We start from the raw sequence: 288,358 nt of genomic DNA on the forward strand, positions 1-288,358 counted from the left end.
GTGACCTACAGACCGCCCTGGGCCCCTTCCTCCTGGGTGTTCCTCTGAGTGGTGTCTCTGAGGTGACTCTCGTATCGTTCTGAGGGGGGCGAGGGGGGCGAGGGGGCCGAGTGCTCCTTGGAGACGTGGAGGGGCTTTCTGCAGGTGGGAGGGTTCCTCAGGTGAGTCGCGAAGGCTCAGGTTCGTGTGGACGGGTCCTCCTGGCTGGCGAAGCTGCGCGCAGTGGTGCCTGCCGGTACCTGGTCCTGCCTGGGGACAGCCTGGCTGGCCGTAGCTCACGTGACGCCCTGCCGCCTGCCGTCTGCCGCCTGCCCTGGTGCTGCTCTGATTAGATGGGTGGGTGCTCCTGGGATCTGGCCGGCTGGAGCCCAGGGTCCCCTCCCGGCCACCATCCTCTGGTTGGTGTGGGCTGGGTCGGTTTGCTCTCCGTCACTGATCCACTGGCCCCTTCCTGAGCCGCTGCCCCTTTTAGTCGTGAGACTGGCCTCATTGAAACCAGCTGCCTGTCCCCCGTCCCCGGTACTGACCGGTGAGGAAGTGGAAGCGGGTTGTGGTCCCTGCAGGAGCGGCAGGCCCCGCCCGGCGCTCCCCACCTGGCTTCCTCCTCTGGAGGCCCTGGGCAGCGGGGGCCTCCCTTACAGGTGGCCGGGGCTGAGCTGGGTGTGGGGAGCGCGCGCCCTGGCTCGGCTGGGTGTGGGGCTGGTGCCCCGGGCCACCCCTGCAGAAGGGCCCCCAGATGCAGGCCCCGGGGAGGGACCTTTGCAGGAGGCTCACGGTGACCAAGGGGACACATGTGTTCTCAGTGAGAGGGAAGCGTCCTTGCTGGCCCTGGACGCCCCGGGCAGGGGGCAGTCAGCTGTCCAGCTTGGGATGGGGAGGAGGGAACCAGGGTGCAGGACGAGGCTGGTGAGGGCTGGGGACAGCTGCTCATGCTCGTCTCCACTTCACCATGGGCCACGCTGGCCTCCGCCTGGGCCTCTGACGTCTGCTTGCTCATCACCGAACGTGGCGGTGCAGCTCGGTTGGGGCCGTGTGTCCGGGGGAGGCCTCTGGGATGGCTGTTGCCCTGACCGGTGGGCACCTTGGCGCTGGGCCCCACCTGCGTATTGGACCCTCAGGAGCAGCTGTGCCTGGGCTCAGCCTCCCAGGGGGACTGCAGGGCTGGCGGGGCACCCGGCCGGGAGGGCGCTGTGCTGATGCCCTTGGCCAGGCCGCAAGGCAGCTTCCTGAGCCGAGCGTTCTTCTCTCAGGCCCCGAGGTGGCCTTGGCCACAGGGGCAGGTCCAGGGCTGCGTGACCCTGGGGCTCTGTGTGGGCCAGGTACCAGGCCCTCTGGAGCCTGGAAGGGACCCAGCAGGGTGAGTGGGGCAGGGCAGGGCAAGGAGGAGGCCGCTGGCTGCCCTGTGCTGGCCGCGGCCGTTGACAGAGCCTAGTCCCTTCCTGTTGGTGAGGACGGGTCCCAGGGCCTCCGCAGCAGCTCTGAGTCTGCAGCAGGCGCCTCCCTCGCTGGGGACCATCAGAGACCTGCCTGCAGGCCCCGTGCGACGAGGCCTATGATTCCCGTGACCGGGGGGCTGAGGCAGGACAGTGGCAAGTTCAAGGCTGGCCTGGGCAGACCTTGTCTTGAAATAAAAGATTAAAAGGGCTGGGGACATAAATCAGGGGTCTGCCCCTGGGCTCAATCCCCGGTACTGCAAGTTAATTAAAAAATCAAAATAAAAACTCAGGGAAACAGACCCGGCTGCAGGGTGCCTGTGTCCAGGTCCGTGTGCCACCCCCCAAGGGTAGGAGCCCACCGGCCCTGTCCTGGACCCACAGCCTGGACCACAAGCCAGTGGTGTCCCAGGACAGTGGTCTCTGGCACCCCTGTGAGTGGGTTTGCTGCACCTGGCTGGCCCCGGGCATGGGGAGCCTGACCACCCAGTGGGGGGGAGCCTGTGGCTGGCCATGTAGAGCCCGTTCCCCGAGTGGGTCTCAGAGTCCCGGGTCAGCAGGTCTCCCTGACGCCAGCTCCCGTCGGTTCCTGGTTGAGCGCATGCCCAGGGAGTCTGAGTGGTCCTCCCTCCCCGGCTCGTCTCCAGGCAGGGACGGTGAGGTCTCTCGTCCCTCCCTTGGTGGAGCCTGCTGGTCTGCCGCAGGACCTTTGCAGCGTATTCCCGAGCCTCGACGTCAGGGGCCCTGCTGTCCACCTGGTGACAGCTGGAGGACGGGTGCTGGCTCCAGGGAGCTGCAGAGGTTGGTGGGCGGGTCCCTCCAGCCCCACTGCCACCGCCTTCCTGCCCTGGCACCATCACGTGACCATGCCTGGTGCCAGGGAGGCTGCGGTGGGCATCCCCAGGGGGCAGGAGGAGGGCCAGGACCCGGGCCCTCAGCTGGCCTCCTGTGTCCACGGGCCTTTCCAGCTGCCCCACACAGCACGCGGCTCTCTGCTCTGGCCGCTCTTCTCGGGGCTCCACAAGCCCCGCGGTCCCGCTTAGGACTCCTCCCAGCGACGCCTCCCCCTCAGCCTGTCCAAGGCCAGCTCGCTCCCCCCGCCGTCCCCAGCCACGCCACCTGGGCCTCCCGATGTGCAGGAAGCTTCACGCTCCCGTCACTCAGCAGGGAGGGCTGGCAGGGTCCAGCGTCCATGCCCGTCCCCACGCACAGCTGTGGCTAGAGTGACTGCCCACACCACGCTGGGCCCGGTGGTGTCCGTGCCGTGTTCATCTGCTCTGCAAGCCCTTACTGAGCACCTACTGTGTACTGGGGAGTTGTGGGTGCTGGGCATACAGTGGCATATGCTTATGCAGGTGGCACTCCTGTGGGGAGACAGGACGAGCTGTCGGTGAGCAGGCGCCCAGCCCAGCGCCCCAGTGGGCCCCCTTGAGCACTGAGCTCCCTCAGTCTCCCAGCCCCTCCCGGCTGTGCTGCTCGCCCGCAGGTGGGAGCTCCCCCCACAGGGTGCTGGTGTCCGTCTGCTGTGGGATGCAGTAGGCTCTTTTGGGGTTCAGGGGAGGTGGGAAGGAAAGTCTGTGCCCGCTGCTTTCCTGGATCGGCCTGCTCATGCTCTGCCTGCCCTTCCTCTCCCAGGGCTCCAACCTCACGGACATCTGCACCCAGCTCCTCCTGCAGGGGACTTTGTTGAAAATCTCTGCGGGTAACATCCAGGAAAGGGCCTTCTTCCTGTTCGACAACCTCCTGGTCTACTGCAAGCGGAAGTCCAGGTGACTTGCTGGGGAGGCTGGTGCCTTGGCTGCCCCCGTGGGCCAGGAGGCGGGGCAGGGCCAACCTGCTGCTTCCCTGAGGTGATGTCTTGGACTTCTTCCATGACTTGAGGGGTTTGTTCTAAATCCATAGTGAGCGCCACATACACTATTATAAAATGAATTTAAATAGTGCCTTTATTTAACCTAACGTAGCCACAAATATAATGTGATATTTAGTTGTAACTATATATATATATATATACGTACATATACATGTGCACATATATGCATACGTATACATAAAACAGTAAGTCGGTTTGAAAACTTGGGGTGCAGGTCACCCTCAGCACCCCTCAGTTTTTATATTTTATTTAGAGACAGCGTCTCGCTGAGTTGCTTGGGGCCTTAAGTTGCAGAGGCTGGCCTTAAACTTGTGATTCTCCTGCCTCAGCCTCCGGAGCCACTGGGATTACAGGTGTGCCCCCTGGGCCTGGTTGAGCCTCTGATTCTGAAGGAGCTCAGAGCACTGTGTCGGAGACCTCCCCCACCCACGTCCCAGACAGGCAGTGTCCCGCGAGTCCCCGCAGGGACCAAAGTCAGCAGGCACCTGGCTGCTTCTCCAGGTTGGAGGGCTGTGCACACCTGCCTGCTGAGAGCCTGGCACCAGGCAGCGAGCCGCCTCTGATTGGGAGTAGAGAGTGGAGCCTGGGGGCCTGGGGATTGGGCAGTGGTGAGGGGAGCCCCAGCCCCCCTGGTGTGGCCACAGGAAGCGCCTGAAGCAGCCGTTTCCCACCCGCTCCATCCAGCCACCCGCAGACCTCCAGCCACCCACCCTCCTCCACCGGCCTGGCACACCTCACCCTGCACCCGCTACCCTCCCTCTACCCACCGGCTCACCCCAGCCCCGAGCATGCACACCACCCCTCACAAACACTGTGCTGTGCGTCCCCTCCCTCTGGGCTCCAGGAAGAGCAGGGCGCTCCGAGGGCGGGGCAGAGGGAACGGCGGCATGTTCAGACCATCCTCAGAAACTCAGCGAGGCCCTGAGCAGCTCGGGAGGGCTGGGCTGGAGCTCAGTGGTCAGTACCCCTGGGTTCAATCCCCAGCACCCAGCACCCCAAAAAAGCAGGAGGCTTTTAAAAGCCCACCCTGCGAGTTGCCCAGGGCGAACTACGGCCCAGAGGGCTCACGGCTCCATGCCAGCTGCCTGCTTAGTGTGTCGCAGTCAGGAGCGTGGAGAGTCCGTCACTGTCCGCCGCTGGCCTCGTTTCACAGGGTTGGTGAGCAACACGTGCACAGTGCAGGTGTACACGGTGTGCATGGCCCGTGGCTGGTGCGTGGAGTGGAATGTGTGTCGTCTCTTGGGTGTGCACATCCCTGTAGGTGACACTAAGACCTATAGCAGGTTCTCTATAGAGACGTAGACCCCGAGCGCATCCCATTTGGGTGCGTGTGCACACACCCACCTCACACACCCACCTCACACACACCTGCCACACACACCCACCTCACACACACCTGCCACACACACCCACCTCACACACCCACCACACACACCCACCTCACACACCCGCCACACACACCCACCTCACACACCCACCACACACACACCTCACACACACCTGCCACACACACCTGTTTATACACACCCATCTCACACACCCACCACACACACCCACCTCACACACCCACCACACACACACACCTCACACACACCTGTCACACACACCCACCACATACACACACCTCACACACACCTGCCACACACACCTGTTTACACACACACCCATCACACACACCCACCACACACACCCATCTCACACATACCAGCCATCCTCAGGAACCCCTGAGGGCCAGGCCTGCAGCTCGTGGCCTGAGGACCTAGGGGTTTCCTGCCCTGAGAGCAGCAGGCTCAGACCCAGGAGCCGTGTGTCTGTCTGAGCCTGAGGGCGGGAAGGAAGCACCCCGGAGCCCCAGCCTGGCTCTGAGCCCCCTCCCTCCACACCTGCTCACCAGCCGTCCTTCTGGCTCCGACCTTGTCTGATCAGAGTGCTGGGTGGGGGTGTGAGTGGCCAGCGGGTGGTGAGTGCACACTGGAGGCAGAGACACAAACAGGTCAGGGCTGGGGAGGCTCGTGCAGAGCACCAGGTCTGCCCCACAGGACTTGCTGTCTGCCACCCACATGGTGCCTTCTTGTGTCCTCGGAGGGTGGACGGCCGAGACAGCTGTCCTACAAAGGAGTGAGGCCTCTTTTACAGTCACTGATCCCAGTCATGAGAGCCCGGCCTCCATCCTGAGACCACCCAATGGCCCCACCTCCTAACACCAAGCTTCAGTGGTCAGGGCTCAGCACAGGAGTTTGGAGGGACACCAACTGTCAGGTTGCATCAGGATTGAGCCCCTGAGGAGCGGAATTCACCCAAGTGAATGAATGAGTTGTGGGTGGGCAGACGGACTGCTAGGTAGATGGTGGGTGGGTAAGATGGGTGGGCCAATGGACGGATGGGTGGGTGGATGGACGGACGAACAGGTAGGTAGGTGGGTGGGTGGATGGATGGATGGATGGACTGGCGGGTAGGAAGATGGGTGGATGGATGGATAGGTAGGTGGGTGGATAGATGGGAGGGTGGGTGGATGGATGGGTGGATGGATGAACTGATAGGTGGTTAGATGAGTGGGAGGGTGGATGGGGGATGGATGGACTGGTAGATGGATGGATGGGTGGGTGGATGAACTGATAGGTGGGTGGATGGGTGGGAGAGTGGATGGGTGGATGGTGGGTGGATGGGGGATGGTTGGTGGGTGGGCGGGCGGGCGTGCGGGTAGACGATCACCTACCCCAAGCTCTCCTCCATTCTGGCCTTTTTTCAGGAAGTGCTTGTTGGGAGCCCCGTGGGCCTCTTCCCACTTGCTGGTCAAGGAGATTGGGTTTCTGTCGCTTCTTGCTGGCCTCTCATGTCGTCTCCTATTATCTGCCTGCTTCTCTGATGAGAAAACTGTGATGGAGAGAGACGGCTGGCTTAAGCCACCGCCCACCGGCTGACCATCCTAGCCTGACCCAGCTCTGTCCTGCGTGTCCTTCTGTGTTGCTGTCTCCCTCAGGGGACGGTGATTTCCCAACTTTTTCAGGGTCACTGGGAGCAAGAAGTCCACCAAGAGGACCAAATCCATGAATGGCTCCCTGTACATCTTCAGGGGCCGAATCAACACCGAGGTCATGGAGGTGGAGAACGTGGAAGACGGGACAGGTAGGCCTGCTGCTCAGCCCGGCCCGTCCCGCCTGCCCAGACGACTCCTTTTACTGTGATGTGTAACCTGCCTACAGACAGTGCCTGGTGGGCAGGTACCCGAGTGAGCCCCCGGGGCGTGAGGCGTCCACCTGAGAGAAGGCAGCGCCCTGTCCTTCGTCCTTCCTGTGGGGCGCTGCCGGCCCAGGAGGGGCCTCAGCTGGACTCTGTGATGACCGTTTCTTTGCTGTTAAACATATTTCCCCCACTGCGTCTTCCTTACTGAGCATTTTAAGTAAAATCCCTGTGCTCTCGAGCTCACTAAGTGGATGTGCCTGTTGAAGAGGCTCTGGACACACTCAGTCACGTGCAGTGCCACAGCTGTCTAGCCACAGGTTGTGCCACTGCCTGTGGTGGGTCCCCGCTGCCCCTGCCGCGGGTCTTGGCACACGTTGCCCTCCGTGGCTGGGTGGTGTCCACTGCAGGAGTGTCCTGGTTCACCTCAAGGCCCTGCCCTTGGCCTTGGGGCTGTACTAGTGCCCGAGTGGCACAGGGAAAGGCTGGGAGGCCCCCTGGGCTCCTGACAGGTGTCCCCTGCCACTCCGTCTGCGTGCCTACACGAGGCCCCGTGTCATTGAGGACCTGAGGGGTCTTTGAGGAAGGTCTTCCTTTCCCCCAGAGAGCAGCCAGGAAGGGGTGGTTCCAACAGTGAATGTCCAGCTCTGGGTCCTGCCCCTGCTGCTGGCCCTGCCCCTCCGTGCTGGAGCGAAGGGCGGTCCCCACCTGGCCTTGGTGGGACGTCCGGAGTCACATGACCCACCCCTGCCACCTGTCCCTGCCAGCCGACTACCACAGCAACGGCTACATGGTCACCAATGGCTGGAAGATCCACAACACCGCCAAGAACAAGTGGTTCGTGTGCATGGCCAAGACGGCCGAGGAGAAGCAGAAGTGGCTGGACGCCATCATCCGCGAGCAGGAGCAGCGCGAGAGTGAGTGCGGGGCCCTCCTGGCGGCTCTGGGCTCCGGGTGCCTGGGCCGCGCAGGGCTCTGCAAGCCAGGGTGGCCGACGAGGGGCCGAGGGTTCTCTCCAGAAAGCTCTGAGCTCCGAGACGAGGAGCTGGCGGGAGCCACGGGACTGTGCAGGGACTTGGTGCCTGGGGTGGAGGTGATGGGGCTGCCCCGTCCCCCCAGGACGCCCCCTCCCCTGCCGCTCACTGGGCCTGTGCTTCTTGTTGGTGTCCGCTGGCTGAGGGTCTGGGAGAGGCCCTTCGGGGCTTCCCCTTGAGCATGGTCGGGAACCCCCTGGGCACAGGGACTCCGAGGCAGGTCAGGTCACAAAAGGGACCCCAGGGCTGGCAGTGATGGGGTGTGGGGTGTGTGCTCTGAACTGGGGGGCACTGGGCTGTGGGCAGAGGCCCCCGGGCTGGGAAGGGCCCCCGTGTCCTCATCTGTGGAAGGCAGACGTTCCTGGGCAGGGTTGTGACCCTGCTGCGTGAGACCTGGCACTTGAGGACCTGGGGAGTCCGACGCGTGGCCCCAGACCCCCCACTTCCAGGTGTGCAGAGCAGGGGCCGGCCTCTGTCCCCTCCTGTTTCCTGCTGTTGCCGTGGCGTGGTGGACAGCTGTCCCTTGACTCTCTTCCTAGCTGGTCTTCCCCGGGACCCAGGAGCAGCCGGGGGCCCTCCACTTGCCCCGGCTCAGAGTCTGACTGGCCCAACCCTGACCCCTGCGTCCCACTCCCCAGTGTTAGTCGATGGGCAAGGAAGGCCATTGGGTCTGCGTTCCGCATGGCGCCAGGTTCAGGCTCCACCGCCCTCCACCTACAGCCAGGCACTGGTCACTGTCACCTCTGGGGAGGGGGCAGCACGGCCACTGCCGTGGGCACCTCTTCTCCAGGAGACTCCTGCACCGTCGGGAGGTATTTCCAACGTTGATTTGGTTCTTTGGTATACATCTGAAGTAGGAAATTGTTTTTGATGAATAAATATGAAGGCCTAAGTTAGACCTAAAAAGTTGAGGTATTAAAAAGTGATCCAGTTCATAATGTAAAATCATTGAAAGAATTTTGAGCAGAGTTTGACATGATGAAAGTCGTTTTACAGATTGGTTAGGCAGAGTGTAAAATGACTTGTATAGACTAGTTAGCTGAAAGGTTATTGAAGGGTGGAAGTATGAAGACCTGGACAAGGGTAGTTGCAGTAGCAGAAATAAAGAGAGAAGAGGATTGAGCTGACGTAGCATAAATGGCTAAAAGAGGGAAAGGAGGAGGGAAATGAACAGTTAACAATCATGTGCGAAGCATTTATTGCATGATAGTAAAACTGGCCAGGACTATCTACTCTTAGAAAATATGTATGCTCTTCTTCTCAGGCAAGGGGCTTGTTGTTGTAGAACAACCTGGATGAAGAATCTTGGTTAGAGCAAGCTAATTGGGGGTCTTGGGTGGTGTTAGGACTTTTGAACTGACAAATGAGAAATTGGTCGTCACCAGTATGTACTGGATTTGGTGGCTGTGTCCACAGACATATATTGGACATGTGGTTCTCAAACTTCCATGTCTTGGCACACTGGTAAACTGCAAACCCTGTGAAATCTTGAGTTTGTGTAAGCTTTTGTGTTGCTGGTGGTGGGTATTTGTGTTGTATAGCAGTGCCTGAAAGACAATCTAGCAGAGCAGGTTATTCACAGTGGTACTGGAGCAGGGAATGGTGCTGTTACTGAGCAAGAGGCTTCATCTCTCAAGCCAGTGTTCAGGACTGTCTGATGCTGGCAGAGTCAGGAAGCCTTTCTATAGAACTCAGTAGCAGTGCAGGGGTGTGGGACTAATGCAGCCACAGGGGCACCCAGACAGTACAAGCACCCCATGATGTATATAGGTGAACATAAGATCATTTCTGATTTTTCTGGACTTGGTTGACTTAATTCATTCAAGTCTATCCTCACAAACAAACAAACAAACCTGTCTGGAAACATTAGTTTTCATTCAATAATCCAAACATATTTAACTTTCTGCTTCATGAATGTGATAATTTCTTATTTTTCCTGTAAATATTTCTTTAATACACCAGTATCACTGTGAATGAAGGTGAAAAAAGACTTAATAAATTACTTATGCACTAAATTTAAAAAAAAAGTCCTCTTTTTGTATATGTCCTGTAAGTAGCTGGAAAAAGCCTGGTCCAGCCAGCTCATTCATAACCGCTGAGACAAATATCAGGAGGGATGAAGTCAGGGTGAAAAGAGAATTGAGTTTGGAATAAGAAATCTTAGCTTTGATTCTTTGCTTTGCCTCTGGCAGGGAGACCTTAGGCAAGTTATTTAAACTCAGTTTTCTCAGTTTCTTTGTAAAATGAAGGTGATACTTACCTCTCAGACCTGCTCTGATGACTTGAGTTAAACTTAAGTTAATGATTAAAGTATAGGCACTGTACTTTGTGAATAAAAATAATTTATTCCTCACCTCTACTCTGAGAGGGTTTGCTCTCCCTCTGTATTAAGTAACCTCATCCTGGCTTTAGTAAAGCATGCGTTTTTTCTGAACTATGGACTCCTGGAGTTTGATCTTTAAAGATTAAACAGGCTTAGAGTAGTCAGTGCATGAAAGCAAGTATTGGTCACTTGCGAGTTATTTAAAAGGGGAAAAATTAATTTGCTGTAAGCATCATAATTTGTGTTAAAGTTTGTTTAAACTGAAATATATACTATACACACTCATAATATTGTAAAGTGTCTTAAAAAAAAAAAAGCTCCATCTTCCCCCAAAAAACATCATCTGCAAAATTCATGACTAAAATAGCCAGAGGGGATTTTGGCAGAATTTCTTATCAACTTCCACAGAAGAGGAACAGTTTTTCTATTTAGCATGAGGAATAAGTTGGGACAACGTTTTAGTGAGACCAACATTCTTTAGACTCAGAAATATGATCATATTGTAATTTTGTGGAATGTATTCAAGTGTAGGTGTTTTTCTTTTAATGATTAAGCATAGTTTTAAACCTACTTACAAATGTAGCCATTTTAATTCACTGTGGGCTAAACTTGGCACAGATATTCTCTGCTCAAACACAAATGTAGTTGTTTTTTAACTGAAAAAAAAATTGACTTGCCTTTTTTTTTTAAAATTCCTAGATTTAAAAAGTTTAGAATGAATATTTACTGTTCTGTTTTAGCTATGAGCGATTGTGTTGGCATCTTCTGCAATCCCTTTAGATTCTAGTTAGGTTTACTATGTACTTGTGTTTTTAGTAAAATAGTTGATTTACAGGTCTTAAAATGGCTTCTTTCATCACATAGTGACTGCTTTTCGTAAGTATTGTTTTTGAAACCTTAATAAAGAAGTCCATGTAACATGAATATAAAAGAAAATCCTGTTGCCCTTAAGGGGACTTTGCATTCTGACATTTTCACCTTCTCTGTTCATGTCATCATGTAAGTCATGGCTTATTGTTTACAACTGTAGCTTGTCTCTTTATGAAAACTGCATTTAGTCATACTGTCTTTGCTGGTACTACACCATCTTAATGCTTTTACTATGTTCACAATATATTTGATTGCTGCTTAACTGAGTATGAGATTTTACTTTAGAAGATTTAAGTATAAGCATTTAAAGATAAAACTTAAATGAAAATTAAAACAGCTTAAAATGAATTTGGCTAAAGCCCTTTACTTTGATTCCTCTGATACTGAGCAGTTTAATGCCCTGGAAAATATAGATCTAAAATAACATCAGAATGTGACTTCACACTTTTGAAAAATTTGGTACAAATTAATATATAGTATTATTTTTAGACAGTTTAGCAGAAGGAAGGACCATCCCAGTTACTTTTAGCCATGAATTTTTAGTGAATTAAAAAAATTGTAAAAACAAAATACCTTTGCATAATTTATATAAGGTGGTTTTTCAAATTAGTTAAAACTTTTAGTAGGATTTTATATTTGAGAACCTGGAATCTTGAATTAGAATAAATTCAAAGACTAATAAAAAATTGGAGTTAAAAAAACCCAAAGATTAAAATGACCTTTTGTGATTATTTATATGCTTTACTGTATTATGTTAGGCAATTTTAAGCTTTTTTTAAGCTAATGTTCTGGCATTATTTAATCAGTAAAATTAGATTCTATTTTCTGTTTTTTTTTTTTTTTTTTTTTTTTTTTTTTGCCCAATAAGAAAGTTTGTTTATGCAGTTGTTTCTTTGTGAAGAAATGATTAAAAGGGCTGGGGACATAGCTCAGTTGGCAGAGTGATTGCCTCACAAGCACAAGGCCATGGGTTCAATCTCCAGCACGACCAAAAAAAAGAAGAAAGATATTAAAGACAATAATTTTATTTTTGACCATTAATTATAAAAGAAAATTCAGTAAATAATATGATATACATAGAACACACTTACTTAAATTGTAATATAAGTTTAGAGTTGCTTTTTAGTTAAAAACTTTGTGTTAGAACTGTTTTCTATGGTGACTATCCAACGTAAATGAGATGTGAGAGGCTTTAAAACAAATTAGTTAATTGAAAGTTTTTATTTAAGAAAAAATCACTATATCAATTTTTTTATCTATTTACTGTGTGTAACTGTCTTTTCCAGATAATTGAAGATAACTAACTCTTGGTTGTTTAGAATTATTTTACTTAATTTCCCATTTTAATGGAAATCCTTTCTAAGTGTATTGTACACATTCATACCTTTTAAGATCATGTCAGTCTAATGTATCATTTTCTTGTGACTTGGTAGTGAAGTCAGACTTTTCCAAATTTTAATTTCTTACATTTATTTTCTTCCATGCAGTTGCTATTTACTACTAGCGTTCACAAATCTTTGACCATAGTCCTTATGTGATGAAAATAAGAAATCAGGTAAAAATAATTTGCATTTTGGTGTGTTTCACAGTCTTAATATCAACCCAGTGCTAAAGGCATTATTGCCGTTAGTAGCAGAAAAAAAGTCAGGTTTATGCGTTTCTCTGAGTAGCTTGCTGAAGATCAGGAAGCGAGTACATGGTAAGACGGGATGTGACTCAGATGAATTTTTCCATGTTTACAAATATATACATTAATTTATATGTATATATTACAATATATACATATAGATTTTATACAGGAATATATATAAGATATATATAATCTTTTTTTTAAGAGAGAGTGAGAGAGGAGAGAGAGAGAGAGAATTTTTTTTTTTTAATATTTATTTTTTAGTTCTCGGCGGCGGACACAACATCTTCGTTGGTATGTGGTGCTGAGGATCGAACCCGGGCCGCACGCATGCCAGGCGAGCGCGCTACCGCTTGAGCCACATCCCCAGCCCAGCCACATCCCCAGCCCAAATCTTTTAAATACTACCCAAATACATAGGGTATTTACAGTACCCCAGAAGGTTCTGTCTTGTGTCCCTATTAATATCTCCCTAAAGTTAATCTCTATTGTGCTTTGATCCCCATAAATAATTTCTATCCCCCCAGATTAGTTTTACCTGTTCTTGAACTTCATAAAATTTGAATCATACAAAATGTAATCTCTTTGTGTCAGGATTCTTTTATTGAACATTATATTTGTGAGATTCATTCATGTTGTAGCATACTATAGATCCTTTTCATTGCTGTATATGGTTCCATTTTATGAATATATTAACATTTATCCTGTTGAACATTTGATTAATACCCAGTATTGGCTCTTATGGATAAAACTGCTATGAACATTACTATACATGTTGTTAGTGAGCATTAACTCTATAAAACTGTTAGGTTTGGGAAATAATGTATATTGAGTGATAGTAGGTGCAGCCAGCATTCTTACCTATGGATTCCACCAACTCTGGGTCAGAAATATTTGAAACAAAAAAATGGCATCTGTCCTGAATGTGTACAGATTTTCTTTGTCCTTATTCTATAAATAATATAGTATAACTATTTACATAGCATTTATATTATATTAGGTTTATATGTAATCTAGAGATGATTTAAAATATATGAGAATTAAGATTATATGCAAATGCTACAACATTTTATATAAGGGACCTGAGCATCTGCAGACTTTGGTATTCACAGAAATCTTAAAAACAGCCCTTTTCAGATATTGAAGGACAATTGTATTATCAGTGTTCCAGGTAGGTGGTTACACCAGTTTACCATCAACAAAGTATTATTAGAGGCTCTAGTTGCTCCACAATCCTATTATTTGTTGTTATTGCTAGTCCTAGTTTTTTTCTCTTTTAAATTCTAATTATTCTGGTGGTAGGGTGTCTAGTTTGATGTCAGGGATATGCATATTAGAAGTTACATTTTTATAATTAAAAATATTTAATTTGAAGGGTATATTCTTGTTTATGTATACAGATTGATAGATATATTCATAGTCTTGAATATTGATTTTTTTTCCATCTATTGCTGTTTTTATAGGCCAGTCTGGGTTACTTGTTTGGTCACTGATATTAGCAAAGTTCTTCCTAAAATATCCTAAAGGAATGGAATATATTCCTCAGTATTCTAGAAACCACTTGTTTAGAATTTTACTTAAGGAAATTAAGATGGTAAAGATCTTTTGTATTCAGTGCTAGGGATTGAACCTAGTTCCTTACTTAGGGAACCCATGCGTACTACTACTACTACTACTACTACTACTACTACTACTGAGCTATGTCCCCAGCTCTGAGATGGCAAGAATCTTCATTTAAGGAATCAAGTTTATCAATGCCTACAGAGGTGACTCAGAGAAATAGAAAAATTTTATACAGGAATGTCACAAAGGTACTGTATAGGAACATACAAATTGTCTTGTTAGAAGAAACCAGTAAAGACTTTTATAACTGAAAAATCAAGAGTGGGTTTTCCCCCCATTGAAATACAGCAGTTACATATAATCTATAGAGTTTTATGTAGAATTTTATTCATCAAATAGTTTACATAATCTCATAATGATTCTGCTAAAAATGGGTTGAATTGATTAGTTCTTGTTTTCCCAAGTTCAGTGCAAGTTACGCGTGTTCAACTTCCCTGTATGTGCTTCAGGTATGCCGATTAGTCAGGCGGTCTCATCTGAAACTCATGTATAATAGTGCAAAGTTGTATAACTTGCCATACCAGTTTAACAGTGTTTTTGTTTTGCTCAAAGTAGATGAGAGGTTTATTTAAGTGTGGCCACACTGGTACTGCATTCCTGGTGATCTTGGTAGGTTAATGACAATCTTTGTCATAGAAATCAGGAAATGTGGGTTGAGCCTCTGGGATGCATGAAACTGGTTCATTAAAATGCTGCTTCCCAAAGGACTGGGGATTGTTGGAAGCACTTGGTAAGTAATACAGCTTTAAGAACCTATCTGTCTGTCTTTTTGTCCATCCGTACATCCATCCATCCATCCATCCATCCATCCATCCATCCATCCATTCTTCCTATCTGTTTAGATCTTCATTCTGTTCTTTCAACTCTATTAATGTGTCAGTATTTAGTTGTATTATCCACTTTGTGATTGCTTTTTTCTAGTAAGGATAAAAGCTGGAAATCCAGATAAATTTATTCACACAATTGAGCAGGCTATGTTTTAGTTGGAGTGTTGTATTTAGTTGTGAAGACAGTCATAGGTGATGTTGTATTGCTGCTTTGTTTAACTGGTTGGCTTTCAACTGAATTAACTTTGTCCATCAGTGTTATGATTTATTCTACCATCTTTTTTAATTGTAAAGGATGTGTTGAAGAGTTACTTAAATATCTATGAAATGCAATCAGTTAAAGTAGTTTTGGGACTTTGCAAGCTTTATGGTATTCTTTGGATAGTGTTTAAGTAGATTATAGTATATTACGGATTTTACAGAAATGCCAGGGCTCACACATGTGTAAATGTTTGTAAGCATTTTTGAGGAGAGGAGACATACTGTAGTCTTGCTTTCTGTTGAATATTCTATTACAAGGTGTACTTAATTTATTTCAGGAGTATTCCTTAAATAATACCATCATTCTATGCAAATGAATATAAGGCAAGATTGTTTCTCATTTAAAGATTGTTTATTTGAAGACTGCTCATGTGTGCCTGTTTTGTAAGGAAAGAGATGACACAAGCACATTGTATTCATTTCCTTGAGCATACTTCAAGAATGTATACATACCTTGCATTAGGAATGGAGAACCTTGAAGTTAGACAAGGAAAGCTTAAGCAAAAGCAACAAGGTGGGTTAGTTGTTGGTAAAGGACTATTGGGACAGGAATGAGTGAACTACTGATTGCCCTATCTAAGAGGAATTTCTAGAGAAACCCCACCCCCCCAATACATTATTTATTAGAACCAGAGTAAAGTAACTGAGAGTTTTTCTTTCTTTAAGGTTAATTACTGCTTTTTCTAAGTTAATGTTCAGGGACCATAAACTTACTTTAAAGTCTAAAACTAGTGAAAGCTAAGTAGTCTCTCATCTTTCCTATTTCATCTTTTATGTTTCTGGATGATTATGAGAGTTAGGAAAGAGCTTAGAGCTGCCAGTGTGTTTAGGGATGAATCTGCACTATGGACAAGCACATTTCACTTTGGTGCTTACAGTCTTTGACATTGGCTCATTGAAGCTATCATCAACAATCTTCATGATTCTTCATTTATAAGAAACTAAAAATTTGCTAAACATAAGAAATTGAAAATATGCTATTATTTTTCTTCTTGTGAACGTTCCTTTTAACATATTTTATAAAAAGACACATCCTCCAAATTTAAGTGCAGCTGTGTGCAAGTGCGCCTGTGTGCATACCCGGGAAAGAGAGATATGGAAGGGTCCTTTTCTATGGCTTTATTTTTTATTAATTTTATTGATGTCACTATTTTGAACCAATAGCAATGGAAAGCTGTATTTTTTCACATGTATGTGAAAGAACTTAATAAGGATCAGAGTATGTGTACTTTATATGTGTATGTACACAGAGTCACATTATACTATATATAGTACTTATATATGTATAGTACTTATATACTTGTGATATAAGTACTAGGCTTCTTTCAAAATAGTACTGCGCTGAACTGTATTATAGGTACTAGGAGGAATTGAGAAAAGTATCATTAAGATCGTAGGAGTTTCGGTGGAAGTCTGTTAAACCTTAACCTGGTGTTAGGCTCGTCTTGCCAGTTGTGGGGAGGTGAGTAGTAATATGGACTGGTTTCCTGGTGGCTCCATTTGGACTGTCTCTGCTACTGGAATGGTAGGTGTGTCCCAGGGAGAGTAATCATTGCTTAGAATGTGGTGGTAATGGCCTCTGTTTATGAGATGATGAGGTAAAGGTGACGAAGCTTTGTCCAGAAAGACCAGAATGCCAAGCCATGTTAATAGGCCATTCATATCCCTCATTCACTCATGCTGGGGAAATGAAGATCCATTTTAGCCTCTATAAAGAATAAAGTCTTTAATAATAGAAATGAAAACTGCAGCTAAGTACCATGTTTTAAATCAAATTAATACAATGTTTAATTGAATGAGAGATTTCCTTTTTTTTGATTGGTTGCTCAAGACAATACAATGATCTTGACATATTATACATTTGATTCAAATGGGGTATGAATTCTTATTTTTCCACGTGTACGGATTTCAGGATCATATTGGTTATACAGCCACATTTATACATATAGCAATACTAGTGTCTGTTGTATTCTGCTGCCCTTCCTATCCCCCCTCCCCTCACATCCCCTCCCACACAACTCAATTAATAAAGATTTCCCTTTATTGAGTTGTGATTAAAAGCATTTTCAGAAACCACTCTCATGTAAATTGTTATTATTTTCTGAAAATAATTTGGGCTTTACATATCATAAAACTTACAGTTGATTCTATGTTAACCTAGGAAAGCCTGGAGATTAATCATATCTTCATGTGAAGATTTATATGCAAAGATTTCTATAATATAGTTTCTTTAAATAGTGAAACAATGGAAGTAGTACCGTATAACTGAGAAGAAAGTCATGGTTAGATTATGATGCCATATTCTTATGGTAGCAACAACAGTAGTGGTAAGGTAGAATAATTGAGTAGTGAATTGTTATACTTAGTCATCTTTAACAATAAGGGAGAAAAACATGGAAGAAAGTAAACAAAAAATACAAAATACAAATACAAAATACAATACAAAAATACAAGTAACTACTTCATTAGGTAAGCATGGTGAACATTCCCATCTTTTTCTTTTTTTTTTAAGTTTTCTTTATTTTCCAAGTTTTCTACAGTGAACATTTATTTATTTTATAATCTTAAAAAGTAAACTTTGAAAATAACAGTGAATGAGATCTTCATTAAATGGAGAAAGACAGTATTGACTGTTTGAAAGAGCTGCTTCAGATATGAGGCCTAATTTGGAAGCAGAAGACTCAACATCTCTGGAGCAAATTCCAGGGACAGCAATATCTACTTGGAGTGACTAAGAAAGGGTGTTAATTTTCTTTTCAAGGTTGTTGATCTCTAGAGTACATCTTGTATATGGGTAAGGATAATATTAATACGACTATTTTATACCGTCTGGCACATGGTACTTGATGAATTTATAGAGACTGAGTGAATGAACCAAAGTTTTCAGTAGATTTTGAACAAAATCGATAAATCAAACCTTACCATATCCTTTTGGATTTAGATAGCATAAGTTGATACTATAGAGAAAATAGTTTTTGTGCTGGAATAATCACCAGCTTACTTGATATTTTGTCCTAAGAATATGTATTTAGGCATGTGCATGTCAGGCTTGACAAATAGATTCCTCTAAAACTTAAGGCAGATTTGGGGAGGGAGAGAAGAGTAGAGATAGGTGGCGTGGAATGTGGGACCAGCCAAGGTTGTGGGGAGGGGCAGGGTCTAGGAAGCAGAACTCCAAACTGTTGAGGGAAGCATATTCATCCCCACTGAAGATCAGGATTATCAGAATTATCACTGTGTTAATTTATTATATAGTATTGAATAGTAGTATGTGTACATATTAAATTTTGGACCCTTTTGGGGTCTGAATTTTGCTATTTTTGTTTCCTTAAAAACTCAGAAATTAAGCACACAGGTTCATGGCAAGTGACAGAAAGGTTAAAGATAGTTTGGTATACAGTATTTATTGAGTGAGGCAGTATTATAAACATATAATCAGCAATATAATTTACCCATTGTTTGTAGAAACAGTGATTTTCCCTGTGAATAATTAGGAAAGATCTTAATATATCAGGTAATCATTTAATTTTTTTTTGCTGAATTTCCAGATAAGTATATCACCCTTAATATCAATAACTTTTTTGCTAATTTTGTTCTTTTCCTACCCCCAGATAATTTTGCTTTTCACAGTGAAACTGACTTATGTTTCATCCAACATACAGGCTTTCTCACTGTTCTAAATAAACTCCTTCTCATCTATTAGTCACCCATTATATTCCTTTATTTTAATTTTATTCTTTCCTGAAAAAAAAAATTTCATCCTGTTGGGAATTGAACCCAGGGCTTTGTACATGATGAACATGCATTCTACCACTGTTACACCCCTAGCCCCACTCTCCCATTTTTAAAACAGCAAAACTCAGTGACCCAAAGAAGCTTTACTAATTAACATCATTTGTTCACAATCATCCTGCATAATCATGTTTAGAAAACCACCATACTAAAATATACTACATTCTCCTTCAATTTCTCTTTTGTTTATTTGTTTCCTTTGGGGGACAAATGCTTTGGGGTTGAGGATTGTGTTTGATCATTGATATGTGTGCCAAGTTTTTCCAGTACACAGTTGGACACTCAGTGGACTCAATAAATACTGACTGACTAGCTGTTGAAAAATTTGATGCAGCCTCCCAGGGTGTTTAGCATAGCCTGAGTAGTTTATGTATTAGCTAAATCTGATTCAGTAATTGGCAGTCCTAGTGTTTTAAGTAGTGATGGAATACCTACTTGCCTCTTAAAATGTCAAGTAACTACTTGATAGGATAGAAGATAACCTAATTCATTTATGACAGAAGATGCTATCTGGACTTTTGGAACCTGGAAGGACAAAACTAAAAAACACCTTTATTTTCTTACTTTCTAATTTTAGTGCTGGGGATTGAACCCAGGGCCTTATGAATGCTAAGTACACACTCTATCACTTAAGCTATGCCCAGCTCCTAAAAACATTTTTAAAACAGATGCTGTGAAATATTTGAAAGTCCTGAGTATTTCATTTTTCTGGATAACTTAGTAAAAGTTGCTTGATCCCTGCAACTTTAACAATTATTACAGTAATTGCTATGAGCTACAGTCATTCCATAGGTATTTTATAATTTTCTTATTTATTCTCTTAAAAACTCCATAAGATATGTGTTGTTCGTATTTTATAAATGAAGCAGCTAAGGTCAAGGGAAGTTAATTAACTTGCCCAGGATCACACATGTGGTAAATAGCAGAAGTTAATATTTGAGCTGTGGTTTGTTGGGTACCAAAATTTATGGGTCTTAAAATTCCTAATATGTCTCAGGAATGGGCATACTGGAGAAAGGTCTGAACTGAAACCCAAATATTGATACTAGACATTAACATTTTGAGTAATACTACTGCACATTCATAATGCTCTTACAGTATTGCATATCATAATACAATAATTAGTGTCTTGCTTATGTAGAAATCTTCAGTTTCCTGTATTTGGATGAATACTGCTTTCTTAGTGAAAAGGAAGCTCATAACATTTATCTATGTCATGTGTGTTACAGTAATCACTACTGTTTATCTTAAACATCAGTAAATCTTTATAAAAGGAATGAACTCATATTAATAATCTTGACTAAGACCTAGAGACATATGAAGCAGATTTCAGTAAGAACAATGCCAGAAATATTGAGCTGTAGTATCAGTCTACCTAGATTTAATGGCAAACATGATGATTTTGCTGGTGCTAAATTTAGGTGATGTGGTGATGGAATAACTTCCTGGCAGTTTGTAGATAGTTTTATTTACAAAGAAAGAGAGAGAATAAGAAGCTACATATTGTATAACTTATGGAAACACCATCTAGGTTTTCACATTTATAAAATATAATCTAGCTGAAAAAGAAAGCATTCCTGGTACAAGAACAGAATCCTTCAAAGCTCATAGGAAAGGACATGGGTTTGCTTCCTGTTTGGTGAAGAGTGTCTTAGGAAGGTACTTCCTCTGCAAGGAAGGAAATGGATGTCGCCTCACCCACTCTTCAGGTATCTATTCAGATCTCCTTTGGATGAGTAGTTTTCTTTCTTCCTGACTTAATTTTATTGTAAATTGACAGTTTATAATTTTATATATTTGTAGGTGGTTGTGGTTTATGAATACAATGTAGAATGATGAGTCAACATATCCATTACCTCAGAAACATCCTTTTTTGATATGTGGTGAGAACATGTAAGATTTATTCTCAATAATTTTGAAAGGTACAATATAATATTAACTATATTTACCACACTATGCTGTAGAGCTCAAAAACAAACCCACAAAACGTTCCTTCTGTTTGAGAATGTACTTTGATGATTATCCCCTACCCCAGCCTCTATGATCCTATTTGTTGGGTTGTTTTAGATTCCATATTTAAGTGATAACTTGTGATATTTAGATCTTTTTAAAGGCTGAGTAGTATTCTATTGTGCAGATGTATCACAGTATCTCAATCCATTCATCTGTTGATGGACACTTATGTGTCCATTTGAGTAATGCTTCTGTGAATGTGGGAATGCACACATCTCTTTGACAACCTGATTTCAAATCCTTTGGGTAAACACCTAGAAGTGAGATTGCAGGGTCTGGATGAGTAATTTTTTAAGTCACCTGGAAACAAAAACCAGAGTGCTGCATTAGAGTTCTGTGGGGATTGAGATACAGCATTTGGGATTTATGAGGGAAGGTGTCTGCCTTCCTGGAGATGGTCCAGGTTGTTTCATGGGAGTGGGGTGGGGTGGGACTCCCAGAACTGGGTAGAAACATGGTGCCTTTAAAGCAGCTTTAAAGCACCTTGAGACCTGGTTAGCCACATTTGATCTCCAAATCTAATAAGACTTTCTTTTCAACCATATGTTCCTTTGACTTTGAGAGGAAACTATATTCTCATGGTTCTCACACAGTCCACCAAGATCATTTCTGAAGGTAAGATGCTGCCGTGTTCTCCCTGTGTCATGTGTCATGGGGATGACTCTCCCTAGAAAGAATGTAGCATATTCAAAGCAATGCTTCTTTAGGATTTTCCTATAAAAGTTAAAGTCCTCTGTTTAACTTAGTTTCTGATCATCATGTCATACCCTAGCAGGTCAGTGTGTCGTCATAATCATGTTAGGGCTCGAATCAGTCCTGAGCCCATTTCCCTTACTGTCCAGGCTTTTGTTTGGAGAGTGTTCAAGGCTGCCGGCTGTGTGGCCCGGTGGAAACCACTAGATTTTGAATGAGGCTTGTGGCAGGCGTGTGGGTTTGCCCTACTGGTATTGCAAAATCAGTTTTTATGTCCAGAATCACACTTTCCTCCTGCCTCCTATAGTCTGGTTTTAGATTATTTTTCTTGTGGTTTTGGTTAGTGAGTATGTACTCATGCCTTTCTTTTCCTTTACTCCTTTCCCTTTCTTCCCACAGGGAGAAAGGGAATAATCACAAGATGTTTTTGTAGTTATTTACAGGATCAAGTTTTGTAGGCAACTTCCCTTTTTATTAAATATAGAACTAAGATATTTAAAATATTTGATATTCATTCTTACTTTCCCAACAATTATTTTATTCTTTTGTACATATAACTACTAATCTTGTTATAGTTCAGAAGACGTGGACATTGAAAGACTTACTCGTGATGGCACCATTCTTACACATCCATTTTTAGTGTAGTACATTTTCTTTTGTATCTCTAAGATTTCTCATTTTGTTTCTCTTCTGCTTTGACTAGTAAAGAAACTCAAAGAATGGAATGTTACATTGTTTTCACAGCACCTTCTTTCATCAAAGGTATTAAATGTCCAATGAGATAGCCCAAAGACAAAAAGGGGCTGGGGGGTGGGAATTGGAGGGAAGGACTTTTCTACAATTGACAAACTAGATTATTAGGCCTGCATAAAGCCAAATATCTCTCAAACCATAAGAGTCAAGAAGTGATTGTTAAACAATGCGTCACCCTCCTCAGCACTCCAAAGCTTCTTTACATTACAATATTTTATCAAACACACTGGAGATTTAGGACTTTGAATGGAAAAGCACAGGTATGCAGAAGTGATGGGTGTCAGTCCATGTCAGAATTTATCATTTCTTTCCTTCTGTTAGTTAAAATGAAAAGTAGAAGGAAATGCCTGCTGGAAAGCATTGCTTTCAGACCAGGATTGCATTTTTGTTGTTGGCCTTAAGAGAACATCAACAGGAAGTGATATAATTCTCAAAGTTTAATAGGCATATCCTTCCTTGTACAACTAAAAAAGGCCAGTCTTCTTCACATGTACAGTAATGCAATTTTAATATTATTTACAAAAAAGCTTAACTGTTGATGAAAAATACTTTGAGAATGTTTAAATGTCAATCTTTTCCATTAGATTTATTTTTTAAATTTTTTTTTATACATTGATGGGCCTTTATTTTGTTCATTTATTTATATGTGGTGCTGAGAATCAAACCTGGTGCCTCATACATGCTAGGCAAGCGCTCTATTACTGAGCCACAAACCTAGCTCCAGTTTTATTTTTTAAATTATATTTTACATTTAGGAAATGAATGATGTTTGTTTTCTTACTTAAAGAACAATTTCAAAATTTTCAGTTCACAGAGTTTTATTTGAAATGAACCATAGATAAAGAAATGTTTCAACTTTTTTGTTCCAGTTTTAGCAATCTGCAAGGTATAGATTTCTTTAGTTATTTCTTAGAGGCCTATTATAAAGTTTAGGTAGTTTCATCTTTCCAGTGTGAACTTCTAGAAAATGCTGTTCATTAGTATTTTCTTTAGTGGGTTTAGACTTGTATTATTCCTTAATCTAGCACTTAATCTATCCTTAGTTTAAATGAGTCTAAACTCCTTTGTAGAGGGGTCACTTTATAATTTTACTCTGTAGCCAGAAATAGAATAACTATAGGTTGGTGAAGCACACTGAACTTTGATAGCCTGCTGTGAGTCTTTTTTAGTCATTCTATACTTTAAAATATGACTTGTTTATATATTTGTGGACAGGAAGTTGATTTTGAAATTTACTTCTTATCTCAGAACTATTCATGGCCTGATTAACAGAATTACCTTCTAAATTCTAAAATGGCTATAATGGGGGAGGAGGCTGACTTATGTAAGCATTTGAGGATTAGGAAGGAACTGAAATATTTAAAATCTTTTGGCTAACTAACATTGACTGATTCTAAATAATTTCATATACCTTTGAAAACTAACATATAACGTATTCTGTTTAATCCCATCACTTTTAAACAGAAACTTGATTTGTGTATTATATAAGCCTTAAATTTCATATATGTGAGAGGAAAGGGAAAGTTTGAGACCAGAACCCAGACTCTCTTATTTTCTTAAAATAGCTCTTTTCAGCTTCCCAAGTTACCCCTATTACCAGTGACAAGTCATACCTCTTCGCCTGAAGTGGTAAGCTATATACCACTTCTAAAATACCCTTACCAAAAACAACTCAAGTTTCTAAGCTGCCTTACATTTTCAAAAGCACTTGAAAGTATTTTTGGACTTGCCAAACATTATTAGATGGAAGTAGAAAAGAAAGTGTGTTCGGTTAGTTTGTGTTAGGGAGCTAGCTCATGGTTTTCTGGAGGAGTGTTGGAAATGTCTAATTCCTTTTGGACTTGAAGAGATTAAGTAATTTGACTTACCCCATTACCTGCAAATGTTCACTCCCAGTTTTAGACTCAAATCCCTATAATAGCTTAAGATTGTTTCAAATGTTATTTCTCTGATGAACATGTCCCCCTAATTACCTGTTTTTGCCAATACATGTTCAGAGTATATACTTCATCTGAATTGAGGGCTCTCAGATTTCTCAGTGTCAGTTTGGGTTTGTGATTTAGCATGGGTGTTGTAGGAGATCTTTTACTATGCCATCATTTCTGTCACCAAGATTAAGAGAAGTTTTCTTACCATTGTGTCTGTATTCCAAGCTGCTCTTGATAGTAAAGTACAACATTAGATTAACAACTATTCAGAAGAAACAAGAAGCACTGCTGTATTAAAGTACAGATTGTAAGTATCTCAACTTTTACATAAAATCTGAAAATGTATGTTTGGGAAGTAAGGAAAAACAAATTTTTTTTATTTTAGAAATGAATACCTTTTAAAAATCTAAAGAAGTATTTTTCAAGGTGATTTTGTTCATTGGAATAAAAAGGCTTTAGAATGATAATTAGTATTTTTTAAAAGTCTGAAATGTATATGATCAACAGATTTGTAAACTGCTACATTAAACTAAAACACTTATGTGCTTTGTTTATCTACAAATATTCCCAAACTTTCTGCACCAAAAAACCATTTTTTTCCACCCAGGAGCAGTCATCAATTTAGGAAAACTTGATAAAATTTTGATAACATATTAAGTCACTGGGATTTTCTTGTTTTAGTACTCGTGAAAATAATCTTGAAACATAAAGTCCTAAAATTGTGTTATCTTAGAAAAATTAAGACATATGGCATTGTGGTTTAAAGAAACAAATATATCCATTTAAAAATAATACCACTTTTTCCTCATTTTTTTTTCTTACTGGTATATAATTTATTTTGTAGCTCTTCTAGCTTTTTCTGGAAATTTCTTGTGAGCACTAAGCTGGGAGTCAGAAAATCTGATTTCTAGGGTTTTGTTGGCTGAGGGACTTTCATCAAATCATGTGACCTCACCAGCCTTCCTTTTGGCATTGCTGAATGCATGTCATAATTACAGGCTCCCAGAATTGTTATAAAGATAAAATAAGAGAAAGGAAGTCTGTCTGGAGTTTGAAACTTGTCAAGAGTTCAGTATAAGATTAGGGAAATAATTGTACCTGCAATTAAGCAAATAGAGCTCATGCTTTAAATCCCTGTGGCTCTTTGAGGACTCTGGAATTTTTAGACCTAATCAGGGCCTAGTCTCTCCTTTGGTCACTGAGCAAACTGAGGCCTAGAGTTGTTACATATTGTCCTTGAGTCTCAGGGAGATCCAGGAAGATGGTCAAGTTTCCTAATTCAGGCTCTGATGCTACACTGGCTTCTAGACCATGTAGAAGAAAGGAACAATGAGCTGTCTGTTAAGTCAGTTATTCTTGTATATCTTCTTCCCTGATATTGTTACTTTGTATAATGGGAGGTTAGTATTATCAGTTTGAAGTTATTATGTTCTTGTTTGGAACTCTGACTTTTACAGTATATTTTATTTAAAATATGAATAGGTTGGTATTTAGTGATGAGAATTTTTTTCTTTATTTGTGTCATGTTTTAAAAAGGAAATTTGAAAATTTGACATATAATATGTGCTAAAATTAAAATTATGAGACAAAAGAAAATTGCAATTTAATCTATAATTTAGGTTATTGTTTTATTCTCACTATTTGGCACTTATAGAATACAGAATTTAACACATCGCCATCTTTTTCCATCTTTTCAAAAGAAAATGAGAAGGATAGTTTTTGTTGTTACTGCTTTTGAAAACATTGTTCTTTTTGCTGCAGTTATAGAAAGACAGAAAGTAGCCTTGATTATTTTTATTGGCTATACTTAAAAAATGACTGTGAAATAAGTATGTTATCAGTTAGCAAACAACTTGCTGAGTACCTTGTGTACAAAGCCGGGCACAGTGGCTTGTGTCTGTGGTCTCAGCTACTCAGGAGACTGAAACAGGAGAATATATCAGGCCCAGAAGTTCAAGGTCAGCCTGGGGCAATATAGCAAGACCATGTTGCTTGAATGAATGAATGAAGACATACTGTGATCTTTTGCTCAAAAGACCATGAACTCCCCTATTTTCTGTTTTATTCTGTTACAATGTAAGATCAAACATTTCCCTGTATTTAAAAATACTTTGTAGAATATTTTTCTCTATTTGTATTCTTTTTTGGAATCATAGGAAATTTGAATAGAAAAATGCTGCAAATAGAAAAGTGTGAATAATTTTAGAACCCTGAGAATAATATTATGAAAGGTTAAATTGACTATGCTTTAATAAAAGAAGCAGTTAAAATTATTTTAGTCACTGGGATAGTGTGTTTGTTTAAACTGAAGCACACCTAGACAGAAATAAATCTTGTTAAAACAACAGCTTACTAGTGACCTTACTTGTTTTGTCAATTCTGAGACCCAGAATCTTAACTTTAGTGAAGAAAAAAAGATCTACTAAGCATATTTGTAATGGTATCTTTAAAAGGTTCTTTAACCTGACCCTTTATGAAGAAAAAAACAAAGAAGACTAGTTACGCATGCCTTGAATTTATAGTCTGAAATGAGAACCCCAAAATCTTACTGTGTGCTGTAGTTAACTAAAGCATGTTTAACACTACAGATTGCACATGGCCTTTGTGGGATTTTGATTTGGTCTTTGCTTTCTTTTTATAGAAGAACACAGCCCTGGGTACTGTGAGATGGGTCTGTCTTTTGATGTGATCTGAATTGTTGGTTATGTCCATGAAAGGCTAGCTGTTTTGTGGGGAAAAAATTTAAAAGCATATAGGAAGACAATGTGATACATCTAATCTGTAAGTTCCAAGAAATTAAACTGTTGTAGAAGGTCCCTGATTTATGAAGATTGGACTTACGGTTTTTAATTTTATGACGATATGAAAGTGGAACAGGCTCAATTGAAACTGTACTTTGAAGTTTGACTTTGGGTCTTTTCCTGGGCTGGTATGATCCTTTCTTGTGATGCTGGACAAGAAAGCAAGCCCCAGCTCTCAGGTAGCTGTGTGATCACAAGCCGAAACAACTGGTTCTGTTCCTGTGCTAATGATGAGGTTTGGGAGATTAGGTATATTAAATGCATTTTCAATTCAGGATACTTTCAGCTTGGGTTGGGTTTATATGGATGTAGCCCCATTGTAAGTTGGGTAGCATCTGTATATCTCCAGAGCGTGTGTGTGTGTGTTTGTGTGTGTATCTGTTTACAGATCCTGCTGCTATAAATATTTTTAGATAAATAATTGATGGATTTATATTTATCCTTATGCATCAGAATCATTTTGTGAGTTGATGCCATTCTGGTTTCTAGGTAGTCTTCCTGAGATGTTTCTCTTTTGCTTTAAAGCTCTTATTACTATGTGAAAAGCTATTAGTTTTTATTCTGGTTATGTATTGCTTAAAATATCAATTTAGGGGGTAGTGGCAGCTGTTACTGGGGGTTGAACTCAGGGGCACTCCACTGAGCCACATCCACAGCCCTATTTTGTATTTTATTTAGAGACAGGGTCTCGCTGAGTTGCTTGGCATCTCACAGTTCCTGAGGCTGACCTTAAACTCCCTATCCTCCTGCCTCAGCCTACTAAACTGCTGTCATTACAGGTGTGTGCCCAGCAAAACAACAGTTTTATATTAGTATATTTCAAAATTCATTGCATCAGGAATTTGGACAGGGTATGGCAAGAGATGGCTCATCTCTGTCCCATATCTGTAGTCTCAAATAGAACCAACAGTTATGGCCTTAATTTGATTTGTCAGTGAAGTTTTTGAAAAACAAAAACCTGTACATGAATGATTTTTTAAGTTCACATTTTATAGCCATATTTATTATGTAAGTAATGGGGAAAATTAACTTGAGTAAATAGCCCCTATGAAAAGCAGTCAGTTTAGTATGTTACTGGATTCCTTTTCAATGCAGGAAGATTTGTTTCATTAGGACCTATAAAACTAAAAGATTTATTAACTAAATATAAACAAAATTACAAAATCAATAAGATTTAAATTAACACCACCATGTGACATTGTCTGGCTGTAAGAAAGTTGACTATCTATAGTCTGCCCAGCTCAAGTTCTCCTGAATTCACCAAGACTACTTTCAGTTATACAAAGGCATTTCAAGTGTTTCCCTGCACTTTTTCTTTAAAGTTACAGAAAACCTTGTCTCTGAAGACTTGATACCAAAGAAATTAAAATAAGTCTAGTCTCTAAGACAGTGGTAAGAACAAAAGCAAAGTACTAAAATTAAATGGCAGTGAGTTATCAGCAATATAATGGCCATCCATATGATCCAGTATATTCATATGTTGGTAATTTTAGATTTGCATCAGTACAAAAACATGGAATAAGAAAATTTTCACAAGCATTTTGTGGATCTTTATATTCATCCTTTATCCTTGGAACCCCTGGTTGGAGCCAGGAAAGGTGGTTTGGTAACTTTTTCTCAACTGAGGTTTTAGAATTGATTTGTTTCTTTTTAACAGGTAAAATTTTCATTTTGTCACAGCCCTTACATTTTTTTCCTTCACCCCAATCTTTTATCCTGTGGTGTCATGTTATTTTTTCCATTTCCTTTGCTTATGTAGGCGTAAGTCAATAATCTTGTTAGTGAAATAATTTGGGGTAATTAAATTGGTGCTTGTGACTATGTAAAGGCTTGGTTGTTGGAAAGCATCTTCTTGATATTAAGCTGCTTTTTTTTAAGAGGGGGGTGGGGATAAAGAGATAGGAAGATAAAGTGCCCAGAGGCAGAATGAAAATGAAGCAACAAGGGGAAAGTAGAGGACTTGAAGTCAGAGATACCTGGATTCAACTGATGGTTATTTATTTATTTTTTTTTTTCAATATTTATACTTTTACTTGATCTGATCACACCAATTTGTTAACTATCAGTACAAACTATCAGGTTTGTACTTTTCATTTGATTTTTTTTTAAAGAGAGAGAGAGAGAGAGAGAGAGAGAGAGAGAGAGAATTTTTAATATTTATTTTTTAGTTCTCGGCGGACACAACATCTTTGTTGGTATGTGGTGCTGAGGATCGAACCCGGGCAGCACGCATGCCAGGCGAGCGCGCTACCGCTTGAGCCACATCCCCAGCCCCTGATGGTTAGTTATTTTTGCTTTAACTTGAGTAAATTACCTAATTGCAATTAGTTTCCTCATCTGCAAAATAGATTCAATATCTCCTATGAGGAATACTAAATATAATGCATGTAAAATACAGAGTATGTGTTATCTGTTCCTTAACAAAAGTTTCTTTTGTGGCTAAATAATATTCCTCCATGTGTATATACCACATTTTCTTATCCATTTATTTGCTGTTGGACACCTCCATTGATCCCATGTCCTGGCTGTTGTGAACATGGGAGGGCAGATCTCTCTCCTAAACATACTGATTTCTTTCCTTTGGCTGTGTACCCAGGATTTGTGACAACATGAATGAGCCTGGAGGACATTATGTTATGTAAAATAAGCCAGGCACAGAAAGACAAATGCCATAGGTTCTCACTTATGTGTGGAAATTAAAAGCTTGATCTCATGGAAGTAGAGAGTAGGTTAGTGGTTACCAGAAGCTGGGGAGGGCAGAAGGGAGAGAGAGATGGAGAAAGGATGACTAGCAGGTACTGGGGTGCAGTTGTATAGGAAGAATATATTTGAATGTTCTGTGGCCCAGTTGGGTAACTGTGGTTGACAACAATTAATCATACATTTCAATATAGATAAATGTTTGAAGTAATGGATATGCCTAATTTGATCATTGTACACTGAATACATTTGTTGAAATATCATACACCATAAATATATACAAAACATACAATTATTATATCAATTAAAATTTAAAAACATATTAAGGAGAAAATAGTTCTTATGACTATACTTAGGCTTGGAGGTTGGTATTCATCTCCAGATGTTTACAGTTTTTATGTTTTGTATTGTAGATATTTTATCCGTTATTTTTAGATTAACAACAAGCCCCCCTCTCCATATATTTTTGTGCACATGGTACCTTTCCATGGTTGGGAGGTTTGAATAGTAGTTGGTTAAGATATGATGATGGTAAGGCCAAAGTTTTTAGGATTTATTTGCAACTAATTGTGCTTTCTGAAGGATTTTATTAATTTGAATTAAAATAACAAAAAGCCTTAAGATTGACTTTCAACTAATTTAAAACACCAATTTTAATAATGATTTCTCTGAATGAATTAAGTTACATGTATTAATAGGAAATAGTTCGAAAGAATATTGGAAAGTTAGTTAAAATAAGCCAGGCACAGAAAGACAACTACCACACGTTTTACTCAGGTGGAAGCTAAAAATGTTGGTGTCACAGAAGTAGAGGTGATTAGTGATAACTATAGGTTGGGAAGGATAGGGAAGAGGGGAGATGGATAACCAGTATCGAAATACAGTTACACAGGAGGAATAAGTTGTAATGTTTTATAGCATAGTAGGCTGATTATAGCTTACAACCATTTATTATACCTTTTATAGAGGAAAAGAGTTTGGGTGTTTTAAGAGATGGAAATATTAATTACCCTGACTTAATCATTGTATGTGTCAAATTTTCATACTGTATTCCATAAATATATAGAATTATTATATGTCAAGATTATTATTAATTATTATATCAAAGTTTTCTTAACCCCATACCCTTCCCCCCATAAAAAGAAAATATAAGGCCCTAGAGCTAGGTGGACCTGGGTTCAACATCCAGGTTCATTGTAAGTTCTTTGACTTTAGAAAAAAAATTATCTCTTCTTAGTTATAAAATTGATGATATATAACATTTGCCTTTTAAATATATAATTTTTTCCCTATTAAAGGATATACCCCCTCTCCTACCTCCTTCATATTTTGGATGTGTGTGTTTTTAAAATGTTCCTTAATTATATTGAAATAATGATTATATTTTCACATGGTCATAAACTGTTGATAGATGTGACCCTCTTGTAAAAGATAGTATTGGTAGTGACAGGCACTTAGGGAAGGGGCCTTTGGTGGACAGAAAGTTTATGTTGATCCTTCTCAAGTGGGTCTTTGGAGCTGCTTATAGGTGTTGGAGTTAAAGATTGCCCCTGTTCGGTGTAGACAGATTTTATAGTTCTCATGTTACTTTTGGTCCAAAAGACAGCACTTTTGGTACCCTACAGTTTAAGACATTGTACAGTCTTGAAGTATTTACAGGCTTGCCTGCCTTGTGCTTGGGGATATAAAAGCAAGGGTTATCAGTTTGTTTTGTGTCTGAGTGGTCATTTCGACTGTTAGGGAGGAAAACCTAAGGAGAAGGTAAATTTCTGAGGGGAGTTTATAATTCAAAACTATCCACATTGTTGAGATAAAAACAGTAAAAATTCTACTAATCCTGCATTGGTTTTTTTTATTTGGGGGATGGGTTGGGTTGATTGTCAGGGGGGCTTGCTCCAGTCATGGTGAAGAGTCATCCCTGTAAGCCTTTTACTTCTGTTTCAGTGCGATTTTTACCTAATAACTCCCCCCAACCCCGCTTTGTAATTCTGTTAAAGACTGTAGGTTAATGTTTTGGCTAAGCACCCTAACTAAAGCCCCGACTTCTGCAGTAGAATTGTTAAAACCCTTAAGTCCAGCAACAGGTTTTAAACTTGAAGACAGTTAGATACTTGTCCCTGCCCTTAAGGAGCTTTTAGCCTACAGGGGAAGATAAATTTTAGCATAAGGTAATGATAGCCATCATTTTCACATGCTGTATCTAAAACCCTCGTGGATTCTATAGTACTGGCTTTTGCTGATCTTCGACCTTTTAGCTAGTTTTCTTTGCATTCTGTTTGCTAATTTCTTTTATACATAGTTTTCTGTGTTGGTGGTCCTTCAGGGCTTAGTTCCGGGCTTCCAGATCTTTTCTCTTTTATATCTTCTAAGAGATCTTAATCATTTCTATGGACTTAAGTGCTATTTCTAGATTATTTAGTATTAAAGGTATTTTAGAAGCCTTGTACATTCAACTACAGCTGTGAGATTAATTTTTTTTCTAGATACATCAGCTAAAATATCAGACTGTACAATTTGTTATATTGGCACTGACTCTGTTAGGTGAGAGATAAGATTGAAAGGAATGGTTGTAATGAGATCTGTGAATGTGATACATATATTTTTCACTATATCATACATAGAAATTCTGGATGTGTACTTAACTGTAGCCTAAGAAATTTTGAGCCCCACCCCCAAATCCGTTCACACGTGGGGGACTCATGCCAGGTTATATTAGTCCTGGCTGTCTGCCTGATATATCTTTTCAATATATCTATTTTTTAAAGATGGACACAATATCTTTATTTATTAATTTTTTATGTGGTGCTGAGGATTGAACCCAGTGCCTCACATATGTGTGGCAAGCTCTCTACCACTGAGCTATAACCCCAGCCCCCAATATATCTATCTTAATTATGGCAAATGACCTTTTTTACATATAATATAGATGAAAAGTTACTAAATTATGAACTTAAATGGTTACTTGTTTAACTTGCAACTAATTGTACTTTCTGAAGCATTTTATTAATTTGAATTAAAATAACAAAAAACCCACTTAATATTGACTTTCAATTAATCTTAATCACCAATTTTAGTAATGATTTCTCTGAGTGAATTAAGTTATATATGGGGAATAGTTAGAAGGGATAATAGCTGGAAAAAATAATTAAAAGGCTGGTAAATTAATGTATGTTTATAAGTTATAAGGCCTAAATGTTATCTTACGGCTGTTTTGGCATGATACTGATGACCCTTTTACAAAATACTTTAAAAAAGAAAATTACTTGTTAAACATTTTCATCAGTTAAGAGTCTGTTGCAGTGGTGGTATAGCCCTTTAAGCAAAGAAAACATGGGCTTGTCTGCTACAGATAGAAGGGAGTCAGTTATTTTATAAATTATTCTTCTGTGGTCTAGATGCTTAATTTGAGTATCATCAGTTTAAAAATTGGGGAATAATTTTACTTTGCACCTTTAGTCCACGTTCTTTTTAATATTTTTAACTTATGTTCTAGTTTATTTTGCAGTGCTGGGGGATTGAACCCAGGGCCTCATGCATACCACCGGGCTATACCCCCAGCCCTCTTGGCATTAGGAAGTCTTTTGCAGTGCAGCCTTGTATTTTACTATTACTTTATAAAAATTTATATGAAAGCCCTATTTTAGTAGATATTTGCATTACATATATAATTATGTAATCTACATGTAAAGTAATATATCCTGTTTAGCAATCTGAAATAGTTCATAGTTAAGTCTTGAAAGTATGTCTTTCCTCTTGAGGTTATATGATTTGAAACATGCTGAATTAAAGGCATATTTTTATGATTGGGAGTTTTTGTTTTTAACAACAACAACAAAAAAAGGAAAATAAATTATCATGCGAATCATATGAGTATAGGCTGTGGGTTTATGTTTATGAGTATAGTCTGTGGGTTTATGTTTATGTGTATGGCTGGAACTGTTGAAAATTTTCAGGTAATTTGGGAAGTAATTCCTTAACTTTTTCTTGCATCCTGCATGTGTCTTCTGCCTTTCTGCCACCTATCCAGTTGTCTTGATGACTGTGATGATCCTGCCTAAAAAAGAGGCCAATCATTGGTCCTGTGATGGAATGTTAAGTGTGGTAGTCATGGGGTTCCCTTTTGGTTAACCATCTCTTTGCAGTAGTTAGTGTCATATTTTCAGTTTTCTACCAGAAATCAAGTTGATTGTTTCAGATTGATAAACATATTTTCATTCATGTGCCAACTCCTGTGTGTTAGGAGTGGTTTTCTTTGATTGGCAGCAACTTTGATCCAGAAAATTGGGAGTCTACATGGAAATAGGCTCAGGAAAAAAATCATAATGCCAAGATGCATTAACAGTGTCTTCCAGGGGTGCAGGATGTAGGAAATGTACTTATGCTATTCTTGTTAGTACTATGCCAGAAAGCATAATAAAGCCATTTTCGGGTTGATCATATTTCTACCATCTTTTTCAAATCAAGCTGGCAAAAATGATAACATTATCAAAGCAGCGACCTTTCATAACCAATTGGTGCATGAGAGCATACTGACTTCAAGAATCAGACTGTATGAGTTAGATGAAGTATCTCATTTCCCAGAGATGCAGCAACAGTGCGTGCCTCGTAGTGTTGTAGTGAAGATTGATTTTGGAACACATAAAAATACCTGATCACAGTGTTCTTTTTATTTTTTGGATGCTGTGAATTGAACCTAGGGCCTCACACATGTTAGGCAAGTGCTCTACCACTGAGTTACACCCCCAGTCCTTAGCCCAGTGTTCTCTTAGAATAAGTACTCAAAAAACGATAGATGTTGATGATGTTGTGATGTTGTGACACCAAAAAGTAAAGTATGGTGCTTTTTTAATCTAGTAGTCATAAACTAGAATGTTCTTTTGCTAGTATTACAGGTGTTACTTCATTTTCTTCCCAGCTCACTTTGCTTTCTCTCTCTCTCTTTTTAAATATCTTTAGTTGTAGTTGGACACAATACCTTTATTTTATTTATTTTTATGTGTTGCTGAGGATCGAACCCAGGGCCTCACACATGCTAGGTGAGTGCTCTACTACTGAGCCACAACCCCAGGCCCACTTTGCTTCCTCTTGATCTGTTTGTAACCATTCATTAAAAAATAAATAAGGGCTGGGGTTGTGGCTCCGAAGTGGAGCGCTTGCCTAGCACATGCGGGGCCCTGGGTTCGATTCTCAGCACCACATGAAAACAAATAAACAAAATAAAGGTATTGTACAACTAAAAAATAAGTATAAAAAATGCCTGATTCGCACTATAAAAATAAATAAATAAATAAATAAATGAATAAATAAATAAGATATTGAGATCAACTCCTTCTAACCCCCTTCCCATCAGCTCTAATGTTGTCATAAGTTTTAATGTGTAATGAAGGCTCATTCCTGATTTTTTTCTTTTTTTTTGCCTGAAAGCGTTGATGTAAACTCAACCTGCTAGCTAATGTTTTTATGGTATTGGTTTCATACCAACCAGGTGCTCTTAGAACTACCTTTACCCTTAGCTGTTTCCACTGACAAAATAACTTTAGCTATCACATAGGAAAAAATAACTGGGACACAGAAGTGCACTTGTAAAAAAAAAAATAGAATTTTTTTTAGCATTTAAAAACTTATTAGCATTTAAAAAATTGATAATTTGCATACCAAAAAATATTTCCACTTCGAGTGTACTGCTTTGTTAAGTTTTGTGCAGTTGTACGTACATTGTATCTCATAACTGGTCTTTCTTTAGAACACCATCTATTTGGGGATTAATGCTATTCCCCTAAAAGTTCTCTTGTGCCCATTTTCAGTCCAGGAAACCATTGGTTTGTTTGTTTATTAGGGAGGGTACTGAGGTTTGAACTCAGGGACACTTACCACTGAGCCACATTACCAGCCCTATTTTGTATTTTATTTGGAGACAGGATCCCACTGAGTTGCTTAGTATCTTGATGTTGCTGAGGCTGGCTTTGAACTTGTGATCCTCCTGCCTCAGCCTCCTGAGCCTCTGGAATTACAGGCATGCACCACTGCACCCAGCTGGTATATTTTTTGGTCTCTATACTTTTACATTTTCTAGAAATTTCAAATAAATGTAATTGTACAATGTTGTCTTCATATCTAACTTCATTTAATCACCTTTTCTGAGACTCACATATATTGTTATATATTTGTAATTAATTCCTTTTTATTATTGTATTCCATTATATAGAATTCATTCTTCAGTTTTCCAGTTGTTAAACATTTTTTATTGTTTCTAGTTTGGGGTTCTTGTGAACAATTATGAACATTCACATACAAGGCTTTGTGTGGACGTCTCCAAGAGAGATGAAAATGTACAAAGAGTGAAATTATTGGATTGTATAGTAACCTTCCAAGCTGTTTTCCAAAATGGCATGCCATTGTATTTTCCCACCAGCAGTGGATGTGAGAGTTCGAGTTTGTGCCAGTCCTTGTTAACAATTACTGTTAACATCCAGTAATTGTACTGGATGCGTGGGATATTTTATTGTTCTTATTTCAGTTTTCCTAATGACTACTGAAATCAATATTTTGTGTGTATTTTTCCCATTGTGTATCTCCTATAGTATGTTAGTCAGATTTCCATCTCTGTGACAGAACACCTTAGGTGTTCATATTTGAGTTCACAGTTGCATAATCCTGAATCACATACCTAACCTGATGGTAATAATAATGATATCAATAGTGACAGTCTTTATGTGATAAAGCCAGAATTTGAAACCTGGTCTATCTGAGGATGCTAAACCCTGAGTTCTTTCAACTGTTTCACCATGCATTCTAACAGTAACCTGTTGCTTTGTGGAAAGGAGGGGATCTTCTCAGCCCCCCCCCCATGGAAATGGTCATGGTAGTTAAGAGAAAAGGTCAATATATCTCCTCTACACTGCTAGGAAGGTTCCTATCTTTCCTTCCATCCTTCTACCAATCCTGGCAGTCTGTTCCTCCTCTCTTTTCCTTGAAGGAAGCACCCTAAAGGGGTGATAAGAAAACTACCAGGGCTGGTAGAAGAGTACTTGGATGTTTATTTATTATAGAGCTTTTATTACCTGTCTTGTTACTTTAAATGACTACTATTTTAAGTAACGTATAAACTTATAAAACAGTTTGTAATTCTGTTTGTTTATTAATTCTTCTTGTTTAAAACTTATGCTGAAATACAATGTGGATGTTTGGAAATATCTTTGTCTACTATACACCTTTCTTTAGCATAGGTGCATTGACACTTTTGCCATATGTTATGTTAGCATGTTAACTTTCTGAATAGAACAGAAGAAGCAGTAACAGTTTAAAAGCATTGTTCCTACTAATATCACAAGTTTAAGCTTACAGTTATTACATGTGTTATGTCCTTGGGCAAATTAATTATTGGTGTGGAATTATAATTGTCTTACATAGGCCAACATAATGAATATATTTACTCCAGTACTGCTAGAAAGAATTGATGTCTTCTATTACATAACAGTGTGTTATGTACTACTTATGGACTGCCATTCGAACAGAATCTAGTTGTTTTTACTTACTGTGGTAATTTCTTGTTTGCATCTAGATTTCTTTTATTTTTTTTAACGAATTATCTCATAGCCTAATTGCATTTTATTGAATATGATTTCAAGACTGGTCAGGTCCTGCTAAAAATTAGAATTTCTTTTTATTAATTTCTCCTCTTTATACCTCTTAGATTATGAAACCAAAAAAATTATAATTTGGATATCAAATAAACTTTTAACATATTAGGTTCTGTTTACTTTGCTAAAGAATAAAGCACTCTAAAAAGTCATTAACACTGCTTTAAGTTTGATAAAGAATCCAAAGCATAAATTATTACCTATTGATGTCCTTTAAAGGAAAAGAAACTCAGTTGCAAAAACATTCCTTGAAGCTAAATCTAGTAGTATTAATTTATTTTAAAGCCACATTTTCAGTACCACCACTAGTAGTAATCAGGTTTTTTTCTTTTTTATATCCATAAAATATACAAAAGCAGTAAACATTAATATAGATAAAATATTAGCAATATTTCTTGTCTTCATATTTTCACTGTGCATCTTAGAAATTAAATTCTTTGGTGTGGTGCAAGGATCAGAGAGAAAGCTGTAGGCTCACTCACAGGTCAGCTTTTGTTCTCAGAAGCACTCTCTGAAGAAATGTGCAGTTGCCTTCATTATTGAAGATGTTCAGTTCTTTCTTTTCTTATGTGCCCTTTTTCTTGCAAATTATTATGGTTGTCATATATAATCATTTTTACTCCCATGAAGATACTTCTTGATATACCAAATTATTCCTTTTTGTATTTCCTTTAAACAGTTACCATATAGATTTTTATTTTAGTAATTCCAGACCTTTCTGTTTCATATAGGTAAACTGTACATCTTGGCAAATTAAGATCATTATGTGAATTTTATTTATTTACCCCATAAACATTTGCTGCCTGTTTCCATGTGTTAGGTACTGGACTGGTCCTAAGCATGGCAGTGTGGAAATGGGTAGTTGAAGCCGCCTCTTGCTTTTACTTAGCTTTCACTCTGGTGATGAAGGCTAATGATTAGACAAGCAGTTTTAATAAAGTATGATGATGGCAAACAAAAACCTGTAGAAACCTCACAATTCACAATGAAATGTTACTCTATACTTTTTCTAACTATTTTGTACAAATAGAAGTAATGCACAAGACTGCCTTTTGATTTACCGTCCAATTTAATGGAGAACTCTTACTAATGAATATTGCTTGAGTTACTTCTGGCAGTTAACAAATATTACTTGTGTATTTGTTATAAAATTCACATCTATTCTAAGGAGTCCAACAGGATCCTGCAGATTTTATTCATGTATTTTTTTGTTTATATTGCAGATTTCTCTTGGATTTGGCTACAGTTTTATAGATCTTCTGCACTGTGTACAGGCACAGGTGAGTTAAAGTTTGAATCCTTTATGTTGGAATATGTTTATTTTTAAGCAAAATTAAATGTTTTTAATTGACTTAAAAATTAATAGGAAAATAAAATGAATACGAATAAAAACAAAATGTACATTTTTCTACATTTTTCTTTTATGATGAACGTTCTTTATGAATGTGTTGGAAATGATATTTAAAGGTAAGCTGGCCATATCTGTTTATTAGTGGTTATTATATATTTTCTGAAAGAGTTTATACCTATTGGATGAGTCGATTATAATTTAAATTTTAATTTTCTATCCTGGAAAAATGTTTGTATGTATTTATTTTTTCACAATGCCTTTATTTATTTTTTATTTTTGTGTGATGCTGAGAATCAAACCTAGTGCCTCACACATGCTATATAAGCACTCTACCACTGAGATACAACCCTAGCCCTATATTTATTTTTATTTATAAAATATTTGAGTAGTAGTGTTTTTCACTTCTTACCAAAGTAGTATAAATGAATAGAAATGTTAATATAAATTTTGGCTATAAAACATAGAGTCAGAATTTTTTGTACAATCAATCAGAAATATCTCCTTAGTCACTCCTTATCACACAATCTAGATTTATTTTTATCATAATATTTATTCATACTTGACACATTCATCATTACTTATTTCTTTACTTATAGCTTGGACTCCTAGAATATAAGCACTACAAACATTTGGACCATTTCCTCTTGTTCAAAGCAGCTTCCCTAAGTCCTTAGGACAGTTCCTGATTTATAGTAAAGATAGAATGAATGTCTGTTAAAATAATTATGTGGTAATAAATATCAAGAATTTATTTATATTCAGAGTCTTTGAAATCTGCATCTGTAAATACAAATTAGAAATAGCTCCTTGTGTTTGTTTCTAGTTCGGAAATTAGCTTACACAGTATATTTAAGACTCTGAAATTTTATGAAAAATTAGCTGTGTTAGATATTTTATTTATTCAAATATGCTTAATCAGGGAAGAATTAAAGGCTAACTCTTCCAGTTTTACATTTATTTTGTTACTATCATGAGAAAGTTACATAGTCAAGGAAAGGAAAACCCCGAAGGTGTGACAATTTCACACCATCTTAATCGGTTGGCTATGTTTTGTGTATCTATATAGAACAAAGTAGATTTGAAAGGTATCTACTCAAGCATTCCAAGATATTAGTTGCTGTTTCTAATTTTCTTGTCTCTAGTTTTCTGATCTCTCTAATCTTGTTTAGGCATTTACCTCTCCTTCTACTTCCATGATTTTTCATTTATAAAAAGAACTAAGTATGACCTTAACAGTTTTTTTCAATGTAAAATTTTAAAAATGTATAACCATTTCATTTTTTAATTCACATCTCTTTTACAAGTACACTTGGTAGATATTCTACTGTTGATACTAATAACAACAACTATTATTTATTGCTCTCTTACTGTGTGCCAGGCATTATGTAAATGCTTTTCAGTTATCTTCAGAATAGCAGATAAGGAAATTGAAGCTATGAGAGGTTAAGTGACTTTTCCAAGGTCACATCAAGTAAGTGGCTGTTTGCGACTCCAAAGACCTTGATTTTAACTACTGAGCTTCATTTCCTGCCTAAATATAGCCCTGATTACAGGTGTATTTGTGGCAGTAAGTGTAATATATAAAAATTATATTCACATTGAAAACTTTGAAATCAATTTAGAAATCAAACATTATTTTATTTATACTCCATTAGCAGGTCTTAACTTTTAACCTTTATTTCAAACTGTGAAACATGGTAACATTTTCAATATCTACCTCAAAAATATAAAGTTCCACTCAGGAACTTTTTTAGACTCACCTTTTAGGGTCAGTAGTATGGGGTTTACATTCCTTTTTTCATTGTAATCATGCTATATTTTGAACCATCATTCTTTCTCTTTTGTAATATTAGAAATTTTAGGTTACAGGTGGTATCTGTGGTTCACTGGATGAATCATCTTCACTGCAAAGAATAGATTGTTGGAAAATAATGACTATAGAACCTGTATCTTAAAAATTATGATAATTTATACCTCTGGGGAAATATTTTTCAATTATTTAAGAAAAGAAGTGGTATAGTCTTGAGATTAGAGCAGACTTGGTTCGAATAGAACTTTAGCTTCTCTGATTTAGTTCATTTTCCAGACTGAGTAGGACACATTTTATAAAAATATTGTGGGTCTTAAATGTGTATGGTGTTTTGGATAAAATGTTCTTGAGGGCAACTTTGTTGAATACACCTTCAGAATTTTATTCAGAAGCATGATTAATTATATTTTTGCAGACTTTCCAAAGGAGTTGTATCTGTGAGCATAAATGCAAATTCCAGAGTTGAATATATGGAAAAGGGAATTCTGTAGTTTGAATTAAAAAGGCAAAATTCATTTAACAAACAAAACTATGCTTTTTAATCTATAGCTAGGTCAATATTTCCATTCCAGCTTCACATTTTAAGCATTCTTAAAGGCAGCCAATAAAATTTACTTGGCATTGATAATCAAAACAGGAATAAGAGTTAGATAAATCTGCCTGACAATATAGCCTTGAAATGTAATTTTCCCTTCACTATGGAAAGTTGAGCTCACTGTGAATTTATATGGATTTTAGATTTATTTATAAGTTTATTTTCTTTATACTGGAAGATTTGAGGTAGAAGGATAGGGTAAAGGTGGGCAGGTGAAGAATTATTCACACATACTTAGGTATAACCCAGTTCTTCAGTACTAACATGGAGAGAAGTTCTCTATGATATGGTAAAGCATAATATATTTCACAGGGTGCTAATACACTCAGTTGTTACATACTAAATGCAGAGTACTAAAACTTAAATTAAGCACATCAAAGCATAAAAGAAAATCTGTACATATTGGATATGACATTGTTGAAAGTACATTTCAAATGAGTATTTGTTGACTTTTGAATCCTTTCTTCAAAGGTATAAGAAGAGGTATACCTGCTTTTAACTGAGAGATGGACAGCTTGATTTGAACTATAGCTATCAGGCTTTGAACACTATCTACTGAAAATCAACACTAATTTAAATTAAATGTAGAATATTTAAATATGTGTTATATATGTGTGTGTATGTGTGTGTGCATATATATACATACACACGTATTTGTTTGTTTACACACACACACATTTGCTTTAGGCAAAATCTGCCCATGTTGGATTGTATCACTACTTTTGTGGTATTTCCTTCAGATGACAACATGTTAGGCATGACGATCTACAGGATAGGTTTTTTGACAACTGACAAAAAGCCCCAATCATTTCACTATTCAGAATATAATCCCAGTCCAGTCTTACAGTGTAGACATCTCTGCATTTAATATGTAGAATGGATTGCTGAACTCACTGTTAGGTGGAAATTACTTTCTGATGGATGTTATTGACACAAAGCTATCAATCGAAAACCATTTGACAGTTCAGTTTTTAAAGCAGTTTTGCCATGTTCCTCTGCTTTTCTTTCTTCTTCTTTTTCCCCCCAACACCTACAGTAGTATGAACAATTTGGCTTAGTTTCCCTGTTAAACTAAGTTCATTCAACACCATAATCCTCCTTACTGTCTTTCCATTCCTTTTCCCTTTGGCCATTCCTCGATTAGCTATCCCTCCTTCCTTCCAGTCCTCTTTTCAGAGACGCCCATTATTTTATTCTTGTAGCCTAAGTGCTGTGGGAACCATAAAGAAGAATTACCAAAAATTATTAGACAGGAATATCAGTATTAAGTTTGTATGTTTATTTCCTTATTTCCTTGTTAATGTTTCTGTGTTGAATTTGGGTTTTCTGATTGCGTGCATGTGTGAGTGTGTGTGTGTGTGTGTGTGTGTGTAAGAGAAAGAGACAGAGAAAGACATGCTGCCGATTTAGTGCTAATAAGCATGCACTCTACCGCTGCATGTTCAATTTTTTATTTGTTTTGTGGTTTCAGAACTATCCATCAAATCCTATTCATAGCCTTATTCCAGCCATATGAGTAAAGGATATAGCAATAACAACAACAGAATTCAGTCTGTAATAAGTAAGTGTGTGTTTATGTAGTACACAGTGCTTTCAGAATGTGCCCTTGGGAAGGCCCATACTTCTTAAGGTAGGTGTGTTATGCTTAGTGAGATTGAGCCATCACAAAATCTAGGCGGTCTTCATTTAGAATGACTTTGGTATTATCATATGGACAGACAAGCAAAAACGGAATTAGTATGCATATATCCATTGTTGAAAAATACACTAGAAACATGGGAAACCCTGATTTTTTCTAGTTAATTTAAATTCTGGAATAACAAATTTTATAGTCAGTAATATAAAAACTCATTTTTTAAATAAAATGCATAAGGTTGTCATTTTTGGAGTGTAAGAGAATAGTCACTTTTGATCTACTTTAAAAAGTGAGAGCAGCTTTTTTTATATTGGTATTTTGAAAGTATGACTTGTGTTGGCATAGCTGGTATTTGAAAGCAATCAACAAGGAAAGTATAAACACTTTATATCTTATGGATCTTTTGAGTTACCATGTCTCTGAGGGTACAGCCTTTGTGTCTATCTCCTCTGAGTAATTTAGGGTGGGCCCTAATTCTCAGTTGTGCTTTAATGCACTAGAGAACAAGAGCATTTATGCTTGAGAATGCAAGAATAGTTTGCAAATTGTTGATAAAAGGTGTATTCAGACTTGTGTATTCTATTTATCAAGATGGTAGAATGTGTTTGTAGCTTTGGGAGAAGGTCTGTGATGAGTAGGATTTCACATAAATGTTACCCCAGTAACTTTCAAAACACTTGGCATTTGGTTTGGGTCAGTTAGTAGGCCTTTTAGCTATGCTGTTCACTTCCCCTTGGAAGGAAAGTGACAGATATATGTTATTCTAGGCAGGTGCAGAATTTGAGTCAGCAGACCTTGGCAGAATCCCCATAAAGGTAAAATGGCAAATAAAATAAGGCTGCTACCTTATTTTTGAAGATCAAATCTGTATATGTCATTCCCAAATGTTTACAACATTTAGATATAAGGAATAAATTAAGAATTAAACATTTATTTATAAAATTAAGTCGATTTTTTTGTTTTTGCTGTGATTCTTTTGGGCATCAAGATATAGGTATTTCCATTGTGACTTTTGTTGCTAGCTTGAGATTTGGTATAACTGAAGAAGACCAGCAAAGTTAACAGTAAGTTTTACAAATTGTGATTTTAACTTAATTTCCTGTAGCAAGTTGTCTAAGCATCATCTGCTGTTTCATGAATGATTCATGGGTGTCTGCAATCAATGGAAATGGATTTTTTGGCCTCATCACAACTACATCTCTGCCCCCCCCCCCGCCAAAAAAAAAAAGGCAAGGAATGAATAAAAGAGGTATATAGCATTGACTAAGTGTATGCTATAACTAAGCGGGGAGTCAGTCACATACTGCAAATGTATGTAGAACAATTTTGTTTCCCATCCAAGTACTAACCAGGACCGACCCTGCTTATCTTCCGAGATCAGACGAGATAAGGCGTGTTCAGGGTCAGGGTGGTATGGCCGTATACTGTAGAAAAATTTTGGAGGACTTTTTAACTACCTGTTTCCATGTAGGTTTGCTTTTGTGGTGCCATAGTTACAGAATTGTTTGCTTTCCCTGCTTTTTTTAGAAAAGCAGAGCTAATGAATTTGAGGACTGTCTTTGCTTTAAACCAACAGTTTGGGCCTTTTTGGTGTCATTATATAAATTTCATAAGCAAAAGTTATACTTAAAGTTCGTAGTTTTTAACCTAAAGGACTGATAATTTGTTACCTATAAGCATCATACATTCCTCAGGGCCTGGGATGAGGCAGAACATCATGGCAGAAGTATGTGGTCGTGGAAAGCTGCTGAGAACATGGCATTAGAAAGCAGAAAGGAGGGGCTGGGGATGTGGCTCAAGCGGTAGCACGCTCGCCTGGCATGCGTGCGGCCCGGGTTCGATCCTCAGCACCACATACCAACAAAGATGTTGTGTCCACCGAGAACTAAAAAATAAATATTAAAAATTCTCTCTCTCTTCTCTCTCTCTCTTTAAAAAAAAGAAAACAGAAAGGAAGCTCTGCTAAATAAGGACAAAATATGTACCCCAAAGGCACAGCCCCAGGGACCCACCTTCTTCAACCACATTCTACCTGCCTATAGTTACCCCTCAGTTAATCCCTACCAGGAATTAATTCACTGATTGGGTTAAGACTCTCATAACCCAATCGTTACACCTCTAAATTTTCTTTCATTGTCTCACACATGAGTTTTTGGGGACATGTCACATCTAAACCATAACAATGTAAGTTGCAAATTCATTTTAACATATTCTAGATGCAAAGCATTATTACTAAACCATAATGTGTATGTATTATGTCAAAAATTATGTCTTAATTTTCTTCCTTGATTGATTGATACTGGTAATTGAACTGAGGGGTGCTCTACCACTGAGCTACATTTCCAGATCTTTTTATTATTTATTTGGACACAGGACCTTAGGGCCTTGAAAAGTTTCTGAGATGGGCCTTGAGCATGTGAATCTCCTGCCTCCTCCTGAATCTGTGCCTGGCTTCCTCCTTATTTTTAAAGAAAGAAAAATAAAATCCCTTACCCTCTTAGGTGACAGTGGCTTATCACCAGAGCTGTTCAGTTGCCGAGCCAAACGTTGGCTACAGTGCAGACCATAGTCCTCATAGATGCTCTGCCCAGAGTGGTTGTCTGCAGGACCCTGTCAGGAATAGGACCTCCACATCAAGAGCCACCCTTACTTTTTGGTCCTTTGCATTTTAGGGGTAGCAAATACCAGTAAATCTGGTATCTTTGGTTTATTTTTGTACTTCAGTTTCCTTGAATTAAGTCTTTATTTTGGTTTAAGTCTTGTTGATTAAGGATCCTTTTTCCCACTAAAATTCAAGGACTGATTATGAAAATAACATACCTGATCATTTTTTTATATATTGCATCAAGGTTTCATGAGGTAGTTAAAATGTTCACAAATGTTTTGAAGCAGAGATAAATATAGGTTAACGAGAAAAGCAGAGAAAGAAAAAAAGACAAACATTTACTATTACTTTTGGCAAGGTGCCATCCTTTGCTTTAAACTGGATAAATTCCTAGTGTTAGAGAGTGAAGTATGTTCATATTGTGTCTAAATTTTCTTTGAAGTTGAAACTGAACCCCTTTATTTTGAAGACTTTGCCATTTATATACTGGTCTATAGTGAATATGATATAGCAACATAGAACTTTGTCTTATAACTTTTCTGCTTGTAGTTGAATCCTGATACAATTATAAAGTCATGTTGTGCGTTCTTCTATGTTAGTTAAGTGGGAAAAGGGATTCTGATTTCTGAAAAGGAAAGTTTTGATTGGATGATCCCATCAGATATTGCAAAATGATCTTTAGCAGAACAACATGCTGCCAAGAAAGAAATCAGGGATGTGAAGGAAACTAAGTGGAAACAAATTACTTGCTTAAAATGATTTTCCCTATATAGAGCAACTCATCATTTAATGATTTTTTCATTATTTACAGAACATTGTTATACATTATAGCTATCCATAATACATATAAAACTAACTCCTTGGTATTCTTTAAAATAACATTACTGTGTTACCAAAGATTAATAATGATGATGAAACCACAAATGGGTAGAAAGTAGGACACAAATACAACATTAACATGCTTAAGTCATCTTATAAAAGGTACAATGTACTTAACTTTGACTAAAATTGGTAGGCTAATCAACAATGTAGTTTTAGTTTGGAAACCTGAATAGAAAGCAAGTATTATCAGTCCTCTTATTATATTGTTAGTACAACAGTGTGATTGCATTATTTCAATCAGAACACAAATGGAATAGAAAATTCTTAGCATTGAAAGATCTCTTATAGTTGCTAGCATGCATATTGTGCTTATCTCTAACCAGGTAGTAGTCTCAGCCCTTTTCATATTAATTCAGATAATCCCCTAAAGATGCCCACTTTGAAGTTGAGGAAACGAACTGAGATGTTAAGTCACCCATCCAATGATGCACATCTAATTTAGTTAGCTAGTTAGAGAATGAATGGGGATTCAAATGTAGTCCATCATTTGTAGTTTGGCTTTTGAAACTTTCTCTTAAACAACAAACAAACAAACAACAACAAAAAACCCAGACTAACAAAGTTTACCCCAAAGGACAACTAATTTCCAAACAAAGTGTGTGTGTGTGTGTGTGTGTGTGTGTGTGTGTGTATTTTTCCAGTTGTAGTTGGACACAATACCTTTATTTTATTTATTTATTTTTATGTGGCACTGAGGATCGAACCCAGAGCTTTGCGCATGCTAGGAGAGTGCTCTACTGCTGAGCCACAACCCCAGCCCTCAAAATAAAGTTTTAAGTTGACTTTCTAAGTGTAGGTAAGAATATGACAAAATTTATCATTGTGTATGCTCTTCCTTCTCCTCTAGTTCATAAGCCCATGTCATTGTGGCTGCTAGCAAGTAAGAAAGTCTATGAACCCAATACGTTGCAGTTTAGAACAGAAATTATAATCTGCCATTAATTAATAAAGGGTAATGCAGGTCACAGAACTATTAAGTTATTCCTTGGCTTCAAATGAAGCCACCCAAATAATGCATTCAGTGGAATTTATGCTTAGCTTTTCTATTAACACAGTAATTTTGTTTTGAAAGATGGAAAAGGAAGCTATTCCACTTTCTTTTTCACATTCCTTTCTTTAAAAATAACATTAAATTTTACACAATTACAAAAAAATTCACAGATGAATGTTCTGGATTCCTATAATCAGAAACCTAAATAGGACCTTTTCACACAATGAGAAGAGAATTAATTCAAGAGCAAATTTCAGTATTTATTTAGAAAATATTACATTCTAAGAGTGACCAGAGAACCCTTTCAATTACTTCACTTTAGAAAAATTTAATGTATCTTCAACTGTTTTTATTGCATTTTGATTATATTACAGATAATCATGTCTTAACGGACATAGGTTTTACATTTTTATAAAACGTAAAAAAAAAAAAAAATAATCAGGCTACCCTCAACTGGGTGTGGTGACACATACCTCTAATCCTAGTGATTTGGAAGGCTGAGTCAGGAGGACCTCAAGTATGAGGCCAGTCTCAGCATGTTGGTGAGACCCTCAGCAACCTATCAAGAACTTGTTTCAAAATTATAAAGTAAATAAAATTATAAAGTAAATAAAATAATACAGACTAGGGATATAGCTCAATGTTAAAGGGCTCCTGGATTCAAATCCCCAGTATAAATAAATAAATAAGGCCACCTTTCCTTTGAGGTTTCCTCAATTTTAGTTTTTATTTCTTGATATACATGAGAAATTACTGCTGTTATATGGAATAAATGCAAATTTATTCTGGTTGCTTATGACTTTTGTGTTATAATTAATAGTATTTGTCACGAATGCAAAAAGGTTTGTTTAATGTAGGTCCAACACTCTAACTTGTTGGCACAGGAAACAACTTCTTTAACAAGACTCCTAAAGTGCAAGAAATAAAAAAAAATCAATAAGTATGATGGCATCAAATTAGAAAGCTTCTCTATAGCAAAGAAAACAATTAAAAACATGAATAGAGTGCCTGTAGAATGGGAGACGATTTTTGCCACCTGCTCCTCAGGTAGGGCATTAATATCCACAATATACAAAGAACTCAAAAAACTTAACACTAAAACCCCCAAATAACCCAATTAATAAATGGGCAAAAGAACTAAACAAACACTTCTCAAAAAAGGAAACATAAATGGTCAATGAATACATGAAAAAAATGTTCAATATCTCTAGCAATTAGGGAATGTAAATCAAAACTACAATGAGATTTCATCTCACTTCAGTCAAAATGGCAATTATCAAGAATATAAATAATAAATGTGGGAAAAAGATACATTCATATATTGTTGGTGGGACTGCAAATTAGTGCAACCATTCTGGAAGGTAGTATAGAGATTGCTCAAAAACTTAAGAATGGAACCACCATTTGACCCAGTTATTCCACTCCTCCCTCTCTCTCTCTCTCTCTCTCTATATATATATATATATACATATATATACACACATACACATACACGTACATATATACACACACACACTCTCACACACAAAGGATTTAAAATCAGCGCACTCCAGTGATGCAGCTACATCAATGTTTATAGCAACTCAATTCACAATAGCCAAGCTGTGGAACCAACCTAGGTGCTTTTAAACAGATGATAAAGAAAAGAGGTATGTGTACATGGAGTATTACTCAGTGATTAAAAAAAAAGAAATTATGTCATTTATCAGTAAATAGAAGGAACTGGAGACAATTTTGCTAAGTGAAATAAGCTGTCCCCAGAAGCCAAGGTGGAATGTTTTCTCTCATATGTAAAAGCTAATCCAAAATAAGGGCAGGGTTTCATCAAAAGGGGGGGAAGATCAGTAGAGTGAAAAAAGAGATTGAGGGAGAGGAAGAAGAGACAGGAAAAGGGAAGTACAGTGGAATAAATCTGACCAAACTTTCATGTGTACATACATGAGTATAGCATAGTGAATTCCAATGACAAATATAGTCACAAGATACTAATTAAAAACAAAACTATAAAGAAATTGCCAAAAGATGAGTAGAGGGAGGGAGCTAGGGGTAGGAGGCAAGTGCTGAGAACTGAATTAGAGCAAATTATGTTCCATGCTTTTGTGATTATGTCGAAATGTATCCTAGATTCCTCTGAAAACTTGGAATGGAACCACTATTATGACTCATCATCCTACTCCTCAGTATATACCCAAAGGACTTAAAGTCATCATACTACAGTGATGCAGCCCCATCAATATTTATAGCAGCTCAATTTGCAATAGCTAAGCTATGGAACCAACCTAGGTGCCCTTAAATAGATGAATGGATAAGGAAAATGTGGTGTATATACACAGTGGAATATTACTTGCCCATAAAAAACAATGATTTTATGACTTTTGCTGGTAAATGAATGAATCTGAAGACTATCATGCTAAGTGAAATAAGCCAATCCCCCAAAACCAAAGACCAGATGTTCTATCTGATATGCAGATGCTAACACACAATAAAGGGGAATAGAGAGGGAAGAATAGAAGTTCATTGAATTAGACCAAGGGGAATGAGGGAAGGGAGGAGAGGTGGGAATAGGAAGACAGTGGAATGAATTGGACACAACTTTCCTATATTCATAGATGAATATACGACCAGTGAAACTCCACATCGCGTACAACCCCAAGAATGGAATCCTAATTAGAATAAGTTAAACTCCATGTATGTATAACATGTCAAAATATACTCTATTGTCCTATATATCTAAAAAGAACAAATAAAAAATGTGTCGTAATGTTCTATGTAACTAAAAAGAATCAATACAAAGAGTGTCCTTTCTCTCTTAAAGCAATTTTGAAAACATTTATGCAGTAAAGTTATAATTTAATCAATACTGTGAAGTAGGCTCCCAGTGTTTCATTAATTCATACTCTTTCTAAAATAACTGGTTAAGTCTAGCTTTAAATTTTTGATTTTTGAATCCTTATATTGTAACTCAGGGTTGCACAATCACTAGGAATGTTTATTTCGTATACATTCTGTTAAGAGCTTGACTATATTCTTCTAAACAAAGTATGAAAAAGTGTTTTATAAGTTAGAATACAGAGCTTCATAAATGCATTTCATATAGTCTCCATTTGAAGAACACCTTTAGTAAGTTGGTTAGGCACAAAGCACTAAAAATCATTACAAAGGTAAGGTTGGTATAAGAGCATGTCCTTTTTGCAAGTCGTCAGTGCAGGTGCATGAGATGGAACAGTTGAGAAGACCCAGTTGGAGCATCTGATGTGACGCCCACCTTGAGGCCCCCCTCTGATCACCAGCTTCAGTCTGGTTCACACTTTCTGCTTAGATTCCTCTTCCCTAGACATCTGTTCTCGCTTCTAGTACATGGTCTTGTTGTCTTGAGATAATTCACATAAAGCACTTAGAACAACACACAGAACTGTTTAAAAATCCGTTTTACCTTTCTCGTTCTCCTCCCTCTCCTCCTCTGTTTCCCATCTCCGATTCCTGTCCCTCCTCCAAGTCGTGTCACATCCTGAGAATCCCAGATGACCCCTCAGCAGCAGGAGCAGTTCCCAGTTGGCTCTTCAGCCCTTCAAGCACTCCGCTCTACCTGACCTCCCTGCCTCCTTTCTCTCTCGTCTGTCTCTTCTTTTCTTCTTTCTCTTTCTCTTTTCCTTCCTTCCTTCTTCCTCCTTCCTTCCCTCCATTTCTTCCTTCTTTCCTTTCTTCCTTCCTTCTTCTATGTTGTACCTTAAATGTCTTAACTTGTGCTGCCAGTGGATTGAAGCAAGGATTCTCTCCTGAGTACCAACCTGATAGTCTGTTGAAACTCTTTCAGTGAAACACGCACTCCTACCACACACCTGTAATGACTCAGAAAAGGTCACTCACAACTTAGCTACAGAGTGATCTTCAACTATCTGATTATGCAGTTTGGTAGCAGACACAGGGAGATGGGAGATAGTGACTTTAATAAGAGTCTTGAGGTTCCTCTCCCATTATATTCTTTCTTTTCCAGATCTCTAAAGCCAAATGAATGAGATCTAAATACCTTCCAAGAGTGATGTTCTACACCTAAAAAATAAATTTTCTCCATCTCTCTCTTAAAAATCGCCAATTATTTCTACTTAGTTTTCTTTTATTGTATGTTTCCTTTGTGATTACTTTCTCACCCCTTTCTGTTTACACTCGGTCAATCTTCTTTTTTACGGCATGAAAGAGATAAGAAAGAAAATTGCACCTAACTAGGGCTGTGCACAAATCCTTCTATGGGAGCACAGTCCAGAGATTCTGAGGGTAAGAGCATAAAAAGAACTTAAGAAGTGGTTACTACTATCACTTTATAGACTACCACAGATTACCCTTTGGATCGTAAGCCCCTGTCATTGACTCTCTGGTGCACCTTTCTGTTTCCCAGAGGTGTCGTCATTGTCAGCAGTCAGCTGGTTGAGAGGAGAGGGTGATTTTTTTTTTTTTAATTGAAGGGACACCAATAAAAAATACAGAAAAAAATAAAATCGAGGAGACTGTCATTCATTTATTCAAGAGGAGTGCTTTCCAACATTTCTAAATTTATCATAGTAACCTTGGAAGAAAGGGAAAGAAAAACTACTTGGGCAGTCACCAGATAAATAAAGCTAATATTATTGTTTTGACCTATTATCAGTAAATGCTATTTGAGCAGTATAGTTTTTAATTTAGAATGTTTGCCAGGTAGACAACATAAAATACCTCTTTTACTAGTTGTGTTACCAGTTACTATAGTAAATGAAAATTAAAGCCCCAGTTCCTCAGATCTTTGTGTTTTACATTAGAAAAGCACACAGGAACCAGATAGTCATAAGGCTAGTGGGAAGTTCACTGACTTGGTCCTAGACCTGGAGCTATGTGACCTTGTGTAAGTTGTCTTCTTCCTGCAATTGATATCAAAATTTGAAAGATTGCATATAGAAGTCCATTGTGTCTCTGCACTAAAAAAAAAAAAAAAGTCCATTGTGACTCAGCACTCTGATCTAAAAACTCATCAGTGGCCATTTATTTTTATTTTTTTCATTTATTTTATTTTTATTTTGTAATTTTTTTTAGTTGTAGATGGACACTTTTATTTATTTTTATGGGTTGCTGAGGATCAAACCCAGTGCCTCATTCATGTGAGGCAAGTGTTCCACCCCGAGCTACAACCCCAGCCAATCAGTGACCATTTTAAATGATTCCTTTTATTAGTACAAATAAACATGTCCACTTTGAAAGCTGAGGGAAAAAAGATAGTGTGGTTTAGCTGGGCACTGTGGCGTACCCCTGTAATCCCAGTGGCTCTGGAGGCTGAGGCAGGAGGATTATGAATTCAAAGCCAGCCTCAGCAATGGCCAGGCGCTAAGCAACTCAGTGAGACCATGTGTCTAAATAAAATAAGAAATAGTGGTCGAGTGCTCCTGGGTTCAATCCCCTTAGCACACCCCCCACCACACACACACAAAAGATGATATGGTTTAACTGGTATGCTCCTAAAAACAACTAAGCTCAGACAGATGTACATGGGGGAGATTGAATTTCCTGCTAGTTTTCTGTCCTTTGCCTAGAGTGACTGGGAGGACTCTTCCTCAGTTTCATGGGTAAATTCTGTAAGATAACACTGTTGACACTGAATTACAAAATGTTCCTTAGAGAAAAAGCTGGTAGATCCTGCACTGATCAGCATGGACCAGGGTCCTTCCTTTCCCCAATTTTATGCCCAGTGCCTACCCCTTCTTGTGGAGCTGTCAATGCTCAAAAGGTTTCAGATTTCAGATTAGGGATGCTCAAACCTATAAAGTCTTAGCGAATACTCCAAAATACAAGAAACCTCTAAAACTGGAAATCTTGTCTCAACCATTTTACATAGGGAATACTCAACCTATATCTGATAGGTGCATAATAATATATTTTTATAATCTACCTGCATTCATCTAGTTGAATCAAGAACTTGGATTAACCATGAACCCTATACTTGGGCAATTAGTTAAAAATATTTTTCCTTTACATTGCTGTTCAACAGGATCTCATGAAAGGAAGTTAAAATACAATGCAGACATGTAGTCACTTAATAATTTGTTGGGGTTTGTAGATAAGCTGTATTATCTCCCACCCATTTTAGTGTTCCTTATTTTGTATCAGTAGCTCATATTTAAAATGATAGTCCCCCAGTCCTGGGAATTGGACTCAAGGGTGCTTTGACACCAAGCTACACCTCAAAGCCCTTTACAATTTTATATTTTGAGACAGGGTCTCACTAAGTTTCTCAGAGCCTCACTAAATTGCTGAGGCTGGTCCCTAACTTGTGATCCTCATGTTTCAGCCTCCTGAGTTATTGGGATTACAGACATGAGCCACCAGGCCCAGCTGATAATCGTAAAGATTATAAGATCTAAGTCACAGAGAAAGATAAAATTATCTTTATGATACTACATTTACTAAAATAGGAGATGATGGCCATGTATATTTAGGAGTGCTTTGAAAATAAATTATGACCCAGATTTGGTGCTAATAGGTAACATGTCATTTATGAGTGTTCTAATAGTGTTTTTGTTGTAGAATCTCGATTTTGTTGGTATGACCAATTTGAAATTCTAAAGCGAAATGTTTTTTCAAAACATACAGTAAGTAGCTGTTGAACACTGGCCTTTAGCGGTGGATTGCTGCCTAGTTTTAGCACAGGACACAGGGAGAGATGAGTACATTTTTCTTGGAGGCCTCTGATTCTGTTCAGTGGTTATTTTGCTGCTGCCTTCTATGAAACTCATTGGGATGATCAATCGGTTTCCTAGGTTAAAGGCTTTTTGGGGGAACATTCCCTAACCACTCACACTTACCTTAACTTTTCCCTGAGGAGGCCAAAGCAAAATCTTTTCTCTATTGCCTGCTGTTCATGCCTCCTGAGTAGGAAAGGGATTGACTTACTACACATACAAAAGTCTTTCTTTCCGAGGATTTCTAATATACTTTTTCTCAACTTTAAAGACTGGCTTGCAATGCCTAGTGAGTCAGAAACTTCCACAGCCAGGATACTGAATACTTACGCCACATCTACCCACCCTTTTTGTCCCCCCTGCATATATGTACATCCTGTGTTCTGTTTTACACAGAGCTCTCGCTTGCCTCTTGTTGTTAATAGTCCATGTGTAATAGGGAGCCAACGGTGGTGCTAAGCAAAACCATTCTTCAGGAAAAAGAGTCTGGTCTGTGGGATAGAGTAAGTTTTTGTGACAAATAACTGGTCCCCGCCCCCCAAAACCCCAAGTCTGCACAGTATGGATGCTGCATTTCTAATCCAATTTTCTGATTATTCTTAATTGTATCATTCATTCCACTATAAGGTACCAGTTACTAAGGAAGCAGATAGAGTCTCAATTTTACTTTCTCTTTATTTCCAAGAAATGAAATCTAGCTTAGATGAACCACCTAATTTTGTGACATTAATAAACACTTTATACAGAAAAACTGATTCTATCCTGTTTTTTTCACCTGTAGGAAAGTATTTGGTATATTGTCAGTCAATACTCCTGTATCTTGCATGTGATTAGGAAGAATTCTTTACAACAAAACCTGACCCTTGAATTTCATCAGATTGTATCCCTAGAAAACGAATGACCTTTTATTGACCTGTAGTTGAGTAGGTATATTAAAAAAAAAGTATCCCAGAGAAAGCAAATTATAGAATATTAGAGTCATGGTATTTCCTCAGTTGGTCTAATTCTGATGTCAGCTTTTATTGTTTTTTTCCCTGTTAAGGACTGAAAGCTTCAGATGTCTGAGGTCTTAGGATTCTATTCTGGCTTTGTTGATTTGCTAACAAAAGGAAATAGGAGTGGGTCTCTGGTATTAGAAGTCGTGCTTTGTACTCTAAGGTATCCCTAAGAATAGGGCATGGTCTTTGCATGCTCTTTGTGCTTCTATCTGTAGAAATGATGATGCAAAATTGCAGATGCTTGAAAGACAGGCATTATTATAGATACCTAATCAAAGGCTAACACAAATGGATAAACCTTTTTTTTTTGGTACCATGCCTGGCAGGTGGATAGATCCTTGATGTGTACTCCTAAATCTTTTTGGCTGCAAATGTTAGAAATCCAACTTGAGGGGCTGGGGCTGTAGTTCAGTGGTACAGCACTTGCCTTGCAGGTGTGAGGTCCTGGGTTCCATCCTCAGCACCACATATAAATAAATAGATAGATAGATAGATAGATAGATAGATAGATAGTGTTTATCTACACCAAAAAAAGAGAAGAAACCCAACTTGACCAGTATAAGCAAAACTAGGATTTATGTACCTCATGTAAGTGGGAAGTCCAAGGCTACAACTAGCTCGATATATCTGGATGAAAGAAGTTACTTGGTGTCATCAGGACCTCTCGTTCTTTTATCTGTACTCTTTTCCATGCTGACTTATTTTTCCATTTAGGTCCTTAATGTGATGGTAAAGTAGGTCATTAGCAGCTCTGGCTTACATCATTTTTGTAACCAATGGTCCCCTTTAAAGGGGAACTTTCCTGATAGCTTCAACAGAAATCAGAGAATGACTCTCCCTGGCTTGGGTTGGATACCTGTTTCTATCTCTGAGCCAGCCTTGTCTGGATACTGGGAATAAATCAAGCCTTTTTGTTAGTGGATCACACCCGTGACTATGTGGAAGGTGAATGTCGTCCCGTTGTGAGTTATATGAGTTGATAGCGAAGGGTTGCTCAGCTGTTTACAAATAGGTGTAGCCAAGTTTAAGGTTTGTGTTTCCCCACCAGCTACCTTTCTAATCCCAAAGTCTAGAAAAGTCCTACTTACTCAACATGGATTATTCAGGTATATTAACATATAACATTCCCTCATCAAAGCCACAGCACGTGTTGTGAATCTACTCCATGCTGTTTGTTGTACTAGATCCTGTAGTGATGAGAAAAGAAATTTTGCTCACTTGGAACATTTATTATTGTGGGGATGATAGCATATTTTTAAAAGGTAGGGTACAAATAGTTCTGTGGCAAGGTGAAGCACCTAAGGGAGGAAGGGAGTTCTAGAAATAGAGGAAGGCAGCATGTACAAAGTCCAGTGGTGAGAGAGAGCAAGGACTTTTGGAGTAATCGATTATAAAATAGTTCCATAGATATGCAGCACAAATAGCCAGAGGTCAGGATTGTAGAGGTTAGTGGGGCCAGGTCATCCAAGAGCCTTTTTCTTGCTAAGTCATTTTACATTAATCTTGAGTGCCATGGGTTTCCATTGAAGGACTGATACAGGGAAATGAAATGAAAAACTCATATATTTTAGATCCTAGCACTGGGGTGAGTCAACCAGGAGAGGGCAAGTCTGGAGGCTGATGTACAATTAAGCTGTTGAAGTGATCTAGGGAATGATGGGACCTGAAGGCAGAGGTAAGGGAGATGAGCAAATTCAAGTGATATTAAAGTTGGTAGGAGGTGATGATTACATGCTTAGCAAGAGGAGAAATCATTACAGGTTCTACCAAATTCCTGGCTTTGTCTCCTTTGGATATCCAGTTTCCTATGATCTACATCATCCCATTCCCCAAAACAAATAGGTAGATTTTCTGTATCAACAAAAATAGGAATATGGGAATGTTCATTGCCGCATTATTTATTGTAGCTCCAAAATGAAAACATTCCAGTTGTTCATTAGCTGATGAATATATAAATAAAATATGCTATATTACATCAATGGAATATTATTTAGCAATAAAAATAAATGAAATACTCATATATACTACAAGATAGATGAGCCTTAAAAACATCATACTGGAAGAAGCTAATCATGAAAGGTCACATATTGTATGATTTCATTTATATGAAGTGTCCAGGATAGGCAAATCTACAGAGATAGAAACTAGATTAATGGTTGCCTACGGCTAGGAGTGTGAGTAGAGGAAAATGGAACTGACTGCTAATGGAATTGGGGCTTCATTTTGTAAATGTTGAAAATGTTCTAAAATTTATTGTAGAGTTGGTTACAAAGCATTGAATTGTACTTTTTAAATGGATGGGTTGTATGGGATGTGAATTATGTCTTAAACTGTTATAAAAATATAAATATGGGACTAAAGTCACTTTAGTTTATTTAGAATACAGAAAACTGGCTGGTGGAATCAGGCATAAGGAACACATGAAAATAGCAGTGAGAAAATAGTGAAAAACTGGAAAAAATGCCTAACAACAGGAAAATGGGTAAATTATAACATTCATTTAAAAAAAAGAAATGTAAGATCCAGATATTAACAAATCCACATAAAAATATTCATGACTTAAAGATGAATATTAAAAATAGCTTTGTGAAATTGTTTATTATAGAAGTAAAATGTCTTTACTTACCTTCTATCCCGGTATGCTGCTATTAATTTTACCAAAGAGCAACATTTAAAAAGACAGGGAGGGTGGGGTTGTGGCTCAGTGGTAGCGCATTTGCCTAGCATGTGTGAGGCACTGGGTTCGATCCTCAGCACCACATATAAATAAATAAATAAAATAAAGATCCATCAAGAACTTAAAAAAGACAGGAACCAAAGGATCTTTAAGATTTCAAATTAAAATATAGGATTTTTTTGGTATTAAATAAAATTCAGGATTAGTTTCATTAAACTGAAAGATATAGTGAATTGAACATCTTTAGAGAAGAGCCTGTAAAAAATTTCTCATGAACCATGAGATTTTTTAAAGTTAGGGCAAGAAGAAGAGAGAAGAGATTATTACTTTGGAAAAACTGGAAAGGTAAGGGGTAATAATAATGTGCAACAGGGTTTCAGAAGAAAATTTAGGCAGTTGAGCATCACTCAACTCTTAGGCAGCTTCTGTCATTTATACTTTATTTCACACATGCTCTGCAAACCATTTTTTTGCCCTTTTTCTTGCTTTGTTTTTTTATTGTTACTACACCAGTGTTTGGGACAGGGAACCAGACTTTTTTGTTTTAGATGAGCAGACTGAGGAAATGAGAAGTGAGAGGTTTTGCCCATGGTTGGCATTGAGGGGAAAACGGGAAAACAGCAGGTGGAGAAATCCTCCAACTTCTGTTTAAAGAGAATCTTAGAAATTGTCTTTTAAAACAAAGTATTTTCCTTTATTTAAGTTGTATTATTTGTTATTAATTCTGAAATTATTTTACTTTTAGAATGAGAGCAGAATGTAAGGTAGTGACTAATAAAAGAATGAAAAAAAATCAAACAAAAATTTTAACTTCACATAATACATGTAGATGATGTTTTTAAAGGTCTGTATATTGGAATTTCAGAGAATCGTTTGAAGGCTAATAGGTATACTTATATTTGAAATATGGCATTCAAAAATCTTTGCTGTAGCATTTTAAAATTTGCTTCTTAAATTCCTTTAATTTGCTATTCTCTAATGTTATGATCTCCCCTCCCCCAGCCTGCCCCTTGTCTTAGAGGCTGGAGGATATATTTGTCTTTCTTGAGAATTTCTTTTCCTTGTCTTTTTAATTGCAGTGCCGTTATGGGTCCTGTCCCAAATTTCTTTCTTAATTTCTTTCTCTTTTCATTAATTTAGGCATATCCATTTCACATTAGCAGTCTACTTTGTATCTTAGTATTCTTCAAGTGCACTGTGAAATCCTCCTGTTAAAAGTTAAGGGCAAATATTGAAATATGCCTATTAGGGAGTTGTTCAGAGAGGGACAATTCTAGATCTTTTAAAGATCTCCTCAGTCAATATTTTACATTACATTTAAGTTAACAAAAAGCTCTTTGCAAAGTTCAATGTTAATTTGAGCCTAGTGACTTTATTTTTTGGCCACAATATTTCTGCTATACCACTAGCTACACAGCCTTTGTAATTTTCAAAAGTATTGTTTAGTTGTAAGAACTGCTGGCAATTATCTATACATCTATAACACAGGATTTTGATGCAGTTTTTTCATTGAAGAAAATATTCTCCTGTTGGTTGCATCTGTCCCATTCTGGTTCTCTGGAAGAACTGCCAATTAGAGTCTAGTTCTTTGTGTTGGTGTTCTAATTAATCAGGAAAGGAAAATTTTGCTTCTAAGTCTGTGAAAGCCCTTGCTAATTAGAAACATTAATTCCAAATTTCTTTCATGTTCTCTCCACCGAACTTGTTCTTCTTTTAGCTGGTTTTTGTTTCTTAAATTAGAGTAATACAATGTAGATTTAACCTATTTTAATATATTCATATGTAGAAAATAATTTAAGTAGGAGGTGATCATTTGTATTGCTTATTCAGTTTATAAAAAGGACTCAGCAGGGTTCTTTTAAATATTGCATTTCCCTCTTATAGTGAAAATAAGATTTAAATTTACATGATTTGTATAATATTTTTAGAAATACAACCTTTTTATAAATCAAATTGCAACTATATATTACTGCTTTTTCATTTCTTTTCAAGGACTAGAATGAGGGGATTTCAGAAAATGACATGTTTATATGCATTCTGAATTTTAGATTAGCTGTGAGTTTAAATTGATTAGAACTATAGGTCAGCTACTGGCTGGGTGTAAATGCCTTTTTTATTAGACTTATGAGTTTTTTAATACACAGAAATTTTAGTGCATTTAATTGTGGCATAAATCTGTTTGGTCTGGCAATGGTGTCACCTAGTGTGGCTATTCTTTACCCCAAGCCTGAATTGTGGGTGCTGATATATGCGTATGTCATTGTGAATGCTAGAGGAGGCGGATGGCAAGCATCTTGATTATGATAGAGCTCATCCAGTAATGATTGATTTGAGTCCCAAGTGCAAGACTTTTTTAGTTTACATTTTATGTGGATTGTTGAGTTGACAGCCCCCAGTGGTTTGTAAAGGAGTCTTGGAGTACTTGCTATATCCTAAAAACAGTGTTTGGGGGAGAGTTATTTCAGGGGGAACTCTCAATCCTTTTGTTAAATACAGAAACAAATATCATTTGCTTTATGATTAAAGGCTGGATCCATCCATGATACAAATGAGAAATGGATTGGGGTGTAGGGATAATTTAAGCAGTTTTATAATTGGATAGTACTCCAGTACAGAGAAATTTTCAAAGATGACATAAAGTAAAGGAATTTTGTGAACGATAATTAGGTTTTTAAAAATATAAACTTTTGGGCTGGGGTTGTAGCTCAGTGGTAGAGTGCTTATCTCAAATGTGTGAGGCACTGGGTTCGATCCTCAGCACCACATTAAATGAATAAATAAATAGACAGACAAATAAAATAAAGATATTAAAAAAATTAAAATATAAACTTTTGACCATACTTAAAACACACCCCATACACCCCCCCCCAACTTGGAGTTGAGTAAAGCACCTATAGATGGCAAGATTTAGCATAGAGTAGCCTTTCTGCCTTCACAACAATTATGATCAGGTTACTCTCTGTACTTTGGAAACTTTTGTATTTTAAAATAGTGTAAAGTTGGACCTGAATTCTTTTTGAGGTACTTGCATATATTAGAAAACCATCAAATACCAAATAAGTAAAGAAAAGAACAGCATTTCATAAGTTTTATTGTTGCTTTATTTCTTCCCTGTCACATCTTTTTTTTTTTTTTTTGGCATAAAGTTGTAAGTTAAAACCATTTAGACTTAGATTCTCAGATGTCTACTGACTTCATCTAATTATTTAAAAATAGAAATATGTGGGGTTTTCCCCATTGAAACAATGTTAATTTATCAAGCTATTAAAGTCCATTCATGGATTAGTTTTTAAAATACAAACTATCAAAAGATAAAGTCATTTTCTTACCATTACTGATGGCTTTAGAGATGACTTTTTTTAGAAAAAACAAACAGGGCAATGAAGGGTTAGTTTTCTGCATTGCAAATAATAAATTATTACATTTTACATTTTAATAAATATCTATAAATTGAATAGTAAAATGGTGATTATATTGCAACTCCAAAGAGGAATTTTACTTAGGAAATCTAAGTTCTTTTTTTTTTTTAACCTTATCATTCAGATTCATGTTATTCTAACACAGTCTCTTTGTCCAAATTATATCATAGATTAGAAATTATGATGCTTTCTCCTAATGACCTCACCACTAGGTTTTCCTTTTCCTTGTGTTCCCTCTTCACATACATGCCCCTTGATCCCCTCATTTGGGTTGATTTGTAATCTGACTCTTGTGACAGATGTTAGGAGGTAGAGCAAAGGGATTCTCTGCTTTTAGACCAATCACTTAAGAGACTACTGTATTAAATTTGTGGTCAGAAAAAATTTGCTTTAGCATTTTGGAATTATTCTTATCAAAGGAGAAAAAGTTGGAAGCGCATGATAATATAAACTGAAAAATGACAGAGAAGAATTAAGGGAAGAGTAAAAGTGTAGATATGCAGATCAGTTAGACACACTGCTGAGAAAGCTTTGGAGGAGGGAGTAGGGTTTTTCATGTTGAAGCATGTACTTTTCTTTGACTGAATCTGGCTTAATTTCTATAAACATCCCTCCTTCTAGGATGAATCAATGCATTTTAGCCATGTCTGTACCTGTAGCAGAATACTAGTTTTGAAAGTTTTCAGACAATTTAAAGACTGGAGAAGAAAAGGTGAGAAAGCTTGATGCTTCAGAGATATCGTAGGCTGCCAAGTTTGAACACATTTCAAAATACCAAGAGTGTGTTTATTTTTAAAACTTTAATTTTTCAAGTGTTTGTATGTAAATTTCTATAAGTTGACAATAAATAAGTATATTTTAATATTGGTTTTCTGGTTATTAGACATGTATGTAGAATCCCTACAGTTTTTCAGACTCCATTTTCAATCTACTAGGATATCTAAACATTTTTTCCTATAGAAAATATTTTTAAGTGGAGAGTGAAAGGTTTTAGCTAGTAACTTCCTCATCAGGCAGTGTGATTCAGGGACAAGAGAAAAGTCTACTAGTTAAAATATATAGAAGTTTGCATTAGCAAACCTGAGTTGTGAGCAAGAATGTGAAGCCCCTGGCATCAGAAGCAAATGACCCATCAGGCATTCTTGTTTGCCAAGGTGTTTCTGTCCATCTCAACAGTGGCAAAGACCTAGACATTTCTGTGCTGTGGTGCACTCTTTCCTGAAGCCTTGCAGAACAAAGTGCTAGCGTGATTCTTATTTGGCTTTTTGATGGTGAGAGCACTAGCATGTAACACAACTCTGGAAAGCATTTAATTGTTGTAGAGCAGTGAGAGCAGCCTTTAGTAATTTTCAACTTGAAAAAAGTGAGTGTTCTCTGAATCTTACTTCATTAAAGCTTTTGTTTGTTTGTTTTGTGGTGCTGGGTATGGAACCCATGGCCTCACACGGGTTAGGAAAGCACCCTATCACTGAGCTGTTTGTACCCCAACCCTTAAAACATTTAATTTTAAAAGGAGAAAGGATCTCAGTTTTTCCATTAGGGAACACAAAAGAAAAGAGTATTACATAGTCTTCATGTAGGCATAACATTTAAAGTTTTACAACCAGGGTACCCACCAGAGCTACATTCAGTTGAAACATAAAAAAAAAATAATGTTAATAAGCTCAGTGTCCTCTACAGTACTCTGGTGTTTACCTTGTCCCCATTTCTTTGACTTTATTATTTTCTATTAATTAAAAGAAAAACGTAGCAAGATCTGAAATGAATGTTTATTTGAAAGCTGGCAAAGAGAAGCTCCCTCTGTGCTTTAAAAAAAGATTGTTTTTAAAAAAGCATCTGCCTGTGCTGCTCTTTAAATGAGCCAAGATATACTTTTAACATATACCTTCCTTTTTATTTACTGCATATTACAAACAAAAAATTAACAAAATTAGCATTCTAAAGTATATTCGTTGAATTTCAGTTGCTAATTTAATGTACTTTGAAAACTCAGAGCAGTACTTTTTAAAAAAAACAAATATGGGGTAGGTAATTAAGCATTGTTGTCTTTACCTTTAAACTGCTTATAGATATATGTTCAAAATAAATGAATTCAAGCATGATTTTATATGTTTTTTTTATTAACCATGCAAACGTACTTATTTGAACAGACAGTATTAATGTCTGCAGACAGTATTAATGTCTGTTGATTAGGCAGATTTCAAGATAGCTTTCTTGTATACCAGAAAATATAAGTTTCTTCATGAGAGCTACTCCACATTTCATTTCAGTTTTGTTGTTTTCATTAAAAGGAGTCAGGGGACCATGGTTGCGGAAAAGACTAAAGCTGGATTTTCCATTTTTGTTTTTCACTTTTAAATTAAACAATCCATTTATGTAGAAAAGAAGCACAGAGTAGGACAGCACTATACATAATTCTAGGTGTTAGGATATGACGTACATCAACAAAAGGCTCTCTCCTGTGGCAGCCAGTGATTTACAGGCCAGTTGACACTGTTATCACTTTATTTCTTACTGTCTTTACTTAAGAGCAAGAAGAGGGCTCAGGAATCATATAATTCAAGGACTGCACTTTAAAGTCAGGACCTAGAGTTAGTAAATGATTTTCTGGCTGTTACATCGTCTTAGGCCATACTGGGACATGAATCTAGATTCAGTGGCTCCTTTTATCAAACCATGCTGCTTCCTTAATTGTTTTTGTAAATGATGAAACATTTCCATTTGTTGCTGTATGTCAATCAAAGTGATATATGTTAAATCTGAGGGAGATAGTAATTGGATTTCAGTGAAGGGGTGTGTGTGTGTGTGTGTGTGTGTGTGTGCGCGCGCGTGTGTATGTGTGTATGGTCTTTCTGATAACCTAAAGCATCCTTAAGCTATTAGGTGGAAAATTAAGTCTCAATATAGGCACATTACACATCATTTTTATTGTGGGTGAATTTAGATGAACTTACCTTAAATTGAAATGTAAAATGTATATTTTGTAAGTTGATTAAAGTTGTTGGCTAATTCATCTTGGTTCTTAGTGAAAAATTAGAAATACTTTTATGAAAATTAGCATTTAAGTTGAAGCCATGACTTTATTCAGTATTTTTCCTCTCAAATTTATTATTGTGTTGCCTCGCTCAGCTTTTGGAATTGCCAGACATTAGAAAGATACCAGTGTTTGTACTGTAGGAAATAATCTTCACACCCATGTGTGCAGATCCTGACTACTGTGTGCTTATATGTTATAGTAAAAATCAGTTTCATGATTGCAGTCATTACAACAAGTTCTTCCTAGGTTTGCTTTAGATATACAAAATCAACTTGGAATATTAATGGTGTTCATAAAAATTATATTGTCAAAGGCCAAAATGGGTCTTGGGGCTGGGATTGTGGCTGAGTGGTAGAGTGCTTGCCTAGCATGCATGAAGCACTGGGTTCATTCCTCAGCATCACATAAAAATAAAATAAAGATATAATGTCCCCCTAAAACTAAAAAATAAATATTAAAAATTATGTTTTGGTCTTAAAAATCTGTGGAAGTAAATATATCACTATTAAATAGCATTTTTATATAGTGGACATATATGTGTCCCCCGCTCTTTTAATTTTCCATATTTTTTTCTGGCAAACATTTTCCATATTAAAATAATAAGCCTGGATGGGGAACTCTATAAATATTTATCCTTACATGTCAGCTAAGGAGATAACTAATATTTTTACTTTTTTGAGCTTAGAAGAACCTGCTAACCAGAAAGAGACTTGGTCATCCTTATTGTTAAACATTGAACGATACCTTCAACTTATTTCTCCAGTAATTGGTATTACTTCCTATTAAAAATACAGAACTTGTATGGACTTCATGTTAGCCACTATTCTGTTTTATTTGTACTGATTCACTCCAGATTCATAATAACCCTGTGAAATGGCAAAGTTTATCATTGCTCTTTCATAGGAAAATAAAAGGTTAACAACTCTTCTAAGATAACACAGTGACTATCCAGTGTAGCTAGAATTTGAACTACTCTGGCACAAGAGCCCATAATGTTAAGCATTGTATAGTAGTTACCTAATCTTGCCTCGTATTATAGAAAAGATGAGCCAGGAAGAAAAGGTATAGGAAAAAAATGGTCCAATGGTGCCTAATGTAAGATTTCACCTATAAAGTGAATGTTAAATGCACATATTTCTCTTTGTTGTCACATCACATCAAAATGGCCCGATTAAGTGTTGTTAGATTCAGAGGGTATATTGGGACGTCTCAAACATAGGCTAGGTGGTCTACTTGAAATTAGTGTTCTGGGGGTAGATCTCAGGGATAGACAGTGATTTCCCCATGTGGCTGAAACAGAGGGATAATTGAGAGGTTGAGGGCACAAATGATTGGGAGAGATGTGGCTTTGAATATTAAGATAGGATAAAGAGCAAAGAATGGTTTAAGCATTGAAACTATATCGTCAACTTATTTCTCCAAGTGGTTTAAAATATGAGCTCCAAAGGATTGTCACAAGAGTAGACTCCAATTGGAGAAACTGCTTTTAAATTATTACTCTAAAAACATGTATGATGACATGAATGGTGTGACTCTACGTTGTGTACAACCAGAGATATGAAAAAGTGTGCTTATATATGTGTACTATAAATTGAAATGCATTCTGCTATCATATAACAAATTAGAATAAATTTTTAAAAATAAAAATGTAGCCACTTTTTCAGATGGACAACTATGTCTAGTAGAAAGAGAGGTTAGTAGTTCTTCTGAAAAACCAGGTAGGCCAGTTAAACTAATCACTAATGAACTCCCATGTATTCTGCTTCAAACAGGAGGTCAAATGATTTTATGAAAAAGAGAATGAACATTTTATTGATTGTATATATTCTAATAAGCAGCTTCATCAATTTCTATTCTTTTCCAAACACTATTTTTTTAAAGCAGAGCTATAAATACCTACTGTTTGTACTTTAGGTGGTAAATTCAATAAAGACATTTTAAAAATAGAATGATTTTATGGCCTTAGAGATGATTATTTAACATCTAAATAAAATATTTTGACTGAATTATTTATTTTTTTCTTTTAAGTGAAAGTCAGCACTTCTGTCACCTGGCAGAAAGGGAATAAATGCATCTTTATAAACTCTTCTTTAAAGAAGTGAAGATATTGGCATCTCTTGAGAATAGACTTATAAATACCACTGAATAAATGAATGAGTGCTGGGTAGTCTTCTAGCACAGTAGCAGTTCTTTTTCCAATTTACTTATTTCTCATAACAATCATGAAAGCTTTCTCAGATAGGTATACATATTCTCATTTTGTTAGTACAGATAGAGTAATATGGCCAGAGGTAGTACATTATGGAGCCCAAGCTCCACACATTCCTTCTGACTCCAAGTCCATTGTTCTCTTGCATAAATGTATACATCACAGGAAAATGTTGTAAGCATCAAAAGCTGTAAGGATAAACATTAAATGTTTCGGGGTTAAAAAAATTAGACTATTCTACCATCACTTAACATTCATTTAGCCAGAAATATATGCTGAGCCCTGACCATTTATAAAGTGCTGTTTATAACAAGATTATGTTATATTTGAAGTGGACATATACATTACCATAAAGATTAAATCAGTATTTAATTCATAAATAGTATAGATAAGCATCCTATGAATACCCCCAGGACTATATCACAATGCTTGTCACCCAATAAATATTTATTGAGTGACTATGCACATGAGTCCAAATAAGGGTGAACTGGTTAATGGAGGGGTTTTTTAGAGGATCCAAGACTTGGAGTAAGACCTTAGAAGACAAACTAAAGTTCAGATTTTCAGAGGAAGGTTGTTCTGTAATGGGAAGTCTTCCAGGCAAGGACACAGCATGACCAGAGAAGAGGGTGGGGATGAGCAAAGCCTGTCACACAGGACTTGGAACACAGCAGCATAGGCAGAGGGAGCCATTGACCTAGAGTAGTGGAAGGTACAGTTAGAAATAAAGCTGAACCGGGACTTGAGGCCTTTAAACCCTGGGTTAAGAAGTTTTCCTTTTATAATATATAAAATGTGCATATACACACATACATTCCTTCTGACTCCAAGAGAAATACATACAGGATAATAGTTTTAAAATTGTTATCTGAGAGCCAGCATCATCTTGGTGTGTTCAGACTAAGAACTAAAGCATATTATTATCTTAATCTGAATTTAATTGTCTTTTGCTTTTTAACAATTAAAAACAATAGCACTTGCTGCTTTAATTTGGGCTGCTATAACAGAATACTATAGAAGGGGTAGCTTAAACTGTAGACATTTATTTCTCACAGTTTTGGAGGCTGGAAAGCCTTAAGTTCAGAATACTAACATGAATTCTGATGAGGACCTTCTTCTGCCTTGCAGACAGTGGTCTTCTTGCCATATTCTCATAAGGCAAGGAAAAAGAAGGGGTCCACCTGATCTCTTCTTAAAAGCACTAACCATCAAGAGGAACCCACCTTCATTCATAACCTTGTCTAAACCTAATTGCTTCCCAGAGGACTTTAATGAATGAATATTGGAGAGGCCACAAACATTCACTCCATACACTTTATTTTTTTACCTCCTTTATTATTATTATTATTATTACCATTCTTTTTTTCCTTCTTTTCTTAGAGGTAACTGACACCCGAATGTGTTCATTTTATATAGGCCTTTAAAATTTTTGTATGTATATCTAATTGCTTGTAATATTGTATATAATCTTCTAGATTTTAAAGCTTAATTAAATAATATACTATCTGTAGTATTTTGTAACTTACCTTTTCCCTATAAATTTTTTGTTTAATGTTGTATAATATTCCGTTATATGAACATACACAGTTCATCTTTTTTCCTCTAGATTAACAGTTTGTGTTTTTGTTTGTTTGTTTGTTTTGTGATAGCTATTTCTGGCAATGGACATTTTTTGTGGCCTTATCCCTATGAGAATTTCTCTTGGGTGTTAATGCTGTTAGGCTATGTTGTAGAATATATGATTTTTTCTTGTAATTTTAAACAAATTTTAGAAAGTATTTGGACAAAACAAATGTTTAATGAGTTTGCTCTTTATTTTTAATGAGCCTTTCTAAAATGTGTTACATCATAATTACATATAGTAGTGGAATTCATTATTACATCTACACACAATATAACAATATATTTGGTGAATTTCATTCTCCATATTTTGCCACTTTTCTAATGGGTCACATTTTTCATATTGACTCATGGATGTTGATATAGTTCAAATACTTCAGATTGAAAATTTTAGCTTTTGCTCTAAATCCTCTATTCTTTTGGTAACCTGATAAGACTGTATCAATACAATTGTAGGCAACACATATATTGTATATTCCATAATGTATGGTAAAAATGACCCCTGACTTATAAACTGCATCTTGATAGGAGGATAAACAGAATGTAGTACCTGATGGGGGAGCCCTAGCTCTGGGCTCTACTGACTCTTGCAAATGAGTACTTCCCTCAGGGGAACCTTGGGAGGTTTGCCTGTGAAATTGTTAAAAGAGATAGGTTATCATGGAACAGGAAACTTCAAAGGGAGCACCTACCTCTTGTGAACTGAGCTAAACTGCCACTTCCATAGCCCAGCAGTGCCTGTGCTGGCTAGCACTGTTCCTACCCTGGATCCTTCCAGGAGATTGTCATGTGTTGCCTGTGATAGTGTTGTGAGTGTGAATGTTTAGTTGGACCTAGGAAAATCCCTTGCAGCTAGGTTGGCACTTAAAATTATTTGAAAGATAATTAGCTTCTGGATGTATCTCAGTGGAAGAGCACTTGCCTTACATGCACTGAGTAGACATCTACCTACCTGTATGTTTGGTCCTTGGAGGACTCATGTAGTCAACAGCCTTAATTCAACAAGAATTTGGCCCTTAATTTTTAGAACAAAAGGAAAACTAAAACTAGTAGTACAGATTATAGGCTCACCTTATTAGTTCTATAATAGGCATTAACAATGGCTCTTTCTTTTTGTGAAAAAGATGCATACCATATACCCGAGAATGAGTATTCTGATGATGTACTACTTCATTTCCCTGAGGATAAAAGTAATGTAGTCCCTGCTGCATACAGGCTGCAGTTGCAACAGACTTCTTAGTCCTTTCCCCCTCTTGCTACATTCGCCACCATCTGATTTTTGGCTAGATAGCATTTGTATCTACTGGCCCCTTATCCCTGATCCCTCCCCAAACTTGAATGTGCTTTTAAACCTGTTTAAAAAGTTGCATATTTTTATCAAGAGGCCTTAGAAGTATGAACCTGGTGGTATGAGGGCTTCTGCCTTTGTACACCTCTTGCAGCAGTCCCAGACATGCCCCAATGTGGACTATGATTCAAGCAACTGCAATGAGGGTATCCTTGGTTTCCTTTTCCCACATCAGGAACCAATTATAACCGCTCTGCGTGTTCTCTCTCCTTCATGTGAAACTGTTTTTAACGTGTAGGTTTTAAAAATCCATATGGTTACTCCTATAGGACCAGGGCATCAGGCATATTAATTATCCAGGCATGTGCTTGATCATTAAAGGTACATGAAAGGTAATATAGTATATATCATAGAGTTTAAAGTTCCAAGTCAGCCTCTGGATTTGAAACCACACTCTGACACCTACCACAAAGCAGGGGATGTTGTAAATATCTACTTCATAGGGTTGTTACTAACAAGGTATGTGTAAAGTGCTTTGTACTGGGCTTGGCACTTCCTAAGTATGCAATACATATTGGCTATTCTTAAAATTATCTTAATTTCAGGCTTTGATAAAATGTAAGGTGCTTGCTAATTTCTTTTACTATAAGTATCTTATGCTATATGAAGTTTTAAATTTAACTTGAATTTACACATTTTACTAAATGAAGACTAGGTTTCCTCTGTTGTGTTTTGCCATCACATTCACTGTTTGCAACATCCTAACCTTTTCCATCTCCTATGGAACAGGCACGTGCTTTTTTTTTGTGTGTAAAAACATATTGTTGTGTAAGCAAGGGATGGGATTTGATTTGAAGATCCATCTTTTATGTAACATTACTGTTTTATCTTGATCATCACCTATCATAGGAAATTAGGTAGTGTGGCATTTCCCAGTAAAAGGTTTGCTTTGTTCACTCTCCAGTTCGTATTCCAGTAATTTCAATGATTCTTTCCTTTTTTATATTTTTTGTGAATTTTTTTTGTTAATCATTTAGTGAGACACTTCATTTAAAGGCCTGTTTATTAAGGGTGAGACTTCCTATCAAAGTAAGTGGTATTGGTTATGCTTTCAAGGAAAACAAATTGACAGCTTTTAGTATCTTAAAATCAGTGTGTACTATCTGTCAATTTTTAGTTGTGCTTGTGCTACTTAATACAAGAAATTGAAGAGTTAAATTACTGATTTTTTCATCATAACTTTTGAAGTCCCAATGTAGATAGGCTCTTCATCCTTATTTAATTGTGCCTTGTTGATTTCAGAATTGAAATTCATTTGGAAGTACCAGATTCAAGAAATGATAACTTTAGAGATGTTACAACTTATTTCCACTCTCTGAGCATGTATTTGTATATTATGGATAATTCACTTTTTTTTTAAGAGAGAGAGAGAGAATTTTAATATTTATTCTTTAGTTTTCGGTAGACACAACATCTTTGTACGTGGTGCTGAGGATCGAACCCGGGCCGCACGCATGCCAGGCAAGCGCGCTACCGCTTGAGCCACATCCCCAGCCCCGATAATTCACTTTTAATTGGTACTGTTTTTGATAATTTTGTTAAGGAGGGTTGTGATTCTAACTTATTTCCTGGTAGAGCTGTTGAGTACAGAGGAGTTTCTGTCAGATTGTCTTCACATTTTACCTTTGACTCATCCCTCTGATTAATAAGCTTTGTTTTTTAACACTATCAGGGACCTTGTTCTGTGAATTTGTTCTTTATTCATTTTAATTTGTTTGCATATAGCATAGTGATTTCCAGTTACAAGACTTTTAGAAATGTATAATAAAGGTGAGTAGCATAAGGTTTTGAGGGTTTCTTTGAGTGCTTATTCTTATTTAGTCATTGTTTTGATGTATTCTTTAGACTTTGAGGTTTTGGGAATTGGTGTCTAAAGACTCTAAATTTTATTCCTAGTTTTGTATATTTGAATCACATTAAAGTTTCATATATAAAATTGCTGTATAATTTTTGTCTAAATATTTACAAATGATACTTATTTCTCTGATACTTTAAGTAATAGTTAATTTTGTTCTATGAAACCCTTTAAGATTCTCTGGAATATAATGTTATTGAAATATACCAAATTATTATGACTGCCACCAAATTTAAATTTATATCATGTACCAAAGTATAATAATAGTTCCTGTAGTGCTCCTGTAAGGTAAGGGATGAGTAATTTACAGACTGTGACATCAAAGAGTTTACAATCAGTGCTGGTTCACTTTCATGTTTATAATATACTTAGAATAAAATGAGTACCAGATAATAACAACGATGACATTACAAGAATAGTTCTTCACTTTTGTGTCCCTACTTTCTGATACATTGCCAGGCACTCCATCTTTAGAACTTGAGGGAAAGATGCTGTCACAGTAGGCTGATGGTTTCTGGGTACTGAAAGAGGGGGACAATGTCACATGTGTGAGGGCTTAGGGAAGACTTTCCGTGGACAGGTGGCTATGGAGATTATAAACTTTTGAGGATCAGTAAGGTATAGGCAGGCCTAGGATGGTAGGGAAGTGTTCATCAGAATGGAAGGGATAGAAAGGGTGCAAAGAGCCAGGCCAAATCAAAGAATGCTGCATGCTCCAGTTTGGCCATACTCAGACTGTACAGCTACAGAAATATCTTGTGGGCATAGCTGGAAAACTAAGCAGAGTGCACGAGTTCCTACATGCCAGGTTCCTATTTGATTCCACAGAAAATGAGAATAAGACAAAAAGGAAGTAGAAATGACATTTATTTAATCCGTCTTATGTGTTACGAATTATGATTGATGTTTAACATAATATCACACTTAATTCTTATTCTTAAATCAGTATTCTATGGTAATTTCCATCCCCATGGTAAATACCTGGAATGGTGGCATTAATAATTTGCTACTGATTGTAGCTATAAGAGTTAATGGAGAGACTTGTCATGGGGAAAAGTGATGGGCGAAGCCACTGAAGAAGTAAATCCATAGAAATTGGAAAGAAGGTGATGTGATCAAAAGCATCTCCAAAAGTGGATTCCGAAGAGCTCAGAAATTGATTGATTTTTGAAGATTAAGAGAAAGGGCTTTTGTTTTTGTTTTTGTTTCCCCCCTTTCTGGGCTACTAATGAAATGAGAAGTAGTAGAAACAGTAAGAAGGAGTCCCTCAGAAAAGTACAGAGTTGTATTTTGGACACATCTAGGGAGAGATCCATGAGAGGTTGAAAGTTGGGTACTGAAGCTAAGGTGATATCTTGAAGCTGAATGTGTAAATTGGGTCTCATTTACATAGATAGGATCATTGGCACTGCATCAACAGATAAGATTTCAAGGAGTAGCATTATAATGAGAAGAAAAGCAAGGATTCCTTCAAGAAATTGTCCCCAAGCTTGAATGTGCTTTTAAACCTGTTTAAAAAGTTGCATATTTTTATCAAGAGGCCTTGGAAGTATGAACCTGGTGGTATGAGGGCTTCTGCCTTTGTACACCTCTTACAGCAATCCCAGACATGCCCCAATGTGGACTATGATTCAAGCAACTGCAATGAGGGTATCCTTGGTTTCCTTTTCCCACATCAGGAACCAATTATAACCAAGGTTGCCAGGAGCAGTGGACCCAAACCAAAGTCAGGAGGTAGGAGGGGAGTCAAGATATTGTGCTGTCACTGAAGCCAAAGGACAACATTAAATTGTTCCAATAGAAGCCAGATTGTTTACTGCCTGAGAGAATGGTAAGAAACTGTGGTCTCCCTCTGGTTCTCAGTGGGGGTCTAATACATATTTAGAAAGGCAAGGGGGCAGTTTGTGTTCACAGGTGACTGGAAGCATGCTGCTTGGCTCATGGTCTGGCAAAGAGCAGGAAATGACCACAATCTGTCTTGATTTCTAATCCTCCTATAGGCTGCTTTTTCTTCCTAGTGCTGCTATATACTTTCTCTTGTTTATCTTATATATTATCTCTCTCAAGATTGTTAGGATGGGAAGGCAGAGTTTTGGAGTTTTTTGTTGTTGTTGTTGTTTTGTTTTTGTTAATCTTTTTCATTGGTTCCACGCTACATCCTTGCTTAGAATAGTTCAGTGTCCCACACATACTAAGGACCTCACGGAATAGTTGATGATTAAATACGTGGACATGATAGTGATTCTAATAGTTATTCTCTCTCAGTATAATATAAGCTTGTTAAATGGAAATGAATCCTCTTTGTAATCCCCAAACAATGCCTTGGCAAATTGTAGTTGAGATACCAATTTTACTCACAGAAATATCAGAAGGGGAAAACCAGAGATTTGGGATTCAATTGTTTTGAGTTTGAATTTCTGTTCTTACTAATTTGACCTTAATTAAAATACCAAACCTCTCTGTAAGCCTCATTTTACTTAGCTGTAAAATGAAATAAATCAGTACCTGGGTCATGGGGCTGTTGGGAGCACTAAAGGGATAATGTTTATAAGAGTGACTGGCACTGTGTTCACACCCAAGAAATACCTGGTGTTTGCAATCCTTTTGTTGTGTAACCTTCAGTAAGTTACTTAAAACTTTGCTGAGCCTCAGTGTTTTCATCTCTAAAAGGGGAAGATTGATCTCACTTGTTATTTGGAAGAAACCAATGAGAAACTACACACACAGCACATAGCTGGCCTATCCCGTACATTTGAAATTAATAAAACCACCACCTTTTTTTTTTTTTCTTTTTTTAATGATACTAGGGATTGAACCCAGAGGTGCTAAACTGCTGAGCCACATCCCCAGCACCCCCCTTTTTTTTGAGACAGGATCTCACTAAGTTAGTTACCTAGGGCCTTACTGAGTTCCTGAAGGCTGGCTTTGAACTTGCAATCCTCCTGCCTTAGCCTCCCAAACAGCTGGGATTACAGGCATGCTCTGCTGTGCTCTGTGCTTTTTGTGCAGTGGCCAAGAGCAGAGACTCTGGACCAGAATACATGAATTCAGATCCTTATGTCTTTACCAGCTCGACATGACCTTATTGTGCCTCAGTTTCCTTATTTGTAAATTGAGAGAAATAATAGTACCGATTTCATACCATTGGTAAGAAAAATAAATGTATCAGTCAACAGAACAGAATACCAAATGTGAGCAATTTAAAAGAATGATAAGGGGTTGGGGTTGTGGCTCAGCAGTAGAGCACATGCGAGACCCTGGGTTCGATCCTCAACACCACATAAAAATAAATAAGTAAAATAAAGGTTTAAAAAATTATAAAATAACATCTTTATTGCTTTTTTTTTTTCCTCTTTAGTCTTAAATGGTTTTAACCTGATGTAATCTGAGAAGGATGGCATAAAGAATAGTGCTTCTTTCTATTGAAATTGGCCATCTTTAAGGGTAAAAAATAAAACAACAAAAAGATGACACAACCCTTTAAAGTTTGATGTGACTGGATAAAGTAGTTGTGGTCTTGAGTTTTCTTTGTACAGGAAAAAAAAAGCTACCCTTCACCCTGCATTCAGTATCCTTTTACTAGCAGTGGCAGGCTGGTTTAGATCTTGTCTGAAAAAAATCTTCTGTCATTTGTAAGCCTACCCCCATTTCCCTGTTCCGCTATTCTGCCTGCTAGACTCTGGGAATGGTTGGGAATATAGCATGAGTAGAAATCTGAAGGGAAGCAGCAAAATTGGAGGGACGGAGGGTGGGTAGTTAGCCAATCCGGACACCTTCCTTTCTGGCTGCAGACGGTTTTCTTTACTAGCAAACTATTTTTCTAACAAAACTCTTAAGAATATCTCCCTAATTGTGCCCCTCAAATCTTTAGTCCTATCAAGCACAAAAACTCTATATGTAATATAAAGAACCGTGGAGCTGATTACATCACCAAGGACTTGACTGAATATTCATGTCTAAAACAAGCTTAGAGAAGTAGCTGCTTCACATCAGCAGATTTCGTAACAGTAAATCTGCGCGTACTTGTGTGTGTGTGGTGACATCCTCTTTTCAGTACCAGAGGTCTTAGTGGATATTTTCTGTGTGATTCATGGCCACCCCAAATTTCTCTCCCACTCACTCTGTGCTGGCATGGCAAGCAGGCTTCGGCTCTGCGCCAGCTCCTATTGCTTATAGTGATTGCCTGGAGTGCTGTGTTGAGGAGCACTGAAGAGGCCACATACAGGCTCCGAAGTGATTAATTAGCAAAGTCAGCTGTGTGAGGGGAGAGGCGGTAACTACAGCATATGCGATGTGCATTTGCCCAGCTTGATGGCTTCCACAATGGGGCTCAGCCTTGAGAGACCAAGAGTCTTATTTTGTGTCTGCTTACTTTTGTCTCTGAATTAGTGTATGTGTGTTACTTTATTCCAAAGTAAAATCTAGATTCAGAATCATGTATTAGCTTGAGTTCTGTAAAAAATTGCTCGTTTGCTTTTCAGTACTTGCTTTAAAAAATATTTAAATTATTCTTCCTTCTCTTCTGAAATGAATACATTCTTCTCTTATCTTTTTATGGATTTTTCTGGCTTATTTGATACATGATTCTGTTCTTCAGTTTTAAAGTCCAGCAGCAAGTCTCCTAATCTCTGGGATGTTTCCATTTCTTAAACTGCTGATAGATTAACATGAGTCACTTGAAACTTGGGCACACAGCAGGTGACTGTTATGGACTAGGAGGCTATAATCATTGTGGAACAGTCTTATGTATCATCCTTTTGTTTCTCTTCCTAAAGGCTACGAGTAAATCCAGAGTCTAACTGCTGAAGTCCAAAGATATTTCTTTTCTTCTGTTTTGTTCTTATAAATCAAAGATTAAAGTTTCCCTATTTTGGCAGCTAAAAAGGAACACTTTCATTGAGGCAGTAGTAAGAATGTTGAAAATGTAAGCCAAGCTTGGAAAAAGAGGACATTTTTGACATTTTCTAACTAAGGAATGTTTATATTAGACTTCTTAAACATGATAAAACGTACAAAATAGAATATTACCACTTCAGCCATTTTTTAATGTATAGCTCTGCTGCCTTAAGCACATTCACATCATCACATAGCCACACCGACATCCATCCCCAGCACATTTTCATCTTCCCCAAAACTCTGTCCTTTAACCCTGACTCTGCATTCCTCTTCCCCACAGTGGTAGGCAACCACCATTCTAATTTCCACCTCTATGAATTTGACTAGTCAGGGTATCTTATATAAGAGGAAGCATACAACATTTGTCTTTTTGTTACTGGTTTGTTATACGTAGCATAAAGTCAGATAGCATAATGTCCTAATGGTTCATCGATGTTGTAACATTTGCCCAAATTTCCTTTTTTTTTTTTTTAACAGCTGAATAATATCCCATTGCATGTACATTTGACATTTTTTTAATCCACTCATCAGACATTTGGGTGCTTCTACATTTTGGCTATTATGAATAAACAATGCAGCTGTGAACATATTCATCTTCCTGCTTTGAATTATTTTGGGGACATACCCAGAGTGGTGCCATAAGTTTTGAAAAATAATCATGCCATTTTCTTTAGTGGCTTCACCAACTATTTTACACGCTACCAGCAATACACAAATACACAGGGTTCCAATTTCTCTACATCTTCACCTTACTTGTCATTTTCTAGTTTTTTGATAGTAGTCATTCTTAGGGGTATGAGATGATATCTTATTGTGGTTTTGATTTGCATTTCCCTAATGATTAGTGATACTGACATTTCTTGGGAGAAATGTTTGTTCAAAATCCCATGCCTTTCTCTCGCCATGCACAAAAGTTAACTCAAAATGGATTAAGGAGCTCGATATTAAATCAGAGACACGGCGTCTGATAGAAGAGAAAGTCGGCTATGATCTACATACTGTGGGGTCAGGCTCCAAATTCCTCAATAGGACACCCATAGCGCAAGAGTTAACAACCAGAATCAACAAATGGGACTTACTCAAACTAAAAAGTTTTCTCTCAACAAAAGAAACAATAAGAGAGATAAACAGGGAGCCTACATCCTGGGAACAAATCTTTACCCCACACACTTCAGATAGAGCCCTAATATCCAGAGTATACAAAGAACTCAAAAAATTAGATAATAAGATAACAAATAACCCAATCAACAAATGGGCCAAGGACCTGAACAGACACTTCTCAGAGGAGGACATACAATCAATCAACAAGTACATGAAAAAATGCTCAACATCGCTAGCAGTCAGAGAAATGCAAATCAAAACCACCCTAAGATACCATCTCACTCCAGTAAGATTGGCAGCCATTAAGAAGTCCAACAACAACAAGTGCTGGCGAGGATGCGGGGAAATGGGTACACTTGTTCATTGTTGGTGGGACTGCAAAATGGTGCAGCCAATTTGGAAAGCAGTGTGGAGATTTCTTGGAAAGCTGGGAATGGAACCACCATTTGACCCAGCTATTCCCCTTCTCGGTCTATTCCCTAAAGACCTAACAAGAGCATGCTACAGGGACACTGCTACATCGATGTTCATAGCAGCACAATTCACGATAGCAAGATTGTGGAACCAACCTAGAAGCCCTTCAATAGATGAATGGATTAAAAAAATGTGGCATCTATACACAATGGAGTATTACTCTGCATTAAGAAATGACAAAATCATAGAATTTGGAGGGAAATGGATGGCATTAGAGCAGATTATGCTAAGTGAAGCTAGCCAATCCTTAAAAAACAAATGCCAAATGTCTTCTTTGATATAAGGGGAGTAACCAAGGACAGGGTAGAGACGAAGAGCTGGAGAAGAAGATTAACATTAAACAGGGATGATAGGCGGGAGGGAAAGGGAGAGTTAAGGGAAATTGCATGGAATTGGAAGGTGAGCCTCAGGGTTATACACAATTACATATAAGAGGAAAGGAGGAGTAGGATAAAAATTATATAAGTGGAAGAAACGATTTATAGTAGAGGGGGTGGAGAGAGAGAAGGGGAGGGGAGGGGAAGGGAGGGGAGGGGGGATAGTGGAGAATGGGATAGACAGCAGAATACATCAGTCACTAGAAAGGCAATTTATAAATCAATGGAAATGTAACTGATGTGACACAGCAATCTGTATACGGGGTAAAAATGGGAGTTCATAACCCACTTGAATCAATCTGTGAAATATGGTATATTAAGAACTATGTAATGTTTTGAACAACCAACAATAAAATATTATAAAAAAAAAATCCCATGCCAATTTTTTCTCTCTCAGGTTCTTTTTTTTTTTTTTTTTACGTTAGTTACCATTATGGTTTTTTTTTTTATTAGTTATTCATGATATTACAATGATATTGGCAATTCATACATTTGAATCATTGGGGTATAATTTCTCATTTTTCTAATTGCACAGATTGCAGAATCACACTGGTCATAGAGTCACCTATATACATACAGCAATCATAATGTCTATTCTATTCTGCTGCCCTTCCTATCCCCCGGATTCTTTGTTTTTATTGTCAAATTGTAGAAGTTTTTTTTTTATACATATTATGGATACCAATCAATTATAAAACATAATTTGCAAATATTTTCTCCCATTCTGTGGGTTTCCTTTTCACTGTGTTGATAGTATCCTTTGATGCCAGAGATTTTTAATTTTGGTGAAGGCCAACTTACTTTTCCTTTTGTTGCCTGTGCTTTTGGTCATGTCCAAGAAATCGTTACTAAATTCAGTATCATGAAGCTTCCCCCCTGTGCTTTTTTGCAAGAGTTTTAGACCTTATGTTTAGGACTTTGAATCATTTTGAGTTAGTTTTTGTTTATGTAAGTGAAGGATCCAATATCACTATTTGTATGTATAAGGATATTGTTATCCTTCAAAGAACTGCCCTTTCCCCACTGATTAGACATGGCACTCTTGTTAAAAGTCACTTGGCTATATGTGTGAGGGTTTATTTCCAGGCTGTCATTAGCTTTTTAAGTTTAGATGTATAATCTCATCCGTTCTCATTATTGCAATAGCTTCTGAATTTTTCTAACTAACTCTAATATCAGTTTTGATACATTTCTACTGTGGCATTTCTGATCATATTTTATAAGTTTTGCTTGCTTTTCTTTTTGCCCTCTTTGGTTATAGGTCCCTGGAGATTAGAGATTTTGTCCTGAAGACTTAGTGCCTTACATGTTATTGATACTGAATATGTCTTCAATGAAATTAGTTAACTTAGAGCTTAAAAAAATTAAAAAATAAAGAAAAAGAACCAAAATACATCAGGTTAGTTATCAAAAATACTTTTCCATTATTATAAATTATGACTTTTTTTTCTTTTTTTTTTATAAATTATGACTTATGGGATTTTAAAGATTTATTTTTTCCTGCTAATGCCATTTGCCCCTTTTCTCTTACTTGCTGCTATAATTCTAATTATTACTTCCATAACAAGGATAAATAATCTTACCTATATTTTTAGATGAAGAAGAGAATAAGGAGAAAGCAAAAGAAGGTGAGGGGAAGGTGAAAGAAATTCAACCTCATTCAAAAGCATTTAACAAGTGACACTTGAAGTTGAGTCAGAATTGGCTCGGGGTACTGAGAAGTAGTGATGTGCTGTAGGATGCAGTGTTGTAGACAAACGTAAAACACATGTTCCTTAGCACCTTTTGTCATAAGTGCCTCTCGTGCCTGTGGAAATTGGAATAGATGAATATTTATTTGCCTCTGAATATAGCATCTCTACAAAGAATAGCTTTTGGTCTAACTTGACAATTCTGTTTGGCCAAATTTATGAATAAACGAAAACTTGTAGTCCTTTCTTTGTTAAAGAGATTGGCAAGAAGAGACATAAGAGCCTTAATACTAACCATGACCTGTCTTGTGCTCCTTTGTGTTACATAGAAGAAAGTGAGCCAGGCTCTTTCTATAGTCTTCAGTGGGTGTCTATTGCTTTCTCTTGGCTGTATTTAGAGAAGTTAATGCACAGGGGAAATGAAGAGCAGCAGAGTCAGAAGAGGTAACTAAGCCTGTTAACCACACAGGTTTAGGACAGCCAGGTTACTGAGGCATCAGCTAGACACTCGGAAGGATCTATGGCATTTCTTCCATACTGTCTGTGACACATTGATACTCATGGGTCAAAGATGCAGTGTGATCTGTTCTCACCTTTGGTACTTTTTGATTTCCCCATGACATTTGGGAGGTCTTTGCCTTAATTAATGTGTAAATCATTCCAAAGCTAGGCATTTGAAAAGTTTTACTTGGGACCTTGGAGTTAGCCAGGTCTGGGAATATGAAATGGATGACTTTGAGAGTCCCATGACTAGATGGCTCTCATCTTCTTTTTAACCACAAGATTCTTTTTGGCCATAGAAGCTGACATGGACTTTCTAGGGAATAATGCCAATCTCAGAGGACTGGATTAACAATGAATCATATTTTTGTGGTTTACATTCATCTCTGGGCTTTTGTCATTTTCAGAAGCCCAAAGTATACAAAGTTTAAGGTCTATTAGGCCACTAAGATACTTATTAATTCTGGCTAACAGATCACTTAATTTCAGTTTTTAACCTAGTAATATTCCAGTGACTTCAAAGACTGAACATACCTTTTAAAGGTGACTTACTTTAGAGTGTTTACATATGCACTAATTGGGAAGAATCTGATGGTGTAGTTTGAAGTCTCTGAAGTCGATGGATAAAGTACAAATTCTGAGATGGAAGGTAGTATGCTATTTGTGCTTTACTTCATTTGATGAAGTAGTAACTTGGCAGAGTTGTATTTAGAAGTGATTGCACTCTGTAGTCCTCCTCAGCCCTCTTTTGTGTAGGTATAATCGACTCCTGTAGTATCATAGACATTTACGTACTGCTGTTTGCATAGCCTTTTACTAGAAATAACCCAACAAAATAGCAAAATTTGCTAGCTTAGTACAGTTGGTCCCTTTCTAAGGCTCATTGAAAGCCTGAATTCTCTAGTTAATATAGGAATGATCTACAGGCAGACTATTCAAAGATAGGTCTTTCTTGGCTCTCCTATGGAGGAAGAAGGTTAAGTCCTGAGTACCAATTCTGTGCAGATTTAGGCCTGTTGGAAGCAGCAAATGCAAATGGGCATTATTATTTTTTACCTTGTTATCTTACTTTTTCAAAACTTATCCTTTATTGCATTTGGAAATATACTTAACATACATTAATTATTCCATGTTTTTATAATAGGTTTTTAAAATTTAATATTGAGCTAAAACATAGAATTTCAAGTCCTTTTTTTTTCTTTTGGCACTGGGGATTGAACTTAGGGGGTACTTGGCCACTGAGCCACATCTTCACCCCTATTTTTTTTTAAAGAGAGAGAGAGAGAGAGAGAGAATTTTTTTAATATTTATTTTTTAGTTCTCAGCGGACACAACATCTTTGTTTGTATGTGGTGCTGAGGATCGAACCCGGGCCACACGAATGCCAGGCGAGCACGCTACCGCTTGAGCCACATCCCCAGCCCCTCACCCCTATTTTTTATTTTATTTAGAGACAAGGTCTCACTGAGTTGCTTAGTGCCTCACCATTGCGAGGCTGGCTTTGAACTTGTGATTCTCCTGCCTCGCCCTCCTGAGCTGCTGGGATTACAGGTATGCACCACTGTGCCTGGCAGAATTTCAGTTCTTAATAGGGTTATAAATTGATACTACAAATTACTTAAAAGTTTGTCCACACTCTGCAACATGTCACCTTCAGAATTTTTCTGATGTTTAATCATATGAATAAATACGTGGTCACAGTATATAAAAAACTTTGTAGATTAAAGAATTCCATATTTTGGTATACTAGACTCAATTTAATTTTTGATATTTGTATTATAAAAATTGAGACTAGTAAAAATCCCCCATATACCCTCCACCGAGCTTAAGAAGTTGTTAACATTCTGCTGTATTTTTAAATTATGAAAACAACATTACTAAAAGCTTGGAAATGCAAATAAAAGTGATCTATAGGCCTAGCCAACTTAACCCAAGTATAATTATCTTACATATTGTCTTTCATTTCCTCCTTGCATTTGTGGAGTACAGATATTGTTTCTCTTGTTTTTGCCTAATGTCACATCAGACTGAGAACTGATAATGGCTATCATCAATTGATGACCTCATATGCCATGCACTGGGCTAGTTGCTTTACATATAACTGAGAGTCTTCACAGTAACACTGTAGTATAGGCATCCTCCCCACCAACTTTACAGATAAGGAACCCAAGATTCAGAGAGGTTGAATGACTTAATTAAGCTTCATAGGTTCAGTACATGGATTTAAACTAAAGTCTAATTCTATGGCCATGTTTTTTCCTCTCTGTAAAGTAGCCTCTTCAAAAGCATTTTTTTCACATTTCTATGTAATCACTTTTTTAAGGAAAAAAATATTTTGACCACATGATATAAAGACACTAGGATATATACTGTAAGAATATTGAGGGTGGGGAGGGAAATGGAGGTGGTGATGATCCCTGCCTTTAGGTGTTTATGCTCTACTGTTGAGGAACCTAACTATTCTAAGACACCATCAGAGGAAGCCCTTGTAGTTAGTTCATAGCCACCCCTGTAGTACCCTGATCTTAAAGTCAGTTGTGCCATGTAGAATGAATCAGCCTTTGGTATAAAACTGTATAGTCTTGGGAATTATGCAGAATTTGTACATCAGAGAATGGAGAATGTTGAAGGACCATTTTATATTTCTGTTTATCACCAGTCTCAACTGGAAACAGCACAAAATGTTCGTCATCAGGACAATGGATTTAAAAAAAATGTGGCATATTCATACAATGGAATGCCCTTAGCAATAAAAAGGAACAAATTAGTAATGTATAATAATAATGTGGATGAATCTGAGAAACTATATGCTGAAAGAAGTCAGGTCAAAAGAGTATTTACTGTGTGATTCTATTTATTTGAAGTTCTAGAAAATGTAAAACATATCTGTGGTAATAGAAAATCGGAATATAGTGTTTGTTGGCAGGATGAGGAAGTGGAGATTACCCAAGAATGGGCACCGAGAGAACCGCATGCAGTGGTGAAAGTTTTACATCTTGATAGGAATGTGGATTCCATAGCTACGTTGATTTGCCTCAACTCTTGAACTTTTTTTTTCTTTTTTTTATGATTTTTTTTAATTGGTTGTTCACAACATTACAAAGCTCTTGACATATCATATTTCATACATTAGATTGAAGTGGGTTATGAACCCCCAATTTTACCCCAAATGCAGATTGCAGAATCACGTCGGTTACACATCCACAATTTTACATAATGCCCTATCAACTCTTGAACTTTACTCCTAAGATCTGTATATTGCACTATGAATTGTACCTCACCTTAGAAACTAAAACATTATTCTATTAAATCCTTGTTTTACCTCTCACCAGACTTTTGGATTAAGAAATGAACCTTGATTATATATAACAACCATCATAAAATGTTAAAGCTAGAACCAACTTTACAAATTAATTCCCTCATAAACACTACCGCCTTGGTGAGGAAAAAAGTCTAAAAATTGCTAACGATAAAATCTGCTGTAGCTACTCTGTACTCAGGAGGAAAGTTAGGCTATTTTACCAATTTGGGCATGCCAGCAGAAAACATGACAGAGGGACAGATTTGCTAACATCAATACATCTTGAAGTGTAAGCACAGAATGTGGATCAAGAGATTTTCTTAGATGTGTTTGGCAGGAGACATTTTCTTACCTCTATTGATCAGGGAAATTTATAGCATTTTGTTATTGTCTGCAGTCTGACTTAGAAATAGTTTGTAAAAGCTCCATTGTGGTTAATAAAGGACATGTGGGTTTCAAGTGTTTGTGAATTCACACTCCCTCTATGGAAATAATCTATAAGATCACCAAAGATTTCATGACCCTGTGAACAGAAAAAGGACACATTTGGATAGATTTGGACATATTTTCACTGTCTGTGCACTTTTTATGCCAGTCTTTTAAAAAGTTTTCTCTCATACCAACTGTCCACTGCGTTAATTTTATGGTATGCTAGCTGATCATTGATTTTAGGTTTTAGGTGTATAATTAAAATATTTAGGTGGCTGTTAAAATAATTATGATATTTAAAGGTTCTTTAATAATTATCTTCTAAAACTCTGAATTTTGCTTTGCCTTGTATTATGAGTTGTTGCCATGGGCTGGCATTTCACATTATTTATTTATTTTGGTCCCTAAAATATTTTATTTCCTAATTCAATTTTTTAGCTTAGGTATTTCCTTATGAAAAATCTATATTCCCTGACACACAGTGCTAATAATTTCAGGCTCTCAGTTGGTAGAGTGGTCTTCCAGAGCAGCCAAGGTTGCTTTCAGTGACTTAAAGAGAATTAGTAAACACCTACTCCATCCTACCTCAGTTTTTTATATGTTAAGAGCTTAATAGATTTAAACTAAAAGTTTCCAAATTAGAATTGTCAAATTCTTTGGGTTCTAAAAAATTTCAGATTTTTAGGTAGGTAAGTTTTATGTGATAATGTTAATAATCCCTTCTGTTTAGTTGTTTTGTAACAATTCCTGTTTTTGTTTTAGAGAATATTGTGTTGGCTTAGTTTACTTAGGAATAATGCAGTTTATGTAAAATGATTTTGTGAGATGAAAGCTTTCTTGATCTCCTGGTATTAAAATAATAATAATTTGTTAAAATATCTACACAAAAAGACAAATGCTCTCTGATTTCACATATAGGAGTATCTACATAGTCAAATTCATAGAAACAGAAAGCAGAATGGTGGTTGCCAGGGGTTGAGGGGAGGGAAAATACAAAGTTAGTTGTTTAAGAGGTAAAGAGTTTCAGTTTTTTGGGATGAAAAGTTCAGGAGATTGGCTGTACAACTTAACATTACTGAACTAGAAACATAAAAATGGTTTAAGATGGTAAATTTTATGTGTTACACCATGGTTAAAACTAAAAAATATGTGTTAAAAACATGTCTTCCGTTTTTTGAGTTGAAAAACTAGTCATTACTGAGAAATGTGAAATGTAGTTTACATTAATGTGTTGACTTCAGATTAAAATCTTATCTTTGAGTCTCACTATGTACAGCATTCTTCCTGTTGTGTGTGTGTCAGTGTGGTTTTCTTTAGGGGGTAGCTCCTTACCCTGTCATTTTCTCCACCTTCAACAGCCTAGAACTCTTATATTTAATATAACTCCATCCCCAAATTGCTTGCCTAGTGGCATTAAAAAGTTTTTTATATGAAGCAAGGATATGCTAATTACCCTAATTTGGTTATTACACAATGTATACATGAACCAAAATCTCACATTGTGCTCCATAAATATATATAAATATGGGTCAATCAAGAAAGTAATGAATAAATGAAACAAACTATAACCAAAGGTGAAATAGACATGTAACGTAGTCTGCTGTTGTCTCATTGTCTAGTCCATCCACCTGTTACTTAGGGATGTTTAGACAAAATTAGGTAGCAACCACTATGTTGGGCTCTGTGCTGGTGTTTCCAAATATGTTTTGAAAGTTGATTTTCAGAAATAGATCAAATTGACCAGACTCCAAGGATGTTCTAAATTTTCTTTTAAAGATTCTTTTGGCAATGGGAGTACTTTTCTTCTTAGAACAATTTATATATTACTTAATCAGAATATATTCCTAGTAAGAGTGCATTTTAGTGTTAAAAAGTATGTTTTCATGTGTTTTATTTATATAATTAATTCCCAATATGTGAGTATAGCTATAATGTCTACAAAGTGTTCATTATGCCAGATTTGTCAGATTTATATCATTGGGGGCAAAGCTCAAAAGAGAACAAGGGAGTACATGTTTCCTTCTGACTGTCCCATTTTGTACTGCTATTCATAGGAAGTGTCTACGGCCAGTGTGCTGCATGTAGTAAAAGGAAGACTGTGTGTCAGAATGTTTGTTTTGAGCAGTTATTTTTAGCAGCTCTAGAAATTGTATTTTCATTTTAGGCTGTTCCTTTTATGTATTATAAGCATGCCACAAAGAGTAAATGATTTGGGATATGTGTATGAGTGCATGTGTACATTGCATGCACGTGCATGTATGAGAGAGAGACTGAGTCTGAGACTGTGTGTGTGTGTGTGTGTGTGTGTGTGTGTGTGTGTGTGTGTGTGTGTGAAAGAGAGAGAGAGAGAGAGAGAAGACATCCCCTTAATAGCAGAAGGGAGTAGAGGCTTACTCAGTCTATTATCATAAAGCTCTGCTAATGTAGCCTCTGAGTCATGTGACTGCAGAAAAGGCTATTATCTCAATGAAAATGAAACCGGTTTTTAGAGCAAGCAACAGAATAGAAGCAGGAAGAATTTTCGAGTGTTCCACCATGCTGGATTGTCAAAGGGGGATCTGTCTGATCAGCAGCTAAAAAAGGATTTGTGTGGCTAGTTTGTCAGCTATCGTAAAACAGAACGATAGAGGAGATGAGCAGCGGGGTGCTCAGCATGTGCTTAGGTTTACATCAAGACGTAATGTGGGTTTGGGTTAATAGAGGAGATTTATCTCTGAGGCAATACATTTACTGCTAATTGTGGGTTTTTTTGTTTTGTTTTGTTTTGAAGAGTGATGTATGGTATTTGTATTTACATCACTGGTGAAGATAAAGAGACCTGCTGAGCTCTGATTTGAACTGCAGAGGCTGTGGACAATTACAAGGTGTGTTTCAGAAGTGCTCTGACTTAATATTTGGTAATGTTCTTGGAATTCTGTTTGCTTGTGGATTGGATGTGTTTGTAAGGTTGTGGAAGGGGAGGATTGAGCATGACAACCAGATAGTGATAATGTTCTGAGGAACAAATAGATACAATGTAACCCAAATTGATTCTGTGGTCCTTATTTCTTTTGTGTTTGTTTTGTGTTTAAAGATTACTTGCAGTTTCTACATGTGGCCAAATATAGTTTCATGCCTGTTTTTAATATATATTTTGGCAAGCATTTTCTTAAATTTGGAAGAATCTTTTAAGTCTTTAGGATGCAAATCTTAAATATTAAGGGATAAATATAATAAGTTTGCATTTGTGTCTCTCTGTTTATACTTTTCACTATCCTTTTGTAATTCCAAGCTTATAAAAGACCTTTGCAGTGAATTTGAAATTATTTAATATTTGATTAGGTGATAGAGGATTGTTTTGGGTTTTTTTTTTTGTTTTGTTTTTTGTTTTTTTTTGGCTGAGGCCTTTATTGAATGCATTTTTATTCTTTTTTCTTTCTTTTTCTTTCTTTCTTTCTTTCTTTCTTTCTTTCTTTCTTTCTTTCTTTCTTTCTTTCTTTCTTTCTTTCTTTCTTTCTTTTTTGCTGCTGGTGGTTTTTTACTACCTAACTTTCTTTGATTGATCTTTATGCTGCTATATGCAGGAAAGTAAATAACATTCAGTTAATCTTCAGACTGTACTTCCCCACTTTTGCTCATGCTAATGCTATTAATTCTCTTAGCAGTCTGTACCTTTCTCTTAACCTTGGAAGGTGCAGTATTTAAAAATCTGAGATTGGTGAAAGATAATAAGCTTCATCTGAAAAGGTTTATTATACAATGTTTACCTAAGTAATTAATTTACTAATGTTTTTCATTTGACATCTAGAGCAAATACGCTCAACTTGGGAGGAGGAGAGGGTGTTTCCAAATCACATATGATTTTTGAAACTACACTATATTGTATGCAGCTCCCTTTTGAAATTGACATAGGAAGAGGTAAGAAATCTATCAGGCTATTCATGCAATGTATAGACAGTTAAACAAAGAATTAATTTTTGCTGTCTTTTCCAACAGAAGATCATGAGAGCAATTCAAACATAATTTTTAATTATACTAAGTGCAGGAGAGTCTCCTTCTCTGCAAGCCATATCTTAGTACAATATAGTTTAATAAATCATTAATCTTATTAAGTGGGATTTTCTTTAAAAAAGAAAAAGAAAAATCCCACTGGCACCTTAGTCTACCCATGTAAAAAAGACAACTTGGCTCAAATAAACAATTAACTGTAGCTGTTGTCACTCTGAATTTTTAATTTTATTTTTAACTATTTTAGCTCAAGAGGTGCTAGTTAGCATGGTGTATTGAATAATTTGAATAGCAAAACTTTCAAAGTCAGATTGTTTGGGCTTTCTTATTTTCCTTTGTTTTTGCTCTTTTATTGTGTTACTTGATATAAAATGACCCATGAATTTTGGAATAATTCAAGGTGTTTTATTGAGCATCTATCATCATCATCATCATCATCATCATCATCATCATCATTGTTAGACACTCTGTAAAACATTAATGGGAAAATACAGGCAAATTTGAGAGTTAATTCAATGAGATAACTTAATATCTGGCATTGGAATCCAGCTTCAAAGGTCATTATCCTGAATTCTGTGTGAATTTCGAGTGGTTGAAGGAATTTTATGTAAAGCTTTTCTGGCCATTCAGAGAGTGCCTATGACTTTGTACATGGCTTTTCACTCGAGCAGGTTTAGATGATAGGTAAAACGGGGCTACATCTGTGCCAGTTCATATTTTCTTTGTATTGTAACAAATGTTTATTTTATTTACAGTTTCCTAAAACTAGAATAGTTTGTTCTTGGTAGCATTGTTATTCTTCTAGAACATAAGTGTCAGTCCTTATAATTTGAAAGTATTTTCATAAATTGATTAATATACTGTGTTATCCAAAAAATGCCCTTTATTTTTGGAGGTTGGGGAGTGAGAAAGCACCCAATTGCATTATTAGAGTTAAAAAACACAAGTGTTGACGTCAGGGTAGTGTCTAAACAAGCCAGATGACTAGCTTGCAGATCCTGCTACACTTCAGAATTCCTACCACATCACTTAACCACAAATATGATAATCGGGTCTGATCTTGTCAGGCTGGGAGGGTTTGTTTTTTTGGAGCAATTTTTAATTTGTAGGGGAGATAGGATAAGAAAAGGTGGAATTAAAGGTGATCTTAGCATTCAGTGCTGTCAAACTCAGGAAAATATGTTCAGATGACCTTTTTTTAAAAAAAAAAAATGTACAGGTCTGGGGAAGGTTTAGGCAGGATTAAAGGACTATATGATTCTTTGGAAGCCCAGGGAATATCAAGTTCATCCACTGGAAAAGTCTGTGATGGCCAGCAAAATGATCCAGTGTGCCACTTACAGGGTTTACTCTAAATTTTTAATCATCAGAAATGTTGAAAGAGGTTTGGGATAAGCTGGCTTGCCTGTTTCTCTCACAGATGCTGTAGTCTTGACAAGGAGAGGTAGTACTTGGCATTTCTGGTGTGCATTTTAGTTGCAGAAATGACTTTTCACCAAGTTCATAGTTAACAGGCAGGGTTATAGCTCCTAATGTAATGATCATTAATGCAGCAAAGTCAGTTCTTGACTTTGAATTGTTTTTTCTTAGAACACTAGTCAAATGAAGAAAGATGTTGAGATACAAATTAGATCTTTGACTTCATCATTTTAGATATCAACTCAAATTAACAAAAGGTCATAAAAGCATAAAATGAGGCTTATATTTACGAATATGTTTTTATAAATCCTTTTACTTCAACCAAAATGAATGATAAATCTTAATTTTGTCAAATAAGAACTTTTTAAAAATTATTAATTGGACTTTTCAAACTTTACTTCCTTGTTATAAATAGTAAGTGTTCATTCTTGTATTTCATTTTTATATTTGCTTATTAACAATTTTATGGACTCCCCCGCCCCCCCATCTTTTGTTGAGGAAAGTTACATTAGCAATAAAATGCTAGGAGTTTTTTGTTTTTGTTTTTTGTTTTAACCATAAAGCTGAACTTTATGTAGTAAAACTTGTGTACCAAACACTATTGTGTGGACCTCTCATATATTAATTCATTTAGTCCTCACAACAATACTGGTTGTGGTATCCTATGCTTATTTGACAGTTTGAGGAGGTGAATACACAGAAAGGTAAAGTAAATTGTTTAAGCTCACACAGCTACCAGGTAAGCAGAGCAGAATTCAAACCCAGCTTATTTGCCTTCTGAGTCTAGGCTCCAAATTACTATGTGTTCTGAATTCAGTTCCAGTTGCTCATTTATTGTAGAAAGAAGTAAGGATGAAGATAGGGACAAGGAAAGAACTGTGTAAAAGTTGAAGTGATTTTGTTCTTAAATGTTTGTACTTTTAATGAATTTCATTTGTTTTATTTCATATATATTAAGAGTAAAGTATTGTTTAAAGTGTGTTTGATCTGCATTAAAAAGAAACATTTGTTCATGGAAATTAACTCACAGTTAATTTATAAATCTGCTTCAGAGGAAGGATATATGATAAGGGAGAGCATTAACCTGAAGTAGCAGAGATTATTAGGAGAAAGACTGAGTTGCTACGAGATTAATGGGATGGGAGAAGACCAGTCAGTCTGTAGTTTGGGATCTGAGAGATGCATGTTGCATATTTTCTTACTTAGCTACTTCTCCTTTTTTTTCTTGGCATAAGGAGACCTTGCTGCTTCCAAGGTCCTTTACTCACTGCATTGCTATGATGGAGCATTCAGGTGTAAAAACCACAGAGAATCCAAACTAAGATCCTTGTTTTCAGACATTGGAGAGTAAACCACTGACTTAGCTTTGTTGTAAATCATTTTACATCCATGCAGATTCCCTAGAGATGAGTTCTTGTCTGTATATTCTTTCTTTCAGATGGGGATTCCTTGTACTTTGTCAAACTTTAATGATTTACAGTTGTATTAGTAGTCAATTTTTGTTATTGTAATGAAATACCTAAGGCAAGCTAAGAGATTAATAAATATGTAACTTAGGGTTCAGAAGGAATTCGCAGCCCAAAGCTGGGCCACTCTGTTGTTTGGTCTCTGGTGAAGACTTTCTTGCTGGCAGAGTCCCACAGTGGCACAGAGCATCACATGGCAAGTAACAGAGGGCACGTGTTTGTGTGTCTGTATGTCTGGTCTCTGTCCTTCTTCTTCTAAAGTCACTGGTATTCTGTCTTCGGGCCGCTACCCTAATGACCTTACATAAACCCAATCACTTTCCAAAGGGTCCACCTCCAGTTATCATTTCTGGTTTCTACCTTCTAACATCATTAATATATGAGTTAGGGGGGACAAGCCATTTTCAAACAGTGTCCTTGCTCCTAAGTGGTGTTATTCTTTCTGGAAAACAAGTTTTTACTCTACTAAATTCTTGTTATTGAATCCTTGAGAGTGAGTGGAGAAGTGAAGTGTAGATTTAGCTTTATCACTTGTCCCTTTGTAGCCTCCTATGTGTTGGCTTATTTCTAAAATATAAAAATAATAGTTTTGGTTTCATTCTTACACTTAAATCCTCTTGCTCATTTAACAGCTCTTCGTTGTAAGATTTTGCATTGTGCTTCACTAGAATAGGAAAAGAATGACTGACTCTCACTGGGGGTGGGAGAAGATTGACCAGGGAACCCTTAGCAGAGACAATGAGGATGGGGCTGATTCTGGAGATTAGGCTAGCAAGGTGATTCCCCAAGTACCTCACAAGATTCTCCAGGTCTTTACTGCCCAATGATGGTGGCCAGTAGCCGCAGGTGGCTTTGGAGTATTTGAAATTGGCTAGTTTGAACTAAGTGTAAAATGCACTAGATTTTAAGAGTACCCAAAAAAAGGTGAAATATTTCATTGATAATTTTTAAAATATTGATTTATTGAAAGGATAGTATTTTGACGTACAGTATTATGTTCGGTAATATATAATATGTTACTGAATTTAGTTTTTTCTTTTTCTTTATTTCCTTTCTTCCTTCCTTCTTTCATTGATCCCACTTAATTGCCGAGTTGCTGAGATTGGCTTAGAAATTGAGGTCCTCCTGCCTCAGCCTCCCAAGTCACTGGGATTACAGATGTGTACCACCATACTCAGCTAAATTCACCTGTTTCTTTGGACTGTGTTGTGACTTACAATATACTTTTGTCATCAGCACTGCTCACAGCAGAAAGGACGGTGTGTATAGAGGGAAAGAGCGTTGAATAGTAGTTTTTCTTGTAGATGATATGTCTGTGCCGACACCAGTGCTAGAGTAAGGAACAGGAAGTGGAGTACAGTTTTGGATCCAAGAGGAGTCCATATTACTTGGTAGGGCATAAAAACCTCTTTCATAATTTGGGTCTGCCCTTCCACCTTCGTGTTCCAAACATTGTTCCCCATTTTCATGTTCTACCTATAATACATTGCAGTCTGTTCTCGTTAGTCTCAATAGTTACATTCTACAAAGTCATGGTAAACTCTGAGTTAGCAAACACTGAGCCGTTGTCCCAAGGGGAAAATCAGGCTAGGTTCCTGTGAGCCTCTGGTTACCACATTTTAGCTAGTCAATCAATACACAACTTTATTTGTATTTCTGATTGCAGATTTTTATTTATGTCATTGTTTCATTAACATTGAACTCATGGCCATTAGCACTGTAACTCCCTCCTGAACAAAGCTTACCTAACATATTTTCTTTGTAAGGCATGACAGCTTTCTTGCACTTAAGAACACTACACATGCTGGCACAGCAGCACACACCTATAATCCCAGTGACTCAGGAGGCTGAGGCAGGATGATTCCAAGTTTGAGGCCAGCCTCAGCAATTTAGAAAGGCCCTAAGTAACTTAGTTGAGATCCTGTCTCAAACTAAAAAATAAAAGAAGACTAGGGATACAGCTTGGTGGTTAAGCACCTCTGGGTTAAATCCTCAGTGCCCCACCCCCCAAAAAAATAACACTACATAACACTTCAGTACTACATTTGAGAACCATTTTTAACAGAAAAAGCACAAAAATACAAAAATGTGGCCCTAGATAGACTGCCCAAAAGGATACTTGTTTACAGTTCAAGAGCCAGAAGGAGGAGACAGTGTCTCCTTGCTGAAACAGGAAGTGTTACTTATGTAGCACTTACAATGAAGAAGTATTTTAGATAATAATAACAATAATAAAGGCAGTTTAGTTTTATGAGACAGTTTCTATATACCAGCCTTACTTTATCTCATTTATCTCATTTAATTTGCATAAAATGTGAAGTAAATATTATTTCTGAATATTGCAGACATGGAAATTGAGGCTCAGAAAGGCGAAGTCTCTTTCCAAAGGTTTCACAGATAGTACATGGTGAAAGCAAAAGTTGACTTCAAAGCCCATTATTGTACACAGGTTCAGTGGCCCTGGGAGCAAGTTAGGAGAGACAGTGAACAAGGGCTACTGTTCTTAGTAGGGCATCTGTCTTTAGTGGAAAAGGTATAGTTGTAGGTCTTGGGCTATAAATTTCTCCAGATCAAAAGCCTCCATATCTATGTGGTAGCCTAACTATTGAAATCTGGAAAAACTGTGCGTGAGAGATGATTTTCTGCTGGGAAAGGTGGAGAACCACAATATATTTGCCTACTATGGTGGCAAAGGCACTTTCCTTATCTGCTTTTACACTTCTCTTCTGCTATCTAACCAACTCTTTTCCATTCTTGCTGCATATCTTTTCTCTGACTCATAACTTGGGCTTATTGGTGGTTCCTTGAACCTTTATTATCTTGTTTTTTTCTCTGTATCTGGAAGCTGCTTTCCCACTGAACAAGTCTCTGTTATATATTTCAAAGACTGAAAATGTGTTTCACCCATGCAATTACCATTGTCTTCAGTTAAAACTTTTGTACCAAGTGATCCCCTCAGGTCACAGGGCAGCCTGTACATGGAATGCCTGACCTGACTGGCACCAGGGAAATAGTAGCTCATAGTACCATGATGGTGTTTCCTAGGTAAGGAACTGGATAAGGCTGACTTGGTGGGACAGTGGCTCACACATCCTTAGGAAGGTCTATGGACACGGATTGTTCAGTTAAGAACAGAGCATGGTAGCATCTGGCATTATATAACATTTACCAAGAAGATTCTTCTGAGATTCTGGATCTCAGTTTCTTCACATCTAAAATGAGAAGACTGACCTAATTCCCCTGATTCTTTTTTTTAATTAATGCATGGTTCTTTTTTTTTTTTAATTATTTTATTGTTGGTTGTTCAAAACATTACATAGTTCTTATTATACCAGAATCAATCAATGCATGGTTCTTGATAGAGTTTAGTTTTTCATTTAGATAATAAGCCAGGATATATGTTTATCAGAATCAATCAGTGTTGAATTATGTGCTTTTACCTGCAGAGTTGAAGTAGAATTTCTGTAATGACCCTTTAAAAGTTCCTTTTAACCTCCCTGGTTTGATCTATCACCTCCAGATTATTTTAATTGCCCAGGAAACCCAAACACCATTGGTGTTAGATTCTGGGATGTAATTTTCTTGTGTACTTGGTTGGAAATGTTGTCAAGGCACCTAGGATTAGCTAGGGAATGGCAAGGTGATGATGTAAGTACCAAATTGTTTCTTATACAGGATTATTGTGAGAAGAAGACACCAAGTAAAGAGAAATCAACCCAGTTATTGTGAGATGTGAAGAACAATGTTTCACTGGACTTATGTAAAGATAAATGGGAATGCAGTTGAGATCATGAGATTACAGTTGGCCTGTTCAGAATGTTCAAACCACCTAGGTTCTGTAAAATTTTGCGGTTCAGTGAAGTACTGTACTATATATTTATTCACTGTTGGTTACTGTTAGTACGTAGAGATACTGAGATAAGTCTCAGGCTTAGAAATGAATAAAAGCACAAAACTGACTCAAAAAGAGATTCAGAGAAAAAGAAAATTCATACTTCCTTGGCGATGCTGAGAAGAAAGAACAAAAACTCTGATTCCTTCATTTCGTAGCATTGGAGAGTCATCAGCTTTTGGTTCCTCTTGTGGAGTTTCAGTTAATATTGGAGGGCCAGAAATTAGCTATATGTTCTGATGCTGACCTTATATCTGGCAATCCTGGTGACAGCTATCCATTCCTCTCATGATGTTACAGCCAGAGATCTCTAGGGATGGACATTCTACAAACTTGGAGGATGATGACATATGGTTTTCAAATGTTTTGCCTAGGTCATTTCCTTTTTGTGCCATTGTGCCATTTTGAGATATTTATTTAATGGCTTTTATTGGGAAGCATAAAGAATTGTGGACAAAGCATGACATTTGCAGTCAGAGCTTAGTTTAAAGCCTCATACCACAGCTTAGGAGCTTGAGACTTTGGACAGGTCAGTAAATGTCTCTGAATCTGTTTTCTCCCCTGAAAATGGGGAACAGATAAGCTTTATAGGACCCCAAAAATTAAATAAAATAGTATAGTGCCTCATACAGTGTCTAACGCTTAATAACTACCAAATACCTGCTGTATTACAGGTTGAGCATCTATCTCTAGACCGAAAATCCAAAATGCCCTAATACTTTAGAGCATTGGGGGCTTTTGGATTGGGTATACTCAACTGGAAAAGTCTATGCAGATATTCCAAATCCAAAAAAGCTCCAAAATCTGAAATTCTACTTCTCCCAATCATTTCAAATAAAAGATACTCAGCATGTTTTGTTCTCTGTTTTTCAAATTGCACATTTTGCCAGTGTGGCATCCCTTTTCTGTGACAGGTTCTTTCAGCGTAGCTGGTATTTTCTGACCTGTTTATGTTCCCTCTCCTCCAAATAGTTTAAAACACAAACACACACTTATTCATTGATTAAATTCCCTATAAACCTATTAGAATCTTCTGGAGCAACATGGAATCTGATAATTTCTATCTGAATCACAGTATTTTAATTTTGCTTTTGTTCTTGCTGTCTACGGGTAAATTTATTTTATTTTATTTTTAGAATCAAGTCATTTCATTAAATCATATTAAACTTGCAGTGAACTAAAATCCCTTGGATATTTTCAACCAAATGAATGTCATCTTGTTTTTTTCTTTATCAGAACTTCATACAGTTAAATTGTTTCTATTTCATTGCAAGCTTCTAAGTTTGGCCTTGTGACACTTACGCTAGCTATGAAAACTATAAAGTAACACACTAATGCTTTCCTAAATTTTAAAAGATACCAGAGTATCATAGGGGAAAATGCTGAAAGGAAATATTTACAAGGGAGTGAGACACATGCATTAAGAAGACAGCGAGAAGCAGCACATCAGGGAACAAGGCCATATGCTGATGAAGGAAGAGGGCGCACCTCAAGGCAGACAGCATCCAGCTTCCACCTATGGACCGTGTTGACCATACACATGTTTCTTGGGTTTCCTGTTTTAGGGAATGACGGTGATGATTATTTCATAGAGTTAATTGTGAGGGTGAAATTTTTAAATACAGGTTTACTACTAGAGCATCAACGATAAAACCTTTTTTTGATGTAAACTCAATAGCTGTTTGTAAAAGCAATTTATAAATTTATACCATGAACATTAAGTACTTATGTGTCAGGCTTCCTGATAAGGGTCTAGGATTAAAAAAAAAAAAAGCAGAAAGAGGTTATAATTTCTTCTCTTAAAGGAATTTAAAATTTGATAGGGATAAAGAAATACAGAATTATGATAAATGTGGTTATCGATAGACTTTGAAGACAAAGGATGGCAACTTAATCTTTGGCATTAGGATCTTATGAGCAAGGTTCTTAAAAAATGAGCAAGAATAGAAGGGGCATTTGGCTTATTCTATACAGGACCAGCAAAAGAACTGAGGTAAAGAGAGCATGTAGTAGGGGAGGAGCACCCGTGCAGTCTGTGGTACTGGGCCAACAAGAAAGGACAGGGGACAAGCCTGGACATAGAAGAAGGACCATATCGCACGGCATCTTCTATGACATTTGAGGAAGCATAGGCTTCCCTATGAGGGAGTGGAGTCCACTGAGGGATTTCAGCAGGGAAAATGTCTGGATTTAAGAAAACATGTTGGATAATCTAGGTGAGAGATGATGAAGACCTGAAGTAGAAGCAGCAATGATTAGGAGGGTCTCAAGGGCCGGGACCTGAGAGTATTTGAGAGACAAAGTTACCTTATTATTGATTTAATGAGAAGAATACAGAAGTCTGAGGAGGGTGTTCAGTAGAATGTGTTCCAGGTAGGAAATGTGTTGGGGGTGGGAAAAAGAAATGGATGAGCTCAGTTTGCAAGCAGACGGCTGGCTAAAAGAACTTTTTAGATAGAACCTTAGAGAGGTAAGGCTGGAAAGAAGGACTTTGGGAAGCAATGGGACAGGTGGCACCACCAGAGAGGCTACAGAGTGGCAGTTCTTGGTCATGTTGAAACATCAGAATTACCTGGAAAGCTTTTAAGAGAAATAGTGATGATTAAACCACACATCTAAAATCTCTTGAATTAATGTATCTAGATAGTGCCTTGGTTATGTTTATTTAAATTTTTGTTGGTTTTTCGATTTTTTTATTATGGTAAAATTTATATATCATAATTTTACGATGTTAATGCTTTTTCCGTGTGTAATTCAGTAACATATATAATTCACTAAATTGTGCAATAGTTGTTGCTATCTATTTCTACAGTTTCATCATCCCAAACAGAAACTCATCCATCAAACAATTAACTCCCCATTCCCTCCCTCCCTGCCCTGATAATCTCTGTTCTACTTTCTGTCTCTGTGAATCTGTCTATTCTAAATACCTAACATAAGTTGGAAACATAATAAGTAGCCATTTGTGTCTAGTTTATTTCACTTAGGATTTCATGGTTTGTCCATGTTGTTGCATGAATCAGTGCTTCATTCCTTTTTAAGGCTGAATAGCATTCTGTTGTGGGTGTCTTCACATTCTATTTATTCATTCATGTGTTGACGGGTATTTGGGTTGTTTTCATCTTTTGGCTATTGTAAATAATGCTGCTTGAATTATAGATGTACACATTGTCTGTTTGTGACCCTGTTTTAATTCTTTTGAGTGCATACCTAGAAGTAGAATTGATGGATCATATAGTAGTGTTGTACTTTTAAAAAGCTCCCCAGATGATTTTTAAATATGCAGCCATGATCAAGAAGCTGTGATGTAAAACAAGGGTGCTTCATATGCAGGGTCTACAAATGGTGTAAATGAGTTAGGGATTTGTTAGGATATTTATATGCCTTATTTTATACCTGTGTGTTTTGTTTTTTAACTTGGTCATATTCTCAAAGGGGTTTATAAACCCAAAAGCAGTGTTAAGAATCATTGGGGAACCTCATTGTAAAATAGGCAAAGGATTTCAGTAGATACTTCTCCACAGAAGATAATAGACAAATTAGTTCATGAAAAGATGTTTGTTATCATTATTATTAGGGAAATACAAATAAAACTCTTGATAAGGTACCACTTCAAGACCACTGGGAAGGCAATGATAAGAAAAGGAAAATAATTAATGTGGGCAAAGATGTAGAGAAATTGGAACCCTTATTAATGGCTGGTGGAAATATAAAATGGTGTAGCTGCTTTGAGAGTCAGTTTGGCAGATCTTCAGGAAGTTCCATAGAGTTCCAATATGATTCCAGTTCCATTCCTTAGTATGTATCCAGTAGAACTGCAAGCATTTATCTGTGTAAAAATTCTACACAAATTCCATAATAGTGAAAAAGTTCATAATAGTGAAAAAGTAAAAATAACCCAAATGTCTTTGTCAGCTGAGTAATGGATAAACAGAAGGTGGTATATCCATACAGTAGAGTATTTGACCAGAGAAGGGAAGAAGTACTGATCCATGCATGCTATCGTACTCTTGATTGGTAATCTTATGCTAATTAAAACAAATTAGGTACAAAAGGTCTCATATTATATGATTATACTTATATAAAATGTCAAGATTAGGCAATCCATGGAGATGGAAAGTAGATTGGTGGCTCCCAGGGATTGGGGAGAGGAGGGAATGGGAAGCGATTGCATAATGAGTATGGGGGTTTCCTTTGGGAATGATGAAAATGTCTGGAATTAGGGAGATGATTGCACATCTCTGAGAAGAAATTAAAACACTTTTAAAATACACTAAAAGGGTGAATTTTCTAGCATTAAATTATACTTCAGGGGCTGGGGTTGTAGCTCAGTGGTGGAGCTCTTGCCTTGCATGTGTAAAGCACTGGGTTTGATCCTCAGCACCATATACAAATAAATGAATAAAGGCATTGTGTCCATCTACAACTAAAAGATATTTTTAAATACTTAAATTGACCTATTAAAAATAATTTTAAAAACAAAGTTGACTGACGAGTATTGGGTCAAGGTGAAGCCTGGGTTACTCCACAGAGGAAGAAGATCCCATAAAAGAGACGGGAAAGAGGTTAAATGGTTTAAGAGGAAGACCAGTGGAGTACTGTGTCATGGGATAGATTCTGGGAGGAATCATGGGGGGCTTTGCCAGGATGTGATGGTGAATGTTTTAGCACAGTGGATGGGGTTTAGTATCACATACCGTGTGCTTTATTTTCTGAAGGTTTGGGCATTGGTGTGTCATGACGACTAGAGAGGCAGATTTAATGGAGAAAGGTACTTGTTTTGGATTGTAGAGTAAGGGGAAAGGGACGAGTTTGACTTACGGTATTGCCGACCTATACTCTCTGGGTAGGTGTGGAAGTGAAGGTAAGATCATATGGTAGCTGGAAGATTCAGACTCCAGGGACCTGTGTACAGGTGGAAATAGGAAGAAATTGAAAACATGGGACTTAGAAGCCACAACTTTTACAGCAGGGTCTCAGAGAAAGTGGAGAGGGGAACAGAAATGGCTTGAAGTGGTTAATGTTTATAGGAAGAAGGGTTACACATCCTCAGAGACACCAGAGCCATGTGGAAGACAGGCAGATTTCTTTCTAGGTAAGAGGAACACAAGTTGAGGGAAATCAGATGGAATAGGCATTTGCTGAAGTTGTATAAACTGGAAATACTTGGTGAGGTATATAGAAGGAATTGACCTGAGAACAAAGCACAGGGTTTGCCAGAAGACTATGAGCCCGTGCGGTTTCAAAAGTCTTGGAATGAGGCTGGGGATATGGCTCAAGCAGTAATGCACTCACCTGGTATGCGGGGGCGCTGGATTGGATCCTCAGCACCACATAAAATAAAAATAAAAGATATTATGCCCACCGAAAACTGAAAAATAAGTATTAAAAAATTCTCTCCTCTCCTCTCCTCTCCTCTCCTCTCCTCTCCTCTCCTCTCCTCTCCTCTCCTCTCCTCTCCTCTCCTCTCCTCTCCTCTCCTCTCCTCTCCTCTCCTCTCTTCTCTTCTCTTCTCTTCTCTTCTCTTCTCTTCTCTTCTCTCTAAAAAAAAAAAAAAGTCTTGGAATGTTTGTGGGACCCTTTGCCCTAGAGCTGTGTGATATTCTCCATCAGTGCCCAGCTGCCCTCTTTTAGGAGTAGAGACAGCTTAGGATGAAGTTTTGGAGAATGTATTCCTTGAGAGGTATGAAAGGGAATCGAGAGTCCTGAGGCAAGAAGTGATTCACTAGGAGTGAAGAAAAGGAGATGTGAAAAGGGCAAGATACTAGATTCTTTGTGCACTGAAGGCCAGTTATGTGGAGAAAGACAGTAAGAAAGCCACTCTGCTTAGGAGGTGGGGGGCAAAAAGTGGCATTCAAGTGGGAAAAACCTGGGCAATAATAGGATTCAAGGTGTGATAATAGGCAGCCTGAGTGAAGTGAAGTGGAGGGAAAGTTAATTGGAATAGAGAGATATGGATAATATTTAGCTCGTCTGCGTGGTCTCCAAAATCACTCACGATGAAGACAAAATTTGGACCAGAGAGGAAGAACTCATCAGATGCTAAAAGCTTTAGTTAAATATAGAGGGTAAATGTTGGTGAATTTCAGAGGCAGACAGGGAGATATCGGTGTCCTATTGCATGAGTAGAGAAAGGTATTTTCAGAGGAGAGAGATGTTTATATAGGGGCTCTTCTAAATAGAGTGATGCTCTGAGGAAGGAGAGAGTGGCCCAGCGCCTCTCCCTGCTGTCTGTATAGTGAGAGAAATAGCAGCTTCTGTGGATTTGGACTGTAGAAGAAGTAGTGACCTGTCAGAAGAGCCAAAAAAGATAAATAATCTGTTGACAGCAAGAATGTTATTCCACTAACATACTCCACTCTTCGTTTTCTCTTGCCATACAGCCCTGTAGTTCCAATGTTGCTCTCCCAATCATTGCACTGCAGGCTTCAGCTGGTGCCCTGGGGTCCTTCCTGAGGGGATTTTGCGTTACTGGGGTGGAGCCAGGAAGTGTGAAGTGTATGTGTGTGGGGGGGGGTTGTTTTTTGTGATGGAGTCTCAGTGTGTCATCCAGGGTAGCCTTGAGCTCCTGGGTTCAGGTCAACCCCCCAGAGTGCTGGGTCAGCAGGCATAAACCACCAGACTGGCCAGAAATCTGCATTTTTTTTAAAAAATATTTTTTTTAGTTATACACAGGCACAATATATTTTGTTTATTTATTTTTATGTGGGGCTGAGGATTGAATCCAGTGCGAGGCAAGCGCGCTCTCACTGAGCCACAACTCCAGCCCAGAAATCTGCATTTTTTAAAAGCTCTGGTGTTTCATTAGTGGCCAAATTTGGGAACCACCAGTAGACCTCACATTCTGCTTTTAAGTCCTTACCAGCATTATATCAAATGCCTAACGGACTTAACTCTATTTATAGTATACCTAGACTCAATATTCTTCAGTCAGTAAAAAATGCAGTGCTACAAACATTTTCAAGATGTTCAATTACCAGATCAGTTTAAATATTAAAACAATGTCATGCCATAATCTTCAAATTAATGAAGCATTTTTATAAAATTAGAGAACCTATTACTATTAATTGTGAGGGAGAACTCCTGCCAAGGGGGTTGTAAATTAATACAACCTTCTTGGAAAATAATTTGACAGTGTATATGGATAGACTTAAATATGGTTACACTCTTTGACCTGGAAGTTACATTTCTAAGACTATTGTAGATAAATAGTCAGAAATGTGGATTGAGTTTTAATAAACAATATTTATTGCAGTATTATTTATAGTAGCAAAAAAGTGGAACAATCTGTTACGTATTGAAAATTCTTTAAATATTTTGTGCTATATTCATATGTTGGGATATTATCAAACTATTAAAAATTGTGTTTATAAAGACTTTTTTAACACTGTTAACTATAAGTTTAATATTAGCATGTTGTCATAAAAACATCAGTGACTTTATTTTTTTTTTATTTATTTTTATGTGGTGCTGAGGATCAAGCCCAGTGCCTCACACATGCTAGGCAAGTGTTCTACCACTGAGCCACAACCCCAAACCTATAGACATTTAATGCCATGAAAAAAATGTAGTAGTTGGGCTGGGGATGTGGCTCAAGCGGTAGCGCGCTCGCCTGGTGTGCGTGCGGCCCGGGTTCGATCCTCAGCACCACATACCAACAAAGATGTTGTGTCCGCCGAGAACTAAAAAATAAATATTAAAAAAATTCTCTCTCTCTCTCTCTCTCTCTCCTCTCTCACTCTCTCTTTAAAAAAAAAATGTAGTAGCTAACATTAAGAAAACACAAAAGAACCAGCTATAAAATTATATGTACAATTTGTACTTAAATTATACATGCACATATGTTTAAAAATATTAAGTGGAAAAAATTTTAAAAATCATTACCTAATGATTCTCTCTGTAGTAAAAATATGTGCTGTTTTAGTCTTTATAAAGTTTTGTATTTTCTAAACTGTCTACTAGAGGCATGTGTTACTTTTATTAGACAAAAACCTCTAAAAAAAAAATTTGAATTCTTGGCTAGGCCTCGTGGCACATGCCCGCAATCCCAGCAACTCAAAAAACCAAGGCAGGAGGATAACAAGTTCAAGACCAGCTGCAGCAACTTACAGAGACTCTGTTTCAGAAAAAAAAAAAAAAAAAAAGACTGAGATATACTGGGTTAAATCCCCATTACCACAAAAAGGAAAAAGAAAAAAGAAATTAAATTCATATTCTAATCTCTTTCACAAAAATAAGAAGGAAGATTCATTTGGGATGAATGTTATTAGAGAGGTGCTTCTTGATTGGAATTGTGTTCTAGATACTTGCAGACTGTCCATTTCTCTGTTGCACAGTTTAGCAACGTTATCAGCGTCAAGCTTTATTGCTTATGGTTTTTGTTGTTGTTTTCTGGAGGTTTTGGGTTGTTTATCTTTAATAATAGCTTTTTTGACTTTAAATCCACATAACATAAAATTTAGACTTACAAAGTATACATTCAGTGGTACTTAGTTTATTCACATTGTACAACCATCATCATTATCTAATTTCAGAACGTTTTCATCAACCCCAAAAGAAACCCTGTACTCATTAGCAGTCACTCTCCATTCCCCCCCCACCCCCCCCACCCCGCTCCGCCCCAGCCCCTGGTAACCACTAATCTACTTTCCGTTTCTATGGATTTGCTTATTCTAGACATTTCATATAAATGCAATCATACCATATGTGGCTTTTTGCAACCTCCTATCAGCTGTCCTTTAGCCTCTCCTCCCCACACTGCCAGAAATGTCTTTATGCCACTGCCATGCTATTCTCTCTAACATAACTGTGATTTTACCATCTCTAGCTGAAAACTTTTCATTGTGCTTACAGCTTATTAAACTAACAGAAACTACTACTACTTGTTCTAGCTTTTAAGGTTTTTAAGCTTTGCAAAGTAAATTCTTAACCAGATAACCTGGTAACTAAATTGAATTGAATGAATAAAAATGCCCACTGCTTTTTCTTTCCTTTTATTCTCCCTCACAGATAAAAATGATAACTACAAGTTAATCCGATATCAGGTCACTGGGGTGGGACAGGAAAATCACTCTCTGAAGTTTGGGGCAGTCGCTCTTCAGCTTCGTGGAGTCAGCATTGCAGGGCCAGCTTGACAGGCAGAGGGCCAGGCCCAGCCTAGATCTCTCTCTCTCATTCAGGGAGCTGGTCTAGAGCCAGAAGGCATCAATCACTGACAGCCCCTAGGTGACACTTTGAGAAGCACAATTCTTGGGCTGCTCTGGTTTGGGTAGGGTACTACAGCACCAACCAAGGCCTAGTGGCAATGTGGGCCAAAGAATTTAGACTCTCCCATCTGCAGGTCCCATGACCATGCTAACCACACACTTATTGTAGCACTTCTTGCCCAGCCTTTCTTTTCTCAAATGCCCACCCCCTTGAGGTCCTGAAGTCATCTTGTACATGCTCACCACCACCCCATCTTCACTTCGGAGAATTCTATCTGTTCTCTAGAACCCAGCCCAGGCATTCACAAAACCTTTGCCAAGTCCCCCTGCAACAAGAAGTAATTCTCCCCATTAGCATTTTGTACTTGTCGTGTATACTATCTTCCACGTTGGTTAGTTCTCTGCTTGTATTCTCTTCCTATATTTTCCATTTCTTGATATTGAGTTCTGTTTCTTACTCAGTGATTGTAGTGCAGTGTCCACGGAGCACAGTAATTTGCCCTTAGCAGTTACTCTATAATTATCAGGACAGTTGAATTGAACATCAGAAGGAAATAAATGAAAATAGATTTTAAGTTAAAAGCCTGCAATTTAAGTTATATTTTAATATCAAAAGGAGACCTGTATGAATTATAAACTTAACCTTCTTAAACTTAATCATCCAAATGTTTTTTTGCCCTAAGTAATAGTCACTGCTCTTGGTTCTGAAATATTAACTTAAAAAGAAAACACCAAACTAAAGAAAATATACATGTGTGCTTATGAATACATATATAATGAGTCATTAGGCCTCTGAGACCTGGATTAGTTTTCTCTACATCATTTTAACCCAATTGAAACCAAGGTTTCAGTCACAGCTTAATGAATTCTGATCCCTTTGATTTTGGTACCAGACATAAGGAATATAATACTGTCAATTATCTCTGTGGTGTCAAGCAATTATCTTAATTTATTTGAATTTTCATTGTGTGTTTAATACTTGCAAGATATGGCCAAACAAGATGTAGGCTTTACAAAACAAGTATTCTTTGTTCTTTTCGTGCAAAAACATTTTAAGATTAATAAATTTTTAAAAACAAAGGTGGAAAGCAACACATTATAAAAGCAGAGAAGTTTGTTTAATCTTTTTAATGCCTATTCTAGACTGCTCTTATTAGCCCATCAATTTATTATTGTAGTATACTTCAAACTCATTTGGGTTTAAATTTGTATTAACTACTCAAAGGGTAATTAGAAACTATCAATCTTGAGTCTAGTTATAATTTTATTCCACAAAGGGAAAAAAAACCCCTTGCATTTCTAGCTTTTCTTGGCTACTGTGTATATTTCACAAAGTTCCCTCAAACTGGAGGGCTCTCTGGCCTCTTACTTTGAAGTTAGAACTGAGCTCTGTTGGAAGTCCTAATGATAGCAATATGATTATGCTTCTGCAGACAACTATTTGTGTTCCAGGTTTGAAACTTAAGCTGAAATAGAAATCTCTCATAAACTTCACATTACGGTTAGTTTTGATGATTACTAAAATCTTACATTTCAGAAAGAAAAATAAATGTTTAATTTATCGATTCAGCTCACATTTTCAGATATGAAAGTAATTTAAAATTTCTTTTCAAATAATTCTTTTTTAAATTTTTTTTTTAGTTGTTGATAGACCTTTATTTTATTTATTTGTATGTGGTGCTGAGAGTTGAACCCAGTGCATCATGCATAGTAGGCAAGCACTCTACCACTGAGCCACAACCCCAGCCCCTCAAATAATTAATTCTTATAGATAACTTTTTAAATTCAAGTAATTCTCAAATTTTTCTGTAGGGTTGTGTTAGTTACAAATAAAAGTGATTAGTTGATTTGGGATTGGAGACGAACAGGACTCTATTGATCCAGAGCTGCCGTTTAAAATAATAATAATGATGATGATGATGATGATGATGATGATGATTATTGGTGGTGGTATTAACGGTGATTGAACCCAGAGGCACTCTATCACTGAGCTAGAGCACAGCCCCAATCCTTTTTAAAATTTTTAGACAGGGCTTCACTAAGGTTGCTGAGGCTGACCCCAAACTTGACAATCCTCCTGCCTCAGCTTCCTTCCAAGTCACTGAGATTACAGGCATGCACCTTGCACCCCACTCTTTTTCTTTTTAATAACAGCCATTACCTCAGAGCAAATACTGCTTAGATTTATCATAAGACTTGACAAAAAGTACATGTAAGAATTTGTGTGGTGAGAAGATGAACCAGAGGTCTTCCCAAACCAGTTTTTCCCTCCATCTTCATTTTCCACTTGTATAGAAGAATGGTAGAGAACAGAGAACATTGAAAGCATATTTAAAAAATAATAGTTCTTGCATGTGTTTTACCCTAGTAAGGAAATGTAATTTATACTACCAAGAGGGCTATAACTATATATTTTATTTTTTCCTCTAACTTTAAGGCCCTTAATTTAGGTCCTATACTTTTCCCCTGCAACATGCTTAAAAGTTTTGGCTCTAATTTCTTCTCCTGTTAATTAGAGATAAAGAACTCTAAAGAAAATGTGAGAGTTGAGTGAGTGCAATGGAGTAAAGGAAGAAGAACTGAGTCCCATCAATGACTGGGTGGGAGGCAGCAGTGTAGGCCAGCAGCCCCTGGCACTGCACTGGGCCCCCTGATGAGGAAGGTGGGTGCTAGGAGGTTGCCCTAATTCAGAAGAAGTGTCATTTTAATTGTAATATTCCATGGTGGGTTCAGAACAAGAGCCTGGGAACCATCAGTTATTCATGACAATAAGTAAGGTATTTTTGTAACTTTTGCTGAAAAGCTCTTGCTCTAAAAGAGTCACATATGGGAGGAAACATGAAAAAGTTCATAAAGTTAAAGAGCATAGGATATAGTAAAGAGTCTCAACTATCAGTTTCTGACTTTCTGTTAAGGAAGAATTTAGGATAAATTTGGAGAAATGTAGATTAAGATATAGTTATAAGTATACAGTTATTATATACTTATGGGGGTTTGAAAATTACTATAGAAATAGCCCTTGATTGACCAAAGGAAATAATTTATACCTCAAATTTTGTTGCTAAATCTCATCAGTAAAATTATCTCTTTTTTTCACTCACTTTGGGCAGTCTTTATGCAACTTAGAGTACAATAGGTTCACCTTTTCAGGGTTCTTCTAGAAAATCTGTATGAAAGCAATATACACACTTATAATTTGCATCTTAAAGAGCTGGTTTTATAAGAATCTCTCTTTGATTTGAGAGGACTTTGTTTTTACCAACAGCACAGCCAGTTTTCTCTCTTTCCTTCCTTCCCTCCTTCTCCCACTCCTTTCTTTCTTTCTTCTTACTGTACACTCATAAAACTCTGATGTATTAATGAAAAGAAATTTGGGAAATAATAAATTTTTAATTACACTCATAGTCCTCATCAAAAAAATTTAACTGCTAATACTTTGGTAACTTTTCTTTTTTTTTTTTTTGGTATAATTTTCCTCTCCAACTGTTTTCACCAACAGCTTAGATTATTTCATAAATATCCACATACTATTAAATTCAAATAATATATATTTAATTAAATAAGCCCTTAGGATGTGCCAGACTCCTTTATATTTCCTACTCTCAACAGCCTCTATATCTTATTATTTTTCCAGTTTTACAAATGAAGAAATTGAGATCCGATGAGGTTAATTAAATAATTTCTTCAGGTCATATAATGAATTTTTGGTATTCCAGGGATTCCAAACCAAAGTTGACACCAGAGGATGTACTCTTAGCTGTGCCGTTGTACAACTTTTCTTATGTTTTACTTTTTCCCCTCATTTTTTTTTGGTACATATAGTCATACATACTGATGGGATTATTGTTACACATTTGTACATGCCCATAATATAACAATATTATTTGGTCAATATCACTCTCCCGCATTCCCCTTCCTCCCTCCCTGTCTCCTACCCCTTCGTCCCTTTCCTCTACTAGTCTTCCTTTGATTTTATATTTTCCTTTTTCTTCTTCTTCTACATGAGAGAAGTCATATGTTTTGCTTTATTGGTTACATAATAAATTGTGACTCTTCGTTTTCTTAGAAAGATTGCTCAGTTGTCACCCATCAGAGAGGACTATATGAAAATTCCCCTTAACTCCTTTTTTTGGATGATGGGGAGGGGGCTTAACAGGGATTGAACCCAGGGGTGCTTAACCACTGAGCCAGCGGCTTGCTAGGTTGCTTGAGGCTGGCTTTGAATTTGCAGTCCTCCTGTCTCAGTGTTCTGAGCTGCTGGGATTACAGATGTGTGCTACCATGCCCAAGTTCACCCCTTTCTATTTTAAACTTGTCCTAATCCTACCTTATTTATCAATAAAGAAGCTATATCTATAGCTTTAATCACTATCTGATATAGTAAATATTGTATTTGTTTTATGATCCCTCGACTACCAGCTTTTCACTTGGAACCTAAGAGTCATGGACTTGGTCTGTTTTGTTCATTGCTATATTTCTTAAATCATAGAACTGTGCTTGGCACATAATAGATTCCAGTAATATTTGTTGAAGGGCTGATGACCTCTGCCCTCAGTTGAACTCTGTGTGAATTCTGATTTTCTTGATCAGTCTCTGTTGGACTCATAGCATGGAATATCCCCATGATTTGCATTCTCTTCTATAAACCAAGACCTGATGCAGCCACCTCTGAGTACCATAGGCTGGTGGGCAACTTCAGTATACCCCATATTTCTGCAGCCAGGTGTGCCCACCAAGAGCTAGATTGTATCCAAATAAGTTTGTGCCAGTTATACCTGTTATTCTAATTGCACAATTTAATTAAATATTATGTAACCTATTACACGCATTTGAAAATATACATTCATTTCTATGAAATTGGGTTCAATATGAAATGGACAAAACTTGCTACTAAGTGGATATATGCAGCACATTCATAATAAGCTGAGGAAACAAGAATGGAAACCCAGACTTAAAAGAACTTTTAAGAACACTTAAGTGTCTATAAGTCCTAGGTTTATTTTAATAAAAATTGGAAATAATATTGTATTAATTATGGGTCAATATTATGCAAGATAAGCACTGAAATTCCAATGAAGGCTAATACCTAAACTTTCATGTTGAGTGTTAAAATGAAATTGTTAATTAAAATAGTATGTATCATTTTCTATAATTATTCTTCATAACTAAATTCTTAAATCAACCAATTACTCTTTCTGGTTATGTCAAATAAGGAGTTTTTTTTTTTTTAACTGCTTAGAATGAAACTGAGCATTCTTGGTGTGCCAGAGAAAATTCTTAGCTGGTTTTATTTCATTAACTTCATACTGAATTCAGTAATAACAATATTTCCTTTGTCTTCAGGGAATAATTGCTCATTAGTTGAGGCATGGTTTCCTTTCTGCACTGGAATGTGAGCTTCAGGAGGATAGGGACTTTTGTATGCTATGTCACGGCTCTGTCCCCAATGTCTACAACAGTACCTGAAGCATTAATTATTTATTGGAGGAATGGACGGGTGATTCTAAAATGTGTATGTCTTTTATAGAAAGAATCATTTTGCATTTTACAATGATATTGGAACATTTTTAGAAAAACAAAAAAATCTTTCAAATTATGTAGCCACTATTTACTAAGTTAAAGTAGAATATACTGATTTCTGAGGCAGGGGATGTAACTCAGTGGTAAAGTGCTTCCTTAGCCTGCACAAGGCTCTGGGTTCAATCCCCAGGACCATAGGGAAAAAAATATAAATATACTGATTTATGTAATTAAACTCAAGTTTATAAATTTCTCTCTCAGTGAAAGTATTAAGAGTACTGAATAGGAACCTTCAGTACCCACATTACAGTGGTTAAGAATTGAGGAACTGTTTGGATTTGCTTATAAAAGCAAACTAAAACTTCCATGTGGCCTTGGTCAAATTAAATTCTCTCTTCTGTACCTCAATTTCTTCATCTGTAAAATAGTTCGAATCATGTTATTATAAATTTATATATGCAAAATATGTAGGGTATGCCTGACAACATACTAAGCACTCAGCAAGTGATAGTTTTTTTTTAATTAAACCTGAATTTGAATCCTGACCCATTATTTATTTTCTGTGACTTAGGTAAATTCTATGGAAACAGGTCAGAGAGGTTAAATGATGTGTAAGATAGATAGATAGACATAGATACATGTCTCTTTGTATACACACACGTACCTTAGTATATCTTCAAGATGGGGTTTTATGCAGGAGATATGTACAGAGTGCCTAACTCATAAGTTTTCAATACATGTTAGCCAGAAAAACAACAAAAGAAAACATATCAGAGAGGACTCATTTATCTGTTCAGGAATTTTTCATCTCAAAGAAATTTAAGATGTGTTTCAGAATAAAGAAAGATAATTACAGGCTGAGGGTATATCTCTGTGGTAGAATGCTTGTTCAGCATAGGAAGGTCCTAGAATTCCAGCACCACCACCACCAAAAAAGAAAAGAAAGGAAAAAAAAGACCAGAAAAAAATAATTTTAATCTGAATAAGTTATGAAAATCAAACACAAATACTACATTATTTTCTTGTTTGCCTGCTTTCCAGAATGCTTAAGCCTTCAGTGAAAACTGGTTTTCAGAATACTAAATAGAGACTAAGTATACCCTGCTGGAGAGGGAAGGAAAATGTTACATTATGGGAGGAATGCAACTTCTTCCTGTGATGTTTTCTCATCTGAGGCCTTATTAAAACCTAGTCTTGCTATTCCTGGCCATATTAGCACCAGCTGACATCCTTGGATATATAAGCAGCCCAGAGGCTGGCTATGTTAAGGAACTTAGTCTATGAGAATTCAGAAAGTAGAAACCATCTCAGGCCACTGATGTCAGACTAGACATTTTCCCCGTTGGTAAAGAGTATAGAACAGCTCTCTGCTACTCTGCACTGAATTTTTCCGACAAGTCTTTAAGAGAGTTTTTCCTCCTCCTTTAAGAGAAATGTAGATGATGAAAATGTTACAGCAAAATATTTGTGTCACCAGTGAACATGAAGTTAGCCATTTATTTGATTATTGCAGCATGTGTTAAAGAGCTGCTGCTGCCCATTTGCAGCCTAATGTGTTTATTACAGTCTTCCCAATGGCATCTTGAAGTGTCTTTCAGCTAAAAAATTCATGAGTATTATTGGCTTTCAGTCAGAAAATGGAATTTGTCTTCTAGTTACTGTCTAATATACCACTTTGAGGCCATTATACAAAAGTAAATCTAAGAGCAGAGCATATTGAGAAGGAAGGAATTTTTAGCTTAAACATTTGTTTATACACTGTTATTACTGTTCCGTGGACTAGGATACAGCATGCAGAAGGTAGGTGCTAAAGCCATTTTACTTGGAGAGTAGCTGTAGTTGTGGGATATGTTGTTTTCTTTAATCCTGTACCCTACTGTAAACTGCTAGTATTTTACTATTGAAAATCATGTCCTAATGAGAGGAGTTTGTGTCTGGCATTTATTGCAGTTATTTCAAAAGTCAAACGTACAGTGTATTGCAGTAAACTAGAAAGTTGTATTGAACTTTTGTTTCCAAATAAGATGTCTTTTATTCTGGATTTATTTGCAGTGAGTCTTCTTTAGCTTTGCATGCTGACTGTTGTCACTGTATGAATTAATGTGCAGTTTTATGAGTGAAACTGTAGGTACAGACTGTAGTTTGTCTATAATACAGACTGTATGATGTGAGATAAATTAAAATTCTATTATGTGAAAACCAAGGAGTGCCATAGTGTTATATAAAGATAAAATTAAAAGTGTTCTTATGATCTAGTAAAAAGAGTAATAATGCTTTGGGGAAAATATTATACCATTTTGCCAACTAAAATATCTTGAAATGTTATGTAGTACCCTCTGTCACTGTGTTCAATGCATTACTTGTTTGCCAGCAGGAAGAAAAGGTTGGATTTTTTTTTTCCATGTGCTCTCATTCCTCTGTTTAGTAAATCTACATAGTTCTACTTATTTTATTTGCATATATGATGCTTCTTTCTTTGTATGCCTCAAAAATATATCCTTGCATAGTCTGCATAGAGTATTTATTTAACTGTTGCCAAAACTTGGGTCTTGCCAAAATAATGTTTGCTTTGGGTAATTTTAGCCAATTAACACTATTTGGAAGGAGGTGTTTCCTCTCCTCCATCAATTGGGTGTCTTTATCTGTGTCATCTGACCAGCTCCCAAGGTTTGACCCACTGTTTTCTACTTTTCTCAGGAATCCACAGCTGAAAAGCACATTCTGTTTATTGAAGCATTAGATTCAATGTTTCTTTAGACTTATCAGAGACTGGCCCAGAAATTTGTTTTTGTATAATTAAGGGATCCCCCCAGAACACAGTATACTTTGAGGGAAAAACTGGAGTTTAGAATGAGCTAATGTTTTCATTTTTTGGTAAATCAGTACAGAATGTACCTTTAGCTTTAAGGAGGGCATCTGAGCAATTACAGCTCTCTGGAAGATTATCCTTTTATAGTTTAGTAGAACAGAAATGGAGAAGAATTTAAGTGGTGATTTATGTATATTTTTATATTGCTTGAGCATTTCTTGGTCTTAAAAATTTGTGTAGAATCAGTTGACACATTACATGACGATTTCATATATCTTTCGGAAAGAGAATTCAGAAAAAAGGAGGAGGAGGACTAGGAATGTAGTTCAGTGGGCGAGCGCTTGTCTAGGCTGTGGGAGGCCTTTGGTTCCATTCCCAGCGTGCGCACACGCACACACCCACAACCTGGAAGGCCTTGGAAGCTGTAGGGGCTTTCTGCTCTCCTCAAGAGCTAGACTAGATGATTTAACAGGTAGGTACTCCTCATGGAGGTGTTAATAAGAGAAGTTGTTTAAGCAGCTCTTTGTGTTTTGTTTCCATATAAATTTCATTGTACTATCATCTCAAAGTAAGGACTCTGAGAGAGTACCTGACTTTTTGCAGATACTTCTTAGAGCTAGCAACAGATCTGATGTTCAATCACTTTATTATGTGTGAATTTCAGCAACTGTATTATCCTTTAAGTGAATTTGTGCAGCATATAATAAATCTGACAGTTTTACAGATGTTGTTTGGAAGATGGCCTACACTGATAAAAGATAAAATACACATTATCATTTACATGAATTCTGGATGATTAACTAGCTTTAATGGTTGTGAAGCTGTTTAGCAAGCAATAGCTGTGTTACCTTATAAGTTATATGGATGAGTTCTATGAAAGAAGAATGTACTTTCAAACCACATTAGGATTTGACTTTTTTTTTTTTCTCTCTCTGTCCTTAGCTAAGGATTTGACTGGCGTTGTTCACCCCTTCCAGAATATTGTTACTTTTTAAAAAATAAAACTTGGTGAATCTTGTGGCTGTAGCACTTTCCTCTATTATCTAGTTCCTACAAGTTGATATCAAAGGATAAGAAGGAGGATGTACTGTCACAGTAAAGTTTCAGCAGGGATATTGTGTGGTTTTAGATAACAAGCATGGACAAAGAGAAACTTCTTTTCCAGTTTTGTCCTTCACAACTCCCAACATCTGGTAGAAACTGGTTTGCTTTCAATGACTGTAATTATCATCAGCCCAAGAGTTAACTGGTATCATTTTCAGTTTTTGATTTACATTGAACAGTTTGAGAACTGAGAGTGACATGTTCAAGAATTTTAATTTCATGTGAATATTGAAAACATACAGAACCCTTAAGGAACTGTTCATTTAGGGCTGGCTACAAAATAAAATTTTAAACCTTAAGTGCTGCACTGCAGTATTTTCCGTCTTCTACTTTTTCATTGAAAATTAATTTTTAACTTTGATTTACAAAACATGCATTAATACTCTTTTCTCCATTTAGATTATTTAACTTTTGATATTTTTTTGTGAGTAAGTCTAAAAGGAAATCACTTTTCTATCTGACCTCTGTCTGTCTACCTGTGTTGCTGCTGCCTTACCCAGTATTTTGAGTTGTGGGGAAAAAAATGAACTCACCAGCCCTCGCCACATACTACGAGTGAAATGCTGACACTCACTGCCAGCCAAGCCTCACACAGGGTGTTAAAAATATCAGACAGTCATTTGAATGAGAGTGCCACAGTTCTCCTCCTAGAGCACCTCATTAATGAGGCTCACTGTTATTTATTTGGTTCACTCACTGAAGAGCAAGACATAAATCCACGTGTCTGCTCCAGGACAGCAGCTACCACTGGCTGCCTGTCACCCTCTTACCACCCTCCTCCCTTCCATGCCCCTACCTTAATTCTCTCCCTTCCTCCTTCCCCCACCCCCTTCTTTCTTTCCTCTTCTTTTTCTTTTTTTTTTTCCTCCTCTTCTCTCAGCTCTGTCTTCTTTTTGTTTTCCCTAGGTGACTGGCAGGGATTCAGATGGGCCACCCCTGTGATGTTGGCAAGTCCTCAACCTGATGGGGCCCTGCAGGGGACTCTCCTTTCCTTGACTCGGCCAAGTCCTCTGGGCCTTGCCCTCTCCCATCCACCTTTTTTCCCTTTAGTGGTATTAGGGTTGGTTGGAAATATCTACTGAGGACATACAGCCCAGAGAAAATGTGCAGAAAAGAGGACATATGGGGCAGGCACAGAAAAATTAAAAAGCCATCATGTTCATAAAGCAGAAGCCTTGAAGATTTTGAGGAAATGTGTTTACGGTACCATCACATAATGAAAAGAGAAACTTGGCTTAAGTAACTTACTTCAAGAGTAAATTAGTGATGTTTTAAAACTCTAGAGTGAGTGGTTATAAACTAACTTTGGGAAGGAACAAGCCAAACAAAGACAGTGTGCTGAAATGGCTCTACTAAGACTGGAGAACCCTCACTTCTGCTGCTCTCCTCATCTCTAGACCCTGTGCTGAATGTGTCAGTGCTGTCTCCTCATGCATTGTCACCATTATTAACATATTGTGGGGAAATTTTAAGTACATGATGCTGATCCTAATGTTCAACCCCCAAACTGAGTACAAATAACTAAGTAAAATAGTCACTTATTTTAATTGTCCATTGAAAAGCTTTCTGATCTTTCTGGTAGTACTGTACTTTTCTAATATACCTGATGATACTCTGGGGGGAAAAATAGCTATTTTCATCAGTAAAAATTTTTACTTATACCTACTATATGGGACATTATGCTAAATATTAAAGATTATATTTTAATGTCATATAGAAAGCTGCTTCCAGGGTGAAATTTACCTAGGTTATTTGTTGAAAGCTTACTTAGGTTGGATATGTAATGTTTTTTCCCATATGCTCATGAGTGAAACTATGGGAACTGTGTTTCAGAAAGTAGTACTGAAAAATGGAATGTTTATAGGGTATCATCTGAGAAGGGCTCTGATATTCATTCAGGTTTTTTCTTTTCTGTACCTGCAAACCTCCTGCAGTGGCCTGGCTCCCAACCCACCTATTTAGAATCATATGCTGTCCTCAGGCTAGGCTCCTTACTTCCTCTTTAACAGCCAGTTCAGCTCTCTTTTCTCGGATCTCACAGTACAGAGTAGTGCAAGTCAAATGTATAATATATATTTGTCCTTATTGGAGTGTTTCCTATATACAAATTTATCTCTCCTGTCAGCCTGTCTTCTTGAGAGCAACATTACTGTTTATGTTTCTTATGGCACTGAATCTCATTTACAGTGGCAAAGTAGTCTTTGTTGAATGAATGAATGAATGAATGAATGATGTTTAGATAAAAGGAACAGAGTCAAGTGCAGAAGCCCATACAAGGCAGAATTTGTTTCTTCCCTGACCTGGCCTGCACCTCTGTGATAGATGAAGAACAGCTGATTCGATAAGGGGGCTCTTTGCTGTAACATTAGTTAAGAGTAGGAGCTCTATAAGCCTGTATATAACTCCCAGTTTTGACATTTACTAATCCACCTGGTAGCCTGTGCTGTAGATGCTAATGACTATCTCCATTTCACAGACGAGGTCATTACAGCATGAAGGGTGAAGTAACTTGTCAAGGTCATACAGCTGACCAAGTGGTGAAGCTCAGACATGGATACTGGCCCTTGGCCTCTCTGCAATACTACCTCTCATAATCTGTCTTTGAATCTGTAATTTGCTGGGTTACATAGTAAATACTAAATTAATAGTAACTAAATACAGATTATACTTATTATCAGGCCAAAAATGTGAGCACAAAACAGGACCTTGGGACTTGGTTACATTACTCCCTCCAGCAGGAAGCTCAGGCTTAGCTTTCAAATTGTATCCTCCATGTGACCTCCTGAATTGTGTGATTGGCTCAACCTTCCTCAGCTGATAGGCTATTTCTTCATTCTACTTACACATGACTCTTTTAAATAAAACTATTGGCTCTACTGCCCTTTTGGAACAGAACAGTGGCCAGAAGAAACAGTTGCAGTGAGACTGGACAACTCAGACTCCACAGAAGGAAGCAGTTGGGCAATTTAATTGGTACGTGGTGGTGATACCATGATGGGTGTCAGATACTGCTTTCCTTAGCCTGCCTTGCTCTTTGTCCTTGCTCTTGATGGGCCCATTGCTCTCTGGTGTCTCCCTTAAGTTCTTGGTTTTCCACTGACTTGGCCTTCTCTGCAACTTTTTCTGACCTAGAAAGGAAGAAAAGCTACTATAAAAACTAAAGGAGAACAAAGATTATTTAGAAGCCTGGGGACAGAGGAAGGAGAAATAGTATCAAATGGGATTTCTAGGAAAGATTTTTAAATGGTGACTTGTATTTTGGGGCTGCATTTGTTTTGTTTTTTTTTTCCTTTCCAAACAATTATTAAGCACCTTGAGGTCTTTTCTGCTGTATTCATACTTTATTAGTCTCTCTGGCTTTTTTGGTTCTTCATCTTCATGTCACTCCCTCGTTCTTATGCGCTCCCAGTAGTATTTTCGTTCTGTTAGCGATGACCATTGTGAGCACAATTTTTCTCTTATTATGAAAAACGTTCCACATGCTCCCTCAGAGGCAGTAGTTCCCCTGATTTTGGAGTGCCTGAAGACCTTAGGTGATAGCAGCTAGAACCAGCTGAGGGGAGGAAAGTCTGCAGCAGCAGGATGTGAGAGAGGAAGCCACCCAGCAGTGTGCAGGGAGGGAGGCCAGCTGCCCTGGAGAGAGGACACCAACAGAGGAGCAGTGATGCTGTGGCAGCAGGAGAAACCTGCACATCAGCTTCTTAGGGAGGCAGGAAGAGCCTCCATTTGAGGGGTAGGAACTCAGGGCCACCACAAGGGTGTCAGATCTACCTGGCTAAATTTGGAATCCTTTAATCAAGTGTTGTAGCACTGCTGCGTCCTCGGGCTGTCTGTCACGGGTGAGCTATTGCAGCATAGACTTCCCATTGGCTAACCCAAAACAGAGACTGGGAGGAGCCCCTTACTTACAACACCTGTCATTTCCACATGGTGCAAGAGAGCCCCTGAAACTCTCTCAGTGGCCCGGTCCCAGAGCTAGCAGGTTGTAGCTCATGGTGCTCTTGAAATCCAACTCCTGTTTGAAGAGTTTGGGCCCAAGGAGGTAGGCTGGTTTGTTTCTTAAATGTTTAAATGTTAATCCTTCCATTTGCTTTAAGCAAGGTTAAAAAAATATATCAGACATTTCATTAGAAAAACATGCACGTATATCAAAACAATGTGTTGATCAGTGTTGTCAAATTTCTTATTAAAGTCAGAGTTCTTTAACTGTTGGCAAAATCATCAGATACTTTATCATCAGCTCTTTATCTGTCTTTTTAATTTTAGTTGCTGATATGTGTTCAAGATGAGTGGGATGGGAGAAAATACCTCTGACCCATCCAGGGCAGAGACAAGAAAGCGCAAGGAATGTCCTGACCAGCTTGGACCCAGGTTAGATTCTTGCTGGGGGGGTTTGGGGCGGGGGGTGGGATGGTGAGGGATTGGTATTTTATGTTAAAGCTTTGCATTTTTCTTTGTTATTTTAGTATCGATTTTAGTCCAAATTCAAATATAGTATTTAATTTTCTTCCTTAACAGTTAAACTTTTAAATGTTTTAGCTTTTATTTTGAATATGCTAATCAGTTAAAGATTTTATTCTTTATAAGAAAAAGGAAAGCTATATACTTCTGATGTCCCCTGTATATTTGACTCTAAATAACCAGTTCATTCTATAATCTTGAGTTTTTCATATTTTCTTTTCTGCTAGATCACAGAATATTGTAACCAGTAGATCCTGTAATAAAAAGATTTGTTCTTTGTGTTATACTGGGTTCTTATTTGTTTGCTGAAATCCATTTTCTTTTGAGTTAAAAATAAAGATGGTGGACCTTCAATGAAAAACAAAACAACTAAATAACTTAAAGCAAGTTTTATTTTATATATTTTGGTTGGAAGTGTATATTGTTAGAACCTCCATGTAGGGTAATTTGGCAGTATTGAAATTATAAATGCATATCCTCTTTGAACTAGCAGTTCCACTTCTAGGAATTGTTCTAGGATGTGCTTTCACATATCCAAGTGTACATTTGTGGTTACTCATAACAACATTGTTTATAATTATAAAAGATTAGGCAAAAACTGAATGGAGAGAACTTTAAACAGCTGTGGTACATCTGCAACCTAGAACACAATACAGTGATGATGAAGAATGAGAACATTCTATGGGTTAATACAAAAACGATCTCTTAAGAATATTGTGACATAGAAATAACAGGTTTAGAAAGTGTTGATGGAGCATACCACCATATGTACAAAAAAGGAATAAAAAGCATCTATTATTTATCTTGTTGTAGGATAACCGGGCAATATAGTTATTATCCATTTTGGTGGAAGAGAACTTGAAAAAGAGGGAAGAAAGGTAGAAGAGAGACTTTTTAGTCCAATAAAATATTTTAAAAGTTAAATGAAAACAGCCTTTTCAGGGCTGGGGATGTGGCTCAAGCGGTAGCGTGCTCGCCTGGCATGCGTGCAGCCCAGGTTTGATCCTCAGCACCACATACAAACAAAGATGTTATGTCTGCCGAAAACTAAAAAAATAAATATTAAAAAAAAAATTCTCTCTTAGAAAAGGCCGTTTTCTTTCTTTCTTTTTTTTATCTAAGAGCCAGTTTAATATATATATATATATATATATATATATATATATATATATATATAGAGAGAGAGAGAGAGAGAGAGAGAGAGAGAGAGAGAGAGGTAATCAGATAGAGAGACAGTAGGGAAGAGGGCTAGGAAAAGTCATCAAGAAGGAAACGAGAGGAGTGTTTTATATTCCCTTCTCTCCCACTCTCGTTGCCAAACAAAACAATCCTATCTCCACATCCCAGCCCAGGCTGCTGGGTGCTGCCTGTAGATTTTCTAGTGCTTCCTGGTAAACCACAACTTTCTGGCTGTCAGACTGCATTTAATATGCAGGAATCCTACCTAGGGAGGCAGTTTGATAAATGGAAATTGTTCCTGGTAACAGACTGTTGCCTACCGATGCCATGCTGAGCTGGTGCCATGTTTGGGTATACTTGTCTCTGAGCCTCTGCCCGGTGCGCTCTCAGGGCTCTTTGTAATCCAGTTTCCCTTTCTCACCTATTCGTCATTTATTTATTATCCTGTGCAATGTGGGGGTAGTATGGGTGAATTGGAGGGTAGCAGAGGAAGGCAGAGGGGCCAAAATGGGAACTAGGCTCTTCTAAGCCTTCAGCCACCCCATCTTTCACTGCACTTAATAAAATGGTGTAAAAATGAGACTTGGGGGGAAAAATCATCTTTTCCCTGCTCTTCTAGTAACTTAACTTGGTGATCCAGATAAATCATATAGCTGCTACAAAATGAAGAAATTATGTTAAATCTTAGGTGTATTGTTTAATAAAAATAAAACTGATGGAGACAAATACATGGACATATTTTACAAATATTTAAAGTTAGTGTAATGTAAAAATACAGAAATCTGCTATATATTAAACACCTGGCTTCTCTTCCTTATTGTATTGTTTTGAATTCATTTATTGCACCTCCCATGACACTTGAGAAAATAATTATACATTGTTATTATCAAAAGAAACATTTGAGTTGGCAGTTTTGTCAGATTCAAATAGAAGATTTTGTCCCTTCCTAACTTTTTAAAACTTTAGCTGAACTCAGACGGGTTGTTTGTATTTTGCATGTCATTCAGCTTGGACAGTTAACAAATATCCTAGGTCAGTTTCGCTTTTGTTTCGAGCTGTATTGTGACTTTTTGAATTATCTTTAAAGGGCTACTGGATTTGATTGCTATCGTCCTAAAAAAGTTCGAAACCAAGAAGATTTGTTTTCATTATTCATGTTTTACCAACAATCATTGAAATGTATTTATAGTTTTAACTAGTTTAACTTGCCTTTCTTCTTTTACTAATCTTAACTTCAAATATTTATAAATCTAACCTCTTTTACCTTTTTTAAAAACATTCCTTGGGCTGGCGATGTGGCTCAAGCGGTAGCGCGCTCGCCTAGCGTGCGTGCGGCCCGGGTTCGATCCTCAGCACCACATACAAACGAAGATGTTGTGTCTGCCGAGAACTAAGAATAAATAAATGTTAAAATTCTCTCTCTCTCTGTCCCCCTCTCTCTCACTCTCTCTTTAAAAAAAAAAAAAAAAAATTCCTTTATTTATTTGCCAATAAATTGGAGTCCAACTGGTATGAAACACTGTGTTAAGCACTATAGTAAACAAAATCATGGAGAATCTTGTCATGTTGAAGCCGATAGTACAGTGGGAGAGGTTAAACACATTGAACAAATAATCACATAAGTAATAAATGTATAATTACAAACTGGTATAAGTTTGAATTTTTTAAAACATGCAAGATTTTAGGACAAATTGGTTTTTACCCTCCTAAAGTGCTTCTGTGTTTATATAGGTAACTCTTGTTTGCTATGTTTTATTAAAACTAGCTTATTGTGTTTATCTTTTCATATTCTTAAACTAAAATATGTTCCTCCTTTTTAGCCCCAAAAGGAACACTGAGAAACGTAATCGTGAACAGGAAAATAAATACATAGAAGAACTTGCAGATCTGATTTTTGCAAATTTTAATGATATAGACAACTTTAACTTCAAACCTGACAAATGTGCAATCTTAAAAGAAACTGTGAAGCAAATTCGTCAGATCAAAGAGCAAGGTAAGAGGACTGAATTAATATCTTAGAGAGTAGAGTTGGTTTCTGTTTTTCTATGTGTGAGAAGTCCGTTCAGAGTCCCTTTCATCCATTTCTTATGCTTAAATTATTGATGAGGAAATGATGTCACAGTATAAGATGAATGCAAGTATCACTTGCCGTGGTTTATAAATAGGCTTTGTATAAAATTCAACCATTCATTCCCTAAAGACAGGGGAGACTGAGGTGAGTCAGGGTGATCTAACGCTTCATATAGTAAACTCAATTAGGGGGGCCCACTGGTTCTCCTGTCCCACTTGAAGTTTTCATAGCTTGCACAGTAAGTGACTGTCATAATTTGCAAGTAAGAAGCCAGTTTGAGATGGAAACCAGAAGTAAGGAAGTGAACCACCTCCTGTTTCAGCTAGTCAGCATATTTGATTAAGTCTGAGTCTCAACTGGCCATGCCACTGGATTAGAATTTCATATCCTGAATGACAAGAGATTCGAAAGGCTCTAATCTCCAGTAAAAATTCTTTTGTGAAGTGGAAACCCAGAACGTGACAGCTTTCTTCCTGTGGTTTTCTTTTTTTCTGAGATAATTTTATGCTTCTCTTCTTTGATATTTTTGCCTACAGAAAAAAAATTAAGAAAATAATATTTTGAAAACACTTTTGACTTTGTGGTGCCAAAAATAAATCTCAGGCATGTATGAGCAGTGTCTCGGTGCTCAGAACTAATATGTGCTCTGAAGTATCCATATGCTCCTTTCCTTCAGGGCCAGGGAGATTATCATCTCTTGTATTGTTTTTGAATGCATCCTCTTCGAGGTCATATTTTTTAATCTACCTTTTATATAATATTTGAAAAGGCATATTTTAGAAAAATAGTTTGTCTTTACATATAGATATAGGAGCTTCAAACTACATTTGCTCCTGATCGATCATAAAATCTTGCTACCTGTTAGTGTATTATCATCACAGCATTTTTTTTTTTTGCAGTGCTGGGTATGAGGTAAGTTTTAAATAGAACTATATTTGTTTTATCTTCTAAGAACTTTAACGTATACATATAGCATATACAACTCATACCAGTCCACTCTGAAAATCAGCCTTTATTTTCTGGTTCCTCCATCAAAATTATACATAGTGCTCAACATCCAAGAGGATTCTTGTTTCAATGCCCGTCTTTTCATCTCCTCTTTCTTTTCCCTTTTAGGGTTCACTGGTTACCAAACCTTACTTTTAATCTCAGTTTTATACCATCTTCATTTTTTGTGTCAGCATGTAGATAGAGTAACATTCCTAGAACTCCTGGGAGAGATGGTTGGTTGATGTTTCCTGTTTCTAGTTGCTAATGTCATTGCAGTAGAGAAATCCTTAAGCTGCTTGTTTCAGGTTTCTAAGAATTTTGAATGATTCAATTTTGTGAAAACTGCATGTTAGGTAGCACTTTCATGTTTTAAAACAATCATATATGTTTTTTTAACCACTACAAAAGTCTTATGCAAGTTTTTTAAGTTTTGCAAAAGCTTGGTAATTCCCCCTTCAAACCATAAAACATGTTGAGATGTGTCATGCTAGTCCTGTGCCATGCCTTAACTGCAGTGTTAATAATAAGGCTGCATGCCATAACCACCCAAGAAGCAGCAATAATAAACACCCTGTCACGGCGTATTCTTCCAATAATGCTTCTGCTAATTTGAAAAGCAGCATGTTTTGAAAGGGGAAGCAAAAGTTAAATACCAAACAAAAAAAATTGAAATGCACAAATAGACTTTTGAATTCTCAAGTAATCGAATAGTTTAAGAATATTCCTGGTATAATAAATTGTTTTAAAAAAAGGCAGAATCATATTAAACAGAAGGTAAGTATGGGTTCTGGTACCACTTAGGAGCTTTTTGAATCTGGGCAAATTATTTTCTTTCTCTGAAACAATCTACTCATAGAGAATTAAGCACACCTAGGTCACATGGCTGCTGAAGAAATTATGAGTTGTATACCCGTCGTAGTAAATGTTCAGTTCCATATTAAGGAAGAAAAACTATCCTTTATTTCTTCACCTTTATTAAAATCTTCAGACAGTTAACCCTTCCTTCAGGTAGAAAGCAAAAGGGAAAAGGTTTAAGGATGGTTATTAAAATTCTTTCTCCAGAGCCATTTGAAGAAAGTAAAATTTTTCTTCAGCCAGTGAACTCTGCCCAGCCCATGCATACCTCTGACATTCAACCAAAGTCCAAGGACAACTACTGAATCATGCCTAAGCCCTTCCTTCTCACTCTGGGTCTCCCCTGTCCCTACCTGCAACTGCTTTCTCTAACAATTAGTATAAGTAAAATGCAACTATCATCTTTTCATCATTATCCAAACTTAACTGATTTCAGTTGCACTTATCAGCCTGAATAAAATTAACTTGGGAGTTCAGGAGAACATGCCCATTCCATACTAAGTCTGCATCCTAAAAAGTTAAGCTGGTGTGCATGAGGTGCCATACTAAAAAAGTACTGAAAAACAAACAAGGCAGGACTCATCATCATGGAACCCCTATAGTATCAGAAGCTATACACATCAGCCAACCATCTTTCCCTCATCAGCTGCCCCTCAACTCTCCATATGCTTTATGGAAGAGGAGAGAGGAAAAGGGTATTTTTAGAATGGCCTAAAGGACAAGAATTGGGAGGTGAAAATACCAGCTGTTTAAATTAATGATCATAGTAGATACCAGCCCACATGAGCATGCATGTTTCAGTGGACCTTGTGGAAACAGAGCAAGTACACACAAGAGTTTGATGCGACTAGTGTGATCACTTAAATACGGAATTCCATTCATGTTGGTGGTTTTCCATTGGCCAGCGTTCATAGGTCCTTAGTTATTAACTAAGTTAGGAACTTAGTAATTAAGCTAGACCTTCTGTTATGACTAGCTAAAATCTCTTTGGGAATTTTTTAATGCCACAGAAGACTTAAATAGTTCTTACTGTGTGCCAGGCACTTTTGAAAGTACTTGGATTTGGTAACCTATTTTTCATTCAAAACATGCCACAGAAGGGTATGTTGTTTTCCCCCTTTCCAGGTGAGGAAACTGAGACAAGGGTAGTTAACTAGTGTCTTGGCAGAGTCACATTCCCTAAGCAGGACAAGGATGAAATCCAGGAAGTCTGGCTCCAGAGTCTGCATTTCAGCCATTGCAGCAGCCTCCTACCCCCACCCCAGAGGCACTTTACCACCGAGCTATACCCACAATGCTTTTTTATTTTTTATTTTAAGACAGGGTCTCACTAAGTTGCTGAGGCTGGCCTCAAACTTGTGATTCTTCTGCCTCAACCTCCCAAGTCACTGAGGTTATAGGCATGTGTGCCTTCACACCCAGCTTCACAGCAGCCTTTTGATGTTAAAATGTGATGCTTATTTTTATTACTATGATAATTATAAACATTTAAAACTTTCATCTTCTATAACTTAGAAACAGCAGTCTTAGACAGCAAATATTCTTTTTACCCTAATTGGAAAGACTGATACTGCTTCCATTCCACAGAAGAATTATTAAAAGTATGAAAAATATAAGTGATTTAATTTTGGATTACTGTGCTCAATTTCATTCTCTTTAGTTGGAAACTTTACCATTTGTGTAGAAAACAGATGGTGATTCCTGTTCTCCTAGAAAAATAAAATTGAAATGTAAAATGACTTTAAAAATTGGGGAAGTTTTAAAATGAATACATTGTTACTGTTGTGTTTAAAGTAATACCTCCTCTGTTAGCCCAAAGTAGCCACAACTTTCTCTTTTTCCTAAAATAATTTGAATGAGTTTTTGATTCTGCTCTTGGTGTTAATATTCTTTATAACTGACCGAAAAAGAAAATTTTATGTACATATTTGCTTTGAAAATTGAATAATTTGTAAGTGAAGTCAGTTTTGTGTTCTCCCACACACAGCTGGAAAAGGTCCTGTGAACTTCAGTGTTCTCATTTTTGCTGAGGTCCTGTAGCTATACTGTTGAGCTGTCTGAACCAAGTTTACATCCAGGTCAAAGATGTTGATTCCCTGGATTCTTTGCTGGACATTTTCCATTTGTGTCTTTCCACCTTTATCCTCTTGCCTTTGGCTTTGGGAGGCTGACTTTCAGGAATTATGTCAATGGATCTTCATCACCTTTTCTCTTGTTGGATATGGTCAATGGGGAGCTCCAGGAAGAGGTAGAGAAGGAAAAGAAAGTCTCTGGGAGCCTTCCTGGAAGGGTAACCTCAAGCTGACTGTGATTCTTCCACAAGCTTAGTGTTTCACTCAGGATGAGCCTGTGTAAGTCTCACCTTGAAGGATCTACCCACATCCCTCCCTCACATCCCCACAGACCTTGGGGTTATGACGGCTCCTAGGCTCTTTCTGGCCCCGGGATTCTGAACTCTGGTATCGAAGTGCTCTGCCTCCATATGTGTTTCATTAAACCCACCTTGATCTATTAAGATGAGTTTTATTATTTGAAAATCTTTTGCTTCTCCATTTAAGTCCACTTTTGATGCAGTGTATTTGAATAGGGAATTTATCAGTTAATGGAAAATCAGAGCTGGGCATGGTGGCACATGCCTGTAATTTTAGCTACTCAGCAGGCTGAGACAAGAGGAACGTAAGTTCAAGGCTAGCCTTGACAACTTAGTGAGACTGTCTCAAAAAATTTTGAAAAGGGCCTAAGGAAGTAGCTTGGTTGTAGAATGCCTTTGGGTTCAATCTGCCCCAAAAGAGAGAGAGAATTGGTTTCAAACTTTTTGTTGTTGTTGTTGTTAAGGCAGCTTTATTAGTGAACAACAGAAATGAAAATGTATTACAAAACCTGGGTTGGTATAAGCTAGATTGAGGGAGAAGTTACTGACTGGAGCTGGCAACCTGCAAGATCATTTAAGTGATATAGTTATGATTATTCAAATTATGTAATTTTGGTTTATAGTGCTGATATGAGAATAGTAGGATTCTCTATTGCTTCATATGCATGTGAATTTGCCCTAATATTGAGGATAGCATCAAAAAATAAAGAAGCATTTTAAGGGGGGAGGGAGGCTATTGATATGGTGGAGTCAACAAGGAGAGCCAGTTATTGAATTCTCAAAAATGTTCAAGCCAATTGTTAAGCACAGCCATTATTAGTAATCATATAGACTTATAATTGGATTATATAAAACAAAGCTAAGGAAAACTAAAACTGTATTTTACCTTTATGTTCTAGAAACTATTTGTGTTTTGCATTTATATGGTTGGAATACTATATGATCTTGCCTGTTATGTGTATATTCCTAAGTCTCATAAAAATATTCCCACCATAGGAACTGGTACACAAGCAACTCAGAGCTTGATTTATTCTTTTGTTAGCCGTCAGTCTAGACTTAATAAAGGCAAAAATGTTAATAATTATTAACTTCTAACATTTTAACATTAAATAGCCATGCATGGAGGTGGGGCTGGGGTTGTGGCTCAGCAGTAGAGTACCTGCCTAGCAAGTGAGAGGCCCTGGGTTCAATCTTTAGCACCACATGAAAATAAATAAAATAAAGGTATTGTGTCCAACTACAACTAAAAAATAAATATTTTAAAAAGTAGCCATGCATGCATACTCACAAAATGTTACTCAGTTCAACAAAGGTGTCACTCATGAATTGACAGTTTAATTCATACATCTTCATTATTTTCTTTTTGTCTTAATCATTAACTTAAATGGAAATTTCAACAAACATTCATTTGGAACTCTGCTCTTTTGTCATTTGTAATCATGGGTAATACAAGAATGTGGCAAAAACCAACCGGAGCATTCTATTCAAGAATCAATTGGCCATATTGAGTTTATCATAAAGAGAATTGTATATTTTATTATCATTTATAAATTACTATATATCCTTTATGCTAGAAAAATTCATAATAAATTTATTGTGATGCATCACCCCTCCAAAGTCAGTTTTTAAGCATTTGCCAATATACTGTTGGATGAACAGGTCATATTGGTAAATGTAGAAATTCATAAACTAACAGAATTATTTTAAAATTCAAGGAAACAGTAATAAAAACAACTGCAGCACTTATAAGCAAAGTGTAAGAACCTATTAAAAATGTATTCTTTTCCTTCCCGTTCTTTCTTCCCCCATGTTAAATGCATGAAATTCTTATGATGGAAATTCAGTTATTCAATACTAAAGCATAGTCATGAACTCGTAGCTGTCACCAAAGTAAGCAAAAGTGTTCTGGTATAAGGTCCCTTCCAGCAATAGGATGTCTTTAAATCTGGCTTTTAGAGGTGAGGCTTCCAGACATTGCTTATGTTCCATGTGATAAAAATCTTACAGTGAAGGACGAGTCATCAACTAGAAGGTATAAGATAAGTGATGAACCTGCTCTCTCTCTTCCCCAAGCCGTGTGCAAGTTTGTTAACTTCTCTGAGCCTTTATTTCCAAATCTATTAAAGGGGTATGCCCACTTCATGAAGTTGTCTTGTGACGATGATGTTTTATAATATTTATAAAGAGCTATACCTAGTGCTTGGCACATTGAAAGATTTAATTAACAGCATTTTTATTACTCTTATCATTGTTTCTGACATCATCACTTGAAGGTATCATTTAATCTAGATTTTCTTTCTGAGGACATCATAACAATTTTGGGATATTTTCTGTTATAACTTTAAGCTTCATATTCTTAAAATCTTTTTATTTTAATACAGATATTAGTAGAAGCTGTCAAAACTGTTTAGTCAGAAAAATCAGAAGTGTGTCACTTCTTGTAACCACTTCTGAACCCTTCCCACCAGATCTGTTACCACTGGACTCTTGTGTCTGCCTCCTGCTAGACCACATCACCTGGGGACATTTATAAGAATTTTACTTTAAGGGGAACTAAAAAGGGCAAGAGTCTTGATAGTTTTGACTTCATCTTCAAGCAGGAAAGAATCTGGCCCTAGCTTACTTGAAGATCTAAAGCTGTTCTATGTTTATGTTTATGTTTATGTTTCATGCATCTGGAAAGAAACTAAATTTTATTTTTTTGATAATAAACTTAGGTTCAGCAGTCTATACTTGATACTGTAATTTTTAATGAGATAAAATATTTTTCCACTGAGCGGGACTTAGTTCATTTTTGGTTCACATTATTAATAGAATCATTAAAATCAGTGAGCAGGGATAGAATTCCTATTGTCTTTTCTCCTTGGAGTCCCTTCATTATTTTATTTCATTAAATTACATGGAAGGTGTTTGGGGGGTTTTGTTGTTGTCATTATTGTTGAACAGCTTTCAGGTGAAAAGGATATAAATCATTTAATATATCCTTTTTATTGGTTATTCAAAACATTACAAAGCTCTTGACATATCATATTTCATACATTAGATTCAAGTGGGTTATGAACTCCCATTTTTACCCCAAATACAGATTGCAGAATCACAGCGGAGACCGCTGCCAAAGCCTCTGCGGAAGCCACCCCTTCCGGGCCCCCAGGACCTCTGGGACCTCCCACTGCACTGGCGTCATCCGCCATTTGGTGTTTTTCCAGAGAAGAAGCTAGGGTATATTTTGAAATCTTAGAAAGATAAAATATTTTTTAACTTTTTATAATCATTTTTACAACCTTTTAATTAATATGGACTACTTTCCTTAATGGTTTAAATCAGACATTTTGTTATTCACTGGTTGGTTTAGGTTTAAAGAAAATTTTTTCATAGGTATTTTGGTTTTTATTTGCTTTTTTTAAACAAATTAGTAACAACAATTCTGTTTTCCAATCTGTTGTACTGGTAGAACAAAAGAGAGGGAAAGATGACTATTTTTGTGGACCTTAAGACTTAAGATAATTTTCAAGCTGAGATGGCTTTTACTTTATTGTATGTGCAACTGCTTTAATTGGTCCTCCCAAGAAGGCTTTATTTTTCCAGTTGTGTGAATTGGGTGATGTGTGTATAAGAACCCACAAAACATAAATTTACTCTCTTTACAGTCTTTAGGTATACCTGATTCTACTATTAACTGTGCATGTTGCTGTACACAGATCTCTAGAACTTTTTCACCTTTCATATCTGAAACTCCAGACATGTTGAACAGCAAGTCTGTTCACCCCCTACCACCTTCAGATCCTGGTAGCCATCATTCTACTCTATGTCCTACTCAGAGGCGTCTGACTACTTTAGATATCTTACCTACGTGGAATCACACATTGTTTGTCTTTTAGTGATCAGCTTATTTCACTTAGATAAAGTCCTCAAGGTTCATCTATGTTTTTAGCATATGACAGAATTTCCTTCTTTTCTAAGGCTGGATAATATTCTATTATAAGCATATACCACATTTTCTTTATCCATTTATTTTTGTTGGACATTTGTGTTGTTTTCATATCTATTGTAATAATGTTTCAGTACCCCTGGGGGTGCAAATGTCTCTCCAAGATCCTGTTTTCAATTATTTTGGATATATACTCAGAAGTGGGATTATTTGGTTATATGGTAATTCCATTTTTAATTCTTTAAGGAATGTCCATTAAATTACTGCTCATAGTGGTTGCATCATTTTACATGTTCACCAGCAGTGTGCAAGAATTCCTGCTTCTTCATATTTATATATTTGCCAGCACTTGTCATTTCCTTGTTTTTTTTTTTTTTTTTTGGATGATGGCCATACTGATGGGTTGGAGGTGATAATCTCATTGTGGTTTTCATTTGCAATTCCCTAATGGTTAGTGATGTTGAAATATTTTCCAAGAAGACATTTTGAAAACAGTAAGGATCTGCTACCAGTTTGAATCACAGAATGCCTTCTATATATGCTGAATAGTTTAGGGCACATGATCATCAGTCAAGACTGTGGGGAAGAGATTCTGAGGTTCAGGAAGGTGGTAAATCTGATGTCAGTAGGAAAATGAGAGAAAACCACAATGGCATTGAGGTCTCCTTTCTAGACATTTTGCCTCGTTTCAGCTGTTTCTTATGTTCCCCTAAAAATATTTCTTTCCCTGAGCTTTTTACATTATACTTTCCTTATGCAGGTTTCAAGGAGGAGATAAATGTTACGGATGGCCTTCCCAGACCATTGGTTGTCTGTCTCTCTCCAGTTTTGGAATGGGTGAACTAGGGCTATGTCACTCCACAGTTCTTTCTTCTTCTTACGACTGTTCTTCACTCTGAAATATGTTAGTTTATTTCTGTCATCACTGGTAATAAATATAGGAGTCCATTTTTTATGCTCTCTTTTCCCCAAGGCGTTATTCTTAAGGTATTAACTCTAGGAAAACAATAGTAGTGTTCTTCACCTCAGCTTTGTTGGTAGAAATAGGAGATTCTTAACAGCCTGTGCTTTGTGGGGAGTGCACAAACTACTAAAAATTGACCTTCTTCAGTTTTAGACTTTGAGAATATAATTGTTGCTCTAGATTGTACTTCAGGATTGCTCTTGTCAGTATATCAGATCTTGAATTGTATTTTGTTACAGGTTTTTTAAGGATGTTATGGGTTTCTAAGACGGCAGGAGGTAGTTCACTGAATTACAAGAATTGTAGTCTTCATTATAATAATTATTGATTAAAGACTCTGGATACTAATTAACTTTAACCTGAGAATTGATTTTAATTTGACCCTTTTATTGTGGTAAATATACATAACATACAGTTTTTAAGTACATAGTTCAGTGGCATTAAGTACATTCACATTGTGCAGCCATCACCACTGTTCATCTTCTATGAAATTACTATTCTGAGTACCTCATAAGTGTAATAATACCTTCTTACTCAGTCCATTGATTACCTCTGATTGCAAGACTCCTTCAGGATTGGTGTTATTCCCTATGTTTTGTTGATAAGGAAACTGATCCATTGAAACAATAGTGCTGTGGCTCAATGGTAGTGCACTTGCCTGGCATGTGTGAGACACTGGGTTCAATTCTCAGCACTGCATATAAATAAATAAAATAAAGGTCTATCAACAAGAAAAGAAAAGAAATAATACTAAGGTTGAGGCCTTCAAACTGTTAGGTGACGAAGTAGAATTCAAGCTTAACCAATGGGTCATGCCAAAGCTGTGGTCTTCTGTGTCCCATCATCTGCCTCTGAGAATGATGGTCACACCTTTAACTTTGCCTGTGTTTATTATGACAGAATATTTCTGTGTGTTCCACAGAGAAATTACAAGAGCAGCACACTCAAAATCAAAGTCAAGGTTTATAGTAGTTACTGCTATGTCATTAGGGATAGTTTTAACACATTAAAAGAAGAAATGTTGATGGTGATTTTGGGTTACATGTGGTTTTATTAAGAATCTTCATGGGACTGGGGTTGTGACTCAATAGTAAAGCACTCACCTAGCATGTGCGAGGCACTGAGTTCGATCATCAGCATCACATAAAAATAAGTAAAATAAAGGTATTGTGTCCAACTACAACTAAAAAAAAAATAATAAAAAGAATCTTCAATCTTACTGTGACTTCAGGCAAAGGCTGACTTCCACTGTATAATTGCCTCTCATCCAGGTTCCTGTGCAGTCTACACACCTAAGCAGTTCTAACCAGGCACCTGAGGAGTATCTACGAAGGGAAGAGTAAAAAGGAAAGGTTATCCTCTCCCCTCCAGATGCTATGGTGCTTGTTGATTAGTGAGAAGAGTTTCTCACTTATTTTAAATACCATGTTCTTGTATTCAGGGTATTCACGTTTTTCTGGGGTCTTAAAAGGAACATAAAATCAGAGGTACCATGGTGTCCTCTATAATGCTGGTCCTGCTTGGCAACTCATTTCATAGGTGGCTGTAGTGTGGTGTGTGAATCACAGCAGGATATGACCACAGCGTATTTGCAATTGTGGTAAAGAGAACTCTTAAAAAGCTACACATGCTATGTCGCAGGATGAGATGGAAAGTGGATGTCTAGAGCCAAGAGGGTAGTTCAGTTAAAACAGTGATTTTATATGACCATTTATAGTTACAGCACATGGGAATATCAGGACCTTTGATCTAACAATGTGGTAGCAAAGATATATAGAATATATAAGTGAGCTTATAAAATAAAGGAAGGAAGTATAGAATTTACATTGTACACTTTCAGAAGCAGAATCACCTTGGCTAACAAGGAAGCTTTAATTTCAGGACTGATTACTTGAGTGGGCCTCTAATGCTGAGGATTGTACAGTGTTCTAGATAGGGAAGCCACATTTCAATCAGGAAGCACTTCTTTTTTTTTTTAATACCTTTATTTTATTTATTTATTTTTATTTGTTTCTGAGGATCGAACCTAGTGCCTCACGTGTGATAGGCAGACACTCTACCACTGAGCCACAACCCCAGTCCCAAGAAGCACTTCTTTACAAGCATTTCAGATAACTATTTAAGGAAAGTCCAGAAGAAATTTGAATCTTCCTTAATGCTTCCTTAATGTTTCACTGTTGTTTCTTTTCTCATTCTATAAATATTCACTTTTATATTTATTTTTGTTTTATTAAAGAGAGACCCCTCCCTCTAGTTGTATAAGCTCTGGACCCTACCAAACATGTAGATCCCTCTTGATACTCTATCAAAAGTTTGCATACCAGCCAATCTGTAATCCACACTCCATTAAGAGCCACAGTGACAAGAAGAGCCATGTACAGAGTGCTTGCTTTGTACCTGGCACTGCTGTTTCATTCATGCAACACACCTGAGGGTAAGTTGAGTTATCTCCATATTACCAGAGAGGTACCTATAGTTTAGGTCTAGATGATAAACTTATCTAGACCACCAAGGAATAGAACTAGAATTCAGGTTCCAATCTTTGCCCAGCTTCACTGCCTCCCAGTGGAGAGGAATGATAAAATAAACATGCCACTCAGCTATTCACCCATGGTTTTGCTGGCCATTTGAAAGAAGTTGTTATGAGGGAATTGGGGAATATTTCTTGCAGATTCCAATTTTAGGAGGTGAGGTACACTTTCAAGGGAGCTTTTCCTGTCACTAAAAAAAATAAAAATCCAAAAAAGACTTCTTGATATTTAGCCAGAAAATTGGATACCAAGTTTATTTTAGAACATTCATTTTGTATCCTGTTGTGTACAGATGAAGAATTTTTCTGTCACAGTGAATGTTCTATTGTCTCATCATTTTATCTATCCATCTTATTTGTGCAGTGTAACTTCTATATACACAACAGCTCTGTCCTTGACAAGAAGGTATGTTCTCCCATTTCAGAAAATATATTGGAGATAGAATAGACTTTGCTGACAATCACTGTGACCACTGCAGTATTCATTGCATTTTGACCAAAAGTAAAGGAATGGATCTGAGAGCCAAGAGTACCTAGCTGTACACAAGATCATATAGAGTCTGTTACAGCTTGCATTCTGAAAGGAAAAAGTAAAATCTAAAATTCCACCTAAAAAATGAATTTGTGAGATTTCAAATATTTAAACTTAAACTTATGGATATCTATGCCTGTTTGAAAGGTACTTTTGCCTATGTATCTCCTTTTTGTCATTTTGTACAAAAGAAAGCCCAAATTCAGTATGCTCATGCAGAAAAGTTACTTGTTTGACCAGGAAAGAGAGGCTTCAGTTCGAGTGGACTTGGATTCTATTCTTCCAATATTAGAACTTTGATCATCTATACTACAGTTAGAGTCCTGCTGGGCCTGTCCATTTGGAAATAAGATGTTCCATCTTGTGGAATAAAAATGAAATAAATAATGCCAGTACTGGTGTATTGCCCCTTTCTGTACATTCATCACCATGATGGCTTTTTCCTCCCAGTTAATGTGTGATGGCAGACAACAGAATTCCTGGATCATTTTGGGGAGTCTGTTTCCTCTCCTTCCTTAGGCCTGGAATGCTGCTTGATACAGTGGTGATTTCTTAAGTCTTTCTCCATTAGGAGTCATGTGCATATATCACCATTTTATAAGATTCCAAGTGTTATGTTTATTTTATTATATCTGATGGGGTTGGAAAAGGAAAGGGGGGAGAAAAGCAAAATCTTTCATAATTTACATGATTATTCTTCTGTCCCTAAATTAAGTTCACCTTCTTAAAGTGTTTTTTCTTTTAACATAAGGGCATTTTGATTTATAGATCCTTCATGTCAGATTTGGAGGAAAAACAGTACATTTTATTTGCAATATTGTTTGAGTGCTGAAATTGTCAATAAAAAATTACTATTTTTGTCTCACTCTGGTATGATTGAATTTGAGAGTCAATTTCCTTCCCACATTGTCATTCTTTCTTAAGAAACAAATATGGAGAGTCTTCAACCTGTTAATTGGGTATGGTATTTTCCATTTAAAAAAAAATGCAGTTTTTTGTGATTGGATTCCTGAAGCAGTTCTACAAGCCTATCATTAACAATGCTTCTAACTAGAGTGGTTCTTAAAATATGGGGTGTATACAGCTATCTTTCAAATATAGAGAGATGATATTAAAAATAAGATATACTTTCTTTTAGAAGCATTACTAAATTTATTCTATGTCATTTCAAGTAATAGATACTATCCTCTGGGGCTCTATTTTTATTGATATTCAAAATAGCCTTCTTGCCCTAAAAGGCAGGACCCAGCCACCTGATGTTTATTACAGAGTAGAAGGTTACTGAGGCCAGTCCATCTGCACATCCATATAATTCCTGGAGAGCTGTGTCCTGGCTTAGATATGTCTAGAGGGACATATCTCATGGTTTCTCTAGTAGACCATCCTGACCTGTTCCCTATTCAAGCCTCTGCTTGCCATGCAGCACCAGTCAAGACTCTTAGGACAGGAACAATGTTTCAGAAGGGCTGGTGTGGGGGTTGGGGATATCCAAACATGGGGGTGTGGGCAGTCTGGAAGCCAGGGGCTCCTGTGGGCTCGTGCTGACAGAGCAAATCTTCAGAGACTCTGGACAAAGGTCACCTGTCTTCATAATAGGTCACCTGCTTCCACTAACCATGCCTTTATTTCTGATGGGATTTTTCTTCTCTGGTCCACTGCAGCACAAAATTCAGGTTTTTTTTTTATGGCACCTCCCAAAGCAAGCCATCCTCCCAACAACTTTTTCAAGATTGTTGAAGAATTGTTACTGCTAATAACAAGTAAAGCAAAATATAACAAGTACAATAATAAAGGAAAAGTCATTGATGTTCAGGAAGTCTTAATAAATTGTTTTTCAGATGTTCTTTGAAATATAAGGGAAGCTTGATTTCAGTCTCTGTCTACTCTCCACATCATCTTTGGTCTTTAGAAACCCTTCAGTTTATCTCTCTTAATCTCACAGAAAATGTTTGTGGTTTCCTTTCACTTCTGTAAAGATTTATCCCACTTGAGTTTATCTCTCCGGTCCCCTTTGTCTCTCTACTTTTCTCTCTTTCCTTAGGTTCTGTTGAAAGACAGGAAGAACACCTGGTACATTGTGGGTCTTAGATTACTTGAAGACTTAAAGTAAGGCTTATGTCTTGTTAGAGGAAACCTTCGGCTGATCTCTGAGGAGCTCCTTTGCCACAGGATGTTCTAAAAGGAATGCTAGGAAATGTGGGTGAGGCGTCCATGCAGTTTGAGGAGTGGGCAGGAACCTGCTCTGTCTCTTGAACTGGCACGTGTTGTCTCAAAGTGAATATGCATTACCTGACTGACCACTTGGACCTTTGAGTTTCAAATCTCTACCTAGTGGTTTCAAAGTCAGAGCAATTTTATCTCTGGTAATCTACTCAGTATAGTAGTTAATCAGAATTGCAAGAATATATTCTCTGTCCATTCACTCTTTGCCTAAAAGATACAGTAAAATTATTTTTGTTTAAAAAATTTCCATTAAAAATTTTCTGTTTTCCGGAAATGACCCATGGGGTTGTAAGGACTTGAACTTGAACATCATGAACTTGAAAGTAGAATGAGTTCAATGTCAGCATTCGTAAAGACCCATGATATCAGATATTCTTGTGCCACAGTCATTTATCTACTAGTTTCTCTTTTAGAGGCAAACTCAGTAGACTTACCTCTTTTAGTTCTCATATCAAAGTATCTTTCCCAAAAATAATTCTAACATTTAGATTTCCTAACCCATTTTTCTCTTTCATAACATTGTCACTTTGATTGTTCATCTTCTCCCAACTGTCTTTTGACTTTCCTTCTTATAAGGAGGTGGCTATTTCCCTATGTTGCTTCTCTTCCATATTCCTCTGAGGAACTTCTTAGGTACTTTGCACGTATCCCGTAAAAATCTTATTTTGAGGAGGTCAAGATCTTAAATTAAATTCCCAATTTCCATATTAGGATAAATAAGAGAAAAGATCTGTCACCAATGGGTTTTTAAATGTTCCGTTCCTGAGTTAGTGACTCAATATTTTCTTAGAAAGGATGGATCCTGTAACTAAACTAGTGTAGACACCTTTGTAGTTCAATGATGGCATGTTTTTCTCTTTTAAGTCCGCCACTTAACTGGGTTTAACTTTGAAAAATTAGCAAATTATTTTTATTTCTGTAGAGGTTGTTCTTAGCCTAAGTTTTTGAGACTTGTAAGTCTAATTTCCTTGCAACTTGGTTTATCCTGAGAGGGCAATATAAAAGATCATTAGCTTTCACATTTTTATTTTCCAAAATTCTTTTGAGTTGCTACACTTCAGAGAACTAATTAGGCCCCGTTAGCATCCTGAGGTGTATGCATTGTTCCTGGTGTGTTGATGGAAGTTTATTTTGAGTTAAGTAATCAGCCCTTGCCATGTTCATTCTCTGATGAAAGCATTCTTAGTGAAACTCTTAGATAGAGTCTCTATTCATTCAGCAACCAGATCAACGCTGTTTCCTAAACTTAACCCTCTACACAAGCTGGGTGTTTCAGCTAAATAAATAAAATACTTAAATTCGTGCTAAAACTAATGACAATAAATTTCAGATTTTCAATTCTTAAGTAAGTCTCTCACACTTCAAAAAGACATTCCACTAACCCCATCTTAGCTCTTGGCTTGACCTTAAACAGTGTACCTGCGTTAAACCCTAAAGAGGGCAAAGCTTGTCCTTTTTGTCTTTGTTTCCAACTACCCAATATCATGATTTCTTTTAAAAAAAAAAAACTACTATTTTGAAAAGAAAATTCTGAATGAAAATTCTTATAAGGAGGTGGCTATTTCCCTATGTTGCTTCTCTTCCATATTCCTCTGAGGAACTTCTTAGGTACTTTGCAGTATCCTGTAAAATCTTATTTTGAGGAGATCAAGATCTCTGATGCAGTTAGAAATTAGAAAGTAAAATTCCTTGCCCCATTGCCCCATCTGTGTGTTTGGTCTGGTGAGCCCTTAAGGGAGTCTTAGTTGTTTTCTCCACTGACCCATCTCACAAGAAGATCCAATTCAAGTCAGATGGTACATTTTAGGGATATCTGTGTAGATGGTAAATGATTTGGGTGGACCTTCTGGAATTTTGAGATTCTCCAACAGAAATGACATCTGCTGAGCCAGAAGACACGAGTCAGTAAAGATGGTAGCACCTGAGAAGCCAGTGTTGTTACCTCAGCCTGGCCTGCTCAATTGGACACACTCCAGTTGAAGTGCACTCTAATGCATCATGTTCCCCTGGCTGGGCTTGTCTGGAGGGAGAAGGGTCAGGGCATTTCCATCCATGAGACAAATACTGTTGGCCAAAAAGCAGCATTATTATAATGTTTTTTTAAAAAAATTATATTTGAAAAAATATACATGTTTTATCTCAGTGTTAGTTTAAATTTATGTTTTCTGTGTTATCCTTGATAACTAAAGCAAAGAAATCCATTATTGTTTGACTGACTTTGGCTTAAATTTTAAATTTATTGGTAGGAAAACCATAGAAATGTTACTAAATTTAATGCATTAATAGCAATGTTTCAAAAATAATTGTAATGAACTATATTTTCTTACAAGGTTCTGATTCAATTTGTTTTATCACAAAGGCATATAATATTCTTTTCTGTTGTGGAAATTTGTCTATTTCTTTTCATTTTGACTTAGCCTTATGAAGTCTGTCCTCTCCATTTTTAAACCTGAAGAATTTCAGATTTTTCTCTATCATACAGTTATTTGTATTGTTATCTGAAGTACTTTATTTGTAGTTTATTTGTAATTTGTGAGCCGGTCACTTTAGATTCTTGTCTTTGTAAGACTGCTTGTAATTATGAATGCAGAACAGTGTTATTACTCAGCGCCTGTCTTCTATAGAGCTCAAAGTGTTCCACATGCATTATTTTATTAAGCCTCATAACATCCCTGTGAGGCAGGGGCATTTTGCAAGCGATTATGGATTGCTTTGCTGAATCAGCACAGCCTTACGGCATTATGATAAGCTTGGGAAAGATTGAGGTCATGTACTAACTTGCTCTCAGGAAACCCTATATGCAGCCAAATATTTTCCTTGGCAACTGCCACCATTCTAGTCTCTGGGAAACCCACTGTGCACTGATGCAGTAAACCACAACAAACAGTACATTTTGAAAGAGCAAATCTAAGAGAGCATTTAGCCCCTTTGAGGGGCAGGTGAATTACAAGAAATACCAGGAGAGCATCCCCATCTAGTAAGAGTAAAGAAAGGCTGCCTACTGCTCTTGTAGTCTTCTGAAAACTGGGCCTGTCCAGCTGTCCTATCAGTCATCTGTAGCCACTTTATCTGCCTTACCTGTAAGCCATCATCACCTGGCAGGCAGGATTTCCAAAAACAGGTTTCTTAGACTCCAAATGTCCATCTGCATTAAAGCTAAACTTGTTTCAGAATGCCGTTGGATAGAGCTTTTCTGAAGTCTTGATGATAGTATTATACTAAAGCACCTAGCATTTGGAAACTTAAATAGATGACTAAGATTGTAAGTTAGAAAAACACATTTTGTGATGATTTTATTTTAGTATTTGAATGCTTACAGAGTGTTGTAAACATCTCTTATGGCTAGTATATGTAAAAACAATACTAATTTTAAGCTTATGTAAACCAGTTAATTTGATAAGGGATAACTTAATTACTATGAAATAGGGGGTTTTGTATATATTATTAGCTACTGAGCTGTGGTATGTTCCATGATCTATATGGATAGTCATAATTCACCTTCTGAGAATTTTTCTTTTTGTTTTATCCATTGGATAGCCAGAGTGTTCATTATTTGTATGTCTATCTCTCATGACTATAAATATTATTATAGAACAAATTTTCAGGCTTTAAATAAGATAATTCTGATTTCTTGCAAATGTATTTGATTACTTGTATAGTCCTTGTATTTGAGAACACATAACCAATATAAAATTCCCAGGAATTACTAAGTTACTGAGAGTATCACAATATTTTTCCCCTTTATTTGCAAAACTTGCTGGAGAACTACATGTATAAGGAAAGAAGAGGATATGATCACGGAAAAGATAGGTTACCATGTTCAGGAAACTTGGAAAATCTTGGCTTTTGTTAATTTCACTTTGATTTCTGTGTGCACATCATGTCCATCTCTCCTCTTCATTCTTGCTGGGTTTTGAAACATGCAGGTGCCAGCAGTTTCCAAGGCCCTCACCGCCTTTCCTGCTGCCTGGTCGAGGCATGTCAGTTCTGAGTAAAGCTGACCCTTGCTTTATTTTTAATTGCATACTGCTTCAAATAGTTGTGGAAGTTTAGTTGATGATTTACAGCCATTACTATTTACATTGGAGGAATTTAAAAGGTGACTATAAAGATTTATTTAAATCTACTCCTATTGTCATTTTGAAATGAAGTAACTATTGAATGGAGATTTGACAGAAACTCTTTTTCTAGAATGTCCACTGAATTTAGGGTACACTGGTAACCATAAAGAAACATCATATTTTAGCAAATTGGGAAGATCTATCTGGGGATTATTTTTGTAATACTTCCCAGTCTTTCTTTTTTTCTCGCCATTTGACCTAATCTCCTACTCTAAATTCAACAATCCTTTTGTACAATTGGACTAAGTTTGGGTATGTGTATTGAAAAATCTATAAATACAAATCAGATGTCTCTCGGTTGTGTAAGCAAATTTTGTTTTTGAAAACTCTTTCATGGCATATATTTGGCCTTCAAAACAAAGCAGGTCCTTTATTGCAACAGGTTTACTCAAATTTGGTGTAGGACATCTAAGATGCTACCTGATGGTGTCAGCTCTTTCCTGGAAAAGGATCTCAGATATTTGAGACAAGATCTAATTTGTATGACCACTTCTTTTCCTCCCTAAATATTTGCCTAAAAATTATCTAGTTTTGCCTTGGTTGTAAACTTGCAGATTTGATCTAGACCGAACCAAATTCTTAGGTACTAGACATTGTTGACTATAAGAGACTTGGGTGGTGTGGGATTGTAAAATTTTTTGAGAAATGGGCCCCCTACCCACCATGCGCCTCATCACCCAGAGAGTAGATACCCTGGACCCTGGTCTTCTCTAGTCCTGTCTGCAGAGAGCTTTTGTCTTGGTAGATGCTCTTCACTCACCTTCTAGTCACTGCCTTTGTTCAGGTGAATTCTGGTTGCTTGATCCCTAAAGAGTGTGCCCACTTCTGAGCCCCAGTGTTCCCCCACCTTCCTTGGCTGGCCAGAACCACTATATTACACATACTTATGTAGAGGTCTTATTGTATCAATGCTTGGCTTTCTCTACTCAGATATGATTTAGCATAATTTGTTTTAGGTCTCTAAATTGGATGTTTCTGTATTCTATTGTCAGATTTTTGCATTAGGTACTTTAAATTGGGAACACCTGCTTTTTAAAAAAAGATCCTCCCATGATTGCTCAAGCAGAGGCCTGAATGAGAGGACTGGGAATAGATGGTAGTAAGCAAAATGAAGCCGAGAGTTTTAACCTCCCTGTGGTATTGTTAGAAGCACAGTGGGGCAGGGAGAGGGATACACAACTCCTTGTAGTGATCCCCTTAGAATAGCATCAGGTCCTATGTCTGTAGAGAAACAGAAAGGAAGACATAACCCAGATGGGAGAAAAACATGTGTAGAGAATAAGCAGGTCTGAGAAGTAGAACATAAAAATGAATCAGAGAGCAAGGTGCACATCAGTGAAAAAGACGGGGGAGCACAGAGACTCCTGGGCATAGAAGGATGACCCCAGGGGAGAGATGAAGGTCAGGTACTAGGATGATTTTGATGCCTGGGACGCCCCATGCCCCCCCTCCTTCCATAGCCACATTAACCATGAACAGTGAAGCTGAGGCCTGAGAGTGAAGCCCTGTGATGAAAGTGAAGGTTGGTGGCAGGGTTGGAGAGAAAGGATCATACAAGTATAGTCACCAGCCCATCCTTCCCCCCTCCCTCTGCCCTTCTTCCCTGCACTGTTATTCAATATCTTTATGGCATTCAGCTTATTTCCATAATTGGGTATCCAAAGTTGAATTTGCCAGCATCTCCAAGGGATTTCAGCCCTTCCTCTAGCTAATCACACTTTCTAGATGGCTCTCCTGTCTCAGGGGTAACCTTATCCTTAGAGGCCAAGGCTTCTCCCAGCACACTGTGTGGGAGGGACACGAAACCTGATGAAGCTCTTCTTTGTACAAGATCCCCAGGCAAATGTGACAATTTATAGAACTCCCCCCCCAGTAGGTTTATTTATTTTCTAAAGAGCTGTGAGTAACTGGGAAAATCCCCGGTCTGATAAAAACTCCCTTGATGCCCAAACTACTTTTTCATCTGAAGCAGGTTATAACTTCCTAAATGAGAATCTGGATTAATAAATTGGTTTGTTTTTAAGTGTGTGTGGTTTTTTCCCCTTTTCCTTCATCTCTCAGGTATAGAAAGAACATTAAATGACTTTCCTAAAGGCTCTTCCCAGTGGCCTAACCACCATGGGAATGATCCTGATGCCCTTATCCCATGTATGCTGACCATTTTCCTCATCCTATCTTTACCTAATATTTGATTCCAAAAAGCTTTAAGTCTCTACTCCCCTTTGTTACCTGTGCAGTAAAGCTCTTCAAACAGTTAACTTCTCTAAAGACATTGGTGATCTTTGGATCTTGGCTACGTTGAATGTATTTCAACTCTGACTATAAAAAAAAAAAAATTAGCACCTACTGTGTGCCAGGCACATAGCCTAGGAGCCAACATTGCAGTGAAAGGGAACCCTGATTAAGTAGAGTGTTAGAATGGGGATAGGCAGAGGGCATCAGGAAAACAGAGTAAGGGGTATTCCTTAATTGAAATGAACCTTCTGGAGCAGAACCAGTCTTCAAAGAGAGGGACAGAGGGCAGCCAGGCATTAATATTGCCAGGCGTACTGTACGAATATTGGGACATGAGGCTGGTTATGCCAATAAACAGGATTTGGGAGATGAAATATTCATACTTCTCAAACCAAAGTCTCTTTGAGGATTTTAAAAACAACTTTTTTATATATAACTCTCATATTTAATCTGTTTATCAGAGACGTTCGTTAGTTCTCTTCCAGTGTAATTTTGTTGACCTTGCTTTTTATTTACCATGTATATTTGAAAGAAATGAAACATTTATATAATTTTGTCTTTTGTGAGGCTGCCCCAAATCTTCTGAATTAGCGTGGAGTCATAACTTAATCTCATTTTTAATTTCTTTACACCCGCTGGTTTTTGTTTTTATTTTTTCCTTCTATCTAGTTTTATTCTCATTGTTCAGTCTTAAAAAAAAATATGATTCCTTCATTTCCTAATCTAGATAGCTTCTAAAACCTTATCTAAGCCCAAGGAGTTAGAATTTATGCTAAATAAGTAGTTCTCATCGTATTTGGACCTCACCTCTCGGTAGTCCATGGAGGTAGAAGATACAGAAATGTACCATGGTCACATCAAATGAGTGAGTGCAGCCGAAACAAACTTAAATGATATGCACTTGTTGCCTTTCAGTTCATTAACTTACAGCACTTCTGTTTTTGTGTTTTGGGGGTTTGTTTGTTTTGGGTGCCAGGGATTGAATCCAAGGGTGCTTAACCACTGAGTCACATCCCCAGCCCCTTTTAAATACTTGATTTAGAGACAGGGTCTTGCTGAGTTGCATAGAACCTCACTAAGTTACTGAGGTTGGCTTTCAACCATGATCCTCCTGCCTCAGCCTCCTGTGCTGCTGGGATTACAGGCGTGTGCCACCATACCCAGATAACTTATAGTACTTCTGAAGCAGTGTTTCCAAAGGTTCTCTTCCTATCTGAGTGGTTTACTGTATGCCTGCTTTTTAAATATTTCTTGTTTTCTTTTTTGTGGCCTGTCTTTGAGTCTCTACAGGACTTTAACTGTGAAGTGTAAAAACTTAAATTATCTAAAAGGGAGACTTTGGACAAATTGTTCTATACTCACATGGTTTACAATGAAAGATTATCCACTGTTCATTTTACCTATCAATAAATTCAGTACTGATAGGTAAAATGTGGAGTGTTAAACAAAATAAACGTGGGTGACAGCAGAATGAATTAGCGCTACAAAGAACAAAGGCATTTTCCAGCCGTTTACACCCAGAGTCTTTCCTAGTGGCCATCCTCTCTTGATAAGGTAGTAAGTTAATTTTAAATGCAGACCTACATATTTCAAACTTGTGACATGAGTGTTGCTTCTCTTTAAGTAGTCATGTCTTGCCATTGGTGAAAATGAAACTACGTCCGTTGCTTTCTCTGAAGCAGAGCTTGAGATTGTTCTGCTGGGAGATGGCCTTGAGATTGGTTGATTTTGCTGTTTCTTGTTGCTGAAGGGAAATCATGGTTGTTAACAAGGAACTCAATGTCAGAAAGAGAGGGAGGCAACTTGGGGCTTAGGTTCCTCCCACTACTAAAGAAAGTGCAGCTGCGCATTTTTAATATGCACGGCAGGAGATTTCAGCAGCTCGATGATATATAGTGCATTAATGTTGAAAAGATAAACACATTTGGAGAGCACAGGAAGGGCCTTGTGTTTTTATGTTAGCAGAATGCTTCCTAATGAATAAGAATGTGCTGCTGGCTTCACAGAGCCATATGGCAGCTTTTCTAATTTTAGTTGGGTGCAGATGCATAATTCTCTCATTTTACCTTCTAGAACCTTTGAGATGCTACATAACTTTTCCTGTAATATTTAATCTATAGTGCTTGGCCAGAAACCGCCTGTCATTGTTTCAGTGACTTCTTTGCTCTGCATGGGTCTCACTGCTGCTGGGGTTTGACAGTCATTTCACCTGAAGCCATCCAGTTTCTAAATGCAAAAAAAGATGGCAATTGTTGATGTATTCCCAGTAGAGTCTTAAAATTTGTTGTGGAGATGATTAGACTTGTGTTTGACATCAGTCCACTGAAAAATTGATAGATTTCTGGGTGAGTGATTTTACCCAATTTTGAAGCAGTGGAATTAATTATAAAACCTTGACAAAGTATCAGGTTCATTTTAGTCAGAGATTCTAATGTTTTAAGTGACACAGCCTCAGCAAAAGCAACTATCTTCATGCTTGACCAAACATAAAAATAACTTAAACTTTTAATTGGCTTTCATGTCAGAGATATCTAAACATGGGCAGTGCAAAGAGGTTTTAATGTATGTGTAAATCGCTTGTGGATTCTCTTTCAGTTGATGCATTTTTACAGAGTGAGTGCTATTTGTTTGAATTCTGACTTTTTTAAAAAGATAGGCCAATGTCCACAACTTTCCTGCAGCCTTTTCAGATGATCCAAAAAGAGGAAGGAAAGAAAGAAAGAATATTAGCTTCTGCCATAATGGCAGTATCACCCTTCCCCTGTAATGGGCAGGCATGAAACCACATGTAGGTTTCCGAGTAATCGGTGGTGGTTGGCACTGCTCTGCTAGAGTTAGAAAAATCATGTGGCTGTCCCTTGAGCCATGACTGCCACCCCTGTGAAGGGATGGGACTCCGTTTTCCTAGTGTTTTGAGGAAAGACTCTGAGATTGTGTTTTCAGTGCAGTTGCCTAATAAACTCTGTGATAAATGAAAGTCAGTTTAGAAGAATATATAAAGGTCTTTAAAAAAACAAAACACTACTTTATGATTTACAAATATCTAATGTACTTTTTTACAGATAAAGTAATTTTTCATTAGGATCAATTTTTGATTTATTGCTGTTCTCACCAAAAAACTGGAATTTTACTTTGAAATTTATACGTATGTATGCCAGTGATAAAAAGCATTTTAATCAAGCTTCTTCAAGAGTATTTCCTTGTATTTTTAAATCACTTATATTTATAGAGATCAAATGCTTCCCTATTTACCTCTCCTTTTTTTCTGAGAGAAAACATGAATAATAATTACTTATAAAAATATGGAATATTATATTAATGATTTTCCCCCAGTTTGTGGTATGATTCATCTTAACACAGTCCCTAAAGAGATGGGGTTTTGTTCTTTGCTTTGAAACTGGAAATTTTTAATTAATTGGTATTGGATTTCTGGAGTGCAGGCAAATGGAGAAGGGGACCAGGAGTGATTGCTCTCGAAGCAGCCACTCAGGAGGAAAGGCTAGTTAGAGAAAGATTAGACAGGCATCCTTGGACAGTCTCTCCACTCGGGGTTTTGCATTTGTAAAGTGTGCTGCTCTCAAAAAAAAAAAAAAAAAAAAAAAAAAAAAAAAAAAAAAAGAGCTGTGTTCTGATTTTTAGAAATTAATAGGAATGAAGAAAAGGATAGAATCATTTTCATTATTATTTTCTTAGGTCATATTCTTTATCTAAAAAGAATAATGGAAGACATGATGAAGTCAAAACATAGAGGAGAAATCTTTTCTTAGGCTCTGAAAAATTGAATTTTAGCATCTCTTTCTCCAATTCAAGAGTTCCATCTGTAATAATGAGAATTTCATAAGGTTGTGATCATATGAAACTCTGGGACTAGCTTTCTACTGTTGAGTTTACTGAAGGATATTTTTGTAACAGAATATATTTTTATGGTTAATGGATGCAAAATATAGAAAACTATATTTAGTTTGTGACCACTGAGAAAACTGCCTAATTTTAAAATATTAAATACTGTGTTTCAGTATAGTAATGCTGTACTTACAGAAGTATAAATATATCTAAGGATTTAAGCATATTTTTATCTGGAACATAAAAATAGCATACTCGTTACTGAAATGCTCTGTCAAGATACCAGTATATGTCCCGTTAACATAATAGTGTATTCTCAAAGGAGTCCTTCTCTTCTTCCTTCTCCTAACCTTCCCCTTCCTCCTATTTAATTTCAAGGTTTAACCGAACATTGAAGAGAAGTGGCAATTATTTCATGAAAAGTACCCAAATAGCATCAATTCAGTGCCAGTTTAATTTAGATTCCAGTTAATTTGGTAAAGCCATATTTCTGGGTGTTTTCTCTCTTCGTACTATTGATTTATGTTTAATATTGAGAAATGATCAAAGCACAAATTCAGTACAGAATTGAAAAATAGATAACAAATTGGTTAGAAAACATTCATATTCTGAACATTCTTCTGAGAACAGGAGTAAAATGCCCCAAGTTCTTACCCCTTGACTCATATTTATTTTGTTCACATAGTAATGAAAATTCCTCATTCTTTTAATGTACATAAATTTCATATATGTAAAAATTGCAATATTTTTTAAGAATCCTCTTGCAATTAATCTATAGACTCAGTTGGAGTTTGCTTTCAAGTCACATGTTCCATGTTCCACTAATATAATTTCAAATTGATCTTGTGAAAATATTTGTAGTTTCTTTTGTGTGTGTGTGTGTAATTGTAGATGGACAGAATGCTTTGATTTGTTTATTTATATGTGGTGCTAAGGATCCAACCCAGTGCCTCACGCATGCTAGGCAAGTGCTCTGACACTGAGCTACAGCCTCAGCCCTATAGTTTCATTTTTAGTCAGGTTACTAGAGCTCCAGATTAGATGAAATTTTTGTCAGTATTCCTAAATATTGATTTCCAGGGCTAGGCTGAGATCTCCTAGTGACCCAGTGGCACACATCCGTTTCCACCCATTTCCTTGTTGCCATCTATTTGCATATCCCGTGGACTCCAGCTCAGTTTTAACGCACATGAAATATTTTCAGCTATGTCCAGCCATTTTTCTGTGCTTTGTGAAATTAAAATTGTTTGTTGCAGCTTAGCCCATTACTGTTGTCATCTGGTTTGCTCATAATTGTTTTGGCTTCCTGACTGAAGTGTGTGAGCTTTCAGCCAGCAAGGGCTGTATACTCCACTTCTACGGGCTGCGTACTCAGCACCCACCCAAAGCACTCTTGGACCTCCTCATTTACTCAGATAGGTTGCTCATTCTGTTAAATGTTTTATATGCTGTTTGTTGTTGTTGTTTTTCTTTTAAAGATTTAAAGATACATTCTTTGAAAAAGAGAAAAAGCATATTTGTAATTTATTATAAATAATTTTCAGGGAATTATTTTTATCCAGATTTTCCAGTAGTACCCCTAAACACATGTTTTATCAGATATAGATCATCTCCTAATTTAACTTTTAGGTCCTTATCCCAAATTATACCTGATCTGTATATTCCTAATAATGAAATACAATGCAAATTGGTCCTGATTCAATATATCTTCTGATAAAAGTATGAAATTCTTTGCTTGAGCATGTTGCTAGAATATTTAGAATGCTTAGACATAAGGACTTATCATTGTTTAGGAATCTGTCTGATGGAATTATTTTACTGTTAAGTTTTACAAATTCCACATAAAATATTAATAGATGAATTTAGGTCCTAAGAATCATAATCAGATCCTTAAAATATAAATACTTCACCAAGTCTAGTGATTTATCTTCTAAAGATTCAATAATAGGGGATTATCACAAACACTATTTTATCCTAAAAGGTAGCATTAGTATAGACACTATAGAAAGCAATAAATCACAACTATTGTGATATCAGAATATCATAGGACAACCCTGAGGTTTTCTAGGGGCCAATGGCAGTAGTGTTGCCTTTTGATAAGCAGCTGATGCTTTATCTCTCACTCTCCCCCAGCAATTACCTAATTTAAGGCCATTCTTTAGCCTCCTTCCTTTTTTTCTTTGTTGTTGGCAGAACTGGGGATTGAACCTAGCTAGTGCCTTGCATTCTACCCCAAGCTTTACTCCTAGTCCAAATTCATTTTTTGAAAGGAATGAAATGACAAGTTGTAATAGTGGAAGAATGGAAGTTGGCGCCCTTAGAGATGAGATAACTTGAAACTTAATATGTCAAAACAAAATGATTTGTTATTTAAGACCAGTTCTCCCCCAAGAATCCTTAGCCTTCAGGTTCCTTGACTCTGCTCACCTCTTCCCTGTTCCAGTCTTCTCCCTGTACTCTGAAGGGCCAGCAAAGCAAATAGTGGGAAAATGGTTCCTCTTTCCACCCACCTTCAACTTCACTTATTTCTGGGATTAGTGATGGTGAAGAGTCTGTCAGTCGCATGCCAAATGTTTAGTTAGAACCTACTCTAAAATAAGGACAGTATTAGCCGTTGAGAGGATTCAGATAGTCCCCCCACTTAATGAAATTTGGCTTATAGTGTGTTGTTTTAGAACTGCAGAAGGTAGGAGAATGGGGATACCCCTTAGGAATGTATCAGATTCTCATGCAAGGAAAACCTTTGATCTGTGTGTATGCTCCCACTGCAAATTCTGGCAGATACCCTGGGGAGGGGTCTTTTCACATACAGCATTCCAATTTAAGAATCACTGCTGCTGCTGAAGGATGTTTCTGGTAGGAAAATGGTACATCTGTAGATGGTGAGAATGCAAAGCAAAGGCTACAGACTTGCTCCTCCACACTGACTGCCACCATACTAAAGACAAAAAAAAAAAAGAAAATGTGCAGGACCACATATGTTCATAATATCAGTACCATGAATTTTGAGATTTGGTACTGATGAAGTTCATGCAGCCTTTAATCTGAGGCATGCAAGGACCTTCATAATGCAGGCCATTTAAGAGGTACAAGCCCTGTTCACCTCCAGGGGGACTCCATGAATATCAGTGTGATATATGAGAAAAGTCCAGGCCAGCCTGTCAGCAAAAATGTCCACCAGAATTAGGTGAGGGAGGTGATGGCTTAAGTCCTGACTCTGTATTGGCAGATGTGAAAGTGAGCAGAACCTGAGGAAAAATTTCTGGCTCAGAGGTGAACTGGCCAAAAGACAGAAGATATGTCCCATTGTACATTTATTATTCTGGATCTTCGGGCCATGAAAAAATGGAGGGAAGAGGAGACATGCTATAATCAGCTGAGCCAGTCCTGTGTCCTCTCACTGGAGAACCTTGATATCTCCTTCTCTGGAAGGACTGGCTCAGGAATCGGGGCGAGTCCACACCCACAGAGGGCCAGGACCTAGTAGTGAAGGACCAGGGAATGGCCAAAAGAAAGTTAAGGATTGACACGTCTGCATGGTATTGAGCTATGAATGCTACTGGACAAGTCATATCTATTTATAGACAGTCACAATTTTTTTAGATCTAAGGAAGTAAATATGGAAGGTAGCAGAGTAGTTGAAAAATTTGGTACAATCTGCTTATGATAGTTCTACAAAGAAATTACACATGGAGTTCAGTAAAGAAGCAGTAAATACAAATACTGTAGCCTAATAGATTTATAAACAGCTTCATAGTTTTTTGTTTTAAATTTTCTTAGTTTTTCAGGAAAGACAATTATGAGGATATACAGAGGCAAACAGCTCAGTTTCTCCTACTAAGCTCTCACAATACAAAACAGTTCTGTGACCAAATGTATGAAGTTTTTGTAGTTTTTAAAGTGTATTTTATCTATCATTCCCTTTGTTCTTGATCCAATTTGACATCCAAAAGGAGACAGGGAAACCAAAGCCTTAAAAGTGTTTTGCTGTGAGTTGTACTTCTACTAAGTGGCTGAGTTTGCACTTGAATTACACAAGTCATCTTCCCTTTTCACTGATAAATATACGTCATGGAAGCTTGGGAGCAACAAGATTTGGAGAATCTGAATGATTCCTAATTATTTCTAGATTCCACAAACTAAACTTTACAGATTTTAAAAATATTGTATAAAATCCCCCATCGCCCATTACCAAGCTCAGGAAAGCAGATTGATTATGAGTGCTAAATTGAGTTACAAGTTTTTTTGTGTTTTTTTTTTTTTTTTTGCATTTTCATTACAATGATAACATGCAGTGTAAATAAGGATATAATTTATTCAGGTACAAATGATTGGTGCATTGTTTTTCTAGCAAGTTGTTGATATATATCTATTGCACTTTAAACTCTTTTGGTGCTCTAGAAATAACTAGTTTACACATATCTTGATAAATATGCATCTCTCTCCTGTGAGCTTTTTTATAAAATAGTGTTATCCATAGTAGAATGGCTCCTGGCCATGTAGGTCTGAAAGCTTCCTTAGAATTTCAGTCCAGGAGCATGGGCCAGGCACCTCTGTTAGATCAAAGGGCGGCTGTTGACATTCCCTGAAAGCTGGACAGGGTTCCTCTTCCCTCTGCTTTAAATCATGAAATCCCTTGGATAAGGTAGGGACTAGATCTTCCCAGTCACTTTAAAGGTGAATGTGGCAAAAGTAGAACAGTAAGACTCAAGGAAGGCCTTGTGGAGTCAAGTGGGGGCAGCCATAGCAGGTCTTTGTTATTTCTTCTTCAAATGTGTGCAAATATATCTCAGATTATGCCATTGAATTTTGAATAACAGACCCTCCTTTATCCTAGTTTGGGGAATCTCTTGAGTAGAAACCAGTTGTGCCATAGAATATAGCAGTTTCATAATCTAGAAAAAGTGTCTGTCAGGGACTGGCACGAAACCTCTAAACTCATTTTCTTAGCAGTCTGAAAGAGCCACAGGTTCTGGAGGTGAAAAGTTAACGTCTACTTAACTTTTTAAGTAACGTCTACTTAAGTTTCTACTTCAAGATGCTTCTCTTGTCCAGGGGCAGTGTGGATGTGCTCTCTTTTATAGGTATATCTGATCCCATTTGAGTTTTTTTAAATCACTATAATAAAAATATTTCTGTGTCACTCTGCCCTTGAAATAGCACCACCATTTAATTCATACTTATGTTTGTTGCAGAGAAAGCAGCAGCTGCCAACATAGACGAAGTGCAGAAATCAGATGTGTCATCTACAGGGCAAGGCGTCATCGACAAGGATGCATTGGGGCCTATGATGCTGGAGGTATCTTACCCTCATTTTGGTTCTTTATTTTAAAATGTTGACCATCATGTGATTTTTTTTTTTTTTTTTTGGATTACGGGTGAATATCACTTAAGAAAAATCTGCACTAATACTACAACATCATGTCCTTAGTAGTATGTGTGTATGTACCTGTGTTCTGGCTCTTTGTGTGAGCATATGTATTTTTGAAATAAACAATATAGAATTAAATTAACTAGATTATAATATAAATTGACAGGTTTTAGAAAACTATATTCACAGGTCCTATTATATTTTATGGTGAAATATTTCCCAAACTCCTATTACATTTTATATAAGCCGTGTTCCTAGGTCTATATGTACAAGTAAAAATTTTAGAACCAATAGGTGTAAGTGCACTTGAAGTAGTTAGAACAGAATTGCATGTTAAATGATTTCTCTTATAATTCATTTTTTAAATTTAGAACCAAAGAGTTTATGTTTTTATGTATGCTACTTCAAACTAGCTCATTTATCTCATAAACATGAAAATTGAAATACTAAGCTGAAGGAACTTCTAGGATAAACAAAAGTGTGGATCTCTTCTTTGTTAACTTTGGAAAGCTTTGTGACCAGCTACTGTTCAGAATTTGTAGCATCCAATTTTCCTATTTTATTAACTAGTACTAAACATCAAATGTTTTGCTGTACCTGTTCCAAAATTAAAGTTCAAGATGTAGGCTATGGTAAGATGAGAGGAAAAATGCCAGCGAATATCTAACAAGAAACAGGAACCTGGAAACATAAATTATGTTGTTTCTTAGGATAATTTGCTCATCTGGTAATATGGTGAGGCTGAAAAGCACTTCGAGGCCAGAAGCTTTGCAGCATCATCATTCTAGATCTGCTGGCTGCAGCAGCCTCCCATATATAAGAAATTAGTGTTTTTAAGACAAAGATAACTAATGCTCTCTCAACCTTATCACCCCATCCCCTTTTCTTAGTTGGTGCATAAGATGATTTTTATTTTTAGAAAATCTAATTCTGTGAAAATCTGCCATATAATTGGGGGTGGGAGGTGAGGGAGAGACAGAAGATTAAAGATCTGACCAGGTCTTTGTATTTAGAAATGATGGACTTACATAATTTTAAAATATTTGTTTTATGCCACATATAGAGATTAGTTTCATTTAACCTACCTATATTTTCCCTTTCATTTCTTAGTATGAAAGTAGAAATTTTTGTTTTGAAAATGTCCTATATTCTGAATTTTTTATCTTACATTTTCACTGCAATTCCAGTCTCAATTAATTAGTTTTCTGAGCATTGTGTAGCTTGAAAACTTAGCCATTCAACCTAGATTCTTGATTATATTCAGGTTTGATTTTTTCATAAGAAATATCTTTTTAATAACATAATATTATAATGTTGATTTATAATTTATCTAATGCTGCCCAGAGTAATTTTGAATTGAACTAAAATTAAATTACTTTTATTTAGCAAGATGTTTTTTTTATATTTTTTAGCTTTCTGTTTGGAGTAATTCAGGATTCTGCATTTGGGGTTGTTTTCATCAGTATGATATTTAATTAAAGAAATTTTCATATTCTATGTCACCTGTGTCTCCCTCATGATCCACTTGTGAATTTTTCTGTGTATATCACATACATATTCCAGCAAGAACAGTATTAATCTCTCTTCTTTTACAAAGTACCATTGTTCTTTACTAAATTCACTACTCACTGCTTTCTGTAGTCCCAAGCTCTGTTTATTTGAAGACAAGTAAATACTAAATGGTTAACTATGAAAGAAGGAGATTAACACTCTTAAGGAATTTGGAGTATGGAAGGAATATATTTGGGTGCTTATTTTTACCTCTCTACACACTAGACTGGCAAACATATTAAAACTGGAAGAAAACCATATCTAGTTCCTTTTCCTATATTTTCCCTTTTCACTGAAGCTGGCAACAGTACTGGCATGCTCTCAAGTCCTGCTTCATGTACGAGAAGGCATATTTTCATGGTTTCTCTGAGAAAGGGAGAAACATGCACACTGCTCTCTTTCTAACACCCAAATCGCACACATGGAGTCACCTTATCTCAGGGAACTTTCCACCATGACAGAACAAAGGGGACTAAAAATTTAACAGAAAACTAGGGGCTAAAATGTCCAGCAATTTAGAGCCTGACCTCAATGCCTTGAATTACAATTCAAAGTAAACAGAAAGCAGTTCAGAATGCAGGATGTGTGCTTAATGTATTCCATTCAGTTCACTGCCAGAAATGAATTGTTGCATTGTGTGTTCGTCAAAGCATCCAGGAGTGACTCAAGGATGCGCTTAAGCAGAGGGCATCACAGTAGTTCATTTAGGCATCAGAAAAACAACCCCAGCCATATCTTCAAGGCCAGGTAGCTGAATCACATTTTGTGAAACTCCAATGAAAACCTAAACTTTACTGTTGAGTATTTAGGATTATTTTAGAACTAGGACTTTTCTAACAATGAAGTTTTAAGTGATATAACAAATGCCTTGTTCCGAATGGGAATACATGTAGCAGAGGTGAATGAAAACATCCAGATGCTTTTCCCTTTGGTGGAGGCACAAATTAACCAGAGGTGTGGTTATTAAATCAGAATCTACTCATACTAAACATAAACACATAAACAATTAGAAAACATTTTCTATTCTATATTGTAAATATAGAAAATAAACAGTATTATTACTATAGTAATACAAACATAGGCAACATTGATGTTCTTATGCTAAATATCTGAAAACGTTTACATACACTACAAAATATTTCTAAAAACATCATTAATAAATGTAAAGCCATCCATCGGAGTGATATTTATACAGGATGGTCACCACTGACTATGGTAGGTAATTCTTTTACCACTTTTGGTCATCACACTCAGATCCTTAATAATAATTGAATCTACAGTGATTTTCTGTTAATGAAATATGAGACCTTAGAAAAATTATAATTTCCTTCCAAATATATGGAAACTTGGAATATTATTTCAATGATTAATTTTATACATTTGCCAATTTTACATTTAGGCTGAGGTCTATAACATTCAATGTTTCTAAATTCTATACTTTTTTTTAGAGATTGGAAGGTTAAAACTTAATTAGAAAACATGTTTTAGGTGCAAGATAATTGCTCATGACCTGACTCTTCTCCTATAAGATTATGCTAGAAAAGCCCTAGGCAAATTTTCATTATATATCAACTTAATAATAAAATTTCCAGTAATCAATTTTATTTGTTCATTAATTGTTACATTCCTTCCTTTTATATGTGGAATAATGGATTAAAATTCTATTATTGCTACTGATATTTTGCTTAATGCAATGTAAAGTCCCCTCAATCTCATAAAGGCTATATATGATAAAAACAAAAATTATCATCATAATGAATGGAGAAAAACAAAGCATTTTATCTACAATAAAGAACAAAACAAGTATGTCCATGCTCACCATTCTTATTCAATATTGTTCTTGGAACTAGCAGAGAAATCAGGCAAGAGAAAGAAAGAAATTAAAGGAACACCAATAGGAAAAGCAGTCATCAAGTTATTTCTGTTTGTTAATGACATGATACTATAAAAGACCCAACAAACACCACCAGAAGACTGTATCTAGGTGGATTTATCTGTCTTCTGATAAATAAACTCAGGCAAGTATCAGGATATAAGACCAACATACAAAAATCAATAGCTTTTCTATACTCCAATAATGATTCTGCTGAGAAAAAAAATCAGGAAAACAATTCCATTCACAATAGACTCAAAAAAATAAAATACTGGGAATAAATCTAACTAAGGAGGGAAAAGACCTGTGCAGTAAATATTATCACTGAAGAAAACAAATTGACGGAGAACTTAGAAGATGGTAATACCTCTCGTGTTCTTGGATTGGCAGAATTAATATTGTCAAAATGGCTATATTACCAAAAACAATATACAGATTTACCATAATCCCTATCAAAATTCCATTTATTCTTCACAGAAGTAGAAAAACCAGTCCTAAAAATAATATGAAGAATTAAATGAACCACTATAGCCAAAGCAATTCTGAGCAGTAAGAGTGATGCTGGGAACTTCACAATAACTGATGTGAAATTATACTATAGAGCTATAGTAACAAAGACAACATGGTATTGGCATGAAAACCAATGGAATAGAAGACACAGAGATAAATCCACATAGATACAGTGATCTGATTCTTGACAAAGATGCCAAAAATGTAAGTGGAGAAAAGAGACTTTTTAACAAATGGTTCTGGAAAAACCTGGCTATCCACACATAGAAGAAGGAAACTAGATCGCTATCTTTCACCTTACATAAAAAATCAACTCGAAGTAGATCAAAGATCTAGGAGTTAACACCCTAATTGCTAGAACCAAAAAGAAAGAAACTTAAATTCAATTCTCCAGTATATTAGGGCAGTAACTGATTTCCTTAACAAGACTTCTAAAGTTCAAGAAATAAAACCAAGAATCAATAAGTGGGATGGCATCTAATTAAAAAGCTTCTTCACAACAAAAGAAACAAGAGTGTTCAGAGAATATACAAAATTGGAGAAAATCTTGGGCATCTCCTCCTCTGATGGGTTATTTATATCCAGAATATGTAAAAGACTCAAAAACTTAACACCAAAAAAACAAATAACCTAATAAATAAACTGGTAAATGAACTATATGGACATTTTTCAAAGACAAAAAAAAAGAAAAGAAACACAAGTGACTAGAAAATATATGAAAAAAGTGTTCAACATCCCTAGCAAACTGGGAAATGCAAATCAAAACTATACTGAGAGTTCACCTCACTCCAATTATAATGCCAGTCAAGAATAGAAATAAACCTAAATGCTGTCTAGGATATGTGGTAAAGGTACACTCTTGGTAATGTTAAGTTAGTAGGACTAATTTGGAAAGGAGTATCAAGATTCCTCAAAAGACTAGATATGAAACCAATGTATAACCCAGATATCCCACTCCTTATGTATTTATAAAAAAAGAACTAAAAGCAACATACTACAGTGATACATACATACCAATTTTTATAGCAAGACAATTCACAAATACTGAGTTATGAAAGCAGTTCAGGTGCCCATCAACAGACATATGGACAAAGAAAATATCATTTTCTGATAAATGGATGAAACTGGAGAATATCATTCATGACTCAGGAAATCAAGCTTCAAATGTTTTCTCTCATATTTGAAAGCTAAAAAGAAAGAGAAGGAAAAAAGGGGGATCTCATAAAAGTAGTAAGGAGATCAACTGAATGAAGAATAGAGTGGAAAAACTTCTTGAGAACATAATTGTACAAAACACCAAAACAGGGATAAAAATTAACATTTATAAATATTTGTTGATGAATCATCAGAAGTAATATTTCTAAAATGGGAATTAAATGAGTTTAAATTTATTAACACAACTCAGTGTTGAAGGTCAAATCTGTCTTGTTCTGCATAAAGTATATTACAGAAAAATTAGTGAAAATTACTGTAATTAGCCAACTGTCATTCACAGTGTTTCTACAATTTTTGAAGTTATCCCTCTAGTTACTTGAGGTTTATTTTATTGCAAGAAATTTTAGAGATAAAAATTAAATTGACTTTTTAAAAGAAGTGTTACTGTTGTATTTTGTCAAAACTGAAAATTTACAAATAAACTTACACAGGAAAGGACATATTCAAAAAAAAAAAAACAAAAGAAAGCATTTTAAGTATTAAAATATCTCTCTCACTCAGAGGAAAATAATAGATTCCCTCTACATATTTCAATTTGTGCATGATGCATTTTATGAAATCATTTTTTCAACTTTTCTACTAATAATTGGTACTCACCAGCTAAACTGATAATCTTTACAATATTGTACTCATTGTATTAAGCAAATACTGAGAGTGTTGTTAAATTTTTTATTTAGACTCTGCACAGGAATCCCACTGGTAACTTTTCTTATTAATACACTTTCATCTTCCACTTACGTACCCAGGCATCCCTCTACAAAATATAATAATATATTCCAAGAATCTTTGGGGAAAATATTCTTTGATCATGGGTATCTTTACTGGAAGAAATTTACCTACATTATTAATTATCACAATGTAATTAAATCAAAACCATTTACACTTTTAATTTGAAATTGTATTGCTTCATAATTAACCCAAATGGAGGATAAGGTAATTAATTTTTCAGGAAACAATTTCAGTGCATAAAGTTAAATATCAATTAATATGTGTATTAAATTGCCAGTAGTGTTTTGAAAAATTAATTTGTTCTCAAACTTTCAGAGCAGCAGAAATTTCATCAGTGTTGTCTCAATGTCAAGTAATTCACAAGTAAAACACAGAATGAATTTAATTACAATAATCACTAAGAATATAATTATGTTTCTATTTAACATTTCTTATTTGAGTCTTCCATCCTAATTTTTAAGTTATAACCACAAACATCCTGGAATATACTAATTTTTCTAAATATAAAATAGTGCTTTAAAATCTATTATTAGGGGGATATGTAGGATGTACATCTCATTCTCCAGAAAAATACAGAGTCTATGGTATGAATAGCGTAACCAGTTTATCTAGTGATACTAATATAAACTCAGGATACTCTGTGTCCTAAAGGATAGAGTGCTAACAAATTTACCTATATTCCCCCTGATATAAAATATACTTTCTAAAGTCAATATCAATTTAGACAAAACAAACAATTGCAATATCTCCTCCTTATAGTTCCTATGGAAACATATTTGCATTAGCTATCTTGACAAACATGCTTTTCCCTATATTATAGAGTCCATTACTGACTTAAATATGGATTAAGAGTAGTGCTTTCTTTCCTTTTAGTCTAAGATAGAACTGATTGCATTTCAAATCACCTTTAGTTTCTAGGTAGTTGATAAAGTTATTTTTATATGTTTTAAATGTTGCCTGACAAATGCAAAACAAAACAAAAAGTGGTTATTCTAATAGTTGGACATTAGAATTGCTGAGAAATATTTTTTATGATTTTTAATGTGTTTTAATAGAAATCGTTCACTGCAAAAATAACATTTCCTGGATTGGGAAAGAGAGATATAACTTTTATTTTTAAAAAATATATAGAATCATGTCATCCGCAAATAGTGATAATTTAAGTTCTTCTTTTCCTATTTTTATGCCTTTAATTTCTTTCGTCTGTCTAATTGCTCTGGCCAGTGTTTCGAGAACTATATTGAATAGAAGTGGTGATAGGGGGCATCCCTGTCTTGTTCCAGATTTTAGAGGGAATGCCTTCAATTTTTCTCCATTCAGAATGATGCTAGCCTGAGGCTTAGCATAGATAGCTTTTACAATGTCGAGGTAAGTTCCTGTTATCCCTAGTTTTTCTAATGTTTTGAACATAAAGGGATGCTGTACTTTGTCGAATGCTTTTTCTGCGTCTATCGAGATGATCATATGGTTTTTATCTTTAAGTCTATTGATGTGGTGAATAACATTTATTGATTTCCGTATATTGAACCATCCTTGCATCCCAGGGATGAATCCTACTTGATCATGGTGCACAATTTTTTTGATGTGCCTTTGTATCCTATTCACCAGAATTTTATTGAGGATTTTTGCATCTAGGTTCATCAGAGATATTGGTCTGTAGTTTTCTTTCTTTTTGGTGTCTTTGTCTGGTTTCAGAATCAGGGTGATGTTGGCCTCATAGAATGAATTTGGCAGAGCTCCCTCTTTTTCTATTTCCTGAAATAACTTGAAAAGTATTGGTATTAATTCTTCTTTAAAGGTTTTGTAAAACTCTGCTGTATACTTATCCGGTCCTGGGCTTTTCTTGGTTGGAAGTCTTTTGATTGCTTCTTCTATTTCATCTATTGATATTGGTCTGTTTAAGTTGTGAGTATCCTCCTGACTCAGTCTGGGCAAATCATATGACTTAAAGAATTTATCGATGTCTTCACTATCTTCTATTTTATTGGAATATAGGTTTTCAAAATAATTTCTAATTGTCTTCTGTATTTCTGAAGCATCTGTTGTGATATTGCCTTTTTCATCTCCTATGTTACTAATTTGAATTCTCTCTCTTCTTCTCTTCGTTAGCATGGCTAGGGGTCTGTCAATCTTATTTATTTTTTCAAAGAACCAACTTTTTGTTTTGTTAATTTTTTCAATAGTTTCTTTTGTTTCAATTTCATTGATTTCTGCTCTGATTTTAATTAATTCTTGCCTTCTGGTACATTTGCTGTTGTTTTGCTCTTTCTTTTCTAGGGCTTTGAGATGAAGTGTGAGCTCATTTATTTGTTGGTTTTTCCTTTTTTTGAGGAATGACCTCCAGGCGATGAATTTCCCTCTTAAAACTACTTTCATTGTGTCCCATAGATTCCGATATGTTGTGTCTGTATTTTCATTTATCTCTAAGAATTTTTTGATTTCTTCCTTTATGTCTTCTGTAACCCATTGATCATTCAGTAACGTATTGTTCATTGTCCATGTGATGTAGGATTTTTCCTTCCTTCTTTTATCATTGATTTCCAGTTTCATTCCATTATGATCTATCTGATAAAGTGCATGGTATTATCTCTACCCCTTTATATTTACTGAGGGTTGCCCTATGGCATAATATATGATCTATTTTTGAGAAGGTTCCATGTGCTGCTGAGAAAAAAGTATATCCACTTGATGATGGTTGATATATTCTATATATGTCAGTTAAGTCTAGGTTATTGATTGTGATATTGAGGTCAATAGTTTCTTTATTCAACTTCTGTTTGGAGGATCTGTCCAATGGTGAGAGAGGTGTGTTGAAGTCACCCATGATTATTTTGTTGTGGTCTATTTGATTCTTGAACTTGAGGAGAGTTTGTTTTATGAACGTCGCAGCACCATTATTTGGTGCATAAATATTGATAATTGTTATGTCTTGTTGGTGAATGGTTCCTTTTAACAGTATATAATGTCCTTCCTTATCCCTTTTGATTAACTTAGTCTTGAAGTCGATTTTATTCGATATGAGAATGGCCACCCCTGCTTGCCGATGACATGATTCTATACCTAGAAGACCCAAAAGGGTCTACAAAAAAACTACTAGAACTAATAAATGAATTCAGCAAAGTGGCAGGATATAAAATCAACACACATAAATCAAAGGCATTTCTGTATATCAGCGACAAAACTTCTGAAACGGAAATGAGGAAAAACACTCCATTCACAATATCCTCAAAAAAAAAAATAAAATACTTGGGAATCAACCTAACAAAAGAGGTGAAAGACCTACACAATGAAAACTACAGAACCCTAAAGAGAGAAATAGAAGAGGATCTTAGAAGATGGAAAAATATACCTTGTTCATGGATAGGCAGAACTAACATCATCAAAATGGCGATATTACCAAAAGTTCTCTATAGGTTTAATGCAATGCCAATCAAAATCCCAATGGCATTTCTTGTAGAAATAGATAAAGCAATCGTGAAATTCATATGGAAAAATAAAAGACCCAGAATACCAAAAACAATTCTAAGCAGGAAGTGTGAATCAGGTGGTATAGCGATACCAGATTTCAAACTATATTACAGAGCAATAGTAATAAAAACAGCATGGTACTGGTACCAGAACAGGCGGGTGGACCAATGGTACAGAATAAAGGACACAGAGAATAATCCACAAAGCTACAACTATCTTATATTTGATAAAGGAGCTAAAAACATGCAATGGAGAAAGGATAGCATCTTCATCAAATGGTGTTGGGAAAACTGGAAATCCATATGCAACAAAATGAAACTGAATCCCCTCCTCTCGCCATGCACAAAAGTCAACTCAAAGTGGATCAAGGAGCTAGATATCAAATCAGATACTCTCCGTCTGATAGAAGAAAAAGTAGGCTCCGATCTACAGATTGTGGGGTCGGGCTCCAAATTCCTTAATAGGACACCCATAGCACAAGAGTTAATAACAAGAATCAACAAATGGGACTTTCTTAAACTGAAAAGTTTTTTCTCAGCAAGAGAAACAATAAGAGAGGTAAATAGGGAGCCTACATCATGGGAACAAATTTTTACTCCTCACACTTCAGATAGAGCCATAATATCCAGAGTATACAAAGAACTCAAAAAATTAGACAATAAGAAAACAAATAACCCAATCAACAAATGGGCCAAGTACATGAACAAACACTTCACAGAGGAGGACATACAATCAATCAACAAGTATATGAAAAAATGCTCACCATATCTAGCAGTCAAGGAAATGCAAATCAAAACCACCCTAAGATACCACCTCACCCCAGTAAGATTGGCAGCCATGATGAAGTCAAACAACAATGAGTGCTGGCGAGGATGTGGGGAAAAGGGTACTCTTGTACATTGCTGGTGGGACTGCAAACGGGTGCGGCCAATTTGGAAAGCAGTATGGAGATTCCTGGGAAAGCTGGGAATGGAACCACCATTTGACCCAGCTATTGCCCTTCTCGGACTATTTCCTGAAGACCTTAAAAGAGCACACTACAGGGATACTGCCACATTGATGTTCATAGCAGCACAATTCACAATTGCTAGACTGTGGAATCAACCCAGATGCCCTTCAGTAGATGAATGGATAAAAAAAATGTGGCATTTATACACCATGGAGTATTATGCAGCACTAAAAAATGACAAAACCACAGAATTTGCAGGGAAATGGATGGCACTAGAGCAGATTATGCTTAGTGAAGCTAGCCAATCCCTAAAAAACAAATACCAAATGTCTTCTTTGATATAATGAGAGCAACTAAGAGCAGAACAGGGAGGAAGAGCAGGAAGAAAAGATTAACATTAAACAGAGTCATGAGGTGGGAGGGAAAGGGAGAAAAAAAGGGAAATCACATGGAAATGGAGGGAGCCCCTCATTGTTATACAAAATTACATATAAGAGGTTATGGGGGGAATGGGATAACAAACATGGAGGGAAATGAATTACAGTAGATGGGGTAGAGAGAGAAGATGGGAGGGGAGGGCAATGGGGATAGTAGAGGTTAGGAAAGGTAGCAGAATACAACAGTCACTAATATGGCAGTATGTAAAAATGTGATGTAACTGATGTGATTCTGCAATCTGCATTTGGGGTAAAAATGGGAGTTCATAACCCACTTGATTCTAATGTATGAAATATGATATGTCAAGAGCTTTGTAATGTTGTGAACAACCAATAAAAAAAAGAAAAAAAAATATAGAGAGGAAAAAAATCCTTTTTGGAATAGTAACAGAAAAAAATTCAATCCTCATTTACTGCTGAATATTTGAAGTTGCTATTTGGTCCTATACTAAAAGAATTAATCAAATTTGGGGATAGAGTGGTATATAAAGTCTAGAAAAAAACTAGTAATTTTTCAATGTAAAGTTTCTAAAGCAATTTTGCTATTACACAGACTCTTAAGAACAAAATGCTCTTTTGTGGTCAGATTGTGGAGTTACATCAATTACTTGAAGCACAGAATTTGTTTTCTTAATATTAGTTAGGGAACCAAAACTTTTCAGAGCAAAGAATATCAGAAAAGTTTAAGGGATTCCCAGAAAAAAATGGGTTTGTGGCCTGGTTTGGGGTAGTAACTGGAAAAATAAAAAAAAATAAAATAAAAAGTGGTAGGGAATACATATTAGAAACCATGTTTGAGTGGTACTTAGTAATAATTGAAGAAATTATAGAATAGGATGACCCCTACTTTGCCCTTAGCAGTGTGCTGTGCCCCCACCAACATGTAAGAAAGAAGTCCTGGGTTTCCTGTGCCCCCAGGGAGTAGGAAGATAGGTAAGCAAAGTGCACCAAGTGGAAGGCCTCTGGGAGCTTCTGTCTACCCAGGAAGCAGGAATCCTAAGGTAACCTCAAATTGACTAAGAAAGGCTCTGAAATAATTATGTATCAATCCCCAAATGACTAAGTTATTACCTGACTATCAAGGCTGGATTTTCTGTTAAGATTAGCAATGTGTATTCCTTAGCAGAAACAGAGAAAGAAAATAAGAGAAATAGTTTCCCTTTTTTCCTACTCTGTTTCTCATAAGCAAAGCATCCATGCTTATGGTGAAAATAATCAATTATTTGGTATTCTGGATAAACGATTACAGAGAAGAGGTGAGGAAGCTGAGTAGCACAGGATGTGAGCTACCATGGTTCAGCAACAGTGCCTTCTCTATACAGGAAGGGCTGCTGCAAAGCCCTGGGAAACAGAGATGACTAAAGCACTATTATAAGGCAACTACCTATTTCTTAAACTCTTTCTTTCTCATTTGCTGATGACCAAAGTCCTCTATTCTTAGTTCCATCCTCAGATTTCAGTCTCACAGCCTTGCCTTTTGGTAATTTAAAAAATTGGAAAGAATCAAAGCGGTGGCAGTTAGCACAACACATTGCAAAAATAAAACACCATGCTTAGAGTGAGAAATCAGAATATCAATTGAAATTCTAGGGGAGTTTAGGGCAAGAGATATCCTAAAGTTAACCTAACTTAAAAACTGTCCACTGAGACACAGGGATAGCTAGGGGCATGGCAATAATTTGAGTAAAAATCTAAAGTGGGTAACACAGTATGTTATGGAGATCGTTTATGGACATATGAATTTTGGAGTCCATCCAAGTAGGAAACTATCTATATTGTCATATAACAATGAGAACCATGCAGGGGAGCTCGGCTAGCCCTCAGAGGAAATTTCAGTGAAGAGAGAAGAACAATGTCTTCAGCTGATGCTGACCTAGACAATCCCTTAGCTTTTTTTCAATTCACGTTCTTTACATGTAAAATAAAATGATTATACTATAAGCAAACTAATTATATTATATATCTAATAGTTTATTTTAAATATTAAATGATAAGATAGGTACAACTGATTTATGGGTGTCAATATTGTACCTTGCTATTTTGCTGAATTGATTTGTGAGTTCTAGAAGCTTTCTGATGGAATTTTTGGTGTCTTATAAATGTCACCAGCAAATAGAGATAGTTTGAGCTCTTCTTTTTCTATTCTTTTCAACCTTTAATTTCCTTCTTTTACCTTATTGCTCTGGCTAGAGTTTCAAAGACTGTGTTAAGTAGAAATGTTGAAAGAGGCCATTCTTGTCTTTTTTCAGATTTTAGAGGGAATTCTTTCAGTTTTTTTTTCTCCTTTTAGAATGATGTTCACCTATGTTTGTCATATATAGCTTTTACAATGTTGAGGTGTGTTCCTACAATCGCTGGTTTCTATACTGTTTTGAACCTGAATGCATGCTATATTTTGTCAAATGCTTTTTTCTACATCTATTGAGACAATCATGTGATTCTTTTAAGTCTATTTATGTGGTGGATTACAATTATTGATTTCCATATGTTGAACCAACCTTTCATCCGTAGGATGAAAGCCACTTGATCATGGTGCACTATCTTTTTAATGTGTTTTGTATGCAATTTGCCAATATTTCATTAAGAGTTTTTACATCTATATTCAGGGATAGTGGTCTGAAATTTTCTTTCCTTGATGTGTCTTGGTCTGGTTTTTATATCAGGGTAAAACGAGCTTCACAGAATGAGTTTGAAAGGGTTCCATTCTTTTCTATTTTGTGGAATAATTTAAGGAGGATTGGAGTTAATTCTTTTACATCAGTAGTCATTTCTGAGAAGCACTAATCTATGCAATACATCAATCTTTTGATTAGGACAAAATCCACTTAGAAATATTTCAAAAGTATAATTCCTTAAACATGCAGTTAGACAACTGGCTCATGTTAAGTTGAATGAAGTGATAATTCTTTTAATTGCCTAATGATGGTTCTAACTGTTATTACAAGAAGTTAGATGGAGAAAATTAGAATGGATTCTACCTTTACAACCAAGAAGCTGTGCATTCATCTGGAATTTCTCAAAGTTATGTTTATAGAAGGTACAACAGAGAAAACTCCAGAGACCTCTGGATCTCCTCTCCATGTCCTGCTCATTCAAGGCCCCATGAGGACACCTGAGCCAAAAAATATTCTGTGGTAAGCAATGGTTTGCTTAGGTACCATTACTTGTACATGGCAGTTTTTTTAAAACCCAGACCCATAGCAAACTGAGAGGCACTAAACTTCTTTCCTGGCTTCTAGAATTTTGTTCTTTCCAGTGTACCCTCAGTTATACAGGGGTCAATAGACAAGTCTTATTATTGCTCTAAGTGGTAAGGAGAATGCTATCTTGTGTTCAGTTGATATGGAGAGGAATGTGTTAGAATTTTTCTTATTTGAAACCTCTTGTATTTTGTGTGTATGTGTGTGTGTGTGTGTGTGTTTTAATTGAATCTCTCCTTAAATTTCAGATTTAAAATGAAGCATTTATTTCATGATCAAATATTTAAGATCTTTTCCTTTTCCTTCACATAGCCATCTTTTTTCTCTCTCAATGTGATAATTACATATTTAATAGTATGATAATATGCAGTTCCAGGTTCCTTTGTAATTATTAGGATTTTATCATTGATAAATGTAATTTTTCTATTACAAAACCTATATATTCCTTTGTAGATTCTTCTGGCAAGTGACTGAAAGTATTATATGATGGTACAGCAAAGCACATATAATCTTATTTGAAAAGAAAATCTTATTGACACATTCAGAAGATCTTTGTAAGGGAGCAGCGTATTTCTGTAAGTGAATGAATTACTAATAAAGATTAAAGCAAAAATACATTAGCATGCAGTTTCCTTTTATCGTGGTAAAATTTATGCAAAGATCATATAATCCAGCTGCAATGCTTCAAATGAAAGTTAATTAGCTGTTATTAATATGTGATGATATTAATCAGAGGCTTCAGCTTGCCATTATTTTCTGTACCACTAATATATAAGGTGGCATTGTATTTAAGATTTGTGCTGTTAGAAATAGTCCTCGTCATGTCACTGTATTCAACATATTCAGTAAAGAAAGGTAAATTTCCAATTGTGATCCTCTTTTTGTCAGGAACATTAAGAAGATTCAGCAAAGGAATCAAACACCCACTAAACTACTGCACCCTTTTCAAACATATAAAAGAGAAATCGTGTAGGTAGTGCAAAATTGTCAACACTGAAGACCTAGAAGCACTAACCTACAAGACAAGAAGAAGTGAATATCTGTAGATAAACACCTTCTCCAAGCTCCTCAGTGAAGATAATATAAAAACTGTTTAGAATAGAACAGGCCTCTTTAATTTAGACTAAGTCATTTTTCTCATGAAAAATACAAATGTTCCTTGAAGAAAATTACTTCCGAATACACTGCTAGATTTGTACTTATAGATTTGCAGTGAGGAGATAAGATCTAGTTCATATGTGCAACCAATACCTAAGTGGCATGCTTTTAATAGAAAAAGGACAATAGCCTAGCATCACTAATGACCTGTATTTACCACATTGAGATATGCATTTTAAAAGTTAATTTTCTCATTAAGTCTCAATCTCATTTACTAAGTAAAGTGAACATGTCATCTTAGAATCTTTATCAAGTATAAATCTCTATTTGAAGTCAATTAATATCAGGGTCTTGTTCATATTTGAATTCTTACATAAAACAGAGATCTAGTTGCAGCAGCATGTTGAGTATGGATTTACACTCAAACTCAATTAAAATCTGTATGTAATTTGATTTTTTTTATTTGAGTTTATAATGCCTAGACTGCTCAGGAACTTATAGGCAATGTGCCCCCATGTCCAGCCTTGATTTTTAAAGATTATGCAAAATGCTATTCTAAATGTCTTCATATCATCTTAATCAATGATGCTAATTATTTTGTCAGAAATGTTCATTACAGAACCAAAATTATTTATCAAATCTAAGACTGTGTTCTAGGATGATAGCAAGAATTTGGTTGCTTCTAGAATTGGGGCAGATTTGGATTTAATATAAAGTGAATGGACTTATGATACTTAAGTTTTTTTATCCTGAGTGATATTGACAGAAGTATAAAAAAAACTGGAACTTCTAGATTACCTCTTACAAACCTGGTTGATACTTTCTTTGTTATAAAAAATAATGTGTGAATGTTACCACGTAGTCATGTGTGTATGAACCACTGTGAATAACTTGAAAGAAAGCCATTTTCCAAATACATAGGCTTTCTGTTAGATACAAATAATTTTTCTTGAATTAAACAATGCCAAGCCATCTTTGGAAATATAAAGAAGTAAGCTAGCCATTGTAGTGTATCTTAATAGTTGCTGAGATAGATTCTAGTTTTTACATATAGATGCAATTGTAAGAATAAAGGAGACCAAAAAAGCTGCTTGGAAAAGGCAAAATGTGAGTTGAAATTTGAAAGTGACAGCCAGGCAAGGGAAGAGGAAGGAGAGGAGGGTCCAAGACTATCTTCTAAAACAAGGAAATAATATTTGATAAAGAAAAACAATGGCACAAATAGAAGATGCCTGGGTACTTACTAGAGTGTCACTGGAGTCAGAGAAGGTAAAGACAGGGGGAGGAACATCTGGGGAATTTGTAGAAACAAAGTGAGGGTTAGTAAATTCATTATGCACAATGTGGGGCATATCTGCCTCCTGCTGCTATGGCAGACTATCAATAGATTGCAGAACCCTTTCTCACTAAGCCTCCTTACAGTCTAATAACTCTCAGAGGAATGTTACAGACATTCTCAATCAATTTATCAAGATAACCTATAAGGGCCAGTTCACATATGCTATACAAAGTTATATGGAAGTATCCTAAAGACAATAGAAAAACAGTCAAAGTTTAAAAATAGATGATTTGCAAGATCAGCCTATTGTTTTAGAAAGATCATTGAGATTAAAGTGTGAAGAATACATTTGAAGGATATTTAGGGGCTGAGTATCCTGTATCCTCCACATGCTCCCAATATGTACTTATTGAAGCTATAACCCCAGTACTTAAAAATACAACTGTATTTGTGTATAGTCTTTCTGTTAGATGCAAATCATTTTACAAGAGGTCATTAAAATTAAATTAGGTGATGGGGTGGGCTTTAATCCAATCAGACTGGTGGCTTAGAAGAAGAAATTTGCTCATACAAAGAAGCACCGAAGGTACATCTGATGGAGGACAGACTCTGTAAATAGGCAGGATGAGGATAGCCATCTGCTAGTCAATAGAACCCTGAACACACCTTGAACTTGGGCTTCTAGTCTCTGGAACTGTGAGAAAAGATTTCTCTCATTTAAGACACCTACGATATCGTCATTTGTTATGGCAGCTCTAGAAAACTAAGGAAATAGGGGTAATGCCATTAAAAATAACCATTTTGGAGGTTGTTCCAGTAACACAGGGGAGAAAAGATGAAAACCAAAATTTGAGGCTGTGACAAGAGGAAGGGCAAGTGCTGGCTGATGCTGCAGGTGTAGCTCAGTGCCAGAAAAAACAACTGTTTCTTAGAATTCCAAAGAAAGGGAAGATGAAATTATCTATGAGTTGCAAGATAGAATCAAGCCAAGAATAACTCAACCCAATTTTGACAAGACAGAGAGAAAGTTGCTAATGTAAGTATGAACTGCATCATCACATCCTTTGAAGTAAGATTTCAGGGATTTGGAAACACTGAACTGCAGCTTTTGGACTCACCTTGAAACCTCAGCTTGATGCATAAAGTGCTGCATTTGGAGGTCTCTGCATTGCAGAAGTGTCACACAGATTTACCAGGATATTTATGATGAGGTATCTGAAGAAGTCATGTATATTTTAGTGTACAAATTAAACTAGTTGAGGGTAGGAATAATAATTAGTACCTCTCAAGCACTTCCATGATATACATATTTTATCTTCATTTGTAAACATACAAATTAAAGCACATAGAAGCTAAAACCTTGTTCCTGGCTGCACAGTTAGCAAGCCACCAGGCTGCTTCCAAGCCAGTTTATTTCCTCTGTCTGTCACTTTTCTAAAGTTCAATAGAGTCGAGAGAATTTGTGAATACTGGTGTTTGAAGGAAATACCTTGCAAAGAGAAAAGAACACCAAAAATAAATAAATTTTATCCTTCTCAAAAATGTTGCATGGAGTTGCTCTTACATAAATGTGCTAAGAAATGAATAGCTAGACACATAGATGCAATTCACAGAATAACAAAATAACCACAAACAGTGACAATGTTTTATGAGTGACTTTATAATACAGTTAGCTTATAAAATGTCATTATTATTATTATAATTATTATTTTTGGTACTGGGGGTTAAACACAGGGTCTTGTGCATACGATTGAATTACATCCCCAGCCCAAAAGTCCCTATTATGAAGTCAATGAAAAAAAAATAGTGCATAGTTATTTGACTTAAAAGAAGGAAACTAAATGATAATTAACTTAAGCTTTTAAATTGATGCTTTAAAAAGACTATTTTAAATTTATTCAATATGACTACAGGGCTGCTACCTCCAGAGCAGATAAGATGCAATAAGAATTTAGTCACATGGTACATTTTACTTTACACATAAGGATCCTGGAGCCTCCTAATCATATATATATATAAAAAAAAAAACATCAGAATCACTACCAAGAATCCGTTTGGCTGTGTCATTACCTTAGAAATAGGAACTCTGCAGCCCATGGATGAAAGTGACAGCTATTGTATGTGGCATGAAACAGTAAAAAATGGAAGAAAGAAGCCAGACTGACAGCAGCAGCAAAGAAAAACCCTCATGAGGACATGTGTACACCTTGCCCCACCCACTGAGCTCCCTTCAGGAAAACTCTTTGCTTTCCATTTTACCCATCTTAAATCAACCTACATTTTATTTTTATTTTTTAAAGAGAGAGTGAGAAAGGAGAGAGAGAGAGGGGAGAGAGAGAGAGAAAGAGAGAGAGAATTTTTTTAATATTTATTTTTTTTTTAGTTCTCGGCGGACACAACATCTTTGTTGGTATGTGGTGCTGAGGATCGAACCCGGGCCGCACGCATCCCAGGCGAGTGCGGTACCACTTGAGCCACATCCCCAGCCCTCAACCTACATTTTAAAGAGCAACCAAAAGTTGATTGCTCCAGTGTCAATATATTCTTTAGTATTTTAGAATAATTACCTTGCAATCTGCATCTGGGTTTACCTTGCAAACTGCATCTGGGTGCCAGCCCTTCCATTGATGACACTGATAACCTTTAACTGAAACAACTGGTGGTTAGATAGGGAACTTTCCAAGTACACTGTAAGCTGAATTGATACAAAATTGCTATTGTGTTGTATAACAAATCATTTGTTTGAAGCACTGCAAAATAAGTTAGTAAAACCAAACAATAAAAATGGAAAATGGAATGGTTTGCCTTGAACAAACAGAGTAAGCTGCACAAACAGAATAACAAGTAGAACTCATTGATAAAATAATATATTTTTGCGTATCACTTCTCAGATTTTGGAACACTTGAGAATATATATATATATATATATATATATATATATATATAAAACTTTGGTTTAGTAGAAATTAGAAATCAGACTTTATTACTCAATCTCCAACATCCAGAGGGGTTCCAGAGGATTCAGTTTTTAAGTCTGATGAGTATTATCTGTAGTTCATACTCCAAAACCATAGTTGATGATAATAATCGTAATAGTACTTGTTATTGATTCAAAAATACTAATGGAGTCAAGTATTGTGCAAAGCAATTAACATCTACTGTAGCTCATACTGCAAACAACTTCTCAAATTATGCATTGTAAAGGAAGAACTGAACTGCTGAGGAGCAGTTTAAGTAGTAAACTAGATCCCCAAACAGGATATTTAAGTTGACATTAGGTCACAGCAATTCACAAATAACTATCATAATGAACTGAAGAATTTTTAAATGCATTTTTGCATTTAGCTCAAATGGTGATTCTCAGCATCCCATCTCCACCCTAATTCTTATTATCATATCCAAGGTGGCATCTGAAAATACATGCCTTTAAATATTCCTCCAAGTTGATCCTGTTGTGTGTAGTCAGGTTCAGACTTGGTGTTACAAGTTGCTCTTGATTTTAGATTGCCCTAGATGGTATGGCAGAGGAAATAGGCTTCCAGGGGAAAGAGATGAGACCCATTAGGAAATTACCTATGAGGAACACTCATGTGATATTTTTGTTGAAAATCTCTGATTATGATAGGTGTAGTACTTCTCCAAATGACAATTTCATCATTGTAATGAATTTTTAAAACTTCAGATTACTTCTTATGTTTACAAATAATTGTGCCTACGCATTTGTTTTTCAAAATAAAAGAGTCCCTGTTCTAATTTTATAGCCTCCTTAATTCACTCTAAATCCACACAAACACACTGCATAAGAACCTACACAATAGAATATTACTCAGCAATAAAAGAGAATAAAATCATGGCATTTTCAGGTAAATGGATGGAGTTAGAGAAGATAATGCTAAGATAGCCAATTCCAAAAAAATAAATGCCAAATGTTTTCTTTGATATAAGGAGACTTATTAATAGTGGCATAGGGAGAGGGAGCATGGGTGGAATAGATGAACTCTAGATAGGGCAGAGGGGTTGGAAGAGAAGAGAGGGGGAATGGGGTTAGAAATTATGGTGGAATGTGATGATCATTATTATCTAAAGTACATGTATGAAGACATGAATTGGTGTGAATATACTTTGTATACAACCAGAGATATGAAAAATTGTGCTCTATATGTGTAATAGGAAGTATAATACATTCCACTATCATATACAAATTTTAAAATAGAAAAAAAAAAGAACCTGTGAATGTGTGATATTTTCTAAAATCCTGGGGAGAAGAAGGTCATGCAGAATATAGAGCTGGCAGGAACAATTTACAGCTAAGGAAGGAGAGAAACTTGAGCAAGACCAAGAGTTCTAAAGAAAGATATAATGTTTCCTATGATATTCTACAATTTTGTGGTATGATAGCAAGATCAGGAAGGAAAGAGTTCCACTCCAGTAAGGACACAGTTCTTAAGGCAGCAAATGAATAACTGGAGAAAATAGGAATATTGCTATTTTGTTCTTGGGACTGAAGTATATTTATCACTGATGCACCAGTATTATGTTTAGAGTACCCTGACATATTGTATAGTAGGTGGGCCAAGTGTGTGTGAGGAGCGTCGGCAAAGCAGAAAGCATTTCTGAAAGAACCCCTGATTTAGGGTTTCCCTAAATAGCACTGAAGTAACCAACCACCAAGGGGACACAGCACCCTGGAGGCTTGCTCTATTTTGTCCCCAATCAGACATTAGTATAATTGCTGTATAAAGTAAACGTGAGCTTAGAGCTTCCCACACCTGGAGCCCTTTCCTTGCTCTCCTGGACTGGCCTCTTGGACCTTCCTTCCAGAATCATTTTCCTGTAGAAATGGCCCCAGTGAGGGTCTCCACTCCCTGAGCTCTGTCTGAAGATGTCTTCATCTTCTTGAAAGGTAGAGACCCTGGGTGGACAGTTACTGACTGTGTATTTTCATATCCGATGCTGTTTCACTTCTAAGCTTCTGGCCTCTGTTCTCACTGCTGAGACATTTGCCTTCAGTCTAATATGCATGCATTTGTAGAAGATTTGTCTCTTCTCTCTTGCTTCTTTTAAAACCTTCCTTTTGCTATCCTACATCACCATGATGGGTCCAATTATGGCTTTTTTTAAAAAAAACAAAAATAAAGTTTCTTGTTTGTGCTGTCTAAACTGAAATTCTGGCAATTCTGGAAATTTCTCAGCCATCATTGTCTTCTAGCAATTCTGGAAATTTCTCAGCCATCATCTCTTTGAATAACAACTCTCACCCCATGCTCTCTTCCAGCTTCAGGAACTCCAAGTGGATTTGTGTTCTTTCTTCTCACGCCAACCTCCTCCTCTCTCTCACCTCCACTCCATATTTTTCCATGTTTTTCTTCTGTCCTGTGTTATACATCCCAGGAATAGCTTCAGCTTCATTGCTCAGTCTGCCAATTGCCCTCCAAACTGAATCTCTGGCTGTCTAACACGTCCATTGAATTTCCCATTTCAGTTCGTATATTTTTCATTTCTAGGAGTTGTACTGGACTTTTTTTCCTATCTCTCTGACCACTTTCAGAATATATTTTTCTGTGTCTACATTCTCATTTTTAAAATTTAACAATTGTTTACCTTCTTTTTATTTCTGATCATTCAGACATCTGAAATCATTTGATGTTATCTTCATTTCACACTTGGCTCAGAGAGGTGAGGTCGCTTGCCCGAGGGCACACAGCATGTAAGTTGCAGTCAGCCAGCAGAGGCTGTGGGTAACCTCAGAGGAGGGGTGGGAGGCATGGCTGAGCTGCAGTGGGAGAAGGAGGTCTGGATGGTGGCCACGGGGACAGGCATGGGCTGCCTGGTGCTGTGTGAGAGGCTGGTCATCTGAGCTGGGGTCTGGACACAGGCGCAGCTGCCCCAGCTTCCCTGGGCTGAGGCAGTGGTGCTGGCAGAGAGCTCTGAGGGGATGCCTCAGGTGAGAGTCGGGGGCCAGGGAGGGCAGGGACCCGCCAGGCGGGCCATGTGTCCAGTTCTAGTGAGCCCTCCCCACCTGCACTCAGGCCCAGGGACTCTGCTTTCTGGGCGGATCCATGGTGGCCGTGACTCTCAGAACCTCTGCTGACAGGTTTTCAAGAGTGACTAATGCTCAAAAGGAGAACCCAGGCTGGAATAAAATATTTGCAGTACATGTGTCCACCAGGGGCTCAACTCTGCAGAATCTGTGGAGTCACGACAGGTGCCAATGATCAGATCTAAAAATGGCCCCCGAGAGCTCAGCAGAAACTTCACAAGGGGCAGGCACGCGGCCGATGGATGTGGAAGGGCGTTCACTGCTGTCCTTCAGGGACAACGCATACTCAAACCACAGATCCCGTGACACCCCGCTAGACGGCTAAGCTCAGGGCTGACAGTGCCCAGTGCCACCGGCCGTCGGCGCCCTGGACGCCCACACTCTGCTGGTGGAGACTCTGTGCAGCTCTGCGGAAGGGCAGAGCCCGGTGCAGCCTCAGCCGGCAACTCCGCCCCTGAGCATTTGCTCAAAAGAAAGGGCGGCTTAGATCCACCAAGGACGTGGGCAGGAATATTTATAAGGCACAAGAGCCACAAACCCAGGAGCGACCCAAATGCATAGCTGCATAAATTAGTAGCCGCACAGTCACTCAGTGGATTCACTCCCAGAAACAAGGACGAAGGCACTGCTTTCCCACTCTCTGGCCCTGTCTCTCGATGGGCAGCGTCTCTTTGTTCAAGAGTGACATCCAGTTCACCGGCATTCTTTAGCCTTGCCCTGTGTCCTAGCCCAAGGTCCCGAAGCCCATTCTCCCTGGCTGCTTTTAGAAGCTACCCCTTAAATCTTCCGTCTCCAGTGGCTTTGTGTCCGCTGGGTGGCTGGGGGGACATCAAGATGTGCTGATGCACTTAATGGGCCTTCAGTTGTCCTAGGACCGATCACTGAAAAGTCCAGCTGTCCCCAGCGATGCCTTATTAGAGTCGGTGACAGGATGCAGTGGGTGGGGTGTCATCTGTTGACTGTTGCCAAATGGCCCCGCCAGGGTTGTGTGGTCTACACACCATTCACAGTGCACACACATGTGTGCTCACACTTGCAGCATCCTCGGTCCTGACCGGAGCCGGGCGGTGGGTGCGGGTGATTTGGAGGTGGTTTTTCTTGGCTCTGCGGCCTCTGGTCCCGACAGGACTCACAGTGTGCAGGTGGAGTTCATTGCCGTCTTAGGATGGTTTCCCTCCATCGTCCTGCCAACCCCGCCTTGGTGTGCTCCCACTGGGTGACCCCGGGCTGCTGGCAGGTCCACGGAGAAGAGCAGGCCAGGACCCCATGGGCTTGGGGGGGCTAGTCCTTAGCCCCATGGGCTCTGTGTCATCTCTGGTCCCCGAATCCAGAGCAGAGGAGGGGCTGGTGCAGGGGCACAGGGGTGAACTACCCTTGTCTGCTGGGCTGGTGAATTCAGCGTGCGCTTATTGAGCACCTACTATGTGCCGACCCAACAGCCTAGGGGCCCAGGGCCCGGAGGCCTCCCTGGGGAGCTGGGCTTAGCTGCTCCAGCAGCCCTAATGGAGGTCTATGCTAGGCACGGTGAGGTCGCAGGGAGTCGGGGACAGTTCCCCAGGGGAGGGGACGCTCTCAGGGGATTACAGTGGGACTGAGGGCCAGCCTGCCCCGGCGTGGCCTTCCCTTTCCTGTCCTCCTGGCAGTGACCCCTCCCCTCCCTCCTTTGACCTGCCCTCACTGTGGACAGACAAGGGGACGTGGCCCTGCCCCCCTACTACCAGCCAGAGGAAGACGACGAGATGCCCTTCATCTGCTCCCTGTCTGGGGACAATGGCATCATGGGCTGCCACGAGATCCCCCCGCTCAAGGAGCAGGGCCGCGAGTGCTGCCTGTCCAAGGACGACGTCTCCGACTTCGGGGCGGGGCGCCCGGACCTCAACGCCAGCGGGCTGTGCGTCAACTGGAACCGCTACTACAACGTGTGCCGCACGGGCAGCGCCAACCCCCACAAGGGCGCCATCAACTTTGACAACATCGGTTACGCCTGGATCGTCATCTTCCAGGTGAGGTCTTCAGGCCCGCGGCCACCGGAGCCGCTCCACCCAGCAGGTGTTTGCCACCCGGTCTCCCTGGAACCTGCCCGGCCTGCGGGCACCACAGGTGCCATTGTGCCCGTCTCACAGGCAGACAGACTGACAAATGGCCAGATGGGGACTGGCCCGGCCGCCTGCAGAGTCTGTGCCGTGCAGTCCCAGGTTCCGGAGGCAGAGGTGCCGGCTGGGAGGTCCCCACAGAGGGCAGGCAGGACACACGTGCGGTCCTTGGAGGACTGGCCAAGGCTCGCAGTGTCCCCTGGGGTGCGTGGGAGGAAGGACATTCCTGGTGGGGTGACAGCAGAGATCAGCTTGTCCCGTGTCAGTGGAAGCCATGTCCCATCATGTGACCCAGTGCACACACCTGCCCTCCCAAAGCCACGGTAGCCTGCCTGGGTGGCACGGTTGGCCCTGGCTGACCCCGTACCTGTCCTCTGCAGAGGGTGTTGCGGGGTTTGTTTGTGGAATGGGGCTGAAGGACCTTAGATAGCTGCTCAACCTCTCTGTTTCTCGGTGGTTCCTTGTCTTTATAATGGGTATGACCCCAGGCCCCTCATGCTGGGTACTGGGAATAGGCCAGGTGACGGGCAGGAGGCAGCCCATGCTTGGTGGGTGCTCAGTCAAGACTCAGCTCCTGCTGTCCTCAGGAGGGATGTGGCCGGCGCGGGCAGAGCAGGGAAGCCTGTAGCCATGAGGAGCAGGAGCATGGGGCTGGGAATTCAGAGCTGCGGGCCGTGTTTTGGGGCCGTGTCTGGGCTTTGCCAGGGACAGTCACACCCCAGAGCTGGTCTTTCTTGAGGCTGCCCCTCTCCCTCTCTGGGAAGACGTCGGGTGGGGCAGGGGAGACAGTCCCACCAGCCTCGTCCAGTGCACACACTTGGGCTCCAGTGAGCCTCACCCGAGCCGTTCCCCGGGGCCTCTGCCGTCCCCGTGTACGAAGAAGCAGCTGAGGCCCCGGGTGGGCCAGTAGCCCAGTGATGAGGTAGAGCTGGGACCCCTGGGCTCCTGCTTCCCAGCCCGCCTGCCCTGGCACGGTAGCCAGAAAACGGGGTGAGGTCTAGAGTGAGCGGGACCAGGATTGAAGTCCCGGCTCTAGTACTGCCTGGCTGTTTGACGTTGGGCAAGTGTCCTCACCTCTCTGAACCACCGTTTCCTGGTCTGTATCGCGTGGATGGAGAGGCTGCCCTACGAGGGCGGTGTGTCCGCGTCCTGGTGCACATGAGGCTCTCCCCTCTCGCCCTCGGTGCCGGCTGCAGGTGATCACCCTGGAAGGCTGGGTGGAGATCATGTACTACGTGATGGACGCCCACTCCTTCTACAACTTCATCTACTTTATTCTGCTGATCATAGTAAGTGTCGGGAGCCAGGGCTGCTGGGCTGGCTCAGGACACACGGACCAGGGGAAGGGGATGGGAGGAGGGGAGGCAGCAGGAGGGGATATTTTTAAACTCGGCTGACTGGGGTGATTGACAGGCGCGTCAGGGGCGGTGCTGGAAGCATCTGTCACTTCTGAGGGCCTTTGTTTCTCACTCCTGGGCGTTGGACCCACCGTGGCTCCTGCTTGGCTTCTCTGCCATGTGTCTCTGGGAACACATCCTTCTCATGACCTTAGCTGTAGGTGTGGCCCCAGGATGGTGCTTTTCAAGGGCCCCGGCTTGTCCCTGTTTTCCTGGGACAGGAAGACACAATCTCCGAAACCAAAGTGTGGGGCCACTAGCAGAGCAAGGTTTGGAAAGAGGCACATGATCCTGGTGACCGTGGGGAGGGCCCTCCGCCTCTCAGGCAGCTCTGCCCCCTGGGATGACCAGGAGACGAGGCTCTGTCGGCCCTCGTAGGCTGGCCCTTCTGCTTGTCCCCACAGTGTCCCCAGAGCAGGCTCGTCCACCTGTCATGCAGCTTCAACCACGGCACAGTCCCCAAAATGTCAAGGTGATTTCACTCCCGGGAGGTGCTGCTCACTCCCCGCCACTGTGGGGCCGGTCCTCTGGCCTCTTGGTGGTGGGAGGGGGCATGCTTGGCCCGCTGGGGCACCCCCATCCTGAGCTGGGGGTCAGGGCACTGGCAAGTGACCCAAGATGCACCTGCTCCTGGCTTAGCTGCAGTGCTATCCTGGGGAGGCCAGGGCCTTGGACCCAGGAGACCAGCCACACAAGAGAAAGGGGCCCAGCCTGGTCAGCTCTGCTGTCCACTCACCAGAACAATCAGGAAGGCCCACCCACACCAGGCCGGAGCCCAGTGCTGGGAAGGGAGGGGCGGTTCAGCCAGGCTGGGGGGAGCCTCCTGGCCTATCTCTTAGGTGCCATGGTGGAGGGAAGCCCCGGAGCCCTCCCCCACCCAGGGGAGGCTGGGGACATGGGAGGGTCCCTGAAGGAGATGCTAGAATTGAGCCTTAAAGGCCTTGGGTGTCGAGCAGGGGAGAGCCTCTGGATGGGAGCCCTGCAGGAGGAGCGCCATGGAGCTCGGGGCGGTAGAGGAGCCGGAGTTCCTGAGGGGCTGGAGAGGCTGCCCTCTGCTCCTCCGGGGGAGCCAGGGTGGCCCTCGAGCCACTTTATGAAGTCGGCATGTGACAGCACTTAGCTCTTGGGTCTGGGAAGGCAGAGCCCCAAACCTGCAAACCCCGCACACAGCAGGTGCTCAATAAGTGTGCCCTGCTGCTCTTGCTGCTGCTGTGGAGGGGCCCCAGGTGGTCCCGTCCCAGGGTAGAGCAAGTTGGCTGGGGCCGAGTGTTTTGAGGCACGTGGAGGGTGCAGAGGGCAGAGCTGGACAGACACACCGACGTTCACCCTCGTGCCTGGCCACGCAGGGGCATGAGCTTCGATTCTGAATCCCTGGCCTGGGCCGCACACCTGGAGAGGGCTCCTCAGCCCCAGACAGTCCCCGTCATGCTGAAGGTGGAGGAGAGCACAGGCCAGGGACTGGCCCTTCTGGCCAGTGGCAGCTGGGCTCATTCAGAAGTTCGCAATGTTGGGGGGCTGCACCCCAAAAGCACAGGACACCTCTTGTGCCCAGGATGGCCCCTGAGGGGGCAGGGCCTTAGTGCTAGCCGGCAGCCTATCCCCAACTGTCCCTTCAGGCACAAAGAAAGCCAAAGTCCAGGCTGGAGGGTAGGATTCAGGGCCCAAGTGGTCCAAGATGGGCCGCAGCCTCCCTCCCTGGCCTCAATGCCAGCATGGGGTGTGGCCGGGCCCTGGGGTGTGGCCGGGCCCTCTGGCCTGAGCATGAGCTGGCTTGGAGTGGGCCCCGTGGGGCCTGGAGAGCAGCCTGGGCCACACCTTCGCCTGGAGCAAGGCCTCAGCCTCTTTTCCTGTCCCCATCTGTGTCTGTGCCTCTGTCTCTCTGGGACCCTCCACCCTCCCCTGCTCCTCTCTGTCCCTGTCTCTTCCCCCAACTCAGTGTCACCCATGCCCCAATCCTCCTGAGCCTGTGTCACTCTCTCCTGTGTCCCCCTTGTCCTTGCTCTCTGCTGGCCCCCTGCTGTCCTCCTCCCTCTGTGGGTGTCTCCTGTCTGTCCCCGTCCTCCTCCTCTCTCCACTCTGGCTCCTGTCTCCCCATCTCCATCTCTGTCTCGGGGTCTCCCTGACTCTCTCTCTCCCTCTCTCTGTCTCTTTCCCTGTGTCTTCCTGCTGGCCCCTTCTCCACCTCCACCTCCCCTCCCCTACCGTCCCCTCTGTCCCCGTCCCTGTCCTCTCCTCCCGTTGGTCACAGGTGGGCTCCTTCTTCATGATCAACCTGTGCCTCGTTGTCATAGCGACCCAGTTCTCGGAGACCAAGCAGCGGGAGCACCGCCTGATGCTGGAGCAGCGGCAGCGCTACCTGTCCTCCGGCACGGTGGCCAGCTACGCCGAGCCCGGCGACTGCTACGAGGAGATCTTCCAGTACGTCTGCCACATCCTGCGCAAGGCCAAGCGTCGCACCCTGGGCCTCTACCAGGCCCTGCAGAGCTGGCGCCAGGCCCTGGGCCCAGGGGCACCTGCCCCTGCCAGGCCCGGGCCCCACGCCAAGGACCCCAGGCACTGCAGTAAGTGGCCCTGACACGGTGGGTGGTGGGTGTGCCGCCACCTGGGGACTCGCTGCTGCTGCTGGGTCCCACCTCCCCAGCCCGAGAGAGGTGTTCCAAGGCTCGGGCCGGGTCTTCATTTCAGGGTCAAGCCTTTCCCCTGCGGCCAGGAGCTCCAGGCGCACCTGCCCGGGCCTCGGTTGCTCACCCCAGGGCTCAGCCCCAGCCCTGGGGGACTCCCCTGCGCACAGACCTGGGCCCTGCCCCGGGAGCCGAGCTGGGCAGAGGGGAACGTGATCTGGCCTCAGTCTTGTAGGTCCCCACCCACCAGCCTCCTGTAGCTGTCCCCAGCTACCATTGTGGCTGAGCTGTGAGTTCTGGCACCTGGCACCAAGGTCTGGCAAGGCAGGGACATGTGCCACCCTGTTCTGCCCCTGCTGGGGCCATGTCTCATGCCAAGTGCTGCCGGGTAGTTTGTGGGAAAGGGGCCCCTCACCTGAATCCTGAGAGCGGACACGGTCCCCAGAAGGCGGCAGGCTGGGAAATAGTACCCTGGTTTTCAGATGGGAAAAATAAAGTCCAGGGAGATGAGGGAGTCACTTCAGTGGCCCTGGGTGTCACCCAGTCACATGGAATGTTAGTTACCCGGGGCTTTGCTAAGTGTCCACCTCCAGCTGCGAACACCCCAGTCCCAGGAGGAGGCCAGCAGGGAGGGGAGGGCCCAGCTCTGTCCCCTTTCCTCCCAGCTGGGTGCTGAGCAGTTGGCAGGCCCTGGAACTGTCACCGGAGCAGCGGGGGAGGAGCGTGCCATGTGCTGTTCCCTGTGTGACCCTGACCATGGGGTGGGGTGGGGTGGGGTTAGCCGGCCTCGGCTCCTGGTGGCCATGAGGTCAGCACCCAGGCCCGGCCCTGGGAGGCCGGAGGCAGGCAGGAAAATGCTCCCTCGGAGCTGTGGCCCACCCCCCTGGGATGCCAGCCGCCCGGGTGTGGCCTTGGAGGAGGCTCCAGGTGGCCCGTGGGCTGGCCCAGCCTGCAGACAGGGGAGCTGGGGTCTGGGCAAGGCTGGCACCCGCCTGCTGGAGGACACGGGGAGGGCGTTTACCCCGAGGCCTTCCTGCCGCTGCCGCCCTCTCCCTGAGCTTTCGTGCAGGGGTTCCTTCTAGAGGGGCTGCGGCCGTGCCTGGGCCTGCAGACCTCCTCCCAGGGTGTCCAGGGCTGGGAAGGGCTTTGGCCTGCCCTCTGGAGCTGGGGTGGGTGGTGCTGGGCCCCTGGCTCCAGAGCCAGGAAGCTGACCCAGGGCTCTGTCCAGGGTTGGGAAGCACTTGGAGGCAAGTGCGGAGACGAAGGGCAGCTGTCACGTGTCACAGGCTTCACTTTCCCTTCATTGTTGCCTTTTTTTCTTACAAGAGCAAAGCATGATTATTCTAGAAAAATAGAGAAAAACTTAATTAATGAAGCGCCCAACCAGCCAGAGGGAGGCCTCTCTGCCACCTCTCCTCAGACCTGGGCACGGCCACAGGCCTCCAGTCCAGGCCCCAGGCTGCTCAGGTTCTCCTGGGGCATGAAGGGCCTGTGAGCTGTGGCCCCTGCGGCCCTTCCTGCCTGTCCCCACCCAGCCCTGACTCTCCTGGGTCCGGGTGTCCGGGGGCTTGCAGAGTGAGCCTGCCCCGCCCCAGGCTCCGTCTCCTCCCTCTCCGGGAGACACAGGTGGAGAGCTGAGGAACACCTCAGCCACCTTGGTTGTCCCCTCTCCACACAGACTCTTTCATAGTCACACCCAGTCCCCCAGGCTCTGTGACCAGGACCTGGGAGGGTCTGTTAAGTGACTGGCCCAGCACCAAGGGCAGAAGTGACCAACAGCAGGGACACCTGCCCAGGCCCATCGTGTGTCCGTGCAGGGACGCCCATGGCCTGCTGGTCTCTGCTTCCACCTGGCTCCAGACAGAGCCCAGAGAAGGGAACCGTCACCCCCAGGTGGGACAGGCTTGCTCCAGGCGGACCCTGTGCCCTGGTGGCCAGGCCTGGGGTGGGCACCGACACTGCCTTGTTTGCTTTGCAGAGCTGTGCCCGAGACACAGCGCCCTGGACCCCACGCCCCACACGCTGGTGCAGCCCATCTCTGCCATGCTGGCCTCCGACCCCACCAGCTGCCCGCACTGCCAGCATGGGGCGGGCCGGCGGTCCTCGGGTCCCGGCAGCACCGACTCGGGCCAGGAGGGCTCGGGCTCCGGTGGCTCCAGTGGCAGCGAGGCTGAAGCCGATGGGGACGGTCCCCGGAGCAGCGAGGATGGGGGCTCCTCGGGCCTAGGCAAAGAGGACGAGGAGGAGCAGGTGGGGGCAGTCCGGCTGTGTGGGGACGTGTGGCGGGAGACACGGGCCAAGCTGCGGGGCCTCGTGGACAGCAAGTACTTCAACCGGGGCATCATGATGGCCATCCTGGTCAACACCGTCAGCATGGGCATCGAGCACCATGAGCAGGCCAGTGTGGGTGCCAGGTGTGGGTGGCAGGTGGGGAGGGCAGAAGGTGCCCAGCAGGGGCCCAGGTGGGCCACCCCGTCTGTGCCTGTCTCCTGCTCCTAGCTGGAGGTGGCTTTGGTTCACCCCCAAGGGAGGGGGACGCTGGTGTCTGCTGCCCCAGTGACACTTCAAAGGACAGGGCTGTGCTCTGCACCCATGCCCCTGTCCACAGGCCACCTCTGGGGTGACAGCCTGGACAAGTCCTGGCTCCATTTGGAAAAAGACCAATTTTTGTCTCTTGCTGTCTGGCCGACCTCTGGGGGACAGGTCCCTTAGCCCGCACCCCAAACAAGAGGGCACCCCCCTTGGCAGCTGAGAATGCTGAGGCCCAGGAAGGGGAGTCACTGACCTGAGGTCCCCCAGCCAGCCAGAGGCACAGTCTGAGGCCACCTCCTCACGGAGCCCCCTTGGCCTCCTCATGGCCTTCCTTCTGTAAGACCTGCCCCCCCCCCCCCTCGGTGGCTGCACCCCGTCACCAGCTCCCTGAGCACAGGCTCCATTCAATTTACTTAAATGCGGCCCCTGGGGCTGTCGCCGAGCTGCCTTGAGCTGCTGGTTGCCAGTCTTTCCAGCTTAATTAAGAAGGTCTCCAGGGAGGGCCGCGCAGCTGGAGTGACAGGCAGCTCCTCCCCTGTCCAGCCCAGCCTCCCTGGCCCAGAGGTCGGGTGGGGGGCAGTGCTCCTGGGAAAGGCCCCACCGGGGCAGCTGCCCGCCAGGGTGGGGCCGAGTGTCTGCACCCCTCTGCACCGTCCCTGGGCCACATCCCTGCCAGTGGGAGAGGCCCACGAGTTCATCCTCGGAATTTGGAGAACAGTTCATCCTTGGAACCGGCCAGGGAGGAAGTGCTGACACCCGGGAACAGGCAGATCACACAAGGCAGGGCTGTGGTTGGAGGTGGGCTTGGTGTGCCTGTGCCCTCCTAGGTGACACCACGGCTCCCTCTGCCCCCGAGCCTCAGCCTTGGGCTCAGTCAGGGTCCCTGACCAGTCTCCTCAGGGTCTTCTTGTCTGACCTCCCCCACCCCACCCCTGCTCCTTCTGCCACATCCTGCTGAGCAAAGTTCTTAGCCCGACTCGGGCGCTGCCTTGTTCCTCAGGACAACAGGTGTCTGAAGCCATCACCCGTCTGCCCAGGTCAGCAGGTGGGGGAGGCTGTGCTCAGGTGTAGGGTCCACGCGGGAAACAGGCGCCCTGGCTGCATATCCTCTCCGTCAAAGGGAGGCCAGCTACTCAGCCTCTGCTAAGTGCCAACCTCTGAGCCAGCCTGGTGTCCCTGAGTCCTCACAGCTGCCCTCCAAGTTGGGGTCCTGCCCCTCCCCCACACTTGGAAGGCGGTGCTCAGAAAGGCTAAATTCCTTAGGCAGGGCTTGGGTTCCAACCCTGGCTCTGCAGGGTGACCCTGGGTGAGCCACAGCACCCCACAGACCCCACAGCTGGAGCCTCCATCTTGGTGGCGCATGGGCCCCGTTACGTGGGTAACTACATTACGAAGCCTGGTGCACAGAGGTGCTTGAATCCCACAGGCCGGGAGTCTTGCAGGGAGCCCTGCACCGCAGCCCTGGGTGAGCACACCACCCGCTATCTGGAGCCTCAGAAAGTTAATTAGCTAAGGAAAAAGCGAGGAGGAGGAAGCATTTTTAAAACGTTGTTTTTAAAGCCGCTCGGAGTGGCAGCCATTGTTCGGCTGCTCCATGCAGGGCCTGACCTGGCCGCTGGTATTTTTGCTCCTCTCCCTTGGCTCCCAGACAGTGCTTGGCGGGAAATAATCTGCCCCCAAGTTTATTTTGAGCAGTCCCCGCTGAGGTGGCGCCTGTAGAAAGAGCTGGCCTAGAGCTGAGGGGGGGGGGCGGCTTCCGTGCATCCCCTGGCTGCCTCCTGCTCGCTGGTTCAGGTTCTCCTGGCCGTGGAGGCTGCTCCTTGCAGGGACTGGGCTGGAGGGGACAGGGGTCAGCATGTGTCTCAGGAAGTGGGAGGCGGTGCAGCCCCTGGAGAACCCTGGGAGGCAGGCGGACCCGGCGCATTCTGTGGCTGTGGCTGTGGCTGACCGTGGGTAGGAGGGTCAGGCAGTTGGATTCCTTCCCCATCATCTGATGTGACAGTGTCACAACTCTTCCTTGTGTGACGAGCCAGTCCTGTGGGGCAGGAAGGGTGCCTCAGACCCACTGGGCAGATGGGAGGGAAGGCTCCTGTGGCCTGGCGGCCGTGGGCAGAGCTGGGCCTGAGGTGCTGAGGACAGTGGTGGACAGTCACATTGGAGACGGGTCATGGGTCAGGAGCTGCTGCTCCCAGGACAGTGTGTCTCAGCTTCCCTCTCTTCTGGAACACCAGGGCCATAATTCTTCCCAAGCTGGGCAAGGCTGCCCCCCTGCAGCCTCGGCTGGCCCTAGGGTCTGAAGATGGTTAAGGTGGAGAAGAAAAAACAGAAGATTGTGCTGAAAGGGCAGGGAGCAGGGAGCCTCCCTGGGCTTCGGCTGACCCTGGCCAGGGCGCTGCACTCACGGCTCTGAGTCAGCAGTGGCTCAAGTCCTGCTCTGGCCTCCTGCTGCACCTCCTGTGAAGTCACTGCCAACCCAGGTCGAGGGCGACTCTGGGAGGAGGAGGATAGGGTGGCTCAGTGACTGGCAGTCTGGCCCTGTGGGGGCCTGAGAGAGAGGTACCAGCGTGGGCTGCAGACAGGAAAGGGTCCCGGGTGGGGGGATTGGAGGTGGATTCTGAGGGATGACTGTGAGTCCAGCCAGGGAGACACAGGCACAGGGACCAGGAGCACAGGCATCCCCCGAAGGGCCCTGAGTCCTTGAGGAGATGAGCCCAAGGTACAGGGCAGACGGCCCAGGGGCCAGGGTGGCGCTCACCCACAAAGGGCCTCGAAGCCAGCTTTATCTTTGGAGCAGTGGGGAGCCATGGAAGGCTCGTTGGCCTGGGAGTGACATGTCCGGGCTGAGCTGGAGCCTGTCAGAGAAGTGGGCAGGTGAAGGCCCCTGGGCTGTGGGGTGGGGCGGGGCTAAGGGAGAGGAAGCTTCAAGATCTGACTCCACCACTGCCTGGCCGTGACCCTGGCAGTCACTTCTCCTCCTTGAGCCTCAGGTTTCCTTCCTGTAAAATGGGGGCAGTATAAGGTGGTTCAGTTTAGACAAGAGGATGCAACCTGGCCTGCGGGAAGCTGCACGGATCGCAGTGGCCATTATCATCAAGGGGCTGCGCTGGGCTGCAGGGGCTCCTGGCCAGCTGAGAGGCCTCTGCCCACGCTCATATCTACCCTGCAGAAGTGACCAGGGGTGGGGCAGCCTGGGGCCACCAAGCTTGGCATCTAAGCAGGAGGTGCTGGCCCCTGCCGCCACCTGGAACCTCTGTCAGCTCTTCCACTGGGTGGGCAGAGCCATCTCCAGTGGCCCCTCCACTGTCTGCCTCTCTCCCGAGTCTCTCTCTGTCCATCTCTGTCCATCTCTGCCTCCCTTCCTGCACCACCCCCTTGACATCTCCCCGCTGGGTGTCTAGTCATCAGTCTGTCTCCTCCAGCCTGCCTCTCCGGGATGAGTGTGCTCCACAGTGATGGATGGTCCATTAGACAGATTCACAGGTGTGCGCCGCCGCCGAGAAACAGCTGCTGCAGGGGCGGAGGGAGGGGAGCCGGTGACCTTTCCGGGAGCCGCGCTCCTGGCAGGGTTTGCAGAAGCTCTTGTGGCGTGTGTGGCCGGAACCGTGATGGTGGCCCTGGGCTGTCCGCGTCCTGACTTTCCGTCTCCAGGTCGTGGTCTGGGCGGGCTGGGAAACGGGCGGCTCACACCGGCATCCGAGCCCTCCCAGAGGCCGGTCTCTGGGCCTCTCTCACCTGTGGGACCCTTTTTTGTGAGTCAGATGTGATCACAGATGGACAGGGCCTCTCCTTTTGCCTGGGCTGAGAGGAGCCGGCAGTTCTACTAGATCCCAGGCCTGTGCGGGGGCTGCCAGGCTGCTTTTCTTTCTTTCTTTTTCTTTTTTTTTTTTTTTTGTTTCCTTCTCTTTTTAACCCACATGGAACAAAGCCGGGCCTCTGAGGGTCCCTGTTGCTCCATGGAGGAGCTGGACTGGTGGACGGAGATGGCCTGCCGTGGTCCTCGGCTCCTCCTCCCTGCTGCCCTTGCTCTGGGCACCTTCGTTTCCCCCTGTCACGGGCTCTCTTCTCAGCTTTTAGGTCTCTGCCGAGATGTCACTTGCTCCAGAAACCCTCCCGGCCCCACTGACTCTCGTTCCCCCAAACTGCACTCAGCTCCCTGGTTTTTGCGGGAGCTGTGGCTTGTGGCGTGTAGGGATTTGCACTTGCGTGTGAGCGTGTCCGCTGCCGTAGCACAAGCCCAGCACGTTAGGGGCCCTCAGTACAGAATGCTCTAGGAAGGAACAAGGGGATCGGGTGGTGTGCTGTGATGTGACAGTAGCTTCAAGTCTGACTTGGACCAGTGCCCGGCCTTGCCATGTTCTCGCCGGGTGGCTCTGAGCAAGTCAGTCCACACTGCCCAACCTCAGTTTCTCATTATAAAACAGAAGTGTCAGCTGTCCAGGGAGTCAGTAGTTGAGCTGGGGTTGAGCTCGGCGAGGGGCCCATGATCAGGGCCAAACAAATGGTCCCTCCCTTCTCCAGAATCCAGGCAGGAACCGTCTGGTGCCATGGTGAGCACAAACCAGACCTTTCGCCGGGTCCCAGGGGGACCATGGAGGGGAGAGAGGGACCTGGGCCTTGCATGGCCTTTATCAAGGGGCTTGAAATGAATGAGGTCATGCATTGGGGACTGAACTCAGGGGCCCTCAACCACTGAGCCACATCCCCAGCCCTGTTATATATTTTATTTAGAGACTCACTGAGTTGCTTAGGGCCTCACTGCGTTGCTGCGGCTGGCTTTGAACTCGCCATCCTCCTGCCCCAGCCTCCCGAGCTGCTGGGATGACAGATGTGCACCACCGCAGCCGGCCTAACCCCTGGTTTACAGACAGGGAAACGAAGGCTCAGAAGTGGGCTGCACAGCCACTTAGCGTCCAACCAAGGGAACCCGTCCCTTGCCCCAAGTCATGGCCGACAGCAGGGTCTCTTTCAATGGTGCCGTTTTCTAGTTATCACCTGCTGCTAACAAGCATGAGGCCAAAGATCCAGGGGCAGGAGAAGGTCTGCATCTGGAGGGGGTCATGGGAAGCTGGTGTCCGTTTGGCCAGTTCCTTGACCTCCTTGGGTCTTAGTGTCCTCCTCTGAGAGTGGGTGCATGGGCTGGAAGCCTCCATGATGGTGGTTCTGCGAAGGGCTGTGTCTGGCCTGCTGGGGTCACGCATCCCCCACCGCTGTGCCCCCACAGCCCGAGGAGCTGACCAGCATCTTGGAGATCTGCAACGTGGTCTTCACCAGCATGTTCGCCCTGGAGATGATCCTGAAGCTGGCCGCCTTCGGGCTCTTTGATTACCTGCGGAACCCCTACAACATCTTCGACAGCATCATCGTCATCATCAGGTACCCCTCCCCCACCTCCTGCTCTGCAGCAGGGCAGGGGACAGTGTGCAGATCCAGCCAGTGCACAGGTAATGAAGGAAGCCAACCACTTGGAGGCCGTCATCCAAATATTTTTTTTTAAATTCTTGATTTAGCAATATATATGCTTCTGGATTAATGCATTAAATAACAAGATGTAGCGGCAGGCCCGTGACTACCGTCACTCTAAAGGAGGGATGCACGTAACAAACAGAAATTTTCCACCCACTGTCATGTAACATAAAGATATCTGTTATTTTGATTGCCCCAAAAGTCCTCGGGACTGCTAATCCTCTGTGATTTGCCGTTTACATTTGTAATCAGAGGAAGTTATGGAGTTTTTAGATTTTAGCCATGACTTCCTGGTGGGGGGTCCCTGGAGCCGCAGCCAGCACGTTACCTTTGGGTGGATGAATTAGTGGATGAGTGAAAGCTCTCTGTCTCTCTGTCCTCCCGACCTGGCCTCTCCTTCCTCCTCTCTCGGCCTCCCTCTGGCCCTGCACCCCTGCTGGCTGGCCACAGCATCTGGGAGATCGTGGGGCAGGCAGACGGCGGGCTGTCAGTGCTGCGCACCTTCCGGCTGCTGCGGGTGCTGAAGCTGGTGCGCTTCATGCCCACGCTGCGGCGCCAGCTCGTGGTGCTCATGAAGACCATGGACAACGTGGCCACCTTCTGCATGCTGCTCATGCTCTTCATCTTCATCTTCAGGTGAGCCCTGCCCACCCGGGACCCCACCTACAGGGCCAGCCAGGGCTGTGGGCAGGAGCATGGGGGAGTACATTCCTGTGGCTCTGGGCAGGTTCTTCCCAGGGAGCCTCAGTGTTCTCCTCTGGAAAATGGGACCAACATTGTCACCCGTCCCCACCTCCCCACCTTACTGTGTTGCCTGAGACCAAACCAGGTGGGAAGGCAGAGCGTGGTGGATGGGAACCCTTGAGCTGCCCTCTTCCTCCCTTCCTCCCCCAGCATCCTCGGGATGCACATCTTTGGCTGCAAATTCAGCCTCCGCACGGATACGGGAGACACGGTTCCTGACAGGAAGAACTTTGACTCCCTGCTCTGGGCCATTGTCACAGTGTTCCAGGTGGGTGCACTTCAGGGGAGGGGATCCTGGGCAGCAGACCACCTGGGATGGGGTGGGGCTGAGGTTGCCAGTGCCCATCCCTCCTGGTAGACAGAGGTGGCCCTGAGGGACCTCAGGACTGACTCGTCTCTCCCTCAACAGATCCTCACCCAGGAGGACTGGAACGTCATCCTCTACAATGGCATGGCCTCCACCTCCCCCTGGGCCTCCCTTTACTTTGTCGCTCTCATGACCTTCGGCAACTATGTCCTCTTCAACTTGCTGGTGGTCATCCTGGTGGAGGGTTTCCAGGCCGAGGTGACCACAGCCCTGGGGGAAGAAGCGCCCCCAGCAGGGCCCGCGAGACTCTAGGCAGGGGAGAGGGAGCCTGGGTGGTGGGGGGCTGTGTCATATCCTCAGAGGAGGGCTGCCCACGAGGCAGGGAGCCTCCGTCCCAGGAGGGACGCAGCTGGGGCCTGCGTCTGGGATTCCTGTTTCTCCCCCGAGGGTGAAGGACTAGGTCTTCCCATCTCTGAGGTTCTAAAGCCCTGAGACCTGGAATTCTGGATCCTGCTCCCCCCATTTTCCAATTCTTTGGAATACGTGCAGTCGGGCAGGCGGGGGATTGTGGCCTAGATCCCCATTAGCTTCTACTTCCCCTTTCTGAGCCTCACTTTTCCCATCTGTAAAAGGAGAGTGGAAACACCCATTGGCAAACCCAAGAGGGAAGGAGGGCGGGAAGGAGGGGAGTTGCCCTGCATGCTGACCGGCGCCCGCCTCCCAGGGGGATGCCAACCGCTCCTACTCAGATGAGGACCAGAGCTCATCCAACATGGAAGAGTATGACAAGTTCCAGGAGGCCCTGGACAGCAGCGGAGGTAAACAGGCCTCCACTCGTCACCTGGGGGCCAGGAGCCTTCACTGGAGACCCAGGTGGGCCCAGGGCACAGCATCTGCTCCCCTGGACCCCAGGCTCAGAGAGTGCTAATTCTCTGTGTTTGTTTTTTGTGTTCCTAACTGAAAGAAATGCTGACTCTCCAAAAGAGGACATTTGTGGACCTCTGGGGTCCCGCCACAGGGCTAACTGCAGCCCACCCCCTTCCCTTCCCACAGTCTCTTGGGTAGAGCTGTGGGGCCTTCCGATGTGGCTGGGCTGTGGTCCTGGCTGGTAACACGAGGCAGCTTGAGCCAAGCCACTCCAACCCAAGCCCTGGCTTCTGGGTAGCCCCGGCAGACTGCCTGCTTCCTGCAGTGGGCCAGGGAGCCAGGCTCCCTTCCCTTCGTACTGGGTGAAGGTCCAGGCTGGTCTGATCCCAGAGCCCTGGAGGCAGGGTGCAGGGGAGGCACACTGGATGAGGTGCAACCCGGAAGGCTTCCTGGTAGAGGAGTCTCCTCATAAAGTACTCCACTTCTGTTATGTCCACACCCTTTCCTTTCCTTTGTCTTGTTTCCTTTGCTCTTGTTCTGTTCTGTCTTCCATCTGTCCCTCTCTCTGTCTCCCTCTTGCTTCTCCAGATCCCAAGCTCTGCCCAATCCCCTTGACCCCCAATGGGCACCTGGACCCTAGTCTCCCATTGGGCGGACACCTAGGTCCTGCTGGGGCTGTGGGCCCTGCGTCCCGCCTCTCGCTGTAGCCAGACCCCATGCTGGTGGCCCTGGACTCCCGCAAGAGCAGCATCATGTCCCTGGGGCGGATGAGCTATGATCAGCGCTCCCTGGTGAGTCCTGTGGGTGGGGGCTCCGTCCAGAAGGGCCTCCCCCACTGGGATGTGGGTTGAAGGACCCCAGAGCCAGGTGCTTGCAACCTCAGCCTCACACTTGGGTGCACAGGCTTAGGACAGGGATTGCCCCAAGCCAGGCAGGACCATGTCTGTCACATTCCTGGGTGCCCAGTGCCTGAGCAGGACCTGGCAACAGGAATGACTGGGGTCAGGCACACAGAACTGGGTTTCATCTTGGTAGCAAATGTGTAGGGTCAAGAATTTGGGGTCAGGCAGACTAGAGCTGGAATCTGGCCTCTGTCACCTCTGAGCTGTGTGTCCTTGAGCAAATTACCACTCTTCTCAGCCCTGGTTTCCTTTCCTGTAAAATAGGAAGGTGGCCGTAACTTTCTCTAGTTTCTCAAGGGAACAGGTAGCAGGGAGGGATTAGACCTCCAGGGGGACTTGTCCACGTGGGTGGGATGAGAGGCAGAGCAGGCAGAGGAGCCCCTAACCCATTGGGTCACCTGCTAGCCAGGCCGGGACCCTCTTAGAGCCACAGCGGGGCTTGCAGGAGGCCTCACATCACGGGTGTGCGCGACGACGCTGACCCGAGCCCTGGCTCCCCCACAGTCCAGCACCCGGAGCTCCTACTATGGACCTTGGGGCCGCAGCGGGGCCTGGGCCAGCCGTCGCTCCAGCTGGAACAGCCTCAAGCACAAGCCGCCCTCGGCTGAGCACGAGTCCCTGCTCTCGGCGGAGAGCAGTGGCCCTCAGGCCTGCGAGGGCGCCCGGGAGGAGGGGCCTCCGCGCGCTGCGCCGCTGCATGCCCCGCACGCCCACCACGTGCACCATGGGCCCCATCTGGCTCACCGTCATCGCCACCACCGCCGGACGCTGTCCCTCGACACCCGGGACTCGGTGGACCTGACCGAGCTCGTGCCCGCCATGGGCCTCCACCCCAGGGCCGCCTGGAGGGCGGCGGGCATGGCCCCCGGGCACGAGGACTGCAACGGCAGGATGCCCAATATCGCCAAGGACGTCTTCACCAAGATGGACGACTGCCGGGATCGCGGGGAGGACGAGGAGGAGATCGACTACGTAAGTGGGGATCCCTCCGGGAACCAGGAAGAGCGCGGTGCGAGCAGAGGTGGGCTCGAGGGGGCGGGCCCGGGGGCGTGGCCAGAGCGGTGGGGCTTAAAACTGTGGCCCGAGGGGCGGGGCCAGAAATGAGGGGGTCTCCCCCGGGGAAGTGCTCCCCGCCGCCTGGGGTGGGGGGGTTCCGAGATCGCCCAGTGCCCAGTTGGCCTGATGACCGGGTGGGCAGAGATAGGTCGCTCTGCGCGGTGCTGACCCTCCCGCGCCTGGTCCTCCTCTCGCCAGACTCTGTGTTTCCGCGTCCGCAAGATGATGGATGTCTACAAGCCTGACTGGTGCGAGGTCCGCAAGGACTGGTCGGTCTACCTCTTCTCCCCGGAGAACAGGTGGGCGGGCCCGGCCTGGGGTGGGAGTTAGAGTAGGGGTAAGGTGTGGAGGGAAAGCTCTCTGCCAAGCTGGGCAAGGCCATACCCCAGAGGCGGGGGCGGCAGGACAGGGGGTTTCCTGAGCATTTCCTGTAGCCCAGGCCAGTTCTGTGCTGGCATCCAGTTGGGCAGATTCTCTAAAGGTCCGGGGTACACGCATGAAGGGAGCATCAGAAGGCTTCCTGGAGGAGGAGGCTGGGCTTTGTAGGCAGATAACAGTCCAGTGGGTGCAGGAGGGAGGGGGAGAGGGGAGGAGGATTTCGGAAAGAGGAAGCTGGTCCAGGAGGAGGGAGCAGCCTGAGAGACTACCTGGGTGTTAGGAAATGTGGTGTCCTTGTCTCCGGAGGACTGGAATCTGGGATTTGGGCTGGTGTTCAGAGACCCTTAAGTGCCAGGCAAGGTGGGTACCCTTTGCTGTGTGGGTGTATGGTCTGCACCCTGAACAATGCAAAATCGACACCTGTTGTGTGTCCAGAGGAGGAGAGGGATCACTTCCTCTAGGCCATCCTGCCCCTTGTGTGTGTGTGTCTGTCTTCATCCTCTGCCTCCCCTCTGGTCAGGATGGGAAGCAAACTGACACTCATGGTGCCCTGCCTCTGCCTAGGTTCCGGGTCCTGTGTCAGACCATCATCGCCCACAAGCTCTTTGACTATGTGGTCCTGGCCTTCATCTTCCTTAACTGCATCACCATCGCCCTGGAGAGGCCCCAGATAGAGGCCGGCAGCACTGTGAGTAGCCACAGCCCTCAGAGAGGCCAGGCAGAGAGATGCAGCACCAGGCCTGCCCTGGGACTGTGAGCCAGACCAAGGGAGAGCTCAGCAGGGCCAGACTCCTGGCACGTGGAGGGAGGGAGATGTGGCAGGGAGCTTGCCTCTGGGAGGGACAGACCACCTTGAACTGAGAAGTGTTGGCCTCTCCTGGCTGTTTCTTGACTGATCAAGAGCGTGAGCCGGTGGCTGGGAGGTTTGAGCCCCTGGGCCCACCGCATCTCCCGGCTCTTTCAGGAACGCATCTTCCTCACGGTGTCCAACTACATCTTCACGGCCATCTTCGTGGGCGAAATGACACTGAAGGTTGCTCTGGGCTTCACCTTCACTCCCAGCTCGGGCCCCGCCCCTCCCGCAGATGGTCACTGGCCTGTCAGCGCCCGCCCCTGGGTTGGGCTCCTGGGACCCGGAGGGGTCAGCGGCATGCCCCCTCTCCAGGAGTCACAACCTCGCCAGAAAGGCGAATGCAGGGAGAAACATGACCATGTAACGGGGGAGCTGCTGGAGGTGCGGGGAGCAGGGAAAAGGTTCCCTCTGGGACGCTTCCCAGCGCGGTGGCTTCGCCTCGGGTTTGCCAGAAGTCCTGGGAGAACCTTAGCGGGAGGCGCCCTGGGTCCTGACTCCGCCCCGTCCCCGCCTACTGCCCGCCCATCCCAGGGTCTGCGTGGAGCTGCCCCCTGCCCGCTCGTCCTCGCCACCTATCTGGCCCAGCCCATCTGTCCCCGCGCCCCCTTTCCCAGAGACCCCCCCCACCTCGTCCTCCCCTCGCCCTCGCCCTCCCCTCGTGAGGCGCCTTGGGCCTGACCCCGCCCCGCCCCGCCCCCAGGTGGTCTTGCTAGGCCTATACTTCGGGGACCAGGCGTATCTGCGCAGCAGCTGGAACGTGCTGGACGGCTTCCTCATCTTCGTGTCCATCATCGACATCGTGGTGTCCTTAGCCTCGGCTGGGGGAGCCAAGATCTTGGGGGTCCTCCGGGTCCTGCTGCTCCTGCGCACCCTACGCCCTCTGCGGGGAGGACCCTTCCCCGGTGACAGCTCTTCAATGTCTAAGGCCCTTGTGACATGTGACTCATTTTGTCCTCCGATAGCACACGTCTTTCTTTCGTTTCTTGGTACTAGGGATTGAACCCAGGGGCATTGAAACATCGAGCCACATCCCCAGCCCCCGCTCTATACACACACACATATGTATGCATTTATGTGAATATATAATACACATTTAATATATACATAAAATGTATATGTATTTATTTAGAGACAGGCCTGGCTTAGTTGATGTGAGGCTGGCTTGGAACTCCTATCATCCTTCCTCAGTACCACCCCCCACCCCCACCGCCTGGTTACCTGTTTTTGTCTCTGGGTGGCTCTCTGCTATCTCTGGGACTAGGCACAGTGACAGGAGGGCAGGTGCCCTTCTCCCTGTAGATCTGGGCCGCGGCCTGGCTCACCCCCTGGTCTGCTGACATCCGGGCACCTGCTTTCTCTTGGTTCCATGCTGTCTTCCTCATGCCCTAGTGGGCTCAGTCCTGGAACTCACTAGGGGACTCAGCACCGGCTGCCTCCCCAGAGCCATGGGCTCACAGCTCCCCGCCCTCCTTGCCTGCAGGGTCATCAGCCGGGCCCCTGGCCTGAAGCTGGTGGTGGAGACGCTCATCTCCTCCCTCAAGCCCATTGGGAACATCGTCCTGATCTGCTGTGCCTTCTTCATCATCTTTGGCATCTTGGGGGTGCAGGTGAGGAGGGTGGGAGGGTTCTGAGGCTGTGTAAGGGCACAGCCAGGGCAGAGGCCCCACCTGTGCTGGCTGACCTTGGGGCTCAGGGGAACCCAATGTCTGAGGCCTGGGTTCCTCTTGTGATTTGCAATGCCCCCTCCTCTTGGGAGCACTGATCTTGCCCTCCTTATCCCCAGCTCTTCAAGGGCAAGTTCTACCATTGCCTGGGCGTGGACACCCGCAACATCACCAACCGCTCTGACTGCGTGGCTGCCAACTACCGCTGGGTCCATCACAAATACAACTTCGATAACCTGGGCCAGGTGCGTGCTGGCCACCCCCCCCTTATCTGTCCTGCCCCCTGGGGGTGACAGCTCTTCAATGCCTATGGCCCTGAGATGTCAGAGCTGGCTCCAGTCCTGCCCTGCCAGGACTGTGACTTCTCTCCAAGCCCAGGTTTCCTACTCTGCAAAACGGGTAGAGGAACTGGCCCTCACAGGTAGTCTGAGGCTGAGATTCCGAATGCAGGGCCTCCGCCCCCCAGTGCCTGGCCCGCAATAAGTTCTTCACTGAACTTTGGTCCTGGCCTCTGCCCCCACCCAGGGGGTCCTGACCCGAGTTGTAGAGTCAGCCACACCTGGTTGTGCGTTCCAGCTCTGCTGTGGAGTGGGGTGTGACCTCTTTGAAACTTGGTTTCTCATCTGTAGAAAGGGGCAGCAGCTGTGGGAGCCATCAGGGTGGCAGGCTCCTCGATCCAGGATGGGTGCCCTCACCATCACCCACCCTGTCTGTTCCCCATCCAGGCTGGCAGGCCTCACCCAGAGCCCCTGTGCCCCTGGTCTCTTCTCCTGGAGGCCTGCCAGGCCTGACCCAGGGGCAGTGGCCCAGAGGAGAGTCCTCAGCTAGCTGCCTCCAAAGGGCCCCCTCCCCACAACCGGTCCCTCTGAGGGTCCTTCAGGAGCTAGGTCCAGGTGGCCCAGGCAGAGAGTGCCTGGCCCTGGGGCTCCCAAGGATGGAGCAAGATCTGGGCCGCCCGCTCCCACACCCTCTCTGGGCAGCCCCTGTCTGGGTCGCCCGAAGCTCTCATTCACAGGACGGGGCACCCCCACACCAGCTATGGGTGGAGCCAATGGACCTTGAGGGGCTGTGGTGGCCAGGAGACCATGTCAGAAACTGACTGCTGTCAGCTCGCCCCACCCCTTCTCCAGGAGCAGCCATGGAGTGTTTAATAACTCAGTGTTTGGTGAACAGGGAAGGGCGCTGAAGGAAGTGGGGGGCCTTTTGTGAGCTTGCTCCTGATCCCAGGTCCCCACCTAGCGCCAGCTCCTGCCTCCTTTGGAAGGACCTGGTCTTTCCAATCTGGTTGCACTTGACCCCAGTCTGACTCCCTGGAGCCCTGAGTGGGTGTGCTCAGTGCTGAGTCTTGGTTGACTCCCTGGGGGGCCACTTCCTGTGTGCCCTCAGGCAAGTTCCAGATCCTCAACTCTCAGTGGGCACAGCAGTGGGGGCCTTGGCATCTAGGGGCCTCCTGTACTTCCTCGCTGTCCCCTGCCCTGCCTGCCACTGGGCCTGAGCACTTTGGGGGCACCCTCAGCACCATTCCCCACCTGGCAGGGGAAGAGGATGGGAGCTGTGCCCTAGAGGGTGGGAAGGGTGGGCCGGGCAGGGCCTGGCTTCGTAGCCCAGGGTGGCTGGAGCACAAGGGAAGGTGTGACTCTCTGCCCTGGGGAGGGGGGCTTCCTGGGCAGACCGTGACTTCTGGGCAGCCCTGGTTATGTGGGGCCCTTGTGGCCCCTAACCCCCCTTGTGCTCTGCTCTCCAAAGACAGCACAGGAGCCCTCACTCAAGTTCAGTGCAGAAAACCTTGGTTAAGCACCTGCTGTGTGCAAGGTTGTGTGCTGGGTGCTTTGGGACCAGCCTGTGACCCAGTTGAAGGACACGAGGAGTCTGGCCTGACATCCATGTAGGAGCCCTGGCTGGCTGTCTCCCGTGGACCATCCCCTTTTCATATTTTACAGACCCAGAGACCTCAAGGAATTTGCCCCAGGTCTCCCAGCCAGTGAGTGGCAAAGGCTGGGCGGTAAGCCAGGGATCCTGGCTTCTCTCAGGAGATCCTGACTTCAAGCTGCCGAGGGCGGCCTAGGGAGCACCCCCGGAGTTGTCAGGAAGCTTCTCATTTAAAATCTCAGTGGCTCCTCCCAGCGGCATTTACTGGTTCCCATTGGTGGGTGAGGAACAGGAGCACACAAGTTTTCGTGTTTGTGATCACACAAATGGTTAATCTCAGGACTGCAGCTGGAACTCAGACCCTGGGCTCTTCTTCCTGCAACAGTAGCTATAGGGCACATGGCGAGCACACAGTAGGTCCTCAGGAAGGTTTGTGGATTGAGAGCATAGCTCTGCCACACAGGGAAGCCCTCTTTGTCCCTCTGCCTCCCAAAGGCATAACAATGGAGAGCTGGAGATGCAGGTGTGGCCTGAGCCCCCTTGTCCCTCACCTCGTGCCCTCCCTCCCCTGTCTTCCAGGGAACAGGGAAGGGCGCTGAAGGAAGTGGGGGGCCTTTTGTGAGCTTGCTCCTGATCCCAGGAGCTTTGATGTCCCTCTTTGTCCTGGCCTCCAAGGACGGCTGGGTGAACATCATGTACAACGGTCTAGATGCCGTGGCTGTGGACCAGCAGGTGGGCATCGTCGGGCAGGGTGGGGCTGAACAGCAGGGAGGGGCAGGTCGCCGTTGGGGTCCGGTGGTCTGCAGCCTGTGCCAGTGGCTCTGGTGTCTCCCCATGGTCAGCCCCAGCACACCCTCAGGTCCTGGCTGATCCTCACCCAGTGTTAGTGTATGCCATGGTTCCCTTCCCTTCTAGAACCCCTTGCTCTGCACAGAGGAATCCCAGCTGGCTCCTGCCCAGAGGGGCACAGACTCTGGGGGAGGAGGCCAAGTGTAGAAGGGAGGGCTGACCAGCCGGCCGAGGGAGAGCAGGTCCCAAGCAAGAGTCACGGGAGGCAGGAGGCCAGGAGAGCTGAGTGTCCATGAGACCCCCCCTGGCCATGGCAAGGGGCAGGAGTTCATCCTGAGGGCACAGGGAGCCATGGAGAGTGGCGTGTCCTGCTGCTCAGGATGCCGGGGGCCCCTCCTGGGCTGTGGGGTGAGGGTGGGCCTGGGGATAGGGACAGGGTGGAAAGGGTCGGGGACAAGTCTGGGCCTGAGAGAAAGCCTGGGCCTTGGCTCCAGAGGTCCCCTCTGCGCCTAGGCAGTGACTTCAGGCAAGACACACGCTGACCAGGGTTGGCTGTGTCCAGATCTAAGGAGCTTGAGGGGCTGGCTGGGAGGAGCGGGGCCAGCGTCTAGATCAGGTCAGGCCCACTCTGGAGGAGTCGGGCTGCAGAGATTCCAGGCCTGTGAGTGGTCTCTGGCTCTTGTTCTTATGGTCCTACCTGGTTAGACTCCGGAGCTAGAGGTGGTTGGGGGCAGGACATTTGGAGGCACCTTCCTGCACCTGCTGTGTGCTCTGTCCCCCACCCCAGCAGTACATGGGCACGTGCAGACTGCCAGGCAGTGCCCGCCCCTCTGCTGGCTGCCTTGTTTCTGGTTGGATGGATAAGTGTGTGTATAGGTGTGTTTACATGTGTACGTATGTGTGAGTGGAGTGGGGGTGGGGAGGGGTGGATAACTGGATAGTTGGATAAGTGAAGGGTGGGTGGGTGGATGGACAAGTGCATGGATGGACGTACAGATAAGTGGATGGACAGATGGATGAGTGGATGGATGGATGGGTGGATGAATAGATAGTTGGATAGTTGGATAACTGAAGGGTGGGTGGATGGATGATGGATCAGTTGATGGGTATATGGATGGATAAGTGGGTGGGTGTATGTACAGATGGATAGATGGACGGACAGATAAGTGGATGGACAGGTGGATGGACAGATGGATGAACGGATGGGTGGATGGATGGATGGATAAGTGAAGGGGTGGGTGATAGATAAGTGGATGAATGAATGGGTGAATGGATAGATGGATAAGTGGGTGGGTGGAGGCTGGATGCTTGCCGAGGTGAGAGGATGGCTTGGTGAGTGAGAGGGCAGGTGGATGTGCCCAGGAGCCAGCATTTAGATTCGGGAAGGAGAAGGGTTCTCTGTGCTGAGTCCCTTCCTGGGCCAGGGGTGCGCACGCTCTGCCACGGCCTCGCTCAAACCTCACAGCTGCCCTGGAGGCCGCTGCTTCAGTCCCCCTTTACGCCCAGGCTGGGCCAGTCGGGTGCCCGCGTGGCCCCGCGGTGCGCGTTCAGCTCTCAGCCCTGGCTCTACTCCCCGCAGCCTGTGACCAACCACAACCCCTGGATGCTGCTGTACTTCATCTCCTTCCTGCTCATCGTCAGCTTCTTCGTGCTCAACATGTTCGTGGGCGTGGTGGTGGAGAACTTCCACAAGTGCCGGCAGCACCAGGAGGCGGAGGAGGCGCGGCGGCGCCAGGAGAAGCGGCTGCGGCGCCTGGAGAAGAAGCGGCGCAGTGAGTGGGCAGTGCGGGGGCCGGGGTGTATGCTGTCGCCCAGCCAGGCCCCGTGACCCCAGCTGATGCTCCTCTGGAACCAAGGCTTGGGCCTGACTCCAGCCTCCAGGGAGCTGGAAGGAACAAAGAATGTGATCCTGGTAGTGGGACGCGGCCCTTTGTCCCTGCTTCCGCCTGACCAGGTGGCACGAGTCCACTAGGGTTGGATGGGTGATCCCACCATCAACAAGGACAGGGCTGGAGGTGGTTCAGTCCAGGCAGAGGGCAAAACCAAAAAAATCTGGCCAGGCCTGGTGGTGCACGCCTGTAATCCCAGTGGCTCCGGAGGCTGAGGCAGGAGGATCCAGAGTTCAAAGCCAGCCTCAGCAAAAGGGAGGAGCTAAGCAACTCAGCGAGACCTGTCTCTAAATAAAATATAAACTAGGGCTGGGAATGTGGCTCAGTGGTCCAGTGCCCCTGAGTTCAATCCCCAGTGACGACGACAACAACAACAACAACAACAAAAAAAAAAAAAAACTAAAACAAAAACAAAAAACCCAACACCTGGATGCCTGGCCCTGGGCCCTGGGCCCCCTGTCCACCCCCATCTGGCAGCAGAGCCAGAGTCCCTGCTGAGGCCATGTTTGGGGTATTTGGTGAGAATCTGTGTCCTGCCCCCTTGGCCTCCCTCCACCACCTCTCACTCTTCCCCTCCTGGCACCCTGGCTGGGGGGCCTCACTCTGCTCCAGGGCCTGGGTGACCAGGGGGATTCCCACCCCCAGCACCCGCCCCTCTGTGCTCTGTCCCCTTCCCCTTGGTTCCAACTGTGGTCTGGGCCACTCTCCCCACTGCAGAGGCCCAGAGGTTGCCCTACTACGCCACCTACTGTCACACGCGGCTGCTCATCCACTCCATGTGCACCAGCCACTACCTGGACATCTTCATCACCTTCATCATCTGCCTCAATGTGGTCACCATGTCCCTGGAACACTACAACCAGCCCACGGTGAGCCCAGGGTTGCTCCCAGCTCACAGTCACAGGGTGAGAACGGGGCCTTAGCAGGACCCCACCACAGGGTCAATAGCATGGGCAGAGGGTCAGCTGACAGCAGGATCTGAGTCACCCCTCCATGTGGGGCCCTGTGCTGGGCACTGCAGGGAGAGGAGGCTCCAGACAGCCTCGCCCCGAGGGAGCTCAGGACAGCCTCGCCCCAGGGAGCTCACAGCTTGGTAGGGCAGATGCTCGCAATGGAATGGTCAGAGGGAAAGGCCACTCATGCCTGGTGGGTGGGGGAGGTGACATTTGGGACAGCGTGACCAGTTCCTAGAATTGCAGACAGGGTGCATGAGGAGAATGTGAGGAGCAAGTGCATTCTAAAAACCTCAACTTAATGAGTTGGGAGGAAAAGGGGGAAGGGCCTCCAGGGGAGGAATTCCGAGTGGTAGCACTGTTAGGGATGAAGGGAAAGGAAGGAGACCCTGGTAGGACAACAGACACGGAGAACTTCCAAACTGACATGAAGAAACGGAATAACCACAGCTCACATTCACCAGGGATTCATGCTGGGCCCAGCACTAAACATTAGCTCATTTAATTTTCACAGTAATTTCCCAAGACAGGTGCTGTTATTTTCCACAGTCAGGTTAAGAAATTGTCATAGGGACCAAGAACTTACCTAAGGTCACACAGTGAATAAGGAGTAAATGTTAAGCCAGGTTTCATATCTATGCAGTCCAGTTAGGAAGTCCTTAACTGCTAACCCAGACTGCCTCCAAAGAGGACCAGCTGCACCAAGCCAACACAGTAGGGAATAGGGAACAACAATGAAAAAAATGAATAATCTACATTAAAGAAGATGGAAGGAATAAAGCAAATATATGTATTCATACATATAAACATATATATATACACACACACACACACATACAGATAGTGTGTGTGTGTGTGTGTGTGCGCGCGCGCGCCCATTGGGAAGGTGCCCATGTATATATGCATATATTTGTACTAAACATGAATGGACTAAATTCTCTCCTAAAAGGCAGAGATTTTCTGACTGGCAGAAGGTTGTTGGGGCAAGGTTTGGGCTCTGGATCATGCTTCTCTTTGTCCCCTGGTAGTCCCTGGAGACAGCCCTCAAGTACTGCAACTACATGTTTACCACGGTCTTTGTACTGGAGGCTGTGCTGAAGCTGGTGGCATTTGGCCTGAGACGTTTCTTTAAGGACCGGTGAGTGACTGGGCTGGGTGGGTGCAGCAGGGTGGGGAAGCAGTCCTGGCCTCTTGAGAGACCTGGAGATGCCAGAGGGGAACCAATAAGCACCTAGTCATTGATAGCCAGGGGCTCCCAGCGGCTGCCTATAACCCTGAGTAGGAAGTGCTTAGGTCTCACCTTAGGGTGCAGGGCATTCCACCAGGCTCCCCTCAGCCTCCAAGCCTGCATGCTAATCTTCCTTTACAGAGGGAACAAGTGAGGCTCAGAGAGATGATCAGTGGGTCCAAGGGAAAAGGTGGGCTCAAGATTGAGATTTAGGCTGGGCGCAGTGACACATACCTATAATCCCAGCGGCTCGGAAGGCAGAGACAGGGGAATCCCGAGTTCAAAGCCAGCATCAGCAATGGTGAGGCACTAAGCAGCTCAGTGAGGCCTCTGTCTCTAAATAAAATACAAAGTAGGCCTGGGGATGGGGCTCAGTGGTCGAGTGCCCCTGAGTTCAATCCCCAGGACCAGAAAAATAAAATAAGATTGAGATTTAGAAGTTGGAGCTCTATGCCTCTTACCCTGAAGGAGGCCAGAGATGTTTATTTAGCTTGGTTGACCCCTTGATTGGGGAGCAGAGGTCATGGGGGCATAGAGAGGGGACTGGACTCAGTGCATTTGGAGGCTGTTTGGGAAGGTGGCCACAGATCCCAGAGGGCCACAATAGGAGGGTGGAACCCTGAAGGCTCCCCAGCTATGGTGTGTCTGGACCAGAGCGCTCCTCCCCCGACCCCCACTCCTGCCCCCTGCCTGTTGAGCAGGTGGAACCAGCTGGACCTGGCCATCGTGCTGCTGTCCGTCATGGGCATCACGCTGGAGGAGATTGAGATCAACGCTGCCCTGCCCATCAACCCCACCATCATCCGCATCATGCGGGTTCTGCGCATTGCCCGGGGTGAGGGGCAGAGGCTGCCAGGGCAGGGAACGGGGGGCAAGTCGGGGCAGGATGAGATGCCTCATTCCCAGGGGGAGTCTACAGCGGCTGGGTGACGTGAGGGATCCCTTTCAAGCAGAGCAGGAATCGGGAAGCGCCCACCCCCTCGCACCTGTGCCCACCCTCTGCCACCTCGTCACACCATGATCCCTGTGTCTAGTCTCACACTGACAGAGCTCTAGTGGCTGCCTGGCATTTCTGCCAAGCTGGGCTGGGGACACTCAGTCCTCAGCACTTCCTCTGATCCCCTGGCCTCTCCCCAGAGGTGAGGAGGGTGTGCAGAGACTCAGGAGGGACGCGAGTCCTCCTTTGCCCGAGGGGATGAGGGAACCTGGGTGCTCACGTTGGCTGCCTTTGCCTCCTCGGGGTTAATGACACGCTCCTTCCCACCTGCTTGGACCCACTCCCTATGGCTTCTGCACACCCACGCCCCACCTCAGGCTGTGCACACCCCAGACATGGCATCCAGGGGCAGCCACGGGCAGGGCAGGCTCAGCTTGCACGCTCCCCCACGTCCCACCCGTCCCTGGCGCACACACCTGCACGTGCTGTGCACACTCGGTCCCTTGGGGCTGGGCTGAGCCGCGGGCTGCGTGTCACCCACAGTGCTGAAGCTGTTGAAGATGGCCACGGGGATGCGGGCCCTGCTGGACACCGTGGTGCAGGCTCTGCCCCAGGTGAGAGTCGCTCCAGGAGGAACCTGTGGGAGGCCACACAGGGGAGGGGACTCTGAGGCTCACCTGGAAGGCATGGCCCGTGTTATGGAGGGAGGGCTCAGAATGAGACCCTGGCCTAGGAGGGGGACCTTGAGCAGTCAGAAAAGTCCCTTGATCTGTGCCAGGCCCCACTGCCACCCCCCTCCCCAGTGCCTGGGGCTCTGCTCAGGAGGCCTGGTCGCTGAGCCCCCCGGGGCATTCACTGATTCATTAGGACTTACCCAGTCTTAAGGCCTTTGGGGTCTTAAGACCAGCAGTGTAGACACAGCACACTCAAAATAAGAATGAAGACGGCCCAGGGAAGGTGGGGACCTTGCTGGGGACGCCAGTGGGTTCTCTTAAGTTTAGTGTGAGCTTCCTGGTGGCCTGGTTACAGAGGGAGGGTGACAGGCTCTCCTCCTGTCTGGTGGGAGAGGAAGGCATTCGCTCAGAGACGGGCTTCCCCCTCACACATGGGAGATGGCAGGGGTGGGGTGCAGAGCTTGGGGGTGTGCAACAGGAAGTGAGCTGGAGCCACCAGGCCTGGGATCAAAGTGTGGGCGCCAGGCATGCGTCTGACCTTCTCCTGCCTCCGTCTCCGTGCCTGTGGAGTGGGGTGCTGGCAGTGCTGAGGCTGGGGGGCCGGGGCAGGTTTGCACACGGTGGCAGCTCGCGGAGCCCGAGCAGAGCCTGCTCCACACGGTGCGGGCTGAGCAGCCGGAGGTGGGAGCGGGTGTGGTGGTGGTGGGTGCCCAGCCTCCTGGCTCCCTGCTGCGCCCCTCTCCTGAGCTCTGACCCTGAGCACCGTGTCCTGGCCCCCAGTGCTGCGCTGGCGCGGGGCACGTGGAGGTCCGGAAGGGTCCAGCTTTCCGTAGGAGGCAGACGGTGGTCATTACAGCACTTTAGGAGAGCACATGACAAGTATAGTGTGTCCATGGGTCGGGGGAGAGCTTGCCCACGACATCTGCTGTGTGGACAGTGGACATTTCCTCAGTGGTACATGAAGCCTGGTGGAAAGGAGACCTTGACCCTTTCCGTGCAGAGGGAGGAGGCCTCAGGGAAGGCTCAGAGGAGGTGACCCAGGAGTTGGGCTTTGAGGCGTGAGGACGAGTCATTGAGCAAAGACAGAGGGAACAGGGTGTGCAAAGGTACCACGGGGTCCTTTCCCACAGGACTGAAGTCCCAGGTTCAAGATCAGGCTGGGAGGGGAACCCCAGGCCAGGAAAGCAGACCTTGGTTCTGAGGCAGTAAACTTGGAAGTTATCCTGCAGGGACGGGGTGCCACAGGAGGGTCTGGGCATGGGAGGCCTTTTAGAAAGTTGCCCTGATGACTATGAGGAGATTGGAGGGGAGCTTGGAGGCAGGGAGGCTAGGGAGGAGGCTGCCCAGGCCATCCAGGCTTGGGGTGCTGTGGTGGAGGAAGACTGATGGGAAGGTGAAGGGACCCTGGTTAAGGAGCCCCCAACCCTGGGCCTGAGCAGGGCCAGAAGCTGAGCTGCGAGGGCGTCTGCCACGCCGGATCCTTCTCAGCTGCCAGGGCCTCCAGCTTGGCCTCGGAGGTGCACACTAAGTGATTGTTTCATTAGTGAATGGAACGTGATTTAATGAGCCAGACACCGGCTTGGAGAGCGGCTGGGAAGGAAACTGCTCTGGAGCCTTAGTGATCAGGGGCTCACTTTCAGCAATTAGCAGGAACGCGCCTGATCCCACTCACCGGGCCTTCGGAGGGCCCGGGAGGGATGGCATTTCCAGGCAGGGACAGATGGGCCTTACCTTATCGGTGGCTCCAGGTGAAGGCCGTCTCAGGCGGGCGGATGGAACTGGGTTTGGAATCTGGGGCGTGTCCTCCTGCGAGAGCCCTGGGACGCCACGCTGGCTGCGTCTCTAGTGTTCTGTGCCCACGGGCTGTGGGCCGTGAGGGTTGTCTGTTCCTCTCTGAGGCCCCGCGCTGGTCTGAGGAGCCACAGCGGACTTCACCCAGTCCTTAGGAGCAGGGTCTTCCCAGACCTGCAGAGGACAGTGCCAGGGCTCCCAGACCTGCAGAGGACAGTGCCAGGGCTCCCAGACCTGCAGAGGACAGTGCCAGGGCACACCTGTTACAGTGGGGCTGTCAGGATGTGTTCATTCCACCAGGGGAATCCCGGCGGGCTTCGCAAAAAGGTGGCATTGCCGCAGACTGCCGCGTGGCTGAGGGGCGTGGCTGGGCGTGGCCTGCGAGTGGGCGTGGCTTGGGAGGACGGTTCAGGGATGCTAATAAGCCAGCCGAGCCAGCCGGGTGTGGAAACAGGTGAAGACTTGGCTAGCGTTTCATTTTTCTGTGCCCATGCTGTCCCGCCTACCCTCCAGGAGGTCGCGGGGGCAGCCATGGGCACACAGCTGGGCCTTTGCTGAACCCTCCCTGGCCGGGGCCGCCGCCCCTGCCCTCCCCTGCCCTCTGCCCACCCAGCCCCTCTGCCGCTGACCACTGGCCCCGCCTGCCTCTCCCTGCAGGTGGGCAACCTGGGCCTCCTCTTTATGCTGTTCTTCTTCATCTACGCCGCCCTGGGGGTGGAGCTCTTTGGGAAGCTAGGTGAGTGACCCCTGAGGCCGGCCGGGGAGGGGCTGGAGGAGGCCCTGGCAGCCTGGGGGAGCCTGAGCCACCCCCCCACTCTGTCACTGTAGTGGGAGATGCCCCGGTGGGCGGAGCCTGAGCTTCTATGGGTGGCCCCTGGCCCACCTGTGCTCCTGGCTTGTGGTGGTCCCCTAGGCCCCAGCTGTCTGGTCCCCAGGGACCCTGTCATCCCCTGCCCCTGGGCCAGTGTCCATCTTCAGCCAGGACCTCCCCAGCAAGCAGAGGGGCCCAGGCAGGGCAGAGGGCAGCGTGGCACTGAGCTCAGCCCTTGGATCAGCTCGAGGTTAGCTCCAGAAAGTGGGTTCCCTGAGGGGCTGGCCCCTACCCCACCCATTCTCTTTCAGCCCCTGGGTTGGAGGAGAAGCTGGATGCTCCTGAACCTGAGCCCCAGCCTATGTAGCACCTCCCTAGCCCGGTGTCTCTAGCTGTAGACAGTCTGCACGCACCGGGGGTCACGGTGGGGAATCTGGGAGGAAGCTGGGGGCCCCCTCAGGTTGGGCCTTGCAGGGGGCTCTGCCTGCGGGACGGGCTGAGCCCCTCTCTGCTTTCAGTCTGCAATGACGAGAACCCTTGCGAGGGCATGAGCCGGCACGCCACCTTTGAGAACTTCGGCATGGCCTTCCTCACGCTCTTCCAGGTCTCCACGGGCGACAACTGGAACGGGATCATGAAGGTGCTTGTGGGCGGGCTGGGGAGGGAGGCTGGGGGGGCGTTCTGAACTGAGTGCAGGTGCCACTCCTGCTGGTCACTGCGCCCTCTTGCACATCCGGCGTCCTCTTGCACACAGGAGAGGAGCAGAGGGACCTGCCTGGGGCCCTGCGGCCCAGCAAGGTGGCTGAGGCCAGGATAGGTAGTGCCGTCCTCTAGGGGACGGGCCTCTGCAAGAGCCGGGCAGGAGGGTGGAACATGGGGAGGCACCATTTGTCACCCGCTGACAGAGGTGAGGCCTTGGCCTCCTTGGGTGGAGACTGGCAGCCGAGTGTCCCTTTCTTCATTCCACATGGGCCTCTCTAGAATGACCCCAGCAAGTGAGAGGGACATCAGGGCGGCTGGGAGGAGGAGCAGCCCCTCACAGGGGCTCCGGCAGGTGGTGAGACCTCCCCTGCTTTGTTGGTTGGGGGTTGAGGTGACCTAAGAGCCAGACGGCAGGGACAGACCCCCTAGAAGACCGATCCCTGGATGTCCTGGTTGGGCCTGATGGTGGCCCTGGGAAGCAGGGGGTGAAGTGGGTGGAGTGAGCAGGGAGGTGGCAGGGCCACTAGGGACCCAGCTGAAGCCGAGGCAGGCAGATGCCACCACAAGCCAGGTGGGGTGGGGGCCGCAAGGACCTGCGGGGGGGGGGGGGGGGTCGGGTCAGACTCCTGGCTGTCACCTCACGGCTCCCGCCCGCAGGACACGCTGAGGGACTGCACCCAGGAGGAGCACAGCTGCCTGAGCAGCCTGCAGTTCGTGTCGCCGCTGTACTTCGTCAGCTTCGTGCTCACCGCGCAGTTCGTGCTCATCAACGTGGTGGTGGCCGTGCTCATGAAACACCTGGACGACAGCAACAAGGAGGCGCAGGAGGACGCCGAGATGGACGCCGAGATCGAGCTGGAGATGGCACATGGCCTGGGCCCCAGCCCGCAGCCGCCCCCCAGCTCTCCGGGGACCCCGGGCCGAGGGCCAGGGGGGGCGGGCGGCGGGGGTGACACCGAGGGCCGCCTGTGCCGGCGCTGCTACTCCCCAGCCCAGGTGGGTGTCTGCCTCTGAGGGCGCCAGGGTCCCCAGGAGGCGGGCACTGTGGGCTGGGGGACAGTGGGGCTGGGGAGGCCTCCTACAGAGACCTCTGTCTTTTGGGGCCCCACCATGCTCAGCTCCAAAAAGGGTGACTCTGTGACAAGGGGACAGGGTCCAGGCCACGGGCGCAGAGACCGGGAGGGCAGCTCTGCCCCACCCACCCGCAGTCCCGGGACCCGGTCTATAATCCCACCTGTCCCCACCCCGTCCCCGTGTGCCTAGGAGAACCTGTGGCTGGACAGCGTCTCTTTAATCATCAAGGACTCCTTGGAGGGGGAGCTGACCATCATCGACAATCTGTCTGGCTCCATCTTCCACCACTACGCCTCGCCTGCCGGCTGCGAGAAGTGTCACCATGACCAACAGGAGGTAGCAGCAGCCAGGGAGGAGGCTGGTCCTCGGGTGGGTGCCGTGAGGCCTGTGGGGGTCCTGCTCTGGGCCCCAGAGCCACGTGGTCCTGGAGGCTGGGCAGGTGGCCTCTGCCCCCGTCCCCGCAGCTCCCTGTCTCTCTGGGGCGGGGGGCACAGGGCTCTTGCTGGGGAGCCTCAGAGATCAGATCAGGTGAGATCAGTGGCCCCAAGTTCTCAGGGTCTCTGGGCCCTGCCTGGGACACACTGAGCAGGAAGTCCATCCAGGCGACAGGAGCCGACCTGGTCCAGCCTCCACGGGCACTTGGAGGTGGGCTGCCAGGCCTGGCTCCCTTCAGAGGTGACCCCGTGTCACATCGTGTGTCACTGTGCCCAACAGGCCCCTAGACCTCTCTGAACACTGCCCTCCGTCCTCCCTGAGTCCCGTCACCAGGTGCTCTGCTTCCCAGGCCTGCTGCCCCCGCCACAAGTGACTAGGCGCCGTCTCTCCTGCAGGTGCAGCTGGCCGAGACGGAGGCCTTCTCCCTGAACTCGGACAAGTCCTCATCCATCCTGCTAGGTGACGACCTGAGCCTCGAGGAGCCCGCGGCCTGCCCTCCTGGCCCCAAAGACAGCAAGGTGAGTAGCCCCCAGGGCCCCCTACACCCTGTGCTGCCCTCCGGCAGGATTTGGGTGCGCAGTGGCTGGGCTCAGGCAGGGTGCAGCCTAGTTAGTCGTCCTTGACTCCGAGAACAAGTTGTGGAAATCTGGGGGTCCGAGTCCATCTGTCTTGAGGGGCATCCAGGTAGCTCTGGAGGAACTTCTAGGCAGGGCCACCTTGGGCTGCGGGGCTGAGGAATGCCGGAGCTCAGTGCTGTGGCCAGAAAGGAGGGCCATGCCCCCAATTACAGATGTACAGACAGAGGCTCAGCAGAGGGAAGGGCCATCCACGGCCATGCGACAGGGAGGCTGCTGTGGCCTCTCCTCCTGTGCCCTTGCCTCCACTGCCCTTGGCTTGGCTTCTGCCCTGGGCCAGGGTCTGCACAGGCTCTTGGTTCCAGAGGATGAGGGGGACTCTGATGCCCTCAAGGATCTAAGAGTCACGAAGAGAGAAAATGGGGAACCACTGGTTGGGGTGTTGGAGGGGGCTGCCTGGAGGAGGGGCCCTTCCGCTGAGAGATGGGAAGGTGGCGCGTATTGAGGGTGGGGGAGGGGAGGTGAGGCCTTCCAGGCATCAAGGGCAGATGGAACCAGGGACAGAGCAGCAGGGCCATGAGGTGGCTGGATGCCAGCCCCAGCCTCTGTCCCCCCCTCCACTTTCCTGACCTGTCCACCTCCCTTTCCTGCAGGGTGAGCTGGACCCACTTGAGCCCACACGGGTCGGGGACCTGGGCGAGTGCTTCTTCCCCTTGTCCAACATGGCCATGTCCACGGGTGCAGAGAACTTCCTGTGTGAGATGGAGGCGATCCCCTTCAACCCTGTCCGGTCCTGGCTGAAACATGAGAGCAGCCAAGGTGAGGGACGGGGCCCCCAGCCCCCCGAGCCTGATCTTGGGCATCTGCTTCAGACCGAGGTGGTTGAGTTTTTCCTTGGTATTTTTGCCCAGACTGTTATATTTATTCCAGAAAGAACCAGATGGATATCTGACAATGAGATAGACTCTGAGGTTTGATATAATTATGATAAAACATCAAGAGCCAAATGCTCCAGAGATGAGATGATAATTATAATCGGAGCTGGGCTAAGCTAATGCTGAGGTTCCTAGGAGCTGTGGTGAAAAGGGAAGCAGGTTGTGCACACAGCTCTCTTTGTTAAGCAGAAGGAAAGCCGCCTGATTATTGAGTTGTTTTGTAGAGGTAGGGGACTGAGCTTGCCTGTCCCTTGGGCTCACCTTTGCCTGTAGTCGTCTTGGAGGGTGACAGGTTCACTACACTTTCTGGGGAAGAGGGCAGAGAAAAAAAATCCAGCAGAAGAGAGACCCCAGACTCTGAGCCCACCCCCAAGGCCTCTTTTGAAATGTCTGCCCTGGGTGCCTCTGAGGTACTGGGGTAGGTGCTTCTCCAAGGACCCTCACTAAAGCTATTAGCTTCTCTGCTGGACATGGTGGCTGAGGTGCCGAGACCACCAGACTTCTCTTTTTTAATACTTACTTTTTAGTTGTAGGTGGACACCATATCTATTTTATTTTTGCGTGGTGCTGAGGATCGAACCCAGTGCCTTGTGCTTGCTAGGCGAGCGCTCTACCCCTGAGCCCCAGCCCCCACCAGACTTCTTGAAGTAAAAATCTGGGCATAGGGTTGGACCCAAGAGCCTTTTTGATTGAATGGAATCTCATCCCTTAGTGAACCATTTCTGTTGCCTTTTTCCTTAAACAATAAAGCCGTGTAGACTAGGAATCCCACCTGGGGACATTCAGGCTATATGGCCATCTGGGTTGCCTACTTATATATTTCCAAATCCTGTGCCCACCCCATCCTGAAAGGTGTGGAGGGGACTGTGGGGAGGCTGCTGCTGCTCGTCCTCCCCAGCACACCCAAGCCCTGCCCTGGCCTCAGGCTCCCCAACCTGTGCCTCTCTGTCCATCCCCAGCACAGCTGACTGCCGGACCCTGCAACTTCTGTCTGCTGGGCTCAGCCAGTGCAGGCCCCTGCCCAGAGCTGGGAAGGTCAGCCCTGACTGTTGTCCTAGAGGGCCAGGCCCCTGGGGTGTCAGGCCTGAGGGTAGCTATTGCTAGGGAGTCAGCACTTATGAATACTTGGTTCTGGGTGGAGACTCTGCTGCTGCTGCTTATTCAGGGCCTGCTGGATGCCTCCAGGTAGCACCTGGTGTGGTTTTCACAGGAAGAGACATGGTCAGGCCTTGAGCCTGGTCTGCTTGGCTCCTAAAGCTGTGGCTCTCTCAGTACCTGTCCTCCAGGAGTCACTCTGGCTGGCTCAGTGCTTCCTGCCGTCACAGTTGGCTGACTGAGGCTCAGAGAGCAGGACTCGCTGTGGCCCTTCCCTGGCAACCCCGTCAGAGCCTGCTCAGCACCCAGCCTTCAGGGCCACCTGCAGCCTGAGCCTACCCCAGCTCTGTCTCTTTTCTCCTCGGCAGCGCCCCCCACCCCCTATTCCCCAGATGCCTCCAGCCCACTGCTGACCATGCCTGCCGAGTTCTTCCACCCGGCTGTATCTGCCAGCCAGAAAGCGCAGGATAAGGGCGCTGGCGCTGGGACCCTCCCCAAGATCGCCCTGCAGGGCTCCTGGGCATCCCTGCGGTCACCGAGTGTCAACTGCACGCTCCTCCGGCAGGTCTGGGCACCCCCTGAGTTCATCAGAAGGGGGTTTTGTGGGGGGTGGGGCTCTGGGTGGGTGTGGCAGGGGCTTGATGGGAGCAGAGGTGGAAGGTGGGGCTGCTGGGTATTGGACTGCCTGGAGCTAGAGCCCCCATGTCACCATGCACACAGAAGGACCACAGCACATAGTACAGAAGGACCACAGCACATAGTACAGAAGGACCACCACACATAGTGCAGAGGCCAGCAGACCATTTGTGGTGGTGGAGGCGGGGCTGGCAGGCACTCCTGCCTCATTTATCCATTCAGGGATGGCTGACCCTGGCTGTGTCCTGGGGTGCCTGGGGTGCCAGGCGGTGTGCCCCAGCAGGCAGCAGGCACAGTTTCCCTGCCCCAGGGCTGATAGCTCCTGTTTGGAGTGTGTGCAGCCTGGTGGGCGCAGAGAAGATAACTGTCTACATAGTGCAGTGTATTGGGAAGTGATGCATGCTGGGAGAGTGGGCACCGGGAGGGGCTGGGCGTGGGGGGCTGGAGGCCTTCCTGGGGAGGTGCTGGTGGAAGGGTGGGCCTGGAGGACAGGGGCCCTGCAGGTGTGAGCCCCTGCGGTGGGCCTCCTCCCCCTCCTCCTCCCCCTCCCCCCTCCCTCCTCCTCCCCCTCCCCCCTCCCTCCTCCTCCCCCTCCTCCTCCTCCTCCTCCTCCTCCTCCTCCGCCCAACATCAGATGTCTGGACTGAGCTGGCCCCCTGTGAAGGGCAGGGCTGGGTTCTGACTTGGGTCTGAGAAGATAACTCTGGCTGCCCACTGAGTGAGGGGCAGAGGGACAGGGTGCCTCATGCAGTGTCTGCCACGAGCCCCCATAAGCTCAGGTGTGGCAGAGGGCAAAGCTGTAAGACCTGGGGGTTCCTGAGAGGTTGGAGGTGCTGCTCCCACCCCAGAAGGATGGGCCCCTTCCAGCTGTAGGGACTCCGAAGGCCCCAGCCCTTCCTCCCTCCTGCAGGCCACCGTGAGTGACACATCGCTGGATGCCAGCCCCAGCAGCTCGGCGGGCAGCCTGCAGACCACGCTGGAGGACAGCCTGACCCTGAGCGACAGTCCCCGGCGCGCCCTGGGGCCGCCCGTTCCGGCCGCTGGGCCTCGGGCTGGCCTGTCGCCGGCCACGCGCCGCCGGCTGAGCCTGCGGGGCCGCGGCCTGTTCAGCCTGCGCGGGCTGCGCGCGCACCAGCGCAGCCACAGCAGCGGCGGCTCCACCAGCCCGGGCTGCACCCTGCACGACTCCATGGACCCGTCGGACCAGGAGGGCCGCGGCGGCGCGGGCAGCGAGCACTCGGAGACGCTCAGCAGCCTGTCGCTCACGTCGCTCTTCTGCCCGCCGCCCGCGCCGCCGCCGCCCGGCCTCACGCCCGCGCGCAAGTTCAGCAGCACCAGCAGCCTGGCCGCGCGCCCCGCCCCCCGCGCCGCGCTCGCCCGCGGCCTGGCGCGCAGCCCCTCGTGGGCCGCGGACCGCAGCAAGGACCCGCCGCGCCGGGCGCAGCCCGCCCCGGGCCTCGGCCCCGTGGCGCCCGAACCGCAGCCGCCGCCCGGGGATCTGGAGGCGGCGGACGCCGCGAGCAAGAGGAAGAGATGAGGGCCGCAGGGGCCGCGCCGGACGCCACTGTCGCCCGCCCGCCCCGTCTCACCTTCTTTTACCTCAGGAGCCAGGGAGCAGACAGCAATACTCGGTCCCCACCCCGGAGCGGGGCCGCCGGGGCCCTGGCGCCCGGGACTGAGGAGGGTCGGCCAGCGGGGCTCGCGCGGCCCGGCCCCTCCGGCGCATAGACGCATCTGTACGCAGCATAGACCCACGTAGACAGACGCATATATTTATTTTTTCTACTGAGAGCTTATGACTTCTAGAAAGTGCTAGAGTTGGGGGCAAGGCCGGGCCCTGGACAGGGGCTCGCTCTGCTGCTTAGGGCCAGGCCGCCCAGGGTGGATGGCCCTGCCCGGGCGGGGCAGCCGCAGTTTGGGTGGCTCCCGGGTTGGGAGCAGCTGGAGGGATTCTCAGGGCTCAGAGGCCCGCAGCCCCGAGACAGGCCCGGAAGAGGTGCAATTCAGGGTGCACTTTTTTTTCCTTTAAAGAAGAGACGCTGCTAAGATCCCCCTCCACCCAAGTGTCGGGGTGTCAGTCTTGTCCTCTGACTGTCTTGTTGTTGTGAAGTCTTTTGTAGACACCTCAGAGCACACAAACTCCCTTAGTCAACCGGTTAGATGTTTTCTTTAGAAAATCAGGGGCGAGTAGTCCTATTTTCTAAGGGCAGGGGTCAGGGAGAGGGCAGCTCCAAGACTGGCAGGGGGCCCTAGTGCCAAATGAAGTCCTGACTTCAGTGAGCACTCTGGGGGGTGGGTTTCTGCCCCCTGGAAGGCCATGAGCTGGGATAGCTGCTTATATAGGATAGAGGACACATGAAGGGGGATTGAGCAGATTTCAAGGGTCAAGGGTACCCCCCTGGTCCACGCAGGTGCCCCTGGACTCGGCCGTCAGTTGTGTGGGACTTACTGCTTTAGCTGCAGCATAGGCCCAGGCTGCAGCTGTTTTTGGGGTTGTGCTCACCCTGCACAGCAGCTCTTCTCCTTCCCTAGTGGAGTTCAGGATACAGCAGGTCCCACGGGGTTCTAAGCAGGGGGCCACCTGCCCAGGCCTAGGGACCAGCCCCCTCCCTCCCCTCAGCTCCTTCACCCTCTAGGGGGTCACCTGGAGACCCAGGTCCTCGACTCCCTGATGGCCCATCCCTGGGTCTCTGTCTTACTGTCCCTAAGGTCAGGTCTCTCTGTAGGAGTGCTTTTCAAACGGGTTCTGGACGGGTGTTTTTATTTAGATAGTCATGCATTTTTCCATTATTTATTAGAAAAAACACAACGTGTTGAACCTGTGATTTCACAGGCGTAGTGCTTAGGTCAAGGCTGAGTTCTAAAAAGCAAGTCGATCTAAAGTCAGTTTAAGGAAGGAGCTTGGAATGCGTTGGCAGCGGTGTCTGCAGATTCAGCAGAAGTGCAGCAGGGTTGGCAAATGCCTTGCTTTGGCCGTTGGGGGCCTTGGCCTCTGCTGATGCCTGCCCAGCTGTGGGGGACGTCGTTGCTCCCAAACCCTGACTTCAAAGACCTTGGCTTCCAGAGGGCTGTGTGGACAGGCTCTAGGGGAATTCTAGGCTGCCCCGGGGACCCTCGGGGCCTGGGTGCTATAGCAGAGTGGAGAGGAGGGGGGTGATGAGCTTCACTGCCTGGAGGCCCTTCTCAGAGCTGAGGGGTGGGGGGGAAGTGTCCTCAGGCCCACTGTGCACCTGTGGAGACCCAGGCCCAGAGGGGAAGTGGCCCTGGGTCCTGCAGGGCCTGGCAGCAAAGAAGCTGGGGCACCTGTGAACAGCCGTGGAGGGCCAGGACCTCATACCTGGACAGTGTAAGAGCATCCCGGATGTTAAAGGTGGGCGATTTGGGGTGTCCAGCCTGGCGTAGGGCTGGTGTGCCCGTCACCTTCACAGGGACAAGTCCTGACACTGTCCGACAGCCTCTGTTTTTCTGGGCCAGCCTCTGCCATCTTGTTTAATCTGCAGGGCGGCCCTGTGGGGGGTGGGGGTGCTGCTCCAAGCGGACTTTCCAGTGTCACTTGGTTCTCAGTGGCCGGCAGGGATTACGTCCCTTCACTCTGAACTGTGTGACCCTGCAATAAGCAGGCACATGAGGAGGACATTCTAGGCAAAGGGACCAGCCGAGCAGGGCACGCGGGAAGGTGGGAACAGCTGGACCTGGAGGCAGAGAAGCTGGGCCCCGCGGCCGGCTCCGGCAAAGTGCCGAATGCTGATTCCAGGCATTTGCCCCTATTCCCGTCGGTGTCAGGGACCAGGAAGCCGAGAGGCACTGGCCTGAACACTGAGATGAATGTGGGTTGGGCAAACAGTCCCTCCTCCCCCTCCAACTCTGTGACCTGGACTGTGTCCATCACAAAAGCACAAACTTACCCTGATCCACTTGGGCCTGGCTGTGGGGAGGATGGGGATCCTGTGCCAACTCCCCTAAAGCTGTTTGTTTGCTAGGCTCTGTGGAGTGGAGACTAGTGGGCACCTTGGCATCTGCAGAGAGGGCCTCGGGACAAGACGGGCCACGGCCTGCCCCTGGCCACGCTCCCTCCTTTCCCTGCAATGTCCTCTGCCCCAGGCAGCCCGTTGAAGGAGGACAAAGCGCACAGTATCAGCCTGTCTGCCTCTCCCTGTCCCTCCCTGGGAGCCTGCCGCTCCAGCCCCCTTTGCTGCGCTGTGTAAGGGCTTGGGGTCTTAGAAGCCACTGTTTAGCCCATACACACATAAATATTTCTGTCTTTGTGCAATAATCAATGTTTCTGGCAGAGCCAGAGCCAAGCTGGGGCCTGCGAAGGAGGCAGAGGTCACCTCCTCCAGGAAGCCCTCGGCTGTCTCGGCCGCTGTGGCTGCAGCACACCCCCACCCCATCACTGTACAGTTTCTATGGTGTGAATGAACTTCCCTCCTAGTTGCTGACGGCGCTGGTCCCTGCGGGCCCAGATGGCCCAGGCGTAGAGAGACCAAGCGGCCACCCCACCAGTGTTGTTTTGAATAAAACCCAGATACCTATTTAGGACTTTCTCCAGGGTCTTGGCTCTTCTTTCCTCAGACGGGTGTGTGTCAGGCTGGGTGTTTCCCAGGGAAAGGTGTGTGGCCTGGGGGGTCGGGGACCTAGAGACGCCCTAAGGCCGGTTCCTCTCCTGGCTGGGGTGTGAGTGGGGACCACGGGGCAGGGGAGGAGTCGGAGTGGCTTTCACTCTCTGGTGGTGTGGCTGAGATCTAAGGCGAGGGGGTCACATGGGAAGACAATCTTGTCACCTTTGGCTCTGTTTTCTGAATTCATATTAGCATTAGACTTTCTTGGCTGCAAAAGATGAAAACCCAACTCATACAGGCTTAAGAATGAAAAGGGACGCACAAAAGGAGGAAGAGAAGGGGGAAAGGAAGGGAGGAAAGAAAAAGGAAAAAAATAGTGGCTCGAGTTATGAAAAAGCACAGAGATAGGACTGGCTTCAGGTTCGGCTGGATCAAGGATTCTAATGTGTCACTAGGATGCAGTCCCTCTCTGTTTCTACATTTGTTTCCCTCGTCTCCATGAGGCCACCAGCGGCCTGGGCCTGTCCACCCACGCCAGGTGAATATGAGTCTGTCCAGACAGCCTGGCATGTCCTTGGGGAAGCCTCTCACTCAGCTTCACTGGGCTCCAGGCCATGGGGATATTGCTCAGATTGGCCAGTCCCAAGTCACCAGGCCACTCTGGGATCCAGGAATGGGTGACCTCTGTGCCACAGCCTGAGAGCAGGAAAGGGAGAAAAGGCCAAGGAAATGGGGGTGTGCTGCTGGCAGAGGGGGGTGCTCTGGGCAGCAAGACCCAGAATTCCTTTCCTCCGGTCACGTCCCCTGGGTAGCGTAGGTCTCTTCCCTGCCCTTCAGCAAGAGGCCAAGAGACCCGGCAACTTCGATGCCGGGTGCAAGATGCCTGTGCTCCTGGGCTGGCCTTGTCCACCTCGGGCACCTGCCTCACTGTGGGCGCAGGCCCAGGGGCCCGAACACGGATGTGCTTCCTGTGTGAGGGTCTGGATGCTCGTGTGGTTGCACGTGTGTGCGCTCGTGTGTGTGCAGACACCAACGCCAGCTCCTCTGTGGGTCTGTGAACAGGCCTGGCCCAGCCCTGGTGGCCTGGCCAGGTCCAGAGAGGCATCTTACCCTCAGATGGCCAAGCCCCTCTGCAGAGCAGGCCGCGGCCCTGGGTGTGAGAGCAGGCTCCTGGCGTGGCATTCGGGCCAGCAGCTCTGCGTCCTGAGCCCGCTGCCTGCGAAGCTGAGTGCCCAGGCTGACAGGTGCCTGGCAAACCCCACACCTCCAGTGGCCTCTCTCTGGTCCCCTCGAGGCAGGCCTGCTGGACTCCTCCTCTGAGTGTTCTACAGGCGAGGGGTCTCGGGCTCAGTGTCCAATCCAGTTATCACTTCTGCCAGTCCCCTGTCCCTCGTGGGCCCCGGGCTTCAGAAGGCACGTCCCTGGAGACCTGATATGGCCTTGACTCCCCTGGCCTCCTTGGACATGGGCCCCTCCCTGCTCTCTTCTTGCTACTGTCCCCTCAGGCCCTATCACCCTGTGTGGCCCTGGGTTGTCATGCCACCTCCCATGTGTCCTGCCAGGGCCAGGCCCTGTTCCTGGCGCTCTCCGAGCACGGACTTCCTGGCCCTCTGTGGGCTGGGCTGGGCACAGCCCACAACCCTGGACGGAGGAGGCCCGGACGCAGGACCGTCGAGGACCTCGGGGCTGGGCCTGCTGCTTTCTGGGCTGAGGAGGCTGCAGGCTCTTCTGGAAAATGGCCCCAGCTCTGCCCACCATGACCACCCAGCTCAGGTCGGGTGCTCCAGGCCAAGGTGACTGTGTGGCTGGACCAGAGCCATGTGACTGGCCAGCCTGAGAGGTCCAGGGGCATGATGGGGGGAGCAGAGGAGAGAGTGCCCAGTGGAGGGTGGCACAGCCGAGGCCCCAGAGCTGGGCCTTCTGCTGAGCACAGCCCCAGACCGCTCTGCCCACCTCTGACTGGCCGACTGCAGGCTCCCCCTGGGCAGGGGACACTGTGACTGGTGGCTTCCCCAGGCCTAGGCAGGCAGCCACCCTTCCGCCCGTCACTCCCTGGGCTCCTCCCCACCTCCTGCTGATCCCCACTGCACCCCAGCTGTCCCACCCCCCAGCCCACGGAGATGACCGTCAGGGGGACGGCGCCTTCCTTCCGGCCTCTCCTCCCTCCCCCCTTGCTCTGCAGACCTGAGGCCAGGCCCCTCCCGGGCAGCCCTTCTTGGGTGGCTCCCTCGGGCTAGAGGGCCTCGTGGGTGCTGCTGCCCACCCACCTCTACCCCAGCCCGCCTTCCCCCGGGCTCAGCCCGGTGCCCCCACTGTGCTTGGGTGGGTGCTGTCCCTCTGCCCCTGGCTCCCCTTTCTCCCCCACCCACTCTCCTCCCCAGGGATGCGTCTGTGTCCCCACTGGCCGGCTGGCCAAGGACCAAAGCCTCAGGAAGTGTCAGCCGGTGGCTGCTTTAAAACCCCGTCACTGCTCCCCCTGAGGAAACAGGCCCAGGAGGCACATGGCTTGGATTTGGAAGGTTCTCCGAAGCCTGATGTGTCGAGGACTTGGTCCCTGGTGCCGCCAGGTACCGAGGTGGGGACTTGGGGAAGTGATTGGATCCCGAGGGTCTGTCCCCAGCAGCGGACTCACCCCGAGGACGTGTGATCTGAGTGGACTGTGGTGGGTGGCGTGACGTGGGGAGGCCTGGCCGGGCCCTGGCCTCTTCCTCCCGGCCCCTCTGCCAGGTGCTGAGCCTCACCTCAGGCCTGAGTTGTGCAGTTGACCGAGCGAGCACCGAAGTCTCTGGACCCGGAGCCAGCACCGAGCACTTCCTCCCTTCAGTTGTCGGGTGTTTGGGTCACAGCAGTGGACACCCGGTTGCTCTGGGTCACAGCGTGAGGTGGAGGCCAGGGGAGACCTCTAGGTGGGGAGCCTGTGTCCAGCCCTCCCATGGCCGCCAGGGCCCCGGGGGCAGAGCCTGTGGTGTTTTCCTCTCTGTCACCCATTAATAATGGGATTAAAGCAAGTTCCTGCCAAGGAGAGAGACTGGCTCTTAAAAACAGCTCAAGCACACTGTGAGAGTGAAAACCCTCAGCCATCAGCACTTTTTACCTAGACCCGAATTCCTGAATGTTAACCAATCACAGGCACCGAGCTCTAATGCCCGCGACTATGCACGACCACTATTATGGCTGTAATGACAATTAGATTCCGGCTCGGCCGTGGCTTCCAGGAGGGAGGAGTCCTCTGGTTTCCAGCGCTGTGACCTCGGATTGCCGTTGCCATGGCAGCGGGGCTGCGTGGGAATCTGTGGACAGGAGGCTGGTCTTGTGGGGAGGTGCAGGACAGAGGTCCCTCCTCAGCCCCGAGCCTTAGTCAGAGCAAGAGGCTGGGGTGGCAGAAATGGCCAGTGCCCAGGGGCCCCTGCTGACCTCATCCCTTACCAGGCAATGGGCCGGCCCTGTGGGACACAGTGCTGTCATCTTTCGGTAAATATTAGTTGAGCACCTGCTAGGTCCGGGGGACAGAGCAGTGGCAGGTCCCTGGGCGTGCTGAGCCCACAGCTCAGGGGGGGACAGAAGAGAAAGCAGACAGAAAAAGGAGCCGGGTCCTCTCTGCCTGCGAAGGGCCCAGAAGGCACAGAAGCTGAAGCGACGGGGAGTGCCTGCAAGGGGTCCTTCTGCCCGCGAGGCCAGGGGAGGCCTAGCTGGGGAGACCCGGACAGCAGGAAGAGAATCCTGCAAAGGCAGTGTGATCCTTTCAGAGAAGAGAGCGGGGTAGGCAGAGGAGACACGGGACACAGCTAAAATAGAATTTCTGATAAATCACCAATAATCCCTAGTGCGAGCCTGCGTCACGCATCACCGAGACAGGCTAACCCGAACAGGTCGTTTGTTGCCATCTGAAATTCACAGGTACCTGGCCTCCTGTATTCGTCTTTGCTACATTCAGCCAGCCTGACAGACAGCAGAGCTGCCGCCCACTCACCCCAAGCCCTGCGCTGTCCCCCTGGAGGGTGGCTCACAGGTCCCCAGCCCGTTTCCCCTGCAAGCCCTGGGACTGCGTGAGGTCTGCAGGGCCCTGGGGCACTGGTCCTCACCCACCGTCCAGTGACTTCACCGCTCCTGCCTGCTTCTTCATCCCCACCCTCCTGCACCACCCTTCAAGGCCTCGACTCAGCTTACTGTCCAGAGAAACTTCTGTGCACCTTCCACTTGGTCCCAGCCTGTGCAGATGCTCGGCACTTCACTGTCTGAAAATTAGCCATGCATATTTAAATTTTTAATTAATTAATTTATGGTACTTGGGATTTAACCCAGGGGGACTTTAGCCACTGAACTATGTTTCCATTTCTTTTGCTTTTATTTTTTATTTTGAGACAGGGTCTTGCTAGGTTGCTGAGAACCTCCTAAGTTGCTGAGACTGATCTTGAACTTGCAACCCTCCTGCCTCAGCTTCCTGAATTGCTGGGGTTACAGATGAGCACCATCACACTGGCTATAAATTTTATTATATAAAATATACATAACAGAGTTTCTCCTCTTAACCATTTTTAAGTTCTGCTGCATTGAGTATATTCACAGTGTAATGATACCATCACCACTACCCGTGTGCACTACCTCTTCCTCTCCCTGGACTGAAATTGCAGCCTCTAAACACCAGCACCCTCATCCCCCATCTGCCTTCCAGCTCCTGGCAGTTGCCATTCTTCTTTCTCTGTCAATTCCAAGTTCTTCATAGAGTGGAATCTAAGTATTTGTCCTTTTGTGATGGGAGAGTTTCACTCTGCACAGTGTCCTTGAGGTTCGTTTTTCCTTTTTAAGGCTGAGTAATGTTCCATGGTGTGTGCCCGCCATATTGTTTTTCTGTTTGTTGATGGGCACCTGGCTTGCTTCCACCTTTTGGCTGTTGTGAGCAGTGCTGCTGTGCACTTGGGTGTGCAAATCTGCTCAAGTCCCTCTTTCTCTTCCTTAGTGTGCATTCCCCAAGTGGCATTGCTGGGCTAAGGGTAGGTGCTAGGTTCATTTCTTGAGGGACACCATGCCGCTTTCTACCTCGACTGACTGTCCCACGCTCCCACCTCAGGTACTGGGATGGATTAGGCGTAAGTTCCTGGCCTCCTGTACTTTGTGTTTCTCTCTTTTCTTCCCCTCCTCTCTTTAGCTTGCTCTTGTCTGCTTTCCTGGGGGTGGGGGGGGGGGTGAGACTTCCACTGTGTCTGGACTCCCTGACTTACTTCCAGAAGCCCAAAGGAGGACTCGGAGGGCTTGCAGAGGAGGGAGGGGAGAAGCAGGGAGGGGGAGGGCCTGCCGAAGTCCCCAGGGCCACACAAGGCCTGGAAGAAGCTGGAGCCACAGACCCCAGGGCATGGGTTGAGCAGGTCACAGCATGAGGCAAACCCTCCGGTGGGACAGCACTGGGGAACCCAGTGGACTGACGGGGCAGAGAAGTGGGGCACTGGCCTCCCTGTGCTCCCAGGAGGGTCAGAGCCTCCTCCACACGTGTGGTGTGGCCGGGCAGCTGGCTCCAGCTCCTGGCTGTGCCCTCTTCTGGGCAGTCTGGGTCTGGCTGGCTGCAGTCAGCTCCTGGGCCTGCTCCCTGGGCAGGTCTCCTTACCTTGGGCCCAGACCTGAGCGCCCTGAGGCAGGGCTGAGGCCCTTGTGCTCCCCGGCAGGTGCTTCTCCTGCAGCCGCAGAGTCCTGGGGCCGGGGGTTCAGTGCACTTCGTGGGAGCCTCTTGGCCCCCCGCAGCCTTGCGCATCTATTCTCATCCTTCTGCATCTAGGCCCGGGGTCTGTCTGTCTCTTTCTGTCTGTCCAGGCTCCTTGGCCTCCTTCTCACGGTGCCGGTGCCGGGCAGCTAGCACCTCAGGCAGGGTGCCCTCACCTGGCTGGAAGGGGCTCCCCATCTCTCACGCGCTCCTTGGATTCCAGTCCTGCCATCTGGCCCTTGGGTATTCACAGCGCAGGGTGGCCCTCGCTGGGACAGTCGGGAACCATGTGCTGTGCTGGTGCTGAGAACAGGGGCGCCCTCCCAGATCTAGAGAGCACCAGGCTGGGGCTTCTTGTCCCCCCATGCACCACCCTCCATGTGCTGCTGAGGGGCACAGGACTACCTGGGGTGGGAGGGGCAACATTGGCCCTCGGGGTCTCAGTCAGCTTTGGGTCAGGGTCCAGGCTGCATCTTTCCACCAGGCCACATGGAGGGACATGGCCCAACACCTGTCACAGTGGTCCCTTCCATCTGTCCAGATGGGTGCAGAAAGGGGGCACTAGGGTGGTGTTCCCAGCTGGTGATGGGTAGGCCTGGGGGTCCGAGATGCCCCACCCAAGGGTCCTTGGTGGCTTCTCAGTTGGCTCACCATGACACCACCTCCGGGAACCTGTGTCCTGCCTGTGTCCCACCCCCCAGCCTGCCAGCTGGATCCGCTGACTTCCTTCCAAAGCATAGAGTACATCAAAATGATGGGTGTCATGGTGGGTGACAGAGACGGCTTCCTTCTTGCTCGCCCACTCCTGGTCTGTGGAAGCAGCAGCTGCGCATTCAGCTCCCCTGGAGAAGCCCACTCAGGGGGACTTGAGAGGTGCCTCCCTCCAGCCAACCTCCAGGGGCCCTGAGGCCCCCAGTCCAGTGTCCCCGAGATGCTGAATCCTGCCCTTGCTCCCTGAGCGGCTGTGAAGTGGATCCCCCAGTCGAGCCTCAGATGAAACTGCAGCCGGAGGGTCTGCTCACCCTCCCCTGGTTTCTGGCCCACAGAACTGTGCAGTTACAAATGTGGTCATTTTTAGCTGCTGAACTTGGGGCAATTTTGTACACAGCCGGGAACTAATACAAGGACATTTTGTTCTGTGCTCTGAAATCATGTCCTATGTATCACGTGACAATCTAGAAAGGGCAAAATTAATCTGTAACACAAAAGTCCCCTTGGAACAGTGGTTGGCTCCTGGTGTCCGGGCAGAGTTGTCTGGGAAGAGGTTTGGTAAGAAATGCCCACCCTCCTCTTCCTCCTCTTCTTCGGGTACTGGGGGTTGGACCCACGGGGCACTTAACCACCGACCCACATCCCCAGCCCCTTTTAAAAACTTTTTATTTTGAGTCAGGGTCTCGCTGAGTTGCTTAGGGCCTCACTAAGTTGCTGAGGCTGGCTTTGAACTCGCCTCAGTCTCCCAAGCTGCTGGGATCATAGGCGTGCGCCCCTGGCTAGTAATGCCTTTTATCCTGATAGCGCTTTGATTCGGGTAGCACTTTTATTCTGATAGTTCTCAGGTGTAAGCTTTTGTCAAAACGCAGCCAGAGCTTTTCAAGGCGGGTGCCTTTCACTGTCCGTAACTTTTACGTCAGAAACAGCCAGTGCCGAAGCATTCGGAGGAGGTGCGTGATGCCTTCAATTTGCTGTGAAATACACTGAGAAATAGGCTGTAGCGCCTGGGGACAGAGGGTTGGAGGGCCAGCAGGTCTGCACTGAGACACTGGAGCTCCCCTCCAGTGGCTGCCAGCTGGGGCGGGCTGGAGATTTCATAATAAGATCTTGTAGAAATTCTACCTCCCAAACACTCACAGTAGTTAAGGGGGGAAAAGTCGGAACCCTGCTGGATGGTAACTGGTCAAGGCCGCGTGTGACTTCATTTCCTTTCTCCCTGGAGGGAAGCAGCGATGGTTTCCATTTGCATTTGGGGAAACTGAGGCTGGAGGAATCAGTCAATCAAGGGCAGAGCTGGGGTTTCTGCCTCCCTGGGGCCCAGGGTGGAGTGGCGTCGGCCTAGGGGGCCGTCTCTGCCTGGGCCTTACTTCCTCATCTCTGGAGCAGGATGCAGACGGCCAGGTGGGTGGAATGGACGCCATTGTCCTGTTTCTCGGGGCTCAAAGCCCGCCTCTGGACGGCCTGGGACTGTTTATCAGCTGTCTTCACTGCTGTGACTAAAGGACCAGCCTAAGACAACTGCAGAGGAGGGAAAGTTTATTTGAGGGCTCATGGCTTCAGAGATCTTGGTCCATAGAAGGCTGGCAGGAGAGTGTGGTGGAGGGAAGCAGCTCACAGGATGATCAGAAAGCAGAGAGACTCCGCTCACCAGAAAGGATATGTCCCCCAAAGCCACGCCCCCAATGCCCCTCCTCCAGCCACACCCCACCTGCCCCAGTTACCGTTCAGTTACTGCCATCAGGGATGCCTTCACTGACTAGGTTAAGGCTGTAACCCATCATTTCTCCTCTAAACCTTCTTGCTCACATGTGAGCTTTTGGGGGACACCACACCCAAACCATAACAGAGCCCTCCTGGGTGGGGGGCAGCCTCAGGACCCACCAGGCCTTCTCTTTGCCCTGGGATGTGTGTCCTGAGGAGTGTGGGGCGGGAAGGAGCAGGAGATGATGGGCTCCTACGTGGACTTTGTTCCCCAGGCCTGGCCTCCCGGCAGCTGTGGCCTGAAGGTGGAGCAGGCAGAACACAGCGACTCTCCCTCTCCACTGGCGGCTTTGGGCAGTGCCACTGAGGTGCAGTTTCCGGGCTCTTCTCTCACTGAGTGCTTCCTGGAGAGAGGCTCAGGTTGGGCCAGGTGGCCACTGCGTCCCCCCCGCTCCTACTCCTGCAGCTCCTGCTGCTTGGGCATTTCATTCTGGGGGGGGGGGGTGACAGGCTTGGGGTGGGGTGGGGGAGGCACCATTCCAGAAGAAAGCACAGATGTCGTAGCCTGTCATTCAAGGATAGTCCTAAGCTGGCTGAACCTCTCTCAGTGACATGGCCCCTGCTCCTCTCTGTTGCAGGAGGCTGTGCCCTGGACTGTCACACCTCCAGGCCATGCTCCCAGCCTGCATGTCCCCAGCTCCCCGAGCCTTCCCTGAGCCCCAGGTGGAGTTGGCTGTCCCTCCACCCTCCTCTGGGACCCCCGAGTGGGCCTGAGTTGGAAGCCCCCGCTATGCCCATCAGCTCCAGCTGCCAAGACAGAATGCCATGGCTACCCAGGGTCCCTGAGGAGGGACGTCCAACAGCTTTGGCTCTTGATGAGGTTCTTGGTAAGTTCTCTTCCTGCTCGCAGGTGGTGCCTTCTCTCTGTGTCCTCACAGGCCTTCTTTTTCGAGCCCAAGAAGAGAGAGAATGAGCTCTGGTCTCTTCCTATTCTTGGCACAGGACGGGGGGCTGGGGACACACCCAGTCTAAAGCAGAGACCCACAGGGGCTCCTGAAGACGGGCCCAGGGTCTGCTCGGGGGCCTCTCTGAAGCCTGGTTTGGCTGATGCATCACTGAGGGGGTCACCACAGAGACAGGACACATAGGGCCACGAGCCACATAGCAACAAGTATGTCAGTGACTGGACGACACAGCCTGAATGTTTAGGTTTGCATCAGGTCACGCCAGGATGTTTGCACCATGACAAAATTGCCTAAATGAAGCCTTATCAGAATGTATCCTTATCATTGAGCAACAATGATTTTATAGAAACATTAGAGAGAGAGGGAGGGAGCGAGGGTATTAGGTGGGCGGGGAGGGTGGGGCAGGCAAGTCCCAGGCTTGAGGCAGAATCCCGATTCCCGGGAAAGCTCCAGTCTTCGCAGACGGGGCCTTCAAGCCATGGATGGACCCCCATGTTATCCAGCTCAGTCCCTTTGCCGACCATCAACTCGCTGAGGGTTAAGAACATCTAGACCAGTGTTTGAACACGTGCCGCAGCCCAGCCAGGCGGACACAGGACACAGCGTCGCGTCCCAGCACAGCCTGTTCCTGCGCTTGGTCTCATCAGCAGGGGCCTGTGACTTCCCCTGAGGCTGCTGAGAAGGTTAGAGGAGCGTGTGAGCGTCAGGGTCTTAGCTGGGTCCTCCAGCCTGCCGTGTCTCTGCAGACCTGTATTGGGAATGTCACCACTGTAAGAAAGAGGTCCTCCAGCCTAGAGGGGACCTCTGTAGCCAGGACAGGATCGTGGCCTCTTGACCTGTCTGCACAGAGGGTGCCAAGCATGCCAGGCAGGGTGTCACTAAGAGCTCTAAGGTGAGGCTTGCTAGCAGGGACAAGCCCTGATGTCCACCAGCTCCTCCAGAGCACTCCCTGGGCTGTCCTTGGTACCCGGGCTGCTCCAACCTGGGGCAAGTCCTGCCTGATTCTTTGGTCTCCAATGCTCTGGACCACAGGATCCCCCTCCCAGGCAGAGACCCACCCGGCCCTGGAACCTCAGCCTGTAGCATCACCTCCTGAGTGACAGCCCCCACCCTCAGATGCACAGTGGCCATGATTCTTTTGTCTCAGGGTTACCTGTGTGCATCCGAGTCCCCAATTACCTGCGAACTCCTCCAGAGCTGTCAGTGTTGTCTGGAATCTCAGTGGCCAGAATAGGACCTGGTCTAGAGCTAAGAGACACATGGCAGGGAGGGGACCTTTTACAGTGGGTCCCTCGGGCTCTGTGACCCAGGTAAACACCCTTGACTTAGCTAAGCCTGGCAAAGGTTTGCGAAGACCTAATTCATAGTATCACTGTAATGAGAGGTTAATTTGACAACACAGTGGACTGAGAAGTAGCTAAGGCGTGCTGGCTGCTGTGGCAGGTACAGCCTTGAGTTCCTGCAGTTTTTCCTGCTTGAGTGGCAACAGATGTGGTGGCAATTCTCTGTTAAGTAGTGACCCAGGTGCATCTTTCTTATGGCTCTGCCATCTCCATTTTGAAGCTTTCAAGGTCACTGAGGAAGGGGAAGAGCATGGAGTGTTGTATGGTTCAGATCTGGAAATGGTACCTACCAGTTCCACTGGGTCCTATTGGATTGGATGCAGGCACATGGCCACATTCATCTGGATGGGAAACTGGGAATGTGATTCAACCGTGAGCCTCATGAGGGAAGAACTGGGTTGGGAGGAAGAGAGACCTGCTGTGCTGGACTGTGGTCAGATCTTCTGGGGGGGGGGTATGGGAGGAAGTCAGTCATCCATGGTGAGTCAGCATCTGCAGAAACCTCACACACAAAACTGGATCAAATGACAGGCAAGCTGAAGGTGAAGAGGATGGATGTGTAAACAGTGCAACACAGCCGAGCTCTCACCCCTGCCATCATGCATGTACAAGACTCTGAGAATGCGAGGTCACACTGCCAACAGCCATGATGGCAGTGTGGGCTGTGGTGGCCTTAATTGGGTGCACATGCTCTGGCATCGCTGTGCCCTGATTAGTACTGTGTGGGCCAATCAGCTCTAGGCTGGAGCCCAGCACTTTCTGAGGAAGAGCATATGGGAAGTGCAGATGTTCAAAGGGTGGCTTCACCCCATGTGCAGCCAGCAATTCTCCTTGAAGAATTATCATTCCTAACTTGAGCAATTATATGCAGGAAGGATCCAAATAAAAGTGATCTCAGAGAGTTTGATGATTTTTTTTTTTTTTTAGATTTCCCACTTGATCTTCCTATTAGGCACTATGACCCTAAAATTATGTTGTCCTTGAAGCATACATAACATACATAACACAATCACTCTGAGTGAAAGAGAACATGTTGATATTATTTATACCAGACATAATAAAAGATTCACCTGTGGAAGGTAGAGTTAAAGCAATCTAAATTCACACAGTGTACCAATATACATTATTTGGTACCTATTATTAATCCTATAAGTTTACGAAGCATCTACAAGACAGGAGAAATATTAAAAAGATAATGGACCTAGGCATGCAGAAAAATGAAAATCAGAAAAAGGAACTCATTTATTTATAAAGGACACAAAGTGGCACACTAAGATGTAAATGAGATGTCATCTAAGTAATTAGTCCCAATTCTTCCAATAATTAGCTGTGTTTCTTGGACCTCCATTTACTTACTCAGAGCTAGTCATGTTCAAATACATGATTACAGATGTCCTTTTGAGCTCTAAAAAATAAATTTATAGCCTTTATTTTTCTTGTCATATAGTTAATTTAGTCATTCATTTGATCCCTTGAAGAATCTCAGAGTCTAATTTGTATCAAACATAGTTCTACATGGAGAAACTATGGCCATAAGACACCCATGCTTTTACATCTTGGTGTGACAAAATAAATTTTAACATGTAAGAAGTCGAATGAACAATAGAGTGTCAAGAAGTCATCAAAGTTATGAACAAAAGGAAAATAATCCAGGAACTCAGTGAATTAATTTAGCTAGGACAGTCAAAGTAGGAGATACCATTACATTTTAGTGGGAATATGCCAATAAAAACCTGTATAATAATAAATTAAAATGTAATCATAGATAGTAGTAATGTTCCCCAAAAAAGAAAAATGAAATATATTTGTTTAAAACAGATTTTTCAATTATATTTCTTCTTCTGTGAAGTGTCTGTTCAGTTCCTTAGCCCATTTATTGATTGAGTTATCTGTTCTTTTTTTTTTGGGGGGGGGTGGTATTAAGGTTTTTGAGTGCTTTATTTATCCTAGAGATTACTGCTCTATCTGGTGTGCTTGTGGTAAACATTTGCTCCCATTCTGCAGGCTCTCTATTCACCTCACTGTTTCTTTTGCTGAGAAGAAGATTTTAGTTTGAATCCATCCCACTTATTGGTCTTGATTTTGTTTCTTGTGCTTTAGGACACTTGTTAAGGAAGTCAGATCCTAGGCCAATGTGAAGATTTGGGCATATTTCTTTTTCTATTAGGTACAGGGTCTTTGTTATAGTGCCTAAGTATTTGATCCAGTTTGGTTTGATTTTTGTGCAGGGTGAGAGATAGAGGTTTAATTTCATTTTGCTACATATGGATTTCCAGTTTTGCCAGCACCATTTGTTTAATAGGCTATCTTTTCTCCAGTGAAAGTTTTGGCACCCTTGTCTAGTATGAGATAGCCGTATTTATGTGGGTTTTTCTCTGTGTCCTCTATTCTGTACCATTAGTCTACTAGTCTATTTTGGTGCCAATACCATGCCTTTTTTGTTACTGTAGCTCTGTAGTATAGTTTTAAGGTCCTGCTTCACTTTTCTTGCTAAAGATTGCTTTAGCTACTCCAGGTCTCTTATTTTTCCAAATAAGTTTCATGATTGCCTTTTCTATTTCTATGAAGAATGTCATAGATTTTAATAGGATTTGTATTACATCTGTATAATGCTTTTGGTAGTATGTTCATCTTGAGAATATTAATTCTGCCTATCTAGGAGCATGGGCAATCTTTCCATCTTCTGAGGTTTTCTTCAATTTCTTTCTTTAGTGTTCTGTAGTTTCATTGTACAAGTCTTTCACCTCTTTTATTAGATTAATTCCCAGGTATTTGTTTATTTATTTATTTTGAGACTATTGTGAATACAGTAGTTTTCCTAATTTCTCTTTCAGTGGATTCATCACTGATGTATAGGAATGCATTTGATTTATGGGTGTTGATTTTATGTCCTGCTACTTTGATTAATTCATTTATTAGTTCTAGAAGCGTTCTGGTGGAATTTTTTGGATCCTCTAGATATAGAATAATGTCATCAGCAAATAGTGATAGTTTGAGTTATTCTTTATCTATTTGTATCCCTTTGATTTCTTTCTTTTTTCTAATTGCTCTGGCTAGAGTTTTAAGGTTGATATTGAATAGAAGTGGTAAAAGAGGACATCCTTGTCTTGTTCCACCTTTTAGCAGGAATGCTTTCAATTTTTCTCTATTTAGTATGATGCTTGGGTTTAGCATATATTGCTTTTACAATGTTAAGAAATGTTCCTACCATCCCTAGTTTTTCTAGTGTTTTGAACATGAAGGTGTGCTATATTTTGTCAAATGCTTTTTCTGCATCTAGTGAGATGATCATATGATTCTTGTTTTCAAGTCTGTTAATATGATGTATTATGTTTATTGATTTCCATACATTTAACCAAAGTGTTCAACATCTCTAGCCATTAGAGAAATGCAAATCAAAACTACTCTAAGATTTTATCTCACTCCTGTAAGAATGGCAATCATCAAGAATACAGACAACATAAATGTTGATGAGGATGTGGTGAAAAAGGTACACTCATACATTGCTGATGGGATGGCAAATTGGTGCAACCACTATGGAAAGCAGTATGGAGATTCCTCAGAAAATTGGGAATGGAACCACCATTTGAGCCAGCTATCCCACTCTTTGGTTTATACTCAAAGGACTTAAAATCAGCATACTATAGTGACTCAGCCACTTCAATGTTTATAGAAACTCAATTCACAATACCTGTACTATGCAACTGACCTAGGTGTTCCTTAATAGATGAATGGATAAAGAAAATGTGATGTATATACTCAATGGAATATTATTCAGCTTGAAAAAAGAGTAAAATTATGGCATTTGCAAGTCAATAGTTGGAGTTGGAGACTAGGATGCTAAGCAAAAAAAGCCAATAACATAAAACCAAAGGCTGAATTTTTTCTCTAATAAGTGGATGCTAATTCACAATAAGGTGGTGGTGGGGGTCACTAGGGAAGAATATCCTTACCTTAGATTAGATAGAGGGAAGTGATGAGGAGAAGGAGGAGGGGATGTGGGGATAGTTAAGACAGAAGAATGAAACAGACATTATTACTGTCTGTATGTATGTGACTACATGACTAATATGATTTTGCAACATGTACACTCAGAAAAATGAGAAATTATATCTCATCTATGTATATCAAAGTGCATAAATGCATTCTACTGTCATGTGTAACTAATTAAAACAAATTAATTTTTTTTAAAAAGCAGATATTTGGTATATTTAAAAACAAATATTTGTTGAGAACCGGTATTACTGTTTTTCTGCTTTATAAAGGGGTGGGATGTTGACCATGGGCTGGCTTCAAGTCACCCCATGCACCTTTTTCATACTGTACTCTAATAAAAGAGGCGTTAGGGGAAACGTGCCTCCCAGAAGGTAAAATCAGCAGAAACTGAGCCAAATGTACCACATCCTTAAAAAGTTTCTGTTTCAGTGTGTGTGTCACCACATTCTGTTGGTCAATGCAAACCAAAGATAATAGGTCTCCCTTTAGAGAAAGAATGTGACATAAATTTTTGTGTATAATAATAAGTTGTACTGAAAATATGATTTTTTTTTCTGAACTAATACAATAATTACCTAGATTGCATCAGGTCCTAGGTTTGATCCCCATCACCTCAAAAAAATTGTTTTTAATAATTCATGATTTCTCTAATGGTACTTTCACTAACATTTCAACACACTTGCTAAATACCCTTAAAGACTAAATAATCAAATTCACCAGATAATCTGTTAATCCAGTGAATGTTCCTTTGGAGATCTTCCTTTGAGATATTTCCATCTTCTTACTTCTGTCCAAATTCTTGATGATGCTAGGACATTCTGTCATCATTTTTATGTAAGACTATGTTGTTTCAATCCCGTGCCTTCTTTTAAAAAAATCTTATGTCAAAAAATCCATCACACCAACAACTCCATGAGCCCTGGCCTCTAAATAAAATACAAAAAATAGGGCTGGGGTTGTGGTTCAGTGGTTGAGTGCCCCTGAGTTCAATCCCTGGTACCCCCATCAAAAAAAAAAAATTCACCACAGATTACAGACTGTATTAAATTTTATTCTCAGGATTGCCACTCAAGTTGGCTGACATTCTCTTTGGGTCATGTTTTTAATTGTTTTATGTAAGAAATTATTTCATTAAAATTATAGCTTCTTTGTATTATAGAAGAATATTAGCTAGATCAACATGCCTATGCTACTTTATATTTCCTGTTTAAAACATGATAATAAAGCATCCATGAAAATTATGTATTTTTGTACTTGTTCAGTATAAAATTTTGATTAAAATAAAAAAAATTGTATATTTTTGTGATTATAATTATTTTCTTAAATAATGTGCATAAGTGATAGCCAAAGTTGACATAGTGCATTGTACCTTCAATGGAGCAAATAAAGCCAAATTGACAGTGGCCAAAGCAGCTGATCTGACTTCTAAATAAATTTAATATTCAGTGAATAAATTTTCAAAAGACAGATTATTTATACCAATGCCAGATTATTTATACCAATCATTAAGCAATAGTTTCTTTCAGATCATTCATATAAAGATATATTCACACGTGAGAATTTATTGTAAATTACCTGAAAAGTTAGGTAAACTAAATTGAGAAAATAATCACCAATTAGTTCCATATTTTCAGGTCATGAAAAAGTAAGAAATTGTCCCAACTTAATGGTAGGTTTAAATTTTTGTTTACATTGATTCTCTGAACATAGTGTCATTTACCAAAAAATGAGTTTGGGCAAGTATGACTTGGTAAACCAATTAGTGTATTATGAATAGTTAAGATGATTTCTCATATAGTACAAGAACTTCTGTCTACTGTCCTCAGTTCTTTCCAGTGTCTTTTCATTCTTTTGTAAATAAAGAACAGTTTCTTCCTTATTTCAGAAATGAAAGTAAAATAAAACAATAGGTGTTGAGAGAAAACGATTTTCATGGCTAGGAGAGTCCCTAAACAGAGTTTTTGCAAGGCCTGCCAACAATTCAAACCCCTGTCTGCTCTTTACCAGGGCCATTCTCAGGGATACATCTGCAGCAAGCAATCTTGAGGGATGAGATAATGTCTTCTTTGGGGACAAAGAGCAGGCTTGTATCCTCTTTGTGACCCATATGTTGTAGAAATTCTGAGTTTTTATATTCCTCTGAAGACAGTTGTATTACTTTTTCTGTTGTTTTAGCAGGCACCTTAACATAGCTAAATTCAAACTGAAAAAAAAAATCTGTCTTTTCAGCAACAGCATGAGTTAAAATCTGTTAAGCTTTTCTCTATCTAGATTGCTTATATATCCACCACAAATGTGAGGTTCAGAGACTAGCCAGGAACTTTTGTAGAATTTATATACAGAATATGGGCTTCCTTCTCACTTTCTGGATCTTTCTTTTCTGATGTTTTCACACCCATTTCTAGTGACTGTGCCTGTCCCATGCTTGGTCTTCTAGTTTTCTTCAAGCCCTCAAAGGAGAAATATTTTTCCTAAAGTTGCTCAGGCTAAAAGCCATAACAATGGAAATTTTGTTCAATGCCATTCTTGTCCTAGAAGTGTTGACTGTTGCCCAGTATTTGCCTACTTCTTTTTTTTTTTTTTAAAGAGAGAGGAGAGAGAGTGAGAGAGAGAATTTTTAATATTTATTTTTTAGTTCTCGGCGGACACAACATCTTTGTTTGTATGTGGTGCTGAGGATCGAACCCGGGCTGCACGCATGCCAGGCGAGCGCGCTACCGCTTGAGCCACATCCCCAGCCCCATTTGCCTACTTCTTTAGCTCTCCAATGCTTTAGATAGTAAACTTTGGGGGAAAAATAGAAAACAACTATCTGTGAAAGCTTCAGATCAATAGCAGATATTCTGCTATACCAGATTCAGTATCTGCTCTCCAACCTTAATTGAGAAAGTGAGATTTATAGAACTTCCTGTCACCATCTATCCATTTACACACTGTAGCTTGACTTTCCATATGCCACTTTATAAGAACCACTACCATATTTTAAAATTATAGGGCTTTATGATACTTGATGGAAAATTTTGCTTATTACAGCAACAGTAAAAAATAAAATGATTATCTTATCCAACAAATAATTGAGACTTAAGTGTGAAAATAAAATCTTAAAATAAATTCACTTCTGTAAAAATAAACACACATATTTTTAAATTGATACTGAAAGCCTCTAATCAAACTATTGACTCAACCAAGTTCTCAGATTCCTAAATGTTTCTACACAAAAGAGGCCCATTACTCCCATTTTAAAATTTCTATGCAAAATAGTTAGGTTTAAGACTTAAAAAATACACTTGATTTTAGCCAAAAGGCTGAGAAGACAAACAACAATAAGTGTTGGCCAGAATGTGGGGAAAAAGGTACACTCATACATTGCTGGTGGGACTGCAAATTGTTGCAGCCAATATGGAAAGCAGTATGGAGATTCCTTGGAAATCTGGGAATGGAACCACCATTTGACCCAGCTATCCCTCTCTTTGGACTATACCCAAAGGACTTAAAAACAGCATACTATAGGGACACAGCCACATCACAATTCACAATAGCTATACTGTGGAGCCAACTTAGATGCCCTTCAGTGAATGAATGGATCAAGAAACTGTGGTGTATATATACACAATGGAATTTTACTCAGCAATAAAAGAGAATTAAAATCATGGAATTTGCAAGTAAAGGGATGGCCTTGGAGAAGATAATGCTAAGTGAAGTTAGCCAATCCCCCCAAAAACAAATGCTGAATGTTGTCTCTGATATAAGGAGGCTGACTCATAGTGGGGTAGGGAGGGGGAGCATGAGAGGAATAGATAAATTCTAAATAGGGAAGAGAGGTGGGAGGGAAAGGGAGGAGGCAGGGGATTAGCAAGGATGAAGGAATGTGATGGACATCATTATCCAAAGTACATGTATGAAGACACAAATTGGGTGTCAATCTACTTTATATACAAACAGAGATATGAAAAACTGTGCTATATATGTGTAATAAGAATTGTAATGCAAAAAAAGTACACATAGAAAGACATGAATTGGCATGAACATACTTTATATACAAAGATATGAAAAACTGTGTTCTATATGTGTAATAAGAATTGTAATGCATTCCACTGTCATGTATTTTAAAAAATCAATTAAATAAAATTTAAAAAGAATTAAAAATACTACAAATTGAGATATTCTATTACACATTTGAATAGAAATGTATTCATAAAGAGGACTGCATCTGGTAAGAATAAGCTGAAAAAAATAACATAATTTGTTCTGTAAAGGAATACTACATATTGAATCACCTAAAAAAAACTTTTCAAATAATTTTTAAAAATGATCATCTCATATTAAAATATTGCTACATACAGTGAATTGGTTTGGCCAGTTTGAGTTAGTAAAGAGAGAACTGTGAAATAAGTTCAGACATTCAGTTTTTGTCATTTTTAGAGCACTAAATAAGTACAGCTAAACTAAAAAAAATACTGTCTAGTTGAAGTCCTCAAGAAACATGCTAACAAGAATATCAATTGTGTATAAAAATGCTAGTTTTAATGTACTTGAGGATGATTTATAGGCATTCAATTGTTTTCCCATATCTCAACACATCTTGAGTTTGCCTAGAAAATCCTTTAGAGAATAAATAAAAAATAAACTTTTCTGTAGTCTAACATTAACAGATTTTCATTGTATGATACATGAGTCCCCAATATTTAATAGTTTTTTAAAAATTTTCTAGGAGAAAAATAAATCCAGTGAAAATTACAATAATATATTTTTCATAGTTTTTAAAAGGGTGGATCTACATCATAATTTATTATATGGAAAAATGTTATAATAGAAAAAATGCAACAATATTGAAGCTTGATAAAATAATTCAGAAACTCTACTGAAAAATCATGTGGTAATAATTTAAGTTACAATGAAAAAGTAGCCCAATTTATTCCTTCATAACCATCAATGATCTCTCAAAAATCTCTTTTAAAGTATAGATCCCTTTAATGCACTTCAACATTTCCCATAGTTGTACCATCTTCATTATTCTCAAATGACTTTGGATATTGCTTTCCCAAAGATTTAAATTATTTTTACACACAGAGTGCCTCACAGAAGATCAGTGAACCGGGATGCATGACTGGTTATTGCTGTCATAATTTGAAAGACATCCGGAACAAGACTTAAGTGAGGTCATGGGATATTTCTACTTGAAATTGAGTCATTAGTATTTTTAAAATGTAACTTACTACATCCTAAGAAGAATTTTCACCACTTCATCTTTTGCATTTCATTGCATGCCTAAGGCATTGAGTTGAGTGCTGCCTTGATTCAAGGTTTGTATTCTCTATATATCACATGCACAAAAATTTATTTCTTGAAGTTATTTTCCACTATGCTAGTATTTTATTCTGGACTTCATATTATAAGCTAGGTCTTCAACTAAGACTTAAAGTTGCCTTCATCCATCTTTTATCTACTTACTTTTCAAACTCCAGTGTTCTCCAATGTTTCCCACTCTAGAAATTCTTTTTATTTTATTCCTGTGATATTTCATTTGTGGCTATGAAATTACCCATACTATACTTCTGAGCTTCAAACTCATGTATTTACATGCTTACAGTACAAAACTATTATGTATTTTAAAAGCACAAACCCACAAATATCTGAAGCAGAATTCATCACTTACTACCTCACATCTCTAGCATTCCAAATCGCCATAAATGACACTATCATTTTCACAATGATTCAGTCTGAAAACTTAGTTTAATGTTTACTTCTGCTGTCCTGCACACATATTGCATAATCATGCCCCATTGGTTCTTTGATGCTTATTTTCATCACTGTATCCACTTGACTTGGGCTGCTGCTTACAATGTCCTCATTTTTTTTTATCCTTTGTTATTTTCAATTGCCTTTACCCTCCCCATGTCTCTAGGCTTCATTTTTGTGAATTAATTTCACACAACAACAGTAAAGGCTAAGGCTCAAAAATGTAATCAGGTCAGTCTTCTAAATGTGAACTCTGATTGTCTTCTCTTGGTCTCCCTTCTTGCCCTCTACATCCACATACACTCCAACCAGATGGAACCTGCTTCAGTTGTTGCCCATTCCTCTGTACCTTTTTACTTGCTCTGGCTTTTGTTTCATTCCATATTTTTCTACTCTTTTCCCTACACCCAGGAAACTTACACCAATCACTTTGATATTCCTTCCTCATTTTCAAGGCTGGCTTTAAACATTCATTCCATGTTAAAACTTTCTTCCCCTGACTCAAGATTCCTGGTTAGGAACCTATACATACTGCTATAATTTTTATGGCTTTGCCTATTACTTGGTATAGTAATTGTGGAGTTACTTCTTTAATATTCTGAATAAGCAGTTGTCTCCTTGACAGTCACCATATCTATTTCTATAAACTCAGCACTTTATTGTACTTAGCACATGGTAGGATCAGAAAGAGCAATAATGTATTTTGGAATGATAGGATCTTTATTTCACACATTTCTTTTTTTATTTATGTCTTAATTCTGTTAGTAACTATACTATTTGTATTAATGTCCTTAGGAGGCTACCTCATTTTTCCCTATCTTTTTTCCAGGTTATTTTTAGGATCTCATTTATCCTCTGTGGTGTATTATGGTAACTGTTCTAATAAACTAATCCAAATGTTTTAACTTTTATTTGCGTAGATAATATACTCATGACTAAGCTTTATACTTACATTTTTATTTTCAGATTTACATTAAACTTGCCATTTTAAGATTTTCATAATGAACTTTTATGATTTTTTGTAGCTCTATCTTATATTCTCTGAAATAGTTTCTTCAACTTTAAGTGTCCTATAAGTATATTCAATTATTTCTACTTTTTCCATTTAAAATGATTTTTATGCATTGAATACATTTCTGACTTTCTTTTGAGAATGTGTATCATTGGGCTTTTAGAACAGCTTATATCCATTCCCATAATTCTCAAATTCTTCCACCTAGTTTCAGATTTTTATTCACAGAAAATTTTTGACACTAAGCCTGATACATTATCATGGAAGAGTATTATAGTTGGGAGGCAGGAGGATTTTTTTATATATATGAAAAATGTCTTGGGCTGGGGATGTGGCTCAAGCGGTAGCGCGCTTGCCTGGCATGCGTGCGACCCGGGTTCGATCCTCAGCACCACATACCAACAAAGATGTTGTGTCCGCCGAGAACTAAAAAAAAATAAATAAATATTAAAATTCTCTCTCTCTCTCTCTCTCTCTCTCTCTCTCTCTCTCTCTCTCCCCTCTCTTACTCTCTCTTTAAAAAAATTAAAAAAAAATGTCTTGAACTGACAAGCAAATGCAATCTCTCTCAAAGTACTATCTTTATACATATCATCTGAATTCATTGTGGCTTTTATAATATAAGAATAATCAATACCTAGAGAAGTAAAACCTCCTTAGAATATTGAAATAACTATGTCTGATATGTGGTCATATCCATAATCATTTGAGATTTTAAAATACATAAGGATTATGTATAAATGCCTATAATTTCTAAAACTTTTTGTGTCTGCTTAAAATTCCTAATTTTGTATAATCTTCACTTATTTATGTATCTATTTCTTTGCACAAAGCATATGTTCCTTCTCGTATGAACACTCCACTTTCCCCCTTACTGTTCTCCTAAGATTCCTTTTTAAATACACACATAAAATTTTTGTACACAAATTCTAGTTGTCTTTAACTTAGCAACCGGTCTAAAAAGTCATCTGTCTTAGATCTAGAACAGACTTAAGGAATTATTTTCATAACCTCTTGTTTTCAGGTATATAAATTGTCTCCTCACTGTAGAGAGATAAAACTACTATAGCTAAAGAAGTTCAGTAACTTTATAAAGTCTTCCAGTGAGTATGAGGGTCAGGTGTCTGAGGACTAAGGGCTCTTGATCCTATTCCCAGTGCTTTTGGCAATGCTTAAATAAGTGCACATCATTGCTGTGCACTGACTTTGTGAGGCCTCCTATTAAAATTTTTTATACTTAATTTATACTACTTCTTAGTATTCTGAATAATTTCATATTAATGTCTTTGATCACAATTATATTTACTCCTACCCATTTCATAACTCATTTATTCATTCTTTCATCTATAAATATTTATTGGCTACCTATTCTATGCCATGCACTGTGCAAGGTAAAGAACTCAGACATGAGCCATCACCAAGAGCTCACAGGCCAGTGGCAGATGTGAAGGATTAAGCAATGTGGTTTGAAAAGCATTCCTATGTTCCCTGTGCCATCATACAGAATGTGTTAGAGAGATATCCAATTGAAGCAGGGATGAAGACAAGAACAGTGATCAAAAGAGGACAAAACCTAAAGGATAAGATGAAATAACCAATTGATTGAAAATCATGTTCTAGCCAGGAAGACTACCATGCAGGCAGCCATGGTGCATCATGGTAACTTAAAATGTTTAAAATGGCTGCATCATAGAATATAAGAACATGCCCTAAAAACCTGTTCACAACTGGAGATGCGAACAAAAATAACATCAACATAAACTCCAAAATCCTTGTAAGGGAAGTTAGATTTCATCCCAAAGACAGTAAGGAGTAGAGTGGATGTTTCAAACATCCCATCACAAGGTGAATAAAGAACACAAGGTCACTGGGATGCTTGACCTTGGCTTCTGATTCCCATTTTAAAAGATTTATCTATAGTAATCACCCCTCTTAGCCATATCCCAATTCAATATCTATTTGTAGGTCTGTCCATGCTTTATCACAATGGTAAGAATTTAGGATTTAGAATTAGTACATGTAATAATTTCCATAAATTATTGACCTCTTTACAGTATCAGAGATTATGCTATTTACATTTGTTATCTTTATTTAATACCACAAAACAATGAAATAGTCCATTTTGTCTCCAAATTACAGATTAGAACTTTGATGTTCAGAGAATTTAAATAGTTTAACCAAAAGGAGGAAGAGGGGAAGAGGAGGAGGAGGAGGAGGAGGAGGGGAAGGTAAGAGGGAGGAGAATGTCTCATAGCTAAGAAGGTCACATAGCTAGAACAGGAAACTTAGTGTCAGTTTTTAACCCATGCTTTCTCCATGCTTTCTTTTATCACTCATACTTCCCTTGCATGAAATGTATTCTTTAGAAGAATACCAGAGGGTCAATATCAAAACTTGAAAACAGAAAGTGCATTTTATAAAAAAGTACCTATTTGCTAAAATCTTCAGAGAGATTAATACCATTTAAGATAACTTTCCTAAGTTAGTAAATCTTCTCATGTTAAAATTTTTTGTCATCATTATATAGTCAACTCAGTTAAACCCACAAAGCACAGACTGAGTCAAAATAGTTGCTGATATCTATGGGTCCAATATTTCTCTGTAGTATTGTTTATAAACTTTATATTTCTGTCACTGGTATTCCACTTTCATTTTTCTGTTTTATGCTTATTTAAAAAAAAATAATAGCAAAATACAATGAAAACTAATGTTAAAAAAGTTAAACACTACAGGAAAAAAATGGACTGTGGCTGAAGTTCAAGTATTGACCAACAAGCAGCACCATTACCAGTATTCCAGAATATTCTGTCTTCATTTCTTGATCAAAGTCTGTACTCTGAATAAGAAAGCAACATATCATAGATTTCATTCTATAATTTATGACAGTGCAGTTTTGAAAGTATATTGTTTAGAGTTTAATACTGCTGTTTATTTACAAGATTACTGCAAAGAAATATACATGACAGTATTTCCCACATGCACATATCTTAAGGCTCTATCAGGAAAGAATTTGCCTTCACATTTCTTTCTAATGCTCTTTCTTGCTAAAGTCACTTGGCAGTTTACTGGTCCTATATGTTTTGGAACAGTAACCAACAGATTATTCTCTTGTGTCCCTTGTTAATATCACTGACATCCTATTGTTACAGTTCTTCCTTACTTCCATTCTTCCTTTTTTGTGATGCTAGAAATTAAATCCAGAGCCTCAGCATGCTAGGCAACTACTCTGCCACAGAGCTACATCCTCAGTCGCATACAATTCTGACCACTTTCTTCCAACTATATTACCTCACTTTTGTTAACTATGGAATTAAACTATTATTTTATTTCAAAACCTTGGTCTTCACTAACATCTGCCATTTATTATAGTCATGTTGGCCTTTTAGTAACATGACAAATTTATTATCACCTGTAAACCCAGAAAACATATTTCCCATATTATTTACTATATTACTTACTATAATAACAAACAATGCTCATATATCTTCAACTTTCTATATTTCTTACCTATTATCTACTTAAAAATCCTGTGCTCTATTCTTCCTAAGCCATAAGTGTGTGTGCATATGTTTCAATGAATGTTTGTTAGATATGGCACACAGGCCTGTGTGCATACATATACAAATGTGTGTGCGGGCACACACACACACACACACACACACACACACGCACATACACTCCTGTGAAATGAGACCAAAAGATGAAGTAATTGTGACAAAAAATATGTGAATTTAATGTTAAGACTCTCTGCTTCTCAGCTCTGAGCAAAATTATCAGCAACCAATAAACCTTCTTCCAGTGTGAAATATGCAATATTTTCCTTCCTCTGCTTCATGTCATTTCTACACTACCCAGCCAAAAGAAAGACACCTCAAATTTTGATGATCCTACTAGCTACTCTCAGCAAGATTCAAAGTACTCCTCTGATCACCATAATTACAATTTTGGGAACACTGCAATACATAAATAATAGCATTCAGAAAATTATAAACATTAGACTCATTTGCATTTTATCCTGAAAGCTCAATTTTAAGGTTCATCTTCCCCAAAGGCTTCTCTGTATAGAAGAGCAACTGCAAAATTTCTCCATATCTACATTTTAATTTCACTGTTCTGTACTGAAAATATGCAGCTGACACTTGGGTACACATAGCAATGTTTTTAGTACAGAAAAAAACATTTACACACACAAATAAAAATAAAAATGCAATAATTGACTAGGACTTTAGTTTAAGGTAATATACTGAGTCCCTCTAACAATGAATATCTAAGCACTCAGAGAAAAGAATGTAAGAAGTACAAATTGCATAGGGCCCATGGGCTTTCCAGAAAGACTTTGAAATCCTTTAGCTTGCATATGAAAATTTATTGCAAATGGATTTTTACAGCACAAGGATGTTACTTAAAGAGCAATTCAAGGCTCAGTGTGATACTTAGATTTAATATTTTACAAGCTTTACAGTTAACTTCTTTTAACTCCTTGGAAATTCAAACATGATATAGTTTTCTAGCTGAGTGAGTATATTAGACTTCTCATTATTTATGGTTTTGAAGACCAATCCAGTAGTGTAGTAGAAAAAGCATAGGATTTACTATCTAACCATCATGTTTTCCATCTTAGATCTGCTACTTAGGCTAAAGTCAGCAGATAAGCTGCTAAGTGCTCAATAAAATGGAGAAATATTAATGTATTTCTCTTTCCAGGAATTAGAGAATATGAAGATAGTATGTCAATACTCAGTAAATGTTAGTCAACTTTCCTACTCAGAAAATATCTAAGAAGAAATCTGATTTCCTGTGAATGGTACTTCATTTTACAAGGAAAAGGGGAAAAAAAGCTTTTAAAAAATATGGGATTAGTTAAATAGTATTTTACTTAAAGTTCCCAATTCTATAATTTTCAGTAATGCATTTTAGATTTCATAATTTTTCAGAAGCAACTTGAAAAAATGAGCTATTATAAAATAGGAAAGGAGCATATTCTTCCTGTTAGGCTTCTTAGAAAGAATTCTGTTTGTTCAATTTGAACAATAAGCATATAAGTCCATGAATTACTCTGAAGAAAAGCTAAATTTGAAAAATGTACTTAATACTGAATAAGATATTATAAAATTTACAATACTAGATTTTGGAAAACCTAAGTTCTCCTCACTACTCTTCTATTTACCATCCCTTTAAGTTTAGGCAAGATGATGTAAGGTTTCTATATAATTAGATCAAAACAACGGCCACGTCTACAGAGAATGCCAATGAGGACCAAGTAAAATAATATAAACATACTGTAGAGAAGTCTGAAAGGAAGATGCAACTATTCTCATTTTATCCATTCAAAATATTTCTTTGATTCTAAAAAATAAAAATTCTAATATTCATAATATACATGACTTTTTAAATAGTGCAATTTATGTTTGGGCTTAAACCTAAAAGTTAAATAAAGCTCATTTGAAGGCACTGACTGAGAGAGAACCGCAGGCAGGAAGGGCATGGCTGAAAGAGGTGGGTCACTGGGGATGTGGCCAGAAGGGTGCATCTGCCCTGAAGTCCCTTTCCCCAACTCTGCTTCCTGATCACCCCACCAGTGGACCAGCTTTCTTCCATTGAGCCCTTCCCCCACCTTGGCCCCAGAGCAATGTTGTCTGCTGTCTCTGAACTAAAATCTCAGAATCCATGAACTTTTTCTCCCTCTAAGTTGTTCGTGTCCAGTACTTTTGTCACAGCCACAAATAGCTAACTGAACGGATGGGACACTCTCCATCTGCATGGATTTTATTTTCTGGGCACATTCTCAATGCTGTACACATCTCACCTCCAGCATATTTAGAATAAGCCTACAAAGTGGCAATCCAGGAAACGTGCCTTTATAGATGGATCCCATCCATGTAAAAATACATCTCCTCAATGTGGGGCCAAACCTTAAAGAAATTAAAATTTTGTAATGGAAATTATTTACATATCCACAGTGTGATTAAAAGAATACCCCAAATAGCAAAACCAACAAGAAACTCCCCAGTGTCGCTGCCCCCTATCTTATTTCTTTGGAATTGTAAATTTATTTCCTTAATTTCATTTTAGTGTCCTTGCTACAAAAATAACAAGTTCAACTGGGTTTGGTTGCACATGCCTGCAATCCCAGCAACTCAGGAGACTGAGGCAGGAGGATTACAAGTTCAAAGCCAGCCTCAGCAACTTAGCAAGGCACTTAGCAACTCAGTAAGACCCTGTCTCTAAATAAAATATTAAAAAAAAAAAAGACTGGGGATGTGGCTCATTGGTTGAGAACCCCTGGGTTCAATCCTCGGAACAAAACAACAATAAAAAAAAGGTCCAAAAACTTTCATACACTCTTAAATATGCAGTCCATCAATTCATCTTCACCCTGCCCTACAACCTATTGCTACATTTTAATTTTGTTGCTCTTTTAGTCAAGTTGTTCAAAATTGGATATAGAAAATTAAATTTGGGATAGAGGCTAGGAGTTTAAGACACCTTTGTAACCAGGAAGCTCAAGATTGCATAAGAAGTCACAGCATGAAACTTTGAAGGAAGAAAATGCCTCCAAAAGATTCCTTAAGATAAAAGTCTTACAATTAATTAATTTCCTAAAATAATTTGATATTTTTAATGGAGATGATTCATTTTCCATGCCTGAAATGATGATCTTTAAGTCCAAGTCAACATTCATTCTGTCCTCAAAGCAAAACTAATATATTGAGAGAAATGTATGACTTTTTGAATGATATTCTTTTCCAGGTCGAGAAAAAGCTTCACACCTACAGTTGGAAAGATTGTCCACAAAGATATGGCTTCAATGATGTTGCTGGGAGTGATTTTCTGAACCATTAAAAAATTAGTCTGCATTAAGTTAGAATTGCTGCATAGAAAACTCATTTTGAAGGAAGCAAAACTATAAATTTGTCATAGCCCATCCCCAGCATGAGTTTCATGTTGGAATCATAGAAAGTAAAGGTCAGTACTGCTGAGCCCACAAGACAACAGAGGAAGGAGGTGGTAATCATGTTGTGTCATGGTGGGATATTTTTGGTGTGGTGATATTTTTTTTTATTCAGATAACTGCCCTTTTTCACTGTTTAAATAATTAAACTATCTTCACATGTGCAGATGACAAACTAGGAAAATACAGCTTGGCTAAAATTTAATTTGCTACTGCTAACTTAATTTTCTTAATTAGTATGAGGGAGGAGTAAAAGGGGAAATCCCCAAATCTGTACATCCTGGGTAACAATTCAAAATGAAGTTAACACATGAAATGAGTAAGACTGATAAGTTGTGACAGTTCATTTCATCTTGACTAGTCTATGGTGCTCAGTTTCTTGGTCATACAGCAGTGCATGATATTATGAAGGGTTTTTGTTGTTGTTGTTTTTTGTTTGCTTTGCTTTGTTTTTTAATGTACTTAACATTTAAATCAGTTGATATGGAGGAAAGCTGATTGCCTTAAGAATTTGACCTCAAGACTGCAAGAAGTGCAAACAGCCAAGAATTTTATGAAAAGATGTTCTACATCTTTACCCATCAGATGAATGCAAATCAAGACTACACACTGAAATTCCATCTCACTCCAGTGACACAATTAAGGCTGACAAGGGTGCAGGAAAAAAGAACTCTTATACGTTATTGGTTGGAATGTAAGTTCCAACCACTATAAAAGTTTTCCAAAAAATTTAAAAATATGACTAATATATGATGCAGCTGTACCATTTCTTAGTATTAATCCAAAATAATTAATGTTAGCACACTTTAAAGATACAGGCATGCCCATGTTATCACAACACAATCAATAAAAGCCAAGTTTTCAGTCTGAGTGTCCATCAACCAATTAATGGACAAAGAAAATGTGGAATACACACACACACACACACACACACACACGCAATGGAGTTGTATTTATTCATCAAAAACACAATTTTGTCACTTGCAAGAAAATAAATGGAACTGAAGATTATTGTTTTGAGTAAAATGAAGCAAACATAGAAAAGTATCATATGATTTCTTTTGTGAGTAGATAATAGAAGGGGAAAAACAGAAGATAGTTTCCATGAAAGTAGAAGAAAGACATTAGCCTAGGGGAAGTGGATCAGAAAGAGGGAAGGGGAGGTATTGGAGAATGAAATTAAACAAACTACACATAGCTCTATCTATCTATCTATCTATCTATCTATCTATCTATCTATCTATCTATCTATCTATCTGAATATGCCACAGGGAACCATTCTGTATAAATACTATGCAACAACCAAATTTTTTTTTTTTAAATTTAGATTACAAGGAAACTCAGCATTTCCAGACGGCTGGCCTTCCCTATCCTTTGACTTCATGAGTTTTGCACTTGCTAGCCCCCACAACTGTGTGAGCCAATTCTTTAAAATAAAACTAATCCCCCCTCACACACACACCTTAATTTTTTTACTACAATAGTCTCAAAAGCACTCCATGAATAAATTTCTCTTCATTCTTTGATGCAGACAAACTATATTCTAAATTCCAAGTTCCTTAATACAGTGATATAAGGCATTAGTCATTTGATACCTTCCTCTCCTGCCATGACATGTCTTCTGCCATATATAACTGCTTATGCTTCTCCAAACTGTGATGCTATATTCACATCTGGGTCTTTGATGAGCCTTGTGTCATTTCTCCACAGTGAACTTTCCTCTGGCTTTGCTCCTCTTACACCTGCCTGAAATATAGTTTTTCAGTTTCACTAATTGAATTATGCAGTAGCTCATCACTTGTCTGTGGTACAGCAATTCCACCATCTTGCTACCCCGGAAACTATGTATCTGATTGTCCATCACTTATCACTACACCTCAGTCTTCTTGGTTAGACTATGAACTGCTGAAAATAAACTCAGATCCTAACCCATCAGCTGTCACCAAGCATACCCTAAAAAAAAAAAAAACTGTTAAACAGTCACTAGCTTTACTTTTTGGTTCAGCTTCTTTGAAAATAAGTTTCATAATATCTCGTATGAACTTATGTGAATTAACTTATATCTTTATATATCTCTTTGTCTTCAGAGTTAAAACCAGACAAATGTATCTTTTATATTTTTTTAAACTTGGTTGAGGTAACATATAGTTGTGATATATAATATTCAGACAAAATATGTGTTTTCATTCCTACTTTGTGATGGATACTTCTAGACAAAGAAATGGACTTCCCAGATTTAGAGTAAATCTAAATAGTTTGACACAGCACATATTTAAATTCCAAAATGACATTCATTTTTAAAATGCACTGACATTTTATAGGGTCATGTTCTTTTAAAAAGCATACTGAACTTTAAGAAGGAAATGAATATAAAAACTTTTATAAACACCTTTATAAAGAAACATGGTAGCTAGATAGCTAGCGGAGATATTATAATTCCAGCACAGAACCCTCAGTTTTTTTTGCAAATGATGAAGCTAAAGCCTAGAGATTCTCAATGAAACCAAAGGAACAAAACAAGTTAGTGGCAGAGTCTGCACTGGAACCCTGCCCTGGAGAGGTCTATCAGTTACCTCTCTATTACTCTCACATCAGTGACATCTCCATTACTCTGGGCACTAAAATAAGCTATTTATATTCAAAGGAGTAATTATACAAAATGCCTTTAGGATCACATGCAAAAGAGAAGTATGCTTCTATTTTTTTAACATACTGGTAATTTGAGACATGTTCCTGCTATGAAGTGTAATTCACTAAAATAATTTTGTGGTTCCCTATTAATTTTTGGTAAAGCAATCTAAGCAGCAATGAATCATTGATAAGCACTTAGCAGAAATACAAATCATTTGACATGTCCCAGACCAAAAGGGAAAAAAATCAACATCTTACAGACTTACCAAGTATTAACTTTTTCCTGAAACTTGTGTTATACATATATAAACCTTAAATACATGGTCCTTTTCGCATTGTAGTATTTTGACTTCTAATAGATACTTAATATATGTAGCCAGCACATAAAATGAGTACATTTTTATCTCCCAAAATACAGAAAAATAAAAAATTATATAAACAAAACCAAAAATATTTGGCAATTTTTTAATGTTTGCTTTTGGCCATTTTCAGAAAAATTCCAAAACTTTGGGGAACCAGAGAATTATTATAACAAGGGGTGAACAAAGAGTAAAGTTTCTGTGATAGAGATGATAAGGGTACATATGGAGGCCAGAGGATAATAGGAAACAAAGGAAGGAGAAAGGAGAAGAGAAAGAAAGGGGTACATTGAAAGAAAGAAAAGGGTGTGATTATAGGAAGAGTCAGAAGTTGGTAGGAAGGGCACCAAGGAAAAGAGGAGGATGAGGAAATGAGCCTCTTCAACATTCCTACAGAACTGACCTTTCTTGAATAAATCCACTTTTTCCCTAAGCACACCATCACCTCCTGTTTGTCAATGAGACAAACTATTAGCTTTAGTTTCCTACCCCTTACCATAAGCTCCACTGTAACTATTTTCCAGAATTTGGGCTACTCTTTGTCTCCTGCCACTCCCATCACTTCTAAAACCACAACCCACACCTTTTCTCCAAGGCTGTGCCTTCAAGCCTTTCATAACCAGGAGAGTTCTCAGGTACACATCAACTCATCTGCCTCTCTTTACACAAGCCCAGCCACCTTACACATCCCCAGCCCCAGCATCCTCCTTTACCATTCTCTTCCTTGGTCTCATAGAACAAAATATGAGATATTTCCTTACAGTGCCAACTGTCTATAGGGAACATTCATTTGGCAAAGCCTTTCATAAAATATGCTTCATTTCAATTGATTGGGAGTTTAAGAGCTATAAGATTTGACAAGTCGTGCATTCCTACATAATTATAGTGTGCCTTGAGTAGGGTAAGTTATGAAGCCAAACGCAAAACGATTTTAACAACTTGAAATGTTAAATTACTTGTTTGGAATGTTCCTTATGGAGATTCCATGCTGTAATGAAATGGATTTTTTTTCTTAAATAATAGGAGAAGTCAGAAGTTCATTCAGAGTATTTTGAGGATACATTTGACCTACCTCTACTATATCATTAATAGGCATTACAATGGCTTAGTGTTAAATACATTTACAAAATCATTTCAAAACATGAATTTGATGAGAAATAAATTAGAAAATTAGAACTATTAACATTAAATAAATTCAGGATCTAGAATTTAAATGCATTCCATGTATTTACAACAGTTATGGTACTAATTTGGAGTGTTGTGCTTTGCAGATTTTCTACTATAAAATAATAAAAATAAGAAAGAGCTTACTGCAAGAATTAGATTGTCATAGCATTAGAAAACCTTTAACTTACTAAGATATTAAAAATTAGTGTGTGTCCCAACATATGGCAGCCAATCAAAGAAACTCAATTCTTTCCTATAAGGAAGACAAATGGAATTTTTTTCCCTTCTCATTTACCATCATCATTATAACATCTTCCTTCTACACTGAACTCCAGGAACAGGCTCCATTTTCGTTTTTGTCTTAGGTTTGTACTTAACAGACTGGACATGAATTTTATCTTGCTCTCTCTGGTTGAAAGTTTTCAAATCACTATCTTTCCCCTATATCTGTATACCGAGTTTTAGATTAAGGTAAATACAACCTGTCAAACATATCTATTTAGGATGCCCCATTATTATCATTCAGATATGAAGTGTCCCCCCCAAAAGTTCTTGCATTATAAGAGGTGAAATGATTAGACTATGAAAGCTTTAGCATAATAAGTAGATTAATTCATTTGATGGATTAATGATTTGAATAGATTACTGGATGGTAACTGTAGGCAGATAGTTGGTGTGTGGCTAGAGGAAGTGGGTCACTGGGGATGTGCTCGTGGTGATTATATATTTTGTCCCTGGCTTCTTACACTCTCTGTTTCCTAGGCTGTCATAAACTGAGCAGCTTTCCTTAGTCATGCTCTACTGCCAAAATGTTCCATCGTCAGCTCAGGCTCAGAGCCATAGAGTTGATCAAACATGGATGAACCTCTGAAACCATGAGCCCCAAGTTAGACTTTCCCTCCTCTAAATTTTACTTCTCAGGTATTTTGGTCACAGTGATACAAAACTGTCTAGCACTTCCAAAGATCAATTCAAGAGGTACAACAAAGTTATTTTCTCTTCAGAATCCTTATCCTACCTTATCCTACCTTGTCTCTCTTTCAGGTGATAATTCTCCCATGAGAAACATAGGAGTCAACATTTGAACTCTGTCCATACCATTTCCAGTTTATAAATTATTCTGCTTATGGATCTTGTCAATTCTTTAAACCCACTCTCTGTTTCAGATCAAGGCTCCATAATCTCTCCTGTGAAAAACTGGTAGCTTTTTGACTGGTTGCCCATTTGCATAGTTGGCTCTTTCAAATCCACCCTCCACAAAGCCATCAGAAGGATGTGATACTTGTAATATACACCATGTTAGATTTTGCCTTTGGATCCCAGTGGTAATCATTTTGTTTAGTAGCATGTTTGTTCCATCAGTCTCCACTTATTAACATGTCACAATATGTTGTTTGATCTTAGTTCTATATTCATTGATTATATGACCTCTGATATTAGCTTTAAAAATCCACTCGTGTGAGTGTGTGTGTGTGTGTGTGTGTGTGTATGTGTGTATTGCATACTCTTTGCTTTCTTTACATTTCCTCTTAAAAGTTTATTTTGGTCCTTATAGCTGCATTTATAACTATGAATTTTATGTAATATTTTAATCCTCTTTTCTCTGGTTTTTCCAATATATCAATTTAAATAATATAGTTTTCATCCCCTCTTGACTTTACAGATTATTCTATTTTCTTAATGTTTATCTTTATGGTATTTGAGTACTATATACTGGCATATTATTTTAATATATAAATTACGTATCTTAAATTATATCTTTGAAATTGGCTTTATAAATCCATAACTTTCCTGTCTCCTGATGTTTTTGTCTCTTTCCTCCTTCCAAGTCCAGCCTTTAAAAGATACGTAATTTGTACATTGTCAAGATTTATAACTTTCACACTTTTTTGTAAACATAGTTCTCACACTTATTTTAGTCTTTTATTCTACATTTAATTAGATTTAATACTCAGTGCTATTTTTATTAAACTTTTTACTGGCTAGAATTTATCATCATGATTGCATCAAAGGATATGAAAACTATATTCTCTGATTCCATACATCTTCAAAAAATGTTTATTTCTACCTTTATGTTTGATAAGCATTCAGTTTATTTTGGTCTAAACTCCTGGGCTCATATCTTTTCTGGAAGACTATAAGAACTGCTCCATTTTTCTCTTAGGTTTTGACTATTATAAATCACTATAAGACTAAATTAACTTTTGACTTATAGATTATAGATAATTTATATTTCATGTGTCTGATCAGGCAAATATATTTTCCTTGAAAATTTAGTAGATTTACTAAACTGGTCTCTGTTGGAATTATTGTCTGTTAATTTCTCTCAGAGTACATATGGTGCATTCTTTAAAGGAATTTAAAGATTCCTTTAAAATTATCTCTCATTGTTGATTCCTTACCAGACATTTACTGTGGAGGCAGAGAAGGTGTGAATCCTGGCCAAGTTCCAGGTAAATTTTGATTGAAATTCTTTATGGTGCATAACTTCCAATATGGATGTGGGGTTTTTGTTTTGTTTTGTTTTGGTGGGTTGGTTTGTTTGTTGTTTTTGTTTTTTCAGTTTTTACTTTTCTTGCATCTAGTTTCTCAGAAGCTCTAATACTGTCCAGGATGCCTCACTGAGGTCTCCTGAACAGCTTCATTTTTGCCTGCATTTACTCTGTGTCAAACAGAGCCCAGGAATATCCCCAAGACCAACCTGAGCCATTTGTCCTCCTTCTCCAAAAAGTCAGCTGGTGGTATGTGTTCTGGGCTGGATTGTACCCTTCACCATTCATGTTAAAGTCCTGACTCCTCAGAATGTGATTGTTATGTAGTCAGAGCCTTCAAAGAGGTAATGAAGGTCTGAGATTATTATTGGGGTGGCCCCAATCCAATATGACTGGTGTTTTCATAAAAAGAGACTAAAACATACACATGTTCATAGGAAATATCACATAAAGATATGGGAAGAAGGTATCCATTGGCAAGACAAAGAGACAACCCTCAGAAGAAAGAACCTGCCAGCATTTTCATCTTGGATTTCTGGTCTCAGAATCATGAGAAAATAAATTTTTATTAATGAATACCTCAGTCCATGGTACTTGATTATAGTGAATTAATACAATATGCTTCTTAAAAGGTGCTTCCTGATTTAAGAAACTGTACTCCCTTGAATTCACTGAGACCTGTGGAGACTACATCATCAGTCTAGGTCTCTCCACACCCCAATATAACTTTCACTGCATTTGAAAATTTTAGACTTTGTCTTGAAACTACAAAATCTCATAGTTTTGTTGAGATTGATTTTTTTTTTGGTAGTTTCTTATATTTCTGTAATTACAACACGATTTTCAAAGAAAAAAAGGGATGATGCTATTTCCTATTCTCAACTTAAAATTAGAAGGATTTTTAGATGTTTAAATATATTTTTTTCTAATACAGAAACCTGGCATATGATAGATGACCATAACTAGCTTTAGCAGAGATAACTATTGAAGAGCACATTTTGGGAACTGGTCATATCCAATGACTTTAATTTTCTTTCTATTTTTCTCAATTAAGTATGAGAAAGATAAAGTGGGGAAAGAAGGCTTGCAGAACCAGAAAAAAATGCTTTATAATAATTATTAAGAAGGAGTGCAGAGTAAATGAATTAGAGACACATTGTGAGATTTCCAGGAGGCATTGCGTACACATTTGAAATTAGTAATATCCGCATTCTGCTCTGTTTTAGAATTTTTCCTAACATCAAGTTCCATTCAAGCAACCATGAAGTAAGTAGGGTAGAATAGGCAGGTAACTGGATTTTTACACAGTTATGGAGTTGCTATGCAAGTTCAACAGAGAGAATGAGATGCAGGGCAGGGATCATTGCAAGTTATTGATTATAATAACAACAACAACAACAACAAAGAAACCAAAGTTAAATGCGGATAAAAGTAAACACCAAAGTTTCCCAGAGAGTTGAGACATTGTAATATCCTGCAGAGTTCTTTGTTCTTGAGATTTGTTGCTTTAGTTACTCTTGTTCCTTAACTAAAATGTACTTTATTTTTCCCCTGTGATTGGGATCAAACAATGTAATTTCCTTAAGGATAAGAACAATGTAATAAATACTCAACATACTTGATAGAGACAAATTATTTTGGCTCCTTTTTAATTCTTCCATATTATGGTACTTAGTTTCTATTAGGTATTCAATAATCATCTATCAGAAAACATATATCTACATTTATATATGTATATTATATATACATATTATCTGTATATCATTGATGTAGATATAATACATTTAAATATAGAGCTATATAGGTAGTTATATATATGTGTGTATATATAAATATATACATATATATACATCACATACACAAAGAGAGAGACACATACAGGAGCAAGAATGTAAGGGACAAATGGACAAAGGAGATAATCTCAAAATCACTCAGTTATAGAAATTAATAAATCCATGAAAACCAAAAGAGTGAGGTCTCTGCTTTCATTCTTATACTCTGGGACACATGGTGTAGAATATGTAATTGTTCAGTGCAGAGTCATCACAGGGTGAACCAAAAGTTGGAATTAAAGTTTCAATATGTATTTGTCTAAAATTTACATCTATTATTCCTGAGAATACCTTTGTTTCCTCAGGATTGTTTCCTTTCCTACCTGCTTATCAAGTCAATTTGACCTAAAGAACCATTAATGGGGCTCTAATTGAATAAAGCAACAATTTTTTTTTTATTATTGCTCAGTCGAGTTTCTGAAAATGACCTTACTTTGAAAGGCTGACTTTGAAGAACATTTTATGCACAATAGGTTTATTCACACTGTATTTAATATTCCAGCATTTTTCCCTCTAAATTGTAGATCAAAGCACTGGATTTCACAGTCGGATTTTACTCTATTTATTCATTTGATTTACTTTTATGGACCAATTACTATTTGAGTGTTCTCATACATACAGCCTCTAAACTAATAATTATATCCAGATTAACTATCTACCAATAAAAGTAGATAGATCTTAGCACAAACAAAATAGATATCAAGAGAAAATTTGAAGTATACCCCTGAAAGCAACGAAACTACAGATTACAAAATCCCCATCAATTTTCTACATTTTCTGGTCATTTACAAATCTATTAATTTCTCTTGTGATCAAAGCTAAATCAAAGCTAAATGATAAATCTTGTAATCATTGGAAAATCAGTTAACATGTAATTAATTGATCATTTCTCTTCAGAAATAATAAGTACTAATTTTCACACATATGATTCATCCAACTAAAATTTCATAATTTAAAAATGTCATAGGCAAATTATCTGCCACATTAAAAGTTTCTTTTACTTCCTATTCTCCTAAAATGGCCTTTAAAAACAGAATTCTTGAGCTGGGTGTAGTGATGCATACCTATAATCCCAGTGGCTAGAGTGGCTGAGGCAGCAGGATCACACATTTAAGATCAGCCTGGGTAACTTAGTGAGGCCTTAAGCAACTTAGGGAGACTCTATATCAAAATTTTAAAAAGGGCTGGGATGTGGCTCAGTGGGTAAGTGCCTCTGGGTTATATTCCCAATACCAAAACCAAAACACAACAAGGAATTAGGATTCTGGTTAACAAATAGGTTGGAAACTTCTTTAAAGCCACCACTATTTTCTATCATTTCAGTAAATGAAAATTAGGTTTTTAAGTTAAACTCTTACTTATGTGTCATGGTCCTTGACTTTTAAGATTGCTGTGTTCCAGCCCTTTATATTCAGTGATTATCTTGCAAAAAAAAAGTAAGATCATAAAATATGTCATGGTTATGTGAATTTTTAAATGAACAACTTTTTTCAAGAATGTAGTGCTGAGGGCCATTACCAAGTAGGAAATTTCCTTGCCAGCATACCCCATGTTAATTTCGCTGTTGACATTGCATGTTAGGTGACCCTGCCCAAGGACGAGGGTGGATCCAGGATTAGGGTGTATCCTGCAGTTTGAGGAAGTATCCCAATCCTTGGGTTTAGGGCGTTCCCGGTTTAAGACAAGTTTAAGGCATTCCCAGTTTAAGACCTTGGATTTTAGGGAAGTTCGATGTTGAGGATTATTGCTGCTGGAATTAGGGCGTTCCTGCTGCCTAAGCTCCTGTTGAACTCTCGTGAGATTCAGAGAGCATTTTGGGAAATAAGCCTCGTGGAGTAGGTGAACTGGGTGGCAGGAGAACGGGGATTGCGAGAGAACGTGTGTGGAGGCCGGTGTGAGTTCGGGAATAAAGAATTGCTGTTTGAATCTACAAAGCTGTGTGGTGGCTCGTGATTCTGTGCCCAGCCAAGACTGCGGCAATGTAGAATTCTGGTTGGCACATGGGTATTAAAGCAAGTCACCAATTTGATAAAAACATATTAAACTAATTTGATGCTCAAAATAACCATAGGTTAGCTATACAATCAATAAACTTGGTTTTGTTGAAGACAATGAAATTTCAGAAGGTTAAATATCAGACAAATGCAGACTACTTATGTGGGGGACAATGTGGAGTCATGCATATTTAATTTCTAAATCCAAAATATTTAAATTTTCATACCCTTAAATCCTATGTCATTTTTTTACATTATGTTTTGACTTTCTTCTATTACTCATAATCTCTAACACTTTAAATATAAACTACATTTGATTTACAAAACTGGGTAAAAGTGAGTAAAGAGCTATGCAGACGTTTAGAAATACCTGGTGAAACCTAAGACTACAGATCCATTATCAGAAAAACAAAAACACCTTATTTTCTGTTTCCATTGAAAGAAAAATTAATTCCCTACACATGGTACTGTTACCTTTGCTAAAATGGGAGGATATAGATTATGTCATGTGTCAACATCTGCTCAGAGTCTTTATGTATCCTGACACCTTTGCAAGCAGCTAGTCCCTCTGTAAAAATTAGTTCTAGAATTGTCTAAATCATACTATACATTAAAATTTGCTGCATGCATCTGTCCCAGCCACCAACTGTGTTACTCCATTCCCCCCCTCTCTCTGCCCTGCCTATACATCTGCCCTGGTTGTGAATTAAGCATTCTTCTAATGAGGAGGTCCTCTCTATATTTTCCAAAAAGGTCAACATATTTCCTTGTCTTATTCCCAATAAGAGCCAGTCTCTAGTGTTCTTGTCTGTGTGCTCCTGTGGATATCTTTCCCACCCAGGCTCATCATCCCTCACACTGGGTATAGCATTCATAAATAATCCAAAATGTAAGGATGCAATGTTCCATTTACCTGCTATCCTGAAAATAAATTACATTCTTTCATAATAAAGAACATCCATTGTAAACATTTTTTTCAAGCCTACTTCTAGAACCTGGTGATTTGGTGAAATGCAATCAAATTCCATGGTTGTTAAATAATAAAACTGAAACTCGGGCATTCTTGAAAAAAAAAAAAAAAAAAGAAGAGACTTACAATAGTGGTAATTTGAAATTGACACATTCTAACAAGTAAAATATTAATATCCTAGGGGAAATTGAAAGATGCTTATTGCAACAATGTTTGAACACTATTAACAATTTCTCCTGGAATAATTATGTACAGAAATCTTGAAAACATTTTCCATACTCCTAAAAATATACTGTAGATGCTAAAGACACATACAAGTTTAGGTTGGAAAAAGTCTATAAGTAACTTTTGTCCAATTATCTCTCCTTAGACAGATGTTTGTGCAGCTCAGTCACTAAGTAAATTCAACACCTTTTGAAGAATAGTTATTTGAATATAAGTAATGTAGACTTTAATCATATTAATCATCACTACTCCATCTTCTCTTATAATCTAAATAAAATGACATCCACTACCCCAAATCTTGATTGATTTCTTTATCTCTCTGTAAAATGTGTTAATCTTGAATACTTTCAATACAATGATACTTTACAACTTACTAAAACAAATTACTCCATTTTTTCTTACATTTTTTCTTGCTGGATTAATTTTAGCCCAATTTTACAGCCAGATAAAAAGTTAAATCAAAAGTGATTTTAACTATGTCTATGAATTTCTGAACTTCTTACCTTGTATATTTCCTTATAAGGAATGCACCATTTTTATTGTCTGAAATCAAGTTTTGGGTGAAAAGGAAATGAGCAATCCACTTATCTTATTTGAAGACAACATGACACAGAAGGACATGGGATTTTTACTGACACATGAGATTCTTTTGATTTTTATACTAAGCTTTTTGCTATGGGTGTGAAATTGAGTCAGGTTAGTCTGTTTGCCTTAATATAACAAAACACTTGAGCTGAGAAACTTTAGAAACTAAAGATTTTATTTATCTTACAGCTATAAAAGTTTAAGAGCATCAGCTTATGTCTGCTGAGGATCTCATGGCAGTTGGCATCACAATAGTTGGAGCACATGCAAGAGGGAAGGGATCATATAACAAGAAGCAAAGAAGCTGGAACATAGGCTTGTTCTTGTATAAAAACCCTCTTATAATAACTACTTCTGGGTCGCAGAAGGAATACCTTAATTCCTTCCAACAACAGTACCCCCATAACCTAGGGATCTCCTACTGGGCTACACAACTTAAAAATTTCAACACCTGCTAACACTGTCATACTTAAAATCAAATTTCCAACATATGAACCCTTGGGGGACACACTCAAAACATATTCAAATTACCACATGGGTAGATGACTTAACCTCTCTGTATTTGTTCCCCCGCCCTTTGTAAAATAAGATTATAACTCACTTTAAAGAACTATTTCGGGGATTAAAAGTACTCAACACAGGGCTGGGGCTGTAGCTCAGTGGTATAGTGCTCGCCTCACATGTGGAAGGCACTGGGTTCAATTCTTAGCACCACACAAAAATAAAATGAAGGTGGGCTAGGGATGTGGCTCAAGCAGTAGCGCGCTCGCCTGGCATGCGTGCGGCCCGGGTTCGATCCTCAGCTCCACATACAAACAAAGAGGTTGTGTCCGCCAATAACTTAAAAAAAATATATATTAAAAAATTCCCCCTCTCTCTCTCTCTCTCTCAAAAAAAAAAAAATGAAGGTATTGTGTCCATCTATGACTGAAAAAACATTTTTAAAAAAGTACTCAACACATGGGCAGTTCTCCACAACTGTTAACTCATGATCCTTTTTCAATGTAGTCAATTTTGAACAGAATCCACAAATATATAGATCAAGGCTCAGGGTTATTTCAATCTGATGTACGAGAGAGGACATGCAATTTTTCCAGTCTTGCTTGTATGTTTCTCATCATAGTCTGCTGGATATGTTGGAATATTTATACATGTAATGTCATTGTTAACATCCCTGTTAAAAGAACATAAATGGGATAGATTCTAAACAACCTAAAGACTGGTCAACTTCCTATATTGTTTTCAGCACACTCTTGAAAATTTGAGCAGCTTAAAGAATTTCTGCCAATAGACAAAAAAGTTCATTCAATTTCAAAGTATTTTCAAATACACTTGTGATCAGTGAACTGTCTTTTGAAGTAAATCTCTTACACATGGGTGTATTAAATAATATTTGAACAAAAATAATGTTTATTTAATGATAATGATTTTATTTTAAGATACTATAATTATTCATTAGTGTAAGTCTCCTTTTCATGTGGATTCAGCTGGCTAGTAGGGACATTAAAGCTTCAAAGGCTTAGAGAACAAAACTAAAGAGAATAAAGCTTTAAATTTACTGAGTAATCATTCATTTTTCTGCCAACAAATCATGGTATATATGAAAACATTCAATTAAGAAAATAAAATTGAGATTATGTATTTGTCAACCCAACTTTATTACTGCTTATCACACAAATCAACATGAGGGTTTATTTTTACTTATGACATTCAACTAAAATGTTATCTTTTAGTTTCAATTGCCACTGCTTGCCTCACATGTCATTTCTCTGCCTCATCCCATGTTAACACAGCAGAAAACAAATAAATGTACAGTAGCTAAAATGTGTCTTAAATCACCAATCTAACTGGAATAGAAAACATCTAAAAATATAATATTATTTTTGAGTGTTCATGTGCTGTGTATTGCATATGATACTTTAAATATGTTTGTGTTTGACTGATTATATATGCTTTACATAAGGAAACTGAAATTAGGGAGACTCAAACTCTTTCATCCATGGCATGCAAATATGTCATCTAAAGGAAGCTCACTATTTTCTGCTATCCAGTTATATCACTTCTGCCTAAATGTACTCTTAACACATTTTTTGTAACCATTTTGGGAAAAAATTCATTTCTCTACTAAAAATGACTTTTGTTCAACTTTTTCAAAATCTCAATCACAATGCATTTATTTTACATAAAGGGAGACATTAGTTCTTGGGGGGAAAAAAACTTCAGAATGTAGAATTTTTTCACTACAATGAAGAATGTTTTCGTTAAGTAGGCATTCAAGACTCAAAACTAGGGAACACATGAGTTCTTCTCTCTAAAGATGACAGCCCAGTCAGCATTGCTGTGATTTCCTGATAGACAGCTCTCCCACAACCAGTGTTCATAAAAGCCTTCTGACTTGCATGCCATCAAGTACAAATAACATCCTACAGATCAGCCTACACCACTGAAGCCTCATGAAACACACTGTATTCCAAGAAACAGGTTGACTAGCTCAAGTCACATGGCCTTTCCACTATAATTACAAACTGCTCATATTTACTTTTACATTCCTTTTAGGAGTTCTAGACAAAAATAAACCATTTAAATTAACTATTAAAAAATAAACTATTTAAATACACTATTTAAAATTTTTCTTTTGTGCTTGGAATTTCAAAATAGCAGTTATTAATAAGTGCTCCTAATTCTCATGAAAGTAAATACTGTCCTTGTCTCAGTGTATTTGCATATAAAATATTTGTTTGGGATTTATTCTATTGCTCTAAATAGTAGAAGAATTGGCCCTTGACCTGTTGAAAATTTGACATTAAAATGCTTCTGGTGTGTTACTTGATGTTTGTCTTATAATATAAATGCTTAATCTGATTTTACAAAGACATGTGACTGATCTTCATATATTTAAATCTAATGATTTGATTAAAAATGCATATAAAATGCATATTTTAGTTTGTATTACATTAAAGATTATGAGTAGATTTTAATATGTTCCAATGAGTATAATGTTAATTTCAATATTTCTCAGTAAGACTAGGACTTAGACAACCAAAATATTTCTTGAATTCAATTAATGTAAAAGTTTTCAAATTCCTTCCTCTAAAATTCCAAAGACTGAAATATGGTGTAGATATTTCTTTTCTCCTTTCTTTTTTTTTGGGGGGAGGGGGGAGTGGGAGAAGGGGGAGGACTTACTAAACATCAAATTTTTATCATCCTCTTTTACATATGCTTTACATAAGGAATCAGGTTGCAAATTTTACTTTTTTCAAATTCATATTAAAAATTGAGAAGTAAAATGCATATATTCAATAATTCTTATTCTAAGCCACTTTTGATTTTGATTCTCATTCTCTTGACCACTCCTAACTCTCCCTGCTCCATTACACACATTGAAACAAGATTCAATTATACTAATAAGAGTCTCCCTCTTGGGGATTTGAAATCAAAACAAAGCAATTGCAGTGGGTCCCTGCTGATGGCCGAGTTGAAAAACTATGTTGGGATTTTGGAACCCCTTTGCCACCTGGGCACCAGAAGAAGCCAAGAGGAAAATCTGTATCCACAGAAATAAAGGAGCTTTCCAGTGTATTTTTTGTTTGTTCGTTTGTTTAACATAACTATACTTCCTGCTGGGTTTCTAAAAAATACTAGGTATTTATTTCTATAAATTCTTCTTAGATTTAAGCAAAGGTTTTGTGACTTTTTACTATTTACAACTGACTATTAAACAGTCTCTAAAATATCTCTCAGTGATCCTTGCCTTCTGGTATTCACACCATTCCATTCTCCTTGAGTATACAGTGGGCTTTCTAGCTTGCTTCTATTGTAGAATATAGCAGAATAATGGGAAGTAGGTGATGGGCTAATTGGGATCTGTCCTATGCACTCTCTCCCATACAGACACACTCATACTCCAGGCAACAACCAACACCAATCGCCCACCATGTCACTGAGCTGCTTGTAAGTAGACCCTCCAGTTCTAGTCAAGGATTCAGATACACAGCTCCAGCTAATAGTGCAAATGCAAGAGACTAAGCTAGAACCATCCAGCATAGTTGCTGGGATCCTGGCCAACATAAACTATGAAACAATAAATATTTGTTATTTAAGCCATTCAATTCTGGTATAATTTGATATGCTCTAATAGGTTATAAATACATAATTATTTACTAAAATAATTGTCCCTTCTATGTGGGAGAAATGGATAAAATCTAATATCAATACACAGAAATATAAGATTGAAAACTATGTTGAAAATTTAAGAAAATAATAGAAAATTTGTAATTTTTATCTGTCTTTAATAAAACATCTTTGTAATAAAAATCTGGACACATTTTCACAAATTATGCATTATTTTTAAAATTGAGAAATATTAAAACATTTTTAATTTTAAATTACATGCAAATATATACATGTACGTGAGCTAACTTTACCATGAAATTACATTTTAATAATAATTCAATTAAGGAAAAACACTGATCCCTAGGAGCAATATCAATAAAACTTAAGCTCTGAATAAATATATTGAATTAATGTCAATAAATGAATAAATTTTCCAACAGTAACCTGACTTTTTCAAGAACATGCTAGCTTCATTATCCTCAGAGAACTCTTGGTTCTAAAACTATATTTCCTGTTAGAACCTATTCATCTATATAAGTGTGAATCACATAAATTAAGGGAGAATAGATCTGAAAAGTAGAAGACCTGAGGTGACAATAAACTGATCTCAATAGCCTTTAGAACTGTGGTGGGTGGGAGGTTTATAATAAAAATAAGAAAACCTCATGAAATCATAGAGAGTTTTTTATTATTTTAATTTCCTTTTGAGAAAATCACTTGTCTGAGTTGTTTGATGTGTGGTTGATTTGTTAAAGTGAGGTGTTTGGAGGTAGCTTGGAAGTAACTGGACTTCCAATTATGAAGTGTGTCAAGCTGTTAGGAATGTTCTTCAGAATTGCCAAATCACAGGAAATGTGTTCCTTTACTAGGACTAAAAGAACATAGGCAGGCAAGAATACTTAAAGATGAGATAAGTGTCAAAAGAAAAAAAATATATATATATATATGTAAAAAAGAAAATGCCTTTTGGAAATTTCAGGCTTAGAATAACAGCAACAGTGGTACAGCATATTGGGGTACAGTACAGGGAGGAAAATCTACAGGAAATAAACATCCTGGAGAAAGACCATGTAAGAACAGACAGTGCCTAGTGGTAGAACATCCCAACACTGAGGAAAAACAAACCTTTGCAAGCTCCAAGTCACAGATGCCAAAACAGATCATGGCAAACAGATTACACAACAAGACAGAAGAGCCGTGATAAACAATCATCTTTTCATCACTTTGTACAATTGTTTGCTATTTTTTTCTATCAACTTCCTATCTTGAAATGACAAAAACATTTTTTTGAAAATGTCTATATCTTAGTAAAAATGCACTCACTTGAAGCTCTTTGTCTTTGTACTAGGTGATACTAGGAATACCAGGTTGGTTCCTCAAATGATACAAAAGTGGGGCGGGGAGCTGGGGATGTGGCTCAAGCAGTAATGCGCTCGCCTGGAATGCTCTGGGCGCTGGGCGCTGGGTTCCATCCTCAGCACCACATCAAAATAAAATAAAGATGTTGTGTCCACTGAAAACTAAAAAATAAATATTAAAAATTCTCCTTCTCTCTCTCTTTCTCTCTTAAAAAAAAGTGGGGCAGGGTTGGGGGGAACACAAGAACAATTCTGCTAAAACTTCAAGCCTTAGACAAAAATAACTTCCTTCATACTTATCCTCTGCTCACTATGAGATTTATTTTTCTCATAAGAGTAGCCCAGCATTTTTTCTTTGCTTGTCACAAAGAAAAGTATAAACAACAACAAAAATGGCCTTTAGAGTTAATACAAAATCTGGACACTACAAGCCATGCTTTATACTTCATGGGTTTTAATATTCAGGCTGGAGAGGCACCTGTCTCTGAATGGTATCCTGGATCTGCGGGGCTTATAATCCTGGAACAGATGAACATTTCTTATCTCTTCCTCATGACAACACACACACACACACACACACACACACACACACACACACATCCTTCATGAGCCCTTTGAAGTACTAGATCACTGTGGTCCTGTGCACTTGATTGGAATTATTTTATTCCTTTGCTGGGATAGCTCCAACAGAAGGAGCCTCTATCTGGAAAATGCCATTCAATCCAGAGCCTTAATATATTCAGATGTACAAATGAATCAAAACACCTGTTTACCCTAGGAAAGGGATCTAAAGAGCATGTAGCTGTCCTCCTTCTCAGGACTTTTCCCCCCTATGGCTAGTAGATCTCTCCTGTCTTTTGTATCACTGTTGCTAATTTTTTATTCTTTTATGTATATATTTGATGCTCATCACACCCTGACATTTGCAAACACACTAGTCATTTCTAACCTCACCACTGTCTCCTCTTCTCACATTATCTCTTATTTTTTCTCATCTATGCCTCCTATCACAACTTTCCTAATATTTTACCAAAAAAAAAAATGATGACTACCTGCTCCTCACATATCAGGGCATCCAGTTCCTTCTTTATATCACCATTTGCCGGGTATCTCCAGCCATTCATTGTTTGTCATCCCTTCTTCCAGATCACAAAGGCCACCTCCACCTCAAATCTTTCTTTTGAAAAAGGAAATCTGAGGTTTCAAGGAGCTGAGGTTTGCCAAAAAGCTGGTAATTTCATGCATTTCTTTTATGCCTAGAGCAATAAATATGAAATTTTACTATAACTTTTGATATATAGTTGGGTTAAAAAGATTTCCTCAATATTCAATCTATAAGATATATAATATGTATAATATGATTTAATATTTTATATGAGAAGTATGAAGACAAAATATTACTATTTAATGCTAAAACCTATTGAACCATATTCAGAATACTAAGGAAGTGACATAATGCTTCTCATTTAGAAATTCATTTGGAACTTATATTCATTTGAATTTATAATTCATGTGGAAAATACTTAATAGGACCTTTGAATATAAATATTGAGTCCCCTAGGGCACGTTCTACAAAATAAAGTTAAAGGAGGTTAGAATTTCCCAAGGACAGCTTTGGAGTTGGAAGATGAGGGTCACTGGAATGAGAAGACTTATAATGAGGAAGAAAGATCTATGGAGGGGAAAAAAAAAACTAGAAAAGATCATGTGAAGTCTAAGCCCAAGGAGGGCCATGATTGGTCTGTGATCAGATAATAGTTGTGTGTTTACCAAAGAGTGGCTGGTAATTTTCTAGGACTAGTGATACTTGACACTGAACTTGAGGTGATTCGGGTCCTTTGATTCCTTCCTTTACCCACAATTCTTGAACTCTTTTATGGTAAGTCTGCTACAACTTGTGTCAATGAGGTCATAGAGGGACAAAGGAATTGAAAAGTCCTCAGAGATGGATGAAAGTGATCAGCAGTATCAAGACATAAGAGGAAATATTTGTTGATTTATTGACAAAATATACATAATGGAAAATTTATCATCTTAACCATTTTTAAGTTGGTGGGGTTCAGTAGTCATAAGAGCATTCACACTGCTGTGCAAGCAATCTTTAAAATTATTTCCGTCTTGCAAAACCAAGACTCTATGCCTATTAAACTTTCTCTCTATATAGACTATTCTAGATACACTATTTAGGTAGAACCATACAATATTTGTATTTTTGTGACTGTATCATTTCAATCAGCATGATGTCCTTAAGGTTGATCCATGTTGTAGCATGTCAGAGTTTTCTTTCTCTTTAAGACTGGATAATATTCCATTGTATGTATTGTATATATGACATTTTGTTTAGCCATTCACCTATCAATAAAACACAGGTTGTTTCCACCTATTGGCTATTGTGAATAATTCTGCTATGAACATGGGGGAGAGCTGGAGTCAGTACACTAGTAGAGACTGAATAAAAAAAAAAAAAAACAACCCTTTTTTTCCCTCAGGAGAATCAATTTTGAAAGAAGGAAAATCACCCATGCATGAGTTATATAAGCAACATTTTTTTTCTGTTACATATAGCTATCACTAAACTTGTTGGAGCTTTGTAGAAAACATATTTTCATGTGAAAACTATATATTAAAACAGACATCTCCACTTAAATGTTAAGCCAGCATCACAAACTTGACATGTCAAGATGCACCTTCAGATCTTTCCTCTGAATCTGACTTATTGGTGCTTTGTTCTGTCTATTAAGGACAACTGCATCCTTCCAGTTTCTCATAAAAGAATACAACAGGCTCTACTCCTGTCTTTATTTCTTTCACTCAACTGCATTTTTCCTGCATATTTTTGTCCATCATACTTAACATCACTCCATCCATGGTACATTTTAATAATTTTTCTTGGACCTCATCCTTACTCCTTTGGAAGAATATATGCTTCATGAGGGCCAAGATTTTATGTTTTGTCTGCTGCTGTATCCCCAGCAGTGAACAGTACATGGAACCTAGTAGGTGCCCAATAGATTTTGTTGAGTGAATTAAATAAAATTAAGGTATAAACTCACTCATCAAAGCAAAGTATAAAGTTACCTTTTAATTTCTTACCTCAGTTTGTTTATTTTTCTTTTTTATTGCTTCTTTTTAGTGTAAAGCGTAAAGTTTTAGGAATGAAAAAAGTTGAGAAAAATTGTAAAAAGTGGAAACTAACAAATGTCAACTAAAATTCTTGCATTTTATTCAGCTGACAAAATATAAATGTGTCATGTCAAATAGCTGGCACTTAAGAAATTATTAAGAAAAAAAAGAGACAAACTGCCTTGACCATTTGACTCTAGAGACTAAGTGTAAAACAAAATCCAGTTACATTGTAGAAATGAATATAAAACCTTTGGGCTGCTGCAACTAAAATGAATGTCTAATATATTATATGAATAAGAAATACATTGAAGTTGATGTTGAATCCAAAGAGAAATTTGTATTTCTTTTTTGAAGCTAGAGCATCATAAACCTAACTTAATCACTTCAGCACTGAGAGGATATAGTAAATCACTTTCTTAAAGAGTTTTAATCCCATACCTTCAACAAAGCTTAGGTTGAAGGAAGACATCTATGACATATGTATTGTCTCTTGTTATAAAACCAAGAGCATAAGTTTTCTTAGAACTGGTAAGGTGGGAGAAAGATGATTCGAGATGTGCCAATAGCTTTTATATCCATCAATAAAATAAACAGATGAAAAATAAGTAGGAAATGCTTGAGTTTTTTAAACTCATCCAAATCTGGCTTGCACTTTCCCCAGCCTTTACATGAAAAAAAAATAGAAAATTTTAAGTGGAGTCATTGGAGGAACTAGCATTCAAGTTTTATTAGACTGAGCTACTTGTAAGTTACATTCGCGATTATCACAAGCTACTTGTAAATTACTTTTGAGAGTAGTCACTTATCCTTCAGTCAAGGCACATGGACAATTACTCTTTTATGACTGAGTTCTGTATTTTCAAAGTGTTTTGGTGTTTAAGTAATTTTTTAATTAATTTATTTATTTTAATGAGTTATATATGACAACAGAATACATTTTGATTCATTGTACACAATTGCAGCACAACTTCTCATTTCAGTTTGTACACAATGTAGTGTCAAACCATACGTGCAGTCATATATGTACCTACAGTAATTATGTCCATCTCATTCTACATCTTTTCTGCCCCCATGTACCCTCCCCATCCTCCCTCCCCTTTGCCCAATCACAGTCCCTCCATTTTTCCCATACTTCTCCCCTCTCCATGATGGATTGGCATCCATTTATCAGAGAGAACACTCTGCCTTTGGTTTGGGGGATTGGCTTACTTTGATTAGCATGATATTCTCCAACTCCATTCATTTACCTGCAAATGCCATAATTTTATTCTCTTTTAATGCTGAGTAGTATTCCATTGTGTATATATACCACAGTTTCTTTATCCATTCATCTATTAAAGGACATCTAGGTTGCTTCCACAGTTTAGCTATTATGAATTGAGCTGCTATGAACATTGATGTGGCTGTGTCACTATAGTATGCTGATTTTAAGTCCTTTGGGTATAGACTGAGGAGTGGGATAACTGGGTCAAATGGCGATTCCATTCCAAGTTTTCTAAGGAATCCTCATACTGCTTTCCATATTGGTTGCACCAATTTGCAGTCTCACCAGCAATGTACTAGTGTGCCTTTTCCCCCACATCCTAGCCAAAATTTTTTTGTTGTCTGTATTCTTGATAACTGCCATTTGGACTGGCATGAGATGAAATCTTAGAGTTGTTTTGATTTGCATTTCCCAATTACTAGAGATAATGAACATTTTCTCATATATTTGTTGATTGAATATATATCTTCTTCTAAAAAATGTGTGTTGAGATCCTTAGCCCATTTATTGATTGAATTGTTTGTTTGTTTGTTTTGGTGTTAAGTTTTTTGAGTTCTTTTTATATCCTGGAAATTAGTGCTTTATGTGACATGTGTGTGGCAAAAATTTCCTGTCAAAATGTAGGCCTTCTCTTACCTCATTAATTGTTTCTTTTGCTGAGAAGAAGCTTTTTAGTTTGATTCCATCCCATTAATTAATTTTTGATTTTATTTCTTGCACTTTTGGAGTCTTGATAAGGAAGTCAGGGACTAATCCAACTTGATGAAGATTTGGGCCTACCTTTTCCTCTGTTAGGCACAGGATTTCTGGACCAACTCCTAGGTCCTTGATCCACTTTGAGTTGAGTTTTGTGCATGGTGAGAGATAGGGGTTTATTTTCATTTTAAGTAATATTAATGCAAGAAATTAGCTGCCCTCTTTAACTTTTCGTAAGCCATATGTAAAAGGCATCAGTCTCTGAAGTCACAAACTCACTGAAGATTTGCATTGCCCCTCTTGTGAAAATCAGGAAGACCCTGCCTCTCTCCAATGGATTGCATCCAAGAAACAATACTGTTGTCTTCTAAGCATATCTCTTTTTGTTTCCTTCCTCAAATTGTCTCTGTTGTAATCTTTTTATTACTTATTGGGTTTTTTATAGTATGTTAGCTTTAAAAAGTTCAAATATTATATAGAGAGTTCTTAGCACTGAAATTCAAGAAATATTTCCAAAGCATTATGTTACAATAGCAGGCAACAGTGAAATCATAGATAGAACTTAAATAACTGACATGGAGAAAATGAAGAGTTAAGTGGAAGGGGGAAAAAGGTGCTGAGAGTAGGTAGCAGTGAATTTGCACACTACCTATAACTGTCTTTTAAAGCATTGCTTTAAAATCACTTCATGTTCTCTTACATGTCTTGGACATGCTCTGACTGAGACTGCCAAAAGATGACCAAGGAACTTGAGGCCTTTTGATATACATGTGGGTATTTTATACACATGTATAATTAATGATTTCACAGAGATTTCTTTACAAGACAGGGCTTTCTCAGGACCATCTCTAGAGAGCTACATCCCTGTCATTGACTAACACATATGCAACATTTGGCTACCATATACCAGCCACTGTTCTAAACACTTTACAAGCAAGAAGACAGTGGATCTGCACAATAACCTTTGAGGTAGAATATTATTAAACTGAGGCCACAGCTGCCAAGTGGCAGATCAAAGCTTTGACCTCAAGGCTGTCTTGATCAGGATTCATGTAGTTTATCATTTCTGAAAGCTGCTTTTATGAACACTCTGAAGCCAGAAATTATACATACTGGAATCTTCTTAATTGACTTCCTCGCAGTCCTTTTTTCTTTGACTTTATGGTTTCTTTTCTCTTCATTTTGTCTTGAAGTCATAATGAAGATAGTTAATGAGTTTTTTAAAGCATAAGGTCTACTAACCATCACTTGACTAAAGATCCTGAAGTAAATTACTGTTAAATTTAATTTATGTTGGTTTTATTTGGGTATCATTTTTCTCTATGCTTTTTATTAATCTTGATGATTCTTTTAATCCTTAAAAATAGCTCAATTACTTAAAGCAATATGACCTTTAATAGGTAAAATATAGCTAACCAAGGTTTGGGGAAATAATATTCTGTTTTATTGTCCAGAGAAAAATTTAATTTCATCTACCATGCTTTCTTAATCTGTTCAAACAGATAAAGCAAAATAGTGTAGACAGGGTAACTGAAAAATGACAGAAATTTTTTCCCTGTGTATCTTGAGTGTAGAAGTCCAAGATGGGTGCCAGAAAGACAAGTTTTGGTGAAGGTACTTTTTCAGGATGAAGACAGCCCACGTCTGATATGCCCATATCAGAAAGACCACAAGAGAGTTCTCTTCAGTTCCATTTATAAGGATACTAATCCCACTAATGAGGGCATATTCACCTCATAAAGAACCTACTTCTTAAACATCATCATATTGAGAGTTAATATTTCAACATATAAGTTTTGTGGCAGAAGAGGGGGGAACACAAACTCAGTCTATCGCACATGGTTCACCATATGTATGACTGAAATATCTTATTTAACATTATCTTAGTAGAGTAAGATTTTCATTCAATAACAACTATTTTCCAAAAAAATATTGCATCCGCCTATTTAAACTGTTGTGGTCAGAGGAAATGGATAAATGATACAGTTCTGTCAGTTGGATAACTGAGAGGATAATTGTTAGATGGAAACTGAAAAGTTTTCTATCAACTATCAATGTAAGTAACTGAATGCTATGGTTTGAATGAATTATCCAAAGTTCATGAGTGGGAAACTTAATCCCCAATAAACAACTGTGTATTGAGGTCATGAAGTCTATGAATGTAATAGTGTAGTTATCTCATGAGTAGGCTTTTTATAGAAAGAGTAGATTTGTTATGAAAGTGAGTTTAGTCTTCTCACATGCACATGCTCTCCTGCCCTTCTTCCCACTACCATGTAATGACACAATAGGAAGGCCTCTACCAAATCCTTGGAGTTCCTAGCCTCTAAAATAATAAGAGAAACGTCTCTGTTTTTCATAAATTATCCAGCCTCATATTTTATTATAGCAGCATAAAATATAAGAAGACACTGAAGATCAGTAATTAAATTTACCTTCTGAGAGCTGAAATTATTTTTCTATAGGGAATATTGTAATCCTGCTCTCTGACCTACCTTGAGTGTGCCAGCTTGACATCTGAAGTTTGCCAACTGTATATGATTTGCCCACTCTTGCTCAATGACTCCTTTGATCTCAGCATCGATTTCATTTATTCAGTCAGTCATTTGGTATTATACTAAAATACTTACCCAACAAACATTCATTGAGTACCTCCTCTTCTCCAGAGATAAAGGCAAAAGGAGGCTTCCCTACTTTGAATAAGCCACTCATCATAGGAACATGAATTAACAAATGAATACCTATCCACACCTGCTTAGTCAAGCAACTTCCTAGAGACCCTTCTGTTCCTAGAACTAAAACTCTTTCTCACTGCTGCAGCTCATAGACTGTTTTCTTATGCAACAGACTAGACAATTTTAGCAGTCCATTTGAAAGCAAAGAATTTGTTATGTCATGTGTCCCTGGAATCCAGGAGTCTTTGTTTTTGTTTTTTGTTGTTGTTGTTGTTGTTGTTGTTTTTACATTTCTACATGTGCTCTTCCAAAAGCAGCTAAAAAAGTTCTTTATATGGAATATTCAGTAATTCTTTAATTTGAACTATGCACCTTTTAAATATCTCAGTCCATAGGCTTACAAGATATCCATACATTTGTATGTTCTCCACAAGAATTAAAAGAAAAAACAAACAAACCAGAGTTTCTATATGGATTACACAAAATGAAGAAATGAGTAAGATATAGTAAAAAGAAAAAAAAATCCATGATTCATGTAATCTAACAAAAAGAGAAGTGCTATTATGAAATCTGAGAAATGCTTTGGAGAACCCACATTTAAATTATCTGCAGGCTGTCTATATTCTAACATTTTCAAGTGTTGAATTGATTATCTACATGATATTTAGACTGACAAATAAAACATTATAAAGTTCTCTGAAATATAAATGTTTAAGAAGAATGATTTACTGCAACAGACAACAATAGAGCCAATTCTACCTAGAAGATAAGGAGAAAGACCTCGAAATACTTTGCTGTCAGAACTGACTCTCTGGATACAGATATAATCTGCTACCTACTCTTTTAATTGAAAACAGATAAAGCTGGCTTTGAGGTAATTAGTTTTCCTGCATTATAGTAATCAACAAAGTATATTTTAAAAGCTTAAAGTTAAAAAGGGATTTTGCAGGGTAAGAGAACACAGTATCAATTCCCAGCAGAGTTACTCTGCCTTAGGAAGAAGTACTTCATGCTTGACTAGCTGAAAAGAGATCTAGAAGCATAAATATCCTTTTCCATTTAAAACATTGTATTGCATTTTGCTTAATTTTATCCGGCATGGGAGATAACGGGTTCATCTCCTTATAATGGGGGGAGCACCAACTGAAAGGACACCAGCCCTTCAGGCCCTCTGTGCTCTGATACTCACTCAAAGGCTAAGAGATATTTTTCTTTTTAGCTAGAGATCCAATTGGATATCACACGGAATTTCAATTAAGTTTGGATTTCTCTGCAGCAATAAACCTTATTCCTACAAGTTACAAGGTCTGATTTCACTTTGAATAATTTTTGCCTCTTAATCTTCTTTCTATGTGAGCCCTTGATCCTCTTCCTTTGTGACTTAAGGCAAATATCAAGCCTAGAGTTATGGTTTCCTTGCAATCTCAGATTTTGTGTGTGTCAACTATTATATCTTGGTCTGAACTGCAGGGATTCAGAGTAAAACTTTGATTCAATTCCATTTAAAATCATGAGCAATTGTATATTCATTTCCCACCTACTTTTCTTCACCCAAATGGCTTGTGACCTATGTTCAAAGAGGTCACTGATAGCCAAATAGATTGAACACTATGTATTTTCACTCCTTTTTGAAGGAAAAAGTATAACTTGATAACTTGCACCATTCTTTGTACCAGCAAAGAGAACTAATATCTCCAAAATAGGGATTTCTATGTGAGAAAGACCTGTTGCAATACAAAATAAATCACAAAAGCCAGTTAGGCAAAATAGAACTATTCAACATTATCTTTTGCTTAATGTAAAGGGAAAAATCCTTTTTTACTATAATTTCTTTCATAAACTAGAAATCAAATGTATATGACTTAGGAAAAAAACACTAAATTAGGAGTTAGAAACTTAAGCAAAACATATTCTAAATCTCAGATAATTAATTAATAAAATATTAAAATCTAAAATATTTCTTCCAATTTATGTGCACAAACTCACTGGTATGTGTGGCTGATGAAATATAAAAGAAATCCCTCTAATATCTCAAAAAGAAAGGCTGTCCCTAAAAAATACACCCAATCTTGGTGTTTACTGAAAAATTTTCCTGGCATAGGATTTTACCTTTACTGAAATGTTTTTAAAAGCATTTTCACTGGGTGTTTCATCACTTCAGAATAGCAGCAAAAATGGATGCTTCTTAAAATTATGCAATAATGCAAACATCAGTTTTACTTGAATCCTCATAGTAATAAATAAATGTATGGTATTCATTACTAAAAATGTATACATAGAGTAAAAGAGTAACTTTTTACTAAAAAAATGAGTATTAACATTTAAAGAAGTGATGAAGTTTTATTGTAAATCTATTTTCTCCTCTGTTTTGGATAACAATTTTGCAATGATTTGCTCCTTCTCACATGCAAAAATGGAAATGTTGGACCAATTTATTCTTTCTAAAGTCTAAGAAGTTATACATGGATGTGGAGGTGTATGCCTGTAATCCCAGCAACCAGGAAGGCAAGACAAGAGGATCATAAGTTTGAGACCAGCCTTGAAAATTTAGTGAGACTCAATTGCAAAATAAAAATAAAATTTTTAAAAGAAAAAATTAAAGTCTAAGAGGTTATATTCAGCCTCAGGAAGGAAGCAGTAAATCTAAGACTTAAAGCCTAGGCTTGCCACCGTAAGCTTGACTATTTGTGTGACATTAAACAAACAAACAAACAAACAAACAAAAACTGTAGTTAAAAATACATAACATAAAATTGACCATCTTAAACAGCATTTAATAGCATTTAGCATATTTACATTTAGGAAAAAGATCTCCAGAATGCCTTTAGCTTGCAAATCTGAAACTCTATATCCATTTGAGCAAAATTTAATTTATTTCTCAGCATTTTTATCTAGACAACAGGAGGTGAAGCCAGGCAAAGCAGTCCATGCCTATAATCCCAGCAGTTCAGGAGGCTGAAGCAGGAGGATCCTGAGTTCAAAGCAATGGTGAGGCACTAAGCAATTCAGTGAGACCCTGTCTCTAAATAAAATCAAAATAGGGCTGGGGATGTAGCTCAGTGGTTGAGTGCCCCTGAGTTCAATCCTTGGTATGCAAAACAACAACAATAACAAATAAAACAAAGCAAAACAAAAAACAGGAGGTGGTAGTGTCATTTAATGTCTCTTTGGTGACTAAATGAGACAATCTCTGCAAAGCATATAACCCAGCACCTTGCAAATATCTAGAACTCACTAAATGACAAGAAATTATTATGAGGGCTGCTTGAATTGAAGACTAAATAGAGAAGTGCCTCATGTATCATAATATGTAGTAAGTCTTAGCAAACTGTGTGTAATCTGAATCACTTGAAATGCATGTTTAAAAGCTCATTTTTGTTATTCTTGAAAATTCATTTTTAAACAATCCTTATTCATGCACAGAGCATTCTCTCATTTTCATGTCTAGTAAATTTAGAATGATGACTAAACAATTTTTAAGTAGCCTTATATTTTTTTCTCAGACACAACTTCTCCATTAATAGATGCCTCATTTGAATATACTGTTTAGTGTACACTTCAAGTAAAGATCATCATTAATAATGCTGCATATTCTATAAGCACATGTAACTTAATGCATAGCAGTGCAAAACATCATATGAGTTCTTTGGTAGCCACAAATGAGTAAGATGCTGTCTTAACCCTAAAGGTCTAGTAGAGGGATTAGCAGAACTCACCAATAACTAACCTGCTGAGTGGGGTAGGTCCTGCAAGAGAATAGCAAGTCAATTAGGATTATTGCAGTGGGTAGATATGTTATGGCTAATGGACCCATTTTTCTATCAACTGGAAGGAGCATTTGGGGTTTTTCTATGTTTTTATTCAATAGTCCTACTAGGCTCTTTCTTGTATATGTATCCAGAGATGCATTTGAAAAAAAAAAAATGGGGCTGAAGTTCAGTGAATGTTTAGCTTTACAAGATGATGACAAATTGTTTTTCTAAACTGTTATACCATTTTACACTCCTGCCCTTATGGAATATTAAAAAAAAATGTATTTATTCTCATTCCTTCTAACACTTGATTCAATCAGAATTCAAAACTGGTGCCCATTGAATTGTGTAACATTCTGACAACCGATGACCAAAATTTGTTTTTATAAATTAAAATTCTGAAAGTCCTAAAAATTTTAAATAATAAATAAATAAATAATTTTTCGTGTAGGTGGAGCTTCTAAGTATAGAAAGCCTGTTAGAGATTGAAACACAGGCAGAATTTTGATAAACAAAGAAAGAAAAGTGAGGAAGACTATAAAACCACCAGAGATCCTGCAACTAATAGAAGAAAAAATAGGGACAAATCTTCATCACACCAGATAAGGTCCTGACTTTCTTAACAAGACTCCTAAAGCAAAAGAAATAAAATCAAGAATCAATAAATGGGATGAACTCAAACTAAAAAGCTTCTTCTGAGCAAAGGAACAATCATGGAAGTAAAGAGAGAGCCTACAGTATGGGAGCAAATTTTTACCATATGCACATCAGATAGAGCACTAATCTCTAGGATATGTAAAGAACTCAAAAAATTTAATACCCAAAAAACAAAGAACCCAATCAATAAGCAGGCTAAGGAACTGAACAGACTGTAAAACCAAAGAAACAAAGTCATTGAAAAGACTCAGGTCAGGAACAAAAAATAGCAAAGTTTGTAGGAATATTGGCTGTATGAAGGGTGAACCCCAGAAGGTCATTTGAGGCCTTATTGTGAACATCACTAAATACCAGGATGAGGAGAACATACTTACTAAATTATGTTATTTGTATAAATTTTAAAAATCATTTAAGAGCAAAAAGAAATGTTATCATTCTCTTACTATCCACACTAAAATGAAGACTTATAGAATCAAGCATTTAGTTAAGTTAAAATTCTTACCCACAACTCAGACCTTAGTTCAACAGGTCTGGTGAGGAACAGCTGAGATGCTCTTGACTCCACCCACCTCCTATCTTGTAGCACAAAAGTTACTCTAGTGATGTGCTCATAGAACACAGGAGTTATTTGTTCTCTTAACCATAGAATGTTGTCTTCTTATTTTAGAATTCATGTGAAACATTATATTTTCAGTTTTAAAGATACTTATTTCTTACTCTACAAAAGACTAGCACATCTATGAATATTCAACAATGACTGGCAAAAAGTCCAATTGTAAAGTTTCAAATAATATTCACATTTAAAAAGTGTAGTATATAAAAATATCAATTTTTCCTTCAAAAATTGACTTTTAAACCTATGATCATTATACTCAATAAACCATTGGAATTCCAAAGTAATATTTCCCAGAAAAATGATGTGTTATAAATCACCTTAATGAGTAATTAAAGCAAATTATTGAAAAATATACTTAGCAAGAATAATAAATATAAAATGGTTTTCTCTTCACAAGGTAGTAGAATATTTTCCTCAGATAAACAAAACTTATTGAGTGAAACTGTATATTAACACCTCTTTACGGTTTGTGAGGTTTACTTTAGGGAGTAACTTGGAGGTAATTATTTTCCTTCCTGTATATAGCAAATGCAAAGTTCTTGAAAAACTTCATTAAATCAATTAGGAGCCATATTTTAAACCAAATGTAATACAGAATCATGAACATACTTCTGGAATAAAGGGAACCTAACATGACAAATAAAGGGCATTTTGTACCTGAGATGGTTAAAATAATGTCATCAAATAGCAGTTATCAGGGCACTCCCCTCTCGGCAGCTGATGGATAAGGAAAGAGGAACCAAGGCAGCTGGGCTTTGTTGTATCTTCTTCAAGCAGGAGCTGAAGCCTGACTCCTCAAATTATCTGGCATGGCTGAGAAACTAACCAACAATTGATCTAGCAATTTTCTTGTTTGGGGGGGTGAGGAGCAGTATCTGTACTAGAGATTGAACTTTGGGGCACTCAACCACTGAGCCACATCCCCAGCCCTACTTTGTATTCTTATTTAAAGACGGGGTCTCACTGAGTTGCTCAGGGCCTTGCTGTTTCCTGAGGCTGGCTTTGAATTCACAGTCCTCCTTTGGTAGCCTCCTGAGCCACTGGGATAACAGGCATGTCCACTACACCAGGCTGACCCAGCAATTTTCTCAGACCACTGCCATTTCAGAGTATGAGACTTTGTTTTATCTTGTCCCTGAATATTGATAATAGTGACTACTGATAAGGAAAATTATAGACAAATGTAGGATGGGAGGCACGATAAATGTTCATTTTTAAAAAGAAGATATAAAGAATTTGCAAATTGTTAATATATCCATAGACCAATTAATTTGAAAAAAATGAAGCTGAGCCAACAGTGAAAGTCAAGATTCAAGGCAAGATAAAAATCCAACATGTATAATGTGTGTGTGTGTGTGTGTGTGACGGTATATATCTGGAATGGCCCCCAAAAGCTCATGTTTTAGGCAGTGCCTTAAGGTTCAGAGGTGGGGCTTTTCCACAATGATTGGATCATGAGAGCTCTGACTTTCACCAGTGATATCTGGATGGACTACTGGGAGGTGGAACCCAGTTGGTGGAAGTAGGTCACTGGGGGCATGAATGCCCTTTCAGGGTTTATCTTCACTCTGGCCCCTTCCTCTTTCTTTTTCTGCTTCCAGGTGCCATGACATTTCTCTGTCTTGACCTTCTGTCCAGTGGTTCTGGCTGACCATGGACTGAGTTTTCTGAAACTATGAGACAAAATGAATTTTTCCTACTCTAACCTGTTCTTGTCAGGCATTTTGGTCACAAACAACAAAAAGCTGACTAACACAAGGTGAAAACACCAGTTATCTAAATTGAGAATAAGAATCTGTGTGGACCTCAGGGATATAAGGTGTGCAGATTTTCTGGCTACCATGCCACATACTTGTGGATGCTGTGAACCCTCCTTAATCCTGTCTAAAGTTGCAGTTTAGAGGTCTCACAGTTCCATGAGTTTGACCTGTGAGCTCTGCGCTTGGGACCTGGCCTTGCTAGATGTTCCTTGTAACCATTCCCTTCTGATTTTCCTGATTCTAAAGTAGGACACTTTCCCTCCTGAGCCTACGGGAAATCTCCTCATCCTGCCATGGAACTTTTATAAGGCATTTTCCCTTCCTCCCATGTCTCCATTTCAACATGGTGGAGCTTTAGTCCAAGACTGGAAAAAGTACCTGACCTCAGATAGCCTCTGCATTCTGCACAGCCCAAATCTCTGAGGTAGTGATTGCACAGCCTGAATAAGGGTATAAATTGCAGGGAGAAGAAAACAGAAGGAGGCAAACTATTTTTCTAAAAATAATATTTTATCCCAGAATATCAAGAAAACTGTATCAAATAAATAATAGTTATTTTAATCAAGAGATAGCATATCTGTACTAAACATTGCAAAGTTAATGTGGAAAATATGGTAAAAAAATTTAGATATTATTTTGATATTAGACACATTAATGCAACTTTCTTGCTGATGTTAATCTCATAGACCAATGAATATAGATTATACCTATGGGTATAAAATTATAAAGATCTTTTTGTTTTATTGGGAACAAATATAAAAAAAAACTAAAATGTAAATTTAAGCAGACTTGAGATATAAAATAATTGATCTATTTAAGGAGAGTTTTTTCCCATTATTTATCTTATATAGACCAAAATATAAGATAATTAGGAGTAATCTTTTTAAAAAATACTTATAAGTCATTGGGCACAATATCTTTATTTTATTTATTTATGTTTATGTGGTGCTGAGGATCGAACCCAGGGCCTTGCATGTGCTAGGCAAGCGATCTACTGCTGAGTCACAACCCCAGCCCTAGAAACAATCTTAATTGATAATTATAGGTGTGTGTGAACAGTGAATTATCTCACGAAACCTTCTCTCCCTCATTTTCTTAAACTGAAAAACACAATTTTAAAGAAAAAGGGGGAAAAGATAATAAATTTTGTGTGTTTCTATTATTATTGCATAGCACTTCACAGTTTTGACATAATTCTACATGTGATGTGAGACCAGCAATCACCCTCAAGCAAGCATTAAAAAGGACTCATGATCTCAGGATGCTGTGAGAACTATAAACCAGGAAACCAGAAATGACAAGAAATTTCCATTGCTTTAGTAATGTGAACAGTTTGCAATTCACCCTGGGAAATGCATTATTCCATGTTTTAAATGATATGAAATGTGTACACAGCCGTTGCTTTAGGAAGTAATTTATGACTGAAAGAGAAAATGAGTAGAGTTTTGGTGTCACCCTAAGGAAAAAATAGTGACAACCTCAACAATATAATTCTGCCAATTTAATCAAAAGAGAATGATGTGAAATCAAGGAGGAATGGCAAAACAAAAACAGGTTTAGAAAGCCTATAATCTGATTATTAACAGGAACAAATAAAGGTAACTTTCTCAAACAAAATGAGACAAGATCATAAGAAAGTATAAGCTAAACTATACCATACACAACCTGCAAGGTTGTAAAATAGCTGGACTCTTTTGTACTAGACCATACAGGCAGGTCTTGGAGTGAAAGTGTTCTGTTAATAACTTGGCTATATGATATGTACATTTTTTTCACATGGCAATAAATAATTTAAGTGACCACAGAAAGTTGCTTTTCCAGATCCCTGTTTTTATTCCTATATCCAAGCAGGTCTTCAAATAAGCCATTTCTAGGAAAAGAGCCTTGATCCTTTTCAAAAGGAAAATCCACTATCCTCTAGTCCAGCAGAATTGAAATTATGATGTCACAATAAAAAGGGAGCTATTCCCCTCCTCATTTTCCCCACATTATCTGAGTGTTTGACATACACAGAAAGATATTTTCTACAGAGATACATGAACAAAATTTGATTTGCCTTTCTCACTATTTTTTTAAAAATATGCTAAAAAGCTATTATAGATGTTTCAAATAAGCAAGGTGATATATTGACTTATAAGCCCTTTTATGAAATATTATTCACAATATTACATAATTTGAGGCTCAGAAACATGTTGAATTATGAATTAGTCTGGAAATTATCCTATATCAGGTCTTTTATTTTGTTCCGTTTTATGTAAATGTATTTTGTCAAAAGCAATGCTCACTCTGATCTTAGGAATAAGACTGGTCACAAATTTAACAGAGATATAAAGAATGAGATTTTTAAAAAGAGGCTTAACAGAGTTGAATGTTACAATACAACCTTAGCTCATAATATGATAAACAGTAAGAGTAAGAACTGTACCGAAAGGAAGATAAATTGACATTCTCACAAATTGGCTGTTGCTATCTCTAGATTATCAGCATTAATTTATTCTGGAAAATAAAATTTATGCTGGAAAAATTATGTCATTTAACAAAAAAAAACCACCAGATGAAAAAGAGTTCCATTTATTTTAATGGGTAAAATTATCATGTGTTTTATTTCAATCAAAAATGCTCAATGTTCACGGACTCATAAAAATTTCCAATGAATAATGGAAACAAGCTATAAAAGTGATAAATAAGTATTTGAAAGTCAATAAGTTGTTTTTATGTCAAACAGATTAAAGTGTATTCATTCTTTTTGTTTTGTGCACCTACTCTGTATCCATTTTCAACACTTTAGGAATTTATAATTATCTTCCATTCAGCTATGTTTAAGAATAAAAATAAGCACAGAAAAACACCTATGGGCCAAAATAGAAATTAAATATGAGAGAGCTTATTTATTCAAAGAAAATAGTATCTGTTCTCATGAGACTAACAAGTCTTCCAACACATGCATTGCAAAGCAACATTCTTTGGTTCATATATAGTGTGAAATTAAAATTTGTCCAGAATGATATTCTCTGACTCCAAATTGTACTATTGAGAAAATTGGTGATTTTCTCCTTGCCTAAAACCATAATGCTTGAAAAATTACTTCTTAAAAAAGATTTGTTTAATATGTATTGCAGTAAAGTTTTTGATATCCTGGAATAAAATGTTAAAAAGCAAATAACTTTCCAAGAGTTATTAAAGCAAAATGTCATTCCTACTGATGCTTCATTCTGAGGGTCCACCTTAATAACTCATGAGGAAGCCAAGCATGGTGGTGCACAGCTATAATCCAAGTGGCTTGGGAGGTTGAAACAGGAGGAACTTTCCTCCAAAGCCAACCTCAGCAAACTAGTGAGGCTCTAAGCAACTTAGAAAGACCATATCTCTAAATAAAATGTTTTTTTAAAGGGCTAAGTAATGTTGATTAGTGGTTAAGTGCCCCTGGGTTCAATCCCTGGTACCTAAAAAATAAAAATAAAAAAAATGAGGAAACTAGTTTATTCACTCTGAAATAAATAGAACATCAAAAAAATCTTAAAGTAGATCCCTCTATCTAGAAAAATGGCAGCTTTTCAAATCATCAAATAAAACTAGATGTGTTCAACTAATATTTCCCTAATGTTTATCCAGATGTGAATAGTATCCTTATTATCTGTTTACTATATAGGATATTATCCTTATTATCCAAATACTATATAGTACATTACTATATAGTGCAAAGGATAAAAAAGGTCCATGTAAAGCAGATAGAAGGAAGGGCTACCATAAGAAAGAAGAATGCACAAAGTCTACTTAGATGCTCAAAAGTAGAATAGATAGCAGTGGACTATTTTTATCATCCTGAAAATGTATATAGTTTATTTTCAGCCTCCATTTCAATAACACATTTCAATTACACATGTTCTATATTTTCAGAGATAATTGAGCTTAAAATGCTTAATTCTTCTTAGCATGCTTACTCATAAAAGGGAATTGTAATTATAAATTCTTCATCATTCCAAGTAAAATGATACACTAATCTGTTTTATGTGTATTTGCTAGGAAGACTTTTGGGAGGAAACCAAAACCTATTTCATGGTAATTACCTGATCTTTTTTTTAAAAACACCATCATATTTAAAAAAAAAAAAGTATCATTTCTAGTAAGTCCACAAATATGTAAGTATCATAGACTCAAACTCTATTTGACAAGTGAAAATCAGTGTAACCACATCCCACCCAAATCAGAAAATTCACTTAATTTTAAAAATATTTGAATCTTAGTGGCAGGATTGAATTTAGGGAGTTATGTTAGGAACCAGTTATGCTAGTTATTCTTCACCTCTCATCTATTTTATGCCATCCCCTGTTTATTGCTCTGCCCCATTGAAAGGCTGTCCCTCAAGCATCTCTCGCAATCAAACTTCAGTCAGCCCAGGTGACAGATGTCACCAGTAAGAAATTAGAAGGTGAAACAAGAGAGAGAGTAAGCTAATTCTTCACCCACTCCTTCCTTCTTTGGTGTTCTGGAAACTGAATACCCATGGGTCCATTCTACACCAGACTTTGGTAATACTGGGTAACAGAGATTCTCCTTCTCAACTCCAGTCTGAAAAGGGTTTCCCAGATGTTGCTAATCTTTGTTTCAAAATCCCTGGTTGGTTCCCTTTAAGAAGTCCTTTTATCAAGCTATAGTCAAAATTCCAGCGAAACGTGCCTCTGTTTCCCACCTAGCCACTGAGTAGCATGTGAAGACAAAGACTGGAGAGTCAAAGAGCAGTTGGGCCTAAAATCCCTTTCATTTTCAAGCCTTCCTTCATTCTCAAGATGCCTTTCAGGTCTTGATGCAAAAGTCTCCCTGCTCTGTGGAAGGTGGAGACTGATTCTCAGATTTAGGAACAATATGATCACGATGAGATTCTAACTGGGGACTAAGTTAACCTCACACATTTTCTGAAACAACATTTTGTATGTAAAAAAACAGTTATGAAAAGAGTAGAGGTTTTGAAGTCTGCTTTCTGCTAGGTGCTCCTTGAGGTTTCCACTGAAAGATGAATAAAGCAATGAATTATACAAAAAAGCCAGATGAAACTCTGAAGTCTCGCTAGAACTGCATGAGAATTATGTGGCATGTCTGTTTTTAACATAAAATAATTAATTCCATCGGAATAATTAATAAACTGTTGCTTCAGAAAATTTGCCATATTCATCAAAACACGTTAAGTGCTTATTGAGAGACTATCACCTTATCACATGTATGTTCATAGTTGTTTAAAATGCTCATTTTATGTTACCTTTTCACTTGAAATATAGGGATTCTGTATTCAATATTTTATGTATAACTATTTATCTACATTTATGTATCAATATGTATCTGTATATCTGTATCTATAGCTACACATCTCTCTGTATTATCCAGTCATTTATGCCTTCTCAAAGGATAGCAAATGTCAGGCAGAGGCTGAGACCCGGGGAAACAGATTCAGGATGCCTGCAGGTGGAAGAAATGCAAGACACAGGATAGTAGACATGTTTTATTCAGAGGTGACAGCAGCCTCTAGCCAACCCCCAGCTCCAGCTTCAGCCTTTACCAGTTCCATTTAGTCCCCAAGTCCTTTCCATAGGCTTTTTTTATATGCAGGCCAGAAATCAGTGGGTGTATGCTCACAAGCAAATATTTGTGAACTTGGGTACATACACTACGTCAGAGTTTTTATGACCTTGACTACACACTAAAAACATAGCCCACTGAAAGCCTCAGTGAGGGAGCCTTACTATAGCCATTTTGGGCCTGCCCTACAACAAGTGAGAAAGAGCCAAAGAGCCAAAAGAAGATTGTAGAGAAACAGGCAGAGAAGGAGCTGAAGACTAAGTTGCTTATGCTGCTTAGGATATTCTAAAGATACCCTTTCCTGTCGTAAAATTTTCCTTTGTCTCTGCCTATGCTGTTCTGCTTTGTAACCACTTGCCACATGGGGCTATCAACATGCAAGCTAATTAAAATTAGATAAAATAAGGAATTCAGTTCATCACATTAGCCCCATTTCATGAGCTAGTGGCTCTCATGCTGCACAGCACAGAATTGAACTCTCTTGATTACTGCAGCAAGTGTCATTGGACTGCACTGCTTGAGACATTCTGATGAACACATCCAAGTATAATAGCATGCAAATAAATAGATGATGGATACTCAAGAGTTGTTTGTGATAAAATAAAATAATCTAAATCCACAAGATCTGCAACCAGATAACTGACTACAATAACTTCATATGTAAAATGCATGCTTTATGAACAAAGGGAAACATATTTTTTGTTAGTTTTTATTTCAGTAAAATATCCAACATACTATAGACTTAAGTGACATAGAAGTTAATTTCTCTTATATGTAATCATCCAAAAATAGTCTCCAAAGCCTGGTATGGTAGCTACAATTGAGGACCAAAAGTCTTTCTGTTAGTTGCTCTTTCAGGCTTAAGCCAGGCTTCCAGTCATAATCTAAGATGGATGTTCCAGTAAAGAGAAGGAATAAGATAAAGAGAGGGCATGCTACATAGTCTCATCTATCAGATGAGCTAAAATCCTATCATTCAGAACAAAATGGTTTGAGTAATTCTAGGAGGAGGACTGGGGGATTTATTCCTTAATTGATGTCACTTTTATTACAACAGAGGCAGAGAAATATTAGAGAACTCATTTGCTTTGTCCATATTGATGCATTTATACTCAAACTTTCTTTTTATTAATTATTATTTCTCCCTCCATTAGCTAGTATTTGAGATCACTGACCTCATTCTGTTTTTTTGGTAAACTTATAGAATTAGAAGCACTATGATGGGCACTTTTCAGATAGCAGATGTTTCTTCTGTGTGAATTGCTGATTCCCCCCTAAATTTTAGGGGTTTTAAGGAAATATAATGGATCATGGTACAAGAGGCAAGTTAAGATCATTGAATAAATTATGCATGCTGTTTGAGGAAAAAATAAATAGAAAAAATCTCCAATTCAATGGTATAGCATGTTTCCTTAAGAATATAAGGCCTCCTCCAGGTTGCTGTTGAAATTTACTGAAGTTCATAGACGAGTGATTTGTTAAATCACATATAGTGAATAAGGATTTCTCAATTGAGTATGGGAATGCTTATTTTTATTAATTTTGCAATTAAAATATCTACCAAGAAAATAGAAATTTGATCCTTGGCTTGGGACAGAAAATCTGAAAATATCCAGTGGTTTTTTTTTTTTTTTCAATAGTTGAAGAGAAATATAATGTACTAAAAAATAGTATACCTCATTATTCCTCTAATATATTTTTCTATTTCATAATGGATTATTACATAGACAATATGCAGTTGCATTTTTTATTTTTTAACGTTCTCACCTTCTGTTTTGAGCCTCCGTTTTCTAGTTGTCAGATCTCCCCTTTTAAGTCATATGAAACATCTCACAGAACAAATAATAATTATTTTCTGAAGTGTCTCAAATTACAAAAGAGGGGATAATTTTCAAACTATTTGAAAGATAAATTTTACATACAATTCCTTTCCTTTTAGACTTAGGTTTAAGCTTTGACTAAATGTTTGTTTATTTCATTATTCAAGAAACATTTGCTTAGTTAATCGCTTGAGCCAGATATCCTGTACAGAGAAATAAGGACTCATCATTTAGCTTCTGCTTTTCTATACACAGGTCCCATGCAGGTTCACAGCACTCCTAACCAAGTAGTCAAAAATACATTTTGAGTATCTGAAATGCACTGGAATTTTTAAATTAGTTGAATGTAAGTTTTGTTCTGGAATCTCAGCAACATGGCTGGAGAGCATGGGAGAAAATCATGTAGTCCAGGTTCAACTCAAGAAAACAGTGACAAAAGCAAAGTTAATTACAAACTTTAGGCTCTCTAGGCTGGTTAAGAGACAGAAACGTTATTGCTGCTTATTATTAAAATTCAATTTATTGCATGTTTTTATTCCAAACATAGAAGAGAGGTGGAAGTTTTCATTTGTGGGTGGGTGAATACACTTCTTTCTAAGTATAAATCACCAGCATAGATGACCTATTACCCTTGGAGTTTTGAAATAACTTTATGCTAATTCAATTATTACATTTTATCTTCAAACATGGTAGTAAAATTGCACACTAAATATAAAACATCCTGTACTTCTTAAAGTTGCAGATGATTGACAGTAAATAAACATTTATTGATTGCATGAAAGGAAGATTCACTTAATTTGAAGACAACCTGATTCCAATCAGAAATTGCCAAATATAAAAGACTATAATGAGACAATAAACTCTATAACATTGATTTCATATTAACCTTGAACATTTTTTAGCTATTTGGGTTTTAAGCATATCTTATTGGTTCTGTTTACTAGCATTCAACTTTCCATGACTTTGGACTTAAATAGATTAAATAGTAAATTGTGAATGTTTTGGAGACAGTCTGAGGGAAGATATGATTACTTTTCCACTATAATGCTTTAGAAATGGGACACATTCTATTTCAAGAACTATGGTTATACAAGGTCAATGAGATGTAGTAGCTTAGGTCTTGAGTAGTTTTAATTTAAAAAATCTAATAATTAAAGAACTAGACAAAAATTCTCAAAATGTTTTTATTTTTATATTTATGATGCTTTCTTTAATAAGTTTTATTTCATTATTCTTTCTAATTATAAAATTTACCAAAAGTAAATTCCAATTTCTACTTTGGGCAAATATCTGGTACACAGGTATTATTCAAAAACACATTCCTTGAAGCTCCTTAGTATTCATTTCTCCCTTTTTTCTTACATGGTAGAATTTCAATTTTATGCCAGTTTCTGCTTGATTAGAAGTGAATCCTCATAAACTAAACCCTTCTAAAGTAAACCATACAAATGTGATATAGTAAGAAAGGTACCTGTGACTTAATACTGAATAATGAGACTTGTAGGAAGGTTTGAGGCAAACAATGCTGATGGGTAGTTTCTTCCTTCTTACAAAAAAGAAGGAGGAGGAGGAGGAGGAGGAGGAGGAGGAGGAGGAGGAGGAGGAGAACTCTTTCAACCAGTAGATACATAAAGCCTAGAGAGAGCAATTGTGGCTTTTCTGGGACAAACTGGAGACCTCAATATGAGAATACAGGATAACTGGACATCTGAGAGCTTGATCTCATTGTTGAGCCATTAAATGAGCCAACCCTGGAGTAGCTCTGACCCTGGATTCCCAGATATATAACATAACCATTTCATATAGTTTAGTGTCAGTTGAGTGAAGCTTTTCCTTTTACTTACAACTAATGTCATCCTAACTGATACATAACACTATGATTTCCAGGAAGCCACAAACATCATGCAACAAAAGTTCTAAATTTATGCAAACAAGAAAATATAATTTTGTTTATTTAGTTCTGCTAGATGATTCTTGAATTAGGCACAAGTATTCTTTATTATTCATGTAAGTAAATGAAACCTCTTATGTTCAGTGTATAATATTTCCTGTCAGCTTTTTCCTCCTATTTCATAAATATATTCTAAATCAACTCCTTGTTTGTGATTAAGGCAATTAAAGTATTATTCTAGTATTAAAGGTATTATACAAATAAGGAAACTCATGAATTTACTTTGAGAAATGTGTTTATTTCTCAGCAATTTGAATACATGTGTAGGATAATGCACATTTTATAAGAGAAGAGATGTTTTTAACCGTATTGTAAAACAATAATCTCAGGATAAGCAGTTATAATACAAAATTAAATTTGGTGTGATTTTCGAATATGTCATTTTTAGTAATGTTTTATTTTTCACTACATGAGTTAATATCTTATAAACAATATCTACTGTAGTGCTTCATGTGGGGGAAACAGACTCACAATCATCTAAAAAACTTTTTAATATCCTAGTAATTTTAAGTGCATTCTTTCTTCTCACTATTTTCTCCCCCCAAATTAATAACCAACAATTCATTGGTTGAAAGAAAAAAATGCTGCCTCTATTTCTAAACACCAGGATAAATATAGACATAAGGTTTTAGAAAAGCATGCATTTTTAGTGGGTTTAATTGATTATCTCTATGAGAGGAAAGAAGATGACATTTTAATTTAAATAATATTTTCCAAGTGTAAAATTTAACTCCAAGAAAGCTGTGAAACTTCATTTATTTATTATATAAAACAACAGAAAACTCACTAAACATTGTTCATAAATATGGTTAAGGGTTACAAGGAAAAATATGTTTGGATGATCGTGTGTGTGTGTGTGTGTGTGTGTATTTGATGTGCACACTTAGGTTTAATATATATTAATTACATTTCTTTATAATTTTATATAGCTTTATATAATTATATTTGTGAAAATATACATATACTAGTGTAAGCATATTTAATTTTACCCATGTCTAAAATTAAATAGTATGGATTAGATTTGGAATGTACCCCCAAAGGCCCATGTGTTAGGGCTTAATCTCAAGCTTTGCAGTATTGGAAGGTGGTAGAAACTTACAGAAGTGTAGTCTAGTGAGAAGTCATAGGTCCCTGGAGGCATTCCCTGAAAAGGATAGTGAGAATCCAGCTCTTTCCTATTTCTCTTTTGCTTTCCCATCATCATGAGTTGAGGGCTTTGATGTACCACATGCTCCCCACCATGATTTGCCGATTCACCAGAGACTCCAAAACAACCCAGTCGACTAGTTATGAAACCTTTAAAACTAAAGACCAAAGTAAACCTCTCCTCTTTTTAATTTAATTTATCTCAAGTATTTGTTACTGTAATGAATAACTGACCAACATATTATATATTTTCCAGTTAATGATCTGAAAAAAATGTCTTTAGAAAATATGACTGAATACTTTTCCAAACATAATTCATTAATCTGAGTATTAATCTGAGTATTGTATGAAGTAATGAATTACATGAAGTAGAACTTCTACAAGTTGAGTAAAATAAAGAAAAATGGATCCAAAGAAAATGAGTATAATACATAAATTACAGGTCCTCTTTTCTATCCTTGTAATATTTTTAAATATTGTATTAGCTCTTAGAACATTTGATATTTTAGGAATCACTCTGTGTATATGTGTATATATTATATACATATTATATATATATATATAGTATATTTCAAAATGCCCTTCTTAGGATATCTATAGATCTAAATTTGCTGAATGTAAACATAGATTTGGAAGAAGATACAAGTGGAAGAAATTAATTCCTGTAGAAATTTGTTTCTTTGTCTTTCTACTTGGTAGTCATGAAATGTGTTGGGATTGTTTTGTGTTGTTTTCACTCATTGGCATGACTCAGTTAGCATTTCCTGCAAAGAATAGCTCTAAATAATATAAACATTTTCCAAGTAAATGTCCTGTTGTGCTTGTTTTAAGAAACAGATAAGGATCATTTGTACTTAGCAGAATTTATTTGCATATAAACAATTAATGTGCTAAAGTTTTTCAATCTGCCATTTTCACATGAAGAATAATAAATAAACACTCTGTGATTTTATTTGCATTATTACTTCTTTCCTTTTAAGACATGCATTGTCATATTATATGAGGAAGCATTAATTTGAAACATAAAAGAGGAAGGGTGGGAGGGAAGAAAGAAGGAAGAAAGAAGTCAGAAAACAATTTGGTAATGCCTGCTGAGGCTGGACTCCGGAATATTTTGACCAGATGACAATGAAATAAAATGGAGTGAGGTGAGGAATATGCAGGTAAGGCTTGCACTGGGGCTTCCATTTAGGAAGTGAGACATAGCTCTGATGGGGAGATGTCAGGCTGTCTCCCTGAATGAAAGAAAGGAGCTCCTTTTATTGGTTATTATGGGGGCAGAAATGTTGATTGGCTTTAGGTATGCTCAACTCCAGCATTTTGCTCTTTGCTAAAGTTACTGTGGTTGTTCAAGGGAACACATACAGGACACCCCAACCTCAAGGATGCAAAGCTGACACTGGTTGACAGTGGCACACACCAGTCTCCTGGGCTCTGTTGTCAGGCCATGAGCCAAGGCCCAAAAGTGCATTTGCCCTTTGTCCCTATAGTAGTTCCTGTCCCATACCCTTATATTTATTGTAACAGTTACACTGTTATTTTTCATTCACTTAAATGTTTATTAGACATCAAAAAAATAGATCTACTCTCAGAAATGGAAGGAATTACCAAACTCTTAAGTATAATTCATAATAGGCTATATACAATTATTTGTTGATTGAAAGAGGTTCAAGAAATTTCCCAAATTTCCATTAAAATGTTTTTGCTTTCATATAAACCAATCTGCATTTCCTTTAGTTTAGCAGTGAGAATCCTGTAGGGAAGATGCTTTAGATTTCATTTTAAGAGGCAATAAATTTTATAAAGGAGTAAAGAGAATTAAGAGCAAAGAATTGGATCCCAGTCTATCAAATGACATTTATTTATTGTATTAACAAATGTTTACTATACAAAAGCAAATATATGTTTTACCAGAGAACTAATGACCTCAAGAGGGAATGTTCTCTTGAAAAGCCTCCTTCACATTGTCATTCTTTTTTATTTTTTTGTTAAGGAAAGTTTTCCACCCCAAAGCTTGCCTGGCACTTAAATCACAATAGCAAAAGCAACCATCTAGGCATTCCTTAAGAACTCTGTGTGCAGTGTCATTCAAAATACTTTTTAAGGATTTTTTTTTTATTGGTTGTTCACAACATTACAAAGCTCTTGACATATCATACTTCATACATTAGACTGAAGTGGGTTATGAACTCCCAATTTTACCCCAAATGCAGATTGCAGAGTCACATCGGTTACACATCCACAATTTTACATAATGCCCTATTGGTAATTGTTGTACTCTGCTCCCTTTCCTATCCCCCACTATCAACACTCCCCTCCCCTCCTTTTTACTCTCTCTACCCCATCTCCTG

At 40.6% G+C, this 288,358-nt stretch overlaps 1 protein-coding gene across 1 annotated transcript; it reads left to right on the top strand.

Moving 5' to 3' along the window:
* The first annotated feature begins 38,593 nt into the window (after positions 1 to 38,593).
* LOC308631644 (voltage-dependent T-type calcium channel subunit alpha-1I-like) lies at positions 38,594 to 213,261 on the top strand. The gene is given in 38 exon segments (XM_081263025.1): positions 38,594 to 38,654; positions 114,188 to 114,484; positions 117,548 to 117,652; positions 120,742 to 120,914; positions 150,780 to 150,883; positions 173,622 to 173,731; positions 174,992 to 175,307; positions 176,594 to 176,686; positions 179,043 to 179,355; positions 181,394 to 181,812; positions 187,169 to 187,320; positions 187,861 to 188,046; positions 188,305 to 188,422; positions 188,564 to 188,719; positions 189,186 to 189,279; positions 189,917 to 190,032; positions 190,036 to 190,119; positions 190,735 to 191,202; positions 191,485 to 191,585; positions 192,229 to 192,352; positions 192,629 to 192,697; positions 193,218 to 193,419; positions 193,907 to 194,124; positions 194,301 to 194,430; positions 196,691 to 196,782; positions 198,419 to 198,611; positions 199,446 to 199,597; positions 200,710 to 200,819; positions 201,611 to 201,744; positions 202,390 to 202,460; positions 204,969 to 205,047; positions 205,641 to 205,762; positions 206,482 to 206,820; positions 207,088 to 207,267; positions 207,729 to 207,851; positions 208,562 to 208,727; positions 210,307 to 210,503; positions 211,485 to 213,261. Coding segments are annotated over 36 exon segments (6,417 nt in total). The 5' UTR covers positions 38,594 to 38,654; positions 114,188 to 114,484; positions 117,548 to 117,566; the 3' UTR covers positions 212,112 to 213,261.
* Positions 213,262 to 288,358: the final 75,097 nt, after the last annotated feature.

This window comes from Spermophilus citellus (assembly GCF_964194105.1).
Source record: "Spermophilus citellus genome assembly, chromosome: 12".
Classification (NCBI taxonomy): Eukaryota; Metazoa; Chordata; class Mammalia; order Rodentia; family Sciuridae; genus Spermophilus; species Spermophilus citellus.